At 42.5% G+C, this 272,970-nt stretch overlaps 5 protein-coding genes and 1 long non-coding RNA gene across 12 annotated transcripts; 3 read left to right on the plus strand and 3 right to left on the minus strand.

Moving 5' to 3' along the window:
• Positions 1–20,058: 20,058 nt before the first annotated feature.
• SETD3 (SET domain containing 3, actin N3(tau)-histidine methyltransferase) lies at positions 20,059–80,291 on the minus strand. The gene is made up of 13 exons (XM_079308197.1): positions 80,139–80,291; positions 58,483–58,592; positions 56,792–56,884; positions 53,623–53,771; positions 52,449–52,521; positions 51,701–51,957; positions 34,860–34,918; positions 32,910–33,024; positions 28,628–28,702; positions 25,809–25,975; positions 25,083–25,168; positions 23,184–23,344; positions 20,059–22,578 (listed from the first exon to the last, which is right to left on the minus strand). Exons 2-13 carry the CDS (start codon positions 58,583–58,585, stop codon positions 22,135–22,137), a joined length of 1,782 nt encoding a protein of 593 aa, XP_079164323.1. The 5' UTR covers positions 58,586–58,592; positions 80,139–80,291; the 3' UTR covers positions 20,059–22,134.
• Positions 80,292–80,530: 239 nt separating this feature from the next.
• On the plus strand, positions 80,531–96,579 carry CCNK (cyclin K). 6 transcript variants are annotated; one of them, XM_079308187.1, is made up of 12 exons: positions 80,531–80,714; positions 81,347–81,453; positions 82,432–82,698; positions 83,521–83,602; positions 84,189–84,320; positions 85,166–85,271; positions 85,401–85,458; positions 86,678–86,847; positions 87,758–88,041; positions 92,008–92,041; positions 93,079–93,153; positions 95,255–96,579. In XM_079308187.1, exons 3-12 carry the CDS (start codon positions 82,502–82,504, stop codon positions 95,875–95,877), a joined length of 1,761 nt encoding a protein of 586 aa, XP_079164313.1. In that variant the 5' UTR covers positions 80,531–80,714; positions 81,347–81,453; positions 82,432–82,501; the 3' UTR covers positions 95,878–96,579. The 6 variants fall into 6 exon arrangements, with proteins under 6 accessions (XP_079164313.1, XP_079164316.1, XP_079164317.1 ...); XM_079308190.1 differs by lacking the exon at positions 81,347–81,453 and having other exon boundaries at positions 80,602–80,713; XM_079308191.1 differs by lacking the exon at positions 81,347–81,453 and having other exon boundaries at positions 80,665–80,687.
• Positions 96,580–96,670: 91 nt separating this feature from the next.
• On the minus strand, positions 96,671–203,406 carry CCDC85C (coiled-coil domain containing 85C). Its single transcript, XM_079308202.1, has 6 exons — positions 202,224–203,406; positions 137,147–137,223; positions 121,955–122,059; positions 108,025–108,120; positions 102,028–102,126; positions 96,671–100,403 (listed from the first exon to the last, which is right to left on the minus strand). Exons 1-6 carry the CDS (start codon positions 202,933–202,935, stop codon positions 100,314–100,316), a joined length of 1,179 nt encoding a protein of 392 aa, XP_079164328.1. The 5' UTR covers positions 202,936–203,406; the 3' UTR covers positions 96,671–100,313.
• Positions 203,407–228,595: 25,189 nt separating this feature from the next.
• On the plus strand, positions 228,596–248,274 carry HHIPL1 (HHIP like 1). Of its 2 annotated transcripts, none has more exons than XR_013774558.1 (9): positions 228,596–228,977; positions 233,591–234,237; positions 236,550–236,693; positions 236,925–237,253; positions 239,053–239,179; positions 239,410–239,555; positions 242,381–242,462; positions 244,256–244,333; positions 247,541–247,671. XR_013774558.1 is itself a non-coding variant. In XM_079308178.1 (9 exons), the coding sequence occupies exons 1-9, from the start codon at positions 228,711–228,713 to the stop codon at positions 248,101–248,103; spliced, it is 2,388 nt and encodes a 795-aa protein (XP_079164304.1). In that variant the 5' UTR covers positions 228,596–228,710; the 3' UTR covers positions 248,104–248,274. The 2 variants fall into 2 exon arrangements, 1 of the variants encoding a protein (XP_079164304.1); XM_079308178.1 differs by having other exon boundaries at positions 244,251–244,333; positions 247,541–248,274.
• A 6,260-nt stretch (positions 248,275–254,534) lies between these two features.
• Positions 254,535–256,303, minus strand: LOC306803935. Its single transcript, XR_013774754.1, has 3 exons — positions 255,573–256,303; positions 255,361–255,482; positions 254,535–255,131 (listed from the first exon to the last, which is right to left on the minus strand). It is a non-coding gene; the product is annotated as an uncharacterized lncRNA (long non-coding RNA).
• A 684-nt stretch (positions 256,304–256,987) lies between these two features.
• On the plus strand, positions 256,988–269,971 carry CYP46A1 (cytochrome P450 family 46 subfamily A member 1). Its single transcript, XM_079308196.1, has 15 exons — positions 256,988–257,162; positions 258,829–258,906; positions 259,409–259,490; positions 260,005–260,078; positions 260,751–260,837; positions 261,423–261,561; positions 262,110–262,220; positions 262,994–263,150; positions 263,472–263,534; positions 264,778–264,850; positions 265,290–265,374; positions 267,180–267,290; positions 267,516–267,604; positions 268,509–268,575; positions 269,354–269,971. Exons 1-15 carry the CDS (start codon positions 257,035–257,037, stop codon positions 269,513–269,515), a joined length of 1,506 nt encoding a protein of 501 aa, XP_079164322.1. The 5' UTR covers positions 256,988–257,034; the 3' UTR covers positions 269,516–269,971.
• Positions 269,972–272,970: the final 2,999 nt, after the last annotated feature.

Raw genomic sequence — 272,970 nt, forward strand, 5'->3', positions numbered from 1 at the left:
TGCTTATCCAGAAGTGAGCACAACTGGGCCCTGTTCCCTGTGGTCCTCTGGGCAGGACAGCAGCAAAGACAATTAGTTTCACTAAGTGCCTCAATGGCACAGCAGTGTCATGCAATAGCCTGAATACAGGACAGAGAGCATGAACTCTCCAGATCTCAATCATTTGATCATTTTGCAAAGTTGCAATGAAATGTAGAAGTGATGGTGGAAAAGTAGGCCTGTCCATGATGCATAATTACTGAGTTAGTGCTTAAAAAGCACTCAGGGGTTGGAAGCTGTGAAGTCCTGCTAGGGAGCTGCTGTGGCACATTTTCCTCAATACATCTGTGTGTTGCTGCATCCAGCCAGGTAGCCATCACCCTGAGTTGAAGTGGGTTCTCATATGCTGAGCCACTTGCTTTGTGGGGAGAAAATGAGTTTAAGTGCCTGTTTTTCCTGATGGATATCTGAAAGAATTAATCAGGTGATATTTTTTAAAGGATTTTGCCTTGTGCTTTTGTGATTTTGCCCCTAGAGAAGTCAAATCAGATTTGCCATTCCTCCAACGGGAGGAAAATCCAACTAATAAAAGAGCAAACTATCTTACTGGAAAAGCCAAATCTCCAAGTCTGACTTGCTGGGAGGGAGATGCCAAAATACCTTTACAAATCTGTGCCTCAGTATGAGTGTCAGGTTTGCAAGGTGCAAACACTGTGCTTATGAGAAAAAAATGAAGAGAGTTTTGTTAGCAAAAGCTTACCCAATCACACCTCCACAGACCTCCACAGGCTACTGAAACTGAGCACAATGTCTGTGAAATTAAGAGCTGAAGAGCAATTTGGTGAAAGAAAATGGTGAAAAAAAAAAAAAAAAAAAAAAAAAAGTAGTTTTAAATAGTCTTTTACTTTCCCCTTCAAATGTTACAGTACTGATTTCTTTGACAGAAAAATTGGTATGTGCATGTGTCTATGTGGTGAGTTATAAGGAGAGGTTTAGAAACAAGATTTTTGATAGAAAACAAAAGCACGTCAGTTAATAAGTATGCAGCAGTGTTGAAAAAGCCCCACAATAGCGTTTCTCATGCATATGTGGGAGTGAGGGATTGTAAGAACAAGTGGTGGCTGCTTGCCTGGGTTTATCAAAGCCCAGTAGGGCAGTATCACCTCTTTGTCTTTCCTGGGCTCAGAGTCATCAATCCCTCCTGTTCGTTCCCGAGCTGTGAAAATGCCAAAGGAGGAGCTCCTCCTGCTGTGCCAAGCCCCAGCTCCGCCGAGGGGAGCCGAGGGACGCAGGGGGTTGCAGGGGATGCAGGGGGACACAGGGGGATGCAGAGGGATGAAGGGGGATGCAGGGGGACGCAGGGGGATTCAGGGGGATGCAGGAGGATGCAGAGGGATGTAGGGGGATGTAGGGGGATGCAGGGGCATGTAAAGGGATGCAGGGGGATGTAGAGGGATGCAGGGGGATGCAGGGGGATGCAGGGAGATGTAGGGGGACGCAGGGGAATGCAGGGGGATTCCGGGGGATGCAGAGGGATGCAGGAAGATGCAGAGGGACGGGCACGGCTCCCGGCCGGGGGAGCGCACAGCCCCGGGGCTGGGCTCGCAGTCCCAGAAAAGGGACTTTGTGCTGCCTTGGAGCAGGGGCTGGCCCCATTTCCCTGCTCTGACTGGGCAGTGCTGGAGGCAGCACTGCTTAATGGCTGGGCTTATACCTGAAACCAAAAATCCTGGAGCCTCGTGTCCATCCTGCTACTCAGGGTTCCTGTCCCTTGCTTCCCTTCCCACTGCCTCATGCACAGACCCCTTTAAATAAGGCAATCCTCAGACTGTCTGCCTAGCCCCCAAACCAAATAGTTCTGGAGGGATGTACTGCTGAACTCCAGCTCTCCAGGACTGTTCCAATGCTCATGGAACCCCAGGAGATGCAAATCAGCTCGAAGAGAGGAGAAAGAAAGGCTCTTGAAGCTCACTGGGAGCCAGTGCCCAAGGAGAGCCGTGGGTGACTGGCCCAGTCCCTCTGCAAAATAAGATCAGTCCCACCAAAGTCCGTGGGATGCTGTGGTGGGAGAAAAAAGAGCAGACAAGAGGAATGCAGACAGGGATAGATGGGTGGAGGGGCAGGTAGGAAAATGGGGGGTGACTGAGGGCAGGAAAGGCTGGAGGATGGGGCGGAGGGTGGAGAGGGTGATGAGGTATGGGATGATGTGGGAGATGTGATCTAAGGCAGAACTGCCCAAAGCCTCCAGGCTGGAAACCAGGTGACTGAAGAGGTTCTGAGGGAAGCAGATGCATTCTCTGCACCTGCAGCACAGCCCCTCCCAGGAGAGCAGCACCTCCCAGCTCCCTGCCCAAGCACTGGGGATCAGCGCATCCCACGTGTGCAAAGCTGGGCACCACAGGAGGGAGATCACACAAGCATTGCCTCATACAGGAGTCTTGACAAGCTGGAAACAGAGATTTTATCTTCTTCTACACCTGACAGCAGGAGGGGGTTATGCTGCTGGTTGTGCCAGCACACCAGAGGTCTGAGCTGGGACCCTGGTCTCTCACCATGGTAGGAATGAGTGATGGTGTACAGGGGCACCTGTGCAGGTCTGTGCCCTTCTCCCATGTTCAGGCAGGGGCTGTGGGCAGAGCATTTTTTTCCCAAATGTGGTCAGCATGAGAGACAAATATATCTCTGCCCTTCATTGCCATTTATTGTTTGAGTGTTCAGCTCATGTTTTCTCCTTGCTGCTGCTGGACATACCTTCAGACACTGGTGGCAACATTTTCAGGGTGGTGCTGGTATTGCCAGGAGGGCTAACAACCCTCAGATATCATTTATATCATTTACATCATTTGAGATGACTGAAGGGAGAGAGAAAAGGAGATTCGTCCTCCTCTGTAAAATTTACTTACTAAAATTTCAAAATTCAACACTTCCTCCTACATCACCTTCATTGTTCAGATCCTGTCCTCTCCTTCAAAGCAGCCCATAGCCTACAGAATCTCCCTCTTTGCCACTACAAGTACTGACATATATTCCTATAGCTTAAGAAGAAAATATTTACAAAGTAAAAGCGAATTTCTACAATGGCATGTAAGGAACCAGGTGGGTTAAATGACTCTCTTGATGTGCGTCTCACATTAAAAGGATACCATACTTTGTTCCAAAGGCACACTGTCAGACATTGTATCTGCTGTGTTCTATGAGGTCCATCACCCATTTTTGGGAAAAAGAGCCACATCACCATATATTGCTCTTAGGATTTCTAAGGAGAGTGAGAGCAGACAGGGACCCACTCTGAGGGGCACATTAGTAACCACACAAGCAGAGTTGAGGGAGATAACCTTGGTGGAAGGCTCAACAACAGCCTGGCCCACATCTTTTCTCCTGCCCCTGTGCATGGTCTTGCTCCCTGTCAGCTCTTGTTTCCTCCTCTTATGCCAACCAGCTCCAGGGGAATAGGTCAACCCAATTTCATAGAACAGAGACATATTTCTCCTTCTGCACCATGAGTAGCTGCTGCTGCCTGTGGGAGTTGTCATCCTTCCTGCAGAGGAAAAGTACAGTGAATGGAAGAGGCTCAAATCCCATGCAGATTTAGAAAAGAGCTAGTTTCTTGTCCAGGGGAGCAGAATGCCAGCCCCAGTGTCCCCAGCAGCAACCCCCAGCTGAAGAGAGCAGAACCTGCAATGCTGTCACAGATTTCACTGCCTTCAACACCTACTGATAAGCCATTAAAAGCTACTTTGAATATATCAAACTAAGAAATAGCCCTAGATTGGCTCACAGTTTCAATACACATTACAAATTTATGCCTGTCAGCCCAAAGTTTGTAGTAAAAGATATTTCTTAGTGACCTGGGAGTAGGTATGTAAATAGTGAATTAGCAAAATGTCCGGATGACACAGAATTTTTTACGTTACTCAAGACTATGGGGAGCTACGACATGTTCCAGAAAGACTTGACCAGACAGCATGATGGAAGATGAAATTCAGTGTAGACATGTGCAAGCTAATGCACACTGCAGGAAATAATTTAAGCTTTCATACATGCCAGGGGACTGTGAATTAGTGATGAGAGGCATTATGGTGGACACACAATGCCTTGAGTGAAGCTGGCTGCACAAAGTACAGCCCAGGCCAGCAAAGGAATGAGGAAATTCAGCTATCTAAAGGTGAGTGGGGTGATACTTACATGGCAGAAACCTTCTGGGTCAGGCTGGAATATAATTTAAAGGTACCTGTGAATGAGGCAGCTCTGGAATGAATTCCTCACTTTGCCTCAGCCAGGTCTTTCGGGGCTCTCACGTCTTACACTCTGAGAAGGTCAGAATAGTTGTCAAGCCTTGTAAAGGGGCTGGACCTCACTGAATTCTTTTTCCATCCATGAAGTCCTTGAAAAATGATAGATATCCTGACAAAGGTTCAAACTTGGCAATTAAATTCCCATGAGCTGGAATTAGAAAAGGTGTCCCACTTACATGAATAGATTGCATAAATTGTATTTGGAGATAGTTTCAACAAGGCTGGTTCCCTGGGTTTTGCTGTGATGAATGAGCCAAATATGCCTTTAACATAAGGCACTATTGCAGTATTACCAAAACTGAACCCCTCCTGGAGTGGGAAAGGGGAAGACCATTTTTGGCTTTTTTTTCCCCGCTTTGAAACAAAGGGCATAAAACAGAGGATGGGAATGAAAGCCCTGTAAATTAATTTATATTATAATTTCTGCAATGCCTTTGTATATAAATGGAAGTTAAGTACATAATTTATGGAGGGTGGTATATGTGAATTGGAGTCTCAAACCCCCTCAAACACACTCACTCAGGCATGATGTGTAGCACACTAACACTCTCAGGCAGTGTGCAGATTGCAATAGAAGAAAAAAAATCACTCTAATACTGTGTGTTACAATAATAAATTCAAGAATTAGAGGGTTTTACCTCTCTGTAAATAAATTATGCATATGTAGCTTTAAATTAGCCAAATTAAATGATTAAAGACACTCCATTCCTTCATAAACTTGTCTCAGGAGTAAGGAATGCAGCATACAAGCAGAGGTCTCTGGTTCCTCTGAGCCTCACTGTTTCATTTGAAGCAATCTTAGATGCATTTCCGTTGAAGGACAGAAGGAGTTTTATTTTTCTTCAGCTAATTATTTCCAGATAAAAGCAAGTGTTGAGATTAGAAGCAGTAGTTTTGTTTGCATTGGGATGTTGCTGGGGCTGGAGAACTACCATGACTCCTCAGAAAGTCATCCTGCCCACAGTGACTGGTTCCAACAATTCTGTCCCTGGTTTTAACCAAGTTTTCAAACACCCACAGCTCTCCATGGCTGGGCTGGCAGTGTAAGAGGACAACACTCCTGAAATGCAGGTGCACAGTGCCTTCTCTGCACAGAGTGCTGTTGTGCCAGCCTGTCAATGGTTCTGTGATTTGTTGTGGCCCTGTGACTCACAAGTGGCTACAAACATTTCTGCCCATTCTCCTGTGGGAGGGAGTTTAGGCTGTATCTCAACAGATGCATTTCTTACTCATTCCATGAACTGGCACTGTAGCCTTAAGCCAAAACTCACCAGTCACAAGAAGAAACTGCAGAGGTTCCAAGAGTGTTTCTTTCCCAGTATACCAGTGCTGTCTTACCCCATATTGTCAAACAGGGCTTGACTCTACTACATCCTAAATATCAAATTAGGGCAGTTTTTCAAAGAAGAGTTCAGACAGTATCTGAGCATTGAGCTCAAAATGTCGTTTTATAGGTGGAGAAGCTGGCCCAGAAAAACAGAGCACCTTTCTTGGGGTCACAGAATGGAGCAGTGGAAGAGCTGAGATACCTGATCACTGCTGTGGGTCCTGCCCTTGGCCATCTCCACACACCATGGCAATTTCATCAGCTGAACCACTGCAAGGTACTGCTCCAGCATCACTCAGCACCTCACAGGTAACTTGGATCCTGGGCACCTCAAGAATTTACAGATGTTAGAACTTCCTAAGGCTGTATGAGCAAAGAGGTCTAGTGAAATCTGCACGTTAAAACAAACAAGGGATGTCCACCTAATATGGATTTCAACTGAATTTTACATGTCTCTGCTAGGAAAGAATACACAAGTTTGCCACTCTGTGTAAAAATGTGCATTTTAGTGGAATTCTCTCCCCATAAATCAGCTCAAATGCTGATGCTCAAACCAGTGTGAAAGCAGGAGTTTAAACGAAGGCAGTGTGGGTATGGTACAGTTCACAAAGCATTTCTCCTTTAATTCCACCTGTAAGTACAGTGTACTGATGTATGCATCCATTCACTGCATTTTGACCATATTTTCCCTTCTTGCTGTGAAACCAGCCTCAGGCTTAGCATGTAGCATGTAAAGCAGAGATTTCTCTCAAAACATTCTTTGTGTTTTGGAGAAGACCCCCATTTTCAATAGCAGAAGTTGATTGTTCACATCCACATCAACAGAGTTTTGGGAAGCAATTCCTAAGTATAGGCAATAGGATCAAGAATCATAACAGACTTTAAACTGCAACTATATGAGTTTATGAATGGGATTATAAATAAATATGAAAAGCTAAATCTTCAGAATCAGATTTACTAACCCAGAGTTTCCTGAGCATTCTTGCTGCAGTAAGCATGCCTTCCATCTTGGGAATTAGGGGAGCTGTTCTAAGGTAACCCCATACTAACTTTTCTATGATTCAATCACAAGGTAGTTACAATGGACTCCAAGATTTGGTTTATGCTTTGGAAGAAAGGAGAAATTTTAATCTTGCAGTGCTAATATTGATTCTGTGTGATCCTAGCCAAATAAGGATCAAACTGCTTCCAAGATATTTTTATTAAGTGCTGTATAGATCTGTCATTGAGAGAAACACTGCAAGTTTCTGATACAAATACATCCTTGTAGGGAAAGGAGATTATTAGCTCAATATGTTTATAGCATGAACCAGAGATTTTGGATATTAATGGGGCAAATGCACTGGAAAAAGTTGTGGTCTTTCATTTAGAAATATTCCCTTCCAGAGTTTTACATCTGTAACTAGCCAACTTGCCCCTGGGATTTGAAACAGTGGAGGGCAACATTCACACAGAACAATGACAGACTATGAGGCTATGAGGTCTTTGGAATTTGGTTCTAGAGTGACATCTTGCCAGCTTGCCATGGCCTCCAGTGACGGTTCAATACAAATAACCTTTAATACAAATAGCCAATGCTGCATTTTCTTTCCTCACCTGTTTGCAAAACTACCAGTATGTGTTTTCAACATCACAAGAAGCTGGTACCAGCTGGCATCTATGTGTGCACACCAAAATATGTATCACATGTCTATGAAAACTGGGAAATACATCACACTTTCAAATCACTTAGGTTCTAGGGCTTGTGTTTGGATTCTGTGTGGGATATGTGTGAAGGACATGTGAAGGACAGGGACTATGGCATCTGTGAGGGCAGGTACACAGTGGGGTGGCTGGATGAAAAGGCAGGAGGAATTGAGAAAAAATTGTCTGAACTACAGAGGACATGAAAATCTTGGCTCAGGATGGAGAGAGGTGGCAGGCTGCAGCTCTGCTCCTCATGTGTGTCATTTGGCAGCATCACTCAGGTCACATCCTCCTCTTTCTTGCATGACTTCAGGTCCCTCAAGGCCCTGGTCTTTTCTGCAAGTGAACTTCAATACCGGGCCCACAGACACAACCACACCCAGGGCTGCACAAAAGCAGCATGAGCAGCAGCAGGAGGGGGGTGACTCTCCTTGGCTCTGCTCCTGGAATGCTGCATCCTGCTCTGGGGCCACAGCACAGGAGGGATGTGGACCTGTTAGAGTGAATTCAGAGGAGACCCACAGAGATGATTAGAGGGATGGAGTCCCTCCTTGATGAGGAAAGAATGAGAGAATTGAGATGTTTAAGGTGGAGCAGAGAAAGCTCCAGGGAAACCTTATTGAGGCCTCTCAGTACCTGAAGGGTACAAGGCACCATTAGAGGGACTGTTTACAAGGACAAAGGGGAATGGCTTCAGACTGAAAAAGAGGATGTTTAGAACAGATATTAGGAAGAAATTCTTTCCTGTGAGGGTGGTGAGGTGCTGCTACAGGTTGCCCAGAGAAGCTGTGGGTGCCCCATCCCTGGAAGTGCTCCAGGCCAGGCTGGATGGGGCTTTCTGCAGCCTGGTCCAGTGGAAGGTGTCCCTGCCCATGGCAGCTGGCTGGAACAAGATGATCTTCAAAGTCCCTCACAACCCAGACCATTCCATGATTCTATGATTGTGAAGGTTTGCACAGACCCTGGTAAGAAACTCTACAGCTCTGACACAGTTTGCCAGCATCTCTGGCCTGGCACTGCCTGAGCAGAGACATTTCTTTCAGATCTTTCCCAGGAGGTGCCTACCTCAAGAATTGCCTAGTGCAGATGATCCCTGTTTTTCCTTACTGAATGGCTGTAAAAACTATCTCCTGAGCATGAAGACATTTAACAAGTGCCAAAAAGACCCATTCTGTGCAGTCCTTGTCCTGTACTGTAAAAAGAGAAAGTACCTGGAGAGACAAGCTTTTGATTCAACCCACAATCAGGAAAACTGAATTTGGAGCTGAACTTCACAAACTTTACAAGAAATTATGTTCTGTTGTTTTTCTGAAATTATGACTAAATGTGAAAAGTGTGGAGTTTAGCAATCTCTGTTCCAAGAAAATGTACTGGAGAACATGTCCCTATTTTTATCTATGCAAGTAAAAATATTCCAGGAGACATTAAACTTGACTATAGAATTTCTTGTACCATCATGGCATGCAGCACATGAACTCAAGGAGATTTAAAAAAAAACACCAACACTGGACTTATAAAAATAAGAAAATTCATCTAAAAAATAATTTAAGAAGACATAACAATTGCAGACATTATCATCAAGAAGTTCTTACATTCTTGTAAAAAATACTTATTAAATGGGATCGTGAAACCCGAGAACTTTTTAATGCACTTGAATTCAAAGCCAGATGTCTAGAAACCAGAATACAGACTCCACCTGTGAGCTATTGAAACTGTATCATCAAGAGCAGTGATTGAAATGATAAGCATGGAACTCAATGGGAAGACCAAGGAGTATTAAGACAAAGAGGACCACTGAAGGACTTTGATATTTGACCAGGCAAAATGGCAATCAAAAGGAGAAGTACCACCATAAACAGCTTTGGTGTTATGAGCAACTATATATATTCCAGTGGAGGAATATTCAAGGAGTACTGAAAAATCAGAGGAACACAAAGGGGAGATCCTAAAAACATTTTCAGGCTGGAGGAAACTTAAAGTAAGAGGCCTTCAGTGTCTCTCTCATCAAAAGAAGAAGCCTGGGAGGTAAACTTGACTATTCCATACAAGTATATTCACAGAGGGAAATTTCCAGGGAATAGAGAGAGAGTTTTTGCATCTAGCAAAACAAAGCAGTACAAAATCTACCACTAGGACCTGAAGCAATAGGAAAATTTTGTTTTTGAAAATGAGAGTCATCAAATATTGAAACCAGCTGCCAAGAATAGCAACAGAATCACCATTTCCCCCTGTCTTTGTATCAACACTGGATGCCTTTGTCTTGGACAAGGGCACATTATGGACATAGCCAGGTAACTGGATTCAGGGTCAGTGTTCTAGTGAACCCTTCCTGCCTCAAGGAACACACCTGGAGTTGGTGTGGTTAATGCTAGTGACTGTGGAAAGGATATAATAGTGTCTGCTCATCCTTCAGGGCTTCCCTCAATCTTTTTAAAGGATAGGGATAAGGATCTTCAAGGAAACAGTTTCCCAAATCATCACATTCCTGAGCCACTTGTTCTATATTTTCACTAAGCATGAGTAGTGTAGACCTTGCCTTCTTGTGCTTCATTTGTCTTTTTCATGGTCTTTTTGGCTACCTGAACCATGCCTCTTTAGACATGTCCCTAGCTGATAGCAGCTTACTGGGTTATGTCTGGAAGACTTCTCACTCCTACAGCATTATCCAAGATTCACAGCTTATTTCTGTAGGTGTTCCTCTGCAGTCCAGGGTTAGCTAATGAATACCTTGATTACAGCATTCATGAGAGATAATTTACATTTTTTCATTAAAAATGTCACTGGAAGTCCAGTCTTCTCATGCTAAAATATTTGAAGCCACTGCCAACATCATACATGGCTGATATTAATTAGAGTAGAGGATGACAGCACTTGGAAAATGACCTTTAACAAGTGCTTGTTCTTTAGTTAGACTAGGTCATTACTAGAGATTACCAAGCATTTTCAATAAAATTCAATCTCTGGCTCCTCTTCAGCTTTAAATTTGAACAATGAAGAGTGGTGGAGACTCTTCATTTACAGCTGCCACTAGCCTGTCCCACCACAGCAGACAGCTGGTGATTCCTGTGTATCATTTGCTCTGAGCAGCAGGAGAAGTAAAGTGGTGAGCTCCACTCTCTCCCTTACAAGCAGAGCCTTTCCTTTGCTGCACAGATCAGGCTCAGGAAGATCAGCCATCCCCAGCACAGTGCCTTTTGTCATCTACACAAAGGTTGTGGAAAAGGGAAGAAAAGCAAGCTTGCAGTCTGTGCTGTCACAGATAGCAGCCATGTCCAAAATACAGGCAGAGAAAACTTTAGTGAGCTGCATGGCTGCACCTCCTCCTTGGGCAGCACCTTCCCTGCACCACAGCTTCACTCCAGGGCAGTGGCACTGTCATCTACCCTCCTCGATGCCATGGCTCATCCTCATTTCTTCTAGGTGCTCTCCACCTTATAACACAGGACTTTCAGAGCATGTCACTGGAAAAAATCCATTTAGAGATGTCTTTGTGCTCACACTTCAGTCATACCAGGTCCCATGGAGCTGAGGACAAAGCTGCAAGCATGGCACACAGCATGCAGAAAAAAGGGCAGTGGGGGCAGTCACTCTGTTCCAGCAGTTCTGGACAAGATGGGGTGAGTGGAACAAAAATCTCCCACCCAGCCTCTCTGTTCAGAGAGCAGGGCTTCCCACCATGCTCCACAGACAGTGGGCTCCATCAAATCCTGCAACTTGCTCCTTTCTGTGTAAGCCATTAAATGAAGGTTCTGGGCATAAACCATGCTGAGAAATTATGCTGCAGTTTAAGAGAGTCAGAACAGAAGGCCTGCTTAGGAAGCAGTTTGAAATTATTGAGAGTAGCACTTCACATTTCCACAGCAGAAGCCTTTATAGGCTGGAAGTCTCAAACCTTGATCACTTCCAATTGAAGCACTTATAAAAAATGTGCACTGCTGGAATATTTTAAATGACTGTGTGCAGTGTGTACTGACTGAACATTAGGGGCTTCAATTAAATAACAGTTCAGAACATAATGAACTGAAAAATTTCACACTCTCTAAAGTGAGATAAGTATGAAGTGAAGAAGAGAGAATTAAGAAATAGTGCTCTGAAAGTAGCACCAGCCAGTGCCTGATGAGAGTCAGGCAGAAACACAACAAAACAGTTTGCGAATTAGGGTGTTATGTCTTGGTGAGGTTTCTAGTTTAGGGGTTTTTTGTTGGTTTTGGGTTTTTTGGGTTTTTTCCCCAGATCCCTCAGAAAGCACAGGAAATGGCCAGGTCCTTTTTTTTTTTTTTTTTTTTTTTTAACAAAGGGTGACTGTGGTGAAATTGGGGATGCACATACCCCATGAGCTTGGCTCAGTCATGTCTCAAGTTAGGCAGAGAATTCTGGAGGCACAATTGGTCAGCTGCTCCCTGCTGTGGGCTCAGTGGATAATCTGGAGTCCAAGTCCAAGGTTCTGGCCTGATACTTCACTAATACAAAATCCTTCTGCAGTTCTTTAATTTACTAATGAAATAATGCTCTCCTGTGATCCCTATGACCATACACACACAGTACATTTGAAAATGTTCGTATACAGCTATGGAGAATGAAGCAGCAAAGACCATTCTGTCCATTCCCTCTAATGACAATTAGATGAGAAAAGGGATGAGCAAAGCTAGAGATCTGCACCACAGCATGAGGCACTTCCTCCAGAATACTGCAGAATGTTTAAAAAGGGGAAAACTGACACTAAGAGTGCCAACACACTGCCTTTTGGTAACTGCTGACTTCAAACTAGGGCTATTCTCCCTTTGTTCCATGACTGGCTTGTTAGCTTTGGAGGCAAATCCCTTTACAGACTTCCATGATCTCTAAAGCACACTTATTTGGTTTGAAATGGAACAAAATGAGATCTCATTCCAGTAAGTACCATATTTATCCTGTTACCAGAAAGGGCACGGGTGTCTTTAGAGATCTTGCAAATACGAAAGATGTTTAAAAAAACCAACAGACATATAAACCAGGAAAACTGACACACTTTTTACTATGTTTGAGGTTTTAAATGACTCATTACTATTATTCTGCCCGTATTATTTCATAGCAAACTTTCAAACCTCTTGGTGGCACCTGTTCTAGGCACATCCTCCTTAAATTTTTTTAACTGGTGAGATCCTATAGCCAAATTCCAGCTGACCAAAGCAGCTGTACTCTCTAGGAGCCCAAGAAGACTGAAGATAATGGACAGCCATATCAACATTTACCAAGGCTGATATATCACTTACATGCTGCATTTGACTTGAAACTAGACCAGAAAGGTCCAAAAGCTGAAAAGTAAGAGGATCTTATTTAGTGGCTACTTCAAGTCATAGAGAATTAACTCAGTTTGCCAGCAAGTTAATAATCAGGTGGGAGTAAGGAACCTGCATTTATTCCAGTTTACCTGACATAAACCCAGCCTATGAAAAAACTGAACAGACTACAAAACCCATTTATAAGCATATGTGGTAAGCCTAATGATTTAGGAGTTCTATAAAAATTGTAAGTATGCTCTGATCTTCAAAAAAAAAAGGTTGTCAAATAAAACAAAATAGGAGGGAAAATTATGCACATTTCCTCAAGCTCCATATTGCCAAACTGATGAATCTGTTATCAAAGACTTGGTCTGACTGGTCTTTTGAGGAATGTAGGAAATCCAGCCCAGACCACTGAACTTTCATTCTGTCATGCATGGAAAAGGCATCAAAAGCAATGCAAAAACCTTGCTCCTTAGACAACCACATAATTATTTGCCCATGGAATAAGTTTCTACCTTCCCCCCTCAATCCAAATCTGCTTGTAATCATCGAATGAGTGCTAATTGTCATCTTAATTTTGCCTATTTCCTTTAACAGAAAACTGAAACATTAAGACCAGTGCTTAGCCTTTTCAGGCTCTTCCTGAGTGGAATTATTATTTATTTTTATAATATTTATAATATTTTTATTATTTTGTTTACCACAGCATGAAGTGTCAGTGGCCACCTGTGTATTGTTGGGTCAGTCTGAGGCTCTCTGCCTTTCAGACTCTCCTTGGCTCTCCTATGAAAAGGAGGATGAATGGGACTGCACCTGGACCAAACAACAACTTTACAATTCAGCTTCAAGTTTGCTCTTCATTTTGCAGCAGAATGTATTCTTGACCACTTGCACCAGAGGACAAAAAGCTATTAAGATACTGAACTCTTCAAATCTTTGACTTCAAGATTTCGAAAAAAAGGGTTGAAGTCATAGAATTATACAAGCTTGTACATTTAAAAGGTCATTAAAGCAAGGTTTAAATTTTAAGTTGCTTTTATGAACAAGAAATAGATTTCTTCTGACTCTCATGACTGACCATGAACTGTGTTTAGGGCTGTCTCCACATGAATTTTCTGCTAGCAACATATGAGCTAATGAAGCAGGTCTGTCCCTAAAGCAAGGCACTATACCTGGCTGGTGATTTTAATGGGACTCAGCAATGTCTGAGCTTTCCATAATTTTGCTAGATTTGAAAATGACCAACAAATTCTTAACACTTGACATGTAAGTAGCATACAAAATGCTTGAACAACATGCAGGGAAATGCAGAGATCATGTCACCTCTCAGGGTTTTTTTCTTTAACAAATCAGTCTTGAAACATCAAAATAGGATGTTTTGATAGATCAAATGTTTTCAGTTTTTACATGAGGAAGACATGCTAAATCTCACCTTTTTCTGCAGATTTGTGCAGTTTAGACTAACACATCCCTAAGAGAACATTTTGTAAGTCAACCAGTCATGCCTTTCCCTAAACACCTTTTCTTACTTTATGCATCTGTATCACAACTACCCATTACCTTAAAGAGTCTTTAGAGGCTCTCTCATTTAGAGACTTCACCTTGACTTCATTGTCTGTATCTTCTTGGAAATGGGATGTTTCTCAGTGTTTTCCAAGTTAACACTTCATTTGCATTTGCCACCACTGACCAAGGTCAGGGAAGATGCCAGATCAGAACAGGTAAAATTTCACCTGTAGATTCCAGTCTGTCCTTGGGGAAGGCTTGGCACTGCTGTCACAGCAATGCTTTCTTCCCTCAATCCATAGCTAGGGAAAAAAATTCCAGCGCTTAATGATCTTCTATTGCTAAAGACAGATTGTTTATTTTTAGTAAACATTTGTTCTAAACAAGTACCAGGCATATCTCTTTTCCTCTTTCTAGAAACAATCTTGTAGTTTGCTCACAAAGCTATTTCTGATGAACTTCAAAATGTAACCTGTTCTTGTGACCAGAACTACAGATTCAGGCTCTGCCACCCTATTGCAGCCCCTTCTTCATGACAGAAAACTTAATAATGCTTCTTCATCTCAGAAAAAAATACTGCAAAAATTCAGCTTTGTGAGTGCTGCAAGGCATTTAGAAACCATTGGGAGAAAACGTGCCATGAAAGTGAATGTCTTCACTGCGGGATGCAAATATATGTTAAGCAATAAAATTCTACTTCCTAAATAGGCTTGTCTTGCTTTGATATTCAAGGATATGAAAAAAAAGACATACATACTTCTCATTTAATCCTGCCAAGATACAAAACTTGTCTATTTTTATACATTTGCCCAATATGGATGACAAAAATAGTTTTCTTAATAAAGAGAAAGAAAATACTAGCTAATTTCTCCTGCTGCAAAGGCATGAAGTCCACCTCAAGACTACACATCATTTTAGGCTGAAATTCTACCTGTTGAACATAATTTTGCTGAGAAAAAAATACTGCTGCTTTTGGAAACTCAGCTGAAGATAGCTGAATTGTCCTGTCAGAGGATATTACTAGTCCCAAAAGTAAAATCCAAAGAAAAGATTAATATGCTTTGCTGAGCATAAGCTCGATAACTATCATTGTGCTGTCTATCTGCTTCTCACAGCAGACGATATTTGATCACTTGAAATGATTACTTAGCTTTAGCTGAGAATGTTTTGAATCAAGTGGCTCTAAATCATCTGTCCCACAAGTATTTGCTACCAGTTAGAGAGCATTTAGACAGCATTAGCACAGGTTAATAACTCCTCTCAAAGGGAGAAAGGGCAGGGAGTACCTCAAGAGTGTGTGTGTCTGCATAAAAATCTCTGGGGACAGGGCAAGAGTTTTTAAGGCTAGACCTCTCCTGTGAAAAATAAGCCACATTGTACCAAACTGTGCTGCATTTTAAATTCAAAAGCCACACTCCTTTTCCAGGGGGAAATAATTTCATCTAATCCTGAGTGATGATATTTGAAAATGAATGTTGTGCAATTACATTGGTGCACATGTTAATAGTGCTGGACAGTTTGTATCCCTGTACTTGAAGTAAGCCTGTTCAGCAGCACAGGACTGAGAATCTGTAAAAATGATCCTACCATTTCTTACTTCTTAATTAAAAAAATATACAGGAAACACTATTATTTTCATTCCACAGATTCTTATCACTAGAAAGATTTGTGTGTCATTCCTGCATTAAAGTGTTCAGCACCACCTATAAACTGCTCCTGTAATATTCCAGGAGGACTCCCTGTTTTAGTTAATACCTAAAAACTTAAAAACTGAATATCAAAAATAGGTTTTCAAACATCACTCAGTACTGACATACTACTAAAGGTACAAAGATTTTATTAACACAGCAGATGACTACTGATTTGTCTGCAGACATTTCTTCAATGGATGATACAATCTAAAATTAATAAAAATGCTTTTTGATAGATACTTTTTAGAAGTAATTTTTAAGTGATAACTTAAGAGATGCAACCTGCCAATGTAGCCTTTAGGAACTGATGCCACTATACAGAACCAAGGGTTTATTTTTACCTAATCTTGTGGCTCATTAAATCATTAAATGAGAAATGTGGTATAACTAGGGTTTTGGTCACCTGAAAACACCAGCACGATTTCCTTACTCACTTTGCTTGTTTATGCCTTTTAGCTGTGGTTTGATGTTGAATTACAGCTGCAGGAAAAATCACATGTGTATGTTAAAAAAAAATTAAAGGGACAAATTATGGATTTGCATAATTTAGAAGCTTAGGCAGAGTAAGTTAACAGGGATGTATGTAGAAATCACTTTAACCAGCTCACTGTGATGTACACTTTTCTATTTAATTTACTTGTAATTTGATCTATGCTATTCCTTTTATTTCAAATCCATGGCAGTTCTGGTCCTTTTGTTACTAACCATTCAATAGTATCTTGACAGCAGAACTACATCTTCGTTCTCATTTAATAACTATTTATCATTCTGTATCTGCCCATTTTCAAGAAGGAATAAAGTTAAGTGTTCCAGAAATTGGAAAAAATTGAAACTTGACCTTTATTAAGTGGGTTAATTGTCACAATCTCAGCATGTACAAAATTAATGACCAAAAAGTGGAACTTCAGAGTTTCAGAAGACTAGGTTAATGTCCAAAAAAGCCTAAACTCTGACCTTCTTGACATATGCCAAAAGAAACAGCCACCCTAATAAATTACTACCTGTGTGCAATTATAATAAACCATTCCTAGCATCCAATCACTTGAATTAATTGCTGCAAGGCAGTGGGACTTACAGATATTCAAGGCAATCTAAAAATTCCTTTGCAGTTCATAGAAGGCTGTTTGTGCATGCCTGTTTCAGCATGGAGATTCAGTTTTAAAGCACATTATTCATTACCTTTGGACCACAAATCTGTATACAAGCCCACTTACCAGTGCTGAAATTAGGAGCCTTGGCTGAGGTATTAACATTACTGAAAGCAGTGAACCAGGGTGGAATAAAGCAAAGGGAATGGAATTTCCCTTAAACCCATATCATAAAGTAGTTGCTGGATGCAGGACACCTACACAGTTTCCAAATTTCAGCCTTACATAGCAGGAACAGGCAACTTCTGTGAATAGGACAACAAACTGCAGCATATTTAAATCAAACAGCACTTGCAAAAAGAAAGCTAAAAGGAAGAAATAATTTGCATGGGTCCAAGGTAGCAATACAATGTGAAATCCACTGACTTCCACAGAGCCATGCCAAACAGTGATGAATTGGCCAGGAGGACAGCCCACACTTCTCCAAGGATAGAAATGCATCTAGGGAACAGGCAGGTTGCTCCAGCTGAACACAAAGCAAGAGGGTACTGATCAGTAACATGTGTAAATGAAACAAGGCTGCAAGCTAGAATGAAGCTACTCTTGGTGTTTGCCATGCATGGGATGGCACAGGGAAACTTGCTTTTTGCCCCTATTTTAATCCTATTAAAAGGACAATAAATTTGTGCATTCAGGGTTAGTAAGTTAGCCCTTTTTTTTTTTTAAACAGTAAATTTAAATATCACTGTTTAAATTCAATTATCTAGTTCTGATGGTGTTTGAATCTGTGCTTAAGTAATGGTGACTCAGTTGTGAAACCAACATTAGTCACATGCAAGATTCTATTTCCTAGACTCATGAAGATTTTAAGCACCTTTCTGAAGAATCAAAGTTAAGCCTTAAAGGGCTACAGATGTCTTCCACTCCAATTCAAGGTGCTCAAAGGTATAAGATGTGGCAGCCAGCATCAACTACTTTGCCAGGTCTGAACTAGATTTAATTGGAAAATGACTGTCAGGTTTCTTCAGAGTGGGAAGACAGAAGATTCAGGTTCAGAAGCTTCTTCTGTGTTTGATCAACTTTAAATAATAAAATAGTGATAAACAAAAAAAAACCCCAAAAATCACAAGGATGCAGGCCTCTATTTCCATGCTGCTCTCTGTGGCTTTGTCCTTCCATGCTGAATTTGCAAAACCTTTCCTTAGCCCCAGTACTGAGCCTTTGTGCCAAAATGGCAGAGGAGCAGTTAATGGACAACAGCAGCTCCAGCCCAGACTCCTGAGGTTGCCCCAGCACTGCACTGACAGGGCTGCAGCCACTTACTGCCACTATCTGCCCTTCACTGCCAGTTCAACAACAGTTTGTGATCCATGTGTGTTCACCTGTTCATAGGGATAGCCAAGCCCTTGCCTAACTGAAATTTCACAGTAATTACAGAACTAATTGGAGATGATTTCGAACACTTACTGAAATAATTCCTGAACTTCAGAACAGCAACCCCTGCCTCCCAGATAAACTAGTTGTTGTTGACTTGTCCAGCTCTTGTTTTCCACTTAGGAAAGGACAACTCCTCAGTTTTCTTCCCTATCTAGCTTAATCTTCCATGATTAAAAAATTAAACCAGGTACAGAAACCAGGACTACTTCTGGTTTTCTTTTTCCCTAATTATGGACTGAGAGTTAGGGCTTTTTAATTTTAACTGAAAAATCCTCCACATGGTTTCCAAACTTGTGGCATTTGTTAGGAAATAGATGTGGAACCTGCGAAATGCTAAGAAAGCTCTTCTAACCGTGAGTCACCAATTTATGTGCTGTACTTTGCACAGCATGCAGTGCAGGCAAAGAAGGAAACTCGATAGAAACTATTAAATATAGATGGTAATTACATGAAAATCATGTGGTCCTATCTGACTTCAAGGATCAGTTAAAAATCTTCTAGAGGAAAAGGAATGGGTATTGCTTCATCAGATGAATTTGGTAGAGCAATGTTTTTACTGAAAACTACTGTTTGGAACAGAGTACAAGAAATACCTGGACTGAGTTTCAGTCCATAAAATCAGAAAAGAAGAGCAGATTTTGGGAGCACCTTTCTTTTGTCTGACTGAAATACTTCAAATGATGCTTCATAATTATTTCACATGCCTTTCTATAAAATGAGGGAGAGAGAAGGGGCAGCAGTAGATACTACATACTGGTTTTAAACGTGTGAACTAGAGATTTTACAGCCTAAATCTTCCAGACTACCTTTGAATCATGCCAGTTTCATGGCTCCATGATGATCATTCCTCCCTAAGGCAAATCAGCCTCAAGAAGGCAGCTACTGTTGGGTTGCACAGATTTTCTGTACATACCACCTTATAACCACGTCTGAGGCAAAGAATATTTATTCTAGCCAAGAACAAAAACCATCCCACCTCCCAAGCCAGAAGGCTCTCATTTCTCCTTCACTCATGACAGCACTTAAGCTGCAGTTGCATTTACATTTTAAAAACATTTTTCAGGCTCATAGTTGCTGCTCAATTTTGTAAATTTGACTCTATCAAGAGAGAAATATGGACATCACCTCGTGGCACAGACCCAAACTAGTTGCAGGTTGTTAGGGAAATGATTCATCAGTAGGTAGGTTCATGTAAAATTCAAAAGGCTTTTTTTCCCCTGTTTTGCTTTTGGAGAACAGTCCGAGAAATGCAAGTGATGTCTTTCTTACAGGAATACTTTAGATAGCTAAACAGAAGCAAGATTTGGCATTTAGCCTGGGATTAGTGTGAACAGCCTCTTAACCAAACATTATGAAGAAAGTTAACTTTAAAATGCTTTGAAAGGTCTGTTTTCATGACAGATGGTAATAAGGGCTCATCAGTGCCAATTTTTTTTGTTTTCACCTCAGTTTTCAAAAGCTTAAGTTTTAGGTTAGTGCTTCTGAAGGAACCATTACATGCATAGAGGAAAAATGCAAATTACAAAATTAGATTACTCACTATTTTTATTGTGTGTAACATATTTTTCTAAATAACACTAACAGATGAAGAGTAAGAATTTGACCATGCACTCAGTAGAATACTTTCCCTTTTTTTTTACTAGAATCCTTTTTGCTTTTTTCCCCCAGCTTTTTGTCTTTTTATCTGTACACCTGGGCAGATACTCCTCTCCCCACAGACCCCAAAAGATATAGCAGTCAGTAACAGGTAGAGGTTTTGTTTGTATAATACACTCACTAGTGAAGACATGGTAGAACTATATTTTATTCAAGAAAACCCACACATTCTGTCCTGTGGTGACCACAGGCTTTGCTAAGCCATAGATATTAGCAAATACTGAAACAAAATACAGTGTATCAGATTGAATCAAAGCATTTAAATTCTGAATTACAGTTATAATTTTCAGGGAAGGCTAGTTTTAGAATTGCATCATAGTATCTAGTACAATGTTGTGCAATGTAAGTGGCAGAAACAGAAATGGAGTATTGGTCCTAATAAAAACCAAAATGTAATGACTCTTGTATGACATTTAAATTGTCAAGACAACAATTCCATAACATTCTACCAAAGGCAGCATATAGTTACAAAAATACTGGTCCAGCATCTTGTTAGTGATGAAGCAATATCCAAGGTGCAATGGCAACATGCCATTCTTAGTGAAATATTTTTTAAAAAACTATTTTTTCTATTTTCCACACACTGATATTAGCTGAACACCAGAACTTCTATGACAACCTGAAAGAAAGTCACTACTTAAATGCATATTGCACCAAAGATTGATGCAAAAACACATTTTCCAGATTGCAGTATAAAAGAAGCAAAGTCTAATAAAACTATGAATGTGCCAAAAGACATTTTACTGCAACTGATCTTAGATGAGCAGTTTGCAACCTCTATTGAGTTTTAAACAACTGTCCAAGCTTTCCATTCTATCCATTATCATGAACTTAAGGATATAAAAGTAAAAGACAAAGTCTTTAATATTGAAAACAGAATTAAACCACTTTATACTTCTCTGAATTGATCCACAAAATAAAAATATCCTGCCCTCCTCTCCTCCTAATACCCTGGCAATTTCAAAGTCAAGCCATGGAATTACCCTTGTTCTGATATTGCACAGTGCTAGGATTGTATTGTTTCCACCTAAAGTTCAAACACATACTGTGACAGTGACCAAAACTGCTGGTGACAGTAGACCTGCTTAAGTTGTGGAGGTATCCCAAGAAATGTGCATCAGATGAAGATACAATCTAAATGGCAAAAACCACTGCAGACTTTGCTGTGGTTTGGACTTGGGCCAAAAATACATAAACCTGCTTGCCATTTCCTTTGAGGAAGCAGGATCAATTAATAACCAAAAGACAAAATCGAGTAAGAGCAGGTAATCATGTGACATTCAATGTTACATTCAACAACACAGAAATGAAGGAGTACCAGACAAGAACATTATTTTTTTTTTAATAATGATTTAGTCAAAAGTGTAGCTTTGAAATCTCTAGCTCATTGTGAAGACCTGAAGAAGCTGGGAAGTAACCTCACTTTGATCAGTTTAAAGCTGTGGCTTGGCCTATCTGCTTTCAAAATCTCCAGTAGCTCTGCCAGCCTTGTAAATAAACACTACTGTCTGGAAATAAAAAGTAGTCAGCCTTTAAAACTTCATGAACATTGTGTTGTAGCAGCCTAACTCTGACTGAAGAAGAAAGATATTTTGTACAGTAAACAAAAGACAAAGTAAACTGAAATCATCAGAGATCACTTTAAGTGTATACAATTTGGATTCTCACTGATATTTAAAACTACCAATCATAAGGTTGCCACCTTACCTTTTTCTGGACTGGCACACCTGATTTTAAACAGGTTTTCCTCCAGTCTCCCAAGTTTCTGATCCTCTCATTCAGTTTTCTGCTGTACTGCTCCCCTACCTTCATGCTGAATACCGAGTCAGTCCTGCCTTCTGCTTTTCTTGGCAGGAGGCAGAGCAAGCTTTTAATTTCGGTAGTCAGAGTGACAGAACAACAAACACACAGCAGATAGAAGAGCTTAATTCTTCCCCAGGAAGAAAATACATTTGGTTCAACAAAGGGCTGCAAAATCTTCCAAAGGCACCTCTTTCCGCAGTTTTTGCCTGAAAGCAAGATGGCAATCTTAATTGAAAAGGGATGCTAAATCGTTTAAATAACTTAAAAATTCATTTTTATATAAAGCAGCAAAACCATTTTTCTCTGCAGAAAGAGAAATGTTAACAAAGAAACACACCAACATAAATGCACTGTTGATAAACTTCAGCTAGTTTAATTTCACAAGAAAGTAAAATTTTAGGACTATTCTTTAACCTCATCAGTACTTTCTGAAGAAGATTCTTTGGCATCTTCAGTCCCTCTGTTGCTTTTCTCTTTACTAAGATTTTCACTTTCTGATTTGGTCCCATTAAATAAAGAGTTTTCACCATTTACAAACCCATTCTCTGTGACTTCAGCATCAATAGCTTCATCAATCTTTAAGTCCCCCTGCTCTTCCACATCTTCTAGGTTTCTCAAGACAATAGGGAGTCTAGAGTCTGCCACAGTGTTCTCCAACAAGGCAATATGGCCCTTGTCATACTTGGGAAGTGGAGCTCCATCTGCCATTTGTTTGGTGTAATACTCTCTGCTGGCAGCTGCACTCTTCACTGCCTTCTCTAGGATCTCTTTTTCACCCAAGCGCAGTTTGATGGCCATTATCGCATGTGGAGTGAGCTCATGAGTCTCCAGGAAGGACTTATCAACCTGGTAGAACAGAAACAGCAAATCTGTTACTAACACCCAACCACAATAGAACAGCCCCTCACCTCATCTCTCTCTCTGAGCAGGAAGTGACACCAGGCTCTCCAGGCAGAGCCAAATGGACATGAGGGGGGTCTGCAAGGAGCCCCAGTGACATTTGTCATGAAATCATAAAAAAAGCCCAAAATTTCTGCACATGAATCAGTCTACAAGTAAAGTCAGGTTACTTCACAAATACATGCAGCATGTAGGTTCACTTATACATTTGCAATAGAACCACATTTCTTTGCAGTCTGGAGAATGCAACTAATAAACAACAAGTTGAAACTGATTCCCCATTTTATTTGCAGAGAAAAAAGCATTTGGAAAATCAAAGGAAAAATACATTAACAAAATTACATTAACAAAATTTTCTGTTTTGCAATCTTATTTGATTTTCCTTAGATAATGCAAAACTGTTTCTGCACTTAAAAAGTACAGAATGAATTATGTACTAACATTCAGATTGAATTTTGCAAAGACAAGATGGAGGAAAAAAATATCTTTTCCTACAATCACAACTCACAGAAGAATTCAGACATTTAAATTGCACATAATGATAATTTTACCTCCACAGTTGTTTTATAGGTTTTCAAAAGAAGGGATGCTCTGGCTTCCAGGAATGTCCAAAGCTTAACTTCATTGTCCCAGCTAACAGGAAAGTCAGAGTTGCCCAGAGTGAAGATTTTGCCAATCGCATGTTCACCTATCAAGTGCTCCTTCAGCTCTTCTGCAATAAGTATAAAACCAATCTGTTAAAAAACAATCTCATCATTCACTTTGTCAGTTGACAAACTGCAGAAAGATTTATTTTCAATCGTGCATCTTTGAGCAGCTAACAAAAAATAACCCTTTCCTCAAATAAGAATTATCGGATATGTTGCTTTTTTCTAGGATTTGCCTCAAGGAGACAACTGGAAGTCTTGAGGTCAACAGAAAATGGGCCTTCTCTCCACTTGGAAATAAAGACACTTTAGACATCACAACCTCTCATACACAGTGTAAATCTGCATCAGTGAAACAGAATGCTTTGTAAAATCATTCATAAATGAAAGGGAGCAAATTCTGTAAAGAGTTCAACGAACTTTTAGAGAATGAAATGAACAGGCCAGAGAGTGTGCAAATAGCAATGGAATTCTTTTTCCTACTGTCTTGGTAATCTTTTTCAGTAGCAGAAACCACCTGCAGGTGGTCAGAAAAGACATCCATCAAAATTCAAGAGCAAAAAAATATTTAATCAGCTCCTTGACACTACACAAATTTCATTAACTTTTAATCAATAAATTTGACTACTGCAAAGCAGTTATCACAAACTTGATACATCCAGGAGCTTACGTGTAGTTTCTCAATAAACAGTTATCTTAAACATTATTTAAGACATATAAATAAACTGAGCCAAATCATACACCAGAAAAATGCAATTAAAGCATTCATTAGCTGTATTTTCCTCTCCAAGCCAAAAATTCACTCCATTGTCATCCTAAAATTTTCTTCCCTTGAATTTACTTCCCAGAAATATCAGGCAATTGGAATAGATAGATGTTGTAGGTCCCTTCCAACTGAATTGTTCTGGTATATTCCAATTTCTTAGTAAGTTCTAATAGATGGATGAAATGAGGAAGTGAAGGCATGACATTAAGTTCCATTGTTCTTATTAAAAAAAGCAAATAGACCACATGCAAAAACTCAACTTCTTCCAAATCATTTGCACAGTACTCCTAACTGCCAGGGAGTTCTCTCACATTCATGACAAACTGTCACATCCATAACCTTCAAAACTGCATCTAGCCAGCAAGCAGCTATTATGAGTATTTAATGAGAAGTTTCACATGCACAAATAAGGTGAATATTTAATAAACGTACATATATTTTGCCCCACAAATAAAAGTAATAGAAGAGAAACACTAGAAAGACAGTCTGCAAATACAGAAATTTGTTTTAGGTTACCAATTACCAAAATACTATTTTGATTACAAATTACTAAAATATTGAACTCCAAAATGCGTCTTCTATATTTCATCTACTGTACAGAAAACTCCAATTTCATACTTAGATGATTCCAGGGGTGATTGCTAAAATGCTGTGATTTTAAGCATGTAAACCCCTAAGTCTTGCATGATCTTGTTCTGCAAACTATTTTGAAACCTAAAAACTAGAGATAAAACTCCAAAGTTCACTCATTCACAAGAGTCTGGGGGATTAAAAGAAATAAAAAATTGTATCACTCATGCTTTCAGAGTTATTGAAATATTCCCTTAGATGACATGGCCAAAGATTGGGGGTTCTCAGTAGCTTATGGATTCCTTTTGAATCTCAAACTCCTCAACTTTTCTGATCTTCTATCTTAATGTTTTATATAAATGTCTATCACATTCCTACATTGACAAAAAAAAAAGCCAATCAAAAATCCCCAAAACAAGACAAACATAAATTAGGTTGGGTTAGGTTAGGTTAATAAAATATCCTACCTTCACTCATACAAAACACTCGAAGGAAAGCCAAAAGCTGGGCAGAGATTGCAGGCTCAGTGGAATGCAAGGCAAAAACACTTGAGCTAATAAAAGAAACAATCAAACAACAACAGTAAATACAAGTCCAAATGTTATATCTTTGAACTTATTTCAACATAGAAGAGCATAAAGTATACAACAAATGTACTGCTACAAAAGTAACTTTAAAAAATTAGGTAGTATTAGCTCAAACTGAAAACTTTCCATACTCTGTATCTGAAAAGAATGATTATCTCTACAGTTTTACACTTAAAATTACTTGATACACCTTTCATAATAAATTAATGAAACATAATGCTTCACGTCTATTGCTCCTAATAGTCCCTCTGGACTGAAATGACTAAAGGAAAATGCTGTGATTCACACATTGAGCATTGTAGTATGGCTGCAAGGGATAGGAAAGAAAGTAAAACCACAGATTGCTTCAAATTAATCCTTGCTCTGTTTTTGTTCAAATGGTTATAAGAGCAAAGGCTTTTTTTCCTTATATATGGTTCAAATTAAATGATAATATCGTTCAGAGAACGTCTGTAAATATTATTACAATAACTGTAATTTGTTATACAAACAGAAGAAATATTACACCTAAGAAAATTATCACAGAAGAGCTTCATATTATGCTCTACTGGACACTGTATACTTTGGAAATGTTTTTAAAAACCCATGGCATTGTGTTTTACTTACGTTGGGATACCAGCACGAGCTAAGACCTCTGCCTTCATAGCATACAGCCTGTCACTTTTACTCACGCCAAGCTTTATTTTCACTCTGTCATGTGAATTATTATCAAAGAAAAAACCACTGTGGATCACAAATTCAGCGTTTGACCGAGTGCCATAAAAAATGTAAATCTAGAAGGATGAAAAGAGAAGTGAAGGGACAGGAAAAAAAGCTTAAGATCAGCTCACAAAACTGACATAACTTGAAAGTTATTTTCTAGAAGAGTTACTATTCTGAGTACAAGGTGTATTTAGTTATATGAACATGCTTTGTTTTCTGGTGTTGACTCAAATGCTGTACATAATGTGGCAATTACACTGTAGAGGTAGATGTAAACATATCCATGTAACAGAGACTTTGAAAGGCAAGAAGAAATTCTTATTCTGTATTTTAAAATAAAAATGTTCTGGTTTCTCACACTGTCATAAAATACCAGCATATGGAAATAAGCTTTCAAAGGCTTATTAAAAGCTAAAAAAAAAAATCAGAGAAGAGGAAAGCCCATTAAAAGAAATAGTGATTCCAGAATCATTTTCCCCAACCAAATGTCCACTCAAAACTATACTGCTGATAGATCAACTTTGCTTTCATGTAAATGTTATCTTAAGATATGGATATACCACAGTACATCATAGAGAGATCTGAACCGTGTTCTGCCAGTATTTATTTTTGTTTTACTCTGAACTCTTTTCTATAAAGGATATAGCTACTTTAATTCACATTTTAAAAGATGTTTCTAAATATAACCTGCAGAATGTATTTAACTCAGGGCTAGGCAGTATGAAATTCATGGGACTAGAGGTCAGAGTAGCAATTGTATTCTCCCACATCAAGAGGATATTTTCCCATTTGCGTTTGATAACAAAATTGTCAATCAGAAGAAAAAGTTCCAGCAGTTACAGAATTCCCTTCAGAACCTCAGGGTACAGCAGTGCTTTGGAAGCCTGCAATCTTCCATTCCTCTCTAGCTGACAGAGAAAGACACAGTGCTCTCTAAAGGGCTCAGTAACAGCAGTGATGCCATTTACTTTCTCTGTTTTCAATTCTCTATTAGAACTATTTACCCTAAGCACTAAATGTTTAAGCATGATAGTGAATTATAGCAAACATTATATTGTAACATGCTCCTATGATGAGCACATGACCTGCCTAGGTACAGTAAGGCAGTGGGTAAGGAGAGAGTTGCTCACCTTCTCAAGTTTTAAAACTACTGTGATACATCTCATATTAAACTAAAAGTTATATATCACGCATAGATTACACAGTATGCTCTTACACTCCAAGAGTGTTTTATAAAAACCCAATTAAACAGAGTGAGTATTGCTTTATTTCAGGCCAGTGTTTGATAGACTCTGTGGACTTCTGCTGCCTAACATTTTTTAGTAGTAAAAGCATGGATCATACACTCTTCCTGCTGAAAGTGTAAGAAATAACATATGCATGGTATATTAAAGGACTGAAGCATTATATAATTAGAGCTTTAAAGATGTCACTAACAGTTAAAGTTTGCACAGAAATTCTGATAAATAGCAGACAAAGTGAAACTACTAAAATAAAATTGAAATATAGGAACCCTCTATAATTGAAATGGAGAGAGCAGCCAGAACAACTACATGACACATCCATTGCCAGCTGTGGAAAATTATAAATTGGATCACTTCTGGAAAAACTGTGGACCCCTTTTAACTCATCACACCACAATTGGAAAAATCAAAAAATATTTGACTACCATAACAAATTCTGAGAACAAAACTATACAATCACTGTAAACCCCAGTATAGCAATGAGGATAAATACACTTCTGGAAAGATGCATTCAAAAAAGAAAAAATTCAAAACACTTCCTTGTTATAAAAAAGATACCAATACATAAGCAAACTTTAAATCAAAATATTATAAATTGTAAAATTGGCAAAATAATACAGTAAAAGTAATAACTCAGAGGCTGAGTTACAAAGCATTTCAGGATGTTTCATAGACAAAGGCTTTGTCTGGCCATGCTGACTGCACAGTAGTCAGAAAAGGAGTGGTGCTCCAGTTGAGGGTTTAGGCTGGCTGCTGACACAGCACAGGGGATTCCTACACTCCTGGAACCACTGTCTTCAATGCATCACTCAGTTTGGAGACTCAGGTTTGGTTTTGAGCAGCTCTGATCAAAACACTGAATTCTGAACTGTTCCATGCATCTTTGCAAGACTCTCCTGCTGTCTCAGGATGAAGAGTTAAATGCATACATGCTTGTGTGAAAGGGATGGAATGTGTTTTTAGGTCCTTTCTCATTTCCACTAAGCATTGCAATAACAGCAGCATGGGATAAAATGACTGGCAACTGCACTGTATTTCATCTTTTAAATGAATTAAGACTAACAAGAAAAATAAGTCAAAAACCACCATTGTTAAAAAAGACTCTGCAATACACTCTTACAGACAAATCTAAAAAATATTTTTCTTTGGTCCTTGGGATATGGCCTTCTACTAAGCTCTTCCAGAATGCCAAACTTAGTGGCTGCATATGTTCACTCACCCAAGAGTGAAAAGATTTCAACTAGTTCTATAAAATATGAGGAATAAAACTCTCCCACAGTTGGGGTCTACCAACTGATAGAAAATAGTCTGGAAAATTTTGTTTGGTAGTATTTTCACTCAAAATTAGCTCAGCATAATAAAATTCAAATGTAGCAGAGTTTAATCCACACCACTGCATTAGTAAAATTTTCTAGGGAGTCACCAAGTGTCCACAGAACTTAATTAAACAAAAATAATGTAGACAACTCTTCACACTACCTGTTCTCCAGCCTTGAAATCTTGAAGGGCTACACATTCACACCGGTCATCTTCCAGATTGTAGCCTGTAGTGATCTATTCAGGAAAACAGTGACAAAAGCATCTTTAGCATTTAATATTTCTCTCTCCCACCACTGATAAATTTTCCTATTGGAAATAAATATTAACAATAGGAATTGCACACTTTTCTTTCTCAGCACAACAGAATATAGCTGATAGTGATTGCCTCATGATTCCTGAGCAATCACTTTTTAAAAAAATCTCTGCATTAAAGAAATCTAATGGAAGAAATAACCTACCTGAAGTGAACAGAAGGCTCTGAGGAAAGTACCCTCCACAGAGCACAGGCAAAGTACCATGCTAAAGCCAGCAGCTTGTTATAAAGTTCTGGAGCTTTCAGTCACTCCCATGAGGCCCAAGGGAGCAAGGCACTGACAGCTCTATATGCTGTGCTTTATCCTTCAACTGCCAACACATTTTTGATCTCTCAATGAAAAAAGGATTAGATAACTGTGGATCTTTAGGGGATACAATCTTCAGAGAATTATAATTTACTTGAAAATAATCCCTTTATCTAAAAGTTAAGTAATACTCTTAAAATGTTAAAAGGATTTTTGTGATGGGAGGTGGCAATGGAAGAGTATAAACTCTCTTGACAAACCTGTACTTCCCCAAAAACAATTACAAAACTGTAAAGGGGTCAACTAACACGTAAAGCTACCCTAAAAATATAATATTTTTATAAAGTGACAACAGCATGCTCTTGAATAGTATGACCAGAGATGCAGCCACAGGATGGAACATAAGCTGCTGAAAATCAGAAAGCAACTTTTATGGTAGATAGTCTGAGTTCCGTACTGACAGAAGTAACTTATGGAAAAACATGCTCTGAGCCTGGGGAAAAACCTAGAAGCCAAAGATTCTCTCTCAGCCTTTGAAAATGAAAACATACTTTTTTGAAGCTGACTGACATGAGTTGTGGTATACCCTAATTCCCATCTTGGATGCAGCTTGTCCAAAGACAGAACTCCTCAGATTATTTCAAAAGCTAGGTTGATGGCTTACACATTAATGTTTTTGCACTGCTTCCATCATTAAATGTGCATTTGTCAGCCGAAACAGCACTTTCAAATGGAGCAAATCCAAAATGTCAGCCCCAAGCACAGGCAGCCTGGTCCTGCAGACACTTGCAGAAACCTCCCTGTGCAGATGCCTCACTGCAGCTCTATTTAACAGGTTTATGGCACGTGGAGATCAGTAAAAGTCATGCAATACAACCTGCTGAGAAACACAGGCTGAAGTACTTGAACACAGAAATTCCTGTGCATTCTCTTATTTGAACTGCACAATTTTAATGAAGACCTTTGGTTTAGAAAGTTATCCTTCCCTGAATTGCAGGTTTCTCTAGCAAATGCTAGAGGACAGCATTCCTCGTTCAAATACAGTCATCTTCTGAAAAACTGTACCTTTCATCCAAAAAAAGAAATCATTGACCTGTCATGAAATTTTCTTAGTGTGTACACTCAGTGAAATAGTTCTGAATGTGAAAAGTCCACTCCAATCCCTTAAAATTCTGGTGGAACAGGAGGCTTTCATGGACTGGGGAAATTCCAATATTTTAAGAGGAGGATTCTATCAGTTTAAGCATGCCTCACTGGAGTACTGATCCTTCTTTTAAATTTTTATTTTTGCTTTTATAAAAAAACCAAAACAGCACACAAAACCCAGCAGCACTTTTGAAAGACTTTTCTATAAAGCATAATGGAGTGCTAGACTCCTATTTCCTCTTTCTTTTAATAGCAGTCACGTAAGAGAATTAACAGGGTGTTTACTTCTCTTCCCACATGATAGCTGACAAATTGCATCCCTTCAGTTTTATTTCTGAAGCAGACTGATACATGAATTTCAAGTTGTGTATAAAGCATGCAATAGTCTCTTGGTCAGTGATTAAGGATGGACCCAGCCCAACAAGCAGAATGTAGCTTATTCAAAGTTCTGTCAGAACTGGTAATCAACCTCTGACTGTCAAAATACAATCCCACTAAAGAATAACAATGAGAAATGCATGAAGACAACCATTTTGAAATAGTTCTTAGAGGCAGGTTGATCTAATTAATAGTGTCAGAAGCAAGAAAAAGCTGGATGGACCTAGCTCCAGTTAAAATCCAAAAAGCATTTTATTATCTAGCTCATGGAAAGGGGCCCTGTGGAATAAAGCAAGAACAGGGATATACATGGTAGCTGATTGATTTGGGAGGTATTTCAGCACTATGTGGAATAAACTAGACAGAGGGGCATTCAATGTCATCTTTTGTTTCTTACTTTTCTGCAATGAATAACAGTTTCCTTCATATATTTTAAAGGGATTGTGCTATGTTTAGAGCAGAGCCCACCCTCACCTCACTCTACAATAATATAAACTGTGATACTGGCAGCTTACAGTTACCTTATCAGTTACCCCCCACCCATTTCTAATAGTACAAGGCAATTAGCACACAACATAAATGGCTTTAGTAGCTTTTCTTAGCCCATTACCAATATTACAGTTTTCTATACTTCTTGAATTTATATACATTTAAATTATTTTCTGTAGAAAAAGGAAATAAACCACTGAAATCTTTACATATATACAAAATATTAAATTCAGCACAGCCCCCTTTGCCCTTTAGGATATACTTCAGCATAAAAAAATGTTTCCAATCCTGATATACTACTGCATTAGGAGGTTTGGCTCCAGAGTCTGGCTCCATATCAAACCCATTGTTAAACAGCAAAATAAAAATAAAAATTACTCCATCAATTTAAATAGAAGTTTGAACAAGTAAAACAACATAAATAGCTGCTCTTTTAATATATGCTACTTAAATTTTCCCTCACAGAACCTTGATTCTCTTCCTCTTCACTCTAATCCCAACTTTGAAGGCATTCATTAAGAGTTGTCTAATGAATACAGACAAGTCTCTGCAAAAGCATCTGAAAGAGATGCCCAGCAGGAAAAGGGTACAGGAAGCACTGATGCTTGCAGCTATGACTTATATTACAAAAATACACATTTCTGAATTTTAAGCAATTTTCTTTATACTCAAGACTCTCATATGAACTTTATTGCTAAATCAAAGCTGTGAGATTGCATAACAAATAGGCAAAGGCAAGAATCACTGTTAAAGAACAACAAGTAATCACCTTGCAATAAGGAAAAATAAATAAATAATGAACCCCAAACACTTGCAACTTCATAGCCTAGCCTACCCTGCTGTAATTGATACAGTCATAGTAACACTAAATCAGCTAAATGTCAAGTGAAAAACAACTTGCTTTACAATTTGTTCATTTAAAACAGACTTTTTTTTTATACCCACAGCACTAACACATACTGCTGTCCTAACACTCAGGTCAACCCTCCCTCCCACAAAAGAACCAGATCACTTGAATAGTGTGGTCATATCCAATGCTTACAATAAATAATATCAACTGGAAACACAAGCAGGGGGCATGACTTTTGAAGTGTACATGACCATGACTAAATAACATTGATAAACCAGCCTCTCTGGGTTTCCATTTCCTCACCTCAACATTAACTAGTCTGTTAATGAAATCAGGAATCATCCCCTGAACTAGTGCACGTAAGCCAAAATGTCAGCAGGTCTGACTTTCTATATACATATGTCACCTTTTAAATGTTTAATACGCCCTGAAGTAGTATTTTTGCATTTTGTTTCTTTGATGTAGTAACAGATGTACTGTTTTTGTTGAACTAGGCTTTGTTCTTGTTGTTGCTGCCTCTATAACAAGGCTCTTTGGGCATGGTTAGGAGAGCAGGCAGTATTTCTTAGTTGCAAATCTCTAACCACTTTCCCTAGTGGTAGCTCCATCAGTGCCTGCTTTCCCTTCTCAGAACAAATCTGTCCAGTACTGTGCATCTTTTTCAGCCCACAAGAAACAAAGCTCCACGTCAGGAGACTATTCAGACTTGTCTGGACAAAATGTTTCATGTAAATGAAAACTATTAAAAGTACATTATATGTACACAAGACATAACTTTACACAAGTATCAAATCACTTGTAAAGTTTTCTCTAGATGAAGAAAGCTCTCCCTGAAAAGCTATCACAAGAAATTTGACAACCCTTTCTTTCAGATATTAGTTTTTTAGGGTCTCTTGGGAAGACAACATACCTGTGTTAAGAAGCATAACAGAATGTCTTAACTAAACTGTTGTACAGCAGTTGAAAGGCTTAATACTTAAGCCCTAAAGTCTTTCAGCAACACTGAAGAAATCCTTACCAGTCCATTAGTATGATTACACATGTCCCATAAAGGTATTAGAGCCAGTGTAACTCTGGAACCATCTTCTGTTGGAATCTGGTTCTGCCGTGTCATAACAGAGGAAACTGCCCATCTGCAAAAGTTAAAAATATGAGATGGTCAATGTTCAAAGCATTAAAGTACAATTGGCCATGGTCCCACCTGAAGCAATCATTTAGACTGGGAGTTTCCAAACTCAGTTTCCTTGAAGGCCACACTGACTATAGGAACAGTAGAAGGCAATATCACTTGCAGGAGAAGCAGCAGCTCCCAGGTTTCCAGGACATGCACACAGAACAAATACCAAACCAGGACTGTGATCCCTTTTCTCTTTGCAAGAGAACCTTCACACCTTCCATTGGATGCATTCCTCAACCAAGATCCCATCTCAGCTTCTGCTTCCCAGTCCTTCACTGCATACATACCTCACAGCACTCATCCCAAACCCAGGGTCACTGCTCCTGCAGGTTTTCCTGCTGGGCAGCAGGAACTCCCATCTACGTGCAATGCTTGCAAGAGCCAGGATGTATCTTCCCCCTCACTCTCTAAAAAGCATGAACTGGAAACCAGTGCAACCATCTGACACATGCATAATCTTTTGTAAGTGTTTCTCTTCAATTTGCAAGATTTTGGCTTAGGTCAGTTGCTAAATTTTCTGCTTAATAAAATTTAGAGAAAAAAAAGCCACAACATTCCAAACAGATATACAGGTAAACACCACAAAGACAGTATTACTTAGTTCTTTAGCATATGGACATCATTCAAACCCCCTCTAAGTCAGGTTAAATAAACAAAATGCAAGCTACCTTTTCAAACATAAAAATCTTCTGAAAAGTTTAGAATTTCAGTATTTTTTAGAATTTCATTATTTATTTTATACCTGACAAAAATTAATATTAAACACGAGTGGAAAAAAAGAATCTTAGTTTCACCATGTTCTGGCCTTAATACATGTATGTGTTGTGGGGTTTTATAAGGGAAAAAAACATATCACCAGGAGAAGGTCAAAATAATTTTAATTCCTACTGCCTCCACTACAAACATGCAGTTAATATACTAAACTTCCTGAAGGATTTCATCAGAAGGACTAGACTGCTAAGAAAGAGAGTGGCAAACTGAAATCTACCTAATTTTTAAAAAGAAAGTTAAAGTTAAATCGTGGATAATTCTGATGTACAAACACTGCTTGAAAGACAGTAACAATATGCTTCTTGTTAACTGTTGCAATTTGTTTGTAAAATTTTATACCACTTCACTTTTAAGTTGGTGTGCTCCTCAGTGACCCTTTAAGTGAAGGAAGCATGCTTTGGAAATCCCACTTTCATAGCCTTACCCACAAGTACAACTAGGCTAGAAAATCCCTCATGAACGCCTTTTATTCATGCTATTTTAATCATTTAACAGAATTAAAGCTCTCATTATCTTAATTATTATTCTTTTTATCTTAGTTATGCCACCCCTTACAGCACCTCCAAGTGACACTCATGCTTCATGTGTTACAACTTCCGTTCTCCAGCTCTCCTGTTCAACAGCAGCAGCTCTAGATATTAACTTTTGTCAGTATGTGCTGATAGAGCCTTCATTGAAAATAAAAGAAATAAAAAAATTTCACCAAACCCTAAAATTCCTGCCACATCAACTAAATTATTTTCTTAAGAAAAAGGATTTACCTTAGTAATCTGACTATGTGTGCCAGTTGGCTAAACTAACTGCTTATAATGAATGACTGTTCCTTTGTAACAATTAAAATTTACATATTTATTTCACTTTCTTCTTCATTAAGAAAGTGTATTAGTATTAAATCCTACCATTAACATTTCAGTAACAATAGGGCTTTCCCATCAATGAAGAATTCCAGGGCCCCATAGTTTACCACAGCAAAATCAGAAAAGAAACAAAGAAAAAAAAAAAATTAAAAGACAGACCAACCTGTAGTCGTCATAAGTGAAAGAATCCTTTAAGGGCAGTTTGCTGGCATTAGGATGGGTCTGCAAAATGTAAGTTGCATAAAAAGGTGAAAAGAGGAAGGAAAGAGAAATCAGAAATCAGTCAGCAGAATTTCATTATTTAGCTGCCTAACAGATCCTAACAAGAGCCAAATGAAGCAGGAGGCGTCCAGCCGCGCTACAGAGGGATCATCATGCTATTATGCTCTCATACATCACTGTCAACTTAATTTGTTGTGCCCAGCAGCCGCCATAAATCTGTTTCTTCATATTTCAAGGCTGGAACCCACAGACATCGTACAAAAACGAAAAAAAATTTAAGGTGGACTGAGTATGTGAAGGTAAAACACAATCCAGCCCTCGATGCACAGTGGGGGAAAGAAATCAAACAATAAGTTTACATTCGCTTTCATCAGCTTCCACATTTTCCTCTCCTCCGTGCTATCAGTGAAGTATTTCACAAATGCAAGAAATATTATACAAGATCTTCAATTCTTCCTTGATACCTGTAAGAGTGTTATTCAGTAAAAGTTGCACTACACCTCTGAAGCAAAAGCAGATTAAAATATTTAAAAAGCTTTGGTGACAAACACTGATTAGGCAGTATCTACATTAACCCATCTATGCACGCTCCTATCTAAAAGTGGAGCCGTGTCGTTTATGAATGCATACTGCAGTTCTCATTAAACAAACATTTAATTTCTAAAAGCTTTAAGAAGCTCTGATACCCGTTATTTTTCTGACTAATTAACTTATTTACAGTCTTGAAAATACAGGTAGCTTTAAGCCTGCATTCATAAGGTTTTTTTAGAACTTTGTTGCAATTCACAAATGGAAAGCCATAGTAGCATAAATTTTAATCTTCAGGTTCAATTAGGTCTCTGAGACGAATTGAAGCAAATGATCAAACGGTTATTTCAGAAGATACAAATGATTTTTTGCATAGCTCTATCTTTGCTACGCTTTTAATGTATGAAGCTCCATGTAGTACGCAGTTTTTTACTCTTGATGCATTAGCATCACAAGTGCGTGGTAATTTATCATTTCTCACTGTAATGTACTTGCTGGCACTGTGTGCAGGACAGTAGGGGATGAGGTAAAAGTGGCTCAAACCGTAAATCAATTAGAAAACAAAAGCTTGTGCTCAGCGCGCAATTTTAGGCAAATTATATATTACAAAAGACTGCCAATTGGGTGTGAGGTCCCAGGTGGCTGCTCTCCCTCAGCCCCTCCGGTTAACCCTTCCGATGGGCTTTCTGCGGAGCACGACTGAAGTTCACAATTCCAGCCGATCCTGTCCCTCCTCTCACTTTTTATTATTATTCTTTTTCTTTTTACAGCACTCCGTATGATTTTCACTCGCATCGATGGCACGGTCATTGTATAACAAATCTCTTCGAATTTAATTGTGGCAACACATTGTATAGACGTTTATTTTCGCAAAACTATTCTGCACAAACGCAGGACCGAGACCCAAACCAAGGCGTGTCAGGAGGCACCCACTCCAGACCCGAGCCCAGAAACGAACGCAAAACTCAGCCTTCAGCTGGAATTTATTATTACAACCAAAAAAAACCTCCCCATAGTTTTAATTTATGACAATCTAATTTCAACCCTTATTGCTAGTGCTATTAATGTATTTGTCAGCAGCTGGATAAACACTGCGAGCATCAGCCCCTCGGTTTCCTCTACGGCACGACCGCGTTTCCCCGGGGCCATCGGTGTGAGGAGTCGGGTGTCACCGTGCGCCTCAAGCTTACAGGCGGCATTTGCTGTAATTTATGCCCTGGAGGCCGGTGGGTGCCGCTCCCCGCGGCCCATGCCCGGCCCGCCGCTCGGCCCCGCTCTCGGGCCGGGCCCTCACGCCGCTGGCCGCGCGGGCCGGCAGTGCCCCCTGCCGGCGGCGCCGCGCACTGCCCGCCCCGCTGCGCTGCTGCTGCCGGCCGGAGGGGCCAGGGCACCAAAACCATCCCCGGGGGCCAGGGCGCCAAAACCATCCCCGGGGGGCCAGGGCGCCAAAACCATCCCCGGGGGGCCAGGGCGCCAAAACCATCCCCGGGGGGCCAGGGCGCCAAAACCATCCCCGGGGGGCCAGGGCGCCAAAACCATCCCCGGGGGCCAGGGCACCAAAACCCCCCTGGGGCCAGGGCACCAAAACCATCCCCGGGGGCCAGGGCACCAAAACCCCCCTGGGGCCAGGGCACCAAAACCATCCCCGGGGGGCCAGGGCACCAAAACCATCCCCGGGGGGCCAGGGCACCAAAACCATCCCCGGGGGGCCAGGGCGCCAAAACCATCCCCGGGGGGCCAGGGCGCCAAAACCATCCCCGGGGGCCAGGGCACCAAAACCCCCCTGGGGCCAGGGCACCAAAACCATCCCCGGGGGCCAGGGCACCAAAACCCCCCTGGGGCCAGGGCACCAAAACCATCCCCGGGGGGCCAGGGCACCAAAACCATCCCCGGGGGGCCAGGGCACCAAAACCATCCCGGGGGGCCAGGGCGCCAAAACCATCCCCGGGGGGCCAGGGCGCCAAAACCCCCGGGGGGCCAGGGCGCCAAAACCATCCCCCGGGGGCCAGGGCACCAAAACCATCCCCGGGGGGCCAGGGCACCAAAACCCCCCCGGGGCACCTCCAGCACCCCAAACCCCGCACCACACAGCGCGAACTGCGCCGAGTGAGGTCCGACTGTTCAGCCCAGGAGAAAGATCCCGGGAACGCAAACATCCCTGTCTGTCCCCTCTGTTCTCTCCTGCTTTCCTCCTGCCCCTGAAACAGCAGCATTTAGCCGAACATGCTGCTTTTCCAGGGGTAAGAATGACTCCGGTCATAATGCACTGGAAGTGCAAAGGCATCGCAGACACCGCAGGGCTCAAGAGCCAAAAGACGATGCTACAGCCCCGGTGTTCAGTTCCAGCACACATCCCATCCCGGGAGCACCAGCCTGCAGCCTCAACCCGCACTTGGAGCAAATAACCATAGGATGCAAGATCTGTATCTGCTGTCATCGTCCTCTCTGTAGGAAACGGCTGAGATGGGTGGATTACAGCGAGATCAGCTGTTCATTTTACAGGTAGCCCCCTGTAACAGCCAAGCTGAACACCCAACCCACGGGGCAAAGATCCTGGATTTGGCAAAGCCACCAAATGCTCTGTCACACTCTGTTTGTAAATCTGTGAAACTTCAGGAGTGTCCCTACGTGGACATCATCCAGATGTAATTCACATAAAACCACTAGTAAATTACAATAAAGGACAAAATATATGGTCTTAAAAGACACAGGGCAGAATAAAATCCCTGTATATGTAATTACCATATTTATAACGTTCTGTGGCACAATAGCCTAGTAGCTCTTTTAAAGTTAAGATACATCAGCATTTTTGATCATGTAAGATTTCTGATATGGTCTATTTTACTATGTAACTTAAGAGCCCTATAGATTACAAGAATCTGAAGACACACAAAAAAGAACAATATTCTGATTAAGAATTTGATTTAGTATGCAGCTTCTCTTTATAGTCCCTTGGTAAAAATGAAATCTCCCTAACAAACACTTAATAAAACCTGTCAATATATCTAGAAAGAAAAATGACACAAATGCATTAAGTATTAAATACCCTTGAAAAAAGTCACATATTCCATGAATTTTTGATGTACTATCTTGACATTAATGTAAAACCTTGATATTTATAATTGACAGATATTTAATAAAGTATAGAAGATGACTGCTGCATAGCATGCAAATTGCTCAGACTGCTCAAAAAAAGATACAGACATATTTAAACTAAACAAACTTACTTAATACGTATAAAAAAAAAATCAGATCTAGCTTTTACAGGTTCATGCAGCTAGGTCTCTACAGATTAGCTTTCAAATGTGACATTATCCACTACATGAACCCTAATTTTAACTTACCAAGTCTGTATGAAGTAGTTTCAGAAAGTTGGGAGGGGAAGCTTTAAATAAAAAATGGGAACATGAAAATGTGAATATATTCATTTAGATGCAGGTCCTGACATTCTACTGAAAGAGTTATTATAAAGAACAAATACCATTTATTTCGTTACCCTTTCTGTGAAAATATTGTCAGAGCTGGCAATCAGGGTGATGACCACTGCAAAAACAAATAGTGGCATGATGAATTTCATTTTCCTCCTGATGCTGCTATTCCTAAAAAAAAATGAATTAAAAAAATGCTTTTTCCCCTTCAGTGTTCCAAGCCTTCTTTGAGACATTTGGAGGATATCTCAAAATAACCAGAAATATTAAAAAGTAACAGTGATTGCTGCCAGATTGTCTGCAGCCACTGTGGAAAGAGACAGACTGTTATTCTAGTCACCTAAAACACTATCAGACTAGAAGCCAGTTACTCAGTATGGCAATCAGAGGAAGGGGGGGGGGGGGAAAGAAAAAAAAAAAAAAAAAAAAAAAAAAAAAAAAAGAAAAAAAGAGGACACTTCCAAACATTTTTCTCTTTTTGTGAAGTAGTAATATCCAGGGGTTTACATCTCATGTTTAATGCCTCACAAACAAGCAACACTCCTGATGTGCCACTGGGGCTCTGAGTTAATAATTTCTCCATCACACTTTTAGATGGACATCACAAGGTAATGATTCTCAAGTTCCAGAAAGTAAATCTAAAGGACTCCCACTTTGAGGGCTTGTTTCATTTGAATGGCATGAAGGCTGCAGTGCGGAATAGGTGGGTGCCCAGCTAAGAAGCCATCACAACCTTCACTCTGCTTTCCAGCCTAGGGACATTCACTTCCAGTCAGAGTGGCCAGACCTCTGAAGACAGTAACCCTTTTCCCTATTCCACCACAAAATGCTAGAGCTCATTTATCAGAGTTCCTAATCTTAATGGGGAATTTCCATTAAAATTGGCTTAACATTTGCTTGTTTACCAAGTAATGCAAAGAACAAGTTCAATTACTGTACCACACAATACAATGGCTGAGTAGAAGGAAAAAATTAAAGTTTACTTAGTGTTAAATTTGTGTTCACATCTACACTACTAGATGCCTTGAAAAGAGCTGATGTATTTTTATGTGAAGTCCTATTGCCCAGTGTACTCCTTTGTGCTATTAATGCTTGTATAATCCAAGTAAGAAAAAATTATTTTAATCCCTAGATACGACTAAAGGTTCTCTTTAAAAACACACCACCTCTAAGCTAAGATAAACTGATCATCAGACCCATCCACTACTCCACAATATAACATAGCCAAAAAAAGTTTTTTAAAAAAAATATTTGTTTTTTTGGTTTCCAGAGTTTGTAGACAGAGATGGTTGGACTCCTGTGACAAATATTTCAAGTATTCACAAGTCCAAGGCAAAGTTGTGGGCAATCATTGCATTGATACTAATTGATACTAATCAGACTTCAATAATTTCAGAAACTTCTCGTATCCCCATTCAAGTAGAGACAGCTCCACTTCTACCCCAGGAAATGATTGTAGCCAGTGTTAACAGTACAGTGAGGCCACCACTGCACTCCCTTCACAGCCCCCAAAACACTAAGGGTGCTTGAAACAGTTAAAGCCAAAACCACTTTAAGCTTCCACCTTGTTAACTTTCATTCCTTTGAACACAAACCCCAAGGGTTACTTGCTTTTGACCAAACAATTTTTTCCTCTTCTCTGCAGATTCTTCCCTCTTTCCACTGTACTCATTAACATGGGGAGATTTCGTTATGAGCCTTAGTGGATGCTACTTGATGGTTTCAGGCCAATGTGTAGGTGTACAAAAACACAAACACACATACATTCAGGGCCAGAAGCAGGAAGATCTGTCAGCATTTGCTGGTTACTGTCCCTTTCCCAGCTCTGGAAATCCTTTGAAGCAGCAGCCTTGAAGAGAAACTCCTCTCTGTGGAGCTGCTGAGGCTTTAACTGCCCTAAAGCTAAGTAAAATAAAGAATTCAGAATGGAGGATCCTAGTGATCTACAGGGAACCAAGAATTCACTTTTTCCATTGGACATATGCTGCTTAATTTAATGAGGGAAGCCAGTTCACTGTACAGGACAGGAGACAAAGCCAAAGATTATTTTACTTTGTAACAACAGTTTATGACTACAGAGGCATGCTCTGGAATTTTCAAACAGACCAATTCATGAAGTGCTAGGAATAACATTCACAAACTTGAGCATTTACATGACTTTCCTATCAGATAAAAAGATAATTCTACTCTGGAAAACCTAACAGAATGAATCTTAATATTAAAAAAAAGTGCCATAGGATTGAAACTTATTAAATCTAAATAACATTCTTGCTTAATTCTTTATGTCAGCAATTTTTATTTACTTTCTGTCAATATACACAAGAAAGCACTGTTCCAGACTATTAGGGGATTCATGCAGCGGAAGCAAAGTGGAATGACTCCTTCTGGTGCAATGGAATTTAACTGCACAGTCCCTTTTTCTGTACCTTCTACCTGCAAAAATTGTTCTTTGTTAATGAGACAGCAGTGGCACAACAGACAACTCAAAAGATTAACTATTAAGTCAAGGGTCTGAAGGACTGACAACCCACTTGACATGCAACGTGGACGTTACTGTTTGGTAGACAGAGTACACAGAAACAACCCTGAACTGGCTGCAACCACATATCCCACCTCAAATCCTGTGCCACCTTTTTTTACACAGAGGCAAGACAGCCTTAACATCCACTTCTTGACTACTCCATTTCAGAATACTACTTATTCTGTATGTATGTATACATACACAATCCTAAAACACTTATCTTTCCCAAAACAGAAGATGCTCAGGTGCAGCATTTAAATAAGTGACCAAGTTTTCTATACCTTTTTTTGTCCCCTTTTTTTGTTCTTTCACAAAATCACATAGAGGTGAGTGCAGCCCCTAATGGGGCTGAAGGAGGAGAAGCTGGGCTGAGATTAGATATATTTTGCAATGAGACAGCCTCCTGAGTCCCTCCCAAAGCAGTTCATATAAAAGGACACAATAACTCCATTATCTCCTGTGGTAAATAAATCTCTTTGCAAAATATGAGTTTACTGTTCATGCTGAGCCTTAGATTTATAGGTTCATTCTGCAGTGTTTCATTCACACATATACAGCAAGCTACAAAATCCAGTCTCCTTGCAAGGGTCTGTGTTTGCATACCATGACACATAATTTACTCTACAGGCTCTTCCTGAGCTACAAAGTTTACCTTGAGCGTTTTTCATTTCAGGAAACATTTTACCTTGTTAATTTCAGGAGCTGGACTTTGATAATCCTTGTGGGTCCCTTCCCATTCTGGATACTTTATGATTCTGTTTAGTACAACACACAGGTGCTATATTCATGCAAAAATTCATCCCACAACTCTACTTTAGTGAGCTCCACTATTAGGTGAATTACAAGACACAAATAAAAAGCTGTAATGGAAACCTTGAAGTGAAAGGACATAAATGGTATTTCCAATTCACAACCACTCCTCAACCAAAGAGTTTGCTAACTCTTAAGTTAAGTAAGCATTAACATTATGCAGTATGGCCAAAGTTTTGTTACCTGTGAATCAACAGCTCAAGTTTCCCTAAATCCTACCAGGAGCCACGTAGGAGGAAGCTTGGATCATGATCACCTCATAATCAATCATAATCCACAGGCCACACTATATTCTGGAACTAGAAGTATTGGGGCTACAATGGCACACACATCCAAAACTAAAAACGTATCATTCCCTCTTCAACCAGCATCCAAATAACAGCACAAGAAAATAAACTTTGGTTTACTTAGCAACATATCAATGTCCTACTGTGTAGAGTATTAGCATTGGGTCTGACTGAAGAGGATAATCCACTTTGTAATTTAGTTAAATTACTAATTTTAACAAAGATAAGTACTCTGTATAATTTTGCAGTGCTTAAAGAATACATCCTTTGAGTATTCCGCTCTAAGAAACATCAGCTTGTTATAATATTTTAAATTTATGGAACATTTGTAACTGCTGTTATATCAGGAAAAATATTAAATCTGCACAATAAGTACAAACTTTATATGAGAAAGTATACTTGTAAGTGCATCATGATCTCCTGATGTCTGCTGAGGCACTCACTTCCACAAAAGACACAGACAACATCCCTGGGGATAGCCTCAAATGTCCCACAAAGTGCAACTCAGTTAAAAAAAAGGCTACTAACAGAAAAGCAAACAAAAAACTGTCTCCACTCTATTGGCTGTAAAAAGAGATGCTTATCTGCATTCTCAACCAGGAGAGCTGACAACCCCATCTTCAAAAAAATGCCTTAAAAGCCCATACTACTAACAAGAGAATGTGTTATTCCTCCCAAATGTGGTTTAAACTATGCAGAAACAAATTTTGTTGAGCGCTGCCACGTACGCTTTGAAGTACGTCTCTGCTTCTCTAGAGGAAAGCAGGCATTCAGGCCACTACAGCAGAATCCATTCAGAATATAAAATAAATTAAAACCTGCTGATTAGGAGATCTTAACAATGTCTGTATGATGAAATATAACATCTATATCCAAAATGAAAGATATGTTTTATCCTGTCTGTCCTCTAACTTTGAATTATTTTGACTGTAAGAAACAACGGACACCAAGCAGGATGTGCCTGCATTTCCATCTAGGCCAGGATGGTCCAACTGGTGCCCATTGCCTGAATCTGGACCACAGGATGCCTCCATATGGCCTGCCACCTTTTCCTTGGAGGAGATAGGGAACAGCTGTTTGAGGAGCAAACGCTGCCTGAACAGGCACACACCTCCTCCTGTGTCCGGCTGGCTCCAAGCCCAGAGCTGTCGCCGTGTTCCTGTGGAAGGCAAGGAAGGAACGGGGGAAGAAGGCAGCAGAACCTCCCACCCACGCAAGGACTCGAGCTCTTCATCTGCCTGACTCGGACAGACACAGCCCAGCAAAGCCTGGAGCTGCTTCTGCCGTGGAGAGGGGCAGCCACAGGAACGGCCCAAGGAAGCCCCAGGATCTGCTGTCACTGTCATCATAGCCAAGGGTGGGATAGACCAGAAGTGACACAAAAATCAGGAATTTGGCACATGTTAGGAATGTCTAAACCACCTTACAGAAGATACACTAAGTGGTAGAGTGCAAGCATACTGTCAATCTTCAATCTTCAATCTGCTGCCAGCAAAACAGATTAATACAATATTTTGGCCTTCACAGAGAAGAAAAACACAGAAAAGCATAAATATATTTCATTATTAACTGCCTATTTATTTATTATTGATCAAGAAGAACAATTTGGGCATTGAAATTCAGACAAAGCGAATTAGATAGCAACACTATTTTTACCTTTGCAACTGCCCACTCGATGTAATTTTAAATTTCTCCTTAAGGTGACATGCATAGTAGAGAAGTAAACAAAAGGAAAAGATTTTACAGGGTTTACAACTGTGCCATCTTTCTTCCACCCATTTTTCACAGTGTTGCTGACATAATTTCTAAAAAAAAAGCTATTTGACTGGTATGCCAATGAGTATAAATCAAGCAAGGAGGAAAACTGAGAATCCTAAAGACCTACCTGGTACTGAAACAAAATGAAATTGTTTCAAATACATTTGCTTTGACTGCATATTGGTTGAACTCTTCAGTAGCATTAAAATATTCTCTATTGCATCAACTTGAAAATAATAAATTCCTTCTGATTAGTTCAATAGAGTTTTTTAAAAGAGTATACTTGTCTGCATTCAACTCAAACACCATTTAGCACACAAAAGTTAAATTGTGGTGTCTTCAAGCCAAGTATAGAGAGACACCAGATGTTCTACTTCATGCTGACCTGGAAAATCATATGCTGATTGGAATAGGATAGATTAAAAACAACACAGAAAAATAATATAAGAGCAGCACAAGTCATATTGAATGCATCACCACAACTTCAAAAATTGGTATAAAAATTATGCTAGAGATGTGAAATCTCACCTAATATATCCAATATTGAAAAGTCAGACACGATACCAGATTTTAAAGATGCTTTAGCATTATTTTGAAATCTAGAACTTGATCTGTTAAATATCTTAATGAAGATGATATTCCAGTCCCCAACAGCTAATGACTGGATTTTAGAATTTCATTCACGCCAAATCAATTAGTCAAATTTTTTATTAATAATATATGAAATTTAGTATCTGATCAAAAGGGATTATAGCCTCCAGGAAATTAAGTTCTCTGTCCAGTACTGCACACAAACAGATCAAAACATCTTTGGATAGATTACTGCAAAGCTTATATTCACAATGGGACTAAAACAATACTTTCACAAACAGTATCCAGATGTCAATACAACCTAGTCAGAAAACTGTTTGACAGTGCTCCTGTGAAATGCTGAAAGCAATACAGATAATACTGAAAAATTATTAACAGCTTCTAAAAAAGAGATTCTATTTTTAAAAATATTAAAAGGAGTGTGACTCATGGGGCAACTTCTGCCTTCTTGAGTAAGAGTAGCTTGACAGAAGGAAAATAAAGCACGAGCAAAGTATTTGCTCATCAACTTTGCAAAGAAACATAAAACTGAGTCAAAGAAAATAAGTTTACTTACTAGAATGTTAACTTAAAGAGGCGAGTTTGCTTTCTCCATTCAGTTATAATTTTAAAATTAAACTGATCCCTCTTGTACTGGGGAGCCCAACACTGGATGCAGTGGTTGTGTCTGAGTAGAGGAGAAGGCTCACCTCTCTCAACATGCTGCCAACAATCCTAATGCAGCCAGGATACCATTAGCCTTGGTCTCCTGAAAGGACACATTGGTGGCTCATGCTCAGCTTGTCCCTCAATGTAATAATGGGATTATTTCACTCCAAGTGCAGGACTCAGGACTTCTTGCTAAGCATCAATTGGCAGCCCATTTCTCCAGCCTGCCCAAGTCCCACTGGATGGCACATTACCAGGAACTGAAGTGAGGCTGACAGGTTTGTGATTCCCGGGTCATCTCTCTATCCTGAGGATAGGAGTGACACTTGCCTTTTCCAGTCCTCAGGAATGTCTCCCAGTCATCATGATCACTCAAAGATCATTGTAAGTCATCGAGTTTGCATTGGAAGAGACCTTTAAGGGTCACCTAGTCCAACTCCCCACTGTGATGAACAAGAACATCTTCAACTAGATCTTGGTTGCTCAGAGCCCCACTCACCTGGAATGTCTCCAGGAACAGGGCATCCACCACCTCTCTCACAACCCTGCCAGTGTTTCAGCACTCTTATTGTAAAAAATGCCTTCCTTAGATCCAGTCTAAATCAACCCTCTCTTAGTTTAAAACCATTACCCCGGTCCTCTTGCAACAGGCCCTGCTAAAAAGTTGGTTCCCATCTTCCTCACACCCTTTTAACTATGGAAAGGCTGCTTTAAGGCCTCCCTGGAGGCTCCTCTTCTCCAGGATAAACAAGCCAGTCCTTTTAACATTTTCTCACAGGAGAGGTGCTTCAGCCCTCTTGATTATTTCTGTGGCCATCCTCTGGAAACTCTCCATGTCCTTCTTATGCTGGGAACCCCAGAGTTGGCTGCAGTACTTCAGGTAGGGTCTCACCAAAGCAGAAGAATTGAATCCCCTCTCTCAACCCGCTGGCCACTCTGCTTTTGATGCAGCCCAGGGTAAAACTGACTTACTGAGCTGCAAGCACAAATTGCTGACTCATCCACCAGCACTCCCAAAGTCCATCTCTGCAGGACTGTTCTCAATCCCTTAACCCACAGCTGTATTGATAGCATGGGCTGCATCAACACAGGTGCAGCACCTTGCACTTTCCCTGTTGAACTTCATGAGCTTCCCAAGAGCCCACTTCTCAAGCTTGTCCAGGCGCCTCTGGATGGCAGCTCAGAACTTGGGACTCCTAAAGGCCAGTTTTACCAGTAAAGGAAGGCATTTGGTACCCCAGATTTTTACATGTTTTATGTCATGGTCCCCCACTCCATCCAGCAGCAGGCCCACATTTCCCCTGGTCCTCCTTTGGTCACCTATGTACTTATAGAAACCCTTTTGGTCACCTTTGATATCCCTTGAAAGATGCAATTGCTTCTGGGTTTTAGCTTTCCTAACCACATCCCTGGATGACTGGACAATGTCTCCATATTCCTTCCAGGTTATCTGTCCCTGCTTTCACCTTCCCTATGCTTCCTTTTAATGTCTGAATTTTTGCCAGGAGTTCCTTGTTGATTCATGAAGGCCTCCTGGTACTTTTGCCTGACTTCCTGTTCTTGGGATGAACTGCCCCTAAACTTAGAGGAGGTGATCTATCAATACTAACCATGTTTTCTTTCTTTGATCCTTCTTCTCTCCAAAGCCTTATCCCATGGGACTCTTCCAAGCAGATCCATGAAGTAGCCAATACTGCTCTCCTGAAGTCCAACACTGTGACATTGCTGTTTGCTCTGCTTCCTCCTCTCAGGATCCTGAAATCCACCACCTCATGGTCACTACAAGGCTGTCTTCAACCTTTGCATCTCCAACAAACCCTTCCTAAAGTATGAGGTCCATGAATGCAAGTAGTACCTCTCCTCATTGGCCCCTCCACTGCCTGGGTGAGAAAGCTCTGCACAAAACTCCTGCACTGCTTATGCCCTGCTGTGTTGTTACTTTAACAGACACTGAAGTCCCCCCATGAGACCCTGCAAACGTGAGGCTATTTTTAGCTATCTGTAGAAGGCCTTATTCACTTCTTCCTTCCTCCCGATCAGACAGCAAAATAGCAGAGACCCACTACAATGTCAACCATACTGAGGTTGAGGTTCAGGCTTTTGGGTTTTGTTGTTTGGTTTTTTTCCCTTTCCAAGCAGGTAACTTGCTGGTGCTCTTCAGGAAAAAATAATGTGGTCCCTCAGTGGTCCAAAGACTACAGGCTGAAAACTATGTAAATCAATGTCAAACTGCCATTCTGAACAGTCCCACAAAACTGGTGTTTTTTCCAGCACATGAGAGGCAGCTACATACAGGTACTACTTACTCAGAGTGCCACTGAATGCATTGCAAAACCTATGGTTAGCTAATGGGTTCTGCTGGGTTTGGACTTACCACTTCAAAGATTTTAAAAGTCAACTAAAGTTATAAAATTGTCTTTTATTTAGGCAGATAGTAACAGCCTTTACTACAGCTTAGGACACTGCTTCAAACTTGTCATGTTCAAAACGTAAATCGTTTGGACACTTCCGCCTTCTCTAAGTGCATTCCTTGTCTTCATATCTTGTTTTGATTCTCAAAAACTTCTCTGTAGCTGACTACAAACAAGGATAGAGATGCACCTGAAAATCAAACACAAAGACCACTGCATATTCTTTTAAAAAAGCTTAAACTTGGCAGTATTTTCTTTAGGAATATAATCTCACTGTGATGGTCTGTAAACTATATGGCTCCCTCTTGTGTCTATTATACCGCATTTCAGTGGACAAAAATTTTTTCACATTAAGCCATAAATATTTGGGCTTTGTTCACCCTTCTGCAGGCATGCAGTGCTTATAAACGTTAAGGAAGTCACAGACATGCCTTCCTTTCTCTTCCCCAGACAAGAGAAAACTCTGCCTACAGAATTTCTCTTTGGAACAAACTATAAAAAAAAAAAAACCAACTTGCAAACTACAAGTCTGAAGCAATGAAAGTAGTCTTTTGACCATTCCCTGTATTTTGATACCAATGCAGAGGCCAAATGCAGTGTTAAAGTACATCTGCAACAAGTTTTAACTATTTTTTTAGTTATCAAATTACATATGTTTAGAGAGGTGTCAGTGTGGTCTATAGAGCCTGGCTAACATGCTCCAGAGTTTATTTTTGTCTGCTTAACATCCCACCTGTTTCTGCTTATCGAACCAGACTACAGTTTAGCTTGCAACAGCTGTGAAATTCATAAATCTGCCCATTCTTCATGTGTAGCCAGACTAAGCACTTGGAGAAAGAGTCAGAACTGCAGCACTCAGCCTTATGGAGAAGCTAAGGAAATAAAACAAAGCAGCACTTCTCAAACCATGCTTGAAACTGCACACCTATCAGAAGTTAAATTATTTTAAAAGCAATCAAGCAATCCTATTTGTAAAGAAAAAAAAGAATTTGAAGACAGGACCCATTAACCCTTTTATCCCTACCACCATTAGAAATATTTTATAGACTAAAAGTGTTGCAATTAAAATACTTTTCCTTCACAAAGTTGTCCCTTTTCTAGTATTTTCAAATAGCAAAAAACCCCATCTTTTATTTCAAGATGCTGCTAGCATTACTTCCTGCAGTAGAACAACTATAAATAAAGTAAATACAGTTTTAAGATTTTTGTACTACAAAAAATGCACTTCTACTTAAAAAATCAACTTTAAAAGGTATTTGTACTTTAAAAAAAATATTAGCATACTGAAAGCAATGTGAAAATCCTGGTCACACTAGACAGTTTTCATTAGGACACTTTTACTAAAGCAGTAGTAGTACTGAATGAAATAATGGTATACAAAAAGCTAAAAAAACTTCATTTCATCAAGCTTGTACACAGCCTTTCATAGATAAGTGGGTTTGCTTTGCTTTTTTCATTTTTATGACAAATTTTTCTTTCGCTGTTTCTTCCCTTTTCCATCTGCTCATGAATTACCCTTTGCATTAGTATTTTGTGGGTCAATTTTGTTCACAAAATTATATGAGTACATGCAAGCTGATACTAAAATTAATTTCAGCATTTATGAATAAGGAAAAAATAGTACTTTGTTTTAGGGAAGAAAGAGACTCCTATTTTTTCTTTATGAACTTTTTACCTCCACCACATCATAAATTACAAGCTCTTATTTTTGAGAGCAGAAACAAATAAAAAACTTAAACTTTTCCATAAGTTTTCATCAAAAACAATAACAGCTACCCAATACATACAGTTGGCATTCCTGGAGCCAACTGAATTTATCTGACTAATGTGAATAGTAGTATTTGCTGAATAGTAGTAAAGAAACATTCAGCTGAAATTGTGGTTACATGGTAGTGCTGAAGTGAGGCACCAAACAAGCAGAACCCACTTAAAATTTAACTGGTATTTATTACCTCTCATTCTACAAAGGAAAGTAAATAAAGCAAATGAATCCTACCTGATCTACCTTCACGCTCATGGTTCAACAATGTGAAACAACTGTTATAGAACAAGATATATATAACAAGAACACAAGACAAGCAATTAAAGGACTAGTCAGAAGAACACAAAAAAAAATCAATTTAGTTTCCTGACCATTCTACATTTCAGGGTTTTGTTTGTTTTTTTTTTTTAGTTAATGTTGCAGTCACATAACCTTTCACATAATACTACTAGTGCAGGATTAATCAGGTTAAGTGATGGAACTGGTCATAGTGATAGTTCAGCTGATTCAGATCTGAAAAGAACTGCAAGAGCATGAATAGCAGCTAGAAGAATTGGATAATATTCCACAATATTCTGCTAATAACTTGTTCAAAACAGTAGACATTTTTAGGGTGAAAAAAAGTTCAAATGCACAACATTCAGAAGCTCTGTTTGATCAGGCAGCATGTTTTGAGAAACTAAGTGAAGGCTGTAAGGCCAAGTGTGGACTGGCAGTCTAGGATAAGACACAGCAAGAAAAAAAGAGTTGGCTGAACTATCATTTCCTGAATTGTGACACCTGGAAGGAAGAATTCAGTTTCCTTCTGATACCAAAGCCACTGTTTCTAGCTTATTCCTTGTGCATCTGATTTGGCTTCCACCCACCATTTTCAATTACTTCAGTTTTCAAAATGTATCCCTCTGCTCCTAATACTCTGTAAATGGAATTTGTATTGGAAACATATTCAGTTCTTGAAACACCCAACAGCTACACAAAATAATGTAACTTTTGTTGATTAACACAAATTTGGAGCTCTGGTAACACTAAAGAAGAACAGAATTGCCTTGTGTCTTCCAACCTCTCCCATGGCCAAACAAAATGATCTCTAGATCACATATTTGGGGAGATTCAGTACACAGATTTTATACAGATTGTGCCACAAAAAGCTTTGGATGTTTGGACATTGAGCACCACCTTGAGAACAACACATCAACATCCTCTTACAACATTATATCTAGATATCAGTCAGAATAACAGAGTTCTGTTAAAAACTAGGTTTAAATCATTACTTCAGAACACAATGAAAAGTCCATCCATCTCAAGCCTCTCCATACCCTAAATGTTACCAGATGGGTTTATCTTTGCATTTGAAAGCAATCAAAATAATTACACTAAACAGAACAGAAAACAACAGTTAATCCACGTTCATTGGAAATACAACATATGCAATGGTTTTATTCTGTCAATTAAACATTATAATTTTGCACTTTGTTAAGTGCAAAATACATATTTTTCAAGGAATCAGAGAGGCATAGTTGTAGATCTCTGCAGATCATGTAGAAAAGTCTCCAACTCACAAACTTCTAGAGACTGGCAAGATGAAAGCAGTGACTGTATCATTCCTTATCTCCTTTTCCCCGTAGAAAACAAATTCAGTTCCCTTAGCCTCCCATACAGATAAAGGCCTGAAGCAAATTGCATCTTAATAGTCCCCCTGCAGTCTCATTACAATTTGTCAACAAGTTTCCAGTTTGTCAATGTCTCTTTTGCACTGGTGGGCCCAAAAATGTACAGTATTCCAGACAAAGCCTCACCCATTTTTAAACAAAGGGCAGTAATCACTTCTCTCAACCAAATAGATACATTTTTATATATGAGCCTACTGAGCTGAAAAATTCCAATAGTGGTTCAAAAAAACATCAGGACATTGATGATCCTAATGATTCAGGCTTTTAAGGGCAATATACTTGTACTATTATGCAGTATCACTCTTTTCACACTATCCACAATAAGGATCATGAGAACAACATGCATATACCATATTGAAGATTCTTACCTGAATAATTTTGTAGAAGTAAGCATACTGCCGAGCTGTATTTTTATATTGGCTAAAAACATCATGTATGGCCTGAGTTGATTGAAGATACTGGACTTCATCTTCTTCAAAATAGAGAGGAGTATCATATTCACTGGGGAGAGTCTGGATGTAGGGCATCCAGAAAGAGTTGGGGTTGGCTCTCTCACAAAGGAGATGGAATGCCAGTGTTATATTGCCCATGGCTTGAAGAATTCGATCTTGAGAATACAGAGAACCTGAATTAACCAAGAAAGGTGAGGAACTAAATTGATTCTCCATGGAAAAGAGCATCCTAGATTTACTTTAAATTAACATGATTAAATAATAGTAAGCAATCAATTAAAAAAAAAAAAAAACTGCCTACACTGTACAAAAAACTGCAAGTTTTTTGACACAGCAAATGCCTTGTGTACAATGGCATGACAAAACCAGAACAATATTCTTAATACCTCAGAACATTTTATCTCCAAGTATTATACAAGCTACATGATATGTGTCCAAAATAACACATACACTTGTGGAAGATATCCAGTGCACTCTGCCAGAAACTAACTGGGAAATAAAATTCTTTCCACTGCCACTTCAAGTTTCTAAGTATTACAAACCTGATGGCTGGCATGATAGGCAAGCCCTGTAATAAAGAAGATCAGCTAAAAAAAAGAAAGTCTCCTGCTGAAAGATCCCATAAATATTCATCTCTTTCTTAAGAACTTCCTTGAGTTCTTACCCAAGACTGAATTTTTAGCTGACTCCACCGTCATCAACAGTTTTCTAGGAACCCACAGAAACAATTCTTCAGCCTACAAAAAGCAAAGAAATGCAACAGAGGGTCAGTTAGCACTTATATGATATGTCAAGTGTCTCAAATATATATCAACTTTAAATTACAAGTTGTTTACATTATTTTTTTAAAATCAAAATTATTCTGAATCAAAATTCATCCTTCTCTTCCACTGCAAATTAAACAAACAACCTGTGATTCATATTGTGGTAAACAAATGTTTCAATCTGCATTCCACAAAGCTTTAAACACAGACACTCAGATACAAAATAAAGTCCTTCCATTTTGGAACTGCTAATATGCACAACACAACCTTAAAGCTACCAGATACATTATATTGCTAAGAACTACAGGATCACAGATTTTCTCATAGTAGAGTTTTTTCATATTGGCTCTTTTTATTCTAGAAGAACTGTTCAGGACTTCTATAATATGTTAACTGTGTGCTAATGAAGCTCTTAAACAATTGTACTATGCTCATTTTCTAACAGTCTTTCTACAACAGCTGGTCTGCAAAGCTGTTTCCCACCTACAAAATGGGAATGGAAAGACATTTTTAAATGCTTACCTTTTAACACTTAGCTAACTCCTTATCTGATAATTTAAAAAATCCTTTACAATTATCATAATTTGGGGATATTTTCATTTTCACTGGAAAATAGGTATTGCAAACAACCTTTTCTGAGACAAAAAGACCAATTCTTTAAAAGAAGGGACATGAATGAAGAAGACAAGAGACTAAATAGGTACTGCAAATACCTCTTTCTTAGGCAAAAACTTTTTCAGTTCTTTAAAAGGAACATGAAAGAAGAGAAGAGACTAAATGGTTAGAAAATATGGAATAAAGGAATACATCAGTATGGTAGAGTATTCTGGTGATTAGGTAAAGAGTATAGGCAACACAGAGAAAAAAATAAAATTGATTAAAAATTTACAGAACTATCAGTAGTCATCAAAAATAATACTCAATTTTATCAATAACTATCAATAACTATTCTCAAGGACACAGTGTTGGCAATGTTTCAGGACAGCATAAGCAGTTAAAAGGAGGAAAGGGTGAGCTCTGCACATATATTTCAAACAGGATTTTCTAATCTAAGTCAAATGCTCACATGCTCACCTTTATCTCTCTTGTTGCTTTCAAACCAAACCCCTCCTCTTCAAAGTTGGCTATTTCAAAACCCTCTGTGGATGCTCCATTTTCAGTTGCCCACTTGAGCAATTCAGGGAAATAGTCATCTCTTTTTCCATCAAAGACAACAGACAAACCTATATACACAATTAATTAAAAAAACAAATGCAGAAATAAGAGGACCCAGAAAGATTGAAAAGCTCAACATAGAAGCCTATGTAAAAAGCTATCTGTTATTGCACAGCAGAGCTACTTTGAAGTAGCTGAGTCAGACCTGGTCTCTGTTAAGCATTACTCAATACTATATAAATGTCATACCCATTTTTTATCAAATTCAATATTGTACCATATTGGCTTACAAGTCATCTTAAAAATGCAACTGCTCAAACTGTGCAGCAATGAAATATGAAACTCTCCTTTCCCTTTTAATAAAAGCCAAAGTATTTCCAATCTTAATATCAACGATAAATGCAATCACCACAATATGTTGATACAGACAAGGAAGAATTTGAGAGGCAAGCTGTAATTTCATTAACTCAGCACTGCAACTGATGATAAGCAGATCTTGAGTTCCTCCTTTCATATACAAGGCAGTTAGCCTTTTCCTGTAGCATATGGATCTACTAAAATATCTGAGGATAGATCAAAAATATCTGAGGATCATCCTCGTGACATCACAGAGCTCATCCAAATTTTTACACTTTGCTTCTCCAATGGCATGTGGTCCACCACTGAAATCCCAAGCCTCATTCATTTCCTCAGCTTTCTACTTTACTGTGAATTCATCTGAATATCTGTGTAATAGTTCCTGGCTATACTCAGCCATCTCTTCACCTCTGTGTGTTCTCTTCAACCCAAACTCTAGAGTCAGACCACATTAAAAGTGTCCAAAGGCCCCCAAAATGCTCAGGCCATTTTTTTGAGTGACAAAATGTCATCAGCAAGATGCTTTACATCCAAAGATATTTTGGCTAAGCACAGGGAATAAAATACATTTTGAGATTAAAATTATTCTAGGCAAGTAATATTTGTGTATTTAAAATACCCCCTCTTCCTGCCTCCAAATTTTCCATTTCAAGGCCCAGGACCAAACAAATCTGTAGTTAACTTACAAGTATCATTTAAAACTTTCATCCTTGATGATGCAGTACAAAATTTATTAAGTATTTACAAAGGACTTTTTGGAATGTAATGACCTCACAAACCTGGTAAGACTCATTGCATAGTTTGTACAGAACTTGGTAGGTGTTTATACTGTCTAAGACCTTGCTCTTTTGATTTCAAACTTTTGCTACTGTGTAAGAATACTGGAAGCTTTCAATATCCAGCTTGTACTTGGGACCATTCTTCAAGCATCTCTGAAATTCTACTTCTCTTCCTTATATACAGTGTGGACCAATACTTCCCAAATGTTTCCAAATTAAAGAGAAGACCAGATCCTTTAAATTATAAGCACCATAAATTGTTTCTATATGGAACAAAATACAGCTGTACTAATAAATACCTATATTGAAAAGTAGCTTTTTTAAAGATTTTGCTAATGAGTCAAAGAAGGAAAATTTTAGAAATTAAAAATACTCTGTTTTCAAATTAAGAGTTCTCTATACTGAAGATTATTCTAGTTCACATTCTGCAACCCCATGTTCTAGTCAAGAAAAGCACAGAATACAATACTCTTGGCAATATACATTAAGTTGTACATCTCAGAGCTCCCAAAAGGAACTTCCTCTACTAAATGTCTAAAGCCTTTATTAAGTTAGCAAACTGTGCAGTATTAACTACTGTGTTCTGCTAAAAATAGTCTTGAAAGATGCCATACCACTGCTACTCACTATGTATGAAAAAATATTACATGGGAAGACAATTGTATGTCAATAGCAGTGTGGTTAGTAGGATTTTTATCTCCCAAAGAAAAAAAAATATACTCTATTAACATGATACTCTTACACCAATTCTACCATCACTGCCAGCAGCATCTTCCTCATGGATAGTTTAATCTTTCTGGTGCAGAAGAAAGATACAGCCAAGAGGCCAACCCCAATTCTAACTCTGCTTTTATTAACCTGAATTATGACTTACTTTAACACATATGTTACATCACAAAAATCTGGACATGTACAATAAGTTTATAGAAGTCATGCCACAGTTAAAAAATAGAACAAGTTCAAGTCTGCATCACTACAGAATGCAGTCACTCAAACAGCATTATTTATTCTTCCATACACTCTCTGCCAAAAAACTGATGTTCAGAGGCTTGTTAAGCCCTTTCATGGAGTAAGATTCTTATGTATCAGTCAAAATATATTAAAAACAGGTGTGAAAGGGGAATTTCAAGCCTCTGAAGTATTTGCTCTATCAAGTAACGCCACAAACTAGTCAAGCTCCATTTATATGTAGTCTGGCTTTCTTGCTATTACTGTATAAATACCAGAGAAGAAAGAATTGTTTAGGACTTCTTCAGGTATGTTCGGCCCAAATCTACTCATTGCTCATTTCTCAGTCATTAAAATACATCAGTCATAAAAGAGGTTAATTTTACTAAAAAAATATGAAAACCATTTCTTAGAGCATGCCTCCAAATATAACAAAATTAATATTAAAGAAGTGTCATCAACAGTAAGATGTCACAGACTATAACAGAAGAAAATTGGTCTAGTATGAAAAAGAAACCTTAATTTTGGAAAACTGGTCCTGAAATTCCTCATTAACTGTGAGATAATAATTTCTTTATTTTGATTATGTGCTTCATTTAGAGCACATAGACTTATTAGCTGATGCATTTATTTTGTTTATTTACATATTTTTGTCCTTACTTGATGTCAGGATGTTGCATTGCTTAAACTGTTTCAACATCCAATAAAGTCTTGATATAAAACAGTTACAAATTTAAATTCAGAATGTTCATATTTATAGAGGCAGAGCAGCAGACCATGCAATCAGGAACCAAGACAGCTTATTATTCTCCAAGGATTTTTACTTCTAATCCTTCAGATTGTGATGAGAAAATTTCAAGCTCCTTTTTCACTTATCAGACAGCATTCTCACAAGATCATCTGTCTGTGATAACAATTCAGAATTCTGAGTATTAAAATGGTTAATGCCAGTGGTGAAGCCTGCCTGAACATTTCAGAAACACTTGCAAGTGTTTCACATTTACCTTTTTGCTTTTTGCGGATTTTCTCCACAAGAGAACGGATCTGTACGTATTCTTCCCATTCCTTACCAGGACCTGGGGGAGGACTGCTGCATTCTGGATATAAAAATGTATTCTTTAATTAAGTACATAATATACATCTATATGCACACATATATTTTAACTTCAGAACTATGGTTTCACAGTAACTTAACAGAACTCCAATACTACTTGTCCTTCAAATATGTTGACATGGCAAATGAAACAATACCCACTGTTATAAACATCCCATTATATGGCAGGTAATTAATTTAGACTTTTGAAATCTTCACAGTACAATTTATTTTATTTTTAATATTTTTTCAGATATAAGAAATAGCAAATGTCTAAAAAGCTTGGAAGAAAAAAAAGGTAAACAATCAGACCATTAAGTAAATAATATCCCACGTAAGACAAACAACAAAAAGGTGTCTGTTTTCAGCAATTCAAGCAAAGCACTCCATTTACATTAGCTGGCTTGCCATCACTCTTGCTGTAATGAAAACAGATGATAATAGCACAGAGCATACCTTAATTAATTGAGAAATTTGCTGGTACATATATTTGACCTGCTTAGTCAATACTGTTTTCATAGATGCACAAGTACTGGAGGGATGAGCAAAGGAATACAAAGCCATGCTTTAGCTTTAGGTTACATCCACACTGTCTCTGCCAATATTCTAAATGTCAGTGTGTGGATTTCTTGACTTAAGCCATGTAAATCCAAGTGGACAGCTGAAGATTACCTTGCTCAACTGATTTGAAAAATCTTAGCATTGAATAAAATATGGAAGCTTGACAAAGAGAACAGCTGATACTTGCCTTTGCTTAGCAAATTAGATCTACATTTTATTTTTGGTAGCAAAGCAGAGGCCAATTGTAGTATAAGCATTAAAACTGCTTCGCCAACTCCTTGTCTCCTCTTCAAGAGCAATTCTAACAAAAATTTTATTTTTTCTAGGGCAACACTTAAGATGCATCCAGAATATGAAAATCTGGACTTGTGTTTCAAAAAGAACTGTATCACATTACAGTTATTAATGACAGCAGAGTCAATAGTATTTTAGCATCATTGTAAGAAATTATGCTCTGTTTTTTGTATTTACTAGAAATAACAGATGAGTTCCAAGTTCCTCAACAAGTGAAACAATCTTTGGTCTATACATGAGAGCTTAGCACCATGAAAAGCTTCCAAATAGCAACAACAGCAAAAAATTCATCTAAGCAACAAAAATATTTGTGCAGTTGACCTGACTTGTATTACTGCTTCCCACAGTAATATCCCTACCATAGTATAAGTTCGAAGTACTGTTCAACTGATAAATGGAAACAGTGCAATTCTTCAAGTTTACAAGTAAAACACTTTTGATAAAGCTTCAATGCCAAGTTATCTAGTTGTTTAAAAGTCTTACCTCACCCAGTATTTATGCTTGTATTCAGATGAAAAGCTAAATGCTGCCACAAATATGGTCTATCCAATAAACCTACATTTAAATAAACCAATGATGGCGTATATTAACAGAGATAGTTTTGTATGTATCTCAGAGTATTTATCTTAAGTACTCTGAAATAGCAAGCTTGGCCACTTACAGAAAAAATGCAACTCGGAAAGAAAACATTTTTGAGTGGTTTGCACACCATCCCCTTTCCCAGAGAGGCATAAAAACAAAACTTACTTTGCAATAACTCATTAATTAGATTCAACATTTCCTTTGGAGATACTGTCGCTGTGGCTCCTGTACCTGACTTCTGAGTTTTTACTCGGCTCTTCTTCCCCATCTTCCAACTAAAACAGATTAAGAAGCACACTGTTACCAATTACAATGAAACAAAACCTAAGTATGAATGAACAAAATCTTCTTTCACTAATCATGTGAAAAAGAAAATAATGAGAAATGATTTCTCGCACATATGTATGTGCAAGTATTTGCATGGCCTGACTGTAAGAGCCATACAGTGCAATCTGAAGCAATATTTCATGTAGCTGCAAATTAATTACTTCAGGGTAATTAGAAACTAGAAATCTTTGAGACAAAAAGAAAAATTAATCTAATCACATGCAAATTCATTAGTTGTGAACAAATATTATGGATTCCAAAGTATTCAGGCTATAGAAAACCAGGTTATTTTATCTCATCAGCTGCATGGCCAATAGCAGCTGAATTAGTATTTTGACTGTATGTTACATAGTAATTCAAAATGAATTGAAAATTAAGTATTCCATTTCAAAATAAAATCAAAATACCATCTGTATATCTTTGCTGCAGCTTCTTGTGATTCAAGGCAACTAGTTAAAGAAAACTTATTTTCAGTTCCCAAAGTAAATGGAACATCATCTTAAGCTGGTATTCCAATATGAAGTGCCTCTTGTTCTCATGCAGGACTAAATTCACACAACACCTCCTGGAAGAGCAGTGTAGTAAGGTGTGAAATATCCAGGGAATTTTGCACATGCACAGGGAGCAATTTCTGACACTGGCACTGAACAGGCTTCTAGGGGAGGGGTTGTGCAGGATCTGCTACTCATGAATAAGGAAGAACTGCTCACACATGAGACAGCCAACTGCCTTGGATGTAGTAATTGTGAAACTGTAGTGTAAGTCTTGAGAAAAGAAAGGAAAGGAAAAAACAGAAGACTCTAGACTCACAGTAGACATCTTTCAGCAGTAGACATGCTGAAAGAAAGGTAATCACAATGATCTGGGAGGCGATAAACAAGTCCATGACAGCCAGTTATCTTCCTGGACTCTCTTCTCTGAGCACAAAATAATCCTTCCCAACATGAAAGAAAATCAGCAGGCACAGCAGGAGGCCAGCTGACTGTACACAGGACTCCTCACTGACAGAGCTCAGATGGAACAGAAACATAGGTAAAGTGGGACTGGGGACAGGCAGCTGGAAGAGAATATAGATGCACTGTCTGGGCAAGCAGACAATGAAGGAGGGAGGCCAAAGCTTGTTTGGAGCTAATATTGAAGATGAATGGGAAGGGCAAGAAGAAAAGATTTTTACCATGAGCAGAAGGCACTCTGGGGAAAGCTAAATCAGGAAGTTACTTGGTGATGAAAGGTACAGAAAAACTTGAAACACCCAATACTTTGGGCCTGGTCTTGACCAGCAAGGGCTGGTATCAGATTTACCATCTTTCTGCATCTAGCAGCAAAGTTTGAGGGAGAGGAGCTACCAAGTCAAAAAGTTATCTAGGTAAGCTGAACCTATGCAAGTACATCAGATCAGATGGGAAACATCCAAAGTACTGAAAAAGCTAGTTGATGTTTCTGGAAGGCTCCTTTGAAAAGTCATGGTAATTCACATGACAGGAAACTGGTAACTTAAAATCAAACAGAAAACATCCAACTGAAAAGCAAGGTGGAAGCAGGAAAGAGTAAAGGATCCAAACCCAACGTTTATTTCAAACAGTAAACGTTGAATGATCAGGAAGCAAGACAAGTTAACATTGTTAACTTATTAACTCAAAATTAAAGCTCAAAACTGATTTAAAAGCAACACCTCATAAAAGGGAAAAAAAACTAAGGCAAAACTATAAGGTGTTTCCTAATGGGAAGGCAAGGAAACTGAGTCTTCCATGTTCTGACATAAAACATAGTGCAAGAACAAGACTAGTGCTGAGTAACAGAAACTGTGAAGTCCTGGGGCATATCCAGGTCCCCTGATTTTAGCACTCTCTGACAGATATATGTCAGAGGCTCAAACAACCCACCTGTGCTGCTTAATTTTATCAGTCCCTCTTGAGTTGCATAACTTACTTTCCCAGTACAGTTTCTACCATGAAAAGCCCATACATGCAGCTGGTAAGGAGAGATCCCACAGATTCAATGCAAGAACTACAGCCTGATCACATCTCTTGATGTTTGTGAATGAACACTGGACATCCTCTTGAAAGGTGTTGCTCTACCACAAACAGTTAGTTACAGCTGATATAAGATTTCTTAACATTTTTCAGCTCAGATGAAGGGGGCAGTAACACTCATTATGCAATCCATGTTGAATTTATAACAGTACTCATTGGAAATAAGATCAATATAAAAGGTCAACCTGCCATAACACAGTGTGAGACAAAAAATAACAATACCAACAAAAAATGAACTTAAACTTTATTTTCATGGTCTTTCCATTACACAGACTTTACTTTTGGTTTGTTTTTCTCTCTAGCCCCCAGCAGTTTTCTCATGGTACATCCTTCACAAAGACTTTATTTGCACATCACCTATTCACTTGAGTGCTCCCCTCTCCTATATGCCATCCTGATATATTCATTTTAGACTCTTAAGAAAAATCAAGTCAGATGGGTCTATAATGGATCAAACAGCAGGATTGGAGATGGAGTCTAAAATCTTAAGAGCAAGAACAACACAGTTCTGTGTTAATTCATGCAAATGTTTTCTACATTCTCTCTAAGCACAAGTCCCTGCACCTTTAGAATCATCCAAAAATTAAAGCACTCACACAGTGTATTTAATGATAAAAATTATAAATTATGACCTATAGTTCATATCAAGTTACTCATAAGTATTAAGATATGTAGGTTGAAAAAATGAAATTAATTTGAAGGATTTTGTTTCCTCATTTTCAAGAATGAAGCAAGTTAATTGATCAGTAAATTGGGGAAAAACAAACTTAGCAAATGTTCTGTATACACAACCACCAATACACTGCAGGGGTTTTTTTTTCCATTACTTTTTAAAAAGTTGCATTGAGAGGAATAATCTGCTTGAAATATAAACATCCATCAGCAAATTTATGAGAAGGAAAAAAAGAAAACTGTGCACATATTATAAATGGAGATACGAAAAGTGCCATGATGGGGTCAGAACAACATTCAGAACATACATGAAGCTGTTGAAATATGGTACACAGTCAGCATTAATTTTTGAATTTTTCCTTGTATGAAACACCTTAGTAGCAAAAATCCATTATTCCAATGAAAGTATTGCCAAAAATTATGTCTAAAGATAAAGATGATTTCAGAAGATGTGAACTTCAGCTTCCCAAACACAATGAAAAGGAAAATTTGAAGAATGCTTTGTATTTGTATTACCATCCTAGTTGAATATTGTTTCAGAGGCCAAAACCAAAAATCCAGCTGAAATATGGTCTACACAACTAAGAAAGACACAAGATGTCTCAGCTACTACTGATGTTCAAATAACACACAGCAAACACACCATAGAAAAAAACCAGGTTCATTGAGCACAACCCACAAGACTGATGGCACCATAATCAGAAATGCATTTTTTCAATACACTGCTACCAGCATATGAATATGAAACAAGCTGTGTAAGTATCTCTGCTCTCTCATTTGATACATGCATCCTGTCTAACTATTGCTTCTTAGTCATCAGAATTTCTACAGAGAAAATATTCTGCATGCATGATTAAATCAGCAAGTCTCTCTCACACACAGAAAAAAAGCAAAAACATTGAGATATCAGGTTAAGCAAGTATTTCCTTTTAAGGAATCATCTACCTTGATCAAAACTGTACTTTTTGATTCAATTCCCAATCAGGAAAACAGGTTTCTACTTCCTACATACTTATCTTCATTCACTGTTCAGTTACATGAAACAGATATAACTATTTAAACCTAAAGCATTTGACAGCTGTATTGTTTAGTAAGAGCCATAATTTGAAAGGATTTGCTGCTATACACAGCTGTCTAGAAAATATATTCCAAATACCAGCACAGTGAAGTATGTACCATTAAAAAGTCATACATTATTATCTTATAAAATATATAATCTAAGAATAGATTATGAATGTTTTTTCAAAAATTCTGAAATCTAACAGAACACTTCATCTAATGTCATGCTGGGGAAAAAAGTTTAGTTAAGGAGTGCTCTGCTGTATTTAACCAGCAAATGATGGGTTATAATGATAGTGGGAGACCCAATATGGAGAGAGTAGGTGTGCTTCCTTTGGGAGGCTGCCTTTTGTAATTCAGTTCATGAAACAGATTTTAGAATTAAATTTCAATTTAAAAAATCCCAGAATTCCAAGAAATTTCAGGAAAAAAAAACAGTATCTTTTTCATTTTAAGAAAAATTTCAGACAAAAACTATTTTTCTTTGCAAGACTAGAACTATTGTTTAGAAAAATGCAAAGTATGAACCATCTTTTTTACACAGGCAGGAAAAGAAGGGGTGTTTGCCACTACCTGCACGAAGCAGCATATATATAATATAGCTGCACTACATGGGGAGAAAAAAACCCAAAAATCCTTCAGATGAATCTCAAACTTTATGAATGCCTGAAGAAGTAGCACACATTTCAGTGGAAAAGCAATCTGAGTTTTTTTTCTTTTTGAGTTTGGCTTTCCGGTTGCATTCTGGTGAATAGCTTTAAGTACTATGTCATGTTTTCTTTCAAATGAACGTTGTTGAAAATTCCTGAAAGCATTCTCCAAAGAGCAAGTGCACTGACAGCAATGATGAATAAGCTTAGTAATACAGAACACAGCCACATTTCCAAATATAGTGTATCAGCTGGCCTGACAAGAAGAATCATGCCAAAACTGGCAGCAGGGGTGTAAATGATCCATCCCCCTCTCTAATACTGCTACCAAAGAGCAGTTCTGTTGGGTCAGACTTTGAACTGGCTTCCACATCACACACAAAAAAAATATTTTAATGAGCTGTAAAATATGTCTCCTCTTGACTTACAGCTTTAAAAAGTGAGCATGTTCACCAACAGCTTTAGCAGATAACCATGAGAAGTCTGCATAAAACTCCAGAAGTACTAAAGAACTGCCAACAAGTGAATGCATTTTTTGTTGCTTTATTAAAAAAAATAAATACTGCTTTAGCATTTTATTTAAGAAACCTAATACTTATCGTATTAGAGAATTTGACTTCATCACAGGACCACATTTCCTTATGGAAGCAATGCCAAGCTTGCATAATAAAATATAGATCTTTCCGAGCAATAGGTCAGAAAAAAAAAAAATCCATTTAATCATTAACAAACCCCCTAGCTCTTCACATACACATGACAACCAAGAAGTTCACTGCAGCACTACATTGAGCTGCAGTCAGGTTTGATAGGAAAAAAATTTGAAAGATCTATCATTAAGCACTGTATAGACACCTACCTCTCCCTCTCTCTACTGGGTAAAAATACAAGTTTGCAACCCTTGTTACAAAACTGTGAATATGATCATTGTGCTAAGTAAACACTATGTTAATTTTTAACTGTGCTGTTTTTAAAAAAAATTATCCTACATGATGCAGATTGCATGGAGTCTGATTTATTCTGGATGTATATCTCACTTTCTTTTCCAGTGGCCTCAGAATCCCTGCAGTGTCTCTATGCATTAGCTGAATATCGTTTTAGAGGCCAAAACCAAAAATTTAGCTGAAATATGGTCTGACATGCCATAGAAAGCCATGCCATAGAAAGCACTTTGCTTTCTGTTCCCTCCCCACAGGACCACAGGAGCCAGGCAGCATCTCCTTCTGCAGGTTTCAATAGAACTGTGCATGTGGACACTAGTTCACCTGCATGCCCTGATTGTCAGTTATTCTCAACACAGCTATTCCTCTAGCCAGCAGGTCAAGCTCTGTTAGAGTAGTCCTACTCCAATAAAGTTGATTGAAAACATCCAACAAGTTGATGGGTGAAGCAGGACAAACTGAGCACCAGAGAGAACTGACTTATTTTCTTCAGATATTACTTTTTACTTTGCAGAGCCATAAATCTGCTACCCAAAAATTTGCCAGACTTTTACAATACCAACCAAGTTAGGGATTCCCACAGCAAGAGTTACCTCTACAAGTTTAACTTTGCTTCAAGGACTGGGTACATTTCAGTGCAGTATCTTAACATTGTATCATCTTTAATTCAGATCCTTGTAGATGCTAATTACATTATGTTCTCATTATTACATAATAGTTACCACTCCATGCATCTACTTGGCACATACAGGCACAGATGGCAGAGGGGTGCAGATCTAGAATCTGTATTAGAAGGATACATATGGGTAAACAAGGGCAGACAAGGAAAAGACAAGGGAATTCTCAAGCCATGCAAAGAGCAAGGAGAGGTGAGTATTGTAGGTGGCTGTGGGATATGTTCTTTGGCTGTATCGAAAGGGAGGACAGATGAGTGGGGATGCACACAAATGAGGTCTGCAATTTCTTTTCCTAGTTTGACTGCCTAGCCTAAGTCCTTTTCACCTCTACTTCAGAAAGGGAACTGTATCATTTCTTATATCAACATATGTTAAGAAGCCAGGGTCTTGAAGGACAAGCTTAATGCTTATAGGCAACTGACAGGAGCTCTCCAATCTGTATGTAGGAGAACACAATTTTACACTTGATATAACCAGTTTTACGCAGAATGTGATCTTTTGCTTCCACTGATCAAGTTTGGTTTTTTTCTCCTAAGTTTGAATCTTATGACTGTGGCTAAAATGATAAATACATTTCATAGCAAATAGATGAAATCAAGAAGTGTAAGAACAGTGTGGGCAGAGGAAGAGATCTGTGATCTTTAAGAAAAATTCAGCTTATACATTTACAATGAACGCTATGTTTTCTTCTGAAAACCACCTACATCATGTCACTTGGAAACCACATTACCATTCTCATCACTCCTAAGGTATTAATCTAAATGTTCCCACTAAATAAATGACTAATTAGTTACTGATTCAATCCCTTTCCCCCCAGCTCTTTCACCTCTGATGTACTCCAGCCCTTCTCTTCTTGCTATGAATTCTCCTCTCCTATGACTGCCTTTTCCTTTTTCTTCCAATTCCTCTACAAGTTTGTCCCAAAAGCTGTTCTAAATCCAAATGTCATTGCAGTTCACTGTCTGTGTATTTCCTTTCTCCAGCATGGCTCTGCTCTTCTGTTTAGGCTGCAAGCTCTTTTGGAAGTTGGACCTTGTGTGATTGTATAGAAGAATAATAACAAGGCAGCCTTTTTATTTTAAACAGGATCTGAAGTATTTCTGGAATACTGATGACAATGCTGACAAAAATGACCTAAAGAACTAATAAGATTAATAACAGAAAAGCCCATACTTTTTCCACTTATGAATACATTCCATTTAAAATACAATGTGAATTTATGTTTCCCTTAGCCATAACCCACACAATTTCCTTGAAGAGCTAGTTTTGATACAGGCTCTACTCATGGCAAGATGCTGCACTTAGAATCAGTCCAATGCACAACACAACAGAGTGCCCTAGGAGCTCCTGCTCTCCCAAAACGATTTGCACCCCTCAAACGCAGTCCCTTCCTGCTAGTTAATCTGAACACTCTATTCTATATAAAATACAGGCCAGCTGCTTAGGCTTTTCATTTGAACATCAAGGCAAGAAAGCCATCTCCAGCAGCAACCCACAGCTCCAGATACATTCTGCAGGAAGAGAGATCCTGGAACACACATATACTGGTTATAAGCTGCAGTTTTTTTCCAATTCCATCTTATGAAGTTTGGCTTGCCATTGCTCCCTCCCTTTCTAGTGTCTGCTCCCTGGATTCAAGACCCCCCCCAAAGTCACAGGTCTTCCTCCACAATCTTCTTGATTAAAAAATACTTACTACATTCCTTCATATCTTCCCATCTACAAAGAACTGCACTGAACAGCATCCACTATCTCCTCGAGGAACAGTGAGAAGGGCTCTGCTCTGTTTCTTTGTAAAGTCTACAGTTTTCATCCTTACCATAGTTTCCTTTATCTTTCTTCTCCCCCCACCCTGTCTTTTACCGGAGGAAAAGTAACAGTGAAAGCAACCAAGAGCAGGCTGCTTAGAGACCTACAGGAAAAGGACAGAGGGATTTTCTCCAATATGTTCATGCTGCTTCCTGCAGCCCAAGGAGGCCTGTGAAATTATCCAGGGCAGTTTACCATACTTCATATACAAACTCATTTTTATTTTCTTTTCAAAGACCCGATTAACCGTGTGATCTATTTGCAGTATTTGCAATATGACTCTGAACATTTCACCATTCAGGTAAAGCTAATTAAATAGGTTGTCACCATCACTTCTTAACAAGAATGGTCTTCATGAGAAAAAGCCTTTGAAAGCCTCATGTCTTTTGATTCAGTTATTTCCTTCCCATACCTTTTCTCATCTTTCTCACTTAGCAGATGGATTTTATTCCCTTCAGGAGGTAGGTACCATTTACCTCTGTCTCCCTTCTCTGGGATATTTCCTTCTCACAAGCATCTCTTTTCTTCAAGGAATCTACCACACCAGTGGTTGCAAGCTTTGCTGTTTTCTAAAGTAGACACACCACCATATGAAAAGTATGATCATCTAAATAATGTAACTAAGTAAGAATAAATTTTCCCCCCAATGTGGAATAAAAAAAGAGTGACACAGAAAATGTCTGTCTAGCCTTCGCAAATGAAAAGAACTTACTGGCAAAAAAATCATTAAAAATGTATGCCCATGTTCTTAATGCTTCCAAATGAATGCTTTCTCTTCCTACAGGGTGGGTTTGAGTACAATTACAGTGTATGTATGCCATTGCTTTAAAAACAATTAATGCCAACTAAACAAATAAATAAAAAATTGTTAGGTATCATTTTTGCTTTTGTACTTATTCAGAAAAGTCTAGTTATTGCAAAGCATCTATTTTCCAGCTAGACAATCTTTTTACTTAATTCTTCATATGGGCTGTTTACTAAGGCATAAGACAGACACATGATTGACATAAATAAACCCAGATATAAAATACATTTTGATTGTTTGTAAGAACACTACTTACATGTTTTGTCTTGCAAGAGCTGTTTGCTATGGTGGTATAATTCCAGAAGAAACACTCTCAACATATAAAAGAAGCTTCGAAAAAGTTTAGTCTAAAAAATGAGCTAGATTAGTAGTTGTCTAGATCTAGCCTCGCAGTGCTCACATAAGAAAACTTCCCAAATAGTAAAACCACAAATTCAGAAATGTTAATATGGACCAAAATATTTACTAGCCAGTATGTCATACCTACACAAGACTCATAGTTAGAAAGTTACTTTGATTTTACCTGTTATCCTGTGCATATACATACTACACAATGTTGAAATAAAAGTGCTCATACGTTAAGACATGAAGTAGTAATTATGTGCTACCTTTACTGTACTTAAATGCCTTTATAAAGATCTAAATATTCCACAATTTCCAAAAATAGCTCCTGTGATGGCTTAAAACAACCTGTTCTACTTGCCATTGCAATGTGCCAACAAAGCTCAAAATCACTTCAGCATGTCATTTCAGACAGCAACTCCGTGGCCATGCTGGCACTTTGACCAAGTGTCTTCACTGACATCTCAATATTAATGATGACTGATGACATCAAAACCTAGGATCTGCCAACACCATTTCATGGATTTTGCTTAATCAGACTATTTCATAAAAGTAAAAAAATTAGTCACACTCATGACTATGAAGGCACAAGTTAAAATTAAGCAATACTATGTTAATAGAGGTGCAACAAAACACTGTAACACTCAATAAATCGCTCCACAGTAAGCAGCTACAAGCAGATGTTCTGTCCCTGCTCAAGACAGCTGATGCACTTGGAAATTTTGGCAAGGCCTTGCATGCAATTAGGACTTTAGGATGATGCCATCCAAGCATATATTTCCATGGCAATTGTTTTTTAACCCAAAATGTACAGTTCACTAAGAATCATAGCAATTTCAACCACCAAAAAAGAGGCAGCACCTCTTGAAATGGGGGAAAGAGCTACTAATAAAAATGCAACTCATTCCTCCATCTGTATTACTGAAAATACTTTTTTAAAAAGTGTGTATACCATCCATTTTTTTTTCAAATTCTCTAGAATGCACAGAAAAGACTGATGCATATTGATACATATCACTACATATTTACTGTGGCCTGCTTCACGTAACAGCTAGAGCAGAAGGAACAGAGCCTGGTTGAATAGCAAAAAAAATTGAGTATCACTATGTAGATTTTTTTTAAAGTCCTTTTTTAATTGCATTATAGTCAATAGCATAAATAACACATAACTAGGCAATAACATATATTCCAATTAACAGGAAGAGATTTAAAGCTGAAGACACTTAATGCCAAGGACTACTGTTTAATTGCAACAATAATTCCATGTAAGTGGAATGCCCTCAAGCAACCTAGTAGCAATCGGACCCACAATTATTGCTACGCACTGAAAAATTCTCCTCTCAGTTCAGCTTAGTTTTTGCTTTAACACCTTTTCCTACCCTCTGCTTTCTACACATACTGCAACTCCAATATGATTTACTATTGCCTCCTACACTGTTCCCTTCCAATTAGATAATCACATAGGGCTATCATGCTGACAAACCACGTCTCCAGTCTCGGCATAGGCAGCACATCCTATGAAAGGATGGCCACATCCTTGTGCCCTTCTCATGTAACTAGTTCTCATGTTGAAGTCACTCCTCCAAGCAGCCAGGAGATGCAGATGTAACCATACATCATATACATGATTTACATTTTATTGAAAAGAACTTACTACCCACAGAGTCCTTGCCATATGTACACAAAGTTACAAGAAACCTCTTGCAAATTAATCTAATGAAAGGGGGGAAGGAAAGATGATATCCAGAGGAGAAAACAAGTTTCACAAGCTTTAAGACTCCTTCTAGGCTATGTGGCAACATACGCAGTTCTTGCCCTCAAAACGAGTTTCATTATATATTCAAGTCTTGTACTGACTTAAATTGGCTGAATGTTTCAATACCACTGCTGGAAACAAAAAACCACTTCAGTATCTATATTTGGACACTGAATTGACACTACCCAGTGTGCACAATTAAACTGTGCTTGAAATTATAAATATCTGAATTCAGCTACAGTTTCATGTTGCTTCCTGGAATACCCTGTACTTAAAGAAGGGATTCTAAGCAGTTTTAAAGTAACTGCTGTATTTTTTCCTAGCTAAGAGTATGAAGCACAGCTGCTCCACCAAGCTTCTACAGCAGATGAACTCCTTAAACATGTAGTCAGAGGTGGTAATGGTGGCACTTCACCCTGACCAGGAGAGTTTAGGATCCCTGTCAGACAAACAAAACATGGCCCAGAAGAGTTTATTGAACTTCCAGACTGCAGCCAGGACCCACAACAGAAACTAGTGTGAACAATGAAAAGTTTGGAGAATTTCATTGTGCATTTGTGTATCTCTTCTTAACCTTTCCAAGATGTGGGAATAGCTATGCCAGTTAATGGGCTTGCTGCTAAATTATACTGTGTGCCCTCTACACTTCTGAAAGACACCTGACAGAACATGTTAGTACAGGATCATGGTTGCAGAGAGGCAAAAATTTCAGAGTGGCACTCCACCTGCATGAGTGTGCTGCTCTTTTACCCACACAGAAGGTACACCTGGCCTGCCTTCCTGCTCTGGATGCAGAGCAACATCAGCTCATTGTACACATATATATAAAAATCTATCACTGCTCATTTGTGGAAATAATGAATGAGCATTGCTGTCACTCCATGTGAAATTGGAGGAGAGTTGAGTGCTTTGTTATATAGCAAGGTTGTACAATGGCTGCCAATGTACAAATTGTATCAGTGCACAGATTTACTGCAATGCAATTGATAAGAAATACTCTGGGGACGCTCCATATTAGTTTGAAAGAAACATTTTACCAATACATTTGTTACAGAGCTGCTTCTTTTGCTGGCAAACCCTTACAGAAGGGATCACAGCCCTCAAGCCTAGTTACGATTACACTTCAGTTCACTGCAATTTTAGTGTCCTCAAACCACCTAGGGCAGACCAAGCACTCCACATTTCTAAATCCCAAAAGAGTTCTATTTGACAGCTGGGAGAGGAACTTCTGACAACATTTAAGAGCTATGCACATTGAAAAAAAAAAAAAAAAAAAAGGTAGTAAGTTTCTGCTATGAATGCCTGCTAAGTGATGTAATTGAGGACTTAACAACTGTCAGAAAGTCTTCCAAACCCATTTGCCTTAAGCCCACTCTCCAGCTAGTGGTTAAAATGGTTATTATTCCAGAAGGTGTCTAGAAGTGTCAGGTGAAAGACTGCCAGTTTTCTGATCTTTTTATTCTAGACCTTGATAATGAAGCAGCATATTCCTTCAAGTCCCTTCATACCTTCTGGTATTCATAGCTGGCAGCTTGAGACCTTACAGTCTCCTCCATATTTACTCAAACTCTGCAGTGGTTTGAAATAAAAAATCTTTTAACATACACATTTACCGGGCTCTAAGGAACAAGAAAGACACAGCAGTATTAAATGTTACTTAGCTTCATCCCTGAGCTTTCAGATGTTTGATGAAGTAACAAACAAAACATATACAGATTACAAGGTACTGTCACCATTTCCTCAGAATATTAATCCTCGCAATTCAGAAGAATTACAGGAGAACTGCTAGGCAACATCTTTTTTTTTTTTTTTTCATATTCACAGGTGACAACACAAGCTAAAGTAGAAATATTTTAAACTTTTATTTTAGTACACATATTACAGAGTAAGCACATTGCCCACATTAGTTCTAAAACATCTAGGAAGGCCATAAAACTTTCTGAACAAAGCCCTCCTCTCTGTATTAACACAGAAAGATTGAGCAGCATGTTTTCACAAGGTTACTACTTCTAGTATACTAATGAACTGTTAACACATCTGCTGTGGATCTGTTTTCCTGCCCTGTCTTAATTTGGTACACACCCCTAGTCATTTCACCAACCTATCTCTTTGACCCCCAGCTATGCACTGAATTAGAGTAGGGATGACCAGATCCTACAAGCAGTATTTCAAAATGTTCAGATAAAGAGTTGAAAAGATTTCTACAGTCTTCCTACAGACCTCTAGGAAACCTGAGCTTGTCTTACCCCTGACCCCCCCAAACTGAGATTTCAGTGTTTTTATTTCTAAGTACTGTCCTTCCTAGTTTCCTGGGCCTATCTCATTCCTGCACAGCCAGCAAAGCTAATCCACTCGTGCCAGATTTCAGCAGTTTGGACTTTCAAATGTCCCAGGCCCCTGCAGACCCTGCACCTTCCATCTCATCTGACACCTGCATGGCTTCCTGGCTGCAGCAAGAATCCAGTTCAACCAGATGACACTGCTGATTCTCTGTCCATGCATTCTGGGAGCAGCAGTACTTTCCAAAACTACACCACTCATGTCCTAGGCCTTAGGCTAACATGTCATATACAGCCAGGACAGAAGCCTGCAGAAATGTGCTCAAATTAGCTTTTTGTTATTTACCTGATCTGCCATTTGAGAGTCTTCTGGAAAAGATACAACTTTATTCCACAAAGTTGCACAGAATTTTGCTGTCTTGGAGTGTTACAGAAAAACCCCAGTATGACAAATAAAACTGGCATCATTACACTAACTTTCCACTTTCAAACTAGGCATACACCATGCCTTCAAGACTACAATCACTGCTTACTAGAGTTTGCAAAGTGTTTGACTGTTCATATCATTTTATCAAACTCTACACTATACCTCCAAATCACTTACTCAGACATCACAGAATAGAACAAGCAATTTTTGTATTGGTCTATTCATTCTTTTCTCCAATTGCCCAAAGTCAAAGTGCAACAGACCACTTTTTATATTCAGGCATGGATTCAAACACTCAGGGAAGCAGGGAAACAGGTTGTAGAAGCCAGGCATCCTACAGTGACAGGAAATCATATATTATTTATCATTGTCTTGAAAACATGAATTCTATTTTCAAATAGGGCATTGACAAATGCAAAAATTGTAATTTCATGAGCCCTTAACAGAGCTCTATCTTCCCAAACATCAGCTGGGAACAACTAACTGCTTGAATGCTGACTTGTGGAAATAGGGGCAGAGAACAGATACAATCTGAATCTGACAACCCAACAGTCATTTTCTGAACAGCCACTTTCATGAAAACCCAACAGTCATTTTCTGAACAGCCACTTTCATGAAAATCCAACAGTCATTTTCTGCAACTCTTAAGTTTTACAGTTCCATCAGTGTACTCACAGTATCAGCACACAGAGCTTCTCAAATTGGTCTGACAACATCCATTTTACTTACTCCTGACTGACAGAATCAGGTGCAGCATACTCCAGAGGAAATGGATGCTTCTCTATTTCAAGTAGAGTTAATATATATTAATATGCTTTCAATGCAACTCTGCTCAGCAAATGGGAAGAATACACACCGTAGGTTGTCATCCAAAGTAACCAGGCATTTCTTTCTTCACCAGCCAACCCTTATTACTTTCTGAAAGTCTAAAAATACTATCCCACGCAAAGTTTCTTAAGCAAAAAAAATGCATCCATACACAGCTCAGCTTCCAGCTAAGATCCACTTCATTTGAAAAAGGCAGTTTCCAAAGAAAAGATTATCCAGTTGCAAGATCATGGATACATGCATGCATATATCTACATCTATCTATATATGTACATACATCAATGACAGCCTCCAAGCATCAAGACATAGCAGGAATATCCAAACACAGGCAGTTACCCTCCAAAGTGAGTAGCAGTTGTAGAATGGCTGCTGACTTACAGAGGTTAAAGTTGGAGTTCCACAATAAGAATGCTGAAATGTGCCAGTCACCAGTTTCCTGAATCCCAGCTGCTCTAACCATGCTACCTGGAAGCTCACAAACCATCCAGATGCCACAGACTGTACAAGGCTGTGGAGACTGACCCAGAAGGTTGTTGAGTCCTATTTTGAAAAGTCAGTTTTGTAAAAAACTAAACCCTGGACAAATGGATCATGGACTTTTAAATACAGGCCAGTAGCTATTTCTGAGTAGCACTTTCAATAAGAAAAACTATGCAGATACATTAAAGAAATGCTTTTGTATCAAGGGGCAAAACTGAATAAATAAACTTGCAGATTAGTGCAGAGAACCAGCTAAGACTGGAAGATCTGAGCATTTTATCACTGGTCTTGAAGAAATAATAAAACCAACTATATGAACACTGATATCAACCTCTGTCCCTTTCTATCAAAAGAATGGAAGAGCATATTAGTGAGAATTCATTGTATCACAGTGAAAGTCTAGAAAAATAAATGTTAAAACCAGAATAAGGAATAGTGATGACCAATGCAGTAAAACAGAACCATTTTAACAAACCCTGAATGCTGTCTGTACAGGTATCAAAAACATAAAAGCATCTACATGCCTAACACCTTCTGCTTTTGAAAAAAAAATTATATTCTGTTGTATTTGGGGGGGGGAAGTAATGTTGAATGCTAAAACAAATCTTGTATAGCTGCCTGGAACTAGAGATTTGATGCACAAGGGTAATCTGGTGTTTGTTAACTCAGGCATCTGTTCAAGGTTTCACAAAATATGCTCTAGCAGCCTACTACTTTCACTCCTTCTAAGAGTACACAATTGAAAACTGAAGGATGGAAATAAAAGGATTCTGCTACTACTCCACCTTTTTTAAGATCTTAAGAGGTGAGACTTTCAATGATCACTTCTTCCAAGCTCACAAATGCTTCATCGGGTACATCAGGAGTTACAGAAAGAGGAGACAAGGCAAGGTGTGAGTCTGATGATGAATGAGGCCAGGGAACCTGATGACAAAGGACACAGGAAAGAAGACTGGTATTACATATCTTCTTCAATGACAAGACTTGCCTTCAGGAATACATTCAGGCCCTGAGATCTGATGTAAGGTAAAACAGGATCTCATCTTTGGTAAAATAGGATCAGGAACACAAATATTTAAATCAACTATTAAAAAAAAATTAAAATTTCACACAAAGCGATCACTGGAGACTGACTTGTTCAACCCCCCTGCTCAGGCAGTGGTACCTAGAGCCAGCTGCTCAGGACCATGTCCAGACAACTTTTAAATATCTCAAAGAATGGAAACTCAGTCTCTGAACAGTGCTCAGTCACCTTCACAGTAAAAAAGTATTTCCTGATGCTCAGAGAGAACATCCTCTGTTGCAGTTTGTGCCTATTACTTCTTGTTACTGGGCACCCCTGAAAAAACCTGACTCTGCCTTCTCTGCACTTTCCCTTCAGGTATTTGTAGACACCAAGAAGATCCTGCTGAGCCTTCTTTTCTCTAGGCTGAACAGGCCTTTTTTCATATGAGAAAAGTTTCTTAATCATCTTAGTGGTCCCTCCACTTCCCTCTCTTCTGTAACTCACACTGGGGGGCTCAGAACTGGACACTACACTCCAGATGTGGCCTCACCAATGCTGAGTGGAGGGAAGCTGTTGAAGCAAGCAACCTCGATGGGAGAGCAGTGGATGCTGCTCATCTCTGCATTGGTAAGGCTGTTGACATCTCCCATCACAGACAAGCTGATGAGCTACCAACTACAGCAATGGGCAGTGAGGTGACTGAAAACTGGCTGCACTGCTGGATTGAGGAGGTTGTGGTGAATGGCACAATGTTGAGATGGAAGCTGGTTCTACCAGCATATCCCAGGGATTAGTACTGAGATAATCTGTATCACTGACAATCATCCTCACTGATGACTTGAGCAGTGGGACAAAGTAGACCTACAGTTCCACAAATTATGCAATTGCAGACCTCGAGATACTATTCATCTGAATTACCTAGAGATAAACCTGTAAAAAGAGATCTTTCAGAAGTCCTTGTCAGAAATACTTCAATACAAAAGTTCTTACATGCAGAATTTCCTTCTCTCAGTTCTTGAAGTTATTAAGTGGCTACACCTATAAACTGTCATCAAATAAAGACAATCAAGCACCTCCAATAGCAGCCACAATGACAATCCCCACAGGACCTGCCAAGAACAGGAAACAGCCTGCACCTCATGCCTGGCTGGCACCAACCCCTTCCCACAAAGTAACTCATCCTTCCTTAGCTTGGCATGAGAACACCAGGCAAGATCCAGCATATGGAAGCTCTGGACCAGCAATACAGGTTCCAAGGAATTAGAAATCCACACACCACATCCTCTTCCTACTCTGCTGAAACACTACTTGAAAACTTTGGGCACTAAAGACAAAGCAAGACTAACTAATAAATACAGTCAGCATTTGTAATGTAAGAGATTTAATTTTATTGAGATGATCCTATCATTATTTATCATATTCTAAAATATATACAAACATATAAACAGGACAACCTACAGACTGACCTGCATGCAAAAGGCTAGAATCAGATACTTAGCACAAGAGCCCCAGAGACTGACTCCCTTCCTTTCAGTGCAGGTTACCACTCTCTTAACAGAAATAATAAAAAAGCAACTGAATAGAACTGACAGAGTTTACAGTCTATCTTCAATTACAAAAACAATTTTGGTCTACCTTAAAACACTAGTTGAAAACCATGTGTTCAAACACTGCTGTAGGCACTTCCAGGACAGGTTAGCCAATTACTTCACAGATATTGGGAATATACCCAAGAATAAAATAAGCCAACTAATCTGACATCCCCTAGTACATAATGGATTTTAACTTCATGCTCAGAAATTCCTGCTAAAAAAGTAGAACAATATCTCTTGAGTTACAAGTTATATTGTATTTTGATTCCTAATAAGATATTAGCAGGTACATTCTTAGAAACATGTATTTTCCTTTATGCATATGTATGGCTTTATGTATTACCTACATTTGGCCAACTTCAGAGCATGTAAACACCAGTACTGGAGATAAAACTGATCTCAAGCACAGTCATTCACACCTCTACAGGATTCAGCCCAGGTTAGACATACAGGTGGAATTCTCCTGCAGGTCTGCTGCTCTGGCCTGGTGACAGAATCAAAATGAAAGAATACAACTCTAATTCTTCCTTATTTCAAAGAAAGAAAAAGGATTATCATTCTACCTGAACAGTATGGGAAGTGGTAAAGGAAGGGCAGGGATAGAAGGAGTAACTGGAATAGTCATTTGTTAGAAGAGATGCAAGCAAGAGGCAATGTAGGGCAGAGCAGCTAAAAACAGAAAAAGGGAGCAAAGAAGGTTAAAGCAGAGGAAGGGCAAGACCAAAAATGCAAAGCAATGTTAAAATACACTTGGGCATGAAGTCACCTCTTAATTACTACAAACACAAGCCTAGCTCCAAATACACAAGACTAAGGCCAGACAACACTAATGGGCGATTTTTATGGAGCAATGAAGAACTCCTGCTGTACTTTTAGTTTTGAGAGTTTCTTTTTCATATTTTACATGACAGTCAAAAAGTGTATTAGTCATCTAAAGCCAAGTCTAGGAAGCTGAACTGCCTTTAACAAGTTATCTAGCAAAGAATGATCAGAATCAAATAATTCCCTTGACTATAAAAAGCTGTACCACCACAGGTTTGTCAACCATGAGCACAAGCCTAAAGCATCTGGAAAAGAGGAAAGACTGAATCACTGCTTTATGCACTGCATACATCTACTCTGCAAAGAACTGCTAATCCTATTAAAGGTTAAGGAAAGAATGATGGTATATAAGTATTGCTGTGATACTGGGAAGAAGCTAGTCTGCAGAATAATATCAAAAGAAGCTACTAAAATTAGCTAAATATTCTTTTTATACACTTACATAAATAATCAAATACAAAAAAATTTAGCTAATTGTTGGGAATCAAATTCCAAAAGACATTTACTCTTATAATTAGAGTCAAAGAAAACAAGTCTTGATTCTGATTTCAGATGCTTGAGATAGTACTAATCTACTAAAAAAAGGAAGTCCTGTCATTTTGACATTATCTCCCTCCCCACTCAGTTGAACCTAGCTAGATACTAAGCACAAGACTGCCTCATGCATTAAATATAAACTTCTGGTAAGAAATTATTAATTTGAAGATAGAACAAAATGCTGAAGGGCAAAAAAAAGTCCATATCCAACAGAACAGCTCAAAAGAAATTATATATTTCTTAATTCATTTTTATCAGCTGGCTAATTCAGAACTATTACATTATTTACTATAGGTTTGTCCCCATATCCCTTGGCCTCCCATTAAAGCTTTCTTAAGCAGATGGAGTGCTTCTTACTATCAACACCTGACAGATGTTTCTAGGCAAGACAGTTTATTAACTATCCACAGGAAACAAACTCTTAACTCCCTAGTCTCTCTCTTGAATCAGATCCTCAAATAGCTATTTGACCAGAAAAGAAAAAATTACTTACTCTTTGAAGAAAAGAAGCTGATAAACTCTACCAGTTTCTCAACCCACTTTTGCAATTTTATTTCTTTGCTTGAATTATGCTCCTCCTGAAGACTCCCACAAACCTTTTTTTCTCAACTCTTTTAGAGCAGAATTAATTAAAAACCCTTATGTACTGTCTTTATCTGCATGTTCCTAAATAATGTTCTTAATTTAGAAAATATTAACCTCACTTTACACAACATAACTCTTAAATGAGAATAAAGCAAGCTACCCTGACTTCAGCCATCAGTACGGGCAGACTTAGCAGAACTATTCAGGCTTCCAAAAGCTTAAGCCACAGGCATCATGAGGTCTCATGCATCCAGCACTATGACAGCCCACCAGAAAAAGATACAGATCCCTTAGGACTTCCAGTACCATTAAAGTGCCCTTTTTTTTTTTCTTTTCCAAAGATCAACCACTAAAATACTTTCTGAGAACTACACAATTTATCAAATTAACTACATAACCAGCACCACTATGATGGAGTATTACATAGATACAGTAGACATGTCTAAATAGATTTATTACAATGAACATATCATCAAGATGCACACTTTTCCACATAGAGAGGCATAATACAGTCTATTTTTAATATCTGTACCATACTGAAATGAGAATTCTATTTCAAGGCTCATCTGACTTCAGCAACAGATCAGGCCATCTCTGGAAATAGTGATATACAGATTACAAATGATTTTGGGGTTTCTGGCATTTATTCCCCCAACAGCCTAAATCTATTTCTCAGCACACAATGTCAAGAATGTGTTTTCAACTGCACCGAAATATATACTTCAATCCCTGCTAAACATAACTGAAAACTTCATTAAGGCACAAGCCAGCATGCTTGAATCTCTACCATATTAAGTTACTTAATTGAGCAAAAATATCAGGAAGCCACCCCTGCCTTTGAGCCCATCATGCCTTTCCCTCAACAGCTTGTGCACTGGCTTACTATTTTATACCAGGAACCTGATAGTGGACATACAGAATGTCACAGTTGTTTACTCACCGGCAAAATACTTATGTTTCACTTGACAGTTATGAGATTACAACTGAAAGCACAAAACACTTGTGAGACATTAAGCTAACATTGTAGCAATTTTCAGAGACCAAAGTTGTCACTTGTCACATGCTCTTAGAAGGGACAAAGACAATCTACTTTCAGCTTATCTCAGGAGCAAGCTTAGGTTCCAAGGACAAGTCCATCCAGAAGAGCAGATATCAAACCTGGGGCAAGAGCAGATTTGAACTGTGAGGGACAACTTCCAAAAGGAAGAACTGAGCTTGTTCTGATAGCTGAATGTAGGGTAAAAAACCGTATGCCAAATTCGAAATGTAGACATTTGCTAAGAACTGGAGGCAATGCACAGCCTCAGCTCAAGCAACTCTAATCAAATGTTGCTGGGTGAAGAAGAGGAAGAAGCGTTCACGGGACGGGCAGCGGTTGTAGCAACAGGGGAAGGCTGAAACACCGAGGTTGTTTCAGGAGTAACACCCCTGCCAATAAACAGTTCTGGAATTATTCTAATTTTAATCACAATCCCGCCCCCCCCGGCCTTTTTTTCTTCTAAAGATTTAACGCCTTTACTAAAGCAGCTGCAGACGGGGTGAGAAAGCAAAGAAACCAGACGCTCTTCTCCAGCCAGAGGAGGGCTCTGAGGAGCCCACACCCGCAGAGACACCCCGAGCCAGACCCCGAGGGCTGGGGCACGGGAGACTCCATGGCAAGGGAAGGAGGGGCAGGAAGCAGTCAAACCGCATCACATATTAAAAATAGTAATAATAATAAAAGGAATTGCATATCACGGGGAAAGCAGTTTTAAATACATTTGCTTTACTTTCGTTTCTATCATTCTCTCGAGTGGGGATGGGGCAAGGGGAACGCCAGTGCCGCCGCCTCGCTCGCCAGAACCCCGCGCAGGCCGGGCTGGAACGAGCCCGGCCCGCCCACGGCGGACCCGCGGGACGCGGCGGCCGCTCCGGCCGGGCGGCGGCACAGGGAAAGGCCGGGCCGAGCCGGCGGCTCCCAGGGGAAAGAGGCCCGGACAGCCCCGCACCGGGCAGGCGGGGGAAGGTACGGGCGGTGAGGCCCGCGGAGCGCGCCCGGAGCGGCGGAGGGGAGAGCGCAAAAAGCGGCGCCTCCCGCGGGGAAGGAGGCGGCGGAGCGGGGCGAGCCCACCCGCCCGGAGGGTTGAGAGGCCGGGCAGGCGCCGCGCCGGGGCGAGGGGCTGAGGCAGGGGAGGGGGCCCGGCAGGCCCCGCCTTACCTCCCGCAGCGGCCGCTCCTGCCTGGCCCGAGGGAGCGGCGCACCCGAGCCCGCGCCGGACGCCGCTGCCCGCGGTGGGGAGGCGGTGGCTCCGCCCGGCCCCGCCCCCTCTGCGCCGCCCGCCGCCATTGGCCGAGCTGCCGCCCGCCGGAAGGCCCCGCCCCTCCCGCGCCCCGGGCGGCCAATCCGTCGCGGTCGGCCTCAGAGAGGGCACGGCAGCGCTCCCATTGGCTGTCATTCAGTCCCTGTTGGACCGCCTTCAGGTTTCTATTGGTTCCGGCGGCTCGCGATCTGCCCGTTTAGCGTTCCGATTGGTGCTCTCCCAGGGTACGGCGGCATGTCGGCCTCCTGCCGCGGTCAGCAGCCGCTGACGCACCGGGATTAGGCGGGAGGCGGGGGGGGCGCCGCCGCTTCCCATTGGCGGGGCCTCCGGCCTCGCGCGCTGCGCCTTCGCGACGTGATGACGCAGCGCGCGGCCTGGCCAGGCTCCCAAGATGGCGGCGCGCAGGGCGCGGAGGCCGCGCTGTCGTTGAGAGTCCCCGCGCTCCGGTGCGGCTCCCGCTCCCCGCGAGCCCTGTGAGTGCGCGGGGCCCGCCCGAGCCGCCGAATGGGGAAGGGGGGAGGGAGCGGGGAGACCGCGGTGGGGAGCGAGCGCCTCCCCGGGCACCGGCAGCCCCGTCTGCGGCGGGCGGGCGGGCGGGAGCAGAGGCGGGCGGGTCTGAGGAGAGTTGAGCATCCCCGGCCGGGCTGGGGCTGCGGGGGCGGAGCCGCGCCCGGCGGGTTCGTCTCAGGTAAGGTGTAAAAAAGCCGCGATCGAGCTCTGGAACTCTTCTCCAGTGTAATGGGGTGTGTAAAAAGACGGGGCAAACTTCTTATTTCCGGGCGTTGCGGTCTGAATTGGGACGTTTGAGATGGTTCGTTTAAGATGTTTGTGGGTGATAATTTTTCGTTCCTGGTTCCGTATTCGGAAATGCTTTCGCTCCTTTATAGAAGCAGAGCTCGTTGCTTCAGGCGCTTTTAGTATTAATTGGCTTTCAAATACTTTAGAAGTTAGGAAGCAAAATATCTTGTAAGGAAGAAGAATCATTGCAGTTATAAAAAATAGTGCCTTTATAGTAAACGTGATGGAAATGTGTGGTCGTGGCCTGGCGCGCTTTTGTTGACTCTGGAACTAGTTTTTAGTAGCTATTTACTTTTTCTTGTGACAGAATTTAGATCTGTCTGTGATCGATACCGCGAGTTGTGAAGGTGATTCCAAAACCACCGTGAGGCAAAGAGAGTTTCCTTTATTCTGAAAAAGAGAAACTTTTTGAAGGTGAGCGAGGTGCTGGACGTAGGCATCGTTCTGTGGCCGTTCATGTGATCTTCCTTCCGTTTTCGGAAGGGAAACTTCTCGAAAAGTAATAGCTGATTTTAAGAGTTTTAAGTGTGGGTCTTCCTGTGAATATCTTGCTTAGACTGAATATATTGCATCATATGTTAATCGGTGTCTGTTATGCAAACCTTTGCAGGTGACTGCAGTAATCTGTGCGTAGTATCTGTAGTTGGTTGAATTGGAGTACGAGCAGTTTTGTGCCTGAAAGAAATAAGGCAGCAGGTGTTCATTCTGTAAACTGAGGCATGACTGAACATCTGTCATAATTGAAACACCAGAAAGGTGCCTGCAGAGCTCTGGTCTGCATCTGTGTACACACAGAGTGCTGGTAAACACAGGCAAGTAGGAGACACTTGGAGTGTATTCGGTTGCCTTGTTTGGGTTGGTATGTGGAAGAACATTGATACTTTTTCTTCTTTAAGTAATACAAGTACAGATCACTTTACAAAGCCTCTGCCAAGTGGGTGCTGCTCAGAGTGTCCCTGGGAGCAGGCAGGTATTTAAGTGATCATTCAGGCTCACCTCACCAGTCCCTTTCCTACTTCCAAGACTTAGCTAATCCCCCTAACTTTACAAATCTTTCTGCAGCCATCACTGGATTGGTTTTTCCTACTTTTATGGACAAAGTAGATGGGAGTTGTTCTAATAAGAAATGGCAGATATTGTTGGTGATGTATTCTTAAAGTTTCCTTATTAAACAGGTAATAGCAAGGATAACCTATGGCTTTTTCTTTGATTGTATTTGCAATATATGGGGAGGATAAAGGCAAAGTTCTTTATTACTTGTTTTTGAATGTAGGAAAAAATTCTTTCCAACCAGCAAGGCTAAGAACTATTCCTTTTTATTTCTCTTTGAACAGAAGCTGAAGGGGTCAGTTCTCTCCATTTCTAAAGAATTCCTTTTTTATTTTCTTCAAGGTCCTGAAGTGACTTTCTGAAGACTTCGTTTTTGAAAATTTAAAAAGCAAAAACAGTTCTGTTTTAATAAATGAAGGAGAATAAAGAAAATTCCAGCCCTTCTGTAAACTTGGCAAACCTGGACCATACAAAGCCATGCTGGTACTGGGATAAGAAAGATTTGGCACACACACCATCACAGCTTGAAGGGCTTGATCCAGCTACAGAGGCACGGTACCGCAGGGAAGGGGCCAGATTCATATTTGATGTGGGAACACGTTTAGGGCTGTATCCTTTTAACTCATGTTGGTATGAAGTGTCTTTGTGAATAGTGAGTTTTCAGAATAAAATGTTCAGGAAATGTGACATGCTCACCTGTTCAGATTTAATTGTTAAACAGAAATCTATTTGTTTATGTGTATTTTGATGTAATGTGTTCCTATGCAATTTCTATCCTTTCATTGGATAGACAAGGTCCTGATTTGGTGATAGGGAAATAAGATGATACAAACTTTCCAATTAAGAGTAACTTTTGTGAGTTATGACACTCAGTGTTTCACTATATAAATCTACATGACATCTCAAATTTTGAATTTTTCCCTCAGTTTTCTAGAGCGTCCCCTTGAGGCTTCTAACCTCTGCCTCCCCAGTCTTGGTCTTTGGTGGGTTTTTTTTGTGCCATTGGTTTGGGATTTACAGCTTTGTGTGTAAGTAACTTTCCTCGAAACAAGCACTTGAATGTGAAGTGATAATTGTTCTGTTCCTTTGTGTACCTACTGCTAGATTTGACCTTCTCTGAAGCAGGTATGGTGCAACACTGGCATGACCTTATGTGCATCCTCTTGTAAGTACAATCAGGACTTTGCACACTTCCAACAAATGCTCTAGATATCAGCCACATCTGGGCCTGATCATAGTATTTACACACCTTTAAGGGCTTTTGTGCCTTTTTTTTTCCTTTTTCCTAGAGATCCTGTTTTACTTGCAGTGTTTTCTAACTAGTCACTAAACAGCTAATTACTTGAAGTACTTGATGAAGCAGAATCCATAGTGCATGTTTGGTTTTATATTTGTTTTGAGCTGTTTGAAAGTCCTTAATCTGCACCACAGACATTATGACACTCTAGCAACTGGAATAATTTATTTCCATCGGTTTTATATGTTTCATTCCTTCAAACAGTTCCCAAGATATGTAAGTATTTAGAATATTGATGACTTTATTTAATGATTGCACTAGGCAGGGACTGTTTGAAATGGTGAGTAGTCACTTGGGTGCTTCTGCTATTCTCTACAGAAAAATGGAAAATTAGCATTTTGTCTTTTAATTATTACAGCTTAAATTTCGTTATTCTTGCCTGTTTACACATTTCTGTTTATGCTCAGAAATGTATTGACACTGCAGTTCTGACTTGCTGATACTGTTCTTCAGGAGTAGCAGCTGTAGTGCTGGCACTTCTGTATTAGCTGAAAGAAAAAAGAAGTGTAACACAGTTTTAAAACTGCTTGACAGACAACATTGAACTGGCACAAATTGTGCTTTGGATTTCTGACCTTGAAATGAAGTTGTATAAAATAGACAGTCCTCCAAATTTTGTATTTTTCTTCTGAGGAAATAAAAGTTTAACACTATATTAAAATTAGGAATTCGTATGCTCATTAAGTCTTTTTCTGGGAAACTTCTACAGAACTGTTAATGGAAATTGACAGTGCCTTTATAACATTACATTGTATTGCATATCTATGCAGACCACTTTTTGAAAGTACTTGCCTTTTTTTAGGTGACAGGAGCCTGCTGTCTCTTCCTAGCAGGAAAGGTTGAAGAAACACCCAAGAAATGTAAAGACATAATTAAAACAGCTCGTAGCTTGCTAAATGATGTACAGTTTGGGCAGTTTGGAGATGACCCAAAGGTAAAAATACTCTTGTTGAAATTGATTTCATCCTGTTGTACAATAGTAAAGCGACACATATTCAATAGAGCATTGAGTGATTTTCAGTTGTTCTAAATTAAATTAGATATTCAGCATGCATTTATGGCTCTTCTGGGTAATGTGGTTGGTAGCTATGAAAGTAATCTTCCTAATACAAGTACCTTTGGGAGCTTATTGGAATAATTGTTTTCTTTAAAAGTTTGCATTTTATTTCATGTAAATTCTGATACTATTTTGCAAATTAAAGTAAATTTAAGTCATTTCAGTCAGAGCAAGAAATGCTACCAAGACATAAGTCATAAATCATTTGAATGGGATTTTAGGAAGTAAATAATCGTGAATCTTAAATGAGAGAACTAGATCTCAGAAGTATTGAGAAGGTTCATAGCAAAACTATGCTTTTCTTATAATATTCTCTCCATTTCTAAAGAATTCATTTTTTATTTTCTTCAAGGTCCTGAAGTGACTTTCTGAAGACTTCGTTTTTGAAAATTTAAAAAGCAAAAACAGTTCTGTTTTGAGTGAAATGTGTAGAGCTTATATTTTTGTTGTGATTTTGTATCTGGGAATTTCATGCTGCATCTGGTTTAGTTTGTATCTCTGTGGAGGAATAGGGATTTTAAACATCCCTTGTCCTCACTCAAATAATGTGAAGAGAAGATATCTGAGTTTAAAATAATATTCTAAGTTGGAATAAAATAAAATTCTAACTTTCTGTTCTCCTTGGAGCCAAACATGGCTGCCTGGAGGTGCAGCCATGTAGAATAAAGTATTTTTGAGTGAAAGAAGGAATAATACTGTGGTTACCTTGTAACTCTCTATAGGAAGAAGTGATGGTACTTGAAAGAATCTTACTACAAACAATAAAGTTTGATTTGCAAGTGGAACATCCATACCAATTTCTTCTCAAGTATGCCAAACAACTCAAAGGTAAAATATTGCAGGGTGAGCAATTAATGTCTTTTACTGTTTTCTAGAACTTAATATATTAACACTGCAACTTCCAGCTGTTTGTCCCTCCTAATTTTATGTCTTAATATTTTTCTGATCATTTTTCAGGAGACAAAAATAAAATTCAAAAACTGGTTCAAATGGCATGGACATTTGTCAATGACAGGTAAGATACACCTAGGAAACATTCTGAAAGTGAAATAGTTACTGTTGCTTACTTTGTTCTGGTGCTGGATATTTTTTTGACAAATATTTGATTTTTTTTTTCTGCTTTTTACATGTTTCCTTCCTCATGTTCCTCAGTTTTTCTTTCCATCATTGCCATGATAGTTCCATTGAGCACAGAGTCTGGAATGAGTATACCAGTAAGGCCTCTGCAATGTTGTGGTATTAATTTAGTGCTGCATTAAAAAGAAACATACTGTTTGAAAGGGCCAAACCAAATGCTAAATCTCTGGGATATAAACTGGCTTCTTGCCAAATCTGTGATATATGGTACGTTCTTAAAAAAAAAAAAAAAAAAAAAAAAGAAAAAGCCACTTCTCAATTCCATCATGTTCATCGAAATATTTTTAATGTGATATTTTGTTAATAGTGAAGTAGTAATTAAATTCACTCAGGAATACAGTTTTTAGCACTGGATTTACAATTTCTTGAATAATGAACTTGTAAGAATCACATCAATTAATGGGAGTGCATGTAAAAACACTTCTCAGGTGGTATTGAACAAAAACCAAAACTTGACATACTTAAGTCCTGTTTAGAAGATTCTACAGAGCAGTTATTTCATTAAGGATTTAAGTATTAGTTTTTAATTCCATAGCAAACCTTTAAGAAAATGTGTAAGTGGTCTGACTGTCCAGAAGTTGTGAATACATGGCATTCAGGCATGACTACAGCAGTAGAACATCATAAAAAACTATGTGCATTTTGAATTATATGCCTGGTTTTCCTTAGCCCTATGTGAGTTCAGATTCTGTAGATACCACCTAAGCTCTCCAAATTAATTTGATCAAAATTAATGTGGATCTCAAGAGATGTTCAGCTGCTGTCAGCCTTGCAGGCAATGATCTTACAGGTAGAACAAAATTTTGGCATGACTGACACTGTTAAGTCTCTAAAACTACTGTAATTTATCCATCAAAGTTTGAACACCATTTTACTTGGAATTAGATAATATTTAATATTTAAATATCTAACAAAATGCACTTCAGGAAAAGACTTGTATGAAGTTGGAGGGGTTGTTTCAAATCATGAATAATAATTATCTCTGAACTGTGGTGGGATTTTATACCCTGTTAATTATAGCTGCTGTACATTAAAGTACACTTGGTCAATCAGGTAATCTCCAGGGTTGTTTTGTTTTGATTTATTTTCTCTTGCAGTCTCTGCACTACACTGTCCCTGCAGTGGGAGCCTGAGATCATAGCTGTTGCAGTTATGTACTTAGCAGGCCGTTTGTGTAAGTTTGAAATACAGGAATGGACATCAAAACCAATGTACAGACGATGGTGGGAGCAGTTTGTCCAAGATGTTCCTGTTGATGTTTTGGAAGGTAGGAAAACTGTTTCCCACAACATTTTTTGTAACTGTGTGGCCTAGGCCATAAGTAAATGCAAATAGCTTTTTATGTGGGTTCAGTCAAAGTAATCCTGTGTTGAGTATGTAACTCAAGTCGAATGTGCTGTGCCCTAATCAGGTTTTAAATTTACCTGGCTTAGTTTAGAAGCAAATTCAATCATCCTGATTAGTCTTTTGTTCAATGTTGGCTTTACAATTTGTATAGTTTATAACACTAGCCTGAATTACCATGGTGTGATTTCTATTTTTTTAATGATTATCCACTCCCCATTTCAAATAAGTGTTTCTGCAAACTGGAGCTAATGGACCCTGATTTCCAGTGGTTTTCCCATTGATAATTAATCTCTTTGACCAAATTGTGCTAGGATAGAGGGCTTTTTGTGATGTACCATGAATGATGAACAGATTATAGGGGACTTTTAGTTTGTAAAGTATTGGAAGAAGAATTTAGTACTGGTTCTTTGCTTAGTTTCCTAAAACTTTTTTGACTGGCCTAACTAGGCATGTGTGTTTTAACATGTAATCTTCTTCCACTTGGTTTCTTGCTGTATTGCTGTCCTGTGAGTGTGGTTACCTGGCTCCTCTTGCACACAGTAATGGCATACAATATGTTATTACCAAGACACTGTTCTTCTTCTGAAAGGTGTGCATATATATGTACATATTACTCAGGATAGACAGAAGAAACTCAGAAATTCATGTGTAAGTTGAAAATTAGTCTGCTTTTAAAAAATTATTTTATTCATTATAATGATGAATAATATTTGCAACAAGTTTTTCCAAAGTTGATGTCCAGTAAAAATCAGTGTTGATAATTGTGTTAAATATACAGTTCTACATTATAAGGTTGTAATACTTTGGAATTTTCTTTCTTTATTATTAAGATATTTGTCATCAGATCCTGGACCTGTACTCACAGGGAAAACAGCAAATGCCTCATCATACTCCTCATCAGTTGCAGCAGCCACCATCTCTTCAGTCTACACCCCAGGCACCTACAGTTCAGCAGTCACAGCAATCCCAAAGCTCAGAGCAATCCCAGACACAGCAGCAAAAAGAGTCGCAGCAGTCAGCACAGCAACAGCAGCAGCAGCAGCAAACACAAGCACAGCAGCCTAAAAAGCCCTCTCCCCAGTCAAGTCCTCCTAGACAGATTAAAAGACCAGCAGTAAGTTGAACTTTAACTTGGATTTTGTTTTCAGGCTGATCTGATGCCCATTTGATTTCAAGGCCACAACGTGCAACAGACTTGTGTTTGCTTTAACAATGAGTCTTGTAATTAATTTTATGTAGTTGATTTTTCTTGGTAATGTGGCAACTTTGTTAATGCAGAACAGTTCTGGCATATGACATTCTTATTCCACTTGAGACAAAAGCAATGGAGAGGCTTTTAGGTCAACATGAGCTATTCAGGTTCTCAGACTTTTTTGTTTTCTCTGTTAAGCAGGTTTAATTTAGGGAGGGTTTGTTATGCTGCACCTGGATGCAGAGATGTGCACGATGCTGATGAGGACATTACTTGACTCTCTGATTACTAATGTTAAGAGAATAGTGACTTCTAAAGTTATGTCAAAATTATTGGAAAAAAAGTCTTTCAAAATAATCATTTAACAGTAGCAGCCTGTAAACCATTATACTTCATAGCCTCACTTTGTGTCCATTATATGACATCATAATTGAAAATAAGGAGCTACATTAGCAGTTGAATAGTGTCACAAGTACTGTGAACACTTTCCAACAGCCATCAAGTTCAAATGAAGCTTTCAGATTTTAACCTATACTTTTGTTTTGTTTTTTTCACTTGTAAGTTAAAAAAAAAAAAAGTTACCCAAGTCTTCTTTCATGTGTACTTAGCAAGAGGAGTGTTTTCAGAAGTACAGTCTTTGGAACAAGTCCATTTGGGATATACATTTTGTTCTAACTTCTGCTCTAACGTGTAATTAATGCATGCCCAAAGTAGAGGGCAGGCATCAGGGGTAAAAAGCAAAACAACAAGCAAAAAAAAATCAAACCAAAAACTAGGAGTAAGCAAGCAGCAAATATTGGAATGAAATGGAATTGGAAGAGTGCACCATCTTCTTGATGATAGATTCCCAAAAAAGACAAAAATGTAACTCTGTAAAACCTTGATCTTGTAAGTGCAGGATAGAGCTTACTAGAGGAAAAGACCTGCACTGAAATTTTAGTTGTTGCACTGAACTTTTAGCATTGTTCAGGATAGAAAGGTGATAATGATTAGCCTGAAAAGTGTGAGAGTTCTTTACAAGTATTATGTATTTCTTCTCATACTTTTTATGCAATCAGCAGAAATTTTATTGACTTGTTAGACCCATAGAATCTCTTACTATTTTTCTTCAGCAAAAATGTCTGGGATGGTTTTGGCACATCTGAAACTGTTGATAACAATTTTTGTCTTTCCTATGTGTACCATCTAAGTTGTTACAAATGCTTGTTCATTCCTGTAAAGGATCTACCACTACAGTACTACTGATTTTGCCCTATCCCATATGTTAATGAAGTATCTCATGGAAAAAAGTGATGCTTTTGCATAAATAGTATCTGCTGTTCTTGAACACTCAGCTCTGGTCAAGCCATCAGAAACTAACCTTTCCCTGAAATTAGTTTGAGGTCCATCACTTAATAACCAAAGAAAAAAGTAGTACATATGCTATAAGCAGCCACAACAAATAAAAAGCAAAGGGTGACTCAAAGGACTTTTGTAGGAATACAGCACAAGCAGCACGAATTCGACAAAAGTAAATGTGGTCATCCAAAATGGTTCTTTATCCAGAAAGCAGTCTGGGAGAACAAGATGTGTGGTGTTTGAAAGATTTACTTGGTCCTTCTAAAATGTCCTTGAGTTAGATGTACCATAAACCTTACTTAAAATCTTTGCCTGCTTCTATAAATAGGGCTTTGCATGACTTCTTTGGTTTGTGCAGAACAGAAATACACTTTGTTCCTGGAGGCCAGATTTTGAATTTACATGAACTCTTATAACTCCCATTACCTTCTACTGAGCCAAGATGCATTCAAGCAGCTGAAGTATTGGCCCATGACTTACAGACCCATATCAGATATCTAAAGCATCTGCACATCCTCTACATCTCTAGTGGTGAAGAGCACTCAGATTTTCAGTTGATTTCACTAAAAATATACTGGTGAATCATTAGATGGAAATAGTATTTTCATTCGGATTAAACTAGAAATTGTTAGGGGGAACAATTGCTCATAGAAACAGCAGTAAAGGAACAGTTCCATTGTATAGATTCAGCTGAAGGTATTAAATAGCCATCAGCATGACAGTAGATAATGTTGATAATTTATTATTATTGATGACCCTCAGGTGTTCTGGCTGGATAAACTGCAGTGTAATGACCAAATAAATGCTCATCTATTTTAGCAGCTGCCATTATTAGAGAATTGTTGCTGCTTGATTCTTTTTTTTTTTTTCTTTGGCATAAATGCAGTTTAAATTGATGTTTGTTTTTTCTGTCATGAGTTATTTTGCTCCAGTTTCTTGTTCTGTTGTAATGTTGACCTTGCTGTTGTTCTTTGAATATTGCTCCGTATTAACAAATGCACAGTAATTTAATTACTTGTCACCTGAAGTGATCAATTGACTTCACAAAATTAGTGATTTTTGGAAAAGATCCAACAAGTTGTGATTTGCTTCTATTTGAAAGTGCAGGGAGAACTGATACAGTTTTACAGGCATGGAATTTACTGCTAGAAAGTCAAGAAAAGACCATCCAAGTAAAATGAAGGCAGCAGATGAGTCCATGAGAGTCACTAAGAAAAAAGTATGTGTGTTTGAAGTGGTAAGATAAAGATTGTCCTTAAAAAGCAGGAAAGCAGCTGAAAGGTGTCTGGAAAATTGAAATTATTATTAAAGGAGTACAAGGATGAGGTTACCTCAAGCAAGCAAAAATTTGACAGGAAAAATTTTGAGAATACCCATCAGAATTAAGAAAAAGTACTGTTCAAGTTGGATTGAAGTGTGTGTCCATTCTTGCTGTGGAAAGTGAAATGAAGGAAACAGAGGAACAGTTTGTACAGGTAAAGCTACTAGATACAAACAGTTTCTTAAAAAACGTTTTCATTGAAAAGACAGAGAAGCTATGTACTGTGCCCCTCTCACCTTCATCTTTCATTCTAAATGTAGTTGTACTTAAAATTTCATTGAAGTTCTCTGCTTTTCTCAGAAACCATCAAGTAGTTATCTTAGTGGGACTGTGTGATCTGGAAGATTTTTTTTTTAATTCCCTTATCTGTGATTGTTTGAAAACTACAACATAACAACCAACAAAGAAACAAGAAAAAACCAAACCAAAAACTTGTGATTGGAAGGATGATACAAGGGTTTGTGGGTTTTGTTCAGTGTGCATACATTTTTTTCCTGGTATAACACTTGGATTTTATACAATGCTCTCCGTCTGAAGGCTTCTGAAATGTTTTACACTGTGCAACACTTTCACTGCCCTCCTGTCCTTGTAAATAAAGCATAAGAGCCTGAAGTGATTTTGGCAAAGGTTGAGTGACAGGTCAATGCAGAATTGGGAACAGAGACCAAGCCTCTTGTTTTCAGCTCAGTGAGCAGTGAACTGGCCCATGACATATGTGCAGTAGATGATAAATACGTTAAATGAGATGTAATACTCAATAGTGGGAAAAGCAGGAAATGCTGCATATAAAATACCTGCTATTTTTCCAGTCTTTTCATTCTGCTAGTTAAGCTGGGCTTTCCCAGTGTGATTCGACTTTGCTCAGTGTTTGTCTTGCATTTGTTGTAAGAAACTATAAAAGTATTTAGGTTGGAAAAGATCTTAAAGATCATCAACTCCAATCATTAAGGCAGCACTGTCAAGTCCACCACTAAACCAAGTCCCCAAGTGCCACATCTACACATATTTTGAATACCTACAGGGATGGTGATGGAAGCACTTCCATGGGCAGCCTGTTCCAATGCCTGATGACCCTTTCCATGAAGAAATTTTACCTCATATCCAATCTAAACCTCCCTTGACACAACTTGAGGCTGATTATTCTTGTCCTGTCACTTGTTACTTAGGAGAAGAGCTGACTGCAATGGTCTTATTTTTTTTATTTTTTTCTTTTCTTTGTTTTCAAACAGGCTGTATCTCCAAAAGAAGAAACAAAGGCAGCAGGTAAATATTAATATTCTATTCATGTTGCTTCCATTTTACTGCTTAAACCTAATAAGTAGTTTGCTGACATGCACTTAGTTTGTTTGCTTACAGGCTTGGCAGTTCTAAACTATTTTGAACCTGATAATCTACCTTAAATATGTACTATAACTGTTCTTAAAATGTTCTTAACTGCAAAACTTGAAATAAGTTGAGTAGAACTGTGCCTAGAGAGTCCCTTAATAGAGTCTGTTCAGTAGAAGTCTTGCTAAACTAGTCAGCTCTCAATGTCTAACTCCATGCATCATTTGGGAGTAGTTCCTCAGCAAGCTGTGAGGCCTTGAAGTGACTGAAGGTACCATGTCATTAAATAGCTGCACTACCAGTAAGTGGTTGGTAATCAGCAATGTTTGTAATTGGTTGTTGGCATGGCTGCCACTAAACAGCATTTTGTGTCAGTTGTCTAGGGAAAGAAATGTAGGCTCACCACAGTGATCATACCTGGTTCTTTTGTTTGTTTGGAAATTTTTCTTCATTTTGCTGGTTTGGAACAAAGCAGTTCAGGATAGCTAGGATGTACTTCTTAAGGAAGTCTGGCATTTATCCCCTGTCTGCAGATAGAATCTAGACAGCTTTCTCTTCTTCTTCCTCTCTCCTGTCCAATTGCCATTTTATTTGGTTTCTGACACACGTTTTTCTAGCAGAGCGTAGGTCAGCTTCTCAGAGCTGTTCCAATTACTTACAAGTCAAAGTTTTGGGCTAGAAAACATATGCTTGCTCATCTTCATTTACATACTGTTACTGGGACAGTTTGTCTCTAGTTACAAAGTCACTTGAATTTGTAGGCATATATTCTTTTGGAAGATTTGTATATGATACTTGATGCCAGTTTATTTATACAAAGGTGTTAATTTTAGGTTTCTTTATTAAACATACCTAGTAAATAGGATTTCCTCTGTACTTTGTGATGTGATAATGTGATTAGCATGAGACCAGAGTTGGAATTTGGAAAACACTGTAGAGCAATAACCAATCACAAACTGACAAATGTTTTTTAGAACCACCGCCACCATCTAAAATTCCTAAAATTGAAACTTCACATCCACCAATACCTCCTGCACATCCACCTCCAGGTAAGCTTTTATTTTCTTAAAACACATTTTCCTTGATGTTAACTTCATTGCTTTTTATTCAGGTGGTGGTAGGTAATGGTGTGGGGACAGGGGTTTGTTGCCTTGATTAATCAGTCTGGCAAGTAAAAATACAAGGTTGATAAGCTCTAGAGGGAATTATATCATAGCAGCACAGACTTTTCCAGACAGAAGTAAAAAACTTACAATGAAAACAAGACTATACTAGGTGGATAAAAGGAGAACAAAGATGCAACAGTTAAAGGCCTAGAAGACTAAAACTAACTGTTAATAGCAGGCTAAAAGGGACCTCTTGATCTCAAAATGATGGTAGATGCCATTTTAGACTACTAGAGCAGCTTTCAACTGTCCTGTAGAAGTTTTCCAAGTTGTATCTGTTGTACAGGAATTCTGCTGGTGTGCAACATCCCATAAGGGGGATGCTTTCTTTGCTATACCTCAAAAGAGGGTGTTTTTCTGCCAGAGAACATTAATACTGCACACATGCTGTATGTTTGCAAAATAAACTGTACTGTTGTAACAATGTGCTTCCAGCATCTCGATGCATTAGCTGTCTTCCAGTGACCCTTAAATATGGCATAAATATTTCACAGATCATGGTCCATAATGTAACTGTAAGATGACAGCTTCTAAAAGGAACTAGAAGAGAAAAAAGCAGTGCCCTGAAATATTGTAGGACAATTTTTCTCATTTGGTAAAATCTAATTAAGAATGAAGTTTTTCTAAATACCATGCTCATTATTACTTCCATTGCTAAATCTTTAATGCACATCTTGCATCCAGAATGATTCTGAAAATGAGCAAATGAGGAAATTATTGCCTGCTACAATTCAGGAGCCAGAAGTCACTGAAATCCTGAGTACCACAGTCAGCATACCCACCTTGTGTGATTTAATTATGTTGCTTCCCTAGGAGACAGTTTTACTGTTAAAATCCTGCTTAGGCAGGTAATGAATTTATTTCCCTTGTTACCTGAAATTTTTCTATTTGTTTATACAAGGATGGAATTGTACAAGCACTGAAACATTATCAAAATAAAGGGCAGCTCTGTGGAAAAGTCAGGTGAAAACCAAGAATGCATCTTTACCAAGTGAACTAGGAGGAGGATTTTTCTCTAATTCTGTTTGACACTGACAGTGTAGAATGCAGCTAGACATGACTGCCCTGTATGTGTTTCTAAATAACTTCTCTTACTGAACAGTGTTGTAGATGCTTATATATAGAAGCAAGATGAATGTCAAGATGTCCCAAACTCTTTTTTGTTGGTTGTTTTAATAATCTCTCTGACCATATAGAGAGGTTGCTATTAGGTTAGTCATCTTAGTGGTATTACTTTATAATACCTGTATTAAGGGGAAAACAAGCAATTCATATTTAAAGAGAAGACAGCTTAAAGCATGTTCTTTCCAGAAGTGGCTAAGTATAATTCTGTAAAATGCTGACCTTTTTATGAACTTCTCCAGAGTCTCAGGTACAGAGTTCACTGAAATTATCAGTGGGACAAAGCTGATCAGATATCATGTCCTTCTTACTTATCCTTTGGTTTTCTTTTTCTCTTTCTTTGGTGCCAGGTTTAGAACTGAGTGTTAAAGACTTGAGACTTTGGCCTGTGTTCTCAAATAATGTTTCTCAATATGGGGAGCAGGTGAAGTGCAGAGAGTAATCCCAGGCCACCTCCTGGGCTACCAAAGAGGTAGAAAGGAGGCCTGGACTAAAGAAGGTGTAAGCACTGAACTAAAGATTTTTGGTATCGTGAATCCTATGACTTTTTAAATCCACTAATTGTGATTCCATCCATCCAGTCTGTTAATTCTGTTGATTGTACAATATTTAAATTATAAAAAATGGTAATAAAAAAGATGAATTTAACTTTTAGAATGGGAAAAGCTGGCCTTGATGCTTTGATAGGCAGCTTGCTTGGTTTTTAGTGACCTGAGAGGGTCTGACTGGATACCATATGGCATTCAGAGACTTAGAGAATTGAGTTCTCTTTTGCTAATTTAACTGGAGGAAAAATATAAAGTATTCAGAAACTGTTCTTGCCAGTATCCTTCAAAAAAACAAATCAAATTTTCTTTTCCAGAGCGCAAACCTCCTTTGACAACAGCAGTTTCAATGGGAGAACCAGAGCAATCTACTACTGTGGACTCAGTAGATATGCCAAAGGTCCAGATTCCTCCCCCTGCTCATCCAGCCCCAGTACATCAACCTCCACCTCTGCCACATCGTCCCCCACCCCCACCCCCCACCAGTTATATTACAGGGATGTCTACTACAAATTCTTACATGTCAGGGGAGGGTTATCAAAGTCTCCAGTCAATGATGAAAACAGAAGGACCAACATACGGAGCTTTACCGCCAGCCTATGGACCACCAGCTCATCTGCCATACCATCCTCATGTCTACCCTCCCAACCCTCCACCACCAGTTCCACCCCCACCCCCTGCCTCCTTCCCCCCACCCAATATTCCACCTCCTACTCCTGGATATCCTCCTCCACCTACATACAATCCTAATTTCCCTCCTCCAAGACTGCCTCCAGCTCATGCAGTACCACCTCATCCACCTCCAGGGCTGGGAATGCCACCAGCTAGTTACCCCCCTCCTACTGTTCCCCCAGGTGGACAGCCACCTGTACCACCTCCAATTCCACCACCTGGTATGCCACCTGTAGCAGGACTTGGACGTGCTACATGGATGAGATAGCATGAGGTAATTTGCACGATAGACCTTTATGTTGATTAGGCAGGAGTAGATAGCCAAAACCTACATTGTAAAGATGAAGAGGAGGGTAATCTGTATAATTTAGATGAAGAAATGAGATTAAATGAAAATTTAGCTGATGTGTTTGCAGTATGGTTTATGGTGAGTTATATAGGCTTCTAGATTTTAATCAGCTTTGCAGTATCTATTCTAACTTTATACATTTGACTTAAGTTTAAATTGTCTTGACTTATTCCAGCACTGGATTACTTTGTACTAGCAAAACCAGCCATATTGGCTCAATTATATCAGTAAGAAGAAAATTTCCTTCTAGAAATCAGTGCCTATTTTTAAGTATCAAAATAGCCAGATACTATGATATTTGATCTATAGTAAGAAACTTCATTTTTAATAATAAGTAAAACAACACGATGTCAAGCATAAAAGCTGCTTTATTTAAGAGAGATTCTGAATGCTAGCTGACTGGAATAATTTTGAGGTGTTTGCCTTGCTGATAGTTTTGGTTTGGAATGTACTGGTATCTTAAAATATTGTATGTTTACACCTATTTGCAAATTCCTGTACATAATATATATATTTTCTAAGTGTGAAAGTCTGAATGTAACAGCCTACTGTGATGTACATCATAGTTATAAATGGGACTACTTTGTTCACTCTACCCAAATAAAATTGGTTCTGAATTTAGTGGATTTCCAGGTTTTTCATATTAGTTCAGAGGTCATAACCATGGTTACTCCAAGATACTTACTCCAACATATTTCAGCATTGTCCCAAATCTTACTCATCAGTTTATTTAAAAAGAATGTATTTTATTTTATTCAGCTAGAAGTATACACTATCACAATCAATCTCTTACTTCATTTTTACTAAAATATTTCAAATGAATGTTTTACACACATTATCAAAAAAACTGTACTATTACTTTCCTTCCCCAAAAAAGCCAGAGTGGTTCAATAATAGGTAAAAACGCGTGCTAAGGTCTAAAGAATTTTGCTATATACACAACAGCAGGTGCTAACTTTTCCAGTTCTTTGTAAATCATATACAGAAAATATAGCAGGGCTGTAAGATCACAGGTTTAACAGAAATCAAACTTTAAACTGATTTCTAAAGCAGCACAAATAGACTTTCCCCACATTATGAAAAATATACAATTTTATCACTTTACAGTCATGCACTTTGAAAAAGATCAGTAGTACTCTTTCCCCCCAGTTTCTAGAAAGATAAAAGGTCACTTTAACACTGATTTCATTTAATATCTAATATTTGGATAAAAATGTGCCATTCTCAAACAAGGTTGTGCTCAGCAGTCTTATCAAGGTGCAAAGAGCCAACTGGAGCTGGTTACACTGCAGCATTTCAGGAACTGTTAGGGAAATGCTGCTTACTCCAGTCACTCCAACAAAAGTCAAGGATGTGATTATACTTTCCTTAAGCAAGCAAAGTCCATTTGTAAACAGTGGATGCTTTCTTTGCCAGAGGATTGCAGAACCCAGGGCTTCAATCTTGATGAAATTATATTGGGCTATTGCCCCAAATACATTAATTTAATGGCCACTATTTCAAGGGATGCTCCCCTCCAACTTAATGTACAAAGCTCCTCAAGTAGTTTTCACTGAATACTGAGCGCATAGGTAAGTGAATTTAAATATGCATATAAAATATCTATTTAGACAGCTGAAAATTCAGCACCCAGGTCATCCTGTAAAGTCATTGAGCATCATTTTACCCCAGGAAGACATTTTCTAGCTCAAATGGAGCTAAGTATGAAGATTGGCAAGCCTAAAAACCCCTAAACAATAACACCCCAAGGTACAGAACTGTCATGTTCTTCTGCAAAATCAGTGATGCACATCTTACATTGATGATAAATAAAATCTTAAAAAGAGTATGAAGTTTGTTCAGCTGAACTGCTGCTACCCTATAAACTGGCTCTTCAGGATTTGCAGGGCTAATTGACCTCAATTGCAGCACTGTTTTCCCTGTAGGTGAGATCTGCAGGTGGAACAAAACAAGCTTTGCTTGAAGTAATTTAATAGATTTTGAGAGAGATTTGAGAGCAGGGAGTATTTGAGTGGGAATTACATAGTGGTGAGACTAGTAATCTGGTGAGTATAGCTCTTGTCTTGTTGAGAGGACCTGCTAATAGCCTCATATACCCCTTAAATAGCAAGCATGTCATGAACACAGTTAACTCTCTCCAAGTGCTGGCAACATTTGTGTTGCTTTAGTTGAAATTCGCTGACATAAATCAACCTTGTTCCAAATATACTTGAAACTCTCTGCTTAATCCAGCAATCAGATGCCACCGAAGTTAAAATGGGCTTTCAAGCAGATAAAGTAACCCTCAGTTTGACCTTAGATGTTAAGGAGTAATGATGCTCCACTTTACATCACCTACTCTGGTACAAAAATCTCAATGTATAAATTGTACAGGAGGAAGACAAGTAATCACCAATGGTGTCTAGAAACTGGAGGTCAAAATAAAAAGCAAGGAAGAAGAAATCCAGAATCCTCAAAGATACTTAAAGGAGACAGTCAGACTCCAGAATTAATTTTTCTATACTTCATGGGATGCAAATACTACTAGACTGAGAGCTATCTAGCTCAGTGTTCACTGACTGAGCAGTAGTAAGAAATAATCTACTGGTGGGTGTGTGAGTGAGAGTATGCACTTGTGTTTTGGGGGTGGTTCTTGGTTGGTTATTTTTAAATAACCTACTCAACTGTTACATTTCTATTTCTGCAAACAATAATGAAGTGGTGCTTACTTGTACTGGTTATTGTGTATTTTGGTTGTATTCCTTCTCTATTTTTTTTACTGGTTACAGGTTTCAGCTCTGATATTCCACATTCTTCAGCCAGGCAGCTATAGTTTATTGTACACCAGGGGACCAATTAACCTTTCATAAGTTGCCACATGGGTTCCTTGGTACTGTAGCAGTGCTCCATGTAATACAGTACCACAAGTCAAGAACTCAAGTGGTAGAACAAATTAATTTAGAGGAAGAACCTGTCCAGCTAATACAGCTGTCTGTAGCTGTGACTGATTCTTGTAGAGAAGAAAAAGAAAGTAATGGTGTTTGAGGTCATTACATCCTCCAACTAATCACTAAAATCAATGCAACTTTTGAAGAGAAGGTTTTGATCTTTTCACATGCCTGTCTTTAAAATTATTTTACACCAATGAGTTCTAATAATGAAGCCCACTTCCTTGGACTATTGGGAAAGAACATCTAATGAAATACAGGGACAGCTGCTGTAACAACTTGGAAAAGGAGGGAGTCAAATTCTTACAACTACACAGGCAGCTACTCCACAATAGCAAAATGTAACTCCCATTATTTTATATACAACCATTTTTAAGAAGGAAAAACCCACTTGTTTTGGTTCATTAACAAAAATAAAGCTTGAATTGCAGGAAGTAGTCTCACCTGACAGTTCGTGTTTATGGAGTTTTTATTCAGCTCTGCAAGGTTGTTGTTTGGTTACCTTACACAGGAACCAGTATAGGTGAGGGATCCAGCAACATTTAAAAAACCCACCCAAACCTTCCTGATGTGAAAGATGAGCTGCTTTTGAAGATCCTGTGAAAGCCATGAGCACTGTCAGGATAGCAGTTTCTGCTGAATTATTTCAGTGAAAGCTTTACAAGAAAAGTGTTGCCATTTTGTAGGGAATACTGTTGTGTGGCTAAGTGACTTCATTCACATTAGGACTGCAGAAATCTCATGTCATTTGATCATGAAAAATTGTTCATTAACACCTGATACAGAGTCTTAAGCCTTTATGCACACCTGTGTGATGAGTACCGCCATACAATGTAGGGCAGTACAAGTGCTTTTAGCTTGCCACTCAGTATTTTACACAGAACCTCGTGAAAACGGTTGCATGTCATTCTTCAAAATAAGGACCTCCAGAAAAAGTGTTAGCAGCTCATGAACTTGGCAGGCAGTAAGCCAATGAATGTGAATTGCATTTTCTGTGGCTGCCTGGAGCCACTAACCTGGCTATGAATCACTGACAAGCGGGTGGACAGGAGCAATACAAACGGTGACTTCTCCTCAGGTTAAGGGTTCTTCTTGTTCCTCTTAGAAATTCTCTTGAGTTAGTCAATTCTACAAACAGACCATTACAACAAAGCAGGTTTGAACTACAATAAAAATGATGCAAGTCTGGCATTATTGGATGGTTACCCGGTGAACAGTAGCTCCAGAGCACCACAGCCTGGAAATCAGGCCTTTAGCTGCCATATTTACACTATTGTTACAAAAAAAAGCTGGGGGAAAAAAAAAAGGAAAAAGGAAACCCTGAAAAAACTCAACCCCAACTCCCAAAGAACAGGCAGCCAGAAACACTGAGCTCTGCCTCCTTAGTCTTCACAGAATCCATCACTTTCAGTTGCCAGGATGGTGTTCCTACAAGGGACCCTTGAACTGGTTTCCTGACAGATGTTGCCTGATGGAGGGTTTGGAGCTCGCAGCATCACCCAGCTTTCGCCAGACAACCTGCAAAAAAAAAAAAAGGTTTGGTGAGAGAAAGACAGGATTTTTTTTTTTTTTTTTTTTTGACAAAAGGTCCAAACCACAAATCCACTGAGGAGCAGCAGAATTTTTTTTTTAGTTGCAGTCTGAAAGCCAGAACCAGCCCTTTCCTGGAGGCGGGCTGCAGTTCTCAGCAGGGACACTGGATGGCATCTTTGCACCAGTTTCCAAGGAAAAGAAACATTGATGCCTTTTTCTAATTAGTGCCTCTTGAAATTAGAACCGTTTTTGCCTGGGGTAATAGTCTAAAACAAATATACTAGATTAAGAACATAAGTTCAATGGTAGGTCAACCCTGCTATGCTTACAGAAAAGATGCTACCATGAATAGAAAAGATAATGAAAAAAGATCATGATTAAAATTATATATACATGACTTTCTAAAAACATACATTTTATCACTCTAGGGCCACTATTTAAATAAAAAATACACTGCAAAAAACTTTATAGCTGTCTTGAATCTACATGAAGTGAATATTTAAAGAGAAAACAGCTGATGATAGACAAATAGAGATGAGTCAGTTTGGGAGGATGAATTTACAGTATTTTACCTTTCCTCCAGCATAGCTACAAGGTACTGGGAAATTAGACAGACAAAATATCCTAAAAAGCAGGCCTTCATTAACTCTGGTCTTGGCTTTGCTTATAGGGATCCAGCAACCAAAGAAGGGCCTCAGCCCTTGCCAAGGATGCTCACAGTGATCCAGTTCAGCAAGCTGTGCTTGTGCTCACACCCTCTTTTTAGGGTTAAGGTGGTTTCAGAATTTAAACAGAGCATTAGGCCACTCTCAGTTGCTGGAAGGTACTAAATGAGCACTATGCCAATTGGGCTGACTTCTTATGTGGATTTCAAAAAAAAGAAGGCTTATAAGCATCCTCATCCCTGCTCAGGGCAATTGAACAGCACATCCCCAGCTGCAGGTGACAGGCAGCTCAGGCTGTGTCCCAGCAGAAATCTCAAACTGTTCACAGCCAGAGCGTGGCCAATGCCATGGAGGCAAAGCCATGACAGCTGACACTGCACAGCAGAGGTTGGGTACAAGCACTCACTGTACAGGATGTGGCCACCTCAGTTAACAGTGTGGTTGCCCAAAATGCCTCAGGTGTTAACAGCACACCACATATCATGATGCTGTTCAATGACTTCAGACAAGACTCTCCCTCTGACATTCCTATGTGGTTTAGGCTCAAACTCATTCAAGCTGTACACCTTTAAACATGGCAAGAAATTGTTGCTTAGCCCAAATCCACTCCTTAAGGGCACAGGTGGAGACAATTGCTAACAGGACTCTCCTAGTCTTGGACAGCTCCTTGCACATCTCTGGTCAGCTGGACCAGCTACTCACAGCCAGGAAGGCAGCAAAGTGGGAACTATCTACTGAGCAAAGGCTGCTCTGTGCAGTGAGCAAGGCATTCAGATCACCCAAAACAGTGATCAGCAGAGCCCCCACTCTTCCCTTGTGCCTATGGACCTCACAAGGCTTACTTGCAGCAGATCTCTGTTCCTCCATACTTTCAACAAAAGACCCCCTTTTAGAACCTTGGGGTTCTAAAAGGAGCCCAAAGAGCTGCTGGGAGGAGTTCTTACATTGCACATTTCACGAACAATCGCCTTCTCCTTTTCACTTAGGTCTTCTTCATAGTTGTCTTGCATTTGCCTGTCCAAATTTTCATGGACCTCAAGGACCTACAAAAAAAACAATATTATGAAACCATTATGTTCCTCAGATAATTATTTGTGTCCCTAAGAACATCATTAATGAGTTTTTAAATTGGCAGGATTCACAAAGCCTCAAGACAAGCAAAGACAAGCATGACGTCAAGTTGGGCACCTCCATCCTCCCTGTTCCCCCAGCCATGTCCTGCCTCTGTCCCACCACAATCCTGGGGACCACTGGCAGCAGGCTGCTTGTGCCCACAAGTGCATTTCTTCCAGGAAGGCTGCTGGCAGTCCAACCTTCCAGGCAGCATCCCAACAAGCACAGTGTTGTCCCTCATCATGTGCTGTTCATACCCCAAACCTCTAGACCATTTCAAGTGGGAGTCAGCTCTAGCCTGCCATATCCCATTGTCCTGGCCACCCCCACAGAGCTCCTCAGGGAGAAAGTGCCCAGCTGCAGCCAGCTGGTGCCTTGATCACAGAAAGGAGACTGCCTGGGCTAAAGGCAGCCTCCACTTCCAGCTGGAAACACTGACTCCAGGGATACCACCCCCCTGTCACACCCATATGCATTCCACAGTTCTCCAGACAGGCACATCACACAAGGTGGCCACAGCAGAGGAGCCTCCAGGTTTTACTGTTGCCTCTGTGCTGATTTGCACACCTCACCCAGGGCTTCACCACTGATGAGCCAGGTGGTCAGCTCAGTGTGCAGGATCAGAGATCCTGCAACCACCCAACTACATCAGACAGCACGTGCTCTCATCCACCACGATGCATCCACAGCGTGTGAAGGTGTACAACAGGTGTAGTTGTATGAATAAATATTCCTGTACATCCCAGGGATGCTGTGCTAGGATGGGTTTCAGCCTTTGCTGAGGTGTATATACAGCACTGGCTGCTCCACAAAATGGGATACCAGGGAAGATCATCCCCAGATCTGCTTCAGCACAGCAATCCTGCTGTACTCCAAATGAGTTACAATCAAAAATAGGTCATTCTCCTAGGGCCTGTAGCCTACTTGGGACCAGTCTTTGCACAGATAGGAATTATCCCTATCCATCCTAGGAAAAGAGGGATGCAGAAAGCATGTACGTGCTGACAAAGAGAGCATCTATTTTCTGCTAGAGGAAGGAATTAATTATTGATCCAGCTGGATTCACACATTGAACTTGCTTGTCTGGAGCCCGTGTGCTTCTGACACTGGCTGCAAAGCCAGCAGCCTGCAGGATCACATGGAGCATGGAGCACAGGCTGCCTGGCAGCTAAACATGGGCTGTGCCCACAGGCAGGTGTCAAGGAAACCATGGGGTAGATTAGTTACAGATCACACCAACCCCAGCCTCTGCTTTCAACAGCCATCCATCTTGCAGGCACAAGAGTCTCAGTGGACTAAAATAAACTGCTTTTCTGCAATTTGTGCTTAAACTAAACCCACGTTCCTTAGTCTAGGAGGTGTGAAAAGGTGGCATAGCATATTTCTTTCAGTGGCAATATCTTTTAACAGTGTTAACCAGGCAGAGTTGGAGTTGAAAGATGATCAGATGGAAGTTATGTTTGTATTTAATTTCTGAATCTCATTTACTCTGGAAATAATCCTGCTTCCCAGGCTCAATCATGTCTGGCTAGGCACTTTGTAAAGATGTGTTAGCATCTCGGGTATGGGAAAATGGAATTCATAGTGACAAAACATAACACCCTATCCAGGAAAGGCATCTTGGAAGAAAATACACTCTGAAGAATTAAATAACCTCCTGAAGAAAGACAGGAAGGCCTTATTTAAGTGCTGATCGAGCCCCAGCTATTCTCAGATCCTGCCAGATGCCTCCTCAGCTGTTTAGAAGGACCAGGTTAATGTTCCTCCAGTTACACCACTGGGGAATACAGACATGCCTTCACATCAGCTATCTATGGATCAGCTAAAGTTCAAGGACTGTGCATTCAGTGGGTCTAAGAAACTGGGGAATATCCTTTGATTTTTGCCACCTCTCATCCCAGGAGCCTAAAGAAAACAGACAAATGTACCCCAGGCTCAAAGTGGCTGATGCCATCCCCTCCTTTTTGCTTTTCATCAAGCTGCACTGACAGACTTGGTCCTTTGCTGACACAGCAGCTCTTTGTGATCTCCCTGGGTAAAATGCCAGCCAGTGAGAGCAGCCTGCTCCACTTGGGCATGGTGCTATTCCACATGCAGGAGGATGGGCTGGACTGGGAAATGCTGCTATCCTGCATAGGGATGTCACTTCCCAAAAACAACTTCCACCTTGCTCTCAGTGGGTGTGCTGGCTTGTCTGGCTTTTCTCCTGCTGATACACAAACTGAGGAGCAGCTCAAGTGTTCTTTGAGACTGCGCTGATGTATGTTAGCAAGGCAGTGTCACCTCAGTCACCCAGTCCACCACATCTCATCTGACTTGCTGTACTCACCCCAAACATATTTTAGAAACAAACATTCAATAAAAGAAAAACACTAAAGAGTCTGAATGACAGTAGTAGAGCTTTGGAAGGGAAGTTGAAAGTTGAGGTATTAATTTCTGCAACACGAAGCATGCTGGGATTGAGAGATACTTCCCAAATTGTGCAAACCTCACTAATTTTGCTGCTTCATAAGTCAGCTGGACACAGCACTGGGCAACATTCTGTTCAGCAAGGGGAAAATCCATATGCCCTGCTAGGACTTTTCCCTAGTTTTGCAAGGCCAAATCCTGTCTTATCCACGATTGGTGGGAGTGATGATCACCTGCTTGATAGCTCTGTGTGCATGGAAGAGGTCCAGGCTGCTGTGGGGGCAGCTGGGTTATAGCCTAAATGTCTTTCTTTTACATTTGCCTCCTCATCACTTCCCCACATCTTTAGCAGATTTGCTCAGTTCCTAAGAAAAGTGCTTTGATGTTCAGTGAGATACTGAGCTGTAGCATATGTACCTTTTATTCTTGTTAGCAAAAACAGCTGTTAGGAGTGCCAACCTGTCATCTTGCTCCTTATTTAGTAGGTGCAAACAAACAAAACAATTTCAGAAGGAAAAATAAAGAAAACCTTAAACATGCTCGAGGAAGAATTTGTGCTAAATTTCAAGCAGCACTTCAGCCACATAGATAGAATTTAGCTGGCAGAAAATCCCAAGGAAAAAGCCTAGGGGATATTATGTATGTGGGTGCAGACAGAGGCAGTCCAGAACCCTGCAGATCCATATGGAGTGGACAGTCCCTCAGTGACTTTTGCTTGGACACAGAGCCACATCCTAGGAGCCTCATCACTCATTGATAGGCTTGCATGCAAGTGCTCCACAAGACAAGTGGAGCCAACTGCACAGAATCATGGAATAGTAGAATGGTTTGGCATGGATGCTAGTTATTAGAGCAGGTTGCTCAGAGCCTCATCCAGCCTGGCCTTGAACATTTCCAGGGATGGAGCATCCACAGCTTCTTTGGGCAATCTGTGCCAGTGTCTCACCACCCTCAGAGTAAAGAATTCCTTCCCAATATCTAATCCAATATCTAATATCTGATCCTTGGAAATGGGCCACAGGATGGAAAAACAGACACCTTCTCATCCCTCTGTGCCACACTGACCTATACACTCACATTTGAAGTGAATTTCCTCCACACTTCAAATGTGAGAATATTTTTAACCTCAAGTGAGTGAGCAGAACATATCATGTCAGATCATTTATGTCCTGTGAGATGTGACTGCTCTGTCACCTTCTTTCTGACTCAAACCATGGCTGTTCCCAGGGTGTTGGAGACACACAAATGCACCTCACCAGCCAAATTATGAAATCACAGAGGAGAATTTCTTCTGAATTTCTTCTTAATTTTTTCTAGCCTTTCCTCAGAATCCACTAAGCTTTGAAGTAGAGGGATTACTAATATGTGCAAACAACCAGTCATCCAACTTCCTTTCAATTCCTTTAAATGAAAAATTGTACCAGACTTTCCAAACCTAATTTCCAGTTTCCAAGAATCTTCCTCATTAATTTTCAATCCTTTTTATAAGCTTATCAAACCACATCTTAAAATCATTTATGTTTCTTGCCCTTAGTGAGAAATTCAGTCCTGCAATTCCTAAAGCAAATAGGAAACTAATTACTCCCTAGAATATGATCATAATCAATTTATAAGTATTTGATCTTGTAATTTAAAAACACTACCAACTCTGCTTAATACTATCCCTCACCACCACCTCACCAAATGCAATTAAGAGCAAGAGCAGAAATGTTTGAACTCCACAGTTTGGGAAGAAAAAGCCAACAGCAGTAGTCTGAGTTTGGATGATTAAATGCAATCAAAGCCAAATCAGTACAAAGTGACTGAAAAACAAAGGTTCACATGAGTTTACAACATTTTGCAAGGCAACAGTTACCACATCCATATAAATATATATATATATATATATACACACACACACAGGGGAAACCTCACCCACAAGCACATTGCAGCTTGGAACAGGATGGAGAATTCTGATAGCACAGAGTCTTTCACAACAAGCAAAGAAGAAACTTGTTGGAAAACAGGACTAATATATGGCAACAATATATTCACACAAGTGAACTGCCACTTGTGTGGTCAGCTCCTTTGGGGACAAGCAAGAACAGTACTAAAGGTATTTCTTAACCCTTGAACATGCTGAAAATCCTTCTTTTAAGGAGTTATACAATCAATCAATAGGAGTTATACAATTTGGATGCATAAAGTCTCAAGAAAGCTGAAAAATCAAGATTTTCAATTTGAAGGATCATTTATCATTTAAATTCAAATTAGATTCAAATCAAACCAAACTTGTCTTGCCTTTAATAACTACTTGAGAAATAGTGGCATTCAATATCCTCCTGGGATCTGGCAACTGCTCAGTGGAGCCAATATCCTTGCCAGCCACACTACTGCTTCTCCTGACATCTGTTGGGTTTACCACCACCACCACCATAACATGTGTCCTGGAGCCAAGAGACGCTGGACAGAAATGATATACTAAGATAAAAACACTAAAAATTAGAAAATTCAGGGGATGGGTGGATCATTGGTGCCATTTATTTATCTGTCAGATGGGGAAAGGTACAAAGCAAAGAGCTTTGACAGCATCTGTCTCAGGTCATCCAAGCTAGTGATGCCACTGCTGGACCTTTTTCCCAGCTATGATCAGAGGGATCTGAGCTCCAGAGCAGCCATCCAGGAATCCTCCTTTGAGTTGATAGTCATCTTTTTAATCCTGTACAAAATTCTTAAGCTTTAGGAAATACACATCTATAAATCATTATATTTCAACCGAAGATTAATTTAGTGAGAGACTTTCTAGCCATCTGTATGGCACCTGGTAATGGATTTGGGCTTCTGTGTCTCTTAGATACTTAGAAGCATCTTGCTTAACTAGTTAAACATGTTGCTCTGGGGAATTACACTTTTTCTGCTAATGGATGGTAACTAGAACCTGAAAGCTGCTGTGAAATCACAGTGCAAGTTTTCTCCTTTAACCATTGTCAGTGGTCCTGACTTTAATCCCTACTGATGATGCACATCCCACATGGGTAGGATGTCACTGTTAGTTGTATATTTTCATAAAATAAAATCCTTCTTCTTTGAAGGCTGCTGTAGGATTTTCAATAACAAAATATACGAGGAAATGCAATTTTTGTGTCTATTTTTAAAGCAGCATTTCAGTCACCACTGTCACCCCCAGTGACCCAGTTTACAAAGGATGTTGAACACAATTGTTAACCATTGTTACCTTCAGCATCAACAGCTTTTATTGGAGGTTTCCAACCCCCCAAAAAATAGCTGTGCATAATCTTGCTTAGCTCTGTGACTATTTCAAGCAATGCTTATTCATCATGACACAGGTGCTGGTTACCAATATCCTGCCTGCATATGAACTTTCTGTGTTCAGTTGTTTCCACAAGAAGAGCCCAGCTGGACACCCCACACAGCCTTACCTTCATAGCATGCACCACAGCCTCTGGCTTCTGGCCCACAGGGACATACCCTGCTGCAGGAGAAGATGCAAGATCAGATGCCATGCGAGCTGGGCCCTGTGGAAATCAGAGAAGATACGTGTTAATTCCCCTCTGGGTGGTTTAAACAAGGATGAAGAAAATATCCAGAAAAAGTGACCACTAGCTTGTCTCAAATTTCATCCCCTTAGTCACCCTCAAAGACAAAAGACACCACTACCTCTTCCTCACAAGTCACTTGATCTGACACCATTTAAGTACCAGCACTCAGTCAAGATGTGTTCAGGCAGGAGAGCACCCTGGTTTAAATCTCAATTGATTCAAGAAACATTTTTTTTTTTTCTCATTTAGGATAGCTTTCTACAAGGACAAGATCAAACAGCACTCATCCTTCTAGGCACAGGAGCAATGCAAACAAGATGATTTCCCAGCATAAAGGGGTCATTTCTAAGGAACTGTGCTCATGAAAGAAACAGTTGGCACAACTTCATTGCCTCTCTGGCAGCATTTTCACATAGACATCAAGTACCAATCTTCAGCTACAGAGAAAATTGTGAAAGCAACCTTAAAACAAGCAGATGTCCAAACCTAATGTTGGCTGGGTTTGTTTCCAAAATGCTGGCCAGTCCTCCTGCGTGAAGGATTCCATTGGGAAAGATGCCGAAATGACATTTTACAAAAGATTTCTACTGTCCAACCAGCCTTGTAAGCACTTTTCATAGGGCTTTCCTTTTTCTACAGGCATCCAGCTTGATTTATGAGAGACACAATATCTTTATTCAGTGAGATGCACCCTGCCTGTCCCTAATATTTTTGCATTGCTTTGTAACTCCGGGAGAAATCAACAATGAAATCATTGACCAAACTTGTATTTAGTCTTCACATCCTTTAGGAAACACAAAGAATTATTATACTTGGGGGCCTCTGAAAGCAAATTAGGATGGCAGAGAGGCATGTAGCACCATCACAGGAATGCTTTCACAGACAACACACGAGGCACTCTATTCACATCTTTTCCACATTTAAAAACACAGCATGTTTTATGCTTTGTCTCATCACTCTGCCTTCCATGCCAAGGCCAGCAAGTTGATTATGCCAGAAGAATCATTGAATAATAGAAACATAGAACAGTTTGGGTTGGAAGGGACACTAAAGATCCTCTAGTTCCAACCCCCTGCCATGGGCAGGGAACCTTTCACTAAATCAGGTTGCTTAAAGCCCTGTGCAGCCTGGCCTTGAACACTTCCAGGGATGGAGCATCCACAACTTCTCTGGGCAACGTGTGCCAGTGCCCCAGCACTTTTACAGTAAAGGAGAACCAATGGAGGGGCACTTTCTCAGCTCTCATTCTCCCAAATGGTTTAAGCTGTAGGAGTCTTTTTACTCATAAAAGCATTCAAGTGCATGTGTTAAAGGAAAATATGAGCTAATCCATTAGGGTACAGACAAAAAGGCATGGAGCCTTTCAAGCCCTGGCCACTGATATGTGCCTAACCCATGCCATGACCAACAGCCACTTACTCATAATAGCAAACTTCATGAACTGAGTTGCAGGTGATACACAAACTTCCATTGGAGGGGGAGTGGCATCTCCGAAAAAGGAAAGTTAGACTTACTGACCCCACAGTAATTCTCCAGGGTTATTTAAGAGCCTGAAAAAGCAGAGGCACTTGCAGGATGGGCATGGTTCTGGACCTAGGGCAGAGTGCTAGAGCTTGCTGGAGTTGTGGCCACCTGGGGACACATCCTCAGGCACCCCATCCATAACATCAGACAGAAAGGACAGAGGCTGGGGGGAGCACGAGGGACTGGATCCAGCCAGTCTACAGCTGTGACTTACAGCTGCAAAACAGGGAACAAATTTCTTACAGGGCTGGTAAATGCAACAGAGTCCTTCCAGAAACAGCTTCCCACAGAGGTCAGAGACACCAATCCATGCATAATTACTCTTCATCATGAAAGATGCTCTCTTTCTATAAATGACCAGGCTCATGACAACCAAAAGAAGAATATTCAGGAGTTTGTGGTCATACTTGATATGGATCTTCTCCCATGACCCTCTTCAGAACTAGCACAGGAAATGCCTAGCAAAGGTCTAACATCCAATATTTCCTTGGAGTTGAGAATAATATGACAAAGTTAAAAGGATATTGTTGTTGACAACATTTTAAATACAGTTTCCTGGCAAAACTAGAGTAGATTATGAGGTCTCCCATATGAAAGACAGCAACAGCTTCTCCTCACATAACTGAAGTCACTAATAAGCTACAAAGCACTTCCATGATCACAATCACTCTCAAAATTATCACAGAATACAAATGAAACAAAAATGATTAGAGAGAAATATTTTCTAAAGAGCTTGATTATGCTTAACCAATCACCATACTGACAAGATAAAAGCATTCTTGCAAGCACAGGGATATACTGGATATATCCAATCACACTAAAAGCATTCAAAGGGTCACCTTCCTTCTCATACAAGGGCAATCAACTGAGTGGCCTGGAACACAGGTAGAGAATTTAACTGAAGGAGGGAAAAATAATTTTAAAGAATGAGAAATGTAGCGAAAGTGGTAGACTCAAAACTTGTAGTCCAAGTTGAAGTGACAGCTTACTTCATTTCCAAAACAGGCATGATCCCTGATCCTTAGCTTGGAAGCCAAAAGCTCCAGCCAACAGAAGGAGATGTCCAAATTGCTGAGTGCCATCATCAGCAATGGTGAGTGAACCACATGGCCATGCCCCAGGACACAGAGACCTCCTCACCATGCCAGACTGGTGCTACAAAACTTGCAAAACACATAAGAGCTTGTCTAACACACAAGTGAAGAAAGTGGGGGAGTGAGCAAGGGTCTCACCAACATCCCTGCTCTTCGCAGCTCTGGGATGCAATCAGTAAAAAATGCACACATGGCTCAGGGTGGCTCACGAGCCATCACTGCAGTCAGTGCTTCTTGTGCAGCAGTACCCTGGGAGAGCCAGCGTTTTTTAAAGGGGTTGATGCTTCATTCCCACTGATTCCAGTGTGCTTCACAAAACAAAAACAAAACAAAAAAAGAAAGCTTCAGCCAAACTCCTATCAGCTTCCTGCACAGACCCACATAAAGGAGGCCAGAACTGAGGGGACTGCAGTCTGCAAGGAAAGAAGTGACAACATACCCAGCAGGACTCATGGCCAGCAGGATGCATGGCCAGCCTTTGGAGGATGGAGGAGAGGAAAATGGGCAGAGTTCACCAATAGTGTTAGCTGAAGAGCAGGAAATGGAAGGAATTGGAGATAAGGTCAAGGTTGCTATACTGGAAAACTGCCAACAGTGGGAGAAGGGAGGGAATGGGAAGGAAGAGGAGGATGTGTATTTTACCCAGCAGGAAACCTATTGAGGTGAAAAGCAGAGGAGAGGGAATCAGAGATTTGTCATAGGAGATTGGAAGGAGGGCAGAGAAAATCACAAGAAGTCAGTGTTAAAGTAGTAAGTAAAATTGCACAGATGGAGGAGATTCCTCATGCCTAGAACAGATGCAATTGGAAACTGTAGGCAAGAATTCCCACAGCAGCACTCCAGCACTGTAACTCAGCTAATCTGAGGACCCCCACCACTGCAGAAACCCATGCCCTTCCTGTTCCCTATAGCTGACATTTCACAGACATAGGAACACAACTGACTCAGCACCCTGGCAGACAATAATAGCAAGGTTAATCTGGTTACATCCTAAGAAGCAGAAATTGTCCATACAGGCAAAAAGCAATATGGTGTGTTTTGAGGCAAGTGTCACTCTCAGTTCCTCTCCCCATCTGGTTTTGTCAAGCATGCAGTTCTTGTATTAGATGGACATATGGCTTTTCCACTTGCTAGGTTTTTACAGTGTCTTGTACTTCAGAGGTGGTTTACTCTTCATCCTCAGATATGTGGCTGAGGCATTACATAATTACATAAATGAATGGTGTTACAAGACAGCTCACAAGTCACCAAAAATACCATTAAAACTTATAATAAATATGTTGAGAAACAGCATACCACTTTCAGCTACATCTACAGCCACAGTCACCCCACCAAAAGGAAGAGCTGCCCAGCAGTGAATTACCAGTCTAATTAAAGAGAGGGGGTACAGGTTATGTCTCTGAGTTCCCAGGTGCTTGCAGGAAGCAAACCTTCTTCCCTATGCACAGGGTTCATCAATCACTACCTCTGAGACCAGAAGATAGTTCTCCCCTAAGGAGTCAAAATCCCAGGGAACCAGAGGCTGTGGAGCTGTGTGACCCATCCTATGCTTCCTCAGCAAGCTGGTGCTTTTCCTTCTCTCCAAACCAGTGTGGCTGCTCAAAACACTGGAGATTGCTGTGGCATGGATCTCTGATGAGCTCAGCCCTGGACAGAACAGCCCTGTCTATGCTGCCAGGATGGCTCTGGGACTGCAGGGTCCTGAGAGGCTCCTGATGAGACTCTGCATCCCTCAAGGGAGGGCAGTGCCAAGCACCCCCATATCCAGCCTTTTCCACTGAGAAAACCACAACAAGAGCTACTCCTCTGCTGCCTCTGTGCAGAAGCAGTACTGAAGCAGAGTGAACACATCTCCCTCTCAGCCCTTGCTTGCTCCTCCATTTCAAGATCAGTGCTGAATATTTGCTGGTATCAGTGACAGGACCAATGCACTTCTCAGAGCTCACTGCTCCCATGTGGCATCAGTCCCCTCCCCATCCCACCCACCCCACGTCATGCACACTGAACCACAATCCACCAGAGAAGCTCAGTTCTGTCTGAGACCCTCCCAGAAATCACTCTCTGGAGCCTGCAGGGCTTGTCTCCAAGTCTGTATGGAGAGTCACACTCCAGCTGTATAATTGACTAAGAAAAGAGAGAAACTCTGCAGTCTCTCATGCCAGAGAAGTAAATATGTTACACTCAGGGAATAAGTTCCCAAATTCTCTGTTGCTAGAATGACACTGACATGCTCCAATCCGAAGCAGAAAACAAAGCAAACCAAAGTAGCCCCATTCAGTACTCTAGCCAAAAATCATCAGCAAAGCAATAGTGCTAATGTGAGAAAGAAAATCTCCAGACCACAAATACTGCCAATGATCCTTTTCAATCTGACTCAAAAAAAAATTTGAGAGCAGAGGCCTCAACTTGCAGCTGCTGGTGAACACTGGTGAACATCTGGCACTGTGTGTCATGCCACAATGTCATTACCAGTGTCTAAGACCACGTTTCCTAATGAATCCTTGCTGGCTCTATCTGGCTGCATGGGGTGTGGCCCAGCACAGAAACTGACAAGCACTGCCATGGATCCTCCATCCCTGTGTATCTGGAGAACCAAAATTAATAAGAGTCTCTGCAATAGGGCACGCTGTGAAATCCTGATAATGACACACCTCCACAGAGGTAAAGTAAGGCTTAAAATATGAACATCTCTTAATAGCAGTGGGAATGCTTTGGAACCCAAGAAGAAAAGAGTCTAACTGGGGATGACAGGTGCTTGCTCTTTTAGAGGTTTTGGATCAGAAATTAAAAAGAACAAAGAAATGGTGGTAAACAATTTCTCCTTGATTCCTCTGGGGATCTGAAAAGACGTAAGTTCTTGGGCCTTCCATCAGTTTTCAATCTCTTTTTGCTCAATTATATTCTGTCTTTTAATGACACCCTTTCCTACCTCAGCTCCAAGAGAGCTATTCCTGATCTGCCGGAAAACTGAAAAAGGCTAAGTTACAAAACCCAAAAGAGAACATCATGCTGGTTTTGCTTCAGCCAGCAGGCACAACTTAAGCACTGAGGATGCTTCAGACCAACATGGAACATATGAACAAATATTAATACTTCTGAACCTCACATCTTCCCCCTGCCTTCTATTAATTTTTGTGTCCCATTTCAAAAAACAAGCATTTGGAACTCAAACCAGATTATATAAGCCACATTTTTCTAATGGCATACCTCAGACAACATTAAAGCTAAATGGAGTCATATCAGACACTGTGAAGTTTTTATTGCCGAGACAGAACACAGAAAATTACATTACATCAGGCACTGTCAGACAGCTCACAATAAAATTCCCAGGCACGTCTATTTATCTCACAGTGGGTTTGTCTGCAGCCTGCTTAACCAGGTTTGAATGGTACTTGGACCCTTCCTTAGCATCTGTCATCATCCAGGTGTTTTAAACAAATAATAAATAAATAAACAAAAGTGTCAATACCACTATTCAAATTAGGAACTGTTAAGAGACAAGCAGGAGGCAGTAACATGCCCACAGTTCACGGAAAGGTGCCAGGACTGGCACCCAGTCCTGATGTGCCAACAAAACAGGGGGCCCAGCACATTTTAGTTTTGTGAATGGCACATGTGGCTACAAGCTCAAGGAAGTGCCTGGAGCAGCTCCAGCCAGGCATGCTGGGGCAGATGGGGAAAACCAGTAGCAAAAGCAGGGACTGAGAGCACAAGGCCACTCTGACAGGGGAGAAGGGAAGGCAGGGAATGCACCAAGACTCTGCAGCACGGTGGCCCCAGCAGAAGTAGCACAGGCAGCTCTGGGCTCACAGGGTCTGATGATCCATCAGAATGAGAAATCTCCCTTCACACAAACAGTGGCATTCCGGGTGATCATACACAAAAATATCTGTTGCCACCAGCCTGAGAAATTCCAGCTCCTCTGCAGACCATACACTTTTGCCACCCTACTGCAGATGATGCCAGACCTCTGATATCTGAGCATGGGACACCCTCACGGAGCCAGGGAGCACCTATCTGTGTCCTGTGTGCCTGGCAGGTGATCCAGGCAGTGCTGGTGCTCCCTGACTGCTGCTATTCCATGCCTACCCCACTGTGCAGAAAGGCTGCCAGCATCGAGCTCAAACCAAAACACCAACTCTTTCCTTGGGCACCCAAATGGCTGCACAGCCCTGAGTTCCCAAAGTCCTGCAGCTGCAGACACCTGACAGCCTGCCACCAGGCACTGGAGAAAAATCTGTGGAAGATTCCCAGACAGATCCCAGACAGGTCCTGGCCACTCACAGGGAGTGAGTTCAGAGTCATCAGTACCCTGTATTAGCATCTTCCTTATCAAATCAAGGGACTTTATTGCAGATGATAATCTCCTTTGGCATTACTTAATTTGCTGCCTTTAATCATAGACAGCAGCTGGTCATGTAAACATTCAAATCCATGAATTAACTGCTGGGTCCACACAGAAAGAAGCCAGACAGAGCCTGTCTGTGTGTCTCAGCCACCTCCTCCTGCATCTTCACAGTGTCCCCAGCATGCATGGATGTCCACTAAAGTAATAACAAGGACTTGCATGGTGCTTGCTGATTATTAAAGAAACAATTTAACTTTCATTGCTTTCTCAGCAAACATCACAGACACCCAACAAAGGAATAGCTGCTCTCCCTGGCAGGCACGGCACAGCATCGGGCAGGGAAGGGAAGATTTCAGGGACTGCCCCGAACAGAAAAACAAAGTCAGGACATTGTTTGCAACTGGATGTCATTGCAAACAGGAAGGGTGCCTGCTCTCAGCACTGAGCTGATGGCAGCCCCAGACCCGGGAGATGCCCCGGAGGAGCAGAGCGGGTGAGTCAGCGCTGGGAGAGGGGGGCGGTCACTGCGGCTGGTAACAGCAGGGCAGTGCGATGGCTGCACCTGGTGAAAGCACCAGCGACAGCTCCAGCTGCCCCCTGGGACTGAGAAACCCTCACACAGCACACTCAGAGCAGTTTCAGCCCCTAGCCACCCGACACAAGCGAACAGAACCAGGCTGGGGCAGAGCCAGCCCAGCACCAGGACAAGTGCACTAACTCTGACTGACTCACAGGGGCACTGTCAGCGCAAGGAATTTGAGAGGTGATGCTGCTTTTGATAAAGGAACATCAAGCACGCTGGTTTTCAGAAGGAAACGGTGGACATTTTTAAGACTTCCATGATTATGAAGTAAATCTGATTTGGGGATGATGCAGGTGAAAGCTCCTGAGTGGGTAGGGGATGCATGCAGGCACGGGAGGATACCTGTGCACACCTGGATGACCCCTCAGGTCTCCATCTCAGCCTGGCTACCCTTCCAGATGTGTGGCAGAGCAAGGATCTGCTGTGTCCCTGTCACTCCCCCAACCCATTGCCAGCCCCACACAAAAGTACATGAAAAATAAGCATGAGAATCTACAGCAGATCTTCAAAGCACATTCATTTTTCTTGCTTCCTGTGGCTACCTGTAAGGGTGGATATGGGAACAACCTGTCAATGCCTCTTTTGCTCATCAAACCCCCAGTTTGTCACTGCCAAACTTTGTGCTGGTTAGGCTGCCATGGGGAAAAAAGCCACCCACTGCTCAGAGCTTCTGCAATAGCAGCAGATGAAGGGCAGCTGCTTTCAGAAATGGATTGGTTTGTTCTCAGCTGCTGGTGATACACCCTGAAGCTTCACCATTAGCACTCCCTGGGCCATAAATCCCAACAAACCTTTCATTTTACTCTCTCTCTCGCAGCTACTGTTGCTGCAGCAGCTCATCAGCCATCTTGAATTTTTTGTCTACTCAATAACATCCTTCCTGGTGGTATTAGTGAAGCCAGTGGGAAGGAGCTGCCTTCTGCCACGCTTCTCACACTTCTCTCAGTCATTGCTTCCCCCCTAAAAAGGCACCATGACCATCACTGATGTGGGAAGGTGAGAAACCAGCCTAGAGTCATCCTGTGACACACACCAGCTGTGCTCAGCCCACCTGACAGCTACAGGGGATGGGGTGCAGCATAGGAGGTGGCAGGGGACCATCAGGGCACTGCACAGGATGGGCTTCTGAAGCAGTAGAAGTGGCTGAAGGCATTTTGAGAGGCTGCAACGAGATGCTGAAGACTCAAATGCAGTCCTGGGGATGCCAGAGGCACTGGGCAGCCAGGGATCCCCTGCCCTGGGGCTTCATGTAGCACTGTGAGGGTCTGGGGGTTCTCTGCTGGCAGTGGAGAGGTTGCTGTGCTGTGCTGGGACATCTTGGGGCTCTTCCCAGTGCACCAGGTGACTCTGAAGGGGCAACCAATGTTCCTAGGATTCCCCTGACTCTTCTGGATGCATTTTCAGGACATCACAATGAAAACAGTGTGGTGATCTTCTGCCATTTCAAGTTTGATTTTAAAAGTCAAGCTGGCTTTAAGAAGCTGATCCAGTTCTCCCTGACAGAAATCCCATGCAGCCTGAGGAGGGACAACAAGACTTGCTCTGGGTTCCCCAGTGAGACCCAAGACCAGGCTTGGGCCACAGTTCCATCACCTGGCCTACACCAGGTTGGTTCAGGGGCTTGTCCTTCCTCTGCCAGGATTTGAGGGAGAGATATCAAGTTACCTCCTCACTTTTCTTCTGCTTTAGCCCTTGTACCAAACAGGATGGGGATACTGTCTTTCCAGCCAAAAGAGAGACAGGACTGCTATTGGGGCTGGAGTTTAGCAACTGTGTGCCTTCACATCACCTCTCCTCACCACTGCTCTCACAGGCTCAGCAGACAGCCAGCACTTCAGCCAAGGACTCATCATCCCTTCCCACTCCATCTAATGGCTTCTCTTTACACCTACAGACCACAAACATTTGGGCTTGTTTTTGTAATAGCAAGTGTGCCATCTGGCAAAACAGAATACACTCCCCCCGAGTATCTCCACAAGGCAGAGGTACTAAATGTGGCTCGCTGTGACAGCATGGTGGCAACCAAGGCAAGGGGCTGGTGCTGCAGCAGGCTGCCAGAGGCATCTCCCAGGCTCTGCATCCTTCAAGAAGTGGGCACTGGAGAACAACACAATCAGAAACAGTGTCAGGAAGCCAGAGACTGAGCAGCCTTCTAAGTTGAGTCCTCTCTACTACATAACCACACTACTACTTCTTTGCATTTTCCTATGGACCCTGCTGGTTTTGGAATAGATTTAGAGGGGGAAAATAAATTGTGTCTCCCTAGTTTGGTCTGTAGCCTATACAGACTCCTGAGAGAAGCAGCCTTGAACACTCTAACAGAAATCTCACTTGTGTCTGGAGATACTTATTGTAGTCCTCAGGGACGTATATCAAAGCTGGGTATTGGCATCATCAGCATTGTCTTCTCAAAAAGAGAGAGCTTGTCTCAGCTCTCACAGACTGTATCTGTCAGTACTTTCCCCAGGGATTCCCTATTCCAGAGCCAGGATGGTCTCCAGTCACCACCTACAGCACTGGCAGACACATCCTCCTGCACCCAGGAGCCACTAGGAGCTCCTGCTCCTCAGCAAGGGAACACTACAAACGCAACACAAAACCTTAAGGAAACGGAAGGTGATGACTATTTTAACCTAACATGTCACTCACACCCACATACCTACAAATACACATTCACATGTTCACCAAAAGGTGGTCAGGGTCACTGTGTGTGGCACAGAAAACAAGAGACACCCACCAGCAGGTCCTAATGACAGCCCTGGCATCCCTCCTCATTGACAGCAGAGAAATGGGTTCTGGGACACATTTTTCACATGCCTTAGGAGTCAGTGCTTACTACAGGCTGATCTTTATCTCAGCATCTTGCCTACTCACCCTCCAAAAACCCTAGGAAATCTGCTGCCTGTTGCCTCCTTTCCATCACTTTGGCCATCTTATCTACTCCTTCCTCTTGGAATCACAGGAAGAAAAATCAGGGTGTGACATTGCTCCCGTTATCAGGGAAGCACTCCTCTGCTGATGAGCCATCTGTGGTGTGGCCTTATCACAGCACAGACCTCTCAGTCCTGACACAAACCACACATCCTGTGGTGTTTACCAATTTGTTTGCTGCCAGTCACATCTTTGGCCATCAGCACAGGCCAAAGCATCCTGTCCCTTAGAATTCCTGCTGGTGTTTTCACACACACTTTTCCACCCACACTTTCTCCACACTAGCCTTAGTATTTCCATTACAAATCTCTGCAGTTACTCCCACCAAAGGCAGGATTCCCACTATAAATCACATGAACACTGCTAGCAGATTTTAAATCTGAGCCAGCCAGGCTAGCTCCAACAAGTTGGTTTATATTTAATGGTGTTCTTTGCCAATGTGGATAAAGGATTCCTCCAGGCAGCTGGTTCATGAGCTTCCCAAGGTGATGGTACCTTCACCCATAGGACCATAAGCAGACTGGGCACTGAGAAGGGTCTGTGGCACAGCCACAGGGCAGTGGGCAGGTACATTAAAGTCTGCAGGGAACATGTGTCCACATGGCAGCCAGAGCACCCATGAAGAGGCCAAGAGAGAGGTGCCAGCTCTGGGCCATGCCTCAGCCCCCAAATGCATCCTCATCTGTGCTGCAGGGGTTTTGGATGTCCCCCTGTGGGACAGCTGTGTGGGGTTTAGCTGCCAGCTGCAGTTAAACCATGACACCCAGGTGTCAGGTGGGTCAGAGAGTCCTCAGCAGTGCAGGCTTACAGGTGCCTCAAAAACAGCTCTCATGCCTGGGACAGCAACTTACATGAGACTGAGCAGCTCTGGAGGCTGCTGGCAATAGGAGAAATGGAGCCAGCCTATCCAGCTTAGTCTCATCCCAGGGAAATGGCATGTCCCATCAGGAGCTTGTTGCTGCCTCCTCTCATGATCCCAAGCCAGAGGAAAACACCCTCACCTCCCAAAGCATACAGTACTCTGGTACTCCATGAAATGATGCTGGGTGGCAGCTCTCAGAGCTTGGAAAGATTGACCATTCTGCCATCAGTCCAAACTAACATGTATATCACACCTTCCCTTGCAAAGGCCAGGGTCTTGTGGGTCAGACTAACCCCAAGGACTGCTGTTCTTGATATTTGGTAACCACTGCAGACTACAGAGCAGATCTATAATTACCCATGTGCATGAAGCCCAATGCACAGAGTGCAAGAGAGAGTGTCTTTTGCTAATGCATCTTGAGTGGGCACTGGTGTCCCTGATGTATTAGAAACACCCATTGTGTCATTAACTGGGGTATGTCAGAGCCCTGGAGAGCTGCAGTGATGCCTGCTTGTGACCTGTGTGACAGAGAGGGATGTGCTGAGGAACTTCCCAAAGAGTTCCATGAGCAGTGCTGATGATGAAACCCTGAAGGGATGTGACAGCTTTGAAGCTGACACCAATTGTCCATCACTCACCCATATGAAGCTTGTGCAAGCACAAAGAAAAATGATTGCTCACAAACTCATGCCTGCTGTCTATAAAGAAAAAGCCACAGAGAAACTCAGGTGCATCTAAACTTCCACTTCTATGCATGCTCAAGTTATTCAAAGATATTTGCATGAATTTGTGATCATTATCCTTTGTTACAAAAACAGTGTATCATGTCAAGCCACAAACCAAACGGATTTTGGTAGGAATAAGTAAATAAATAGCTACATAAGTATCTCAGACAATGTGGATTTGTATCCAAAGCTGTTTTTGTTTTTTCTCTATCAACTTCCCACAAAAAGGGCAGAATACAGCTAGGGTGACAGATGAAAGTGAATGTCACACAGCACCCAGGCCTCTCCATAAATACCAGGTGCCATCTCTTCCTTGAGGAAGGAGAGAAAACAGGGACAAGAAGCCAGGAAGGGCTCCAGCAGGCAGGACCATCTGCCACCAGCCCTCACAAGCCCTGGTGAGCTGCAGGGGCCAATGCTCAAGCAGAAAACTCTCTTGCCAATTCCCATCCCAGCACAGCTCCTCTGCAGAGAGCTGCTGGACATATCCCAGCCTGACTGACAAGATAAACATAAAATCATGAGTAGCAGCATTACTTGGGGCAACCAGCACAAGCTGATTGAGAATCACCAACCTGGAACAAAGCTGGGGACCAAAAGCCTAAGCACCTAAGCACCAGGGAAGCAAAGCAAAATCTCCAAAATTGTAAAGTTGGCACAGCCAGACAAACATCTCCAGGTTCAAGCTCTCTGCACTCCCTATGAAGTCTTCTGTCTTTATACATGGGGCACAAAGTTAGAAAAGTGAATATTCACCCAAACAGTTTTATCCCCCTTTTTTTTCCTTGAAGCATCTCCATCCACTATTTATCAGGGATAGAGATACGCTTCCATGCTTAAGTTTTATTTATGCAAACTTTCTTAAATTATTATTGTGCCCTTCTTTACAACTGTAAGAGATACACTAAATCTACAGAACTACTTTTTCCCAATCAAGCAGCCAACACCTGACTGGTCCTACAAGACCTGCACTCTCCTGACCAGAGTCTCAGACATGGAGCAGGGAGATTTTCCAGCTGTGCTGCCATCAGGATTTTGCTCACATTCATAACACTCACAGCCCACTCACACCAGGACTCTCTAACTGTTTCTACACTCTTCCTGTAATCTAGAAAACAATATCACCATGCAAACATAGAGGCCCAAGCAGTGAGGGAAACATCTGGAAGGCAAACACCTGGCAGGGCTCAGGATCCTCAGCCATGCCTGGCACATGGGTGCCCTGGCACAGCAGCACAGATTCCATCTCATGCAAGAGGCTTTAGTCAAGATTCTTCTGTGGTTTGAGAAGCAGTGCAGGCAAATCTTAGGAAACACAAATCTCATTTGTGATACAGAGAAACCTAAGAACTTACTCACTAAACAACCCTGTCCATGCACTGCCAGACACCTGGCAAGCTTCATCCACAGCCAGCTTTTTTACTGCAGACACAGGACATTTACCAAGAAGAAGCTGGAGGTGCAACAAGACTCAGCCTAACTTTAAAAGATTCTCAATGGTGATTGTCAACTAACTGAAAACCCATGCTGAGAAGCTGATGAACTAAATTCAGGCAAAGATTAATGTTCCAGGGGCTCCCCATCCTCCCAGCATCTGCAGGTTTTAGCTGCACATTTGCAGCACCAGCTTCAGGGTGAACAATCACTTGGGAGATCTCCCCTGTAATCTTCAGCCCCCTCCAGCCATGGCCACTTCTGGAGGAGCCCATGGCTCTGTCTGTGTAGGAAGGAAACATCTCTTACATTTTGCAGGGAGTCTTGGTACTGTGGCAGTGATGAGAGCTGTGACTCAGAGTGGTAAGGGGACAATCCTTTCCTCAGAGTCCTCAGGTCCCCCGTGCTGGACTGCTGCAAAGACAACAGAGAACAGGACAGTTCTTATTAATGAGAAAAAAGAAAGCTGTGCCCCTCTGTCCTGGCTTTTCCCATAACCACATCTGTCCCCTGACCTTTACTTCTCTCTGCACCAACAGTGACAGTGAACAATGTAATAAAATATTTTTTCCATGTCCAGTCCTCATGAAAACACCTGCAGGCAGCTGGAGGTGGACTGTTCAAGGTCTGCTACATTAAGTGATAAAACAGGAAGGCATTTTTGTTCTGCCTAAGTTCCTACATGCTCAATAAAAACATTTGTTGAGAAGCACATTAAAAAAAAAATTTGAGACTTCAGATTAAATCAAAATCAGCAAAAATCCACAAATCCCATATAAACAACAACAAAAAAAAACCCCCAAAAAACCCAAAAAAAAAAAAAAAAAAAAAAAAAAAAAAAAAACAAAAAAAAAAAAAAAAAAAAAAAAAAAACCACCAAAAACAACCCACACCAGGAGACACTTTCTAGATTAAGGGTTTGTAAGCAGTGCTACTATGATTCACCTAAGCTTGCAAAATGTGTGTTGACAGGAACAGTTTCTTATTTGGTTACAAATTTGCTTGCACCCACAGGTCCTAAACATAGTCAAATAAATGAAGGTAATCTATATGACCCTGAAAACCAAATAAATGCAACCAACAGTCTGCACTCACAGGGGAAGGAGTACTGAATAATCTCCCTGGGACAAAGTTTCTGACACATGTTTTTAACTCTCTCTGTGATCTGGAAACTGGGAAGAATGAGAAGTGTTTCTCATTTATAAAAGTGCACCCAGAAAAAGTCAATACACAAGTAGCCAAAATCAAAGGTCTGGGAGAAGATTCTATCTTTATCACCAATAAACATCCTCATTAACTTTTTCATATTTTTAAGAGTATAAAGCAGTGCACTGTCCTCTATTTTAAAGCTAAAAAATCATGACCTTTCAGATTTTTATGCTCCATTAAGACTTTCAACTCCCATTTGCTACAGAAATTATGTTTTCTACTTCAAAAGAACCAAAGAAAAGTCATTGGAGCAATAAAATTTAACAGGAGATCTCATAAATCAACTCAATTGTATATAAATACCCCACAGTAACCCAAAGGTCTGAACATAACACAGACTTTGGAGACTGTTGTCGTGCACAGATCTCTGGAAATAGGGAAACTTCATTTCCATTTGCTGCTCGAAGAGAAGAACTGGTGCACTCTGAGTGGATACATTATTTTCTATCAGTGTCAGAAATATTTTCTTGTATCTACATGGCCTGTTTTAGTTGACATTCAGCTTTGGTTTTATTTCAAAATGTTGTTTTCTTAGGTTAAAACTTTTACAGTGACCCAGTGCTTTCACAACCATTCTAGAGCCCTCACCCTATCAACTTTCCTTTTATAAGCTGTGAAGAGAAGGGCAGCTCTCAAGAAAGACATAATGAGAAATGGATGCTAGTCCTGTATGACCCAATCTGCTGGGAACTGTTGTGTCTCACATGGAATCAAGTGACACAGAATGAGTTCAGCATATCAGATACCTGGGATTCCCCTGAATTTATGAAGAGAGAGGATGTGGCCTGTATTCCTTTCACATTTCACAACAGAGAGTCAGAGAGAGAGAGAGATCTGAAGGAGAGAACTCCTTCTGAAGCTGAAAAGTGACTGCTGCAAAGTGAGTTTCCATTATTCCTGGGAGGTATATAATTTCAAAGAAAGGTTAGCAGGTCACAAAGGAAGATGATAAGAATTATTTACTGGCAGTGTCCCAGGCATGTGATATCTCTTGGTGGTTATCCTGAAAGGATTTCACCTTGGCTGCTTGTGCTCCCAGGGTACTTTTCACTCCTGTGTGTGTGGGGACACAGCAACCTCCTGGAGAGCTCCTGGTGCTGCTCCCCAGTCCCTCAGCTGGCAGCTCAGGAGCTCAGCACTCCTCCCTGACACCTGTGATGTGGCACTGGGGTGGCCAAGGGAAAAGCAGAATAAAACAGCAGAGCCAAAATATGAGGTTGTGTCTTTGTGCTGAGACCCCAGAGGTTGCAGATCTTGAAGTCTCTGCTCCAGAAGAGTTTGTGTTGCCCCAGCAGCACAGATTGCTCAGACTTTTGTAAACCACACTGAGACCTGCAAGATGCCACACGATCATGGGGCACCAGAAATGTAGAAACAGGCCTGAGAGATTTGGTGGATATTTGCTTGCATCCCAGAAACTTGCTGTCTTGCCCCCCAAATCTGAATGGGTTGGTCTACATTGGATTCCTTATGTGTTTTATCACATTACAGCTTGTCCTCACAGAAAGAAAAAGTGCTTTGCCCAACTAAGGAAGGAAGACAACCAAACCCAAGTCCAGACAACACCCAATATCATTCTGTTGTCACTAAAAAAAACACATGTTTAAATTGATTTAATTAACTGTCCTATGCTCCTGCCTGGAGAAAAAGTCTGCATTAATTTCAATTTAACTAAGATTGGTTGAAATTGTGTTGGTAAATACACAGATACAGTCAAAACTCTGCTCTAACAAGTGTTTATAATGGATTAGTTCTATTGCTTTTTTTTAAAGCAAATCCCATTTAAGACTGCACTAGTGTGACAAAACTATTGTTAAGTTGTTTCAGTGGCTGCTGATTATGAATCTGACCTAATGCATTCAATTTGATGGAAAGATTCCCACTGAGTTCAATGAACATCAAAACAAGTTCTTAATTAAAGAACAGAAAGGAAAAAAGAAGAAAAAAATAGGACAAGAAAAACAAAAGACATCTAAGAAATAAAAATGCTGAGCAAAGATCTATCCAGAAGAGGAAGGAGGTGTTTGGAGCAGAGAGTGGGTATGCTAGGGAAAAAAAGAGTCTCCACCTGACATTATTTATATGACATAGAAATGTCTGAGATGCCTGTCAGAGATGCTCAGAGTAAACTTTTTCCTCCCACTGTCTGTCATAAATCCAGCTCCTTTCATAAACCCTCCACTCAATGCAATTTTTCTTCTATATTTTCTAGAAGTTATTTGGGAATGTTACTTTAATTGCTTGTGGTTTTTTACAACAGGATACCAATCACAGCTCTGCACTATTTATCTTCCCTGTACTAAAAGCAAATGTGTATTTTTTCACCATAGAAAGAAAGCTGCTTTTTCTTCCTTTTTAAAATGAAAATGGTGCAGTGACACATATTCAACAGACCTCCCTAAACGTTTGCACATTCCTTGGGCTTTGCTATCAGTGTTAGAGCTAACCAGGGAAAGAAAGTGAATCCCTCATTAAAAAGCAATATGACTAATGATGCATCAGAATGAGTAGCCATTACTCCACTTAAACCTAAATTAAAAATCCTGGTATTTGCATTGTCAATTCACTCACAAAATGAAATCTCTTATTACCTTACCCAATTTTCATTACTGAGATGTAAGTGGATCCCAAATTGCTTTTCCAGTCAGAAAGACATTTTAAAAGTAGAATCCTTGATCATCTCTGTTCATCATCATTGCTGGAGATTATCTCAACATATCTATAATAAGTTATCCTTCAGGTAAAATCACTTCACATTTCTAGAGTTTCAAGGAATTTATCAGCAAAATCATTTTCATCTCAACTAAAACTCCATGGGAGCATGCAGTCTCAATTGAACTTTTATTGGAAATGTTTCCCTAGAGGAGAAGCAGAGACAGGAGGGATACAGCAAAGAACAAGTGAGGACTCAGGTGATTCACACACTTGTCCCCAGCAAACACCAAAAACTGGCCACTGACTTCTCCAGAGTGGCTCTTGCTCTCTTACTGTGAATATTTTTCAAACTCTAGTTTCATCCATTGTTTTTTTAAAAAATAAATAAATAAATATTTTTAAAACTAGGCAGGACTTAAGAGTAACCTCAGAAGATACCATTCTTGGACCAAAGCCCAAGCAGGACCTTTGTTAGCCTGTTATGAAACAAATGGACACAGGCATGCCCCTCCCACCAGGGAAAGGAGTTTGGCCTTCTCCTATAAATGAGAAAAGAGTAGGGCCAACAATTCAAGGCTTTTTGTAAAAATACACTGCAAACCCAACTGTGTAGAAAACAGAAGCAATTTGATGGGTGGAAAGTGGTATTTTCCATAACAAATAATGTATAATTTTAAATGCTGGAGATAGAAATTAAAGACTTGGTGCTTACCAAAGACTAAAATTACATTAAAAAAAAAAAGCCAAAACAAAACAATGAAAAAACAGCAAACACTTGTTCCTATCAAAGCTTTCTACCCTGCTAGTAAACAGAAGAAATGGTGGCCTCTGACTTCTTGACCCTCTGTGCTGAGTGATTCAATTGAAAAATAACACAAATAACACAAGAAGATGGATGGTGTTTGTGGTATTTTAAGGTCAAAGTACTATGAAGAAACATTTATTTTCCTTTCTGTTCCTATCCAGTAAAGTCAGATCAGTGCTGTGGCCATGTTGGACCAACTGTGAAGATAAAGTGTTGAAAACTTAGAGACAAGTCAGACAAATTATCTTTTCTGTTACCCTTCAGTGTTACTTCTGCTAGAAGGGAGAAAAAAGAAGGCAAATATTTAATTCTGAAATACTTTGATGCAACAAAATGACTGTTCTTAACATAAATTAAACACAGAAAGACAGAAACTTACTTGACAGAAAGTTCTCAGCATTTATGGGAGATTAGCAAAAAATTATTTCAATTAGAATTATGTTCTGAAGTGACTGAGGAAAATTAAAAAGCAGCACTGTCAGCTCCCAGTAATTCATGAATTAGCATTCAAAACAGGGTCGTTACATAAGAATCCCTTTAATTGAAAACACTTTTTTCTCCTTTCACATAAGTTGTGGCAGTTGAAGGCTAAAAGGGGTTAAAAAAAGTATTTAATCACAAATGATCAGTTTGACCCTGTGCCCAGTGGAAATATTAAAGCCTTCACAAAGGGTCACAGCTTGTCCCCATGGGCTGTGGGGTCATTTGGGAGCAATTTGGGTGTCTAAGCACGGGCATCCCGTGCCTGAGCATACCCCTGGAGCCCTGGTGGATGTGACAAAAGGCTGCCAGGATCCTTCTGCTGCAGGCAGGAGCCAGCAGGGACAGCAGCCCCTGGGGACTACAGCTCTTCACCTCTCTGAAACTCATTTCTACCCCCCTGCATTGTCAAAACTGCCTCTCCTGGTTCACAAGTCATTTTTAACAACACACAACAAAGCACCAAATTGAAGGTCAGGAACCCCTTTTTGTTTACCTCTGGGAGTATAAAGGGATGGCAAAATGTGTCCAGAGCACAGAGAATCAAGCAGACATGAGTCACTGACAGCAGACTTCCCAAAGGACTGTCATTTCCGAGGGTTTATAATAATCAGCTTCATTTTCCTACAATGCAGACCCACTTGCACTAAGCTCAAGAGACAGCAGATTACACACGGCAGCACTTAAATGTATTAATATTATATCTGCTTTCAATGTAACTTTAGAAGAAATTATGTAACAGCCTGAAATGCAACTAGATGGAAAGGAATACTGCAAGGAACTCAATATTGACAAAAGAACATACCCTTACTGACAGCAGTTCAGATGATTTTCTTTGGACAAATTATTATGCCACACCATCACCCAGCCCTCTGACAGACATGCAATTTCCATTTTTCAGTGGCTGCCTCCCCTTTTACAAAGCACAGGATTTCCTTTGGCCATCATTTAAACATTAGAGTGAACTTAGTCCTCAGCAGTGGGGCAAAGGACATCACACCTTGAACCTTGTAACCTCATAAAGATTTTGGCTTATGATTTGGGTAATTCTCTACATGGGAAATAAAAATCTATTTTAAAAAAATCATTCTTACTTCAGATTTTAGTTTCATCCCATAAATCTTGGATGTTAGATGGAAAACTGTTGAAACCTTGGCTTTTGGTTATATACATTTGTGAAGAGAAAAAAAAATGCAGAAGGTTTTGTTTCAGGCCACTATTTCAGGCTGCTTTCATCTTTATGAACTCTTGTACTGCCCATTACCTGGATGACTTGTCTGTCAGTGTAATATAAATTCTTAAACTACCAGCAACAATAGTCTAAACCATAATTGTTCCAGTAATTGAAACTGCCTCAATTTTGACACTCAACAACCCATTGTTTGCAACTGAGTAATTAAATGGAAGGTTTAGCTCAAAACCTTTTTCTGTTTTTATTTCCTGTAGCAATTTAGCTGAAAGTGCATACCTCATGTAGGCAAATGGCATTGATTTGAACTTGGCAAAAATACAGATATTACTAACCAATGTCTTTTGCACAAGTGCAGAATGGAAATAAAAATAAATTAATGGCATATTTAATACATTCAGATGATTAGAAAATGGAAATCACCAACATTAGCAAGTGAAAGAATAGGCAATCAGAGCCCTAAACAACCAGCAGCAGTATTAAAAGGCAGCCCCCCAGCTCCAAAATGCTGCTCGTGGATGCATTAGCTCTCTCTACCTTACTGAAATTTTGTGGTAAGATGTTGCAGTCAGCCAGCTAGAAGGGAACAGAAGAACATTATACATGTGGAAACTTAACAGAAATAAAGTTATTTTATCATCTTGAAAAAAAATGCATCTTTACTACAGGTGAACAAATGGTCTTACATGTAGCACTTGGTAAGGTAATATCATTATTTGAATTTCAACCCCTTTCCCTATATTCATGAATGAAGCCTTGAAGAACCCATTGCACAAACATTAATATCTTACTGTCCAGATTCAGATCATGGTGATGCCCCCAAAACAAACAGTTGATAAAGTTTGATCACCTTACTCTTCCTCACAGCTACAGGCATTTTACCACACCTGCAGAGGTCAATGGCACTGCCAGAGCACACAGCTCTGTGACAACAACCTGGCCCAGGGCAGCCTTAGGTGTCACAGCAGAGCAGTGATATCTTGCTGAGCCAAAGCAAAGCAGGAGCACATCTCAAATAACAGGAGGAGGTGCAAAGCACCTGCCTTGCACAGCTCTCACAGGAGCATCAGGGCAATGGCCCCTGTTTCTCATGACCTCAGCACCACAAGTGACTGGCCCTGTCAGGCAGCCTTGTGCCCCAGAGAACATCCCCTACCACATGACCTTGCACAAATATTTCCCCCTTATCTCATTAATCCGTGTTTTAGTGCCTCACGCACCAGGAATCTGAGGGATGGGCAATTTCACTGTGTGAAGCTAGCAAATAATTGAATTAAGGTTCAGTAATTGCAGTTATCACTACAAGACATATTCAAGCAAAAATAAGCTCAGCAAAGCACATATCTGACTTTAAGTATATGTGAAGAGTCCCATTAGCTTCAGCAGCATTTACCAGGCAAGTTGGAAATCACACACATGAGAGCGCAATAAAAAAATCAACGTATTTGATTTTGAAAGAAACTCTGCAAATAAGGAAAAAAAATTAAGGGATGAGATTAAAACTATTTAACATCTTCCATGTCATGCAGTAATATGAGCTTTCTGTAACAGGGGAGATTAAACTCCCTCACACTGGTTCATATCCCTGTTGTACATGCAGCACATCTGGGGATCACTCGAACTGGTGACAAAGGCTTCAGAGGATAAGGGTCTGTCAAAACACCTTTTCCCCTGATTGCTTCTTCAGTACTCAGCCAGGAGGTCACAAGCAGAGCCTCAGCCAGTTCCATCAGTAAATCCATTTTTAGTAGTTCATGTGGAATTGGAAATGCATTTGGGCATTGTGCCATGGCTGGATCTCAGCCATTCAGAATGTAGCACAGGAATGAGGATCCCCACTTCTGCCTAGGCTCTGACTTCTCCCTCACATCATGATCTGTGTTCATAGAAGCTGGAGGGGCAACCAGATTTCACCTGGTTGCACTGGTTGACAGCTGGAAGTCTCTATTGTTGGGGGAGCTAACAACTTTGGGGAAGGCAGGAGAGTCAGTAAGAGGCTTAGCAGATTATACCATGTAAAATCACTCTTGGAAAAATACTTTTATTAGTACCTCTGTGGGGTACAGGATATAAAAGTAGTGCAGCTTTCAAACCTCTTCATTCTCTGTAGCAACTGAGGCAGGGAACTCTAGTACACTGTTAATATTCAAGAATGTCTGTATTTTTGTCCTCTTGTTTTAGATCTGCAGAGAAAGATCAAGCCCATAACTCACAGGATACTCAGATAATCAGTTCAAACCAAATTGCAGTATATAATTATAATCACACAACTGGCAGGCTTTGCTCAAGAGGAAATATGAGCTGGCACAGCTGAGAGATCCAACTATCACAGCCTATAACCCAAACAGAAATGCAGCTCAATAGTTAACAAAGCCAAATGGAGCTATAGCCACTGGCTTTTGGTGCAGCCCAAGTCTGGTCTGTGGCTTGCCTGCCATGAGTTTCAGAGCCACAGACTAATAGAGCCCATCATGGCTCATTAGAACCAAAATCAGTGTCTTTACTAGGGGTACCAGTGGAGAAACCACAAAATGCTGCCCCAGTCCTCCAGGGAAGTTGATGTTGACATGGAGGAGCATCAAGCATCCCCTGGCATCACCTTTCATTTCCTCCTGTCAACTGCACTCCAGGCAAGGAGGTCAAAGGGAACCACTGCACCTCCCCCCAGAATTGCAGCCACAGAGCCACTGCAAGACTAGCTCCATGGAAAACAAAACAAAACTGAAAATCTTGTCATAAACTTACAGTTTTGAGTAAAGAGGCTTTTTTCTTTCTCAAAGCAATGATTAACATCCTTCTTTCCTACTGTCGCCTTAGTTGTTTTCGGATGTCAAGACTCTGAATTTTTCTTGATCTGGGCTTGAATTTGGCATTTTACTCATTGCAAAAATCTGTTTTAAGCCTCTGCAGTTATTGCACAGTTTGCCCTCAAGACATTTCTCAGTACTTCTCAGATGGACGGATCACTGAGGCTCTGTGTACTTTGAACCTCTCCACATGTTTCAAAGACTCAAAAAGCTGCTTCTTCATAGCCTGATCTAACTGCAATTAAGAGCTTTTTCCCTGGCCCTGTCCTCATACAGAGAAAAAAAGTGGAATTTAGTGAAATTATTACAAAGCTGGTTAAGCACAGGATATGACTAATCCTGTATTTCACAGCTGGAGGTTAAACTGAGCCTCATTAAACCCAATGTTGTTGCTTACCCACAACAGAAATAAATGGGGCATGACAGAGCTTTGCATGTGTGCATCTCTCTCACACACACTCCAACACTGAAATTCAGCTCCAGCCCTTCCAAAATTTTAAGTTGCAAGAAATTATATGATGGTCTCAAATTTGTAAGACTCAATTTAACCCAGTATGTCCTGTCTATCTGTTAGTTGACATCTGGATCCAGATCTTTTGAATTATATTTCCTAGGTTTTTAGGGAATTCTATTTACATTCTCCAAAAATCCCTGGATACCACAGGTGACAGCCCCCAGAACACACAGTGCACCACCTAGATTTCATAACAAGTTGCAAAAGCTCATTTCTGTCACTGATTGTGCATTTTGGAAGTGCATGAATGCAGAGAATACTTATTTTGGTAGGTAGCAGCTCAAACCCCTGATGTCCAAAGTAAACAGAAGGAACTCCACTGTCTTAGAGTATTGAAGGTATTTTGAACACCTCCTATAAAACTGTACATTTCTTATTTGGGAAGGAAAAACATTTATTCAATAAATACACATTGTTACTTACATCTCAAGTCAATTTATTGAATAGCAAATTGGTCAGATCAGTCTTGTCATTGTAATTCATAAAAGGAGGTGAAATGGAACACACTTGGACATTGACTAGTTTTGCATGTCTTGGTTTCAATTCTTTTTTTATTATTCTTCTTCCACAACTAAGGAAGGAACATTTGAGGGATTCTCTTATCATATTTTGCATTTACACATGTAAGCAATGCAGTGCACTCTCAAAGCTGTATCAAAGTTTTGGTCTCAAGAGAGAAGGTCTCATGAAAATCTGTTTCTTCAAGAGGTGTACTTCAAAATGCATGGAGTCCTCTATGCACAGGAATTCTCACTGCTGACTTGAAAGGAGTATTTGGATGTGACCCCAAATATGAATCTCCAATTTTATTACTTAAAAGTAATATGCAGCTAAACATTGAAACACTGTCTAAAAATGCTAATAGAGAAACTGAGGGCACATCACCTTCAGTATTCTGAATTTAAATAGAAACCAACTGCCTGGAAAGCTTTCATGTCTGAGTAGCTCTGTATTACGAAAAAAAAATCCAATTTCCCTTGTGAGACCTTAAATTAAAGCAATTATACTTATCCTCCTCACACACAAACAATAGGTAGGCTTTGGGGAAATCAGACAGGTTTGTAACTCTGTTGCTGCCGTGGTGAGCGTGTGCAGCGCTCCTGGCACAAGCCATGGCTCAGACAAACCTCCAGAGCCAGTTCTGAGAGAGGCCCCAATGCCAAAGACCTTCCAGCAGCTCTGAGAGCCGAGAGGCAGCTCCACAGGCATGAACTGTTCATGGCAGACTTGGCACAGACTCTGCTGATAATAAAACAACAGAGGAAATTGCACTCTGACTCTCCTGAAGCCAGGCAGCACATTGTGGGCAATTTCTTTTTCTCCTCCTTGGGAAGAGATCAGGCTCTCCACTGAATGGCATTTACATCTTTGCTCTTTGCAGTACTGAGGATTGTCAGGCTCTTTTCCACCCTGGGGTCCAGATTCCCCCCTTGTTTTCAGAAGAGTATGGTGGAAATTGCCTGCTGAGTGCATGGTTGTGCCAAGATCCTGTTTGCCTAAGAATTGTGGCAACCTGCAGATGCTATGACCATGGAAGTTCCCTGCTCAAACACCTCAGCTCTGTTTTAATAGCAGTGTTACAGGCATTGCCTACTATCATTTTTATTAACTCTACAGTAGCAGCCTTCTTTTAATTCAGGAAAAGCATGCCGTTTCTTAAAAATAAGACTAAGAACAGTTTTCAAGAACTTTTAGGGATGCTCTAAAGATTTTTCCAAGGATACTCTAAATCCCAGGCAGCTAGCAGGCTGAACTGCTGTGAAGTGTTGGTGCCACTGAAGTCTATTTGGCAATTTTAATTAAATACTCCTATATTCCTCATAAATCTCAAGGGCTGTCACTCCCTAAAGAAGAATTTTTTTGTTTCTGCTCTGCACCAGGGGACTTGAAATTTCCCATGAAAGAGCCACGAGGACTTCATTGTCAAACATCCAGTCACTTAGAGCCTCACCTGCCCAATGCATCTGGCTTCTTTAAAAGCTGGGCTTTTTGAAATAAAGGTGTGTTATGTGCCCTGAGCAACTCTGAACAGAAAAATGCCTCTGGCATTCCTGCACTCAAGGGAAAAGGTAGACACAGCTCAGCAGAGACTATAAACCAAAAGGAGTTCTGACAGCCAGCCCATGGTGCACAGTACTTAGTTACAAGGAGAGAGGAAAGTGATGAGTCCACAGAGCCTATAAACTACAGCTTTAGCTAAAAGTGCTCAATCCTTGTGTGCATACAGTATGAGCTGAAAATGCAAAATAACGTGAAAGAATGGCCAGAAGTTTGTTACCCTAATTATTTCTAAAATGTATGCATTAGTTATGAAACTCCTCAGAACTGACCTTTGGAGCTCCTAAATGTTGTAAATACAGGTCTCCCTGGCCTTAAGGGGAAGTGTGTAATTAAAAATTCCTTTTTGTCCAAGGGGCAGCATGAAGCACCTTAAGGGGTCTATTTTGTGCTTGGACACTTCTAGCTCAGAGGAATGGAAAGCAAATATGGTCTCCCACCTCAGGGATTGTATCTTAGCAATATGGAAGGTCAAAGAGACACTACTAAAGAAAGGTTCACAGCTCCTCTGGGCATTTCCCACAATGACACAGAGGAAAATCAAGACTTTATCCATGTGATATTGCACAGACCAAATGCATGCATGTTTGCACCACAACTAAAACTTCCAGAAACCAGCTACACCTGTGAGAAAGGGTCACACCACACCCATCAGGCTTTGTGGGGTCTTTGCTACTGTGGCTACACCACAGACACCTACCAGCCCTGAAGAGCAGCACTGAGTAGTGGCATATGCTACAACCTCTCCACAAACAATATAAACCAAAAGGGCAAAAGTTGTGGGTTGCCAGAACTGCTGCCAGAGATTTTTCCTTTCCTCCCATTGCACTGTGACTTATGAGATGGCATTTCTTCATCTCCAAGAGTAAAAAAGCTCCCTCCACTAACCTGTTCAAATAAGTCAGTAGAAACAGAAAGAAATAGAAACAGAAAGCGTGGTTCCCAGCACACCTATGCTGCAGGTGACATGTACAGTGCAGAGCAGCTTCCAGGCATGGGCTGGGAAGTTTTTGCCTGTCCCACTGAGGCTTATAGAGAAAGGATAGCAGGGAAAGCAGGAGAAGAAGTGCAAGCTCGGGATCCTTGGCAACAGCTTGATTCCAGAAGGGGCTACAAAGACACCACCTCTCAGCATACCTTCACTCCAGAGATGCTGAAGAGGATAAAGCAACAAATTTCACTCAGGATGCACCAGCCATCAAAGGGGTATTGTGTCACTGGCCACTGGAATATAAATCCAGCCATAAAGCTCACAAATATCCTTTGCAGCACCGGCCTTCTCAGGTTTCTCTGGATGGAGCACTATTTCAGCTCTGTGTTTAGCAGTTGGAGGGAAGCCAGGAAGACTTCCATAACCACCCCTGATTTGTTAATCCCTTAATGCACAGGCACTGTTTGTTACTTAGGACGTCAGGTTTCATCGCTCCTCAGCACGCTGGTGATAGAACTTCTTGACACCAGGCTGCAAATATTATTGCAAAGTCAATACTCCCAGGGAGAAAGCCAAGCCGAGTTAAAATGTGACTTTGGTGTTGACAAGCCAGTTTGGCACTGCAGAGTTCAAACAGCCAAGATCACCTGGCAACTTTCAAAACAGAAGAAAGTTTGCCAGGATCCTTTTTGACTAGAGATTTATCCCAAGATCCGCATGGTAACAGCTAAACACTTTCCCATCAAAGCAAGTAAAGACACAGTAAGTGGATTATACTTTTTGGGAAAGTGCTGGGAGCTATATGTACATATGCATGTGAGTTTGTGTTTATACAGATTTTCCTAATCTTTCTCATTAAAGGAGAAAAAAGCCCAGATCTGGGTGTGTAGCATGACAGGCTGGAGGTGATGCAGCTCAGCTCCCAGGGAGTTCAGCCAGCCCATAGTAGCATCAACAGTCCTGTTGCCCTAAGGAAAGGTGACTCCCTCCTTATAATAAATAGTTATTTCTGAATGTGATCTAAAAGAAGTTGGATCCTAGTCTTTTTGGAGAGCCATTGAGACATCACACAGGGGCTGCACAGCACCTCACAGGCAGGCTGATCAGTGCCCACTGGGGAGGTGGCTGGCCTCCCCCAGAACACACAGCTGTTTTAAGGTAGTTTCTCTCCCTCCTGGATTCAAATATTTGTAATAACACAGCCCAAAAGGTGATGGCTCCTGAGAACAGTGAAGGAAAAGGCACAGCCTTCATACTCAGGGCAGCATGTAGGTGAAGGGTTGATAACTGAGCCTGAAGCACAACCCAAAATTAATTTGGTTTCATCCTCCCAATGCAATAAGCCCATGCAGCTATGCAGACCCTATTCATTTTCACCATTAACTACCAATTTTTTCTTGACCTCCCAAGGCAGATCTGTCAGAGTAATGAGCTCAGTTGTGGCAGGACAAAGCTAGGCCAAGGGCACACTGTGCCATCCCCAAACCCATGCCCACCCCAGCTGCCCACACAGAGATGTGCCATCAATAGCTGCAATCAAACAGTCGGGCTTCGACCGCCACCAGACACAGCTCAGTCTGGGAGAAGGACAGGGGGTAAAATCAAATCAGCAATCAATTAATACACGAAGCAACCACAAAGCTGTTGAGTTGAGCACCCTTTTGGGGTTTAACCCTTTGGTGCCCTATGAGTTTTTTTCATAGCTAGTAATATCAATGAGTCTGATGGGAAAAAGGGCTAATCTTTAAAAAAGCTCAGAATCAGGTCAAAATGTGTATTTCTGAAAAAAAAAAAAAAATTGAAAAAAATTACATTATTAAAATTTCAGTACACATCGAGCTCTTTATTATTTTTTATTTATTTTCAATGAGAACATTTTAGAAATGTGATCCTGGAACAATCTATTCTCTATTTTGGTAAAAGGCAAAGAACAGCACAACATAACTGGCAAAAAGGCACTTAAAAATATATTACAAGGCTTTTTTATTTCCAGTCCTTATAATTGGAAGAATCTGGAACAAAATGACTGTGAAACATGGTGCTTGAAGTAAGAAGCAAAGTATAGAAAAAAAAAAAGTTTAAAATGACAGGAAAGTAGAACATAAAAACAGTGAAAGGATGCAAAGAACAGGAAAAAAGGGTAACTTTTCTGATGGTTTAAATAGACAGAGCCTCATTGAATGCAGCAGTGCTGCCCCTGTTTACACCAACTGCTGTGTTTTACAGGGGATCCAGAGGACATACCAGACAGAATGGCTGTTTTCTTCTCACTGCTTGACATTGCTACATAAAGACAGGTAAGCATCATGAGTGATCAAAAGCACAGTGGCACATGGAATAGACTTTGAAAGGGAGATGGAAGCAAAAAGTGCCCCTTTAGAGAGTCTGTTCAGATTTAAGTAGCATCTCAAATAAAAGCTGTTGCCTGCACCACACACAACTGTTCCCAAGGCTGTATTTTGACAACAGTCTCCTCTTTCAACAAGATAAAAGTCAATGTAAATGGGCAAGCAAGACAAAATCCTACAGCAAGGACACAGGCAGAGCTGGACTCTCAGAGCATCCTCAGGTGAGCAGAGCTAAGGAGCTCTGAAGAGAAGCATTAATGCATCTCTGAAACATCCACACACACTAACAGAGGATTCACTTTTTTTTCCTTCTTTTTTTTAATTTTAACAAAAGTAGGCCAAATTCTGTCTGTGTGGGGTTAATACAAATTGTGCTCTTCCTGAGCAGGATGTTTACCAAAGCCATTGTTCATTATGGTATTGGTATCAAATGATCAGTCAGACACAACCATATGGAAATAGGAGAACTGAGCCACACTAATATCTATTAAGCAATAAAACCTACCTGGGAAAGAAGCTTGTTGTCATCCTCCAGGAGTTTCACTTTTGTTTCAAGTTGCCTGATGTAGTTGGAAGATGAATCTTAAGGAAAAGAGAAAAAAAAACAAACACATTTAAGTTTCTTGTGTTAAGGCAGGTATTGTCAGAAGCAACACATTTCTCCACTCTGTAGAAGGCAAGTTTGGGAATGACTTGATGAATAAAACCCTATGTGTGAAGGGTGAGGAGGGACTCCATCAAAGGTTTTTTTCACTAAAAAGCTGAGACTCAACAACAGCAATATCTTCTGTAAATCTGCATCAATGCCAGTGTGAGGGGTTGGTGATACAGAAGGAAAGTGAAGTGAAAACACTGTGTTTTGTATTCTCATAAAAGTAATTTCCTAGTTTTGAAAGCTATTCTCATTCACCTAGAATGCACCAAAATACTCCACAACAGAACAAGATGTTTTCTTTTAGGTTTGAATAAACAACCGCACCAGCCACGTGCCTTTTTCTTTCAAAAACAACTGAGAAACTCACAAAACCAAGCTGTTGGCACAGCTCTAAGAGGAGGTCAGTGCCACAACTCCCAGTGCTGTAAAAGGGGGAGAAGTGTATTCAGCAAGGCCACAGAGCTGCAGCATGCACACAGCCTGACACACACACAAGTGCCTAACCAGGACATCTGTTTTTTTCTAGTGGAAGCACGTGACACTACCCAGAAAAACACCAGGACAATAAAACAGGGAATACCCTCACATAAAATGGTAATGTTCAAGCTGAAGGAATGCAATGGCCAGTTTACCATTGCAGCAACACCAGATAGGTGGTCTGGCATAGAAGATAAGTCACTGGAGGGCTCTGTGGGTGGCTTACTGCTCTCCAAAGCATCTGGCTTTTGTTCTGAACCATGCTTTGAAGAAACACATTTGAAAATTTCACAGGGGAGAAAATAAAGGAAACTGGGAAAACCTTTTCTCCATTTTCATTATACTTTGATGATCTCATCTATACAATTGGATCTTTGCACAATTTCTCCTCCACTTGTAATTTGAGTAGCAGAAGCCATGAGCTGTTATAGCAGGAGGAAAAGTTTTGCAACATAAATATATGAAAAATTCCAATCCTTTTCCACACCTCTAAAAGGGCTAAATTATGATTTCCCTCATCTCATTTATTATGGCATGACTGCAGAAGCCACTGTTCAACCCCAGGAATTTTTGTTGAGTGTGAATGGGGAAAGAATCAGGTGTTTGCACAAGGGCCCCAGTGTCAGTGGGTGTGTGCTGCAGTGGCCAGCACCTTTTGGGATCAGCACCTTTTGGGATCAGCACCTTTTGGGATCAGCACTCCCATGGGGAGCAGGCACCTCTGGCTGCAGCTCTGGCAAACCAACACCCACCCACACACACGTGTGAGGTTTAGGCTGGCTCTGTGCTAAACAGCTTCTCTCTGCCTTTGCCAGTGGCTGCCAAATGCACTCAGCACTAAGCCTGAATGCTCTGCTGGCCACTCTGGGGGCAGCTCAGCAAAAGGGCTAGCAGGGAAGCTACAGCTAATCACTGAGACTGCTTTGGCCACTCAAGGGAAAAACTGGAATATGCTCAAAAAAGTGCTACCATAGACCAGTGCCAAACCACACAAAGGAACAGCAGGATGGATCTGAGTCAAGTGCCCATCTAAAGCACACTCTCAGAGGAAAAATGCTCAGTTTTTTGACTGGATTATGCTTTGTTCAAACCCAGGAAATCCAAATAAGTCCTCATGAGAAAGGTTAAGGAGACACTGTAGGGAGCTGTGTAAGTTCAGTGAACAGCTTAAGTGGTGACAAGCTTCACAGCAATGTTGGCTTGAGCTGCAGGGACCACAGACTCAGCCCAACAACCACCCTAAAATAGAGGAGTCTCCAGGCCAGGGGAGAAGAGAGCAAACCTAGTAGGTTATAAGATCAATTTAAAGCACTTTCCCTGTGAAAGCCTCATGCACCAAGCATTAGCCATGCATATCCAAAGGAGGAGAGTAAAATGCTGCAGTGAATCGGTGCTGAATGCACTGAAGATTTCAGGATCAGCTTGAAGAACTTGCTGAGTTAGTAATGAACCTGTCCTCCAGCAGGGTGCAAGGGGAGTTTGAGATTGTTAAAGCCAGGAGGACCATGGATGCTTTGGTCTGATCTCCTCTGCGCCCCAGGCCATCACACTTTGTTAACTTACCCCAAAATTCAGTACAACAATACCCATTTGGCTAAACAGTTCCAAAACCAGCCTCAATCTCTGTCTGGAGAGAGCCAGAGACTCCTGGCTGTGTGCTGAATACAACAGCTTCCACTGGTAGATCTGGCCTGTCCTTCCCACCTGCATTCCAGCTCCACTAGTGCTCTCATTGTGCTAGCAGCTAAAAGAAATTTAGGTTAAGCGGATGAATGGTGATGCAGAAGCTGTCATGTTCAGGCCCTGAATGTACCAGGACTGACTGACTGGTTGGTGAAAAGAATAGAGCCTGACTGCCAAGAAAAGGAAATAGAGAATTATTTCCTCTCTTCGGTTTCATACCCCTTACCAAAAAAAAAAAAAAGGGTACTCCTTGGGAAGGAGAGCCCTGCATCCTCAGGAGCCAATGTACACCACTGGTCCTGAAAGCCTGACCTGAGAACTGCTAGAATTCTTCAAACACCACTGTACAACCCCAAACCATGTTTGATGTCTGACCTCAGCCAGAAAACACCCTATGGCAACATAAAATATACAGAGGAAAATAATCCAAATGAGCCGTTTTGTCAGCAGAAGATGCTTCATCTTGGGCAAAGGCTGTGAAAACAGTGCTCAGAGCCATCCTAGTGCTTGTTATGCCCTCAGAGATGAATTATCTCCATCTTCTGGAGCTGCCTGTGTTGAGGCAGGTGCCTGATGAACCATTTGCATCTTGATCTCAGTTCTAAAAAAGCTCATCACTCTCACAACAGCAGGCACTAACACTGCCAGGCTAAGCAGTGAAACCTCAGGCTAGGTCTCACCCATGTTATATCAAGAAACACATTCCCAACATTTTTCTGCTTCTGACCTTTCTCTTATCAGTGAGTTTCCATCCTTTCCTGCCTCCCCCAGTGCCAGGAGGCAAGGACAGCCCCACTGACCCATCCAGGAGAGGCAGCAGAGCTGCATCACTGACTGATCAGATCCTCACATCCCTTTTCATCAGAAATCAAACCAAGGGTCCTCACTGCTGTGTAAAGCCTGCTGCCAGTTGTGAGCAGTGCTCCACCTTCACCAGCCCAAAAGCACTCTCCTCAGTGGGTGCTCCTGAGCAGCTCCCAGACCCAGGTATGGGGCATACCCCCAGCACACCCACCCAGCCACACCTCATGGCACGGATTCTAGCTGCTAGTGCCCTGCTGGTGACCAGACAAGTATGGTGGCCAAGGACACATGGCCAAGGACAGGCTTTCTGGCACTCTTTCTTCCCTGGCACCCAGTGTGCCTGTGATGCCACTGGGGCCATCCTCCTCCAGTCACCCCTTGGGGCCATGAGAACCAGCTGCACGAGCAGTGGGTGCCTTAGGGGACCATAGGGAATGAAATTTCCCATCAAAACATTTCACATCCCAGCCAGCACCCTCCCTGTGGCAACCATCACACAGAAAAGGAAGCTGGGGAGAGAGGCAGCAACCCAGGACAGCAAAACAGGTAAAAACTGTAATCACCATCAGCCATCCCCACTTGCACAGTGTAAATTATACAAGCTGAATTGCTCACAGAGCTGTAAACCTGAAGTCCTGTTCCTTCACAAAGCCTTGGAAAAACTAATTGGATGTAGCTCCCCACATTATCTCCATGAGAGGTAGAGGAGCTGTGTTCCAGCTCTGGAAGGAGCATTACTGTTATTATCCATCCTCCCCAAGATTTACTGTTCTAAAAAACATACTCCATCTGGAATGGGATGTAATTCAGCTTGGATGTAATCTAGCTGAGTAACTTTTCTCCACATAGATAAACCACTTAATACTCATTACAGCTAAATGGAGGCAAGACAAATCACTCTACCTTGTTTTAACTCAACGGTCTCTCAGAGAACAGGGAACTGCCTGGCTCCTCTAGCTTTATAAAAACATAAATTAGAAATTGTTTCAACAAACAAAACAATCTTGCAGCCTGCAGAGCACAGAGCAGAGTAATTTCAAAAGACACTTGTAGCCTTCCTGATTTTTGTCTGAGATTTCAGAGGAATCTGGCAGAGGGGTAAATATGATAAATTACACCTCTATTTTGACAGCAACAAAATAAATGGTTTATTTCCTTGTGTGCCACTTCTCCAACTACAAGCATGCAGAGCAGAGGTTTGTGTGGTAGCTGTGAGGTTAGGATTGAGACACTTTTTAAAACCTCTTCATAATGAGGTGCTAGCACCTAAATGAGTAAAACTTTACTTGGGGCAGTTCACATCAGAGATGCCAGAAAAGGTTAATGTGGGTGTCTCTGAGACCAGAAAATTGTCAAGAGCCTTTTGATGGGATTCATTCACAGCAGGACAGTCCTTACACCCAGCCTGGGCAATACCCGACAACATGGCAAGAGCAGACTTGAACCACCCCACTGAGGTTTGATTTGTCTTTTTGCTACAAAGCAGAGGTTGGGCAGTGTCCATCTGGAGTGCTGGCAGGTCAGGGCAATGGTGCCCCACTCCAGCTCTGTCCCCACACACCCAGGAGCAAGGCTGGACACCCACCCCTTCCACTGCATTTTTCCCCAGGAGCTACTTCAACTAAGCATGATTCAAGGCAGTAAAGCACAGCCATATTTTGTCAATGTCCTGCAAACAAGGCTCTTCCTAACCTCTTAAAAAGCAGCACCCCTAAAGGGATTTTCCCAAACCATGGAGGAAAGGCACACGGAGGAATGATGCTTTGCCAGATTTGCACCTTGCAGCCAGCTGCCTTCTTTGCATGATAGAATGCTGACATTTTCTCTTCCTCTCCTTCCATCAAAGATCATCTCATAAGAAGGCCTTCACTTGTGCTCAATAAAACACTCTGCTGTTTGTTGGCAGTTTCATTATCACATCTCTGCTCTTCCCCACTATATTTCATATTCGTATTGCTCTACTGGTCTTGCTTCTTGACACACACAAGCAGGCTGAAAAATGGCCAGTGGTTATATCTTGTAAAGAAGTTGATTTATTAAAACAACAGCACTCTTTCAAAGCAGCTAGAAAGCAGATGAAACTCACATATCTTGAATACTGTCATTAAAGGAAACTATTGGGAGATATGGACAAATCCACTACCCTTGCTTTTCCTAGGCAGCCCCCATCTTTCTGCTCCTGCCAGAAAACCCCATTCCCAATGTCTTGTTTCAGACTGCTATGCAAGGCAAGTTTTCACAACAGGTTTAAGTCAGTGAAAGGCTCAAATGTGAGCAGAGCCACCACAAAGCCAATGCTGAGTTACTTTAGGTTCACAGGTGCTGCCCTCTGCTACAGCACCACCAGGGTTTCCAGGGAATGCTCCTTGGTTTGCCTTGGTGCAGAATCTCAGAATGACCTGTGTGGGAAGGGACCTTTGACAGCCACCTAGGAGAGCCCCAGCAGCAAGCAAGGACATCTTCAACTAGATCAGATTGCTCAGAGCCTCACACATCTGCCCTTGAATGTTTCCAGGGATGGGGCATCTACCACCTCTTGGACAACCTGCCATGAGGGTGGACAAACACCTGAGGGTGTTTCACCACCCTCATTGTAAAATCTTCTCTCCTTTTATCTAAGCTAAGCCTGACTTCTGCCAGTTCAAAGCCATTAACCCATCTCCTATCACTACAAACCCCTGTAAAAAGTCCCTCTCCAGCTGTCTCACAGCCTCCTTTGAGTACAGAAAAGCTGTTTTAAGGTCTCCTTGGAGCCTTCTCTTTTCCAGGCTGAACAACCCTAACTATCTCAGCTTCACCTCAGAGGAGAGGATTTCCAGCCCTCTGATCATCTTCACATCTTCATGATCATCGTGTCCAAAATACCATACTCTGCTAATCCCAAATCCCACCCCTTTCCAGTAGAATTTCAGGCACAACTTAGGGTCTCCCTTGAGATGTGGTACCAGAATATGCAACAACAAGGTCTATGGTAAATAGAAGCTCCCAATGTTTTGTACCTCTGCAAGATATCCATCAAGCAAGCCATACCAACCTGCTCTGCCTCTTGTCCCACTACCTCACTCACTGTGGGTTGTGTAGGGAGAAATTTCCTCTGTACTGACAGCCAGTGTTAAAGAGGTGGCAGGAATGCACTCACAGAAAGAGAACTAAGGGCAAATCTTAAATATTTCTATAGCTGAGGTGCTGAGGTGCAGTTGAGGTGCAGCTGAGGTGCATCTACTGAACAGACACTGCCTAACTATACTAAATTAATAAAAGGCCCTTCTGTAGCATCTAAAACCACCCACAAAAACATCTGTCAGAATAAGACTGATAGGATCAGGCCTTATATTGAAGGTGCAAGTGATAACTCAGGCATAGTTTAGGTATTCACACACTAGTCAAAACAACAGAGAAGTCTGTAGCCAGTCCAATTACAAATAACAAAGAAATATGGTCTCAGAATAATACACATTTTTAACTCTAACAAGACTGGCTATGCACTGGCAACATGGCTGTGCTGCAGCTCTGTCAGGATGGAACATATGCCACTGCAGCTATTTAATTAACATTTCATAGCAAGCCTCTAACTATGAGCTCTGAAGATTTTCAAGACTGTGTGTTCCTGTTCCCCACTCAGTTTCAGTTCATTAGATGTGTCTGGGTGCTTAGCAGCCTCAAGCTGCTCTGTAAGAGTCTGGTAAGGTCTCTCCTGTTACTGGTTGTTACAGCTCACTGCTGTGACTTCCAGCCATGACATCACTCCATGCACAGCAAAATATGTGCCCACAATGACTGTCAACAGTTCAGGATCTCCTGATGCCAGGATTTCACTGGAGGTATCTGATAGGGAAGGAGGAGAGTGTGCCCATGTGCTGCAGCACAGTGGCCACCAGTTTACCCTTCCAGGCTTGGGTGAGGTGTACATGACAAACTTTGGGGGGCTGTCCCTCCATCACACACAGAACAGCAGGCACCACTGGGGAACATTTGCATCTGAGGATGTCTAACCCACACAACCCACAAAACCTGCCAAACAGGAACGTGGTAAAACCTCCCAATCTTGTCATCTGAAACCACACTTTCCCCCTCCTGAGGGGACAACCAGCTCTTCTGCAAGGAGTACAGTGCTGCTGTGCTCCCCAGGGCTCTCAGCCCTCCTGAAAGCCTGCATGCAGAGCACAGCACCTTCCCCAGGCCCCTCAGATCTGCTGCCTGAGTGACAGACTGCCTCACCCTGGGTACTGGTCACTGCTGGTCATCCAGGTTCTCTGGGGAGAAGCTTCCCTCTATTCTCACAGAAATTCTCAAGGTAAACAACCAAGGAAAAAAATGTGTTTGCTTTACAAGTTGAGTTTAATGCCTGAGTGTGGGCTCACCCAAGCAAAATCAGTGTGAGTTTCTAATGGTTCATACTAAGCTTTCAGTCAAGAGTGAATAGACTGTAATTAGACAAAATAAGCAAACACAGCAATAGAAATATTAATGTCCAGGACACACAAAGCCAGACAGTGTTGACTGGTGTTCAGGCAACAGAGAAAAGCTGATTTGCATTCCCTGCAATGCTCTCACTGCCTGCACATGGAAGCCTGCCCTGTCTGAAAAAGCAGGTGCTCTCCAGATCAGCCCCAGGTGCTGCAATACCTGCAACACCCAGCACAGCTCAGTGACACCAGGCAAAATTCAGGGCTTCCTTGGCTCTTTAAGAAGCCATTTGCTGTGTGACCACTAGATGTACTCAATGATTTCTGCCTGAATGCAGAAAGGACAATGCTAAAGAAAGTAGGACAATGTTCACATTTCAGGTGGATCAGAGTGATCCTGCCTTCCAGACACTGTGAGGCAAGCATTTCTACACCAGAGCTTACTAGTTGATTAGAAGGGAGACAAAAGAAGATGCAGAAGTTGGAGGAAAAACAGGGGTAGATCTGACTGACTACTGGATGTGATGCTGCACTCATGAAAACTTGCATGAGAGGAAAAGATGAGTAACACCAACAAACTGGAGGTTCTTTGAGGCCTCTCAGTTAATACAGCTTCATTCAAAAAGCTTTGCCTCCCATGCCAGAGCTGCACTGTAGCAGTGCAGGATCTCCTGCTGTCAGCAATCCCAGCAGAGTAAAGCCATAGCCCACGGAGTAGTGCCAAAGCAGTGACTTAGGAGATCATCATAATCTTCCTTATCCTGTACCTCTCTACTGTTGCCACAGATGGGCAAGGCTGATCTACCACAGTATGGCCTGAGCAGGACCTTCCAAGAGAGTCTAATTTTAGAAACAGAGAGATAAATCCTCTGCTTTTGATAGACCCATGGATTTCTCCTTGGTACAACAAACTCCTTGATTCACCTGAAGGAATGGCCAGACTGTTCAAAGTTTGGGTCCTAGCAGCCAGCTGGGCTGGACTCTCCTGTGGGGGAAAACAGAGGTGAACAGAAAGTTGTGTCACCAGTGCTTGTTAGAGGAGTGAAGCTGCAAGTCACTCACTCCTAATGGGATTCTGCAGCTTTAATGATTATGAAAAGGTTAAAATGACCTGCCAGGCACCCTCAGCTGTTTAAGCCTCTTTTCCTTCCTCGTGCTGCTTTAATCTTGATAGCATCATCACGTGACCAGGTCAGAAAAAGCCCCAAAGCCGATTAATGTCTCTCCACCGGCTACAAAGGACTCAATATTTGGGGTAGCGTGGATGTTTCAGCAAGAGTGGCCAGTTTTGCTCCACAACCTCCTTTTGGGGGCACTGATGATCACTGCAGTCTCTAGATGTCAGCAAGAGAGTATGATCCCAGGGGAAATCCCCTGAACCTATGGGACAGGCTGTACTCGTTACTATTTGTATCAATCCAGTTACTCAATTCCCCTCTCCCATTGCCAAAACCCAACCCTTCCTGTCTGGCTTTGGGTACTGTTGTGGTAGCTGCTGTCCCTGTCTCTGCAGCATCAACCAAAGGCTCAGTCCATCCCACTGCCAGCATGCCATGCTCACAGTCTCTGCCAAGGTCAACCCAAACCTTTGTGGCAGCATCCTTTGATTCCTAATCCAGCACACAGCAGTCCTGTGAAAAGGGATCTTGGGGACTACTGCAATTTGCAAACTGTGCATGAACCAGTTGTTAGGCTGAAAACAATATCTGAGATCGTATCATGATGCAGAAACAAGAGACCTGTATGTAAACAGGGGAAATAATCCTCCTACACCAGTGCTATTAAAGATCTTGAATAGGGATCTGTGTCCAGTTTTAGGCATCATGCTTCAAGACTCACGCAGGCTATTTGGAAAAAATTCAGGAGAGAAATAAGGAGGATCAGACTGTGGAAAATATAATCCAGCAGGAGAGCTTGAAGGAATCCAGCTTGCTTAGCCTGGGGAAGAAAAGAACCAAACATAGATGCAGCAACGGATTCAAATATGTAAATGATTGTCAGAAAAATAAAAAAAGTGAATAAATTGTACTCCATCTCTATCCAGGAAGAGCAAGGTCTCTAATAACAGAAATATTTAAGAGCTAGCAGAGGTTGCCTTGGAAGGCAGTGGAATTCCCATTGATAATGACTTTCACAAGAATTCTAAACAAACATCTGTCAGGAGCAGTTTAGGTAGAGCCAAGTCTGACTCGGGGAAAGGAATTGGTTAGGTGAAACTGAGAGCCCTTCAATCCTGTTTTCCATATCTACCCTGTATGATATCACATGAGGAAAATCTGGGGATGCTTCACTTTAATTACAGAAAGCAAACATCACAAATTACTTGAAGGCAAAAAAATGAAATCACTAAGCAGCCTCTGTTGTCATGTCAAATTCAGCAATCTGAAACCATCCATGCCTTTGGGTTTTCCATCACCTGCAGAAAGTCTCACCTAATTTCAGAGTGGCTGGCAAAGAAGAAAAGAGGGCTAGAAAGACTGTGGGGAGAAGAACAAGTGCTGGGGTAGAACTCTCTAACACTACTGGGATGTTTGCAATAAAAAGGTTACATTAGAAACAGATGGCTATGTAAAATACAGACAGATTTCAAAAATTAGTACTTCCTCACAGAAAAAAAAAAAAAAAAAAGGGTTTTTATCTTAAGAGTTATCCAGCTTTTCCACATAAATTCACAGTCCTAAATCACAGAAGGCCAACATGCACAAGGCTTGGTATGACTATAGTAACAACATATGGTCTCTAGCTGAAAGAGCTTAAAAAAGAGGCTGCTCAGTGTATGTAGGCAAGCTGGAGAATGCCAGGAAACCACGTGGGTTAGGAAACAGCCTCAGAAGCACTGACAGTCCAACTGTGGTCAAGGCTCCCTGTCAGAGGAAAGGGCTGGAGAAGGCTACAGAGACAGCAGAGTCCATGTCTGTCTGTCTTTGGGCTATCAGAAGCCCAAATCCTCTCAGGATCGTGCTATTTAAGCCAAAAAGAATTGCAAATGAAAGTCAAGCTGGGTTCAAAGTCCTTTGCCACCCTGTCAAGTCAGAAAGCTCTGGAAATAAGGCCTATCTGAAATGTTTGCATGCACAGCTGCCTGCTAAACTATCTCTTACAAACCCACTGAAATGAGCACAAGTGCTTCCACTGTCTCCTCCCTGGTCCCAAATTTGTACTATTGCTGCTTCACTTCTCAGCAAAAAGAGTGAGCATCCACAATGAGCATTTTTCTCTTTCATCTCATCACACTAATCCAAGTTGCACAGGATGTTTGTCCCCAGACCTGACCCCACCCAAACACACACAGATTTGATCCCACCCTTGGAAGATTTGGTGGGATTGTTGCAGTTCCAAAAGCTTCTCCAGATTTGACAAGACCTTTGCTGAAATGTCTCCATTTCATAGCAAACCTTTAACCATTGATGGTTCAAAACCCAGTGAGAAAGACACGAGGTTAATCCAAAGCCTTGTGAAAGAGAACAGTTGTAAATGAGCTTTGCTTTGACATTTTTGGTTTGTTTGAATCCTTTAACATGTTCTCCTGGATAGATTACCATTATCTCCTAGGTAAGGAGCACTGCCAAATTTCAGATGCCTGTAAATCTTCTATTTGACACTGTACATACAAATGGGCCAGTAGATTTTATGCAGAAATTCCCACTGCCTTTGAAGGAATTCTGCTTAGAAACTGATAGCACAAAGCAGCCCAGCTGCAGAAGGGCTCTCTTGAGTTTACAAAACTATTTCCTAAGCAACCTGTGAGGGGAAAGGCAGAATACCAGATTTATTGATGAGGGTTATTTTGTAAAAAGGGTAAATAAACTCTTAAATAGTTGCAGAAGTCTTCCTTTGCAAACATGAAGCTGAAACTTTTGCGGGCTCTAAGAATGCATTTTGGGTTGTAAATCTGCTCCCTCTTTTTGCTTGGGAAGATTCTTCTGGACAATAAATGCAGTGAGCCTGGGAGAGGGCTGCATAATTATCCACTCCACACAATGGAAACCAGCCTTTCCAACACGGTCCTCAACTGTCAGGAATTCAAGCTGCGTGATAATTAAAACTCAAAAATCTTCTTCCATCCAAAGAGAAATTAAATTTTCATTTCCACTCCTCAAATAACCCCACCATGTCCAGGAAGCTCCCTATTAAAAAAAAAAATTAAATCTCATAGATGCAAATGATGCCCTTCTGAGTACTGACAGGAAAAATTTAATTGGCAGTGAGGAAAAACTAATGATTAGGTTAATGAAAAATAGGCTGTATTGACTCGGGCCACTCGACCATTCTGATGAGGGTAAACAGCCCCCCTTCTTCTTCCCTGCTCCCCTGCCTTTGTCTGCTGCACAGGGCAGGGCTGAGAGCAGGAACACATTCAAAGGCAGTGCCTCGTTGGGAAAAGGCTGGAGTCAGATCAAAGTCCTTCCACCCAGGGGCCCACAGGAGCCCAAAGCTCACTGAATGGTCTCCATGTGCCCATGAATTCATTATCCCCCCCCACACTGCACAGGCTGCCCTACATCTCATCTTTAACCTCAGCACTGTCTGCCCCCATTGCTCTCCCTGAACCTAAAAAAGTGCAAGGTAGCAAAGGTGCTAATGTTTTTTTTCCAGCAAAAAGCATTTCCCCAGTTATAAGTGATATTTATATACAGGATGGCAACAAATCCCATTCCCACACAGGGGCTGGTGGGGGAGGGCTCCTGGCCAAGAGTTCTGGTTTCACAGTGCCACACCACTTGGGAGGAGGGCTGGTTGATAAAGCAGTTTTTGGTAGGAAAACACTGTTTTATCAAAAGAACATCTTTTTATCCCACTCTCCCAGTTTCAAGCAATTTTTAGCTCTGGATGAAATTTCTGGTCAGACCCTCAGAGAGAAAAGGAGAGAAAGCCTAAAATAGATGTGAGTCCATGGCTTAAGGCCATCACCAGGAAACCTCTAAATCCCTGCACACTAAGCTCTTCTGGAGCTGTATGTGTATGTGTCAAAGGCACAAATTTCTGTGGCCAGGGATACAGAGATTTGCTAAACTGCAGGCAGAAACCCCACACCCAGTCTAATTTGCCAAAAATAACTGCAGTTGTGGAGTCAGTGATTCCCACCAGCAAGGATGGGCACCTGTGAAGGCTCCAGTGTTCACCTACAGCTCAGCAGTGGATCTCTGTGTGTTTTGCAGTTAGATGATTTAATGTGCTGGACTCTCCCAGAGACCCAGTGTTTTCAGAAGAAATTTTCTGCTGCAGCCCAGAGCAGAAGACCCTGTTCCCCTCCCCTGTGATTTGGAGGTTTTCTGAGGAATTTATTTTCTCTTCCCCTGCCCAGTTCCTCCTTTCCATCCAGCAGCAGAAACCTCTCAGCCCCACACTCTCCCTCTGTAGACTGTAATTAAACATTGTGTGCAGCAGTTGCCTTCTAACTTTTGATAAACACAATCCAATGGTGAGATCATGAGATAAGGTGTGCTTCTTCCTAAATATCTCCAGGGACTCACTACAGTCAGGAGAAACAGCCACACATAAAAAGTGATAAAGTATGTACACTTAATTCACAGTACTTCAGTGTCAAGCTGGAAGATGGCATGGATCCAATGCCTGCCAGCTTTCACCTGAGAAAAAAATTCCACAAAAAACAATAAACAACTGTGGCACAGAGGAGAGCCTTTATCTCATCAAATTACACAAGGAGAGCAGAGACAGCTGCCTATGTTCCCACCTGAGAGTAGGGAAATCCAGGTTTTGGAAAACAGCAATGCCCCTACTCCTACCTGCAGCCCTTTCCTGGCTGCACCCACTGCCCTGCCACGGAGTCAGCAAGAGGAAATGAAACAGGAGAAGGGCTGTCGAGTGTAATGTGCTGGGCTGTGCCAAACCAGCATGGGCTTTGTCAGGACCAGCTGGGAACAGCAGTAGGCCAACCAAAAATATGCTATAACCCAGAACTGAGCAAAACAGGGACTCCAGGTACCTAAGAGAGTGACAAAGGGTATGGCTTAAGAATCCAGATACAGCAAATGTATAATTCATGCCTGGAAAGAAAGGCAAAACTACGCATACCGAGCAATTTCTGACGGGACCAGAAACAAGGTGGAGGCACAAATTACAGTGTATCACTGGGCTGGATTGAAACAATGAGACAAGGGAACAAAACCTGTTCTAAAACAAGTTAATAGCACAGTGCTACTACAGTAACAATAGGAGGTAACATTTAGAAACAGCAAGTCCATCCCCAGATGAGTTTCCCCGATAATTGTAACTCACTCTTGCCCATGCTACCACCCTGAGCCGAGAGTTTTAGGGAAGCGCCCTACACAGCTGATCCAGATCTGACCCCTCACCGGGGATGCTGAGCAGCCCTCGCTGTGGGGGCAGGTGTCCTGGCAGCACCCACAGCAACAGACCCTGTGATGACAGCAAAGCAGGGAACTGCCCCATCACCCTGCCTGGGGCAGCCAAGGAGAGCCCAAGCATTTGGCCCCTGGGGGTAATAAAATCAATCCCGCAAGGATTCAGCGTGCAGGCGGTTGGAGGAGACTTTCTGATCCTCCCAAGCCAAACAAGTGCTCACACAGTTTTGCAAAGGCTGTGTGGACCTTTGCCATTTTTCTCTGAGGTTATATGCAGAAACTAAGACTATGCACCACAGCCAGCTTTCCCTGTTATTTATTAACCAGTTTATTGCCTCTCACTCAAGCCCTTCGGACTGGCTGCTGATGGCTCCCTGCCAGGCAGGCTGACATGTGCTTTTCTAGGCTACAAAGCATCCTCCATGGCTCACTCTGAGCCTCATCACTCCAGCAGCACACAGGGCCCATAGGATCCACTCTGCATGCTGGCTTCCAAATGCATATTCTGTATTTCAGGCTTCAAGGGCAGGCTCTCAGCAGAGTGAACCTTTGCTCGGTCCCTTGTGTCACATTCATGAGTAGGTCCTGGCTACACATCATGGCAGAGCTGGGGAAAGGGAAGCAATGTAGAAAGGGACCCTGGGATGAACATCTTCCTTCTCAACCATGTGCTGCTCCAGGCATTTCCTCTCTGCTCACTGCAGACACCTGGGGCTCCTCTGTGCCCACATCTCTGGACTATCTGAGAACTAGAAGAAGGAGAGAAGATGCTGTTATTTCCACAGAATAGCTACTTGTTGCACCCATAGAGGAAGAAAACGCTAAGTACAAGCTCCCTAAAGCTGCTGATATCCCCTAATTGCCCCCCAAATAATCAGGTGGGTTCATTTTCTAGGGATGTATGCTGCACAGAGATGAGAAATAAATCATTCGCCCAAAGATAAAGGGTGTTTCACTGGTTTAGGCACAAGCATAGTAAAGTAAAATACATAGATGGTCATAGTAATGCCATTCATAAAAGCATAAATATATTTCAGGTCATCTAGAATAGAGGTTCCCAAATTGTTTTGTCAGTTACTCCTACTCTTGAGACATATGTTCTATGTCCTCCTTCTTACAAGCCAGACATTACATAGAAATAGCATTTTGAAAGGCCAAAAAAATTAGAGGGTGCTGTTTCAGGACCTACCAGAGCCCTGACTAACACCAGGATAAGTCCCAGCTGCTGGTTTATTGGTAATGTTCTGCTTTGGAAGACAGCAGCCCACGGCTCCCAGGAGACCCTGCAGTCTCCTCTATCCCTCCCAGAAATGCACTATCCCTGGGGAGCAGTCATATCTCCCTGGAGCTCCTGAAGTCACTGGTAACATCCATCTCCTTCCCAAAGCCAGATTTTTATCATGTTGTCATTTAAACACAACCCAAGTAGGCAAGTGCCCATTGCTTCCCTGCTGCAGCCTAATAGCTTTCACCTTGAGGAAACACTTCCTGACAACTTTCTCCTTTACCTAATTTCATCCCATTAATCCTGGTTATACAGGCTGGAGTCACCCCACACGCCTCCCCCACCCTGCGGACAGGGGGGCTTGGTGAGTGCATTCCTGCTGAGGCTGCTTGCTCCCACTGCCAGAAAAGTGGAGACCCAGTCCTCACACTCCCTCTCTGCCAACTGAACCTCAGCAGGCATGTGAGAAATGCCTGGGAAGTTGCTTGCATGCAGGGATTTGTTCTTCCCCCCTCCTCCCCATCACTGCCAAACACCCTCTGAATGTGGTTTTAAATGACAGGTTGCCCCTGCCTTTCTCTAGGAAGTGCTTTGCAATGCCAATCTCCATCCCATGAACGCACAGCCTGCACAGCACTATTTGTGTTGACCAACAGGAATTTAATCAACCAACAATAATAAAGTGGGTAATACTCAATTGTATGAAGCCGCCAGTCAGATGAAAGGATTTACAAAGGCTGGATTGATCTCCAAGCCCTGGCAGCTTTCCCACGGTCCCCTTCTAATCTGTGGAGCCAGAGAGAATACATGAAAACTCCAAAATCCGGGTTTTCCTGCAGGGTGTGTTAAGTTCAAATAAGTCGACTATGTGTGTATTTTTTTTTTTTTTACATCCCCCTGTTCTGAGGCAGGCTCTTCCCTTACCCTAAAGGAGCATCGTGCCAGAGCAAAGCCCCTTGGAGACAGCCAGCTTATGTAACCACTAATGCCATAAGCACTACAATGTCTTTAGTGACAAAAAGGCTCAACGCAGACTCAGACCAAGTGCAGCCAATTTACCACTGAGAGCTAAAGAGGAGAAACTGGTGTTACATTGGGAAATCCAGCAGCATGGCCAGCAGTGCTCTAGCAGATGGTAATTTTCCAGCAGGTATGGGAACATCTGACACCACAAAGCATTGGCAAGATGGTGTTTGCTTGCTTGGGGGAAGAAGGGAAACCGAGGAAATGCTCCAGGGCATCTTTTGGCTGTAAACCTGGGACTATGTGCTCTCAGAGCTCAGGTATTTGCCTGCACTTATGCAGGCTGCTTGAACCTTCACCTTCCTTCTGCAGAACCTGCCCACACTTCCAGCAGGGAGCCCTGCAACACAGGGTCAGATGAGGGTGACACGGGGTCAACACTGTGGGATTTGACCCATTTGGGGTGACTCTGGTCACTGCTGTGCAAGCCAACATGAGAGAGGGAGGAGAGGCTAATTCAGGAATGCCACCCCCTGCACAGGACATGGTCCATCAGCATTGTGGGTCTCCTCTTCCAGGACCTCAGTGACTCCCCCTGAAACAGTGGGACACAGACACTGGCACATGGCTGAGTAGTCCCATCCCATGCAGCCCAGAGCATGGAAATGACCTATGGCTCACATCATCCAGACATTCACAGTATTGCTCCTTTTAAAGCCATCTCCCCACAAACCAGGCAAGCATCTGGGTTTTGGTCCTGAGCTGTAGGAATTGAGAGCAGCTGTGATACTGCCAGTGGTGGCTGCACAGGGGCCACCAAACCCAAAGGTAACTCTCCTGGTTTGGGGAGTCCTTGAGCTGCAAATCTCAGGTAGCTGTGAGAGTATTGTAGGGAAACCTATCATCATATGTGGTCATCACTTTGCCCTAGTTCTAATTCCCCTGGACACAGGACATCAGGCCAGGGGGATCTTCAGTCTGACCCAAAGCAGCCACAGTCACAGTTTTCAGGCTATTTTCACCTCTGCTCATTATGTGGCTCAGAGGCACTGCAGTGGAGGAGAGGACCACAGCATCAGGATGCCCACTGCTCTGCCCCACATCCAGCCAGCTATAACCACCCTGGCCACACACCATGAGAAGGGGCAGAATTAAAAGGAAAAGAGAAATTAAACAAACACATAGAGGTACCCAACCAGGGGAGGCAACACAGCGAAACAGCAGCATTAGCCAGCACTACAGGCAGACTGGCAGTAGCTGCTTTCCAAGGGTCAGTTGCAATATCTGATTCATCCACATCTCTGTCAACTGTCATACCAAAGGATCTAATGAAAGACACCTTAAAAGCCCACCAGAAATACAATTTTACAATCAATTTATGAAAAACGAGAAGGTGTGGGAAGGCCCTGCAAGCAGTGGCACCTCCCTTGGCTAGGAATCAGCTGCATGAGCAAGCTGAGAGGCCACAATGTGGGCACTGGCTCTGCTTTATGGCCAGATGTGGTTTGTGGTAGGAAGAAATCAGAGAGAGATTTCCTGTGATGGGAAGAGTTTTAGGCAGAGGTTTGACAGCTTTCACCCTTGAAGCCAAGGGTGTATTTGGAAGGTCAAAGTCCTCTGTCCACAGAGGTATTCACCACAAACACTCATCAGAAAAACAAAGTAAACATCTCTACACAGTGAGCAATCTCTTTTCCATCCCTTCTTCTTAAGTCTTGAGGAGAGACCAAAAAGGCCAGTCTGGGAGTCACACCTCCATCCCACACTGGCCAGCTCACACCACCAACACCAGCTGGCTCCAGGGAATAAACACACACATGCACCCAGCAGCTCCCTCCCCTCCAATCTGCACTAATCTCCTCCAGTGCCCGTGCTGCAGAAGATAATTTAGAGGCAATGGTGAGCTCCAGAACACATTGCCTCTCTCACACAGCAATTAAATGCACATCACTGCCTGGCTGTCCCGTATCCTTGGGGTAGGAGGGGTTGTCATCATCTTAAGGCCATGATTTACAGAGGTAATAATCATGGCACCAGCCTCATTACATGCCAACTTTTGGGAAATTAGGTGATAGATATTATTCATTAAGTTGCTACATGATGCCCATATCCATCCATCTGTTACAGCTGAGCTAACATTTTCGTTCAGAGCATGCAGATAATGGCTTCTTTAGGAGGGAAGCAGGTGCTGTCCTGAAAGGCAGTGTGGAGAATAAAGTAAAACTGTAACTGGGTAAATAACTCTAAAAAAAAATGAATTTAATTAAACAGAGACCTCTGAGACTTCTCAGACCTTGGAGGCTTCATGAGAACCCAACAGCAAGACACTGAGGCCAAGGCAGTGAAATACACAAGACATAGGATGACATGATGCTCAGAAATGTCATTCACAAGGCAAAAACTTCATTCCTGGTGAGCTTAGCCCAATCAACTGCACATGTCACATGTCATTTTGGGTTGCTTTGTCAGGCTACACCATCAGCCTGAGCTGCATGAGATGCTCCAAGGAGCTGTTTGGACTCTTCCCAGGGCAGTGTCCAGGCTGTGAGCTGCTGCTCCCCTTGCAGCAACCAGAATGGGACTGCATGGGGTTCTGTTTGCAAAAGTTCATCTGCCCATCAACCTCAGAGTCCAGGGGTCCTCCAGCCATCCTTGGCTGCTGCCAATTGCCAAGGCCTGCCTTTGACAGCCTCAGAAAAATGGAGATACACATCCTTAGTCCCTACACCTGTGTGTGCACACAAGGGACTGAAGGAGGAACATGCTGGAGGCATGTCATCAGGCTGTCACCCAGAACTGGAACAAAAAACACACACACACACAAAGAAGTGCACATCCCAGAAGAGACAAGGGACAGTACTTCTCTGTTTCTCCCCCAAAACTACTTATCACCCAATTTTGCCTCAAGAAAAATTGAGATGAGAATTTTTAGAGAGCTTACTTTCAGGATGATTCACTCTCAAAAAGGAATAAAGGATTCCTGCAAAATATTTTTTGGTTTTATCTTTTTAGGGAAGACTGTGTTCTTAGACACAAAACCCAGATAGTAAGTGTTGAGACCTCAGACAGGCTCACTCCTGCATTGTCCAGATACCCACTCTCAAGTATTAGTCACCATTAGTTAAATAATACAAATGGTTTCCCAGCACATTTCTTGCCAGAAGGAGGAGAAAAGGGAGTCCTGATGTTGCTGCAGTAGCCGGTGCCAGCCTTTGACATGATGGCACTGCAAGTCTCAGACAGAAGCAGAAACAAAGAGCTTCATGCCCATCAAGCCACAGTATGCCCAGAGGCTCAAATTTATCTTCTCTAGCCCTACTCAACCCTTTTAACAAACACTTCCTCAAGCAAAACGCATTAAGAGGTATCACAAAAATAAAAGCATTCCTACTTACCCCCTCAATGCATAAAAGGGCAGGTTTTGGTCACAGAAGATACCAGAGCTGGCTAGGGGCCTCAGATCTGGGAAATACTGCAACAGTGATTGCAAAGAGGGCAAGAATTGGACTGTGGGGGAGTGTGGAGAGTCTACATTCTGCTTAAAAGCTTGCCACTAACAATGGGCAAGACCTCAGCTTTTGTGGCCATCCAACCTCAGGCAGCTGCCTGAAGGGGCAACACTTCCCAGTGACATCCCGGGACGAGCTGGTGACGCAGAGCATCCCTGTCTGGGGCTGGCACGAGGCATGGGGACGTGCAGCTGGGCATGGGGAGCCAGCACCAGCCCTTGGCAGCTGCCCAGCGCAGGGTCAGCCGAAGCTGCCTGTGAAACCACATGCCTGGTGCTTCATCTGAACCACAGCTAATGGCTCCCCACTGCTTTTTCCCCTCCACAGCGCAGGATATTCAGCTAAGTGGAATGGAAAGTGCACTGTGATGTTCTACAGCACAAATCAGTCAGGGCAGCATCCTGGCCACACTGGGTAGCAAACCTGCTGTCTCTGTAGCATTAGCAAATCTGGGACTGCCAGTATGCCTCACAGTACTTACAGCACTTCCCACACAACTTGATAAAGTTCTGAGTGCCAGCCTGGCACTCCCAGGCTCCAGCGGTGCTGTACAACTCCCCCACCCCAAGTTCTGACCTGGGCTTCCCCATCAAGACAAAAAAAACTGAATAAATTTAATACCAGCTAAGCAAAACTTCCTGCAGAGCTAAGCAAGTGTTAAACCCTGGCTGAACAGCTCACTAACCCGAGGAATGATAAAAAGGCATTGCCTAGAGTCAATTATACTTCCATATGCTTTTCTGGATCAGAGCTGTGCATCACAAGCCTTCAGCACAGCCATGAGCAGCATCTTCCTTGCCTACCCCCAAGCCTCACACTGCAGGGAGCAGATTTGTCCTCCCTGCCACTCCTCCCTTGCCTGGCACAGCCCCATGGGGCAGGGCCATGTCCTGCTCACCAGCACAGGTAGAAGTGCTGAGCACAGAGCTCCCAGGCACAGCTGCATGCCACAGGAGTTACATTACCTTTCTGTGAGCCAAGGCTGTCCCAAATATGTTTCTCTATAAATGTACCAACCAACTGGGAGTTTTAAGGTGCCCTTGACTGTGCCCATATAGGTCTTCTTCCAAAGTAATGCATTAGCACAGGTTCCCAGGTGGGAGCTGAAGGGCTCATTTTGCAAGGCTGCCTGTGACATTCACAGCATATATCATGAGGTTAGATGTTGCTATTAGGATGAAAGTGACATCATGATAGCTGAACCCAGGATTCACACCGACAGACTTGCGTTCCTCCAGGACTCAGCAGCGTGTGCCTTGGGCAAGAATATGGCAGGAAAAGCAAAATGTTCAGCACTGAGAGAGATGAAAATATGAACACAGACTAAATTCAAAGACATTTACAATAGAAAGGAAGGCATGAGATTCAGGAATATAATTTGCCTTGCAATATAAGCTGCAGGAACAAAAATTTCAGAAGGCAGTTTGTGTCAAGTTTGAGTGGTCAGTATGGCCCAAGACCACATTCACCAACCCCAAAAGTCCCTTCTGATCTCCTGTGTCCTTATACTGGTGCACTTTGGATATACTCATCACCACGTGTCACACACAGCATCAGTAAGGTTAATCTAAGGGGCTGGCCATATTCACTTTGGATATTAGAAAATACTGTGTGCTTTGGACACTAGAGCATTTCTCCCTTGTGATAGTAAATCTGGTATAATTAGGTACAGCATAATTAAAAATAGATTTCACAGAAATTAATTTTCAAACACAAAGATTCAGAAGCAAATTCAGTCCTGTTTTAATTCTCCTGGAGTCATCTGAAATGACCTCAGGGATGAATTCAGGCAACTTGAATACCCATGTCTCATTATTACCAAATGAGCTGTGTACCTACAAAGGGGCAATGGGTCTTTTGGACAAGTGTGATCACATACAGGGATGGGTATGTCCAGGATGGAGGCAATGGATAAAAATGCCTCTTGGCTTGGGATTCTCTAGCACTCATCTGCTGATTTCACCATTATTTTTGCTTAGCCAAAAAATTTAGTTTCAGCTTTTCTTCAAAATAACACATGTAACACACTCTCCTTCAGGTCACTGCCACAGTAGCAAGTGCTGAGTGGCCCTTGGGAATATGAGCTTTCAGACAGATTAATACAGCTTGACTGAAGAAGGGAAGATGACAGACACTACTTAACAGACTCAAAGTTGGGCTCATCCTTGAACTGAATTCTCTTCACAATCTCAAGATTCCTCAGTTGGAAAAGTCAGTCCTCATATAATGAAGTGCAAATACTTTTGCTCTTGGTAATTACTTTTAATTCAGACAGTGAACAAAGGGTAAAGATTCACTTTTTGTTCTTTTTTTTTTGCTTTTACTGACATTGTTTTAAATACTCAAATATACAGACACCAGAACCACAGATCCAGTGACAATAATTTTAAAAACACAACCAAATATTTTACAAACATTCTCATGTTTTCATGAAACAACTGGCTTGTTAAGATACTATACACTTACTCAATGGATTTGCAATCACCAGAAAAGCCATGGGGCCTTCAGTACACAAGGCCCTTGGAAAGTTTATCACAGGGAGTTTACCACAGCTACTGGGTCATCCTTGACTTTTTAAAACCTCTTGTGAATTAGAAATAATGATACTAAAATGATGCACACATACTTGTCCATGGTTTTGCCCATGAAGGACATCACCAAGGACAAGAAGGAACAGACAGAAAAAATGTAACTCTTCACCTTCCTTCCTCTTGGCCCCCAAATTGCCAGTGAGCCTATTGCAAGAGAGCACAAAATGTTTTACTTTATTCAGACCACCAGTGTGCTGAGTGTCACTGAGGCAATGGAGCCCAGGGTGTGGGGAGAGGCAGATTCCAGGTGCTTCCAGAGCAGGCAGCCCTGCCCATGCTCCTGCCACAGTGGGGAGCACCCAGCCCCACGGTGACACACGTGCCACCATCGCCCTTCAGGACCCACAACCCGCCGCTCTAATTTTAGCACTGGCAGCCTTGCTGGCAGCTGGGGAAGGCATCTGCCCTGCAGACACAGGCAGCCAGCAGCCAGTGGCAGAGCCCCAACAACAGCAAACCCCTGGTGAGATGTGCTGAGGGGAGCAGCATGAGGACACAGCTGGGAGCAGAGTCTCAGCCGATGGCACAGCACTGGCCCAGAAGCACAGGCAGGATCACAGCTGGAGGGGCACAGCCAGCACTCACAGCAGCCCTGCCTGCTGCCCCAAGTGCATGCAGAGCCCATTTTGTGCCCTCCCTTGCCCCTGAGAACAGGGATTTGTCCAAAACTTGGTCAAAAATGCTGCAGTCTGAAAACCTTGTCTGATTCACCCACCTCCCCTCCCCCAAGAGCAGAGTTCCAGCCACCTCTAGCCACCAAGGATAACAAAGTCGAGAAAGGGATGTTATATTGTGCACCCAGCTATTGGAAAAAATCTTTTATCTTAGCAAAACAACTTTCCCTTTCTACTGCTGGCAGAAAAGACTGTCCCCACCTATCTGAGTTGCATAACGCAGCTGCAGCATCTAAAGCAATGTTTACCTGAGGAAAATATATTGGGCAAATAATTTGTGCCTGGTTTGCAGACTGCAAAGGGATGCAGCACTTGGAATCCAAGAAATCCAACAACAGTTCTGGTTATCAGCAAGGATCACCAGTTTGGGAGGACAACAGACATTAGAGGGCCAATTCAAAGTGAGCACTAGGGAGATAGGCAGGACAAGATAGGCAGGCTTTTCCAGCACTAGTAGGTGTGATCCCAGAGTAAGGCTTTTTCCCTGCCACCACAGCCCCTGAGAGACACCAAACCTGCCCTTGCAGCACCTGTCTGCACATCAGCCCCTGCCTGCACCTCCCAGCCCTGCTGCCCTCTGCTCACCCCAGGGCAGCTCCTCACCCCCTCCTGCACAGTCACCCAGGCTTTCATCTGTTCAGCATCCAGCACTCGGTTCAAAGACATCAGTAGGAAAATAGTGGGAGCTCTGAGCCCCAGTGGATTGAATCCACCACTCCTTGCTCACACAACATGCCCACACAGCAATGGGAAAGTTCATGCCTTGTGTTCCTAAGAGCAGGAATCTTAGCTAATATTGCCGCTCATTAAAAGTAAAAAACAACAAAAAACCAACAACCCAAATCCAAGACTCTTTGCAAGGCTAAAAAAACAAAAAAAATCCTGTAGTCTTGGGAAATGTCTTTCCCATTGGCTTCTCCTTAAGGATTTGGTTTAGGCTTGTGGGAACTTAACACATTAGAAACTCGCCCATAATTTGCATGCCCCGAACAGCAGGGAGATATCATGAGATCTGGTAGCCCTGAGATTTCTTTCCTTTGGCAAAATATATTCCAGAATTCACTTGAAGAAAAATTCACACATCATTAGAAGTAAACTGTATTCAGCCAGAGAGTGAAGAAAGGGCTCAAGATGACACATTATCCTGTGGTTTTATTATACAAGCTTTTCTCCCTTACCTCATTTGCAAAATTAGGGTTGGTCATAATCCTTCCATCAGTCTTTCCGGAAAATAAGCAAGGGCCCAAACTAGATTTTCAAATTAAAAAAAAAAAATCTTCCCACACTTTTAAGAGATGTGAAAATGGATTTGCCAAATATTTCATTTGAAGGAGCTTTCTGAAGTACCGGCTTGGCATCTGAATGCTAAAATGCTTCTTTGCAAGTGATTTGGGAGATGCTCTAGCAAATACTCCCCAGAAACACACATAGCCTTAGTGTTCCCCTAATTCACCCACTCCTCTGACTGGCAATGAAAGGGAATGTGGGCCAGAAGGTAGACAAAGATTAAAACCTTTAAATCATATGCTTTAAAACAGCATTATTTGAGAACACTGCTTATTTTCCTGTAAATGCTCAGGCACAATAAATAAAAGCAAGATGGAGCAAGGACACAAAGCCTGCAAATGCCCTGGAGATGGGCACCTCCAGTGTATTCTACCAGCCCATTTTCCCCTGAGCTTGGCAAAGTCAGACCAAAGAAGTCCTCTAAGTGAGATGCTGAAACCCCTCCAGGCAGGTCTGAGCCACTCACTACTGTGCAGGAACCCAAATGGGATAAAATGGTGCTTCTGCTTCTGCAGGAGGACAGAGGCTCTGAGAGCTCAGCAAACAGCAGAGCTGTGGAGAGGTAAGGGAGCAGAGGCTCCTTCTGCAGGACTGGAGGAGAGACAGCCCTGTGCTCTGCCTGATGCTGGGGCCAGGCACTCTGCAGCCCACCCAAATCTGCCAGTGGGCAGCAATCCTTGGGAGCTATGCCCTCCTGTCCTCCTGGCTCCTAAGGCAATATTCCTTACTTGTGAAGGAGTGAGCTGGCTGTGACAGCAGCACCCAGACAGCCCAGAGCAGAGCCTGAAGCCCCATTGTGCAGTGCCCAGGAAGGCCAACGCTGCCCAAAGTGTGTGTAATTCAGCTGGACATGCTGAATGGAACAAACCCTGCCATCCCCATCTCACCAACAGCAACCCAGACACAGAGAAGCCAAGTGACTTGCCTAAGGTCACACCAGAATCTGTGGCCAGTCCCAGCTCCACGAGGCCCTTTCCACTGCCTTAAGCACACACCAGCTCCTCTCTTTCATGTGGTGCCTGGGCAGAAGCTGAAGAGCTGCTGATGTTTCACAAGGCAAAGCCACATCCTCGAGCCCTCCCTTGGAACACGTCCTGCAGCAGCCAGCAACTTTGAGAGCAGCACTGAAGCCTCATGCAGCAACTGGAGATCATGGCTCATGTTTCTCCCCTTAGGGAAAACAGCTCTTTGCCCCAGCCCCTGCCCTGGCCAATGCCAGCCTCTGCACCACCTCCTCTCCTTTACCTTCACTCTGCAAACTGGAAGTCAGCTGTTGCCATAACACTGTTGCCAAGCAAATACAATATGTTTATCAATAAAAAGTGTTGGGTGTGCACAGACAAACCAGTTAAATTCGCTGGGGCTGGAGCCACTCCTCCTGTTCTCCAGCTGTCCTAACCCACCTGTGACCTCCCCTGTGGCTTTAGACATTAGCACATGCACAAGCAGAGACAGAAACACTTACTGCCCCGAGGAGCTTCCTTGCTCCTTCAGTCCAGCACTGCAACAGACTGACCTGAGAGGCTGCGTGGTCTCCAGACCCAACAGAACCTCCTCTGATCTCATAGACAACCCTGCTATGAGCAGCATGTTGGAGAAAAGATTTCCTGAGGCTCTTTCCAGCCTGAGCTGTTGCTGATCATTTTTCTGACTCCAACTGCTCCTTCAAAATGCTCACTGCCAAGGCAGCAGCATGATGGGATCTGAGTGTCTCAGTTCCCATTTGACCACCCCATGGGGAGCAGCCCCTTGCTTTGCTGCAGCTCCACAAACATGTGGATGTCACTATCCATGTTTACAGCTCTTGATCCTGCAGGAAATGATAGGACTTAGTACAGAAAAGTCAGAGCCAGGTTAGCACAGAAAGTAAGAGTTGAGTGATTCATTGATATGAGGCTGGGTACACCTGACCCAGATCTAGGGAACAAAGGCCAGAACCTTGGTGTTAACACTGGAATTTACCAAGTCAGGTTCCTGGAAATCCACCACTGAGGATTTCCCAGACAGCAAAGGAGGAGGAACCTCAAATTCACAGCAAATATTCCAAATTCCAATACTGAATAAAGAAATACTAAAATATGAAGTAATGACAAAATAAATTTGAACATTTGAAGAAAAAAAAATTTTAAAACCCACACACATATAATCAGGCCAGTAAAAATTTTGTTGCCAGTGTTTCAATCTAGAAGAAAAAAAATGAAAATATGTTTCTAAAGCTCCTTCCTTGCTCCAGAATAATCTCCAAGAGATTCTTATTCGCTAATATTTGAACAGGAAAAATTTGATCAGCAGTGCTTACCATACCCTGAACTTCTCCCACCTACTGCTCTCTTTTCTTTTAAGGCTTGCATGTTTTAAGAGACCTTACCTGGGCCTAGGGTTTTTCCCCATACTTTGTTAAACAAAATTTTAAAACCAAGCTACCTGAGTACTCACATTCTTCCAAACAAGTTCACACACCCCTTCAAAATCAGAAAGAGAAAATAACCTAACCTGATAAACAGGCTGAGATCTATTTTACTTTAATTATTAAAAATTAAGTGTTAATTTCAGGGCCTTCAGTAATTCAGCTTAATTACCTAGGAGACAAAACTGTCAGACCAAACCCTGTAAAATAAAACAAAACATATCAGTAGCAGGCAGAATGACTGAATCTATTACCCTATCCCCCAACCAAACCTACTGCCAGGCGCTGGCATGGCTGCAGGTAATAAACTGATGCTGAGCGTTTCGGGGGGAACAATGCTCCAGCGTGCAGCTCGAAGCAGGTGACAGCATCCTTTCTTCCACTCAACTGGGGTTTTTTAAAGCCGTAGCCACTCATCCCCTGCAAGTCCTTTTGTTCGGGAAACGAGGCGCCCCGCACAGATGGCTCTGACTTGTGAGACAAACCGCTCCGACAATCGCTCACCCCGGCCGGGAGGAGAGCGCACGGAGCCACAGCCGCACAGCGCCCTGCCAGGCAGGGGAAAGCTGGGCAGAGAACCGTGCCCTAAGAGAAAAGCTTAGGTACCAAAACAGCCGAATCGGTGGCGGCGGCAGCGCACCCGGCATCTTTGCTGTGCCTCGCACGGGAAACCTCCCCAGCACAAAGGAGCGCATCCCGCTATTTGTACAGAGCAGCGCCTCCCCCCGCGCCAATCCACCCGCCTTCCCTGCCCGCTCCTCCTGCTCCCAAGGAAAATGGACCCCTCCATTTCGTCTGACAATTTGTTTCTTCTCCCAAGCATATTTCAAGGGGGAGGGGAAACAGGTAGGAGTGCTCAGGGACAGGACCCCAAAGAAATCCGTGTCAGCTTCTTGTCACCACACCATTCCTCAGAAAAATAAATGCCAAGTTAAATTCCATAAACCACCGTACCCACCACAAATGCGGATTCCTGCAAACAGAAATACCACCAAAAAGGTCACATCGGTAGCAAGTGTGACCTGTGCTTGGAGCCAGGCAGAGCCCTGCCCTTCTGCTTTGCTGCTCCTGCATCTGGAGGAGGTGGACATCAGATGCTGCATCTCCATTTAGAAACAAAAAAAGGAAATCTATGCCTTTTATTGAAGGCACTGTTGTGGAATTTGGTAAATGGATAACATGCTCAGTATCTACTAGCATGACTATAAACACATACACACACACACACAAAAAAAAAAAAAAAAAAGGAAAAGCCTGCGGCAAGACTAATATTAATACCCAGTCATGTCACTCTCAATTAAGTTCATATCTAATGAGCCCATTTTCTCCTTGCACTGTCCACTGATGCTATAAGCAATGTCCAATGGAAAGCATAAAATGCTGCTTCTGGAAAGCAATGATCTGTACTGGTGAATTTTGAACCGACCAATTATGAACATTATTTTTAATGGAACAAGCAGGGTTTCTACCAACTATAGTCATCAATGCCAGAAAATGTCTGTGTCCACAAAATGTCCAGACACACTTCTCTCAGACTGCAACCACTATTGCTATTACTTGATTTCCTATTACTATTATCTCTGCAAAAATATAAACATATATATACACATACATATATAATGTAAATAAACCTCCTGTGCACCCTAGCTTGTATTGGGAATTCCTGTTTCCCAGGAACAGCAACTGTTTCTCAAGATTATACAACATCTGAAACTCAGTGAAATCTATCCAAGAACCTTTTACTATTAGGTAGAAGGTAATTTAACTGTGTTGTCCCAAAATGCACTGATACATGGAAAACCTTACATCATCCCCAAAACCACTTATCTGCTGCCTGCAGAAGGTGTGGCAGGGAGAACCAAAAGCAATGCTGGGCAGATCTCAGGCGAGTAGAGCAGGATAGCACTGCAGCCAAGTGAACAAGTCCTGACACACAGCTACCCCTGAAGGAGGTTACGTGATGCCCAGATCCTCAGCTACAGCCTTCATTCCCACAGGCATCCATCCATCCCTGGGTTACACTCCATGACAAGGTACAGGCACACCCTCCAAATCATTTTAATGAAAACTGGTTGAAGGGAGAAAGTTAACCTGCCCCCCCCCCCCCCCCCGCCCCAAGTAAGTTCACTTTATAAAATTAAACTTTGTATTGACTATATTAATGTGATCCATGTTAGCCTGCAAGGCTGGAGGCTCATGGGGGTCAGGTGGGGTCTGAAGTACATGGAAGGGCTGCTTTGCTCCAGAAGGGAGGAGACACCTCTCCTCATTATGATGCTCTCAACACATTACTCTCCCTCCATCCTCTTTTCCCAGGAAGAGATCACTTAATCCCAATGACCATACAGTGCATGGTTGGCTGATTTTTGTCCCCTCTCAGAGAGCTCTAGAGCACACAACCATGTCTAAGAAGCTCTGTACATCAATTTTGAGTTGAGAAGACACAGAAATAAACAGGACCAGTTTCCAGTATGGACATGATGTTCGTCTACCCTTCTCAGCCAAGGAGAGCACACTTATAATGGGCAGTTAAACTCAAAATACAGACCAAAAGCCATTTTAGCCAGTGAGAGGCATATTCAGGTAGGCATAGCAACAACCTGAGAGTGAGTTTTGAAGCCAGGTACAGGTCTGTCCTTTCCAAATGCATCAACAGTTGTGTCTACACTATTGGCCCAGCTTGCCACACAGCTTTGGTCTGCCTCCATCCACACCTCATCAGTAACATCTCATCTTCTGTCCAAATCCAGCAAACAAATAATTGCAGGCCAAAACAGTAATCCCAGTGGGATGTTGGAGAGACTAGGAAGACTGTGTTTATCTTCCATCCTCCTTTCCTTGTAATGCCAGATTTTTCTTACTGCTTTCTCCCTGTTTCAAGTAACAGGTGTTTCAAAGAGGGACAGTGAAGGAGCAGAGAAAGAAACATGCACTAAAGTACAGTTCATTTCACAGATTTAAGCATGCACACAGGTTGAATTCTCAATGAATGTTCCCCTCAAAACCTTTAATAAGAAAAAAAACTTTTTTTTTTCCCTCAGATAGGACCTGTACTTGCAAGAAAATAAAATCTCTCCCTTGGGGTGAGAGAAGGGAGAGAAGAAATGCTCAGAGCCAGTTCAACCTCAAAGAAGCAATGCTGTTGTTTTAAAATTACCCATCCTTCTGAAGTCAGCCAGCCAGAAGTGATTCTTTCCAAACCTATCTGCTTTGTTTTTTTCTCACTGCTTTAGCATGGTTTAACAGGAGAGGGAGGACATACAAGAAAAGTGAGTATGTTCAGGGGGTATTTAAGTCCTACATGACCCTCACCCCCACATTCACATTCTGCAATCTGATACAATCATTTTATTACTGCTTTAGCTCTGCTAAATCCCATTTATCCACCAGGCCATAAATCTTGCTGTGTAGAGCAGCAGAGCCCTGATTTCAGGCTCTGAGAGATGCTTCACCAAGTAATGAGTGTCCCAGCTGGGTTACTGTTTAACCTGAGTGGCAGTGGAACAAACGGCATGTCAGCATGTGCACCTCCAAATGGCAACACAGCAGATGATTGAGACCCAAATGTTTTGCAAATACAGATGAAGAAAAAGAAAAATATTTGTATTCAGCAGCTCCACCAAGTCTGTATAAACACTCCAAGGTCGAGTCCACGTGTGGACTGCAGAATGATCAGTCGTGTTATGAAATTCTCCCTCCAAAACCCCCAAGTTTTAAGAGTGTCTGGCAGAGACAAAAAACCTGGTAGGAAATAAAATCTGTTTCACAGGGTAATTATCTTCCATCTTTTACAACTGTTGCCAGAACTGGGGGGGGAAAAAAAGGGAAATTAGGATTATTGCCTCCAAAGGCTGCAAGAAGAGCCCTGTGTCCTCTTGCACCATGGCCATGCCTGGCAGCCTCACAAGGCTGAGGCTTGCACAACTCCAGGGCTGGCACCCAGCCCACTGGTGCAGGGAGGGGAAAGCACGGAAGCAGCATCCATCAACAAGCAGAGAGAAAAATGCACAGGGGTGTGATCCCAAGCTCTGGGAAAAAGGCTGGAGGGCTCCTTTAGTCATTCTTTTGCCACAGGTAATGCCAGTTGGGACACGGGCTTGATGCCTGATTTGGGCAAGCAGCTTGGCTGCAAGGTACCTGTTGGCCATGTTTTGAGAGCTTGCTTTGTTTTATCCTTTATTCCAAGTGTGAATGCAAGAGTCGGCTTGACTTTGATGCTGGAATTCTTGGACAAGCAGACTGGTGGCAAAGAAGGAGAGACTGGTAAGCAACCAGTTTTGCCACTGAAGAAAACATGCTGGATAACTGGACCCTTCCCTGTCACCCTGTAAGGTTGCTCTATTTTGAGCCCAAGCAGAAACTGCAATTCCAAGGCAGAGGAGGTCCCCCAACCCATGTCACACTAAGGAAATATGGATGGTCCCTTGGTTTGATTTCATTGTACAAGGTATTCCCCCTGCCCCCACCCCAAAAGTTTCTTATGAAATCAGCTGAAGCACTAGAAGCAAAGAAAAAAAATCCCTAAAGCAATGGCAACCTGCCGAATTTTCAAAGAGGCAAATCTTGAGTGGCTCTCTGGAAACTGGGGTAGCTCCCTGCATGAAGCAAGGGGAGAAACCACGAGCTCCACTCCCTCCCCACAGCCTCCTCTTTTTCATGTATTTCTGCTCGATACAAAAGTTTGTAACAATCTAAATGGAAGTCAGGACAAAAGCAGGGACCTGCTCATAGATACTTCCGAGACCCTGCAGCCCTGTCAAGAAACTTTGCTACAAATTCTGCTGGAGCTCCAACACCCATTTGGACATCTGGGAACCTCAAAAGCACCAGCCTCTGTGCCAAGGTGGTTTCACCCTCTCTCAGGGCAGACCATGAAGCATTCATCTATAGGTGCCTTTCTCAAGGACTTGATTTTTCCCCACAGAGCTGCTGGTGACCAGCACTCAGCCTGAACCAGCTCCTCCCTCTCTGCTCAGCATCACCCTCACACAGGCAGCTGGTTTGGGGCACAACTCTTCAAAAAAGGAAGCACATTGATTTGACAGTCCACTGGGGAACAAGACTCCTCTGCAGCCTAGAAAACATGACCTACAAAGGATGACTGAAGGAACTGGGTTGTTTAGTCTAGTGAAGACTGAGAATAGACACGATAACTATATCCGAAATACATGACAAGTGGGTGGAAAGAATAACCTGTTCCCCTTTCCCACAGCAGACTGGACATGGCAAAACCAGACCTGAAGTGCAGTGGTAAAAGATTTAGGTTAGAGGTTAGAAAAAGCTTTCCAGTTAGGAATGACACACTGGAAGCCACTGCCTGCAGAGGTAATGGAATTGCCATCTGTGGAGGTTTTAAGACCAGGCTATAAAAACACCTATTTAGATACGAGGTGGTCTTGCCTTAGGGTGGAGAGATGAGCTAAATGACCCCTGAAAGACTCACATCTTGTTACTGCTTAATCAATTAGTGACAGTGCTTCACAAGTCAATACCACAATTTTCAAATCAATTGGTTTGTTTGAGGCCTGTTATTGATGGCTGCATATTTTGTGCTAAACCCAGTCCTCCCAGGACTACTGCTCTGGCTGAGGCTGGTCCCAGACCCCTTCCAACAAAGCAGGCAACCACAAGAGCATATCTGCTTTGCACATTGCTTTCCATGAAGTGAAGGAGGTCCAGAGTAGCTGGTCTTGCTCTCAAGGACAAAAATTTCAAGTGATGGTGGAGCTGGCAGAGGATCACACAAAACTCTGAAGCACAACCAGTGCTCTCCTGAACTGGTGTCCCTAGGTCAGCCTGTGACCAATGCAGCCCCAAGCTGTGCACACAAATGGAGAGGTTGTGAAAACAATCTTCAAATCCCCAGAACATTTTTGTTACCAGCCACTAAAGTCTGCAAGCTGACTTCTGGAATCACAAGGAGTGTGTTCTGTCTCTTGCTACATGCAGACACCACAGATACATTAGACATCATAGAACATGACAAGTAACCATCAGGGGAAAAAAACCCAGTGTCTAAGCAGACATCAAGAATGTATTAACCTTCTGAACCCACCTCTCCTGTGACACACATTTGCCTTTGTTTCACCTCAGAGCAGAAAGTCTCCAGTTCTACCTGTCCATGAGAGGAGAGTCAAGCCTCTTCTACCTCCCTTCACCAAAAACCAGACACCAACAGGAAGGTCCAACCTGGACCTGGTTAAAGACAACAGAGGTGGGCCAGGTTTCACTTCACACCACAGGGCAGCCAAGCCACTGGTCAGCATCCCAGCTGAAATGCTGCCTTCCCTTCCAGCTCCCTCTCCCTGTGAGAGCATCATTTCTTCCTTCTAAAGCATGGCAAGGAGCAGCTTGCAATGGAGAACACACATTTTTGGAGCCAAAGGGACAATTCAGTTGCACAAACAGAACAACCTCTTCCTTAAAACTCTAATTTCAGAATGTTCACAGCAGCTCTAAACACATGAGCACCTCAATGGTACAGAAACAAGTGTGAACAAGCCATTGGCTTTTATGCACCACCAGAAATCAGTTACTGTGTAAACTGATAAAGGTCTGGCTTTAACAAGGGGCATAAGGAGACATATTTAGCATCTTTTTTTAATCCTTCTAAATTGTAAGCAGTTTTTCAGCTATATTAATTCTTTGAAGCGAGTGGTTCTCCACTAATCATCCTGGTTTATGTTTACATTATGAGGTGTAATGATGCATCTCAGGAATGTTATAGTATTAGTTAAATTAACTAAGACAACTCTGCCTGCAAACTGATGAATTTTAATGTGTCAACATCGGATATGAAAACGCAGTTGTGTGGGTCTCCAGATTCACATGACCATATGGTTCAGAATTCTAATTAATTCCTTTGGATTACATTTCACATAACTTACAGCTACATTAATTCAATATTTTTTTCAGAATTTTGGAGAAACATATATTTTCCCAAGCTGTGACTTTTCAGCTCACAGTAAGTGTTAAGTGTAAGAAAAACCTTTCATTTCCCCTTTTCCTGATAACCTTGTCTTACTTCCCTGTGGGCTGGCATTCTTCCCAAACCAGAGGTCAGGTGGAGCTGCTCTGCCCCAAACAGACTGCAAAGACCCACTTTGCAAGAGCCATAAAGGTTTATTACTAAAAACAAACTCGTTTTCAAATTGTTATGTGCTGTGGGCAATCAATCAGACAAACTCTCCGGGAGGAAATGCAATCCAGGCTTCTGAAACACAGTGATTGTGACAAGTAGGGATAGCACAGACCCTGGAGCCAGGCACTGCTATCATCACTGCAGACCATCACAGTCATATGAGCATTGACAGAAGATTTCCAGCTCCGTGGGGCGTTGCACAGTGCATGGGTTTGCAAGTTCCAGTTTGAGGACAGTGGTATTTTCTCTTCTTTATCTGACCCCATTTCTTAATGATCCACATTCAAGATCTCCCTCTAGGCAACAAAGAGCATTTACTTGTGCTTCTCATTAGTTAAACCAAATCTGAATAAAATGAAAGCACACTCATCCCAGAGCTCAAAACAGATCTGGTCAGACACACATGCCATCCACTGTTACTTTGGAAAAAAAGATCTTAGCATAGAAACTAATAATCCTCGAGCTCTCCATGGTGTGAATAGAGAAACTACAACATCACTGTGGTTTTCTGAAATAAAAAAGCCAGGTACACTGACAACAGCTCTCAGTAGCCCTGAAAGACCCCCACGAGTGACCGTGGCAGGCACTGGTTCATGCCCAGTAGAAGGCTGAGATCAGCGAGCACATCGTGGCACAGCTACATTCAGGTCGGGTTTCTTCTGATACAGTTGCACATTCTCACAGCATGGCACGAAAGGATGGGCTTGAGAGGTTTAAAGATTTAAGATGTTTCTCTCCGTTCTCGAGAGTAGCAAGTAACTACAGGCACTATCAATTTAACAGCTCAGCTCTGCAAGAGCTGAACACGCTCAGCTTCCCATCTACACTGCCCAGCGGGGGAAGGTTTTAACGCGTCAGACGATGTTTGTTCCATTTTTGAAAGGGTCAACAGGACCCAAGACTGGGATTGCCAGATCTGCAATTTCCTGCATCCCTTACTTCAGAGAATTGCTAGGGAAAATCCGATCACAAAACCCCAATGCAAGTGCAGAATTGCTGGTTGCAGTCCCCAAGGTAGTATTCAGAAGCACAGGCAGGGGCTGGGTGATACAACACACAGTGACTGCTGCCTCCAGTCTCTAAATAAAAACACTCTGGAGCAGGCACAATACTTTACTGCCACAAGGGTCAGTCCCTTCTCTAAATCTGAGACTGGACATTAGCCAAGTGATAGAGCAGATAATTCACCAAAACACCAAAGCAATCAACATCATTATCAACGAGCATTTTCCTTCAAGGGGTATGAGGCACTTTGACATTGCTGCGAATTTGGACTACAGATCAACTCTCCTGAAATCATGTTACTCCCACACTTGCACAAGAGGCATAAGAAAACACCAGAAAGCAGCAGGGCAAAGGGCCATTTCAGCTAAGGCAGGAATATAACCACAATCCAGCAACTGCTGCTTTTCCCATTCTCTCAAAGTGACTAAAACCACATCAACACAAGCCACCAGCCGCTCCACTCCTCTCCCCAAGTGGGAGAAGCTCATCTTTGTCTGGCCTGGACCAGCTCTTACACCCTTGGCCACCTCTTCAGCAAAAGAAGTGGGTGAGAGCAGAAATCCTTGTCCCACAGCTGAAGGACATGGCCAGAGGCTGGGAATGCCACTGGTCCTTAGGCAGCCTCTTAGCCCCTTCCTCAAACCAGCCCAGATCTGGCATCTTGCTTCTGGAGAGAGGCAGGTAGCCTGACTTCAGCAAAGTAAATTAATAGATCTGTTGAGTTTGAAAAGTTCAAAGTCCCTCTTTCCACCCCAAAGAGTTGAAAGAGAGGGACATCTTTGGGCTTGTTTTGAAGCTCCAATTCATATTAAATGGCAGTCCTACAGGGAGAGAACAATAGTGGGAAACAAAACCCCAGGAGTATTGAAAAGAGCCTTTCTGAAGTGAAACAGCTACACAGTTTAATCTCACGAACCTCTATAAATAAAGATGCTGCTAATGCACAAGATTCCATCTCTGTAAATGCTGCGTGACAAGCAGTCAGACACAGCCAACGAGCATTTACCTAACAACAAAACCCCAGGAAAAACTGGGAAAAAACTCCAGATTGCAACCCTAATCCTGCTAGCAATCTTTTGCTTAAATATTATTATTATGTAGTTGTTATTTGCATTTTAAGCCTAGTCACAGACAGACAACAATTCTTGTCTGAGCTGCTGTTCAGACACAAAGTAAAGTCAAGTTTTTCATCCCCAGGTGACTGGAGATACCACAGCTAAACAGGGTCACACAAGGGACTGTGGGAGCCATGCAAGGGCTGCCTCCCTGCTGTGATAATCCACCTCACCTTCCCCATGTACATACCTGGGACCTGCCCATGTCCTCCTGTGTAACTCTTAATTGTTATTTCTCCTGTGGAAGTGCTTAAAGACTCCTAAAGTGCTCACAGCCCCATTACCCCAGGCACCACAAAAGCAGGGAGCCCAAGGTCAGATCCCAACCCCAGAGACAGATAAGATTGAATACATTAACCACAGTGGTCTCCAAAGCCTCAGGTGGCTTCCAGAAAACCTTTACCTCAGCCTGAACAGCAGATGACAACTCACCCCACACAACTGAATAAGAGAGGATGGTTTCAGGAAAAGGAAACCAGGGAAAAGGGAACCAGGGAAAGGGAAACCAGGGAAAGCGAAAAGGAAAAGGAATTATCTTATCAATTAAAAACTTGTTTTAAGTGGCTGTTAAGGAAGAGTTTGCTTTGTGCTCCACGTTGGTGTGAAAGCAATATAGTTTTATGACAAGAAAGTTCTTTTTCAAGGCCCTTGGGCTTTTGTATTGAAGTTTTTCACCCCATGGTGAGACAGCAGCAATGAAGCAGGACATGACAGACAAATAAGGATGTGATGTGCTGAAATGCTGCCCTGAAGGAGTTGGACACTCTTAAGTTCTGACAAAGAAATGCTGTTTATTAAAGTGTGGAGTATAATTTTCTATAAAAATACAAAGTTTTATTCAAATCCCAGAGCAATCCATAAGCCTGATGCTAGCAGCCACCCTCGTATAAATCACTGACTAGGTTTTGATAGAAATCTCATTAGCTATTGTACCAGGAGCTCAAGTACACACTGATGAGTGCTGCAGAGCACTACCTGTCTTCCCACATCTTTTCAAATACGTGGAACAGGCAAAAATAAATCTTCTGTAGGCTTTGAAAAGACCAAGATGCTTCAGAAAAGGCTTCTCATCACTATTTTTTTTTCAAATGCAAGTAAAAGAAAAGATCCAATGAAGTCTCTACTCTCTCACTGAAGAGATCACAGCTGTATTGCTGGTCTCTTTTCTAGTGCTCAGCAAGTGGTCCTTTCTCAGACTACATCCCTGCTGATGCAAGGGGAGTTAGGAGGCTGGACCCTGACCTGGGAGATCACCCACTACCTCCAAGGAAGACAGATCCTGCAGAGCACCTGCAGGCAGAGCTGACACAGCTGCCTGTGAGAGAGGGTCTGCACACCCTGTGCTCAAGGAAAGCCAGGACTGACCATGCCTTTGCCTTGCATTTATTTCTTAAATCCTGTCTACATTTTTATCTCTTCTAGACTCGTTTGCTGATGTTCTTCCTCCTTCACATCTTCATTTCTTGCTGCCTCTCTGCCCTCTTTTGCTGCTGTTTCATGCTTTACTTTCATTTCAAGAATACATATTTAAACAAACAAAATCACAAAAGCCTATTCCTCCCTTTATAAAAAATAGAGACTTCTGCCCCAGCAGGTTGCTTGCTGGCTCTGGCCAAGGAAGGTGAAGAGTTTATCCAGGAAACATGTGCTCCACTGGCAGATCAGTGGAGACACTAATGAATTGGTCCCACTCTGCAGGGAACAGCAACTCCTTCCACCAAGCCAACAATCTCCAAAAATGCCACTTTTCTGCCCAAAGCCTTGTCTGAACACACAAGTCACATCACCTCAATGCCAGTGCAGCCAAGGAAGAAGCAGTTCCTTCCATCTTTGCTCTGATGGCATCACACTAGGGTACACACGTGTTCACCACCTCCACCATGCCCCTTCCACCCAGATCAGTGATGTACAGCACATTCCTGCAGTGAGGCTAAGCCTCAGACAGAAGGAGCTGCACAGGAGAGAGCAAACAAACACCAGAAGCAGGCACCAAACCCACAGACCAGAGTATGTACTGCAGCAATGACACACCTTGGGAGGCTCCCATTCCTCCACCTCCCAGTCCTGGAAGCATGTGAGAACAGAGTAGGACAAGCACCATGTGCCCTTCCTCCTTCCCAGCACTACACTCACTCCCAGTCTCCTTTCAGAGGGGAACCAGAGGGACACCCCACAAAAAGAGACTGAAAAGCATCAAAGAAGTCAGAGCTAAAGAGTGAGGATTGGCTGGAGACTTTTTTGGAGGAGTTCAACTCTTTTGAGGAAAGGATGACTTAATTTAAATATAAATAAATAAATAAATAATCCAAATTTTTAATTTCAATTTCCTCAGTTCAGCTCTGCAACTTGAACTGTGTCTGTTTCAGCAGTGTGACTGGGCACTTGGAACCAGCAGTGATAAGAGCCCTGTTCCCACCAGCAGACCATGTGCTGTGCTATTTGGTGTGGAGACATTAAGCAGATCAGCCTGTTTGAGCCCATTTTGCTGCCCTGGCTCTGGGGAAGGCTCAGGCTGAGGGAGCAGCTCCACAAATACAACTTCAGAGCCCAGAAGGTGCCAGGATCCATCCCAGAGCAGATACAGGAACATTCTGGGAGCTCTGCAGAGATCAGCTGGCAATCTCAGCTCAAGAGATGGCAATTTAGATCTTGACAGCCACCCCTGATATACACCAAACTCTGAGGGATACAAACAGGACCATGTCAACAAAAATTTCACTGCAGCCATTGGAAACCCAGCTGTGGGTAACTCCCAGGGCTGGCTCACTACCCCCAAGCAAGGGCCATTTAATATCTCCATCTGCACAACAGGGAACTGCTGTTATTTATTGCTGCCAGTGGGATCAGTCCTGCACAAAACCTGGAGAATGACAGGGCCCCTGATTCAAGTAGTTAACAAGCCTACTGCTGCCTAAAACTGCAGCTTTGTGCTTTTATATAATACTGTGAGCTTCCAGAAAGCACAAGGAGGAATGGAGAAACAAAACACCCCTTATCACTGAGGATACTTTAGCAGAGATTAGATAAATCAGATGTGTTTCAAGGCAGTTACCCAGGCTAGCAGGGGGATCTATGAGAGCATCCCTGACAAGCTGGGAGGTTATGGACAGTTCAAGGGGTCACTCTTCATTTCCTCCATGACAGGGGAGAAAAACCTTGCTGCTTTTTTTTTTTTTTTTTTTTTTTTTTTTTTTATGTTGTCACCCAAGACCATGGTATTGGAAGGGATTGGAACTACTGAAATTCTTTTTTTCCTACCTCATGCCAAGGAACTGAGCAGCCCAGGATAGACTCATTGACTCAAACATCTGTTTTTCCAGGCCTCATGTCTGCTTTGCAAAACTCCCAGTGCAGAATTAAGGCTCTTTATTGATCAAAGCACAGATTGCCTAATCAAAGCACAGGCTAACCCTCCTCAAAGGCATCATGCTCAAGACAGCTCCAGAAGTAGCCCTAAACCCAGCAATAAAATAATCAGAGGTCCCTTCCCAGGTCCTAGTATTTGCATCAGAGGAAGCAGAGGGTCAGGCAGTGGGGAGGAGGTTAGCCAGGTCAGTCTCCCCCCAAACAGGCTGCCTGGGGAACAGTTCTGCTCCAAAACAGTTGCCACAGTCCTCTCATTCCTGGCAGCCTTGCTCCATACCTGAAACCTCTGCACTCACTCCTCCACAGACCACTGTTCCTTGCAGCTTCTCCCTCACCCTGTCCCAGTCTCTTCCACAAAGAGAATGAAATCAGAGGATGATATATAAAGTATAAATGAATATGAAAAAATTTGCAGGAGAGGTCAGCATTTGGAGATTTCTTCCCTGTAGCATTCCCAGATGCAGAGCACCATTTCCAGTTTCCAACTCCAACACTTACTCAGTTCCTGCACCTCCATCTGATCCAGCAGTGTCAATGGCCAGGCCACAGAGGATGTGGAAAGCCAGCCCAGGCAAGAGCCAGCTCTCCTGAGCTTGCAGCAATGAGGGGGTTTGTAGGTCCAAACACTCCAGATCTGACTGCCTGGCTTGCTCTGCAAATCAGCCTTTCTGTGCTGGATGGGCTTTCTAGCAGAACAAGCTCAGTTTTCATTTGGGTGCTCTGATAGTCCCATGGCCAAGCTGATGAGATGGGTGCTCTGAGAGAATTCCAGCTCCAGCAGCATTTTCATGAAACAGTCATCTCAGCAGCAGCTGCACAAAGCTCTAAAGCACAACTGGAAAGCAGCATCTTGGCACTTGCCTTGTGGCTTCATACAAAAGCTTCCCTTCTCACCTCCTTCACCACAGGAAAACTTTGCTTCCCATCTCTTAAAATAGCAAAAGCTTCAAGTGAGAGATTCCTGAAGGAAATAAAACCCACAGCCATTCCAGATAAATAGCTTCAAGAACTGGTCCCACCAGGACTTTTCCAAGTGTCCTTACTGAGGATTCCTCTGAGGATCCCCAACAAGGGCTTTTCCAAGGATCCCCAACAAAGACTCTTCCAAACATCCTGACCAATGACCCCTCCAAGTATTCCCACCAGCAGTGACAGGCTGAAGCAGGTCACCAAGCAGCCTGCTCCACCTAAGACTGGACACCCCAGGAGCAGAAGAGCTGCTCTGTGTCACTTGCAGCAGGGCAGGCTCCTCTGGCCACCCTGACACTGGAGCAACACCACCAGGAAACAGGAGTTCAAGCCAACACAGGCTTGCAGGGCTCAAGCTGCTGTCACTTATTTCCACATAAAGACTATTGAAATGCAAAGGCTTGTAACTACCCCTTTGCTGATCATTTGGCAATAGGATAAATATGCTGGTGAATACAGAGGGAAAGCAAATGGAAGGACTCTGCCTTGTCACTCATCCTTTTTAAAGTGGCATATCTGGATTCACAGCTCTGCAGCTGGGAATGACACCCATGCAGTGATGGTTCTGGTGCATACTGTACAAACAAGGAAATGTGTAATGAACAGTGAAGAATTCTTCCCTAACCTACAAACTCCAGCATTCAGGAAGGTCCCACAGCACCACACAAATGCTTCAGAGCACTTCTCTCTCCTTTGAACACCACACAGCAAGAAAGTGTCTGCTATCAAGAATTTCTTTTACCCTTGATGGAAAACAAACAATGTACACTCCCTATTTTTAGTTGTGACCTCGGATACTTAATGCCTTCAAAACATATGCTTAATTCACACATATGCAAGCAAGAAAAATTACTCATAGGCAAAGAATAACAAACGTTTGACATTTAAATGAGACTTATTTGTAAGACTAGTTAACATTTGTATTAATTAAGGCATACTCGATGAAAGATTGTTCTGTGTCACTCATCCTAGTATATGTGAAGATTGTTGTCTATCTCAGAAAAAAAAAAAAAAAAAAACATGGAAATTATGTGTAATTACCTGCCTGTACTTTCCACATGAGTATCATTAAAGACAGCAGAATTTTAATGCAATATTCTAATTGAAAACCTCACAAAAAAGTCAAGTCATGAATGTCATCAAGATCACAGGCCCTGGTGCACAAAAACAAAATATATCTAAAAATCTTCTGCTATTACTGGATTGACAGCACTCTACTCCTTTGAAAAAAAATCTATCAATTTATCACATTTTTGTGAATGTTTGTGACAGCCCAGATCTAACTGGATCACACAGATATCTGGATTGGTGCTTTCACCTTTCTGGAACAGAAACACCAGTAATAAGTCAGGGACACAAATGGCAGAGGGTGCGCTTTGGTCTGGCACCTGCACCAGGGAAAGAAAACTGAATCGACCAACATTCCCTCACACCAAGAAAGGGCATTTTCTGGGTCTCTAGTTTCCAGTAGAATGAGATACTCCTAATAAAACAAGAGGAAATGGTCCCAAGAGAGATTTAGACTGGTTTTTAGGAAAGCTTTCTTCACCTAAAGGGTTTTCCAGCACTGGAACAGGCTGCCCAGGGAAGTGATGGTATTTAACAGAGGAGCAGATGAGGCATGTGGGAGCATGGGTTAGTGGTGGATTTGGCAGTACTGGGTTAAGGACTGGTCTCAGTCATCTTAAGGGTCTTTTCCAAGCTAAATGTTTCTACAATACTATAATAATTAATTCTAGCAAAACAACATTACTGTCAGCTTTGTATCTGTGAGATTATCACTGGACCATTCCCACCAAAGATGGGACTGAGTTCCTTGGAGAGCAGACAATGCCACAAGCTATTCTTTAGAAAGGCTTCTTCAACACTCAAACCACTTCCTTCCAAAAACATAAATTTTCCCTAAAGAGAAGAGCTTCTACCAGCACAAATAAATAAATAACAATGTGGCTGCAGCCACCCCAGATTTAATTAAAGTGCAACTGAACAAACAGCTTGCCAGCTGCTGTGCCGGCATGGCCGTAACCTGCTCCTGCTGCTGCCCTTTTGGCTTGGCCCTCCCAGGGTCAGATTCTCAGCATACCCTTGCCTCCAGCCCTGCCTTTCCTTTGAAGCTGCACAAGCTCTAGTTTTGTTGGGGTTTTTTTTGGAGGTTTGTTTTTACCATAAGGGCAACATCACGCCCGGCACACACCCGGCTGCAGGCGGGGATTTCCTTACCCTGCTCAGGACTGGGGAGGTGCTCAGTGGAAACGGCTCCCAGGAGCTCAGAAAAAAGGCAGAAAGCATCAAGAAGGTACTACATTAACTCACAAGTTGCTTCCTACCATCACACATTATCTTCTAGGAGAGACCTAATCTTTCTAACAAACAGAAATGGATCTATGGCCTGGTGGCGTGCACTCATCATGAACGCAATTCCACCAGCAACAAATTTGCCTCCACCCTGCTCCCCGTTCTGACTTTGTCAAACCCACTTCTTGCCTCTGGAAAGAAAAACCCACAAAAATAAGCACCACACCTTCACCACACCTTTGTAGCCTTATCTTTTAATACAACACGGTACGTTTTGTTTTATTTTAACAGCTCAAGTTTTCAAGGTTTTCCACCCTGGATTGCATTATCAGATCTCCCTCAAATCAGCACTGAGAGAAAAAAAAAACCAGTACTGTTGAATCACAAGTACTTCATAGTGACTGTGCATTGTTCATAAGAGATCAGGGATAGCTTTTCCATTTAAAAAAAAAACCAACCCACCTAAGATACCAGGCATCATTTTCACTTCTTTATTAAGCCAAGGATCTGTTAAAGCGCAGATTTCCCCCTTGTGCCAATAACACCTGGCAGTACATAACACACTAAGCATTTTTACTGTAATGACACTTCCACTGAAATTCATGCAGGCAGTTGACTATGTTTCCAGAGAAGTGGAATATTATTCAGTGAGGGAGCACAGACATGCTGGGAGGTGAGAAGGGGTAGAAGGAAAATTGCAGGCAATTAGTATTTTCTTGACCTAACCGTAATTTCTGAATTTGTAAAAGTCCTCTTCTGAAATATTGGTTAATTTGATTCAAGAATAACTCAAAAAGTGTCTGTGGCATTCCTGCCCTCACAAACACAGACCAGCACTCTCACAGGAGTCAAACCCAGCAGAGAAGCAATGCCAATCCCCTCTGTCCCCTGCATTCACCCCAGCAGTGGGCTGTCCCCTCCCACACCACCCAGGGAATCCTGGGCTCCCTGCAATCTGATCGACTGATGCACTCAGCAAAGGAACAAGGGAAGAGACTTCAAGTGACAAACAATACTCTTCAAAGAGAAAAAATATTTTCCCATGGTTTAAAATTACCGTCTGAACTTTAGTAGAAAAGTGATAGTGGTGCAATAGCCAGAGGAACCAGATAGCATTATCCCATCCCCTGTCATATGGGAATGTGAAAGGCAGCCCCACCACAGGTAATCCACATTCTCAAAATACACTGCTGACCTACGTGCCCAGGTGCCCCATCACATAGGTGGTCTGTTTCTTCACAAGAATGCAACTGGGATTTCTTTGTTTTCATGCCTTCTCTGCTTGAGAGGCCACTGCACACATGAAATGGGGAAAGAGGGGCTGGGGCTTGGGGAAGGGGAGGTGGAGGTGGTCAGGGGAAGCCAACAGAAAGGGTAAGAAGTTTCTATGACAAGATAAACAGTGATCACTTCCCAACAGCTTAGACACAGGATACCACTTCTCATGCACATATATTTCCATTAAATAATACAGCTCTGTGACTAAAGGCAAGGACTAATCAAAAGCTGCCATTTCAGCTGTGCAAAAGTAAAACCACCCCTAGAAGTGAAATGCTAGAGGAAAGAGAGTGATATGCTTTTGATTTATAGGCTACTTTTTAAATTAGTGGTGGGGGAGTTCTCCAGTAGCCCCTGAGAAGGTCTCTGTTTATTTGAGGAGCTCACAGGAGCACAGCCACAGCAGAGGCTCCTGTTCAGCCCCATAGTCCACACGGGGCCCAATCTACTCTATCAGTATTTATTTACCTTTAAACACAGAAGGAAGGCTATCCAAACAAAAGTTGAGAGTGTCCAGCAGATAATTAAGTACGCTAATGCACAAATCTATTTAGATAAGAGTGAGCATATTGGTACAATCAAAAGGCAAGTCACAGTTTATAATCCATTCTCTGTATAAACAAGCTCCACCAGTGCCCCTCACACTGGAATTGTACTTAGGGGTAACACTCTTTCCCTCCTAAACCCTTACCACTGCAGGATTTGACAGTGCAAGGACAAGGACACTGCATTTGGGCTGCTGAATGAACATCTCAGCACTGGCTGAACAGCTCTGGGCTTTGGTCCACTCCTCACTGTGTCCTCCTGAGTGCTCAAGCCCCTGGAGCCCCAGCATTGGCCACCCATGGAGCATCCTCACAGAGCTGTCACTGCTGGGAGCATGCAGGAGGGCACCAGCAGGCATCACTGAGCCCAAGCCACTTATGGCTCAACTGTTCTAATGAAATCACAGCTTATCTATTTTTATTGTTCTCTGTATACCTGCTCTGTTTTCCTGTACATAAATTATTCTTCACTTCCTTCCTGAAAGAGCTATTATTTAACAGCATAGCTGGCATTAACTATTGTATCACGTTCCCCAGAGATCCATTAGAGCAATGATAGAGTGCAACACCAACACAAAAACACATGCACAAACACTCCCTGAACTAAACCCTTCTAATGCAGCCCTTTCAAACAGGAGAGGCAATATAAATAGAAGAGATCATAAGCCTAACCAGGACATGGTACAGTGTAGACAGATTGCTTCTTCCACTTTAGAAAATTAAAATACATGGGCTATAATTAATTATTGTTCTGGACATATCTAACCCTGAATGGTCAAAGAGGGTATTGCTTGGATTTCTCCACAGTTATCAAGGGGTCAGACAGGCTTGCTTTGCATTCTGTCTCTTGAAACCTGTTTTTATTTAATCATAATTCAAATTATCTGAAGTAGCCCTCTCACCTACTCCAAAGGAAAAATATTGGACTTGAGCTTGAAAACTGTCCTTCCTAATATTTCAAGGTGGAGGTATCTCCTCATCTGTGGACATTTTTACACACAAAAAAAGTCAACTAAAATAATTCCAAACCTTGGAATCTGATCTGAAGTAATACACCAGCTATACAACACACTTAAAATGCATGTTTTACTTTATGGACATCCTTTTTTAGATTCCAATCTCATTTCAGCCTCTGTCCCCAAAGCAGCATTCATTGGATGATTCCTCCACCCTAAAACTTCAAATACCTACACAAAACCACCGGTCCCTAATTAGGAATTCAACTGAATTAGTATTATAATGAGCCCCAGAAAGCTGCCTATAGGCATGGATTTATCTAACCAAGGCCACACTGTCTGGAGATTAGCAAAGTGTTCTTCCAGCCCCAGGTCTGGGGGAGCCCCGACCACTGCGGGTGGTGAGGGCTGGAGAGGATCCAAAAAGGAGCTGCCAGCAGGTGGTGAGGAGCCTGCTGCTCACTAAACCTCCTCCCAGGACATGAATGCTTGCTCACAGGATGAATGCAAGTTGTTCTCTCAAGTGTGTTGCTTCTGCTGTCCTTACCACCAAGGAAGCAGGTGGGAAGAAGCCACACCATCACCTTCTAAGACAACAGAGCAAACAAGAAGTTCCCCTTCTCTGAAGCAGGAGGCTTTAGGCTTCTCTTAAGGTTTTAGGTGCAATCCTGCTCTAATCAGCTCCAGCAGAAGCTATGGCACAAAAAGTGTCTACAGCAGCAGTAACACTGCTCTGGAGTAAAGCATGCAAGCAGAAGACTAAAACAGATATAAAAATCCAAAATTTACATCTGTCCAGGAAACCTTCACACATATCACCCATCATACACAAGCCATGAAGTTGTGGGCTAAGCAACTTGTCTCCACTTCAGTTCCTGCTTCACCACCTCCCAGCTTCTCCAGAACAAAGTGTGATGCTATCCTGAGGGAAGGTGATGCATGAAACTCAAGGTTGGTGCAACAAAATCCACTTTGCACCTGCGGGGAAGGATGCCCAAATGGCCTGGACTGGCCACCTGGCACCAGATATCTGTTTGTATCATTTGCTATTTACAGATTTTGACTTCACAAAATCAAGTCTGGTACAACATTTACTGAAAGCAACAGAAACTTCTTGATTCACACTTTTTTAGACAAAGAAGACTAGTTAATGCAGAGCTGCCTTGGACAGAAAGGGAAGTCAGTGGCTCCTCTCCAAAATTCTGGAGGCAAAAGTCCAACAACAAGCCCTGGCTGGGTGATAAAAGGGAAAACAAAGCCACAGGGAAGCTGACACAGAAGCCCACAAAGTGCTCTCCCAGGAATAGGGATGCTGACCTGGGACCTGCCAAGGTCTCACCTACAGCCAGGCCTTGGCCAGGTAATTTCCCAGCTCTGAACAGACCATTGGAGAATTTAACATCTCCAGATCCCCTCATAACAAACTGAAAAATTTAACACTGCAAAGATGAGATTTGGTTTCTCCAGAATCTCTAATTTCTGTGGCCTGCCACAGCTTGGGGGTAAATGTTACAGCAAATGAAGATTCTCACCCTTTTTCAGTCCCAAATACAGAGCCAGGTGTTCCAAAATACAAGTCACAACACAGTTAGGAAGGGCTAAGAGAAAAACTAGAGAAGCAGGAATCCCAAATGGGTTTTGCCTGGAGGCAAGAGGCAAAAGCAGTGAGATGCAGTAACTTTAACAACTTAATTTTACAAGATTAAAAAGAAATAGGTCACCCTGTCACTACAGAGATTGGGTGGGATTAATTCAATACCAGTTTGCCCAAATAAAGGTCAAAACCAGCTCCTCTGAACAACAAAGTTTTGAGGATTTGGCTATTAGCAAGCTAGTTTCTTAGATCATATTTTTGTACTTTTCCAGGTGGGTCTGAAGACAGGATAGATGCCATCCAAGCCAGTCCAGGACAAGGCAGCTTGCAGTGGCTCTGAGAGGCAGATTTCCAAGCCATGGATTTAAAAGTTAGGGCTGCATGGGCTTGTCTGGATTTGCAGTGTGAATCTGCCAAACATTTCAATGCTTGTATTTGTAGCACAGCCCAAGATCTGCATAGGATCCAACTGGAGGCTGCCACATTGTGCTTAAGGGATGGCACCAAGCAGCAGGTCTCTGCAGCATGCCATGAGGCCAGAGCTCTTCAAAGAGCAGTCCCTGGAGGAAATCCAATAACAGAGCATACCACAGCATCACACTTGCTGTGCTGTCTTAGCCCTTGGCCTGTGGTGATTCATCTCTGCCTGCAACCTCTGACATTTTCCACCACCATTCATGCAGACACATTACTAGGATTCAGTCACAGATTAACACATCCAGCATGGATCAATCACCACAGGCCAAACCCACCTAAGACATTATCTTAGATCACTAGGATGGGAAACTAAGAAAATGAGGGAAACTAGGGAAATTAGACTAGGAAAGAAAGCCTAGTCTAAAAGAACATGACAAAAAACTCAGAATGCTACCAGTATGCATATTACGTGATATGTAATATACTGCCTCAGATGTAAAAATTGAAATGTGGAAGAGTTTATTACCCTCTTAAATACTCTACACATCACTTTGAGCTATAGCCTGCACCTTTATTTTTTGTCCAAAAGCAGCAATCCCTGGTCAATGTGAATACTCTTGATCAGCCTTTGCAAATGTTAAGCTGGGTTTGAAGTCACCAGTTGTATGATTCTGCCCCCAGATCCATATTTCTGTGCCTCCTCCCTGCCCCATCTCCCCCAGCAGGGGCTGATCAGAACCTGCCCCAGACCAGGTCACCCAGAAACTCCCTCCCATATTTCTGAGTCCCTCCAGCTCACTCAGCCTGAGCAGGCACTCGGTCTGCATCAGCATCCCTGGCTCCAATGCCTGGAATTAGACTCTGCAGATTAGGCAACGTGCTGAGGCTTATCTCTGTGTCTAATCACTAATAAAGTTGCAACCTGGTGCATTTGTACCGTATTAGGTCTCGCTCAACAGCACGGGCTCTAAAGGTCATCTGCCTCCCCCAGCCCCTGCCAGGCTGATTGCAGCGGGTCCCGGTGGGTCCTGCCCCCAGCACCAGCAGAAATCCAATTAGGGGCACAATGGTCCAGCCCGGAGAGGCTCCCGGGCCCCCAGCCCCCGCCCCGGCGCCCTCTCCACAATGCCAGCTTTTGTCTCAGCCCCGCTATTGTTTGGGATTCTCTCGCATCCCTGGACACGGCACAAAGAGCCGCGTTGGGAGAGATGTTTATGAATGAGCTCTCAGAGCACAGGGGTGCAGCAACACAGGGCTTGACCATGGACAAAAAAGGTCACGGCTTCTAAAAGCCACGTTGAAGAGAATTCATTAAAGATGCAATATGCAATAGCCAGGAACAAAAAGTTACAGGCAAACAGAAAACAAGAAGTAAAATCCCACTCCTTTCAAAGCTGTGAAAAGTTTTGCCACAATGTAGCCAAGGTGTGTCCCAAAATATCTATAGAAAATAAAATACCTCGCAGACCCCATTGCTTTAGGGCACAGTTTTGAAAAGAGTTTACATCACGTTGATTGCCAAAGCAGGAAAAAAATATTTTGATTTAACGTTTTCTGATTAAAAATGTAGCAGATAACAGTAGTAAACAGTAAAATATGGGCCAAAGAAACTAGGTGAAAAATATCAGCTAACAAAAATCTAAATCATCCTTCTAGTATCAGAGAAAATATTTTGATCTTGAGCTGGTGTAATGAATATGCTATACTAAATTCATCACTAGGTGAAAAATATCAGCTAACAAAAACCTAAATCATCCTTCTAGTATCAAAGAAAATATTTTTATCTTGAGCTGCTTTGATTAATATGCTACACTAAATTCATCAAGAGGAAAGACCTAGATCTCTTTAAAACCTGTAGGAGTTAATTAACAACAATTAACAATATACAAGACCATGTCAGTTCTGCAGTGCAAATCTGTTCAGGCAAAGTTAAGCAAAACTTCTTCAGCACAGCAGCTCCATGAGCTGGTTTTTGCTAACAGCCAAAACCCACCTTCCCTCACACATCCAGGGAAAAAACCACCCTCAAACCCCATCCACCACATGGGAAAGTGCCTCTTTGTGAAGCTCTGAGGAGCAGAGGAAGACAGCAATGTTGGGAAACCTTTCTGGACTTTAAAGAGCAGAGGCAGACATATAATTGCATTCAATGAAACATCATACGGTAAGGAGCAGCAATGGAATAGCCAAGTATAAATCTTCCATTCAGTAGAGTGTCACATGTATAAATCTATTTACCAAGGATTACTCTGTAGCTCCTACCACAATAAATCTTCAGGAGAATGCCTTGTGCACCAGGAACAGAGCAGGAATTTGGAAAAGTAGACAGGCTATTCTTCATAAGGAGTACTGATAACCAGCAACCTGTTTGTTAAAATGATATTTGTGCTCTACTTATTTGGTGTGTTTGTTTGGATGCTTGGGACAAGAACTTTAGCTAATTTCCTCTTGTCCTATTGCCTTTTATCTGGGAGAAGTGATCAGCCTCCACCTTGTTCCAACCTTTCAGGCAGCTGTAAAGAGCAGTAAGGTGCCCCCTGAACCTCCTTTTCCCCTGGCCCCTCAGCCACTACTCATCAGACTGAGTGGTATTGTGGCCTAGTTTCTGCTCAATGTAAATGTTTTATGTAGGTTAATCCCAGATAAATAACTATTTTCTTGCATTATCTAGATCTTCCACTATACATTATGGGGTGTATTAGAAAGATTAAGCACTGCATAGTCAACTAAGAGCCTCTGTACAGGATGCTCCTGCCCCCAGCTCTGCAAGGATGCCACATCACTCACTGAAATACCCTGTGTATCTGCATGACTTGCCAAAACCTCTTGCTAATCGCCTGAGGTTTCTATTTGTAGCAATGTGCAAACAGTGTTTCAGGAAAGCTTTTGTTCTGTGCTGAACAGCTAAGGCTAAGCTGCGTTCCAGAAGTAGCCAGATAAGGAAAAAGTCACATTCCAATACAGCATTTAAGACACCAGAATCAGAGTCCAGTCATAAAGAACAGGAGCTGCTTTAATGGCACCTGATTCAGTGACACAGAGGTGTGAAGTGCAGCAACACACTGAACACAGTTTCACAAAAGAAAGACATGGACCTGTTGGAGCAGGTCCAGAAGAGAGAGAAATTATCAGAGGGCTGAAACACCTCTCCAAGAGGAAAAGCTGAGAAAGTTTGGGTTGTTTAGCCCAGAGAAGAAAAGGCTCCTGGGATATCTCATTGCAGCCTTTAGTACTTTAAGGGAGGTTATAAGATAGATGGGGACAAAATTTTTTTAGGGCCTTTTTGGATACAACCTTTTTGGGTAATGGCAATGGTTATAAATAAAAGAGGGTAGATTTAGATTAATTCTAAGAAAGACATTTTTTTACAATGAGGGTGGTAAAACACTGGCATAGGCTACCCAGAGAGATGGTGGTTGCCCATCCATAGAAACAAGGTCAGTTTGGATGGAGTTTTGAGAAACCTGACCAGGTTAAAATGGTCCCTGCTCATTGCAGGGGGGTTGGACTGGATGATCCATAAAGGCCCCTTCCAACCCAGACTATTCTATGATCCTAGGACACCAGGAATGCTGCTGATTCTAACAACCACATAATGAAGATCACCACCTCCACACTAGAACTTTAGAGACTCTGCTGAGATCCTCACTGGTCTCCAGTCCATGAAAAAGCAGTGAGATTTGGAAGCAGTTTTTCAGGTTAGGGATGTGAAAGCACTATGATAAATGTCTGCTTGCATATGCTTATCTTACAGCTAAAGAGGGACTTATCCCTCTAGAACTGTCTTCACAGCATGTATGACCAAACACCAAATTCACACACAAAGTATTTTCAAAATTTATCTACAATCCACACTGTGCCCATGTTGTAGAATATCCTACTACATAAATCTGTAGAAATAATGCAGACATCCTGGGATGAACATCTGAGGAAGCTCTAAGGAAAGATCTGTGTGTGCCCACTGCAGTGGCTGATCCCACCTACTTTGCAAGGCGTTTTTCACAGGCATCACTCTCACTGCCCTTTGACACCAGCAATTATCTGCTCCCAATCCTTCTGACCTCACATTCCTTACCCACCTGCAACTCCCATGTAAAGATAACAGAAGTTTACACTCTAAGTCTCTTTGTTCTGGGCAAGAAAACAATATTCATAATGCCCAATCTGATTTCATTCCAACAGAGGATTAGTTTCAATCTCTGCTGCTGTACAACAAAAAGGCAAAAAAGAAATTATCATCAAATAATTACAATGTTTTACACTTCACAAAGGACACTCAGAGGTTTGCAAAAGAACCCAACCCTTTTTCTGGAATGAATCTGCAGCAGATTTCAGAGCATGCCTCAGACACACTTAGGAACCCTACAGATAAGGCCCAGGACCCACAGTCAGCAGATGAAAGCTCTGCTGCCTGCTCTTTGCATACTTAGGCTAGTCAACATCCAAACTCTAAAAAAGGGAAATAATGCTACTTTTCAGGCTTATAAATATGCTATGAGGCCAAACCCATTAGCGTTTACAAAGCACTCCTAGACTCCTTGTCTGGAAGGAGTTATACAGCCATAAAGTATTATTGATGCTGTTCTAAGGCAGAAAAGTACATATTACTGCAAATCCAGCAGCAGCTCTTCATGCACCATTAAGGTTTACTACACTGTCTTAATCTAATCATCAGCACTTCAGAACCCAGATCTGTCATTTGAAACATACGGACCAGAATTCATCACTGAATAACCAACTGGGTCAACAATACACAGCGTAGGACACACATGCTCTTTTTTAACCCACATCACACATCTACAACTGAACCATTTGTATTTTCAAAACCTCAGCATTATTGGTTTTCCTGCCACATTGCATTATGTCTATTCAGGATTTTAACAGGTTCAAAACTCAGATTCTAGATCTGTTTGCACATTTTAAAAAAGCTGATATGGGAGGGAGTGCAAAGTTCAGGTCTATACCTCTCCCAGCATTTATCAAGGAAACTAGTTCCTTCAGGCAACTTTTTCTGCCCATTATTATTCTGAGATCTCCTTTGCTTGTAATTCTGAAAATGTATTCATAACTAGTGGTACACTTGCTTTTGACTTGCTGATCAAAATACAATCTTTATAGCTCCAGGCACCATCATCAATGCTGAGCTGGAGGGAGTTCAATCCAGTTCAACAAAATCAGCTGTTAAAAATAACAGCCAGCTCCCAAACCACATCTTTGCAGTGATTTACTCCATCCCCTCATTCAGCTGCTGCCACATCCCTTTGTGGTGGTCTCCAAGCCCATCTTGAGCTAGGCAGGCAATTCTTGCTGCCCACTCCTCACACACTGAGAACAATTTTCTCCCCCAGTGCAGCACAAGGGCTGTATGAGAGCTTCATCTGAGCTTGAAGAAAGTTCTGCCCAACTGTCCTCTTGCTCTCTACTCTCCTATAGCAGCTCCAGGAATTCTGCACGTCCCTGGCTCCCCATGCCAGGTCACACTCCATGCTGCCCAGCCCTTCTCTGCTCTACAGATGTTGTTTTCAAAAGAAGAAACCTGTCCCTTTGTGCATGACACAGTTTTGGTCTAAATCTAGACAAGAAATCTCTCCTGTAATAAAAAAAAAAAATCAAATTCAAATATCACCAACCTTGAACATAACAGAGTCAGGGTATTTTACTCTTTGTACAGCATTCCTTTTACGGGGGAGTTCCAAGGCTTTCCCAAAAATATTGTCTTTCCTTCACTTTACACTGCCAAATAGAAGAAAAATTTAAAAAGGATAGTCCCATAATTTTTGTCCAAATAAGGCAGAATGAAGCACAGGACAGCAGATCTTCCATTAAAAATCTTCTCTGTGCAACCTGGCCAAGATGCTGTGACAAGAAGAAAGGAAAAATAGAGGCCTTTCCAGCAACTGCATCAGCTGCTGTTTACATGAACCATTCCTCATCTTGCAGGTCTCTGAGAAAACTTGTCTCCACAGCTGTGGATCAGAAAACTTGTTTGACCTAAGCTGCTATGGACAGAGAGCATTTGCAGCTCTGGAGGGATGCTTTCTCAAGAACACAGCCCCATGGCAAAGAGCATTATCTAGTCACCTCAGCCACTCCTAAGAACGACGCCTGCATCACTCTCAGAATACTCAATACTCCAAAAATGCTGAGCACCTGTGCTTGAACTGAAGATGCCCTTCAGTATTCCTGGTGGGCCCACAAAGACAAAGATGCTCTGGATCACTTGCCACCATGCAAGCTCTTGACCTGCTGCTGGAGAGCCAGAGCAGGACTGTGACCTGCACATGCCACCTCCACCAACACTCCTGCCCTCAGCTCTCACTGGTGTTAGGCAGCAGATGTTACTGAGTTACAAAATGCTTCCTTATTTCTTGGCAAAAAAAAAAAAAAAAAAAAACCACAGCAACAAAGCACACAGAAGTGGATAAAAACATAGCTTTACTTTTAAGCACAGATTAAACAATATTGATGTTTAGAGGGCTGTGTTTGTAAATAACAAATTTCCAGAGGAACTTTATTATGTTCCTAGGGTTAAGAACTAGTGTGATCCCGTTTCTCTTCCTTACTAAGCTGCAAGTAAGGATGTGACTGAATACAACTTCACTTAGCCCCATAGGATCTACACCCATCATTTTGAATCATTAGAGAGCATTCATTTGGGATGATCCTTTCTCTTCCCCTCTCTGCTGTTTAGCTTTACATAGAGAAAATAATTAGTGTATACAGCAAACAACAAACAGGAATAAAATTAGTCCTTTCAAACTGAGATATTGTTTAACTTGCCTAATTGAAAAGACAGAAAGCAAAAGCTCACATTGCATGGCCAGAGGCAAAGTCATAAAATGTCACTTTTCTGAGGTTTATACCCCAGTAATCATCTTTTATACAAAGAACAGTGATTCATAAATCTGTTTTTTCATAAAAATTTTGCACAAAAAATCTGAAATAAAAGATATCCCCTCCCTATTTTTTCTTGGTCAACTTGAAGCTGAAGAACGGTCTTTATGAGCTGTGGGAGTGGAAAGTCATTAGGACTTCAATTCCAAATGAAAATTAAGGCTTTTAACTTCCCATACTACTCATACTGACAACCTTTCATCCATAATTGCCTAGGAAGAGTTACTGCAGTCTTGTCACCCTCCTCGGGTGTCAGTGATAAGCTGACAAATAGATCCTCCCTCCCAGTTCCACCACGCAAATGGAAATAAAAGCCCATGTGGTTAAGAAACTCTGAGCTCACACCCAAGAGTGACTCTGATGACTTTTCAGTCAGGACTTGTTAGGAGGTGCCAAATTGCCAACATCAGAAATAAAGCAATCAAGGGATCAGGTAAGAATTTAGCTGGGAAGAGGAAGAGTGCCTTCAGCAATTACAGCAGACACCCTTTGCTTTGCAGGGACATGAGGAGCAATGTGACAAACAGAATCCTTCTGTTTCACAGCTGTGATTCTTCACCTCAGCAAAAACTGCAACAGACTAACATATAAACATTTTAAATACACATATATGATATTCAACTGGGCAATATAGATGGGATGAATTGAAATAACAGCAAATGCTGTATCCACTCTGAAAGGCATCAAGGTAACCTGTTGCTGTGACAGCAGCAGCATCTTTCTGCACTTGTCTGTGTTTGTGGAGAGGCAAACCCTGCTTTTTATCTAATTTTGCTCATCTTCTCATTTGGGAGAATCCTTATTTGACAAGTTTTCTGTTTTTTTACAGTTGGCAGGAGACTGACCACACTTCATCATCCTGTGGTTCCAAGAAGCATATACAATACAAAAGGAAGCAATCCAGTATGTAAAGTGCTTTTATCCCAGTAAAGCTGGAACAGGATTTAAAGAAACTCCAAAACTGGGAATTAGAAATGTGTTGAGTTACTCTAAAGACTTCTTCTTCCTTGCCAGATCAGTATAACTGAAAACCTGTTTGTTATCCCTGGTACCATGGTAATGGTCAGAGGCCCTGTTTGAGGTAAGGGTCTAATTCTGTTGAGCACAATAAACTTGAAAAAGACAAAGGAAATATATTATCCTGGCTGTATAAAAGGACAACCACAAATCACATAATTTAGCCAAGACTACACCAGAAAGCCTTGTAACAAAGATACAGCACTCCAAACTGAACACAGTTCAGTGCTCTAACTTGTAGAATCATCCATTCTTCTGTTATTTCAAAGCTTACATCTAAAACAATACAGTCTTAACTGACATCATAAAAAGAGAACTTTTATTACAAGAGATCAGGAGACAAGCATGGGAGACTTTCAAATAAATTGCTCAGAACCCAGGAAGCAAACAGCTGCACCAAAAACCCAAAAAGAACAGCTTGCAGAAGATGGTTGAATACAATCATACACGTGCAGCTACATCCACATGGCCTGGAGGACAGAGCTGCAGAAATCATTATTGCTCCTGAGGTAGAAACTGCAGCCACTCCAGAAGAGAACATCTCCACAAACAAGGCATATATTATCATGCTTCAAGACTCCAAAGAGGAATAAACACACAGGCTTTAAAAATGGATCACTATTTTTAAAAGGTGCTAAAAGGATGGAAAAGGAAAACCCTCTAAAAGTTATCAGAACTGAGAGATGGAAAGGCTACTGCAGTGACTGAAATACTCAGCTGGTTTGTAGACTCATAAAAATAAGCACCACAGAGAAATGAATGAATAATTGAAATAAAGCAAGCCAGTGCAGAGGTATTTGTAACAGCAAAGGACAGGTGTATCAGCAGTTTGACCAGGGGTGAATGATTGACTCACTCCCATGCTGGGTTTCAGCTGCAATCAGGAAAATGAACAAGGGAACATTTTATCAGAGTTTTTCACAATGTGCCATCCCTGTGCAATGCATGAGCCTCTGGTGAAGATCATATAACCTATAACTATGTATCACATTCAACAGCAAACAAGCTTTTAACTCAGTGGAAAGGGATTAAAAGCTCCATAGATCCAAAGCATAGATCAAAGTTATATTCAGCTGCTGGGAAATAGATAAATATGAGACTGCAAATCCCAGTAAGGAAGATAAGAAAAGGAAACCAAGAAGACAAAAGAATACTGTGCATCACAATATCCCTTTAAGATTGTACATAAAAATAAGATTTTCTTAACACCTTTGTTAGGAGCTCGAAAAGATTCAGCATCAACCAAAATTAGTTCTTTTTAATTACTGATACTCTGTTAGGATCTGATGATGTTACTCTGGCATAAAACAGAAGATTTATGTAGATTGTCCTGGAGCCTGTTATATTAGATCCTACTGAAAAAGAAAAATGGGAGGGGGGAAACAGTGAAAACATCAACATGCAAATGGCAAATTCCTGCATGTTTATAGCCAGCAGTAGTCCTCTGGCAACACAAAAAAATCAAGCAGAACATTGCCTAAACAGGACAGATTACTTTCCTTGTTGGAGATTAAAGACACTCTGGATTTCCTTCAGAAAAAATACCAAAGCAAGTGTAAAGAGTCCAAGAGTCAATTTCATTCATGTCCAACAGTGTCCCATGGTAATTCCACTGGGCACTCAGAAGTACAACACCACTGAACAGTCCATGGTCTGTTACAAAGTCACAGCCAGGAGCAGAGTGTCACAGAAGTGGCATTTAAAGGACAAGGTGTTATCAATAAGTGTCACAGAGTGAGAGAAATGTACCTTAGCAAGTAAAAAACTGCAGATGAAAGATAGATGCCAGTCCTCCAGAGACTGCTTAGCACTTAATCAAAAGTCAGAAACCAGGGCTCTTGCATTTGTGATGCACAGCAACCTGTCTTCAGATGATCCAGAGATGATGGAAGATGTGGGGAAGAACAAACAAAATCTAGTCAGTCCCACTAGATCAGAGACTGACAGCAAGCCTCTTCCTGCTATTTCCATAGAAATATTACACTTTGGGGACTGGAAATGCTGTCTTTTTTCTTCTTTTCTAAAACAATGGTTTGGTTTGCTGCTCTACTTTGAGTAGTGCTTTTGCCAACTCCTTTCCTCTTCTGCAGCACCAGGACAGAGAGGCAACTGCTCTGCAGCCTTGGCTACCACCCCTGGGGCTCTCATTACCCTGGGAATGCAGGGACAGGTCAGACACAGCAGCCAAATCCCCAGGCACAGGCGCCCCTGGACATGGTTTGATCTTACTGTCCTGGAGATGGTTTGAAAGAGCAGCTAAGTGTCTCCTCTTGCTTGCTAGCCAGAGCCATACTCCATCCATCTGTTCCTCACACTTCATCTTTCATCTCACACAGACATTCAAATGCAGCTGACCTTCTTGTACATGAATGAAACCCCAGCAGCAGAGGAGTTTGGGATTAAATGGGGGAAAATGCAGCAGCATGCAGTCCTGAGTGTCACTGCACAGTGCTGGGGGATGGAGCAAAGTCTGAAGGGCTTTTCAGAGCACTCCAGCTTTGATTGAACTAATTCTGCCAGCAAGCTGGCATTGACACAACCACAGAAGACAGCTAGCGTGTCACCCTGGGACTGCAGTGCACAGCTGGCCACAGCCCTGGTGCCATAAGCCTGACACTCAGAGGGTGCTCCCTCTGCTGCAGACAGCCCTCCCACCCCAGGCTAGCAGGAAACATCCCATCCTACCAGCCCCTAGGACAGCCCAGGCAGACAATGACATAACTCACATCACATTCAGGATTGCTTCAATTTCACTGCAAGAGAAGTCTCAAAGCCAGTTGAAACTAACCTGTTAACTACTTCACAAGGACTTTAGGTCACAAAGACTCTTTACAGAAGAGGCTCTGAGCAAGGTGAACACTTGGCACCACCACCTTAGAGATGTAACTCAGAACAAGCAATGAGTTCTCTGAGAGGGGCAAAATAGCAAGGCAAGAAACCATTTAAGGGAAGGAAGAGTATATGTACCTGTATGTACAGGGGCTAAAGTAACCTGGCACAAATGGTCTTGACCCAGACATGAGTCACTGGAAATGTGTTCAAAATAATCTGCCCAGCAGCCTTCAATTGCCATGGTGATAAATGTTTCCTAATGCCTAAGAGCAGCTGAGTCCTGAACTCCATGCACCTCATTCACTAACAAAAGCTTTCATTATACTGAAAAAAATGAAAATCACAACCAAATTGTGGCCATTTTAAGCCCTCCTCAGATCAAGGGCTGATTTACCATCCCTGGTTTCAGTGGGGAGCACCGTTCTCACATCACTGCTAATTCAGAAGATGGAGCCGGCTCGCTTTTTGCTTCACAATTCAGTGGGCAAGGGGAAGATAGATTCTCTGAGACAGTGTTACTTTTTCTGCCAGGAGTTATCTATTTGCAGAAGTGGGTCAACTTTCTCTTGGTGGACACGCTCGTGTGCGAGTGCCTGGCAGCGCTGCCTGCGCCTCCCCGCGCGCAGAGCAACTCTGCACGTAACTATTTATGGCAGCCAAGTGTTTCATGAATTGCAGCAAGTTAACCACAAGGGGATGATGACATTTGGCGACAGGGCAGGATGAATTCTGGCTGGCAGACAAAAAGTCAGGTTAAAAATACAGAATGCAGAAGCAAACCCAGCCAGTTGCAGCTAATTCGCGGGAAAACTGGATGTGCAGCCCCCAAACCTTCCCCATTCCAGGCGAGCAGTGCTGTGTGTTCTGCAGTGGGATGCATCAAGGCCTGTGTGTGAATGTGGAAAGAACATCAGCCTTCTGAGTTCAAGCATTTTAGCAGAATTTTAAATGGGCTTAGATGTTTCTCATTAGCCTCACTCCACATCTGATGTGTACCAGATGTTTTTGCCAGTTTATGCACCTCACCTCCATCTCACCTACCCTCAGCTGTTGTCCAGTGTTCTGTTCCCAGAGCATCTCCAAGGGGCAGCCCCAGTACAGAAGGATGCTGCAAGGGCAGCCTGAAGGGACAACATCAGCAGACCTTGCCATGGATATGTCTGTGTGAGATACAAGCAAGGCCACAGCCATGCTGTGGGGCAGATAAAAAGCCCAAAGCCTCCCAGGGCAGACCTCCAGTATCCCCAAGGTCAAATGGATGCAGGCACCCCTGTCCCCACAAAGTATTAACCCTTCAGCTTTCAGATGCAATGCTTCTGTCAGTGTTGGCAGTCTTGCCTCTCATCTCCACACATACATAGAGTGTAATACCTGCCTGGGCTGCATTTTGGGTTCCCATGCCTGCCACTTCATTAGATCACCATTTAATTTGATCCTCAGCTTTATTTGATGAAATGTCTCCAGAGGACCAAATCATTTACACATAACCAACACAGTCTACTTCCCTTATTCTGATTGCTTTAGATGAGAGTAATAATGGATGGATAATTCCATCAAAGGCCCATAGAAAACTGTCTTTTAATCAATACAAGTTTTTTTTCTTCAGCAGGACAGCTGAGAATAAGATATCTCTATATAATATTGAAAGAGGAAAACAAAATTAGAACACATTACCATGGAGAATATATTTCTAGATATGGCCCAATTTTAATTTAAGCATCCTGAGCCTTGTTTTCAGGGACACCAGCTACACTGAAGTTTGGGAGCCAAGCAGGCTGGCACACAGGCAGTGCCTCAGCAAGAAGGCAGAGGTGGGCAATGAAAAAGATGCTTCAAAATGAAGCACTCCATGGAAGTCCTTTGAATGAGTGGACAGTGACTACTGGCTACAAGAAACTCAGGCTGTACCCTTCATGTCTGAGACCTTAGCATTGATAAGCCAGTTAGCAGAACACATAGAACTTACAGCAGAGATGGAATCAGGTGTTTCTCCAGAGGTCTTACATCTATCTAGTGTACCACCCCAGAGCTGATTTCCTGTCTTAATCACAAGGAGTCTGTATGTAACAGCCTACAGCACCAAAAATATCAATACATTTAAAACAGCAGTATTAAAAAAAGAACATTAAAGGCATTTCCAGAGGATGAAAAGTGCTCTTGATATGAGAAAGGAAATAATTGGTCAAGTAACCAAACCTGGGCTTAAGCTTGGCAGGAGCCACTGAGCTCTGACAGGACCTTCTCTGACCTGGGCTGCCCATGCAGTGTGGGGACTATAAGGTGGTGACATCTGAATGCTGCTGAGAAAAGCAGTTTCCTCTCTTTCACCAGAGCTAGGACAGGTGCCCTGCAAAAGTGGGCAATGGTCACCACAACACCTGGAACAGGGCTGATCTCATCTGGCTTTAGATGGCTGCATATGAATGAGCTGACCAGGCTTCCTCCTCATCAGCAGAGAGAAAGAGCATGACCAGCATACAGTTCTGCTCTCTTTGATGCAGACACAGTTCACATAAATCATGACACCAAAGTGCCTTTCTCCACCTGGCCAGTAAAATATGTCCAAGGGAATGCAGATGTCAAAGTCTATACTGGAGATATCTCAAATTAAATGGGATGAACTTCATCTTTTGCTTCTGCCCCTGCACATTCTCATCTCAAAGGCCTCATTAATATGCCATTGTAAATAATAAGTATATTGGTTATTAATATACTAATAAAACAAAGTATTTTGACCTTAAGTGTATGCAAAGAAGAGAAGTACAGGGTAGCTGCATGACCAATCAATACCAATCCACAGAGAACAGCAATTTCTCTCTGCCACCATTTTAACTGCAATATATTATACCCTCTAGGTAAATATGTGGACATCTACAAGTGGGAATCAATAGAACTAGAGATCTTCCCACCCCCTCACCTAGAGAGATCATTCTTCTTTCATTGGAGAAGACAATAAGAGGTCATAGATTAACATCTCTGCTACTCCAGGCTGTCTACTGTACCCACAGCTATTTTCTGGGCCACTCTGACCACTTCTGAATTGTTGATGTTTTCAGTAATTTATAAAAACAAAACATCAAAATTAACACTTCAACTAGCTGGAAGAAAGTCAGAGACACTGGAAATCACCAGGTCCATTTTGGGAACCTCGAGCAAAGAGTTTCAGTGGAAGATGAAGTTCTAACGACAACTTCAGCTGATGGGTGTGAAATAAAACTGAAGCCTGAATGCTTTGCCTGTATGCACAGGATTTTGTCCCAGGCACATCACTAGCTGAGTCTGGGTGCCTCCAAGCTCACAGATGGACGAACAGTAGTCCCAGTCAGATCTAGATAAGGAAACCCTTGGTGGAAGTCCTTGCCCTGGCCTCAGGGAGCTTTGAAGCACTCCTTGTCACATTGTCCAATGTGACAATTCCCACATACCTCACAGTCCAGGGATATATCCTGTGGGAATAATCCTGAGGGCTTTTCTTCCCCCAGGTCATGTTGATATCAATATCACCTGACTGACTTTTTTATTTTAATTCTCTTTTTTAGATCTAATTCTGTCAAGAGCCAAGCAGCTGCTTCAACAGAGCTGTCTAAAGCTGGATGGGCACAAAGATTGTGTGTGCACACAGAGATCCACACCATGCATAAAAAGGAAACCCAAACCATTCACAAGCACACACAGTGACTGTCTCTCAGTTTCTGTCCTAGATCTGGGTGGTTTAGAACTGTGACATATCACTACAACTGGCCAGCTTCCATCACACAGCTTGGAGGTGCCCCTGTCCCACAGCCTAGTCCCTGTGCACACAGAGAATGGCCATACCTCTCAGAACAAGCAGGATTACATGTCTTCTAATATTAGCCATTTTCACACTATGTTATAATTATTATCTTCTATCAGCGAATAGTTAATCATCAGCTTCTGAAAGACAACTTGCAGAAGTAAACAAACTTCAGAAAAATGAAGCCAAAGTGGACCACCAGTTGGGTTGGGGTTGTTTTTCACAGTTGCACAATTTATTCTGAATTCACCTTACAAATCTAGAGTTCATCACCTCACACTGGGGTGGGTCACCAGGGCCAATAAATCAAGCCCTGGTTCAACTACTTACTTACAAGGATCACTGAACAGAAAATGAGAAACATTTAACCCACCTTTGCTCACTAAGATTCCACTAAAAAATCTACCTTTCTGCAAGTGTTTTACCTGCCCCCATACTTCTGACTCCTTTAGAAAAGCACTTAACAAGTGAAGCTCAATGGATACCACTAGAAGGGACAGTAGAGTTCTGCATTTTCCAGTTTCCAATTTCAGGCCTTTCCAGCTTTTCCATAAGCAAAAACACCCTAGCAAGCAGCTCACAAGTAGCTACCTTGCTCCCACCAGCTGTCCAAAGCTTCTGCTGAGTTCTTACTACAGATGCTAAATTCTGCACAGCATCCCTTTCAGCCACCTCCTCTCCCTAAGAAAAGCACACAGGGCTGTTCATTTCAGTATTAGCTGAGCTGGCCAGGCAGTGTCTGTTTCACCCACTGGTTAGTTCTTTAGTGCTTTAAAGATATGAGACAACAGCAAGCCAGACTCAAGCTCAGACCAAAAAATGAAAGGCCATGCACTCCCTTTCCTCTGCCTTCCTTCTGTTTTATTCCTGAGGGAAAAAAATCTCAGCAAGAAGAGAGTACAAAAGGGCTGAGATCTGGGCTGCACACACGGAAGCAGGGACAGGAGCAGGGGACACAGCAGGATGCTCTCTGCAGGGCTGCTCTGTGACAGCTCCACCACCCACCTGACTCACTGGAGTGGTTTTTCATGCTCACCTGCTCCTGCCCTGCTCCTCTACACTGTCACAGGCTTAACAGAATTGTTGCTTGGTCCCAGGCAAACCCTTCCCAGACTTCTTGCTGCCAGTTCAAAAAGGGGCCTGATAAGCCCTACATTTGCATATGTATTGAGAGGCATTTCCAAAGGCACAGCCAGGGAAATGGCCTTGCTGAATACCGATGCTATCTGAGAATGACAACTATTCAAGTCATTTTACAGCTTCACTACCTAAGTGGAGAGATCAGGCTTGTCTACATGTTACAAGGATTATTAGCTTTAAAAGTGCTGATCATATCCCTCACACCCTCAAAAACGAAGCCGCACGGGTTCACAGGAAAGAGCTCCAATTCGTCCCACCGAGACCACCTTCCACAGGCACCCCAGCACCAGAAGTCACTAAAGCCCAAAGGTCACGTCTGAAATGCTCGGGTCCATCCCCATCCTTCCGACACAGGAAATGAGAAGGGCTGTGCCAAGGCACGCATGGAAACACGTGTGTGCAGATGTTCTGCCTCCCTTTCCTACTCTGACCCTGCATAGGCAGGACACGACACTCGGCGCTCAGTCCCCTGTAAAGGCGCTGCTGGGCACAGTCCCACACGCAGCGCTCGAGGAGGGCAATGAGAGCTCTGAAAGCAAAGGCTTTCCTCTTTGTGCTGACAGGGACGACTTGAATCCCAGGTGAAGCATCCCGCTGTGCCTTCACCCCGGATTGAAGGTATTGGTTATGTTTTGTATACCCCAGAGCCCTGAGTTAACAGGTGGCTTCAACTGGCTTTATCCTATTCAGCTACCATTCCTAAAAGGGACACGGTCCAAGGCTCACAAACCAGAACTGTGAAGCTCTTCAATTCCAAAACAGTAATAACACATTCAATATCTGTCATGTGCTCTTCAAGCCTCTGTGGAGAGCAATGCCTTATGAAAATAAAGTCAAGTCACGTCAAGAGCAGAAGCTATCTGCAGATTTACAAAGCAGATACTTCTGATTTAAACAGCTCTAAAAGAGAGAGATTAAAAAATGCCACACCGAACATTTAAAGATGTTTGCTGTACCATGCACCATCTGGGGTCTGGATCACCCTTGAAACAAGCAAACCCTGACTACTGGGCAAGGTGTCCAGAACATCTCCAGCCATGAGTTAAGGCACATAGCTGAGGTAACAGGACTGCAAATAGCACACTCATGGATGAATACTTGTGAAACAAGTTGACCTATCTGCCATGCCCTCAGGTCTCTTGGGACACAAAGACTTGCCACAAATCACAAAACAAAACAAAAACAACAACAACTAAACAAACAAACAAAAAACACATCAAGAGCTCTGGGACCCGAAAGCATGGTTATCTGGTAAACACATCCACTGCTGATATCAGAGACAGCTTCTGGGTCTCCATCCCCTTCTGTGTGCTTAGAGATGGGAAAAGGACACCCCAATCAGCAAATAGTCCTCTCTGACTGAAAAAGAGGATTAAGAACATTAAAAGTGGTCTTTTATATAAGAATTTTTTAGATTCCTGCAGAGCCCTCTTGACCACACTACTCCTTCTAGAAATCATGTATTTGGTCTTGTTGGTTTTAAGATTTTTTTTTTTTTAATCTCAAATTTAAAGACATTCCAATGCTATTTTAATGCCTGATCACAATTAGACAACAGGAGAAACTTTGCTTGAATACAAACTGCCAGAGGAGGCTTGGCACAACTTCAATGACTCGCCTGAACAAAATCGTTAGTACAGCATCCCTTCGAGAGCAATCTCTTTTCTAGAAACAAAACTCCTCTTTCTGAGGTGGAGACAGGGGAAAGCTGAGTTACACCTCTCCAAAACTGCTGAGCTAGCAGCCAGCCTGCCCTGAGAGCCTGTGGAGCTAACAGGTGATGCTCCGTGGGACAAAGCTGCACTTTCATCAGATGCCTCCAAAATCTTATCCCACCTTTATCAATCTTATCAAACTAGCCCACAAACAAGCCAAACATAAACCAAAATATTTAAAGGGGGAGAGAAAGAGGGGGAAGAGTGAGAACACAATCAGTGTTTATTTAACCCTGAAAACTCAGGCTGTTTTTTGTCAAAAAAGAAACCCAAAACAAACAAACAAAACCAAACACCAACCCTGCTGGAGATAAAAGAGGCTCCAGCCCTCAGCCCAGGACGTTGATAAAACAGTCAACGCACTGATAGCACACCTCCCCGGTGCCCCTCCCGGCTCCCGGGGCCGCTCTGCCAAAGACGTCACCGAGGATGGACAGGGCTGGGAATGGCCAGGACCCCCGGAGACCCCCACCCCACGGCCAAGGGGGCCGGACACGCAGGGAGGGGCGGGCAGGGCTCACCATTGAGGCCGTTCGGGATGCTCCGGTGGTGCAGGGGCGCGGACAGGTCATCCATGGACCTGCGCATGGCCCCGGCCTTGCTGTCGCCGGCCTTGTGGTGGTGCAGGTGGTGGTGATGGTGGTCGGGGCTGCCCGCGCTGCCCGTGCTGGAGGTGCTGCTCCCGTCCCCCACGTCCCTGGTGGCCGAGCCGCCGTTGAGGTTGGTCAGGCTGGCCTGGCTGTCGATGGAGCTCCGCGAGCCGGCCCCGCTCCGCTCCTCGTCCAGCATCAGCACCATCTCCTTCAGCTCCACGTTCTCCCGCAGGAGGGTCTCCTGCCTCGCCTCCAGGTCCTTCAGCTTCTGCTGGTACATGCCCACCTCCTTCCACATCACGCTGGCCGTGTGCCTCCCGAAGCGCTGCCATTCCCTTGACAGCTTCTTGCCTTTTTGCCGGTCGTCGTCCAAGAAGCAGCAGAGCTCCCGCAGCTCCTGGTTGTCGTCCTGCAACTTCTGGTTCACCTCCTTCAGCCCGCGGATCTCGTGCAGGTGGAGCTGCAGCCGCCGGTTCACGTCTTTCATCAAGTTGCCGTGTTCCACCATTAAGTTCATCTTTTCATTCTCCACTTTCCTCAGTCTTTTCACCAGCTCTTCCTTGCTCCATCTCAGCATCTCCTCTTCTGAAATTTTGCTCAGGTCTTCTTTAGACCCTTCCAAGGAATTTTTTGCCATCATCTGTGCCTAGGCTGCGTTTGCTCTCACAGAGTAACAAATGGTTCGGGTTATTCGGATGATTTTGTTCGTCTGATTTCCTAGAACTAAAATTCACTGCAGCATCTCGGGGAAGAAATATTATAGTTCTCCGTGGAACGTTGGACAAGGAAGAAGAGCAACGCCGGACTGGAAATCCTGCTTCCCCATAGACCCCATAATAATAATAAAAAGAAAACACAAACCAAAGGAGGGGGCGGAACGAAATAAAAAAAAAAAAAAGGCGCCCCCACTGCCCCGGAGGCTGGGGGCGACAGGGAGCCGGGAGCCGAGCGCTGCACTCTCCAAGCGAAGCCTCCGCAGGGATCGGCCAACTTACCCCGGGCAAAACAACTACGCGGGGCCGCCCCCCGTTCCCGGGCGCTCCGTCCACTTGTCCGGCGTTCCGCGGGGACCTGTCCTGTCCCGGGCACCGCGCTCCGCGCTCCCCGCGCCGCCGCCCCGCTCCGCCGTGCGCGCCCGCAGCCCCGCGGCGACCTGCGGCCGAGCCCGGCGCGGCGGCGGCCGATGCCGGTGCGGCGCTGCCGAGGAGCGGCGGGGGAGCCGGCGCCTTCCCGGAATGGCTCAGCCCTCGGGAGGGAGGGAGCGAGAGAGCGAGGGAGGAGGGGGGCGGCTTGGTCCCACCTCCTGCCGGGCAGGGCGGCGCGGCCCTGCCCCAGCCCAGCCGAGCGGCGGGGAGGGCGGGTCGGCTGCTGGCGGCGGAGCCGGGCCGAGCCGAGCCGAGCCGAGCTGCGCCGAGGCGAGCAGAGCCGTGCCGTGCCGTGCCGTGCCGTGCCGTGCCGTGCCGCCCCTCGGCTGCTGGGCTGGGCGCTGGCCGAGCCCGGTGCGCCGCGCCCGCCGCCGGCTCGGGTTCTCGGGTTACGGAGCGCGGCCGCCGCAGCCAATACGGGGCCGCCTGGCGCCTTCGAACGGCAGGTACAAAGGGACGGGGCCGCTCCCTCCTCCGCCCGCCCTCCGCCCGCCCCGCCGTGCCCTGCCGTGCCCTGCCCGTGCCGCTCACCGCTGCCCCCCCGGGGCTTCCACCCCGCTCTTTGCCTTTTTTTTTTTTTTTTTTTTTTTTTTTTTTTCCCCATATGGGTTCCGCCGCGTTTTCTTAAATAAAATGTACCGGAGAGAGCACCATCCCGGGAAAGGGTGGGGTTGGACAAGCAGGAAAACGCGCCTGCCGGGCGGCCCGGGGAAGCGGCGCCGAAATGGCCCCGGTGCCGCTCTGCCCTGGGCTGGGAGCGGAGCGGCATCTCCCGGAGCATCTCCGCTGCTGCCCAGGGCTTTGTCACCGGGCCCTGCCCCGCGCCTCCTGCCCCGCTGCCCGCCCTCCCCCCGGGCTCGCCGCCTTTGTCCGCGGCTCCCTCCTGCCTCGGCAGGTTGGAAGAGCTGGCTCCAGCATCCCTGCCGCCTCTCTGCTCCTGGGAACGGCATGTTCCTTTAGACCTCAGTCATGCGGAAGAAACGCCCCTGAAGTCGCACATAACGCTTATTCCTCGGTAAAATCATCACAGGTTCTGGTCGTCCTTATTGTCAGGAAGCTGAGGTGCCAGCCTCAAGTTCTGCATGCATCGGACAGAACCTTGTAAAGGGTGTGGAAAGTTCATAAAGTCAATTTCCTAGGTAACATGTGGGCAGATTTCCTATATCTTTGCATCGCATCCCCTGAGTTTCAGTCTAATGCACTTCCCTATGATATCTTTGTGTGGGCTGTTTTTTGACCAGTATCACTATGTTAAAACAAAAGGCACACCAGGACACAGCATGAGTATCCTTAAAAAGCCCCAGGGAATTGCCAGCTTTGTGTTCCTTAGGAACCTGAGTAAATGGTTTGACTCCAAGGTTAATCCAGTGCAACATCAGGTTTCTGACCACACTGGAAAGCTGGTCAAGACACCCTCTAGCTATAAAGAGACATCAAATCCGATGCCAGAGCGTGGGATGCAGAGCATATGGCCTGTGCATGGAGGGAACATCGGAACAGAGAGGGATGGAGGATTGCAACTTCTGCCTTTTGATGTTACCTTTCTCAGCCTTGGTCAAGCTGCAGCTTCTTCCTGCTTTTCTGCAGAAGTCTATGCTGCTCTGGGTTTCTGAGCCCAGATATACCCTTGGCAAACTAGACAAATGCCTGTTCCCTACTAAAGCAAAACAGCAGACCCTCCCTGCTCCTGGGGGAGCTCATCCCCTCCATGGGCACTCTTGTCCCTTTTCTCCTAAGGAAGCTTTTTGTCCCATTGTTATCAAAAGGGCAATAGGAGCTTAGGAGAGCACGGACACTGGTTCACTTCATGTGGGATTTGCAGGTGGATTCTTGGTAGCACAGACCTGAGGATGTGAAGAGGACAGTTCTCCCCTAGCACAAACTCATACCAGGGTACCCTGGAGAGGAGAGAATCCCACTGAACAGCCAGTGGTGAGGCCTGTTTGGTCTTATCTAGGGGGATGGCTCTGAGCAGGTAAAACCAGGCCACCCAGGAACAGAGCTGTGCTCAGCCTGGTTCCACCTCGGTGACAGTTCTCCAGAAGGTGCAGTCCTGGCTGTGGCTGGTCAGGCTTTCCTGAGGTTGCCACCTCAATCAGCCCTTAAGGGCATGGAAACCAGCAGGTGTGTGTGCTGAGAGGTCACTGCTGCTGGGCTCTGGGGCAGACAGGCACATGGCATCACACTGTCCCACCTCCTGCTTCTCACCACCCTGAGCCACAGCTCATGGCTGCATCGTGTCCAGGAGGCACCCAGGCATTTTTTGAGCCAAGCCTTTTATTTATAAGGTTTTAATCATATCCTTCCCCACAGGAAGAGGAAAGGACTTCTCCTAGACCCTCCCAAGCACTGATCTGACTAGCAGGTCCCTGGCCAGTGGCCGGGAGAAGGAGGAGCAGAGCAGGGGGATCTTGCAGAGCAATTGATCAAGTTGGAAAGAGATCGAAGCCTCTGGCAGCTGTGTCACAGTCACAGTGAAGCTACATTGTGGCAGTGCCTGGCCTGGCATTTTGTTGCTGGGCTCACCTGAGGTTTGCTTCATCACTTTCCCAAGAAAAGCTGTCTTTCCTAGGTGAAACCTTTCAAAGTTTGAGCATTATTGATGTTTCTGCAGAAACTGAGCTCAGCAGACAGGAGGGGTCCTTAGAGGAAGTGAGGAGATTATTAATATCCACAGAGGAAGTCCCTGTGATGATTAAGACTTGCTTTCAGTGCTCAGTTTGTATGTCTGTGCTTTTGGAAATGTTAACACCCTGATGCCATCCACAAGGGGCTTGCTGTCAGTGCCCAGGTGGCTGCTGAGGGATGGTGACCTGCTGGGCTTGGGCATCCAGAGACCTGTGTGCTCAGGAGGTGGCACTGAAGCTGCCAGCTGTCCAGATGGCAAATGGTCTGAGTGACTGTGACCTGAATAAAGAGGACACTATGCATCATCACCTGTACTGCTCCCTCATCTTCCCTTCAAGGTGGACCTTGCAATGCAGTAGAGGAAAGACCCTTCATTTTGGAAAGGCAAGGCAGCAGTGCTAGAGCAGAGGTATCACAATGTGTCTGTGGCCCAGGTGATCTGTGGGCACAGTGGAAACAAGGGCTGTGTTGAGATAAGATTTTAAATGTTTTCATAGCTTGGAGGAAAAGGACAAGTCAGTGCACAGTTTTATGGTCAATAGCAAACCCAGTGTTGCAAAGCATACTTTAATCAACACGAATAATAGAAAATGCTGGGGTATTTTTGATGGGTTCTTAGTTTTAGTTTTAGTGAAAAAACCCTATTTCCCGGTGGTGTTTAGATGGCATTGTGATTTCCTTGTACAATTTAGATGAAGTGTAGAAGCAGTTGGTAAACAGCACGCTGTGGATTCCCTCTTGTTACATCTGGCCATGGGGCCTTCTGCAAGCTGCCAGTGAAAAACACTTTCAATATGCATGTTATCTTAAGCTTTTGATGCTCATGTAAGACAGCATCAAAGCCTATCCCTTGCATTGAGTCAGATGGACATTTCCACCCTGTTCAGTCAGGGATGAAATTTTAAAGTGAATTGTAACAAAATAATAATTTTAGGAAAAAATCCCAACGAAACAACTACAACCAACCTACTGGGTAAGAATGTGCTTGATGTTAACTCCTGAACTCAGCAGGTGATGCAAAAACTGAATTTGGTCCCTGGTAGAGCCCAGCGACACAGAGCCTCATTGAAGTGTTACCAAAGCATTCCCTCTACAGGGTTAGGTCAGTATTACAGAAACCACCACCGCAGCCCGGAGCTGTGCTGCCGCTCCCCTCCCTCCCTCCCTGGAGAGGGGCGGCTCTTCCAAAGCCCACCCCTAGGTGAGGGAGTGGGCAGAGGGGCAGGATTCATCCCAGTGAGACTCTCCCAGACCCTGGTATTCCGAGGCAGCCTGAGAAATACACCCTGCAGCAGCCTGTGCATGCAGACTGTGATCCAGTTTATATGCACTGAGACTTACTCCATTCACCATTTGCATGGGATATATCCTCAGTGGCACTGGTATTTTCCTATGAATCAGCACCAAGGCCTAATCCTTGGTTAATGTTTTGATACCCAGCACCTAGATTGCAACAATGGGAGCTCTCTTTTTTTGAGACAAAGCTGCATGGTAACAAAAAATGAGCAATGCTCCAGACTCTGCTATCAAGGTAGGCACCTCACTTCCAGCCTGATTAAGCTGTATTTTCAGCCAGAGCACTTTTCCAGTAACAACCTGAAGAACTGTTTTGTGTCATTCTTCCTTCTTTTCCCAGATCAGCTGAACCATCCAGTGAAAACCCTTCGTGCCTCCATTTGCCCATCTGGCTGAGCAATGAGGAAAATGCAGTCTCTTGGAAGATTATGCAGCACTCCTTAATGCTCCTCCTGGCAATATAACTGGGCCATCCAGTCCATTCTCTCTCCTTATGAAAATAGTATGTTTTACTGGAGGATTTCATCTTATGTCCACAAAGCCTTTTTATTCTGTGCCCTGAAACTGCTAGTAAAATTCTACAATGTACCAGCTCATTCAAAGGACTTCAGGGCATTCTGAGAAGGATTATGGTTGTGACCAGCAAACTCTTTGCCTTGCCAGAAAAACAGGTCCTCCAAAAGGCATAAGCAGTAGCCTTTAAACATTGCTACAAAGAGTAGTGTCCGAACTGGAGACCAGCAGAGATGAAGAGCTGCTCCTTGAAGAAAGGCATGGAAGGTGTGTGTTCCCAAGATGTTCCTTAAATGCTGTTTTCCAGTCCATTTCAAAGCATCCTGTATTCACCCAAGAGGTGCACATTCACATGTTGGGTCCAGATCTGCTCCATGCAGGCACTCTTACAGGGCTGATGCAGCAACACCAAGTCAGAATCTCTTTTAGGGGCAGCTACACAGTGTGCTTGAGCCAAAAATAAAATGTCCATAAAAATCCTCTCACCCACAGTGTTTACTACCACTTCATTTTCATGGAATTTATAACGATTTTGTGCAACTCTAAATATGGAGGCTTTTTCCCTCATCCCTAATCTGTACATTGGGAAAGGACTGGAAGTTAAATCCTAAGAAGGATGCTGCTCCTACCTGGGAGCTGCAGGTGACTGACATGTCCAAAACACATACATAACAATTAGAGCAAAAGTTTCACTTCTAATTTAGTGTACAGTGGGCATCCAACTTCATAGTGCAGTCAGAAGGCTACATACAATATCAGAGTTGCTTTTTTTAAGTATTGAGAAAAATCTCCTAACTCTACTTAGAAGATTTGAATCCTCAGGATTACCACATGCCTGTGAGCTGAAGCCATGTGCTGGGGAGCTGTCTATCCTCCACCATCATCTACCCAAAGAGGAGAGACACTGAGATTTTTTGATCCCAGTGTGTGTGTCAGGAAAATATTTTGACAGAACTTATTCTGAATAGGTAGGAAATCAATCAGTAGCAGGAATAGAGAGACAGGCAGACTGGATCAAAGTGCTGGCCTCTGTATTGTCTCTGCCAGTGGCAAATACCAGATGCTGATGAGAGTACTGTGAAAAACCTGCCCATAGCGTGAGTTTCCTCCTCTCTGCCATCTGGTACTGCTTGGCTTCTTCCCAGAAGTATTAAGGTTTACATCCCTTCCAAAAATATTTACCATCCTATCTAACATGGGAAGAAGGCCAGAGATGCAAATACCCCTTTTGCAAATACCCCTTTTGTAAATACCTAGACAAGTGTTGCAACAAAGAGAAGGGAGAAATGGTAAGTAGGAATTTGCACCTGCCTTGGCATCACTAAACTGCAGCCCTCAGTTACCCTGACTTCAGGGCATGACTGAGGATAAATTCTGCCCTGAGTTAGAGCTCACAGCATGGGGAGGGCTCTGTATTTGTGGGGGCAGAACTTGGTTCCTAAAGGCTGAGGAACTTGCAGGAGGTTGTTTTGCCAGACTAAATCTCTTTCTGGTTTATAGTTGCATCTTTCCTGAATGTGCAGCACCCACCCACAGACAAGGTACAGGAAACTCCAGGAATTTAGACCTCTGTCATTTAAGCCTGGTGATTTAAACCCTGGCTTTGCCAAGAGTATATTCACATCACATGCATTTTTTTTTCTCTTGCCACCTTTATTCTTGTTTCTCTTTCAGCTCTAAAAAACCCTCAGTTTTGGGGAGGCAGAGTGAATGCTCTTCCACCCTTGACAATGAATTCATAACAGTTTCAGTTGAATTATCTTAGGCATCATTGGTTTAAAAACAAGAGAAAAAAACAATCAATGCAAGGATAGAAAAATTATCAGCACCATTCACAGGGACTGTTCAGTTTCATGGCAAGTGATGTTAATGCAATCAGTCTCTGAGCTCGACAGGATTGCCCTGAGCAGTCTGTGTCCTGGGGGATGCAGCAGCCCCTGGGCTGTTCTGGGCTCCTCCACCCCACACAGACCCTCATTGTTCCTGACACAGCTCTGCTCAGGCTCAGCACTGCTGGCTGCAGCACAGACACCTCCCTGTTCGAGCAGATGAGACCATTGGTATTAGCAGCATGAGGTCGATGCAACCTGAGTAATTCTGCAATAGAGAAAATGGGCAATGTTACACTGTCCCCCATCTTCATTATACTCTGATTTCTCATTCCCAAATGAATAAATGACCTTTTAGATGTATTGATGCACCAGAGAGTTACAAATATCTGGTTTTATGCTATAAGCAGGGCCTGTTGGTACCCTTCACTCAGTGTTAAAGAGTATTTTCTGCTTGCAAGACAACAATGCTGCTGAGGACCTAATTTTGCCTTTTATAGCTCCGTGAAGCCACTGGGATTTTATAGCAGATAAGAGAGGAGAGTCATGCCCTAAAATGCTGACACCACTTCTATATATCATAGAGATATCTGAATAATTCATAGTGTCAAGCAGCACAACTTAAAGGAACAGTGGCTTAAGTGACAACATCCAGTTTTCATCCATTCTGCACAAAAATTAATACTCCACAAATTTCTTTCTTACACAAAATCCATTATCAGTCTTTCCACAGAAGAACTGCAACAGTGTTACATGAAGTGGGGTGATACACAAAACACGGGATTTCATTGTGATTTGACACATTACTTGCTACCTTTGCCTTCTGTGGTATTTGAAATGGAATTAAATAAAATCTGGCCTAGATTGGAAAAAAGGGATAATAAAAAATGTCCTTCCCCTTGGGCTCATCCTGGTGCAGAGATGTTGCAGAGCCCAGGCTGCTCTCGAAGGTCTCCAGCAGGTCTATGGATCACTTTCTTTTCCTTATAGTGGCTGCCTTTCAAAACAATTAAGTCCCAAACAAAGGCTGAAGATCAGCCTTTGAATGAGGAAAAGCCCTCCAGGCTTTCCTGGAGGAGGGAGTGAGGGAAAAGCTCCCCAGGAAATCACACTTGCACTCCTGATATAAAAGTAGCACTTCCAACTTGTCTCTCCTTGAATGTGTGAAAGTAAAAAATGCTCTGGAGGTTGCAGATCTACATCCTTTCAGTTTTCCACTCTCAGCCCGTAGTTTGGCCTGGTGACCCTTGCTGGCTCTGATGTTTTAGGCTGGGTGCTGGGCAGGGATTTCTTGAGAGCACTGACACCTTGCCAGCTCCGTGGGGACCGCAGGATGTGCTCTGCAAACGTGAGCCAGGCAGGCAGGCAGTGCCATTTTAGACCTCCTGACAGGTGATCCCACCAGCACACCTTCAGGCATGGCTCAAATCCCCTTCCTGGCCTGGGTGACCACAGCAGGTGACTCTGTTGCCCCTCTGCTTTGTGCCCACATCTGCTGCCACTGCCAGGCAGGGTCACCATCACCAGCGCTGCCATCTGAACACAAAAGGGGCAGGACACCACTGCCCACCCACGGGAGCCCAGGGAAATCCAGGTGGTGTGGGCTGATCAGACTGCCCAGGGGAGGTGAGGCACCTTTCCCACATGGTCCTGGCTGCTGTTGTATTTCCTGCACTCTGTCACCAGTGTGCTGAAGCCTTTCCCACGGCTCATGGGTCGCAGCAGCGCTGCTCTGGCTTGGGCTTTTCCCTGCGGCAAGCAGGTAGCTCTGCCTTTGGATTCCCCGCTCATTCTCCGCCCGCGGTGGTTTACCCCGCTCCAAACCCGCCCCTCTCGGCGTCAGTGTCCGTGGCAATCGCTGTTGCCACAGAAGTAAAACTCTGAAAGTCAGGAATTAATTGCCTTAGGGCTCTGATCATTTTTAGTGGTGCGGATATAATCTGTCAGACACAGGAACCATTCTAGCGCCGAGCAGCCAGAGCAACAGAGATGCCCGTATTTATAATCTTATTTTTAGTCTCTTCATTTCCAGAGCAAACAAAGTCAAGGATTTATATTTTGGGTACAACTCGTGCTTTGTTTTGCAGATGCTACTTTTCAGCTATGATGTACATTGATTTTGATAGCATGCAGGGTGTACCAGGCTTAATTGATCAGTTCTGCTTGCACATTTGAGCTTATTTGTTGTACTCCCTGCTTTGCCTTCATTAGAAGTGAATTTAATGCTCAGAAAAGTTTCCAGAATTGACAATTCCGGAAACCAAAGTTCCAGCTGAACAGAGCGAATCAAAGCTAATTTATTATGCCTATGTGCTCCCTGCAGATTAACCCTTGTCCTTCAGGTCAGCCTTATTGCTGGGATCACCAGCAGCTTCACCCATGAGGACCAGTACTGTTGAGGAAGATACTCTGGTCTGGTTGCCTGCCTGTTAAAATGTGCAGTGGACTGAACAACCCTCCTGGTGCTTCCAGCTGGCCCCTCTGGACTGGCTCTCTGACCCTGGGCTGGCCTTCTGGAGGCTCAGGAGTTATAAATATGGCAGGGTGGTGGCAAATGATGTGGTGTGACAAGGGAGCAGCATGCATTGCCACCAGCAGAAGGCTGTGCCCAGTCTGCCTATAAAGCTTCCAAAGCTTTACCTTAATTCTGCTTCTTTCATTTAGTCTATATCTGGACCAGGAATAGTCCCACACAGTGAATTTCTCTGTGCCAAGAAAAAGACTAGTTACTGCTGTACATGGTACTTCTGTTTTGTTTGCAGCTGAGGCACCTGCAGAGAATAGTGAAGGAGGAAGGCTGTGAGAAGTTTTCATGCTACCTGAGCTGGGAGGCATATTTCCATGCAAACTCTATGCAAGTAATGAAAAGAGAGAGAAGAAAAAAAAAGGTGGAATCTTCTTTGGCAGGCAATGTGTCTAGGTCAGACCTAACTCCCCAGGGAGCAATAAAAATATTCCCAGGAGCCATCACAGTGCCTAGGGAGCAGGGATCAGGGATCACTCTCCTGATCCTCCTGCACATGGGACAGCCCCTTGGTCCACTTGGGATCTGCTGAGCCTCTGAAGCCTGTCTGCTGCCATCACCACTCCCAGAACCACATCTGTGTGAGTCTGTGATGGCAAAAGAGCTCCACCTCCCTTTCCTACTCCTTGATCACATCACCGTCATGCATGGTTCACTGTACAGAAGGATTGCTGTTGCTGCTCTTGCACAGATTATCCAGAGCAAAGAGTTCCTAGATGCAAGTGTGGTGTCCTTGAGAGATCTGCTGATCAGAAAGGAAGTCTGTCTGCAGTCACTGAAACCCTGTGTGGGCTGGAGTCTGTAACTAGGGACCACAGAAGTGACTGTCGTGCAAACTGTATAATAATAATAAAAATTAATAACAATAATTAACAACAATAACAACAATAAAAGCAATAGTAATAGTAATAAACAGTAATATGCAGAGGATTTGAGAGACATGCCAACTCTTCTTACAGCTCACCACCACCATCACGGGACTTCTTGTGCTTTAACCCTTTAGCAAAGGTCTCTCCTCACTGCTGGGGCCTGGGGCAGGGCAAGGTGGGCTGTGGGAGCCACAGGTCACTGCTGCCATCCCTTCCCCTTCCTGCACACAGCAATGCTTTTGTTCTTCACTTCACTTACCTGACCTGACAGACTGGAAAAGCTGCCGTGGGGCTTGGGAGGGGACCCTGCCCACCACTGAGCACCAGCCCTGCTGGAAGCAGCATTCCTACCACAGCAATTTCTGTAGGCAGAGCTCAGCACTGCCAGGTTGAAAGCAGGGGGGAGGGAAAGAGGAAGATGCAAGAGCTATTTTTGCATGTAGTGTCTTGAGGTAACATTTTATTGCCATTTCTATCCCAGAAGCATGTTGTTTTGGAGTTTGTAAACACAGTTTGGCTAATGCTTACTGCTGAATACTATCTGGATCAGACTCTTGATAAATTGAAGCCAAAATATGTTTGGCTGCTGATATTTTCATGCATGGCCTTAGAGGAAGATTATTTTGCAGTTCCTGTACTTATCAGATATGTTAGACAGGTAAGCCTACTCATTTTATTTTCACTGGGTGAGCTGAATCCTCTCTTAGGGTAAGTGGGAGCAGCTCAGCTAACTTGAATGGATTTTATACCTGTCTATAATTTGGTGCCACTTCCTTTGTCCCCCAACTATTTTAAAAGGCCACGCACAGTGCTTAATAAGAATATAAAAAAGACTTCTAGTTTGTCAGTACAGTGGGCACTGGGAGGCAAAGGGAGTGTTGTATTTCAAGAGAGAGACAGACCCTGTCAGCTGGCAGCCTGAGACAGAACTTTCTGCAGGAGGGAGCTTTTAGGTGCTGGACAGATGTACCTTTGCAAACTTCTTTAAATACATGATTTTGACACTAATGCAATAGACATCTGCTGGAAAAGAGTGGGCTGGCTCAGGGGAGAGGCAGTAATGAGATATGAGGCCTTTGTCTCTGGGTTACTGATTCAAACCCAGGGAGATGAGAGTGACTGGGAGTCATTACTGCCTGACAGCTGCTAAATAGTTGGTGTCAATTGGGCTGGTGTCCTTGGTCAACTTTCTCATTAACAGGTGTCCCCTTCTCAGCACCTCAAAGAGAAACCAATTATCAGCCTCATCCCTGGCAGGGCCTCATCCCTCCCTAGGTACTGAGACATGGATTACTCAGTCACCAGAATGAGCCTGGAAATGTGGTCCCAGCCAGGACTGGGGGTGCTTATGGGTGAAAAATGTCTTATGCTATACTGTCCCTTCCCTTCCCTGCCCCTGGGATAAACACAGGGTTAAACCTTTAGAGATACCAACCCTTGCTGCTGTTTCAATAGCTTCACACACTCCAGCTCTTTACTGTGATAGTGCTAAAATACTCTACTCTTCTTCTTAAATCTTAGGGAAATTGTCCCTGCCCTTCCAGAGACCTGTGCAAGGCAAGAGATGGCAGATATCCGTTTATAGCAGCCAAACAAAGAAAATGCAAACTAAGGAGATTTTTTTTTCACATCATTAAACTGCCTTAAATCTTAGGCTAATTGTTTCATCTGAAAAGAAAACAAAAACAAAAACAAAAATAAAAACAAAAACACAAACCCAAAACAAAAAAAAAAAAAAAAAACAAAAAAAACAAACCTAATGCAACACCAGAAGTTTAAAAGTCTCAGAAATGCAACTTTCATATATTTGCATTTGACAACTAAATACAAAAGGCTTGGAACAGTAAGAAATGCAGCTATGGCTTTAACATACTGGAAATACTCTTTTGGCTAAGTAAAAGTAGGACTTGCTTTCACTTACAGCATGATCAGTCTTACATGAATCTTAGATTCATAAGACAGAAAAAGTGAAATTAGTTTGCAGTTATTAAATGATATAATATATTTTTTAAATGAAAATCATTATGATAACTAATTATATCATTATTTAGTACAAAACTTGTGATGAGAAGGCAACCTGGTGCTTGAGCAAGCTTAATATTTCCTCTTCTCAGACTCCCTCCTACAATCCTGCATAATTCCCACTGTAAACCTAGAACACAGCAGCTGCTGCATGGAAAAAAATGGACAACTAATGAAAGCTGTTGCCTGTCCACACGTTACCTCATTATCAGAATCACCAAATGAGATCCAGGCATCAGATCAGTCATTGTCTTTCACCTGCCACATACCAGAGGTCAAACCTTGCTGAAGAATCACAGCAAAGTGTCTCCCTGGCAGCAGGAACAGCTGATGGGTGACACATAAAAGTCTCCTGCCCCTGAGCTGAGCAGAAGCTCCATCATATAAGAGCAGCCTAGATGGACTTAGTGGTCATTGTTGGTCCCTTCAAACTGAAATATTCTATTCTATCACAATTTGCACACCTGTAACAGTGGCAGCTCATGTCCAAAGCAGGAATAATGTTGAACAGCTTAAAAGCATTTTTGAAAATAAATAGGGGAGACCCCTTATTTCTGCTACAGAAAAATCAGAGAGGAATGAAAATAGAGTTACCATTTATACAGCATTTTTATTTTTAATTCTTAGTGAAAGTTTAATGCAGGGCTCTTGTTCTCTAGTTTTTAAGTCACTGACTATGCTTAATCACCACTAAGAAGGGTGTTTCCCTGTAACTGGGTTGGCCAAAATAAAGCTGAAGTCTCTGTGGAAATAAGGGGGGAAAGGAAAATGAAATAGGATGGGAAACTAGTGCCTGTGTTACCTGAGGCATCAGGGGCAGAGCCACACTAAAGTTTGCTTTGCAAAATTGGCTCTGGGAAAGAAATCTTAAAGGACAGGCCATCCCAGGGTGCTGGCAGCAGGAGATCCCATCTCCCTCATCCTCCCTGCTCTGGCTGTGTCCACAGCCAGGTTTGGGCAAAAAGAGCCTCACCTGCAACTGGGGACTAATGGGAACATCTCCAGTTTGGCTTTCTTTCTTTTACACTACTTCTGAAGGTGTTACTTTCAGGCAGGTTATAATTTTCCTGCAGCCTTGGCAACACAGTAGTTAGTGTGATCATAATATGATTATTACTGTATGAGAATATGAAATCATCCATGAATATGATGAGAGTTATCAGTGTCCAACTGATTGTGTTATAACAATGGCACAGATAGGGAAAAACTTATTTGACTTTTTTTGAAGTGGTTTATTTTGTATAATTTAAAGTCTCTTTTTTTGTAGCCTTGAAAGAAAGGTGCAATTGTTATAGATACATTTCTTTAGTGTTCAGAAATGCATGAAATTATTCCAATACATTTCTCATTTTTTACACCCCCCATACTGCTAATTGGGTGATCAGATAAAATTCTTGTTCACACTGAAACAACTATAAAAACAATTTATTTACAACTGCAATGGTACTAAAATTAAACTCAAGTGTGAGAGCTGCTTCTTGCTGAAGGTCTCTGAATGTCCTTCGAGTTTATAATAAGTTCTCATGGGACACATGAATTCATGCCCTTAATCCATTCTGACTTTAAAAGTCCAGCTTCTTTTATGAAATGTCTCATTATACAAGCTCTTGCTTCAGCAAATGCACTCCCATCACTTTTCTCTGAAGTCTGTTTAATACAACATCTTCTGAATTATTTAATGGGCAAATATATGGATTAAATAAAGCAAACACATCTACCAGCTTTTCTATATGCCTGAAAACTTTTGACCAAAACTTTCAGAGTTTCAACAGCTATCATATAAAATCTCTAAGCCCCAGTCCTGGCCAGCATTGTGGTCTCTGTGACACAGTCCAGCCATTCCTAAAGTTATGGCAACAGGTCCTTAAGGGTCTCTTCCCACTCTGAAAATATGGCAAATCCCAGAAAAGCAGCAAGTCAGGGATTCAATCATGGAAAACCATCTTGAGGCTAACAATAGAATCAATCAGAGCAGCTCTTCCCCTGCCCCGTGTGTGACAAGGACTGCCCAGGTGCACTCAGGGCTCATGTCCACCCATTTCCCTCCTCTGTTGCTCCCCAGTCTCTGCTGTGTCATTTTCATCTTCAGCCACAGCTTTTTTCCTATGGCTTACATTTCATTCAGTGCTCTGAAATTTAATTCTAGATTACATTCCCATGTTTTGGAGTGATATATAGTCCACAGTGAATGTTTACCCATGTACGTGTAAGCCAGTCTGGAGTCTGCCTCTGATTAATTTGAATTTAAATCTGCATTTCATTTATCCTGACCTTTGAAATCTCCCTCATGGCTACTCATCAGGAAACCTTGATATGATAAATTAGAAATTCTTTTAGATCTTGGATCAGACTGGAATAATAATCACACCACTGCCCAAATACCAATTTCGGGATTTGTTAGTCTGTTTCCAGAAACTGTGGATCATTTAAGTCAAAAGTGTTGCAGATATTAAACTGGAAGCATTTCTACATATGAATTTAAGAGCAGAAAAAAGTTGCCTTCCCTTCCCAAGACTTTTTCAGACTTTAAAATCCAGACATTCTGACCACAGTTTCAGATTATTAGTGACCCATTTCTGAACAGTTCTGACCCCATGGCTTCTTCATGTGCCTTGATTAGTTTTATTCATAGCTGAAACTGTGAAACAAAGGCAGAAGTCAGATACATCTGTTAAAGCTGAGAAAGTGAACTTCTGTTTTATTATTCATAGCAATTTAGGTGCAAATAAAGAAGGTGTAGAAATCTGAAAAAGATGGGCACAGAGCAGCCAGGAGGTTTGGGACTCTGTGGCAGCAGGACATTCAAGACTGAGGGGAGTGGACTGGCACCCAGGAGGCACACAGGTGGTACAGGATTTTAAATTATCTCTTTTCCTTAGCAAAGGGATATGCTGTTTAGGAAGAAGTTTTAGAGACTGCAGCTGACGGCTGTCAGCCACAAAGCTAAGTTACTAAATGGGCAGAGATAGAGGGGGAAAAAAAACTTACACAACTTTAATGTCTCACTGGAATAATTTGGATTCCTATTTGTAAGTAGTCCATCAATGAAAGAAGAATCTCAGTGCCCCAGCAAAGGAAGACAAAAAATTTCTTTCAGTCCCAAGGACCTCACCATCCAAACAACTGTGCTGTGTTTTAGAGCTCTGGACTCTAAAATCTGTTTGGCTGATGCACTCTGGCTGCACTATCCATTATTTTTTCCTTTTTTAGTGAGTTATTTTTAAACTTCACATGGAAGCTTGGATGACAAAGTATCCTGGCTAAAATCCTGGCCCAAATGAAGTCAAGGACTGTGCTGCCAGTGACTTGCATGGCTGAAGACTGTGCCTCCATGATCTGCAGAAAACAGGTCTGATTTCTAACATCTGTATTTATATTTATATATCTTTATATTTGTTTCTTGTTTGATGTCAAAATAATGGAATTATACCTGTGTTAAACAAGATGTTGGCAGTCCTTCAAGTGAGTATGCAAGAGACAGAAAATCATTTTCCCTGTAAATGCCAGTAAACAAATTTTCATAAACATACTTCACAAAGGAACTTAGTCTAGTTTCAGCAAGACTTCATGGACCTCTTCCTTAATGAACCATATGACACAATTAAATCTTATCACGTAGCAGATGAGGTCAGTTCCAAAATTTAACCTGATAATACTGAGTACATGCAATTAACTTCTTAGAAATTCAGCATTCTTGGTCTGATTTGCCAGTTAAATTGTTTGCAAAGATATCTCGAATCCAACATCCCAGAACAATGCAAATAATAAGAATGACTTAATTTGGGAGCTATTAGAAAAGAAACTTCATTTGATATGCATCTGGGTACTTTCCCACTGATTTTGTAGCAGAAGTTTGCTCCTTCTGACACTCCATGTAATATTTTACTTTAGGGTCTTAATAGTCAATTATTTGGCCTAGGCAATTCCAGCCCCATCAAAAACAGTGCAGAGACAGACATGAAAGCAAGGTTTGCATCTTAGAACTCAGTAGGAATTTTGCAATAAATGTTATGAGTTGTGTTCCTTTATGTTGGCACTTAAAGGAAAGGCACCATAAAAATACATTGTGTTTACACAGCAAAATTATCCAGATATAAAAATCATAATTCCAAGCATTTTTATAAATTTTAATCCTTCTAGTCTATTTATATTTTATCTACATTTCTAGTCTAATCTATTTCTATTCTATTCTATTCTATTCTATTCTATTCTATTCTATTCTATTCTATTCTATTCTATTCTATTCTATTCTATTCTATTCTATTCTATTCCATTTCTTTCTATCCCAAGCTTTTTAATCTTTTCAGTGATGTACTAGATTCCTGTACCTTGCTGATATCCAAGACATGACAGATTTGTGACAAGGTGGCACTAGAATTGGGAGCCTGACTTGCATTTTATGCCAAAGTCCTAGTCCTGGAGATTTCTGGTCAGCAATTACAAATGTCATAGAAATATCACAGAACTGCTGAGTGCATCAAAACTGTACATGTTGCATGGTTTGAATTCAATCCATGGGGCTATGAAGTCTTTGAAATGGCCCTGGATGATACAAAAGCTTAACCCTGAAGAGGTGGCAGAGCTCCTGTGACCCAGTTTCAAAGGCTTGGTGCTGCCACAGGGTGGGAGGGGACTGGCAGACCCTCCTTTTGCCCAAGCCCAGAAGAATTCCCTCTGCATGGGACGAGTTTCTCTCATATAAGGGAGAGCTCAGATGTATAATCCAGAAGGATGTGAAATTAATAGGGAGAAATAGGATGTCAGGGCTGGAGCATGCGCTCGTGTGTGCGAGTGCCCGTGCACAGGAGGGAGAGGGCTGGCTGCTTCTGCAATTCTGAAACATTTCTCTAATAGCAACAGACAGATAGCCCAAGCATACATTACTGCTCCTCTGCCTTGCTGCTCATTGCCCAGACAATGTGGTGATAAGCATGGAAAAATGCCCAGGGAGAGAAATGCAGCAAAAACCTCAGTGTCCTTTCCTACATTCACATCTCTTTAGCAATATTAGCCAAAACAGACAGATGCCCAAACATCATTCTGTATCAGCCCACCCAGTGATCTCAAAACAGAAAAACACAGGGGCAACTGTAAGGCACGAGGATATTTTGTTTTGCATGGAGTGTATTTGATAGTAACCATTTTAAACTCTGGAAGAATTTTGCACTCACTAAGCTGATTTTACAAGCTAAGAGAAGTGCTTGTCAGCAAAGGTTAATGTAGCTGTCACTGCAGGAGAGCCCTGTGGGTAGAAAGTCTCATCTGGCTGTTTTTTAAAGGGCAAGAGTCATCACTATGAAGGAGGAATTTTTCCATTTCTAGGAACCTTTCATGTTGTCGTAGTGAACTGCTGCATCAGTTACCACTTCTCTACAGTTTCTCATTTTTATGATTATCAATATCTGTGTCTATTATATATATTTTAAAGTCTTATAAGATGTTCTTGTCCAAATGAAAAAGTCTTTCTTTGAGAAGATGAAAAGAGAACTTCTGTGTGTTTTTATGGCTTGCACTGGTACAATATTAGAGTACTGTAAAGTATAAAAGACCTGTCTCCCCTTTTTACTGACGGAAACAGGGGAAAGAAGAGACTAAGCACTGAAAATAATGCTTAGTACGTAGTCTAAACTCCTGCCTCAAGTATCCTGAACACCTTTAATTTCATAGTGGTCTCATTATAAGGGAATTAAATCCAAGTCTTCAGCATCCAGTCTCCCTGGTTACTGCTGGGTGGACTAAACCCTCCTTAAAGCATCAAATGTGAGATCTGTACAGTTATGGGCTAAATACTTCTAATTCATTGTACAATTGTAGTAATTGAGAGGTTTGGCCACATCAGGCTGGCCTGACCATGGAGGGTCTCACACTGGAGGCATCCAGACCCTGTGGTCAGCTTCCATTTACACATCCAGGATGTCACTGGCACAGCCAGGTGACACACACATTCCATGTAACAGCAAAAAGCCAAGAATGATCCTGGGACTCCCAAATAGCAGATGGCTTTATTTCCCCCTGGTTACCAGGAGATGGAGTCATGCCACATGAAGCACCAGCGCAGGCAATGCTTTGCCTCATAGAGAGGATCTTTAGTCGAGATATTCAGGAAATATTCTCTTGGATGTTACAAATAAGAAAGCTGGCAATGCTGAATGCTTGGTTGAAGAAGCATGGAGGGGAAGAAGGCTAAGTTGGGCATTCCCTTGTAAGGACAGTGCTGTGAACAAGCTAGTTTCCCAAACAAGCTAATAGAGGTTGATAAAGATGCTGTTGGATGCAGCTCACATGGCATCTATTCATATGGTAACAGCTCTTAGGTGTTACTGAGCTAGATTTGAAACAAAAACTCCATGGTGAAAACCTGGATATAGATCCACTAGAGACCAAACCACCATATACATGTCACATAAAGAATAGAGAAAAATACTAATACTTGACCCAGATCCATCCCATTACCTCTGCCATGTCAGATACAGGAGATATCCATATGGTAGCAGGCTATGCACTGGACTCCACAATTTAACTGAGAATCTGTTGACAGAAGAGTCTGTACCCTGGCAGAACTTCATGCATGAAAGCTCAGAGCAGCTACAAGATTTGCATTATCCCAACAGCTCAGCTGTCTCCTCCAGTGGAGGCAATCCATCCTGGAGCATGTCAGTGCCTTCCTTGGGCTTTGAGTGGCCCTGAAAGTCCACCTTCTCTGCCCTTCAACCCACAGCAATCAGGATCAGTAAAGAGCTGAGAGGCCATGAGAAGCTGCTCTCAGTCAAGGTTTAAATGGTGGTTATTTCATGGGGCACTGCCTGGGTTACATAAAACAGAGTCAGCATTTAGGGATAGCTCTGAATTCTCCTTAGCTGATGAGTAGCCAAAAGCACCAGGAGTAGGAATGATTTTTTCACTGCTGATGCTTGCTCAGAGGGGATTTCCTTCTGTTCATGACCCAGATGTTGATACAGTGAACAGACCTCTGCTCAATCTAGCTTGGGTTACTGCAGCCTGCCCCAAGGGCATCCAGAAATAGCAATGCTGTGTGATCTCCAGTGACCTCACAGTTATCTCTGTGTGAAAATCAGGCTGTTAATTTTGACACATATTAGCTGTAGTTAGTTCAAGACCTCCTTACCTGACCTCCCCCTTGCTTGTCTGTTGGGGCTGTGGGAGGTGATCAGACCATGATTTCCCAGATGTGACCTGTTCAGGGCTTGTGGCAGGTCACTGACAGGGAAAACCCCTTTGCTCCTGAGCTTTTCTCCTTCCTGCCTGCAACAGCCAAAGCTGACAACTCCTGATACCCATCAGATCCCCACTGAAAATGCTGCAGCCAACACTGAGGCCAGGGAAGAGGCAAGAGTAGACATTCCTTTAAACCCATGAACTGCTACAGCAACAGATATTATTGCCCATGAATTAAACATGAAATAAATATAGCTCTCAATTTGCAGTTATTTCTAGCAGATCTTAGAAAACTGCAAAAATAAAAATTCTGCACAACACCTAGAGTTTGTGCCTGTTGATGCCGTTCTGCCTTTTTGGCTTTCACAGCTATGTTTCTGCAAAGCTTTTTAAGTGCCACATCTACTTTTGAGCATTTTGAACTATGTCAGGTTGACTCATAAATCATAACTGATATACAGACTACGAGACATTTTGCTTATGGCAAAATAACTCTAAGTGTCTGAAAATGCCATTCATTCAAAACTTAGGATTTAATTCCGTGATTTAGGTCAATAGGAGTTTAGAGCTGGAATTACAAAAGTCTAGAGGCACATACAGACAGTGGAAATGCCAAAGATGTTGAAGCACATCAGACACTGAGGCTGTGTGAACACCAGTGGCAGGCAGGCACCTCACCCACTTGGATTTGTAAAAGGCCATCATGAACTTCCTCCAGAATTAGGCTGTGAGAGAATTTAGCAGTCTGCAGTCCTGTTGCTCCATTACAGCCTTTTCTGCAGGCCAGAACAGCAACAGAAAGGGAAGAAATCAGAACCGGTTCAGAATTTCCCTCAAATTTCAAGGTACTGCACCTAGAGTAGGTTTTAGTTGCAATGGTTCCAGACCACTGTAATATTTGCTGTACCAAGAAAGGTGCTTGAAGATACCCCACAGTGGCAGATACCCCACAGTGTTCTGGGGGAAAAGCCTCCTCAGCTTTGGGGAAGGAAGAGATCATGAGTTTCTTCTCAACCTTGCCCACAGAGTGTGAAAAAAAAGGCACTAAATCAGTGATGGAGGAGCACAGTTGTTTTGTTCTTTAAATACAATACTACTGTAAACAAAATGAAAATGTGCATATTCCTTTATCAGAGAAAGTCATTCTTTCAGTATTTCATGGAGACAGTGGCTTTGATTGAAAACCAGTGGCAGTGTGGTTACCAGATGGCTGCTGGTTCTGGGGCAGATATGCAAGGGATGTAACTACCCAAGAGTTCCCAAACTGGTTCAGGATTCTCCAGGTATCCTTCAGTATGCATGGTCTGCACAGCCATGACCCCTGTTCCTGAAAAGAGCCCTCTAGAATATCCACATAGACTTTTGCAACTTTTTTTTTCCTTCTTTTTTTCTCTTTCCTGTTTTGTCCTTCCTGAAAATTTGTTTGGCCTCTAGGTATGTTTTTTATGAAATGCATGTCTGAGGGCTTGGTTGAGCTGTCAGTGTTATACACCTCATTTCTCAGAAAGATTTCAGAAATACTAAATTTGTAATATCTCTGGTTTAGACCAGCATCCATTCTTTGCTGCATGACCTGATTACTTTGGGGAAGAATCTTTCAAGTTTCAGCTAGCTTTTATTGGCTATGACTTGTATTTTCAACTATTTCAGATATTAGGAAATATCTGAACAACCTGTTTATTAGCTTTTTGTCCTTCAACAGGGGTGCTGTAATAGCAGCAATGGCTGCTGCTAGCTTTCTTCCAACAAAGTAACATTTTTGTGGTTCTTAATCAAAAAAACCTTATTCTCTCCAAACTAGAGATGGAACTGAATGATCCTGGGACAAAGGCCTGGATCCAAATGGGATTTTTCCTTTTGAGTATGAGCTCAAGCTATGATTAATCATCTTTTTTTTTCAGTGGAATATACTTGCTTCTGTAAGTGAGCTTTTTTACCTCACAGGGGGAAATGAAAAAAGCAGGGTATTTTATTATGCCTTGGATCACTGATGAGGAAAGGCTCATTTGTACAATTCACTGAGCAAGTCTTTTGGTCTGTTTCTTGTTACAGACAAATTATATGGTTATATGTTGTTACAACACAAAGTATTCAGATGTTACATAAAATCAATACAACGCTTTCTGAAAAGAAACATACATTTTAATGTCTTTATTTCTCTTGTGACCAAAAGGGCAAAAAAAGATCCATGTACTGTAAAACAGAGAGAACCCATTCAAGGGTTGTTACTTATTGTTCTATTGCTGTTACTGCAGGGAAAATAGTAGTAATTTTTAAAAATCATTCCTTCATTATCTACTCTTGTGTGAACTGATAAGAAAATATGTTCTTTCTGCACATGCAACACATAAGGAATGTTAGCTGCCCATATGGTCTCTTGAGGGCTCTGACATTAGAATTTCTATGGTAGCAAGTTGTGAGCAAAAAAAGCAATTATCTGAATGCTGTAAAACTGTGATGTTTGCATCCTGCCTGTTCATCAAATGAGCATAAGAAGGACAGGAAAAGCACTTAACAATATGTCACCTGTATGGGAATCCTGGATATTATGCCCTGTGTTTGAGCTCTGCTGATTTACATCCTCTGCAGGGTTGCCCCCCTGCTTTGTACAAAAATCTGCCGTGACACATGCCACAGAGCCAGAAACGTGCACCAAAGGCTGCTGCTGAAGGTGCTTCATCACAGCACGATTAAAGGATGTGATGGACTCTCGTGGCTCCATTAGAAGGAGAAATTAGGTCTTTGATGCTGCAGCAGTTTGTTTCATTCCACATCTGAGTCACCCCAGCACGTCAGGACGCAGCGGGATTTCCGCTCATCGGATCCTCCGGCAGCGTTCCCGATATAGCACACGGAGCTGCTGCTCTGGGCTGCCTCCCCAGGCTTCTTGCATTAAACACTTCCTCGGTATCAAAATGTATTGCTAGGTCTGTCACAGCCAGTGTGGCTTCAGCTGCTTGTGTTCCCTGGAAAATCATTTTGAATAGAAGATGCCCTTTTGCTTTAGACTGTGCTGTGAAACTGTTCTTTCATCTTTAGTAAGGTTTAATATATTTTTTCAATTGTTTGTGTAGAATAGTAAGAGCTGTGTGAATGAGCAGCCTCCATGCCAGTGGATCACAGACTTCCTAGTGTGGGTTCTGTTCTGTTCTGTTCTGTTCTGTTCTGGTGTTGCCTCACTTGCATTGTGGGCTTGTGTGTACAGGCACACACATTTTCCTTTATTTTATTCTCATAATGCTATTCTGTCCCCAGTATCTTCACAAATAAGGAAAATAAAACACTGAGAAGATAAAAGAGGAATGGAAAGTTTTGTGATCAGATGAGCATTGAGAAAGCAAAGGCTGATTTCCTTTGAAAAGAGCTATAGTCCTGTATTTAATTTCTGACTGTTAAGTTTTTAGGGATGGTGTTCACAGGTGACTTGGGTATGAGCAGTGTGTCCTCTGGCTATTAAAGCTCAGAGCATTAATCTCCCCTTAAGGATGCATTTCCAGACAGGCTTTAATATTGGTGATTTGATCAAATGCAATTTGTTTACATTGTAATCAATGTGCCCACATTCACTCATTCATGCCCACAGTCCCATGAACACTAACAAATTCTAATGTATGTAGAAAGAGCGAAAAAAATCTGGATGTTGCACAGTCAAGGAGCTCAGTTTGAGGAACATAAGGAAGTCCTTTTGAGCTGCAGGGTACCTACAACCATCAGCTGTTTCAATTTCAGGTTTCATACCCCAGAAGAAGCAACATTTTTTAAATATAGGGTTTTTTGTGCCATAATGTTGTGTTGTTTGCAAGCAAATGTATTTTTATACCTGGCTTCTTCAATTTCATCCATCAATAAAAATTCTAATTTTGAGAATTAATTAAAGTCAAGAGCTTCAATGAACTTCAGTGGGAATAGGAGTAAACCAATATCTTAACAAAAAATATAAGTTAAAAAGCCACCAAAAATAAACTACAAAAAAAGGGACTTGTTTCCAAGAGCTGACATACAGCACAAAATATTCAATTGATTGATTCAGGCCATAAGGCACAAGACTAAGTGTAAAAATTAACCGAATTAAAGATGAGTCATTTTAGTACAAAACCCTCTGAGTACCAAATTCTCAAACTACCATATGATCTTGGAGAATACTGCTTAAATCAAACTTCATCCCTGTTCTGTGACTGCTGCACAGATGCATATTATTGCCCTTGGGAAGGAACAAGAGCAACTTCATATTTAGCATGTCAGGTCAAGGGTAACAGTTCCCCTTCTGAGTGTAGTCTCTAGAGACAACTCAGCAGAGAACTCATAAAAAAAGAAAAAAAGGTGACTAAAAATATCAATAAACTACACCTTGAGAGATTGCCATGGGGTGGATGAGCATTGACTGCCCTCATTTTATGAATGGGAGAATTCAGGCAGAAACACAGTACCTTGGGAATAATAAGTTAAGTCTCCAGGCAGAGCTGGGAAGAAAAGCCAGAGCTGTGTGCTCTATCCACCACACCACAGATCCCTCAAATGCAGCCCATGAGCTCCTACCTGTGGCCTGGGAAGCCTCAAAACTCAGCTCACAACAAGCTGTAAAATAAGCCATCTTTAATTGAATGATCTCGTTAAATGAGCCAAGACAGCTCCAGTCTCTGCTTCAGCAGTGCCGTGCTTATGGATTGCTGTGCATTTCATACCCCAGCCTGAGGGGTAACAAAAAGATTGCCCTGCCTGAAAGAGCAAAACTGTTCTAAGATGGGGATGGGGTGTATTGTAAATGCACACAGAGGACTTCCAAAAGGTATTTTATGCTGTTTCACAGTCTCTAGTTCTTGTTCTACAACTCACTGCTAAATATGCACAGCATTTAATTTTCCTTTCATTTCTGAAACGTTTCATGGACGCCAAACTAATCAAGAACTCCAACAGCAAATCAAGAGGCTATAGATTAATCTCATTATCCATAATATGTTTGGCCATTGCAATCCATTCTTTATGTATTAAACATTGTTACAGTGTTAATTAACAGTGTCTAATAATCATTATAAACACTGAAACAACAGCCAGTGTTAACCACAGGAATAAAAGATTAGCTGGGATGAAGAGGGAGATGTCTTTACATCAGGTTTTTTATGCAATATGGAGTTGCATAACTGCATACTCATTTTTTGCATAGCTCGCAAACTTTTCAGGGGCAGTAACTTGATCATGTGCTTTCCAAAGCGCTTGCAAAGGTTGTCTGCGGAAAAAAAAAAAAAAAAAAAAAAAAAAAAAAGTTGTTTTAAGTGACCAAAAATAAAAGGGAAGAGAATTCTCAGGCGAGATCATCAAGTATTCTGGTTGCCTGCACATTTGGAGAGTTCTGAGTGACCTTAAGAGCAGTTATATAAGCATATAGAGAGAAAATAAACTCATATGAAATGTGTAGCACATATGATCTCCTGACAGGATGTTCCAAACCAGGCAATGATTTTACAGTCTACAAGCACTGTTACAGTAGTTCTTTGGTCTCAGAGTAGGAGTCAGTGTATCAGCATGTACTCCATTATTTGAGGGGCAGCCAGTGTGTTAATATTGAAATACACAATACTCTTTGGCTAGTTGTGTTCAACAGCAAAAAAAGTGCCATCTGTGTGGGACTAGATCTTAGCTGATACCACCACACATGATATGGCTACATGATGTGAATGTGGAGTAACTATTTTCCTGGGGTGTGCCATGAGGAACTTTAGGGTAAGGAAAGTTTCCTCAGCAGTCTTATTTTATTTGGGCAAGGAAGAACCATTCTGAGTGCTTCACAGAGCAAAGTATGTCATCTGGGCTGCCTGGGGCAACACGGTGTAAAGACTACACCAGGACATTTCTTTCCAGCCTCAAAGTTAAATCGAATCAGTCTCAGCCGAGGATGAGACTGCCAAAGGATGCAGAAGCACTAGCTGTACTGAAGTTGGCTTTTCTTGCTACTAAACTTGTCCATCAGCCGCATAAACTCCAAGTGCTATTATTCTGTCTCGTTAGGGTCACACAGAAGCCTCAGGGACAGAACCGAGTGCAACAGACACCACTTGAGGAGTCTGTCTACGGAATTATTTCCCAGACCGATGCACTCCGGTGCTGTGTGACACCCTGTGCCACCGTCCAGCCAAGTACCTGCCCGGCTGCGCTCTGGGAGGAATCAGAATAAAATCCACAGCCGCGGAACGGCGCGGGGAGCGGCGCCGGTCCCGGAGAGCGCGGGGAGCCCCGGGGCGGCCGGTTCGGCACCGGCGGTGCCGCGGGCGGAGCGGAGCGGGACCGGGACCGAGCGGGGCCGGGGCAGGGATGCACGGGGCGGGGGCAGCGCCCGGCTGTCCGGCCGTGCCCCGGCACAGCCATGCGGAGCGGGGCGGGGGCAGCGCTCCGCTCTCCGGCCGTGCCCCGGCACAGCCATGCGGGGCCCGCGGGCGGCCCTGGCGCTGCTGCTGGCGGCGGCGATCGCCCCGCGGCCGGCGCGGCCGCACCCGCAGTGCCTGGACTTCAAGCCGCCGTTCCGGCCGCCGCGGGGCCTCGCCTTCTGCCGCCGCTACGCCGAGTTCGGCTGCTGCGACCCGCGCCGCGACCGCGCCCTGCTGCAGCGCTTCTACCGCCTCAGCGCCGGCCTCGACGAGCGCACCTACGCCGCCTGCGCCGGGCACCTGCAGGACCTGCTGTGCCAGGTGAGAGCTGCGGCGCTCCCGTGCGCTGCGGCATCCCGCCGCGCAGGGTGCAGCCGCGCAGGGGATAGCAGCAGCTGCAGGCAGGGATGCTTCTGCTTCTGCCCCACCGCAGCGCTTTAGCCCAGGTGTGTGTGTGTATCTGCTCGTGATGGGCTGCTTCGAGCCCATCGAGCCCATGTATGGATGCTTTGACCTAGATATGGGTGCGTTGATCCCGTGGGTGCATTGATCCTATGCACCGGTCCAGGGACTTTGGGCAGTCCAGGGAAGTGCGAGCCATGGCGTTAATTCCCGAGTCCGGGCTGGAGTACCCACCCCCAGGTGCATCAGCCATGGCATTAGCTCCTGGGCACAGGCATGGATGCATCAACCCACACATCAGGGACAGCACACTGCCTAGTGTTCCCAGGCACTGGAAGGAGTGGCTGTCCATCATCGAGTATCCCAGCAGGCTTTTTGTCCTTTGGCAGCTGTCTAAGAGAGGAACAGGGATGTTGCTCTTCTTTAACTTAGGAGTGCCAGTCTCTGAGATAAGTATGTGGGCAGTTACAGTTTGAAAACTCTCCTCACCCTCCTAGGCTTAGGACACCAGACCTGGTGAAGAAACCCACAGGGCACCTGCCTGCACAAATCTTGCTCCTTGTTACGACCAATTGATGGGGTCAGGTGGGTTTTTTGTGTTGGCTTACAGCACTTTTAGCATGGGCTAATAGTCCTGGTGATAGGTGCAGAGTAATGCCTGCAGATGTGGCCTAGGATCCTCTGTGGTGGCCATCCTGCACAGGGGGGAATTTCCACTCAGAGCTGATGCTCTGGGGCCAGATATGATAATGGGATGATCACAGTCTGCACAGAGCAAAGTGCCTGACCCTGTCATCAGTGGATGCCTCACACATATGAAATTGCCCCTGAGACAGAGCAGTGGCAGCTTGGCACTGTGTAGGTGTAAATCTTAAATTAATTCAGACAGTGGAGTCTTGTCTGCTGTGCTCAGGATGGGATCAAAATGGCTTTCAGAAATCCTGCTCTTAGCATTTTGCTGGTACCTCTTGGGTTCCTTAGAGCACTTTTCCATACCAGATTCTAGAGAATTGAATTCTATTTCATCTCATATTGTACTGGAAGAAAGAAAAACATTAGAATATATTTCTGAAACGAGCATTGTCTAGGAGTCCACTCCTGCTTCTGGAAGTGATAACTAAGTCTCTTGTATTTGTCAGAAAGCCAGCCACTGAAAATGTATTCAGAAGCAGAGAAATATTTCGATTTGGGAGCAATGATTCACAGAAATGTTCTGATGAGCTCAGTGCATCACCAGCCCAGATGTGGCTACAAACCACTGCCTCTGGCTACACAAACATGTGATGGAAGTTCAGTCATTGCAAACAGTCTAGAACATTTTTTTGCTTCTATTCATTCATTGTATATACAATTTATATCCTAGACTTGAATTTAAAAGTGTGTTTCTGTGACTTAGCATGCTTCTGTCTCTTTCTGCTCACAATTTGTGATTTCTCTCAAATGTGATAAAATTATTTTGACAAGTATGTCAGTTTGTACTTGTGAATTCCTGCCTTTTCTTGAATTCATAGAATAATAGAATATTTGATTTGGAAAGGACCTAGTCCAATTTCCCTTGCAATGAGCAGGGACTAGAACTTCAACTAGATCAGGTTGCTCAACCTGTCCTTGAATATTTCCAGGAATGGGGCATCTATCACTTCTATTCACAACCTGTTACAGTAGTTCACCACTCTCACTGTAAACAACTTCTTTCTGAAATCGAATCTATATTGTTCCTCCTTCAGTTTAAAGCCATTACCTCTTGTTCTATCACTAGACTGTCTTGTAAAATGTCCCTCTTCGCTTTTCTTGTGGAAGGTGCCATAAGGTTACCTTGGAGCCTTCTTTTCTCCACTAAACTGCAAGAGCAGATGCCTCACTCTGCTTCTCAGGGAACAGCTTGCTTAAAGTTTGAGTTTCCAGATGGAGGTGGTCAAGGAATATCAGGGATAATGTGGAAGTTAAATGCTTTCCTGAGGAGTACTGTTGCTTCATCCAGGCTGATATCAGTAGTAAATAAGACATTGTTTGATGTGGGTGTTCCATCAGATTCAGACTGTTGGAATTCCCCAGATAAGGAGCTACCACTGAATTCCTGGAACAGACAGGATGCATTTGGCTAGCATGTCTTAATGTGACTTGTTTTTTTTCTGATGAGTTATTTTCATATTTCAACTTGTTCCAGCCCTACTGAAGTAACTGATCAGCTGCCCATTAGTTTCCTCGGTCTTTGGAGCACAACATAATTAGTTTGAAATTCATGAACAGACATCATCATTTGGAAGTGTCAATTTAGATCTAATATTGATCCTGAGCTCTGACTAAGGGTAGAGTTTCTTGGCATTATGAGTTATGTGAACATGATAGGATGATGTGAAGGCTAAAGGATGACAGCATTTGCTTCAGAAGCCAAGAAATTCAGCACAGGGCATGAGGCTCCATCTCTTCCAGAATAAAATTTAGAAAATATTTCACATGTTGAAAATACCCTAGGACATGCTTAGGTATTTTCAGGCTAGTGATAGATCTCTGAATATCACTGCCAGTGTAATGCTGCTGTAATTAGCTATATGCCACCAGGAATGTTGTAAGGAGGAAAAAACTTACCCACAACTTCTATTCAGACACACTTGAGGCTGTGGAGAACAGCCTGCAGTGGCAGAGACAGGGAATCCATATCTCTAGGCTATTTTTAATTCTGATGCTGAGGCCAGGAATTGCTTTATAATGCATAAGATCACTGCTTGCTTTGAAAGAGGGTTTCAGGGGATGAGGTACACCTGAGTACTCAAGTGAGGGGCCTCCTCTCTTTGCATGGGAAACCTCCATAGGCAACAACAGATTGAGCTCCCACCCAGCCCTCGACAAATTCCCTTTCTGTCTCATTTCAATTTGTTTTCTAGGGCCAATTTTTCAGTCATTACAAGTGAACTGACAAATGCTCTGTCTCTTTCTGTCCCTGGCACACCTCGTGTAACCGAGCCGAGTGTGTTACCCAATCTGCCTGTGTAATTTCAGTGTTTTGTGTCACAAGCAATCTTCTTTTTACCACATTAATTGCTGCTCATTTGAAAGCATAATAACCTTCATTTTGCAATGAATGGCTTGACATTCCAGGAGGAAAGCTTATTGTACACTAATGATCTGTTATATGGCCTCTCAGTTTATTATGGTGTGTAATGGAAAATAAAATAAAAATTAAATATTGTGTATACTTAGCAGCTAATTTAAACAGTTCAGAATCTCAGATGCTATATCTTTTCAGCTACTGAATAGTGTTGTAATCTGCAGTAAGAAATATCTTCCTATAGTTCTAGAAATGGCTCCCTATATTTTTTAATTAAGCTGGATTTGCTCAGTGAAAGAAGAAACAGTGACTGATAGGAATTTTAAAACACAAATTTCATTTAAGTAGTAGTTTCTCTTCCGACCTTTGTTGCCTCAAAGGTATTCATTGAAATATAACTTTGAAAGAAATTGAACTTCCACAGAGTCATGTTGCATAATTTGAAGAGCACTGCTGAGGTGTTTGTTGGGAAGATGCATTATAACTGGAAAATATTGTGTTTATTACAAGCAAAACCCTTGCAAAACAGAACTGAGTCACTTTGTTCAGTTTATAGTTTACAGACAGTTTTTCATAAGGAGTTTTTTCATAAGGAAGATGTGTCTGTAGAATTCTCATCACGGAGATCACAATGAGCTGTGTGAACTTGATCCAGTCCTTAAACAGATTTCCAAGGCTGCACCTTCCATAAACAGGGGCTGAGCTGCAGCTTCTGCCAGTGGACCTTGCCTGGATTATGGCCACTTTGTGCTCACTGTCTGAAATCCTGTAACCTCAGCATCCCTCACAGAGCTTGTGACCCATGTCATTATCATGAGATGCCTTTCACCTCTCCTGGCTGTGGATATAAATCATCTGTAAGCAAAGGCCCACCACCAAAGGCAGCTGGACTCAAGCAAGCATGGTGTCCTCCCCTCCTCCTCCACTTTCACTCCCACTCCTTCCAAGCTGTAGATCACATCCGTGTTTGAGATGCATGCCTGGATTATCACATGATGAGGTATGAATGTCCCAGGCTTTGGCCCTGATGGCCTTTCCCATTCTGTTGTCAGTGTGGAGATCTTAGGTGAATCTTCTCAGCCAACTCTTCAGTTTCACTTCTGTTCTGTGATGGATCTTATTATTTCATAGATAAAGTCAGACCCTCCAAGGAAGAAAAGTCTCCTTTTCCCCAGTGCAGTCTGCTAGGGTGATGTAGCAACACAGGCATCATTGCAGTTTGTTTTTTTTATTTAAAGTTCTGTGGTTAGAACAAATCAGTAACAGCTTGAGGAAGTCAGCTTTCACCAGGAATATTGAAGATAATTTCTATGAGTGCTGAGAAAAACCCTCTTTCTAAGATCCTTCCCTCTGTTAATATATCTTTAGGATAAACCTCATCATATCTTGTAATTAAGATGAAATACCTCCAATTAATATCACTGCTCAGCTGTTCCAAATCTGGTCCAAGAACTGACTTGAAGCCTTTTCTCCCTCCCTCTAGGAATGCTCTCCATATGCAGCTCACTTGTATGATGCTGAAGATCCCTCCACCCCGGTGAGGACGATACCAGGGCTGTGCCCAGACTATTGCTCTCAGCTGTGGCACAGCTGCCGCTCCATTTTCCGCTCCCTCTCGGCGGAGCCGGAGTTAATCGCGCTGGAAAACGACCTGGCAAAGTTCTGCCGCTACCTGTCCCTGGAGGACACCGACTACTGCTTCCCGCGGCTGCTGGCTGACCAGAAGCTGAACCAGAACCTGGGCCGGGTCACGGCCGGCGCCGAGGGCTGCCTGCAGCTCTGCCTGCTGGAGGTGGCCAACGGGCTGCGCAACCCCGTGGCCATGGTGCACGCCAACGACGGCACGCACCGGCTCTTCATCGCCGAGCAGCTCGGCCTGGTGTGGACGTACCTGCCCGACGGCTCCAGGCTGGAAAAGCCCTTCCTGAACATCAGCGAAGCCGTGCTCACCTCACCCTGGGAGGGAGATGAGAGAGGGTTTCTGTGTATCGTCTTCCATCCTAAATTCAAATTTAACGGGAAAGTGTACGTCTACTATTCGGTTGAAGTTCGGTATGAAGAGAGAATCCGAATCAGTGAGTTCAGAATTTCTCCTTCTGACATGAATACCTTGGACCACGGATCTGAAAGGTATTGTACACAGGTTTCTCTGGCAAAAGAATTTAAGATCTTAGATGGCAACTTGTGCATTTTTAAGGACTATTAATGAATGAGACTTATTTAGTTTAATAACTAGTTTAATAGTTATATTTAGTTTTTGCATTCCAGAGTGCTAGCATGTTAGTCCAAGTCCATGTCTAGTGTACTGAGGTGCAGAATGTGCATGTCCTCCATGGATGAACTGCAAGTGTTCAGGGATAAAACATGTCCGGTTCTCAGTTTTGGCATGTCAGAGGATTTAAGTAAACATGGATTAAGCATTATTTATAGTTAGTATTTTGAGGTTATTGTGGGCTGGGGCTTGGACGTTTATTTGTTTGTTTCATACTTTTATGATTATTATTATTTAAAATAGACTTTGCAAAGCATGAGTGAAATTCATTCCAAAGCCAAAGGTTTCCAAAATTACTATAAACAAACTAAGTGATACCAGACCAAAGATGGATTTGGTCCCATATTTCTTTATCTGAACCAAAACTCAACCCTTTGATATTACAAATTTAATATCAAATTAAATAAATCACAAGTCACTATATCGTTACTGAGTACATTTTAATTGGAAATGTCATTTGTTTGAGTCTAGTCTTGCAGTTGTTCCACACAGATGATGAGAGACCTGTTTGTGGAGTCCAGCTCATAGATTTAGAACCTGTTTCAGAACTATGTTATAGAACCACCATTTTAAGAAATCCTTGAATATTACTAAGATTACTAATATTACCAAGATTTCTCTTCATTATTTGGATTTTGTTAGGGGCTTTCCAAACATCCAGCTGTGGATGATTCTAGGTCAAAAATGCACTTAGTCTAATGATAGATAGGGGATACTGGTTTATAAAGCAATTACAGCAATCCAGTGTGAGCAGCACTGTAGATTACAGGTTAGAGGATTTACAACGTGCACTCAGGAAAGCGAATCAGAAACCTGCAGACATCGACAGCCCATGAACTGTCCTGTTTAAGAATCCTCAGGCTCTATGTTTTTAACAATTTCTGTGCTTACTTAGCTTATGCTTAGTACGGCAAAAGCTTGAGAAAACAGAATTGTGGTCCTGCTGTGCTTGTGTAGGCACAGGTCCCACTGACTTCATCCTGAGCTGCTGCCCAAGAGGGAGCTCAGGCTGTCGTGTGGTGTGCACAGCCTCAGCACAAATGTGTGTGTCTGTTTAGCCTCAGATGTTCCTCAATGCCTTCTGGTTTTTTCCATCTTCTTTGGGAGGCTGGGGAGGATTCACCTTTGTGTCCATGCAGGATCCTCCCTCACTCCTTCTGCCAGCTGGAACCTGTGCATTCTTGCACAGTTACCTTAACACAGAGAAGTTGACATTTAACAGAGGGTGACAATAACTCCACAGCTGGGTTCCTTCCCACAACTCAGAATAACTATCAACATTTAACAAGGGGAAAAAAACTGTCTAAAAATGAGGTGGTGTAAGTAAATGTTATAATTTGCTTTTGTAGCTATTGAGATGCACTGCCAGTATCAAATTTGGACTTTTTTAGAAGCTGAAAATAATAAACTTCATTTGTTATATCTGGGAACCTCCATTGCCTGTATTTGTGGTTTTACCATCTTATAAAATAATAATTTATGTATTTTCCCCTTTTGTGCTATGGAGGGGGTTCCAGATGCATAAAATAGGCAAATAAAATGAGAGTTTTGGGTTAAAGTTAAGGTAAATTTTGTTGGTACTGATTTGAATAACCTTTGGTTAACTCAGTTTGTTGATGGGGCTGCTTTTAACTGCTCTTTAAACTCATAAGGTCCTGACTGTGCAATTATCATTTAAGGATTTAAGAATTGAACTATTACTTAATGTTTAAAACATTTTATATTTGCCTTGAGAGTGCCTGGGAGGGTTGTGCCAAAAGCAGTACAGATACACAGATGGACTGGAGTCCTTTCTCTTGCAATTTCCAATTGGTTATAAGCGTTTTCTTTAATAAATTATAAAAAAAGTTAAAAAGAAGTTTAACAAGGAGGAAGAAAGAATCAAAGGAAAAGTTTAAGTAATTAAAAGTATATTTTGTCATGTGATTTCCCAGACTTTCCATATTACACAATTTGGTGTTTCTGTAATCTGGAAAATATGCTGAAACTATTTAAAGTTAGAAAATCAGCTGTGCCCAAGAAAAATTCAGTAACATGGATATGGAGGAATTTGTATCAAAACCAATCTGTAGCTGCTTCCATCTGTCAAGTACTCATTGTCATGACATTGCTCTGCTCTTTGCATAGTTCTTGTGCAGTAGGTAATCGCTTTCTGCCTATTTTCACTCAGGATAATCCTTGAAATAGAAGAACCTGCTTCCAACCACAATGGAGGAGAGCTGCTCTTTGGAGATGATGGGTATCTCTATATCTTCACTGGAGATGGAGGCATGGCTGGGGATCCTTTTGGCACCTTTGGAAATTCCCAGAACAAGTAAGAGTGGATCCACCCCTATTGGCAGCACCAGGGTGTGGGAAATCAACATCAGCCACCTGAAGGGGGCAAATGCAATTCCCTTGAGATGGTTCTTTTTTTCAGATACACTCAAAGACTTCTCTTTTCTAGAACAGAAAGAATGAAACCCTAGACTTCCCAAACCGCCCTCTCTGATATTTCGCCAAGGTCTAGTCTTATTTATCCTTTTCCTTTCTTCTGCCAACACAGATCAGCCCTGCTGGGCAAAGTGCTGCGGATCGACGTGAACGGCAACGAGCGGGGGCCCCTGTACCGAATCCCTCCCGACAACCCCTTTGCCAGCGACCCCTCGGCTCGCCCCGAGGTCTACGCCTACGGAGTGAGGAACATGTGGCGCTGCTCCTTCGACAGGGGGGACCCTCTCACCAGGGAAGGGAAGGGGCGCCTCTTCTGTGGAGACGTGGGGCAGAACAAGTACGAAGAGGTCGACATCGTCGAGAAGGGGAAAAATTACGGCTGGAGGGCGAGGGAAGGGTTCAGCTGTTACGATAAAAAGCTTTGCGCCAATTCGTCCTTGGGTAAATAGATGTGCTCTTGTTTTTTAATTCCTGCCTTCAAAGCCTGGCTGCTTGGTGGTAAACACATCTTTTTGAGACGTAAAGCTCTGCTGTCTCTGTCTAGAAGAGAACTGGCTTGGGCATAGATACTGAAAGTACAAAAGTTGCCGTTTCTGAGTTAGGAGGAAAGTGAAACATGCTAGCTGTTGTTTTTCTAGGTGATTGGTGGTGTTAGTGAAATTACTTAGTGATTCTGTGGTTTAGAGGGACAATTTCATCTTGCCACATAAAACAAGCTTTTGTGCAGGAGCAAGAAAAATTTGGAGAAATTGTATTTTTCTCCATAAGTCACAGGTAGGGTCCTTATTTTATAGAATGAGAGAAAAACATTGACTGATCAACCACTATGCACACTGCCTGCTTCGCAGGTAACTCAATGTATGGTGTATTTTTGTTTCTTTTAGCTATGCCACAAAGGAAAGCCTCATTTTATTTTCATTTCTTTAAACTATTCAAAACTGGATTGAGGATATTTGCTGGCTGGCTAAATTCCAGTGAACATGTGAAGTCAGAACATACTGAATTGCAACAGCTTATATGGACCATGTCTTCTGCTGGAAACTCTTCTCAGAGATTCAGGGGGGCAGTGGAGTGGTCTGGCACTGATTTGCATTAGCAGAGATTCTGATTCTTTTCTCTTCTACATTCTGTGTATTGCTTATTTTTTTTCCTAATATTAACTCAGTTTAAATTCTTTCCTTTTATTAACTTTGCTATGAGTATGAGAGTGATTAAGTATTTTTTTATAAAAATGTCAAAAGCAAGGAGCAGACTTTTTGCACTCCCTGTGCTGAGGCAGTTGTTCAGGGAGTTCATTTATTGCTCTCCTGTGTGACAGAATACTCCACATGAGCATTCATGGCAGACACTTTACTGAGTTCTCTAGGGATTCAGAGCAATTTTTGATGACTTTAGAGACCCTTTGTTAGAACAGTGAAATGTCACAGCCCCTTCAGAATGAAAAGTACAGCTGAAGTGTAGAAAACACCTGCTTTAGAGGAAATTCCCCTGTGCAAATTCCTTGCTGGCAGTGTTGCTGGGTTTGCTACTTGCAGCATCTGCTACACGGGCAGGAAGAAAGGCTGTGAGGATGAGGGGGAAGGGTACCATGAGGTACCTGTGAGCCAGGAGTCTCAGAAGAAAGGGGAGGAAGCACCTAATGGAGACCCTCAAAATCAGGACATCCATCTCCGTTTTACATTTGTCTTATGTTATAACTTATATTTCACTATGAATATGCCAGTACTACATCATTCATGCCTTTGCCATCCCATGAATATTTGATGGTCCTTTCAAGTTGCTTCTCCATCTCAGAGGAACAGGAGCTATTTGTGCTGACATCTGACATATCTTTTAATCAGTGCCTGCAGTCTGGAGTCACCCATCTCTTTTTTTTTCCTTTTACCACCTAAGCAAAGCTGCATGGGGCAAACATTTCCTGCATGGGTGCAGTGACTCTCAGAGTAACCTGTGAATCTGTAGCTAAACCAGACAAGCTCTGTAGAAATAGAAGTGGCACTAACAGATGGATTGCAGTGGGATGAGAAGGGCTCAGGAGAGTGCTGTCATGGTGAGGGGCAGGGCAATCATGTGATTCTGAAAAGGTGAAAATCAAACTAAATACTGCTCCACTGACAATTCATTTAAATAGAAGATGCACCAGGGAACCTGATTGTACCCTGCCAGTCTCAGAACAATCTAGATAAAGAGATATTCTGCAGCATGTGCAAAACAAGTCACAGATCTTTTCTGCCCTACAGATGATGTGCTTCCAATTTACGCATATCCACACAAAATGGGGAAATCCGTCACGGGGGGCTACGTCTATCGGGGCTGTGAGTCTCCAAACCTGAATGGCCTCTACATATTTGGTGATTTTATGAGTGGGTATGTAACCACTTAGTTTTTTCATGTGCTTGTGTTTCCTTTGAAAGACAAGAGGTTGCAGGGTATATAATACATTTGGGTTAATATTGACAATCTTACGCTCTTCAGAGAAGTTGCAGTTCCTACTGCAGTTAGTGTGGATAGGAAGCATTAAATATCCTTTCAGGTGTCCATGCTAATATTCATAAATCATCTGGGTCAGGCTGTAGAAATGTTCTTTTGCCTTGCAGACGCCTGATGTCTTTGAAGGAGGATCATGCTACTGGACAGTGGCAGTACAATGAAATCTGCATGGGAACAGGACAAACGTGCATGTTCCCTGGGCTTATCAATAACTATTATCAATACATCATCTCCTTTGCTGAAGATGAAGCAGGTAATATTCTAACTTTTTATGTCACACTGAATGGCGTGTTTCTGGTTTCTCTTCAGAATAAAACACCAGAGAAGGGGTCAGAGAGGACTCCTGGCAGGCAGCAGGTAGTGGGGAGGCACAGCACAGGTCTTTAAAATGCCAGATTCCCAGCATCTCCCAAATATCAAATCAAAGTTACAGTGCTAATTTTGAGGTGTCTGTGCCATACAGTGCCTGCAGTGGGAGTTGGAGAATCAGTTGCCTTGGGACTGAGTCTGGTGTGCTGGACATGCTGCTGTCCACACACCTTCCTTCTGGAGAACAGGGAGCAGAGGGGGCAAGTAGAGTGAAACAAAGCTTAGAAAAGAAACCTCATTCTTCACAGTGCCATGCCATGGGGAATGCAGGCCCTGGGAGGCTGAGAAGCTGATACCCAAGGGAGAGCAAGTCTGTCTTCTTGTCTAGTCAAGAGGTCTGTGGACATGATAATGGATAGAGGAAAGCAGATGTCATTAAAGGCAATTATATATCGGCTCACCCTGGGCTGGGGTGTTTGTACCTCTCCAGGTGAAGAAGAACAAAAGCCTATGTTATGTTTTGAGTGAGGCATCAGCAAGAGAGTCTTCAAGTCCATATTTTGTTAGTGTCAGCTGGGATTTTGGCTTGCATAGGACTGAAGGATGGCCTCACTGGAGCTTTGCTGTGTTTTCTTGACTGGGGACATTTTGCTTTCTAGAAGAGAGCTGCTGTGATTTGAAGAGGAGGAAATAGAGAGTCCTGGGGCAAAAGCTGGTGGTGTCTCCCACTGTTGGTGCAAGGGTGCTGCAGAATGTGCAACCCATGCAGCCTCTGGCTGGCAGCAGGCAGAGGATGAGCCCCAGGATGTGTGCTTCATGTGCAACCCAGCAGTGCAGGAGTTGTGCTCTGCCCTGTTCCTGGGAGGTCTTGGCTCGTGATCACAAGCACCTGCTTCCAGAATGCCTCAGCTTTTAAACATCTGTTTTTTCCTGCAGATTATGTCAAGTTTGGATGTTGCTCAAATCATATAAATGCAAATTTAATCATGTGAATGCAAATCCTCCAAGTTAAGTGATAGCTTGAAAGTTTGATATTTTTTTAGATTTAAATTCCATTTCCTTTAGTGGTTAATATTCATGGAATTTAGAGCTATTTCACAGTGCTGTAGTGAAAAGGATAACTTACCCTATAATCAAATAACTTAGTTCAAATCAGCTTTATGCCAAGTGCAATATCAAGCTGCTGATTGCAACCCTTGCTCATGCACATGAGGATGATGTTCCTCATCCTGTGCTTGTCAACAGAGTCTGGGCAAAGCAGGGGTTAAACACTGCCACCTTTTTACCCTGTGCTGTGTTTTTTGGGCTGGAGTCTCTTTTCAGAGATAGTTAATTGTCTTGTTTTTGCTTTATAGTGAAGGAAAGAAATCTGTTGATAACAGTGTAGTGAGGTTGCTTTACCTGCTGTGAACAGTCTTCTCTTGCACTTTTTTTGTATGCTGGGAATCTCATTTTTTACAAGTTTGCCACACAGTTTATTTTAACAGGGTTTTCTTCACAGAAGCATTTAAGTTTTGGGGTTGTTACTCTGATGAATGTTAATCTACCTGGTGCAGTGGTTGTGGATATGTCATGGGGAGATCTCTATTTTTGGCTCATTGCAACGCCTCTATAAAGCCCCCAGCCCCATCCCCAGCCAGCAGAACATGTCAGAGACACCCCAGGCACTGTGCCTGTGGGTCACACGTGTGCAGCCTGTGTGCTTCATGGCCAGGGCATCCAAACTCCTGCCTGATAATTCCCAGGGAAGAGGGGCAGGATGTAAAACATCACCACCAAACTCAGTGCCAGGTGTTTCCCATCCCCATTTGGACCAAGGCTGCCTCTGGCCTGTCATTAATGAAGCTCACAAGAAAAAAGAAGGAACCAGCCAGGAATAACCAAAGGATTCTGCCCTGGTATTATCCAGAGGAGCTCAGCCCAGGGCAGCACAGGAGAGCATGTAGGAGGATGGAGGCTCAGCCTCAGCTGCCAGCAACTGCCTACACATTCCTTTGCTCACACTGACCTCTCTGGTCTTCCCCTCTTCCCCCTGGATTACCCATAGAACACCCAAAAAAATCTGCCTTATTCACTAAGCAAGTCTATATTGCCTATATTTCTATTTCTCTCTTTTATAAAAAAATATTGCAAACATATATTTTTCCCTCTGATCCTCTGAAGCACTTGAGCTCTCACAAAAATGCCAGAAGGACTGTTTATCCCAGTTTCCCCTGCACAACAGGAGAAGAAGGATAGAAATGTAATTAAGAGAAAATAAGTCAAATAAATAGTGATGGACATTGCTTGGTTGAAGGTTGAGCCCTGCATATATGACCTGACAGAGATGGTGATGAATCAAATGCCTTTTGTGTGAGATATGTCTCACTCTGTGAGTGTGCCACAGAAAACAAAAGCAAAATCTTGTTCTCTTGTAATTCATCCCAAAGGAACACTGCATTCAAATGAACTGTGAACTTTCTTAATTTCTTTTCCTTTCATTTCAACAAAGTAATTCAGAGTTTGACTGGTTTACATTAGAGAAGTCAAAGAACACAGATCATAATGAGATGACAAGGAAGGTCTGGGCAGGTGAACCTGCAATGGAAATTTGTCCAAATAGTAGTTCATGACAATCTGTAAAGCTGCCACTCACTGAGAGTATTTAATGCCAATGGACTGCAGATGAGCTCTCAGACCTGTGATACCAAGTTAAAGCCTTTCTGATGTACAGGACAGAAATTCCATGGACAGTTTTCATGGGTGTGTCTGCTTTGTTTTTTTTATCAGGGGAATTGTACTTCCTGTCTACTGGTGTGCCAAGTGCCACAGCTCCCCATGGAGTGGTGTACAAAGTGGTGGACACCTCCAGGTATGAGATGTTCTTGTTGCAAGGCCTGGTGATGGTGCAGTGAGTCCTGGAGTGGGTGTGATGATGTGGGTGGGATGGGTTATGTTGGCTGACTAATTAACCCTTCTCCCATGCTGAGCCCTTCTGAGTTCCTTCCAATCAAGGAACATCTGGAGCAACCCATCGTGGCTCTGCTTTGCTCCTGCAGTCATGGGTCTCTACTCTGCCTGGTGACAAATTTTTATGAGGCTTGTTGGCGTCATGTGGGTTTGGAGATTTCCTGAATGCTAAAGGAGTATTTTATAGGTGACTTGTCTTTCTTGGGCAAAGTTTCTCTAGATTCCTGCCCAAAAGGAGGCAGTTTTTCTCAAGGTGTTTATTCTGAGTTCCTCTCCATCCCTTTTTTCATCTCCCACAAGAGCCCTGTGCCCCCAGGCCACTGCAGCCAAAGCTGGACCAGTGTGACCTGCAGTGCTTTTTGGGCAAATCAGATGAATATCAAAAAGTGCATTCTTCTTAGTGTTTCAAAGAGCAATATGGATTGGGCAAGAAAACAGGACCATTTTTACACCTCCTAGATTCCATGTGCCTGTATCTGAGACTGGGCAAGGCAGGGTGTAGCTGTGTTTTATGGGAAGACTTACAGCTGTTTTTTCCATCTTCCTGTTTTTAAAGTGTTACTGTTATTGGCTAAACACCAAACTACTTTCAGCCAGAAACAGAGAGTGAGATTTGTGTAGCTTTTTTTTTAATGGATTAAATTTACAGCTTTAGCTATCTGAGGGTTTTGAACCAAACCACTTGTCTAGTTTTATGTTGAAACCAGTCCCCAAAGTTAAAAAGCCCCCAGATCTGTCATGTGTTTCCTCCAACTCTCCTCTGTCAGGAGCATTTTCCATTATCTAATGCAATGGAAGAGTTCCTGTAAACTATGAGTTAAGACGCTGTATTACGCAATCTTTGGAAAAATAAAGAAAGCAGGAGTCAAACACAAGCTGTAAGTTTAAGTTTAAAAAAAGTTTTGTTCATGTTCAGAGTACCAAAAAAAGTAATTGGAAAATTCATTAAAGTAGGGAACATCCTTGTGTAGACAGTGGAGAGAGAAGCTCTCTGAGTTCTGCAGAAATGCAAATAATCCTAATGTTATACCCTCCAAATACAAACATCATGCATTTTTGAACAATTCAAAAACCCCTGAAGAAGTCTGTGGATTACCAAGACATCTATCATAGGAAAATGTGGTGATGAACTGGATGTGACTTCCCAGAAGTGAGATGCATCTCTGTGGCAAACAAATTGTGTCAAAATAAAGCACCATACTAAGAAAAAGTCTCTGGAGGAGACACTTGGAGTTCTTTTTTGAAACTAATGCATTTTTGGCACGACATTTGTTTGGGCTTTCTGTATGAATAATAGTGTGTTATTTTGCTTCCGTGAAAAGTCTGAAATCTTGCATACACATGACCTTTGTGTCAGATGTTCAACATATACTGCCTTGTTTTGTAATTTTTATTTTCAGTTTCATTCATCTCTTTCTGTAGTGCTTGAACCTGCCAAAGTTTTATTTCCTTAATGGCTTCAATAGTGGCAATTGAAAACAGACAGAGGACTCTACTTCCTTGTGAATATTTGGACTTTCATCAATGGTGATCTGTGATTCTTTAGCTATTTTTTCTACTATAAGACATTAGTTGCATCATTTAAACAATTTTTTTTTTCAATAATAACAATATTCTTTAAAAAACAATGGGAAGCAGAGTGTTGAGGAAAGGAATTAATTGTGCAGTGTATGTGTTTCTTTCTTTCAAGGACAGCACCACCAGGAAAATGCCAAGTTGAGCCATTGCCAGTGAAAGTCAAAAGCAAGCGCATCCCGTTTGTGCCAAAGGAGAGTGAGTGTAACTCTTGCTGTTTATTATGGGTTCATGGTGGCTGGCAGTAGGTACAAACTCCAGACTTGCACTATCTCTCCACACATGTGGAGACTACCTAAGACTTCACTCTTCAGGGTATCCTCAAAATCGAATCTTTCCAGATGTTTTGGATCTGAAGAGTTGGTTCAAGTAAGTCTTACAGTATTTCCCCTTTCCCAGCCATATGAAATTTGCTTTGTAGTTTCTACCCTGTTCATTTTCTCTTTTTCATGCTACACATTTCATTACCACCAACTTGTTTCCCTGTAACTGTTCCTGTCCAGAGACCCAGTGCTCAATGGTACTTTTCAGTGACAAGTGATTTTTTGCAGTAGCTTCAGGTAGTGGAGACAATAAGATGGGGAAAGGGTTGGGAAGTAGCTCATTGAGCAAGATGAGAGCTGAGTCATTGCTAGTTGAAAGTGAGAAAATATGGGATGAGAAAATGCTCCCTAAAGAATCTGTGATCACACACTGAGGTGAACTTTTGGCTTACTCAAGACTTTCAGGGCATTTTGATTGCTTCATGCTGCATGAAGTATTGTACTGCTAAAGCTGGAGGAGTCAGTGGTGCAGCTTTTATGTGAGGTACAAAATACCTAAACACAATATTAGGATCTCAAAAGTAGACTAGGCAGTATCACAGTTCTTTTCCCCTGTGCATTTAATTTACACATGTAAGTACCTAGGCAGCACCCCAGCAAATTGCCTTCCAAATCAGCATAGTCCATGAACTTTGTCACAAAGCTAATGGTACTGCAGGAACTCTAAAGTCTAAAGGAAACTTTTATTTAATTTTTAATTACCTTAATCATGTTACATTGCATTAGAGTTACTAACAGTTCCTACAGCTTTGGCTTCAGGGGATAATGAGGGCACTCAGCACCTTGCAACACCGAGTCTTTAAGTGGAATAAACTCTGAGGCTAATTATTGAATGCTGATATGCCTGAGAACTCAGTATCTTCAGAGACATTCTCCTTTTCTAGCTGTTCAGACAGTTTCTAAATATTAGTAACTTGGTTCATGTTCAACTATTTTTGTCTGTTTCTGCTTATGCATTATTCTCTATGCAAGTCCCAAGTTCAGGTTTTTAAACTACATGTATAACTAAATATTTTGGGCTTATTTACGAGGTAGTTTTTGTCATAAATTAAAACCTAGAAACAGTGGGAGAGATTCTACCAACTGTCTCAAGAACTACACTCCTTTTAGTGAAAAATAAGCATGATCATTTTGATTCAGAAGCATGCAAACAAGGATGTGTAGCTATAAATATTTATTGTTTTGGTTAGTATTTAGTCTGAATGTAACAGAATCACCAGGACATGTGTCTTATATTAGCTATGAGTGCATTTTTTGGAAGTGTATTTAATAAATAGTTTAATAAAGAGTATTATATAATGACAACTTGATCCAGTGAGGTGAAAAGCACTCCCAGGTGACCATTAGCTTTCATACAGTCCTACACAGTATTCAATCAGTCCCAGGATTTTCAAGTGCTCTGCCAGACCAGGCTCCAGCAAATGAGCTCTGCACAGGTAAGGCTTTTAAATCTGTTTCTTGCCTTGAGAGCCACAGCTTTCAAAGGAAGGAAATATTTTCATGTAATGAACATAATTCCTTTTCAAAGAGCATTCTTTGGAAAAACATGGACCACTGAAGGGTTTGTCTTTTGGGGACAACAGATACCAAGCAAAAATAAAACAGTGATATTTTTCCTCCTCTCTGTACTACAAAACAAAGGATGAATGAGAATGCATAAATCTGGGATATAATTCAAAGTCATGATGTCTTTGCAAATGTCTGTGACACTGTCCCAACTCTGTTGAATGTTACTCCCTGAAATTGCTTCCTTCTGGTAAATTAAAACTTATTTTTAAGCTAAAAAAAAAAAGCACATGTGAATAAGCAAGTCCAGTAACACCTGAAAACTGTGACAGCAAAGAATTTTCATCTCTTCAGAGTTCAAGGCTCTTTTATTTTTTCTTTTTTTTTTTCATAAGGAAGAACAAACCCAACCCCAAATCCTGTTTTATGTGTTGTCCTGGCAACTCCGTTCCTCTTGCACATTCCAGTTGCCAGAGAGAATTGATTTTGAATGTTCCCAATTTCAGCTCCTCTGAATAAAGCAGCTGGCCCAGTGGGGAGGCCACACTCTCCTCTGGTAATGATCCAATCCTTAGTAATGAAGAGAAGAGCAGAAATAGTGCCTGTCTGTAAAAAGCTTTTTCCAGGATATGGTGAAGAGCTCCTCTCCTGACTGTGAAACTCCAGCACCTACCCTTTAAGGGCCAGGCTGACTTTTGCCAATAAACCCCTTGGAGCTCCCTTTTTGGAGAGGCTCAGTGCTGGCATTCAGCCCTGCAGTCCTCTCTGCTATCAGCAGCAGACGTTTTTCAGTGAGGAAATACTGAGGAAATATTGCTAGGAGTGTTGCTGCTTCTCAACAGGATCAGTTAGACAAATTCCAATAAATTGGCTAAATAAGTCAAAAGTCAGCGCTGGTTTTGTATAGTTGTCTTCAACCCAGAGAGTGACAGGCTCATAATTCTCTGACTTTTCCCCTGTTATAAATGAGAAACAAAAAGTCTCGATATTCAGCAAAACTTAGATTGCTTTATTTTATATAGACAGAGCAAGCAGCACTGGGGATACACAGGGGCCACTGCCTACTCAATGCCCCACTGAACTTTGGTTTGCAGCTCCCTTTTATAGCATGGTTTCTTTGTAGTCATCAGTAATTGTTATTTTTTTGTTGCCATTATTTTGCCAGGTAAGCAGTGGTGGTCTGTGGGATCGCTGGACGATTGTCTCTAGACAATTTGTCAAGTCCCACAGATAACCATCAGGTCTCGGTAGATAAGGAATGGCAAAAGTCGGGCAGTCTGGTCTTAGGGATAGGCTGCAATTGATTACACAAAGGCAGGAAACCTGATTTTGCAGAATCTGTTGGGCTGTGTGAAAGACTTGTTTTGCAAGCTGTCAGTAGATACAACTTATTTAGAAAACATAATATTCATAACAGGGAGATTTAAAACAAAATTATTTTATCATGTATTTTCCTTTCTTTAGTGTCATGCTTCGTTTCAGACCTAAGTATTCTGGTTTCCACAAACCCCAAAACACAAATACAAAAATTCATGAATTAACACGAATCTTTTATCAATTATCACACCCCCAACAGAGTTTATAATGAAAACACCTCCGCGGCAGAAGAGCACGACGCCGAGGGGAGGCGAGCCGCAAACGCCCCTTACGCCGGCGGTGGACGGGGCTGGCGGAGCCCCGGGGAGCCGGAGCGGGGCTGGCGGAGCCCCGGGGAGCCGGAGCGGGGCTGGCGGAGCCCCGGGGCACCGGGGCAGCGCCGCAGAGCCCGAGCAGCGTCGGAGGAAGAAGCCGCCGGGCAATGGCTCGGTGCGGCTGATGCGGCGGGGCCGGCGGGGCCGCGCCCGCGGCAGGGTGGAGATTTTCATCGACGGCGAGTGGGGCACGGTGTGCGACGATGGCTGGGGCTCGCCGGCCGCCGCCGTGGTGTGCCGCCAGCTCGGCTTCCCCTTCGCGGTGCGCGCCGCCAAGAAGGCAGAGTTCGGGCAGGGCAGCTCCCTGCGCATCCTCCTGGATGATGTGCAGTGCTCCGGGCAGGAGCGGACGCTGCTGGAGTGCGCCCATGCCGGTGTGGGCACGCACAACTGCTCGCACGAGGAGGATGCTGGCGTGGTGTGCAGCCGGGAGGAGGTGACACAGTGACTGAGGGCGGGGGGAGGCAGCCGAGGGACTTGGAGCACATCCCTTTCTTGCCCAACCCTCTAAACCAGCTGCAGTACTGAGGAGGGTGTGCCCTGCCTTGAGGATGCTGCATCTGCTCAAAGTAATCTTATGTTTCCTTCATGTTTGTCCCGTGCATCTGCCTCAGAGAGGGGGGGAAAAAGTAAAATAAATAACTAAATTGAGTGTATTGTGGGCAGGGATTGCATTTCTATGGGTTTTTTTGTAATAAGAAATCCCCAAGCGTCAGCCTTTGTAGATCAGAAAAGAGACGCATCCTGTTGCCCTTTCCCATTTCAAAATACGACATTCTTCAGCTGTGCTTCACAATGTTTTGGCAGAAGATATATTCCCAAATGACTGTGTTTCACTCTTACAGAAGCATTTGCATTGTTTGCCTTGCTTTGCCACCTGCAGCTCTGAACTGAGGTTTCTAAGGATGTGCCTTTCTAAACCTGTGCCTTTCTTTGCAAATCACAAAAGTATATATATATTTTTTAAACTTTCCACTCACTAGCTTAAAGGAAAATTATTTTTCTGTAATGCTTTTTTTGGTATAAACCTATTGGTCATCAAGAATAAACAAAATCAAATTACTTAGAAGAAATCATAGTGTACTGCATAGAAAATATTTCTGCAGTTTACATTAGCCTAAGTGAAAAGAAAATCTAACCTTTTTTACATGAACAGGATTGAAAATTTGTCCCTTTTTAGATGAACAGCATCATTATCCAGTTTGGCTCTGAAGATATTTTGAACATGTTTCTCCACTTTCCCAAACTTTATGAAGGCACATGTTTTTTAATTCAGTTTTTCACAGGTGTGAATGACTAGATAAAAGGTAATGCAATGGGGCAATAACTCTGTAATATTTACCCCTTTTTAGAGGATATTAAAAAAAAAGCAACCCTATTTTGTCTGAAATGTGTTTTTCACCTGGGTGATGGGAGACACATGTCACCTTATGAAAAAATTTGGCCTGGTTATTTGTTTTCCCTGGTGTAATCAGGATAGGTTTTCTCTTGCTGCTCACACAAGAATATGAGAAAGACAAAAAAAAAAACCTCTAAACCCTAAAAAAACCTCAAATGTAAAATGACCAGTGTGTCTAGAAATGTTCACAAGCATAACCTTGTATCTAAAGCTCATATTGTGGATATTTATTTTAACACAATTTCAAGTTGATAGTATCTTCTTAAGCCTAAAACATGTATAGGGTAAATTAATGTTTTAAATATTTTTTTCCTGAACTTTCTGATAAATTCTTGCTAAATTGTTTTTTGTATTAAAGAACACCTTCAATACACAAAACCAGATGATCCAAAAAAAGTATTTCCCCTTACTTCTTATGAAGTATAAAGGGGGAACAGATGTATAAAGTGCCTTTTGAGAAGTATTACTCTCATTTTGTTTAAAAAGCTACAAATGCCATCATGCATCAGACTATTATCAGGCCTTTCCCATTGCAGTGAAGCTGCAAACTCATTTGTTTCAAGTGCAGAAATTCACTTTGGGCAAATCAAAACTTTCAGGGAACATGAAGAGTCCTTTGTAAATTCTTCTGTTAAAAGAGTTGGAAGCTATTGAACTGGCAGGACCAGAGGGCTGGAAGAAAATGTAAGGTGGAGATACAATCTCTATTTTCTCAAATTCCTCTTCCACTTATTTTGGCTCCTTGGCCAAATTTCAACTCCCTCTGTCTGGGAGATTTTAAGGAGAACCTTGGTCATAGCTATACTTTGAAACTTATAGATGGAAAAAAAGACCTGCACAATAAAAGTTACCCTAAAGGAATTGAGGTGATTCCAGGATATCTGCCACAGGTGAATTAGGCAGGAATTTCACCATCATTGTCTAACTACCAATTATTCATTTTCTAATTTAACTATTAGTTACCCTGCACCTGCTTTAGTGCATTTGAAGGTCCTGAGAACAAGCAGAGGACCAAGAACATCTTGGATATTGCAGGTGGGGACTTGCACCAGCCCTGGCTGGCAGGCAGGGGACACACAGGCTGTGGGGGCAGGCAGGGGGACACACAGGCTGTGGGGGCAGGGGGACACACAGGCTGTGGGGACAGGCAGGGGGACACACAGGCTGTGGGGGCAGGGGGACACACAGGCTGTGCTGGCAGGCAGGGGGACACACAGGCTGTGGGGGCAGGCAGGGGACACACAGGCTGTGGGGACAGGCAGGGGGACACACAGGCTGTGGGGGCAGGGGGACACAGGCTGTGGTGGCAGGGGGACACACAGGCTGTGCTGGCAGGCAGGGGGACACACAGGCTGTGGTGGCAGGCAGGGGACACACAGGCTGTGGGGGCAGGCAGGGGACACACAGGCTGTGGGGACAGGCAGGGGGACACACAGGCTGTGGGGGCAGGCAGGGGACACACAGGCTGTGGGGGCAGGCAGGGGGACACACAGGCTGTGGGGGCAGGCAGGGGACACACAGGCTCTGGTGGCAGGCAGGGAGACACACAGGCTGTGGGGGCAGGCAGGGGACACACAGGCTGTGGTGGCAGGCAGGGAGACACACAGGCTGTGGGGGCAGGCAGGGGACACACAGGCTGTGGTGGCAGGCAGGGAGACACACAGGCTCTGGTGGCAGGCAGGGGGGCACACAGGCTGTGGGGGCAGGCAGGGGGACACACAGGCTGTGATGGCAGGCACGGGACACACAGGCTGTGGTGGCAGGCAGGGGGGCACACAGGCTGTGATGGCAGGCAGGGGGACACAGGGGAACAGCCCCCAGGGAGCAGCTGTGGGTGAGATGAGCTGTGCCTGGCTGTGCTGGCACAGAGCCCTGCACCCTCCTGTTTGCTGGTGAGGTGTTTGCTGATGCTGCTATGTGGGTGCTGCCAGCTCCACAGGGAAATATTTATCAGCAGAGAAAAAAGACTTGTAAATACAGTTTGGTTTTCTTTCCTTTTATCCTTTCTCCCAGCCTACACTGAGTGGGGAAGCTGTTCACATAGGATGGAGCCAGCTCATCACACGTGGCTGTGTGTGCATGTCCGTGCCTGCCAGCTCAGTGCATTGCTATGATGCAGGGGAGGTATTTCTGACCACTGTGGTCCCTTCCAAGCTTGAAATATATCTGTTCTAAGTCCTGGTATCAGTCTAGTTCACTGGTATTTAAATGATGAGCCTGTACTATTTAAAGCACACAAGTATACATACATTTAAATACCTGCCATCTCATCTGTTGATATCATTTTTATATAGCAGGATGCCACACCAATTAAGTATTAGATAAGCTAATAAACCCTGCTGCTACACTTGAACATGACAGTATACTTCCAGGATGCTAATTCAGGATAAATCTTAAAATAGCCCACAGTGCAACCAGACTTCCCCATGTGCTATGTGGCAGACCCAAACTTTTGTCTAGTAGCAATATGGTTTATTGCCTTGTCTCCTGACTCAATTCTGTGACTGAGACTGGAGCACCTGCATTTTTCCTGACATATCTTTCCTTAAGTTAGCAGAGATGCATCACATAGAGGGCCCAGCATATCTCTAAGGGAACAGTGTAAACTCAGCATTTCCATGTCTTTTTCTTTACCTGCAAGGCAGAGTAGCTCTGCCCAGAGCTCAGGATTTTTTAGTTATGTCCTTGTGTGCCCAGCATCCAGCCTGAGCACTGCCACACTGTGTTGCAGTTTGCAGTATAGACATTATCTTCATTTGAATCTACCATGCTCTTTCCAAGAAATCCAATAGATAAATCTTCCCAACATATCTAGGAATAATCTTTAGAGCTTGGGGTAGTGAGGGGTAGTAAAATAGGCAGGGTGTTTTATCAGGGGTTCTCACTCAAATGCTGGTAAACCCTTCCTGGGAGCTGAGCCCTGGCTGGAGCACACATGAGGATATCCTCTATGTCAGGGGAATTTCAGTTCTGCCCGGGTCAGGCTGCAGGGTATCAACAGTATGAGGCACATGTATCACATTAATAAGCATCAGAGATTTGTAATCAAATTGTAGTGAAGACATGACTCAAGTTTGGAAAGCTCAGTGGGTGACACTGGCAGAGGGTGCAAAGATGAGCCTGGGGCCCCAGTTTCACATGCTGCCATGTGCTTGCCTTGCTTTTATCTCCCCTATCAGCCTCTCACCAGTTAGACCTTTGTGTTGTGCTTTGTGATGGCCAAGGAGAACAGCAGCTCTCCAGCAGCAGCCCTGCCCCAGTGCCCAAACCCAGCAAAACATCCCCAGGGCTGTGCCCAGCTCCTCCCGGGTTAGCACAGGCACGGCTGGGGGGACAGTCCCCAGCACAAACCCGTCCCTCTGCAGGAGGGCTCAGCCTGTCGCTGTTTGGGTGTGGTCAACATAGAAATTGAGAAGCACAGGGGAGTCAAACACTCACAACGTATCAATATCAAAGTCTACTTTCGTCTCGGAAACATGCCAGTAGTCCTCTCTAAAGGTCATCTTAGCATGCGACATGCATTGGTCCCCTTAGATACTTTCAGATATTTTTCTATATGAAAATAGATGTAAGCACCTTTTGGTAACTACTAACTGTATTCAAAATTTAAGTTTTAATAAAGCATTTTTTTCCCTCTGTAAACCAACAAAACATGGAACCCATTCGATGTGTGTTCATACCTGAGTGCCTCGTACATGACTTTTCCCAGGTTCTCATGTCAGGGGCACAGGTGCAGATATGGAACTGCCTCGAGCAATGTTCCAGCGTTGTCAGAAAAGCAGCTATGATGGAAATGGCAATCATTCCTTTACAATAATGTGGTAAATAGGGATGCTATTTTTAACAAAACAAAACAAAACAAAAATGTCTCTAATGCTCAGCCAGTTATACAAGTATCACATCAAGTAGTTTGTTCCTCAGGGGCACTAGCTGTTGGCAATCACTAAACCCTTACATTGTTTCTGTTATTAGTAACATCTTGCCATTTACTTGTCCCCTTCATGCTGGAAAATTTTACCGACTGAGAATGATCAGGATCTCAGTATATAAGGGCTGGGGAACAACTGACTCAGGGTGTAAATCACTGCAGAGGTCTGTATTTGGCAATGCTGGGTAAGTAACACCTAATTCACTGCAGATTTTCTTTTGACTCCTATGTAGGGCATAATCTGCGGCTCGAGGCATGGTTTTGGGTCAGCTCATTTATCATTATTAACTTGTTATGAGTTTTCCTGTCCATCTCTGCCGTGGTAAGTTCTGAGTGAGCAGGACGCCCAGCCCTCTGGCTATTCGTGTGCTGCTGAAGGCATTTCCCAGCGCAAGAGCTGCCTATGCTCTGCCTTCTCCTTGCTGTCCTCAATTACAATATAAACAATACTGCACCTTCAGAGAGAGAACAGAATGTTTTCAAACCCAGATAGCCACGCAAATAGAGCAGGGGTTCGGACCAACCCTATGCCTCAGCAGCTTTTCAAATTCACCTTGGAGCTTCTGTTAACAGTTCCCAGTTCTCTGCTCTTCTGATGGGCTCCCAGCTATCTCCCTTTTGCGGGGATGTGCAGGTTGGCAGCATGTCCACGCGGTGGCACTTCAGTCCCCAGCAGCAAGGGGACATGCAGAAAAGCTCAGCTCAGCTCAGCTCAGCTCAGCTCAGCTCAGCCCAGCCCAGCCCAGCCCTGCTCCTTCCTCCCAGCGCAGCGTGCGGCTCCCGGGCAGATCATAAACACAGGAGTGCCTTGGGATCGTGTCCTTCACTCAAGGGTATTGAAACACCTTAGAATACAAACAAAGGGTTGCATTAAAGTTTGTTGGAACACACGCAAAAGTTTTTATTGAAGTTCATCTTTAAAGAATGAAAAATAAGGTAATTTCTGCAGCATACCCAGGGGAGTTACCAGTTGATAATTACATTTGCCTGAGAAGCCTAATTTTGAGAGCTTACCTGATTTACTCAGGAGTTGGAACTGTATCACATAGCCTTTCTTTCCCATCAAAATGTATAAAATACCAAATATTTTATCACCTCCCAGTTAGCTGCTCACAAACAAGGTACGAGATGGAATTTTTCACAGGGATTATTTCATGACTGATTCCAAATGCAAGAACTTACAGATAATTACAATTTCTTCTTGAAATCTGCTGAAAAAGCATTGATGAAGCTCAGAAAAATCAATGTTTCATCAGAACATTCATTGAAAGGCTTTAAAAACATGGTTTCATAAGCTACTTTTTGATTTTAAACTTTCTCAGGGTGATGTTATTCTTGCTATCAGCTATATCTTTCCTAGTGATGAATACTGACACCATGATATCATCATATGCACTGACTGACCTTTGGGAAGGAATGGTAGTTTTTTCCTGAAAACAATCAGTCTTAACTGATTAACACCCCTAACAGGAAAAGAAAAAAAAAAAAAAAGTAGTTTCAATTAAGATGAATGAAAACAATTATTACATAATTAACGACGATCTTTGTGAATATGCACTCTAAACAGAAAAGAAAATAATTAATGGTTGTAAGGCAATTATTTTGAGCCAAAGAAGGATCTACCAGTTCAAGAAAAATCAATGTTAACATTTACTGTCAGAAAGCCAAATCAGAAAGCCAAGGAAAACCTGCAGACTGTTGCCTTCCAGTACAGTCAGTTTCCACTTGGAAACTGAAATGAGCTGACTCTTGGAGGTGCCTGGCAGAGGATTGATGCATTGGATGGACAAAACCAGGGGATGCCGTGAGTTACATCTTTTCCCTTCTGCAGAGAGGCATGACCATATAGCAGCTGCTGAGGGAGGGCTGCAGGGAGAATGCATCCCATTGGAAATGAGATGAAAACTCCTGCAGTGTCTCCTACGGTGCTGCTAAACAAGGCAGAAACCCAGATGTGAAAAATACACATGAAAAATTTCCAGGTATCTTGGTTTGCTGTCTGCAGATGGTTGAGCAATGTTTGTGCAGAGAAAGGAGTGTAGAATGGGGCTGTCCTGTGAAGGTCTGATTGGCAGTGCTGTGCTTGTTTTCCTTAGGGCATAGTGGGGCTGCAGGGATCCTGCTTCTGCTTCTCCTGCTGCACTCAGAGCTGTGGAAATGGTGGAGAGGAGTGTCAGCCACCTCCTATGCAATATAAGCATCCCTTCAAAGGGATGGAGTGGGCACAGGCAGCTGCAGTATTGGTGAAGGTGACCTGACCAGGCTCGGAGAAGGAAGGAAGAAGGGGAGGGTTTATGGAGGTTGTTGCAGTGGTTGAAAGGCTGCTGTACTAAGGGCAGGGTGGGAAGAAAGGAGGATGCAGTAGATGGTTTGTATACCTTCTTGGTTTTCTTGAGCAATGTGAGGTCTTACTGTTCCTGTAAGAAATCCCCAGAGTGCAGAGATCCTGCTGAGGCCAGTGATGGCTCCTGGTGCCATCCTCCATCACTTACCCTGGCTCCTTGTGAGTCAGCTTCCTTACTCAGCTCCCACAACTGCTTGTTGCCAGGAGTTCCCCTGTGTAACAATTTGTTGTGAAAAATCTATTGACATGTTGTTGTATCATTTCAGTGGCACCTCCTTGTTCTTGAATTATGCAAAGTAATGACTCAGTTTGTCCCTATTTATCTCCAAACCACTGGTGGTTTTCCTTACACCTGTCAAAACTTCCCTCATGCATCCTTTTTCCAGTTTGAGGCTTAACCTGTTCTGTGCTCTCTGCTGAGCTGGAAGGAAGGGTGCATGGCATATTCCCACATGGTGAGTGCGCCCCAGGTTTATCCAGGTCTTTATCTACCAGTACATTCAGGAATCTTGTTTTACTTGCTCCCCCATTTCTAATCATCAATGCTCTGCTTCCTTCTTTGACCTGTACTGAGCATTAAGGTGAAGTTGCTGAATAAGTACCACCACTAAATATATAGAACTGTTTTTCATGTATATGAATATGTATACACATATTTTGTCTTCCCCCATTCATTACTTTTCATTCATCAGAAATTAATTTCCACCATTTTATGGCTTTCTCTCTTGAGTCCTGCAAACCTTATGCAATTTGTGTATTAGATTGCTTGTTTTGAATAAAATAGTATCACCTCTCACTCCTGTGTCTGGATGAGGAACAAGAATGTTGTATAACACAGAGCCCAAAGCAGACTGCTCTAAAAACCTTCACCTACTGATTCCTATGGGCATCAACAGTATATTTCCTTAGCCTCTTCTAATTTAAACAGTTAAAAGTCAACAAAAATCCTCTGCCTTCCTTGTCCTGGTTCACTTTGTTTGTCTAGGAGCCTTCAGAGATGAGGTTTATTTAAAACATTTTTGTAAATAAACATAAGAAGGTGCAGCATCCTTCCTAATGTCCATTTGTGCAAAGTATCACCTCCACCCAGGAAAGCATACATCCAAACACACTCACACACATATATGTGTATATATCTATCATAGAATCATAGAATGGCTTTGGTTAGAATGCACCATAAAGATCATCTACCTCCACCTTCGTCCCCTGCTATGGTCAGGGACACACCTTTCACTAGACCAGGTTGCTGAAAGCCCCATTCCACCTGCTCTTGAGCACTTCCAGGGACAGGGCATCCACAACTCCTCTGGAACACCTGTATCAGTGCCTCTATATCCTCACAGTAAAGAATTTATTCCTAATATCTAATCTAGATCTACGTTATTTAAGTTCAAAGCCATCCCTCCATGTTATATCACAAGGAGCCCTTGTAACAAGCGCTCTCCAGCTCTCTTGCAAGAGCCTCCTTATTCTGGGGGCTGAGCAGCTGCGGCTCTCTCAGCCTGTTTTTACAGCAGAAATGCTCCAGCCCTGTGAGGATCTCGGTGTCCCTGTGCCCCTCGGGCCCAGGGTGGCGACACCGTGTGCGGTGTGACGCTGTGTCCGTGTGTCCGAGCCGCTTTAAGGGCTCTTTAAGCGCGGCCGTCCCTCCCCCGGCCCGCCCCGCTCGCCCTTTGCTCCGTGCGGGGCGGCGCTGGCTCCGGCGGGGATGGAGCCGCTGTGGGCAGCGGGGGGGCTCCTGCTGGCCCTGGCCCTGCTGGCCTTCCTCCTCTACTGCTGCTACGTGCGCTACATCCACGCCAAGTACGACCACATCCCCGGCGCGCCGCGGGAGAGGTAAGGGCCGGCGGGGCGGCTCTGTGGCTCTGCGGCTCTGCGGCTCCGTGTCCGCAGGGCGCTGCCAGGCTGGAGCCGTGGGGCGCTGTCAGAGCGGCGATAAACGCTCCGGCCGCGCCTTGTGCCCCTTGTGCCCCTTGTGCCCGCTCCCGGGCAGCGCTGGCACCGCCGAGGGTCGCGCTGCCTGCCCGGACTGCGTGTCCTGACCGACATCTCCCGGGTGGCCACGGCGGCTCCAAGGGCTCTTTGCGTGCTCATGGCCCTGAAGGGACCCGGCAGCACCGCCCGCCGTCCCGCGCTGCTCCGGGAGGAGCCAGGACACTGACTCCGTGCTCTCCTTCGTAAGCCGGGCGTTTAGTTTCTGCCAAAAGTAAATAAAAATGTCATAAGTGATAAGGGACGGTGAGAAAGCTGCCAGCCAGGCAGTGGCAGCGCTGTCACAAGCGGTCATGGTTCCTGCAGGTGTGTGTGAGCTTCCCACGTAACCTCACCTGTGGCTGCACAGAATATGCCACGGGAAGAGACAGCAGCACTTACAGGGGCACCACTCCCCCCTGCCCACCTCCAGGCTTCAGCCTACTTGTGTCATCAGGGTCAGATACCAACACTAGAGAGAGGATCCTCTTGTCATCCCTGAACCTGCTCGTCCTTCGGTTCATTTCGAGGTGTGAAGTAACAGCATAGAGTGATGGCACACCATGAGTGGGACCTTGTTTCCTGTGCTGCAGATAGAGCAGTTTTCAGAGCTAGCAAAGCAGTTGTGTTGTATTTGGGGCTTTCACATCTTTTTGGAATACAGCTACAAAGGTGGAGTCAAACAAGTGGAGGATTAAAAGTTTCTGCAGATGTCGAGTAACTTTCTTGAGTTCTTGTTATTTTAAGCACCTCCCAGTTCAAACAGTAATAAAATAAATGCCTCTTTCCCCCTGTAACTTATTTATATTGAAAAGGATGATAGCATGGCTCTCTGTCTCTCAAATGGAAAACAGACTTTCAGTGCAGCTTGGTTCATTTAGAGAGGAGCCTGGCCGACTCTTCCCTCAGATTTATGCAAAGCCAGTGGGAATTCACTACTCACAGCTGAAGGAAGGAATTGATGTCTATGTTTTTAGTGCAGCTATTGCATTTGAAGAGTTAAAATTTTTTATTAATTTCTTCAATTTCCATATTAACCAGTAATTATCCTCCTCAGTATTTGAAATGATATAGTTTTGGACAGAAGTTCCTTATTTCCCTTAACAGAAGTCCATTGACAGAAATGTAGTTATACTTACCAGGGATGAACATGTATTAAAGAGTATTTAATGCAAATGTCTCTTTCATGCACAGCAATGGAATAGCTGCAGTCAAGATTCAGTCAGGCAAAGAGCAAAGCAATTTGTGGGGGCTCCCATCCAGCCCCAAACATCTCCTATAATACAGCATGAGAAAAAGATCTTGTCCTTCATCTCTGTACTGGTCTTCCTGGCTGTATGTGAGCACCAGCCTGTCTTTGGTCCCAAATTTTCCAGCTTGGTGAGGGCAGGGCATTGGCACAGCTCAGAGTTATTTTCATCTTCTCTTACAAGGAAAACGTGAGCAACACTCACTGAACAACAAGGATTTCAATCCATACAAAACCCTATGTTGGCATCTTCATGACACTCTTCACCTTCATATTCTGCAGCTTTTTATTTGGACACCTGCCAATCATATGGAGGATGGTGAGGAAACAGGAGTTTACACCAGATCTCTTACTGCAGTGGTAAGTTGGGGCACACTGATAACATGAATGGGGTAGTCCTGTAGCACATACAGAGAAATCAAGGCACAATGACCATTACAGAATTCCATAATTAGCATCACTGAGAAGGTTGGCAAAGGAGCTAGAGAGAACATTGATCTTTCAGATCAGCTTAGATATTAGAAAGAACTTTTTTACCTAAAGGATGGTTAGCCATTGGAATAAGGATGCTGGTGGTGTAACTTTTTGGAAATGTTCAAGAGATGTCTGGAGTGGCACCTGGGGATAAGGTTTAGGGGTGATTATGGTGGTGATGGGTTGACAGTTGGATGAGATGATCTTGAACCTGTCTTCCAACCTTGATAATTCTGTCCTGTGATTCTCTTAATGGCTTTATTGGCTGGGGGCTGTGGTAGTTCCCACTGCAATGTGCTCTGGTCCTTCCAGGCTATTAGGTCTGAGCTATTACATGTTGCTAGTTTGTACCATCGTTCTCTTTTTTTAAAATTTTCTCTTCTTACAGGGCAGAGAAATATGGACCTGTTGTACGAATGAATGCCTTTCACAGAATCTCAGTATTGATTGTGAGCCCTGAAGGAGTGAAGGTACTGAAAAATAAAGCCAAATCAATAGTGGGGATCAGCCCATCCCTCCATAATGGGAGAGCTGGTGCCTGATGATCAGAGCAGCCAAACTGTGCTTGGCTCTGGCTGGGTTAAGAGAATGAGGTGCTTTGCTCTTCAGGCTGTCCTGATTTATTTTTTTTCCTTGATCAGTTAATTTATTTTGTTACTTTTATTTAAACAGCACATATAGCAAACATCTTCCATTTGTAAAAAGCAGTCTCTCTGCAAGAACTTAATATCTCAAATAAATGGGGCATGAGAGACCAAATTCTTTCTCTAAATCTTTTCAATTACAACTGAGTGAGATTTCAGGTCATTGGGCAAAAAAATGCTAGAGGCACAGGAACTAAGGAATCAGGGCGCACCAAATAATTCATCTACTCTTCAGACTAGTGCTGCACAAGAAGAAATTAAATGTGTGTGAATGAAAGTTTGTGTTTTGCCTGGGGAATGGATTGCATGCAGTATTCACTGACCTGAGGTTTTGTTTTAGGAGTTCTTGATGTCACCACAGCACCCAAAGGATCCAATAGTGTATGGTACTCTCTTCAGCCTATTTGGTGAGAGGTAGGCAAAGCCCATCTGAAGCCACTGTGATCTTAAAATAAGTGCAAGATTAGTAATATCACAAGCATGACATTTTGACTCAGACCATTTACCTTAGTGTGGGGATTAATTTCTAATTCCAGACACGTCAGCAGCATGTATCTATGAAGTTACATGTCAAATCAAATGTCCTCCCAGTCAGGGAGGAGGATATGCTGAATTTTGTTTTACCTTGATCATGAATCCTTTTTCCTGCTGGGGATGTCCATTTAGTCTCAGAGCAGTCTGCTCAAGATCATCATCAAACTTCTCAGATTTTAGATCACTGATTTTAGAGCACTCCATAAAGCATGTCAGTTTGCAACTTCTAAATTTAATTCCGAAAATAAGGAATTTTTCTTTGTCAGTCTGAAGCTTTTAAAAATAGAATACTCCAGTTATTATATTAATTATTTGCATAACTCCTGTAATGAACCAGTATATTATTGGATTCAGCAGTCCACACCTACCTGGAGGAAAAATCTGTGGTTTGGTTGCTGTCCACAGCAATGCAATGGTTGCATACTCAAATGTGCTCACTCATGCGGGAAAAATAAAATACAGTAGATGTGAAAGATTAAATTTGTGACTACATGGGGTTCAGCAGGCTCCCTTGCATAAAACTACTCCTTTCCTTGTTTTGCTGTGTGCTAGGTTCTTGGGGAATGGCTTGGTAACTGTTTGCAGCCACGAGCACTGGCACAAGCAGCGGAGGATAATGGACCCGGCTTTCAGCCGCAGGTAGGGCAAGCATTTCTGGGATGATCTAGCTGTTGCTTTTACTGTATTGGCATGCTTCTCCCTGCCATTATTTGGTATTTGGATGAAAAAGACCCCAACATTCACTGCCAAAATCATATTTAACTTAGAATCCAGCACTCCATTCCCATGGTAAGTATGATTTGACAAGACTTCCCATGGAGCAGTGACACCCCTGTGAACTCAGCAATGGCAAAAAAGTCCCAAGGTTGTGTATCCTGGAGCATGGTTATGGCTGCCTTATCCTGTTGGAAAAGATAAGGCAGAGGGTTGGTCTGGTTTCCTTGTGCACCTTGATGTATGTAGGGTCCAAAGATAAAGTGCATGTGCCTTGGTGGGCACAGGCCACTGCCCTTTGCCATGACAGATGTTAATTACTTGGCAGGGCAGAGCAGGGCTGCTGTATGAAGAATGTAGCTCATTCTATATGTTTGCTTTTTAATGTATAAAGACAATTATAAATTTTTTAAAAGTTACCATTTTCTATGGAAAATAACAAAGGTTATTTTGTCTGAGCAAAGATCTCCTCTCCAGAGCCCCCATTACTCATCTTTATTGATTGTTCAGCTACCTGATTGGTCTGATGGATACTTTTAATGAAAAAGCAGAGGAGCTGATGGAGAAGCTAGAGCAAAAGGCAGATGGAAAAACAGAGTTTAGCATGCTGTCGATGATGAGCCGGGTGACTATGGATATCATTGGAAAGGTACCAGCTGTCCCTCTCTTGTTTCCTCTGCAACTGGCAGGAAGGGATGGAAGTAATGCCTACCAGCAGCAGGGTGGGATCAGGAGCTGGAGGCAGGGACAAAAACCTTTGCCTGGCAGTGCCAGAAGAGCTGCAGGACTAATTGAGCCACTTCCATTCAGGCTGAGCCATGGGGAAGGGCAGCTGGGGAAGGGTCTGCATAGTCTAGGTGTGGCCTTTGCAAAGTCCTTTCAGCCTCATAGCTCCCAGCCCTCCATGCCAAAGGGACACACAAGGGCTCTTTCATGGCTGGAGGTTGTCTTATTGCCATGAAATCTGCCTTACACTCCTTTTCCCTTTCTATGCAAACCAGTTTGGGAGGAATGGAGAGTAGTAGTAAATTATTAACCCACCCAAATAAGGAGAAAATATAATGTTGATATTGCCCTCCCCTCACAGCGAGGTAGGATCTAGCCTGAGATATTTTTGGGGGAAAGCTGGTGCTGTGAGGCTCTCCTGCTCTTTCACCCCCACCCTAGCAAGTTGCTTTTTTCTCTCCTGCTTCTCAGGTAGCCTTTGGCTTGGAATTAAATTCACTGAGTGATGACCAGACACCTTTACCCAATGCTGTGACTAAGGTTATGGAAGGACTGAACAAAGCATGTGTCCCCTTCATGAGGGTCTGTACTCTCCTCACTTCTGTCCTCTCCTCACATTCAGCTGCTCCTGCTTGAGTTCATGGAGCTGTGCAAGGTCCATGTACGTCAGGCAAACAGTCATCTGTAGATCTTTCTCTCCAATTTGCATCAAGATAAAATTCATTAGTGCTTTAAAAAGCTCATGAAATTAACATTAATATTTAATGCTTCTTTTTATTTCTTTGGTTCCCCTCTGCATGTGTCTCCTTCTGATATGGTTTTATGTTCTCATACCCATTAAAAATTGAGAGTTTTGCCATTTGTCCAAGAAGGATGGCAGCCTTCACTCAGGGTGGAAGAAATTAGAGCATTCTTGCATTTTCAACCCAAATTCACCTACCAAATTCATCTACTAGGAAATGATGGATGTAATATGAAATATTTAAGTAAATAATTATTGCAGAGTCTCATGAAAGCTGTAGTTCAGGCTTTTAGAGCTCCTGTTTTCATTTTTGAGACGAGGGGTGAGATTCTGCATTGCATGCTGGAGTTTCTTTCCATGGAGAGATGATGAATTTTGGACAGTGCCCAAAACATCAGCTCTGATGAGACACAACACCAGCATGCACAGATTGAAATATTTTGTATTTCAGCCCAACCCTTCACCCTGTGGGCATTCAGTTTGTTGCACGGAGAGCAAATGTTTTTGTGACAAGCGTCATTAAGCAAAAAACAAAGTGCTCACTTGTAAAATAACACTGACATTATTTTTACCAGCCAAAGGAATAAAATGACAAAAGAAATTCTGTATTCAGTTCATGCCAGGGAAGCAGAAGTTTGTAAAGGAGGTGAGGGAGAGTGTGAGGCTGTTGAGACGTGTGGCAAAGGAGTGCATTGAGCGCAGGAGAGAAGCCATCCAGAGTGGGAAAGAAGCCACAATGGACATTCTGACACAGATACTGAAAGGAGCTGGTAAGAGACACCTTGTTGTTTGAGTCAATTTCTCTGTGGTATGTTTTGCTGTGAATTTCAGGGTGGATTGTTTCAGGGATCTAAACTTGGATCTTCCTTTAAAGTTGTTTTCACACTAAGATAGCGAGAGTTGCTTTGAAAATTCCCTGCTCTTTGTGTTGGATCAAATATTGGTCACAAGTCACCACTGAAATGCTCACTCAGTGTCCTCTCTCAATGCCATCTCAGCAAATATGTGCTAAACAGAGCAGAGCATTCTGGCTGGTCCAGTTGGGGCATGGGGGCATTTTCTAATCCTGCTTGGTTTTTCTATCTTGACAGCTCTGGAGGAGACCAGAGATGATGAAAACATTCTGGATAACTTTATCACTTTCTTTGTTGCAGGTTGGTAGCTATTTTAATGCTTGGATATGAGCTGTACTCATTCTTGAACTGTCTACAAGGTCATGATTAACACCCTTGTTAATCATAATTAACATCATGATTAACATCATCACTCCATGTGATGCTGCTGCAACCAGGAGTCTTTTGGTTAGAAGACAGCAGACTGCCATAGGACCAGTGGGACATCTCTTAATTTTCTCACAAGCAAATTATGTATTATATATATTATAAATTAAATTTATGTAATATATTTTATATATTGTAATATATCTATAATATATAATATTTCAGTGATACCAACACAGCAAATAATGCCAGGCTGATGTTTTCCAACCACTGGCTTCCCACTCTGTTTTCCAGCCTCTGTCTTTCCACTGCCCACTCAGGTGCAAGGCTATTCCTTATGGGGTTCTGGCCCTTCCACCCAGATCCCACGAAACCTCACCAAAAACATAGTTTACATATTCAATGTGTCTTTGCATCACCTCACCCACATGATTAAATGCCATTCTTGCCTAAGCAGGAGAAGGCACTGTCAAGCCAATGAAAAAATGTATGGGCTGAGTAATTATGTGAGATAAACAATATTTTGCAGATTAAGAGGATTCATAAGAAGGTGAGGTCAAAATACTGTTCTTTGGCAAGAAATATGTTATTGCAGCAGACATCTTTGCAGAAGTCTGTTTTCTGTAATGTTTTAAAAGAGCACATATGTCTATCCATGAAAAAAAGGAAAAGCTGTCCACGTCAGAAAGGCACAAAGTGGGTGAGGTAGGAAGGGTCTTCTGGTCCAACCTCCCTGCTCAAGAAGGGTCATCCTAACGTGTAAAGCAGACCTTTCAAAGAAAGATGGTGACATGCTCTGCTTTCCCTCCAAACCTGCAAAACCTTCCTTTTTGGCAGAACTGTGTGTCCCATAATAGGAGAAGGCAAATCCTGGACCTCACTGGCCTTTCTGTTAGGGAGCTGATGATCAGTAGGTGCTGCATGCAACCACTGCAGCTTTGACTTGGGCAAGATGGGTCATATCTTTGCCAGCTATGTCTTTTTCTTGTCATTGTTGAAAGGTATTTACATAGACTTTACATACCTTTTATTATTTCCTTTATTTTCTAGCATATTTGAAATATAACAGTCAGGGTTTGATATTTAAAGCTTCCTATTAACAATCACCCTAGTAGCCCATCTTTGTATCATGTTATTATTTCATACTAACTTTCAAACTGGTTTTTGTTATCATTAGGTCATGAAACCAGTGCTAATCAGATGACATTTACAGTAATGGCACTGGGTCAGCATCCTGAAATACTGGAAAGGTATGTGTGCTCCAATTTGCAGACCCAACTTGATGTTAATTTCAAGGTGAACTTAATTGTAAGAGTTATTAAAAAGATAGGATCAGTTCCCAATAAATTCTAGCCTCCCTTCAAAAATAAACTGTTTCGTAGTGCCAATATATCCAAAATGTATAAAAAGTAAAACCTTAAGATGGAATATTTCAGTTTCACCTAGGTGATTTTTTCCAAAGCCTTTATACACACAGGTCCCAAATCCCACCTGATTCAGCTGCCCTGTGTGCACATTGCCTCATCCTGATATGAGGTATGAGTTCAGGAAATCTGGATTTGGTTGCATTTTGCCTGAGGATGGGTGTTTAAGTCCAACTCAGTGTCTGGAAAGTAAAAGAGTGTAATTTGTCAACTTGCCTGGCAAGAAGCAGGCATCTGCAGCTAACAGGTTTTAATTGAACTGCAGGGCTCAGGCTGAAGTGGATGAGGTCCTTGGTGCCAAGAGAGATGTTGACTATGAGGATCTTGGCAAGCTCACCTACTTATCACAGGTACTGTAGGAGTGAGGTAAGATACCAGGCAGAGCTGTTTGGTAGCACCTCTGGCATGTCATGGAGACATGACACACTTCTAAAATTAAAAAACTATGCTAATATTTTATCCTGATAGTGTTTGTCCCCAGAGAGTCAGCAAGTAGGTAGCCCAACACATTTGCAACAGCCCAGCCTTATTGAAAAAGATGTTCCTCAAATTTACAGGTTCCTTCATTGCTTTCCTTAATTTTTCCAGGTCTGGGAGCTAGAGTAGAGTTGCATGATCCCTATCTGCTTAAGTTGAAACAATAGCTGTAATTTTAAGGAAGGTGTGCAACTTTGAGCCCAACCTGTGTGTGAATCCCACACACTTTCCCAATTCACTGCTCTATTTTTGTTTTATTATTGTTTTAGCATTTCCAGCTATGATCTCACCATATGCAATAAAGTGGCATTTGAGCCAAAAGTGATGGCTAGGTTGTCTAATGTCAATTTTTCATTATTCAGTCTTGAAACCCTCTTCAGTCACTTGGGGGTAGTGGGGAAAAGACTTTGGTCCTAAAAGAGGTCTTGTGTATAGAAATGCTAGTTGGTAATGAACTGCAAATCCAGGGTTGGCTATTAGCCAGTGTTTGTGTTGCATTTCCTTTTTTTTTTTTTTTTTTTTTTTTGAGATGGGGGATACCAGTAGCCCTCAGAGAGGCTGAATCACAGTCCTGGCAGCTATTCTGCATAAATTGCTGTGTGATTTTAGTAGTCTGCCATGATCCTTTTTGTTTTAAACTTTCCTGCTGAGGTGAGCAACAGTGTTTTACCATTTGGCATATCCCATGCCACAATTTACTGTGCTTTGATAGCAGATAGATTTCATAGGTCTATTTCTCATAAGGAAAAGGCAACTCTGTGTGATTACAGAAATCAGCAGGCTTCCTTAGGCTTCTCCAAACACCATCACAATTATACCATTCCAATTAGGATGAGGTATCTAAGCCTTTCAGTTTTAAGACAGATCACATGAGAGCTTCTCAAAGCAGACCATTTATTTAACAGCATAAGCTTGGATCTGTACAACCAAACTCAGTCACCCTTGGTCAGAGCCAGTCCATCACTGGAGTATCAGAGACTATGGGACTCCTCTCCTGTTGTTCAGGCCATTCTGAATCCTTTAGTCCAGGTTTCTTTTCCATTAGTCCACTCGTGCATGCACACTGTTAATTGCATTTTCAGTGCGATGCTCATGTGCACTGTTAATTAGGTTTCACTTTGATGAAATAAGCAATTCTTACAGCTCACTGGCACCAAAAGAAATGGTCTTGTTCCATTTTTTTTCTCAACATTCCCTTTTCATTTTCCTTTGCCAGGTTGTTTTTTGTCTTTTCAGGGCTCTGACCTGGCTCAGCTCCTCGAGCAGCAGAAGCAGGACAAAGGCAGGAGCTGGGAGTGGGGAGGAGGTGGGAGCAATCACCCACCCTCATGGCAGCAGTGCCCAGAACAGCTCATCAAGGGCAGGAGACTTCACTCTTAGATATTCCCTAAGACTTTTTTACCTAGTTGTTCATCTGACTTGATGTGTTAGATCTGTTCCAGTATCTCTTCTGAGTTTTGTGTCTTTTTCTCTGTATTTTACCAGCTGTAGGAAAGAGCCAGGCCTGAAGGAGCTGACTTAGCCATGTATTTGGAATCCAAGGCAGATAGACCAGCATCCGTTCCAAAAGTCAAAACCTCCCATTTAGTGAAAGTGAAAGGCTATAGGGAGGTAATTAATTCTCTTTCTGCTTCCATCATGCATGAGCTGGCTGCTCTCTGGTGCTTTTTGCTGACAGGTTTTGAAGGAGTCTCTGCGGCTGTACCCGCCCGTCTCAGGCACGCTCCGCAGGCTGGAGAAGGACAGTGTCATCAATGGCATCAGAATTCCTGGGAACACCACGGTCTTTGTGAGTCCCATCACCAGCAGCAGCCCTTAGCTGCCCCACTTAATCCAAATGTAACTGACCTGTGGATGACAGGGCATAAATCTTCCCTGGGCATATCTGTACTGGCTTCTCTAAAGTTTTGACCAAAACTGGGGTATGAATTAAGACTCTTAGTTGGGACTGGGGAGTGGAAGGCATTTTCAGTATGTTGCTCCTGACTAACAGAAATGAACTCTTTCTTGCCAGCTCAACACTTATATAATGGGAAGGATGGAAAAGTTTTTCAAGGATCCACTTACTTTTGATCCAGATCGGTTCAGCAAAGATGCACCTAAGTGAGCTTCTTTTTACTCCCATGTTATTAAATATGTATTGAGGCACCATTACAGGAAGACATTTCAAGGGAAAGAAAAGTAGAACAAACCTATTTTTCTATTCCAGTATGAGTAACACAATATCATCCAAATGTAAATAGAGAGCAATAATGCACAGCTTTTGTTCAATAATTGTTTAGACCACATTACCTTACAAAAAAAAAAGATCAATGTTATTGTTATTGAATGGTTATATTGAGGTCAAAACTTTGGGCCCAAACAAGATTGAATATTTGCCTTAGTACAATGCTAGCATTTAATGTATGACAGGCCTGGTCCCAGGGTGCTTGAAATGTCTCCATATTACAGAGGGGAGAAGGGGCTGAGGGAGATAAGATGCTGTTCAGCCATGTGGGCAGGCAGCCCAAGTCTAGTCAGTGGTCAGGAGCGCAGTGGAAGGGACCAGTGAGTGACCAAACAGATGCAGAGATCAGCACCAGCTACTTCATGAGTAGGAGTTTCCCTTCAGCCTAGAGTTAGTCTGGTCTCCTAAACCAATCAGCCTCTCACTCACATGGTTCAGAGCTGCCCAAAGGAGCAATAATTGGGCAGGTTGTGACATCCTCATGACAGGCTGAAGAGCATTTAGAGTGTGCTTGACATTCAGCTTTGAAATAAGGCTGGCATGCAACAAAACAGCTCCAGCAGCTGAGCCATACAGTAAAGAATGATCACAAGGAGATGTGCTGCTGAGCTGTATTGCTGCTCTGAAGCAAAAAAAAAAGAGTTAATTTGGAGAATGCTTTAACAAGTCCAATGGGCAGGGGGATATTAAGACCATTTCCTTGCTGCCATGATGAAATATTTGTTTGTTTCTTTACAACCAAGTTGTCAGAGTGACAATTTTGAATGTTTTTCTTTGCAGGCCTTATTACTGCTACTTTCCATTCTCTCTGGGACCCCGGTCCTGCATTGGGCAGGTGTTTGCACAGGTGAGTAGAGGCCTGGAACAGCACTGGGCCAGCTCAGGGTGTGCTGACACAGGTGGTGGTGGGCACCAGGGGCCACACTGATGCCCTGTGCACTGACCCCCTTCTGCTCAGGGGGAAGATCTCCCCCATGCCCATGACATGTGTCACAAATGCCATCACAAGAGCAGGCATGGTATCTGCAGGGAGGGGCAACAGGCTGCACTCCCTCCCAGCTGCCCTGGGTCAGCCTGCTTGAATCCAAACCCCTTAATGGCAATCACAGTCCTTTGCCAGCCAAAGTCAAGCACACAGGGATGTGCAGGGGGTCTTGGGGACCATCCCATGGCTGCCACTGACACAATCAAGGCAGGAAAAACATCAGCTGGAGGAGGGCACAAGCCAGAACTGGCACAGGTGAAGAGGGGGATACATTGACAGAAGGAACAATTTAATGTGTGTGAGCATGGCAGAGAGCATTCCAGGGCAGCCAGAGGCCAACACTTGGGGTCTGTGCTGTGAGCTCATCCAAGCACCAGCACTCAGAGTGCTTTAGTTTTACAGTCTGACTTCCAAAATGGGTTTAGCACATAAACAGACTGATCTTACTGCCTGTCAGTTGTCTTCAAATCCAGGAAGTCCCAGGTTTCCTGCCCAAACTCAACTAGCTGCATTAGCAGAGTAATATGTAACTTCTAAATCTCTGTATTGACAAAGCAGTATAAGATAGCAGACTGACTTTAAGCAGCTGCAGTCCAAGCTGTATTTGCTGTCACTGACAGTTTGTTTTTCTTCTTAACAGATGGAGGTAAAAGTGGTGATGGCAAAGCTGCTGCAGAGGTTTGAATTCCAGCTGGTGCCAGGACAGAGTTTTAAACTCTTGGAGGCTGGAACCATAAAGCCACTAGATGGAGTAATATGTAAATTAAAGCCAAGGAGCTCTGCAAGAGGCTGCCAGGCATGACTGCTCAGGGAGGGGAGTGTGGCATGCTATTCATAGTGTTTCTTCTGATTTTGAAGATCTTGATACTAATCAAAATTTAGATTTTGTAGATCCCTTTAGAGGATTACTAGACTGAAGTTATTTCTAACCTTCCTCATAATTTACTGAGGAAAACCTTACTAGAGTCACTCTACTGAGCATCTTCAATCTGGAAGTGTACCTGGAATTGCCAATTTGTTCTTTTTCTGGGGAAAAGATTTGGTTCTGAACGAGACTTGGAAAAGAACTTCCTTTTACTGGAGTATCCCTGGAGTGCTACACAAACCTACTCCAATCCCAGCCCATGGTTTCCACTGAGCTTATATACAACACAACATTGTCTAAGTAAGCCCCTGTTTGGGGAGTTTCTTACACAATGAAATCAGAAAAGAGTAGAGCACAGGTTTGGGCTGAATTTAGGAAGAGATGTTTGAAGATGGTCTCTTGGTCAAAGCAGTTTTTCTATCCCTGCTCCAAATGTGAATAACAATTGATGGGAACAATCTGAAAAAAACCCACAAAAATCAGAGTTCAAGGCTGCTACTTTCTCCTCTTGCCACTGCCTGATTTTTATTTTCTGTTCTACTTTTCTTTTAATATTATGCAAAGCACAGATTCACAGTCCACACTATAGAAAGGGACTCTCCTGCTTCCTCCTACCCCTCCACACAGCCTGTGCTCATTCTTCTGAGACACTCTTCTTTGTGGGGGAAGTCTTGCTGCATTTATTTTGACCTGGATCATTTTCTCCATCTTGCTTGCCACAAAGCTACAGTGATTAGACCAGATGGTCCAGTTAGGTACAGGAGGGTTGGAAATAAGTGCCTGAACTAAATGCTGCTTAAAATGGTATTGTCACTGAAGAAATGTGTCTGCAATTTGAGCCAGAGGCAGGAGAAGGAAGGTCCTGCACCCCTCTCTTCTGCAGATGTGCCTGAGTAGCTCACTGTGTGTAGGCTTGCAGCCAGGCTCTGCTAGAGAGAAAAACTGCCATTTGAAAATGCTGCCTTCCAGAAGTATGTGGATGCCTAATAGGAGTTTGGGCCTCCTCTAAAATGAAATTATAGAAATTATTCTCTAATAGAGAATTAAAGGCATTTGATGCTGTCACTTTTGTTTCTTGTCTTTCTGAATTAAAAGGGCAAGAACACAGTCTGTACTCTGTCAGGTTCCTGTGGTGGTTTCCACAGCAGGAGTAACCTCCCAGAGCTTCCCCTGACTTTGCTCCTGTTGTGCACCATCTCACTCAGTGCAGCAGTGGGATAGCAGGCCCAGAAGGTTGATGCTGCTTTTGAAAATGCAATCAACACCCCACAGTGTACCAATAGGACTTTCACCTGGGGTACCAGTACCTGTATTGCAAGGGGAGGTTTAGTCAGTCTACAAGTGGACCAGCTCTTCAAGACCTTGTGCTGAAAATCTGATCATGTCCTCCTAGGCATTAATAAAAGTTCATTGGGAAGACTGAGGACTCTTCAGCTGGACATGTGTTCCCAGGAGCTGCTGCAATAGGAAGTGGGATGTTCCATGCCAGTGAGGCTGGATGTGCTGGTGGTGTAACAAATGGCTGAATCCTGAGAATATGTCAAAGGCAGGGCAGTATCTCATGCTGTGAGGAGTGGGGGGGAAGCTGTGACAGGAGTGGCATATGCTGTGAACAGCACACATGCAGTTTGACAGACACTGGCAAATAGTGCTGTGGAAATGTGAGATGCCACCACACCAGGGCTCTGCTCACTGCTACCAGTGAAGGAGATGAAATTCATGAATTACACCTAACTGCTTTCTGCCACCTCTGCAATGAGGTCAGGCACCTCCAAGGAGGGCTCAAGAGGGGTGTTAGCATGTTAAAATCCTGCAGTGAATTTTGTCAGCCCTCATGTGCCCAAGACCAGAGCTTCCTGAATGATTTGTGCTTACCCTCCTTAGAGGATACTCTTCCTTTTCTCTCTGCAAGCCCAAATGCCCTCCAGCTTTTCAGGGAATACTGGCCCAGGCCTTTCTCTTTTTCCTGCATCCAAGTGTCTCCTGTCAGGCTGATTGCCTCCCAGCAGATGGCAAGCACTCATTGCCAATGCACCCAACAGCAGCAGGACTCCTCAGCCTTCACACTCCCTTCTGAAGTCAGGCTGCCCTTGTACCACTGGAGGAGGTGATGGCCTGTGGGGCCACACAAATGCCCTGCAGTGTTCTCATGGTTTCTTCCTGCACCTCTAGCCAGGAGATGAGCCCTCATCTGACAAAAAAAAAACAAAACCAAACAACAGAACCAAAAAGTAATTAACAAAAAACAGAACAGGTTCAGGAAAGCTGCTTCCTAGTGCTCTATATGCCAGTGGCTGCTGGCAGAAACTTTGCTAAACTCTGTTGAGAAACCTCAGACCAGAAGTGCCTAGGGAGACACAGCTGTGCCTGCCGTGGGCTGTAAAAACACCTGGGAGCTGCAGTTGTCTTGGACACCACAGAAGAGGACAGTTTTTCTTCCTCTGGGGAAGAGAAACATATTATTTTAGTTCTAGGGCAATCATTATTGCACCAAGCCCTTGGGTAAGGTTCCTGTCCAGTAAGACATAAAACAGAGCAACTAGTTCACTTGCTTGTAGGAAGGTATCATAACTGCATCTGACTTTATTCTTATCCTTTTCCTGGCTCTTGGGCAATACAAAGAGAAATCTGGGAATGGCTGGTGGGGTGATGTTTTCCTGGGTGCCACCCAGGCATGGCCACACAGAGGCAGTGTCTAGAGCCTGGATGCAAGAAGCTTTCTCAGTTGACGTGGAAGTGCAAAGCCAGGCTGCTCAGGATGGCTCCTGCCCCTGCACTCTGCAGGTAAGTGCCTGCCCTCCAGCAGCTCCCCTGGCTTTCACCCTGCCCCAGATGTGCACACTTGCAGCTGGACAGGAACTGTCTGGAGACAGCCAGAAGCTCAGCTGGCAGGAGTCAAGGTAACTGCTGCCCTCAAAGGCAAGGGCACCAGTGATGACATGTATTCCCAAGAGTCCTTATTAGAGCTAAGTCTTCCTCCTGTTCTGAAGTGGCTGCTGCAGGTTTCTTTGATCCCTCTCCCAGACCTATAAACTCCTGGCCTCCCTCTTCTGGACTGATGCCCAGGACTTTCATGTATGTGCTCAGAGTGAAAACTTTCTCCCCCAGGATTTCTCCCCAGGTTTTTTATGCTAACCCAAAAGCTTGATCTTATCCCTTCTAGATCAGTGTTATAGACATGAATAGGGAAATGCTGCTGCCTAGATCTCTTGGGATAGGAGAGAACCAGCTAGGGAAATTGCACCCAGAGGAGACTGTCTTTCAGCAGGCAAACACTTTCAGTGCTGGCATGGGAAAATGAGATGCTTTCTCACACCAGTTAGTCTGGAGCACAGGAGACTCCCAATTTTTCATCTACACTTCATGTACAGACTCATACATTTTGAGAAAGG

The sequence above is a fragment of the Erithacus rubecula genome (assembly GCF_903797595.1).
Source record: "Erithacus rubecula genome assembly, chromosome: 6".
In the NCBI taxonomy this organism is placed as follows: domain Eukaryota; kingdom Metazoa; phylum Chordata; class Aves; order Passeriformes; family Muscicapidae; genus Erithacus; species Erithacus rubecula.

Coding starts and splice junctions, on each gene's coding strand:
- SETD3 (XM_079308197.1), bottom strand. CDS start 58,585: ATGGGGAAGAAGAGCCGAGTAAAAACTCAGAAGTCAGGTACAGGAGCC. Junction 56,885..58,482: donor AATTAATGAGTTATTGCAAA/GTAAGTTTTGTT, acceptor TTTTATATCCAG/AATGCAGCAGTCCTCCCCCA. Junction 51,958..52,448: donor AGCTAAAAATTCAGTCTTGG/GTAAGAACTCAA, acceptor TGGTTAATTCAG/GTTCTCTGTATTCTCAAGAT.
- CCNK (XM_079308187.1), top strand. CDS start 82,502: ATGAAGGAGAATAAAGAAAATTCCAGCCCTTCTGTAAACTTGGCAAAC. Junction 92,042..93,078: donor AGAAGAAACAAAGGCAGCAG/GTAAATATTAAT, acceptor AATGTTTTTTAG/AACCACCGCCACCATCTAAA. Junction 93,154..95,254: donor TCCTGCACATCCACCTCCAG/GTAAGCTTTTAT, acceptor TTTCTTTTCCAG/AGCGCAAACCTCCTTTGACA.
- CCDC85C (XM_079308202.1), bottom strand. CDS start 202,935: ATGATGGCAAAAAATTCCTTGGAAGGGTCTAAAGAAGACCTGAGCAAA. Junction 137,224..202,223: donor CATCCCGAACGGCCTCAATG/GTGAGCCCTGCC, acceptor CTTTTCCTTAAG/ATTCATCTTCCAACTACATC. Junction 108,121..121,954: donor ACCAAGACTCCCTGCAAAAT/GTAAGAGATGTT, acceptor TGATTTCCACAG/GGCCCAGCTCGCATGGCATC.
- HHIPL1 (XM_079308178.1), top strand. CDS start 228,711: ATGCGGGGCCCGCGGGCGGCCCTGGCGCTGCTGCTGGCGGCGGCGATC. Junction 234,238..236,549: donor TTGGACCACGGATCTGAAAG/GTATTGTACACA, acceptor ATTTTCACTCAG/GATAATCCTTGAAATAGAAG. Junction 239,556..242,380: donor CTTTGCTGAAGATGAAGCAG/GTAATATTCTAA, acceptor TTTTTTTATCAG/GGGAATTGTACTTCCTGTCT.
- CYP46A1 (XM_079308196.1), top strand. CDS start 257,035: ATGGAGCCGCTGTGGGCAGCGGGGGGGCTCCTGCTGGCCCTGGCCCTG. Junction 257,163..258,828: donor CCCGGCGCGCCGCGGGAGAG/GTAAGGGCCGGC, acceptor CATATTCTGCAG/CTTTTTATTTGGACACCTGC. Junction 260,838..261,422: donor GACCCGGCTTTCAGCCGCAG/GTAGGGCAAGCA, acceptor TTGATTGTTCAG/CTACCTGATTGGTCTGATGG.